A 283178-nucleotide genomic window follows, 5' to 3' on the forward strand; every position below is an offset into this window, starting at 1 on the left:
AGCTTGTGTGTATGCGTGAGGGTTAGTGGGTGTAGTAGGTAGGTGTGTGTGTGTGTGTGGTTGTGATGATGGTGGGGGCTTCCTTGAAGTAGACCCTGGAAGTTGGAGACCAGCTGGAGTGCCTGCCCTCCCGATCCCTCAATTCCTTACCTCACTTCAACAAACTTTTTTCAGCCAGACACCTTCTTTCTTTTTCAGTTTATTCATTTATTTTCCTTCTTCTATCCTTTAAATTTAACTTCCATTGCACTTTCTTTGTCAAACACTTTAATGAAGTGTCAACTTTTACGATGACATGATGTTAAGATGCGGCCTAACATGATATGTTGGGAATGTCAAGAACTGTCATTGGTCACTGTCCTACTGGGTAACCTGTACACCATATATCATTGTGCAGCCTCACGCACACGCACGCACACACACGCACACACACAACATGAACCTTGCACCAACTAACACAGCTTGGTTTGACCTCTTTGTGGCAGCAGCTAATGTGTTACAACAGTCCTCTGGCCCATGGCCCCAATTTGCTATGCTTGACCACACTGTAGATGGTGTATTATTCTCATACACTTGTAACACTCCACAACAGCATTACACATTCTTAGCTTGTTAATGCTCTAAAAAAATATATTCTACAGCCAGAATGAGTTGAAGCAACAATGTGAGTCTTGTCCACCCACTGTGAGAGGGGGTGTAATCAAATCAAGTATACCTCATAGTAAAATACAATTTCTTTCTCAATCCATACTGCAAAGATGCAGATTTCTGTTCACGCCCTGCTATTCCACCCTATGTGCATAATAACTCAAATTAGAGGATAACATGTAGCTTCAGGATCCAATCACGTATAGAGTGAACATGTGTTTTCTGCAGAAATATAGAGTTGGTTAATGTTATTAACATTTTCCTCACAGACACTTTCTTTGAACTCATGGTTCAAGAAATCACAAGTAGTGATTATTGAGTTTGTGTAAGACATGGATCAACATGAACTTATGATGCTTATATAATTCTGCCTGAGAAAAACAACTGTATTAACCAGACATGGTTTATTAAACATCACGTGTCAGAGAGAGTGTGAAGAACAAAACACACAGGTCTGAGAGAGTCTAAATCCAGTGGGCACACTTCTGTTTTAGTATCATCAAAACATCCACTCAGATCTATGAATAAAATAAATGCTAAAAGCTTCTGTATTTGTGCAACATAGCTAGCAAATCAATTCAGTGAGTTGCATTCATGTTGTGTACACAAAAAAACTCTTCTTTAGAAAATGTAGCATTCAAGGAGTTATACACGTATTTCAGTTATGTGATACATGTACACCAAGAGAATAATAGCAGGATTTTTTCTGCTGAATAAGAGAAAAATGTGCAACAAAAAATAAACCTATAAGATAAGAAATAAGAAGCGTAATAGTCTCAAAAGAAGAAAAGAAAGAAAGAAAGAAAACAGGGTCTTGAATGCCAAAGCCAATGACTTCAAGGGTCTGAAACTCGGCCATTGGATTCTTTGAAAAATTCTTATACACACAAGCAGATAGAAAAGAGTTCTGGTGAGGGGGAAAAACGCTGAGAGGAGGTTGAAAACCCAACTGAGAGGCAAGGAGAAATTAAATTGATGAAGCAATGAATGTGAAGTTATGAGGGGAAAAAAGCGGTGGGGTGGAGTTATAGCCTCCACACCCAACTGACCTGTTTCCAAATAATTATGCAAGAAAAAAAAAAGATTAAGTCCCTGAGAACAAGCGCAGTTTTCACACTCTAGCACACAAAGAGAAGGACCGGCTCAGAGATGAGAGGGTTGGCCGCATTGTACTGCCCCACTTAAATCTTACTTTCAATTCACTAAATGTGTTATTTGACTTGGCAAAGAAGCTGGTATGTCCCATTGGGTAGCGGGGAGTCTTACCAGGATTTGCCAAGTTTACTGCAGCCCTGCTGAAACAGCCTTTGCCTTGGCGAACTATAGTGACCTTAGACGTAGTGGGTGGTGGTTCCACTCAGCGGTAAAAAAAAATAAAAATGAGAGAGCGACAGAGAAATGGTAGGCAGAGTTTGGACAAAAAGAAAGAAATAAAGAAACGCGACTGATGGTTAAAGTCCTGCCTTTGGTTTTGTTTGTCAGCACATACAGTACAACAATGAGGAAGAACAATTGATAATTCCAACACACACTGAGAGAAATGTGTATGTATGTATGAATCACAGACCATAAAACTAACATAGAAGTATATACAGTGCTGTGAAACCCAAATAATGCAAAGTTATTAGAGTGGAAAAATCCAATAAACCCACTTGGTGATTGGCTTAAGACAGAAAACCTATTATTTCACTCTTCTAAGACAATAAATCAGTGGTTATTATGCAGACTTGTCAACTCAAATGCCTTTCTTAACTCATGAGCTACACATTCAATACAAGCAGTTGAAGTTGGACACAGCTGATCCCATATTTGGCTCTAAGACATGCAAACAATAAACTGCTTCAGCTAAATAAAACACAGCTTTACATTTCTCCAGACATGCTCCAATTGAACATATAATCACAATTACGTTCTCTTTTGTACAGTCAAGCTTATAAAAATTCTCTTTCCATTAAATAAAAGATCATGTGTTATTTCATTTACAGCATAGTTCAACATGAGGTCAGGGATATACAGAAACCCTCTTCAATTAAACTTTGGCATTCTATGTTAATGGCTCTGTTATGTCAAGGATTCATGCCACTCTGTGTAAGAGGTCCAGACACGTGGGAGGACAGCTTATGACAACAGTAAAAAGTAGCCATCCATGATAAACCTGTAGGGAGGAGCCATAGACACCAATCTCCATGAAATTCCCCATCCTCAAAAGTTGTCTTACCCTCGTAAGACTCATTGGAATTTGAAAAGATAGTCTGTATCTTCCCTGCTTTAGGGAAAAATAAAAGAGAAATGAAACATGGAGGCAGGCAGACAGAGAGAGAGAGAGAGAGAGAGAGAGAGAGAGAGATGTTGCAAGGAGGACAGGGAGAGAGGATGAGGAATTATGCCAGGGTCTGAAGATTCATTTTGAGGTTGGATTTAGAGAAATGGTGTCTGGCAGCATGCGCGGGGTCAAGACCTGCAAGCCTGGAGCTCAAGCAACCATCTTGGCAGTGATTCCTTACAGTGCAAAGGGGGAGAGGAGGGGGAGAGGAGGGGGAGAGGGGGGGGCAGCTTCACAAGGTACATCAGTCTGCTGGGACTCACTCATTTCCTCTTTCCCACCGTTGTACTAATGCAACTTCTATTTTTCTTTCATACAGTTTATCTCCGATCAGAAATATATTACTCAGTTGACATGTAATGTAAACATCCACATAATTTGGAGCAGAAACCATTACTTCCTGTAGTTATATTTACTATTAAGATGATGATACTCAGAAGGGAATCACTCCCACCCCCACCACCTCACCCCCTTTTTCACAAGGGGACACAGCAGTTCTTTCCCTTCCTTCCTCTCCTTGTGAGTATTTCCACCCTGGATTCATAAACAAGGGAATTCAAATAATCACTGTGACATATTTCCCTCTCTTCCTTTGCTTCATTCTCTCTCACACATATCACACACACACAGAGTGCGGTCCCCTTCTACAGGGCCTCCTACGTGGGAAAAGTCGACAAGGCAGGAAAGGTATACTGTGTTGATCCAGCCGATAAGCTGACCAATTGGGTTCATTTATCAACTAAAACCTTTGCTCAAATGTGATCCCGCTGTGTGATGCAAAGCTCTCTGACAACTCTATCCCATCCACATCTCTGTGGTCGTTGGCGTGGCTGCCTTGCAGAAACCTCTACAGTGTTATTACAGATCTCTTCTGGCCTACAGTACAACAGGACATTAGTTAACACAAATATGGGTGAGAGGGACACAGGGGAGGCAGTGTGAATGATGTATGCCAGATTAAACTATGTCTATGAAGACAGAGGAATGACCTTAACTGTCTTCATGCTGCAAAACCCGGTTAGATGTGATAAATTAAGAAAACTAGTGTCTGATCAGAGAGAGACACTGAAACAGTAAGTAAAACCCATCTGGAATGGCTTTCTGTGTCTCCTCTGTACAAGCTGAAACCCAATACTCGTATCTGATCTGAATACTGCACAGTGATAATAGCTGAATATTCATTTTGGTGCAAGCGGAAGACAAACATTCCCGTCCTTAATGACATCTCCTGGGAGGAAGTTCATTACACAAGGTTGTTACGCAACAAAACTCAGTCACTTGGAGAGGTCAGAGGAGGTTCACACTGCTAACATTAGCGCAAAACCCAGTGGCAACTGGGTTAGTGACACTTCCTGCATCTAAATGGGATGCATGAAACATCAGTTCTCAAGGTAGACACGATAACACTTCACTATTCTGGCCTACTTTTCTAAGTCAGAAAAACACACAACACAAAGATCCTGCTTACTCTTTAAAACATGTCTTATATAATAATAACACCTAATTATGGTATATTAAATGACCACAACTACAGATTCTGATCCAATCACTCAAACAGCTGGTTTGCAACATGTCTCCAGTGTAAACATTAAAGTATCATCAGCAGGAAAAAATATGACATTATTGCAAAACATGGTGGCCAGAGATGAAAATTTGAGCACTGCAGCATGTGATTATAATTTATATATACAAGTATTAGTTACCTAAAGCTTTATGGCAAGTCCACATGACAGTTACAGTGTGAAATCTAAAGAGCTGGTCACCTTGGAAACAGCATATTATTATGCAACAGAATATTCAATCTTTCATTTATTAATTCAGAATTTTGATCTAAATTGGCTAAGATTTCTGCTTGTGCAAGAAGTCTATATGAAATAATTTAAGGAAAAAATAAACAGAAAATTCTAATACTTGTCGAACCACCCCACCCACTAACAGGCAGGTGTACTGTATGTATTCCTGAAGGAGTGGGGGGGGGGGTATGTGTGTGTGTCTGGGCAAACACTGTAGATGTAGTTACACACTGTTCTGTGCACTGATTGATGGTTGCTGTCCATGCAGGCCTACATTTTTGAGTGGATTGGAGTCACAGCACATGAGCAAACATAAGATGGAAGACTGTGGAACTCTTCACTACAAAGAATAGCAGCACTCTCTGCAGCACGTACACACTCTGCAGTAACACAAACTTATACGCACACCACACCCACAGATCCACTTCCCCACCTCCATTCTTGAAGATCTACCTGCCAGCTGCTGCCAGTCGCAGGGAAAGATGGGCTTTGTTGGTTTTGTGAAGCCCACCGACAAGACCCCCCTGGAGACTGCAGGTCTCCAGCAGCACAAGCCTCAGTCTTATCCACTCCGCCGCACAGGCAATCTGTTTTCTATATTACCAGCCTGTATCACTGTACTATGCACTATAGAACAGCAATTGAGCAGGAAATTAAGTTAGGGGATCGGTATTTGGCGGAGGAGAACGAGCTGGTGTGGTCTTCTCTCTCCACATACAAGGATCATTAAATATCACATGAGTTTTTTGATAAATTTCCTCTTCTCCTCTATCTGCTGTTCCCATCAACCCACTCCCCTCTTCCTCCTCACTCTTTTTCTCTGTCTGTCTCTCTTTTCTTTCTTCTTCAATTTCCCTATCATCATCTGCCTGTTTCTCTCTCGTCTTGCTGTATTTGTAGAGTGTATGAACCAAAACATCCTAATGGATGTTTAAACAGCTTGAGATGTGTCGGCCTGGGAACTACCTCCCTGTGACAGGGAGCTGTGCCAGGGAATTGAGACCATTACAAAGGCAAAATGGGGGGACATGTTTCTTTCTTTCTCTTTTTTTGTTTATTTCCCTTCCTATCTCTGTAGCCCCACTCACTTCTCTGTCTATTTTCTCACATTATGTCTCTGTACATACAAACAGAGGACTGAATCGAAGCCTTTTGGATTAAACAGAGGGGAAGTCCTCTTTTTAACCTTGTTGACATTCCTCCCTTGCTTTCCATATCTCCTCTATGGCCGTTTCTTTTTACTTAATGACTGTGAATGTAAGTAGTCAGTGACTGATGGAAAAAGAGAGGGAGAGAGCAAGCTAGGTCAGTGTGTCGCTTTTTAAATTGTAATACTTAACTTTAACTGCAGCATGGTAGAACACACACACAAAACCACACATACCAGCTCACTGCACTCCTGTGTGAATCTTCGCTTTTATTTTTTAGGACTTTTTGTTTCTTTTATTAACTTCTTAATCATAAACCTCATTATTAAACTAATAATTAACTTATATTTCAGATTACTTTTAGGTTAATTTTGGGTATTGAAATGCCCCAGATCTCAGCGTATTAATGAAATGTATATTCATAGAAGACATTTTTTTTTTTCCATTACCTCATCACACACACACATACACACACGCGCCTGCACACACGCACATAATTCCTTTATTTGGTATGTTTGAGTGGACTGCAGCTGTTGTGTGCTGGATCTAATTTCATAAAAATTCATGATACTGAATAAAAAACATCATTTCTTACCATCTTATGGAGCTTACAAACACAGGTGTTTCTCAAGCATGTGAAGAGTTATCTCATATGGAAACAGTTATCCTCTTTCAGTGATTGACATTTTGAGCAAAACAGTGTTTTTGGCTAAAACTAAAAGCAGACACTGACAGGAGACAGAAGCAGACAAAGAAACGACAGTGAGCTCTTACTGCTACAATCTAAGGTCAATCAGCAAGTGCTGACAGCTAAATTAACAAGTGCTACAAGCACCATTACATTTGGCTGCTGATTGTGTTGCAATAGATACACAGTATCAATACACTACCTGACAGGTAATCAAATAAATCAATATCTATAAATAAGCAAAACTTAAAAGAAAAATACGTATTACTTCTAGAGGTAGATTTACAACCATCAACAGCCACATGACACACACACACTCACAGCTCTCAGGGCTTGTGCATTGGTCAGGTTAGTGGGAGGCAGTCAGAGAGATAAGGCTCCAAACAGGTCTAAATCCCTCCTGAAGCTGACTTGATGGACAGACAGGCCACCATTAACAATGCGGTGGCTTGTGAGAGCAGCAGCTGATGGAAAGATACCCTGGCATTTGCTGTGTTAAGAAGTGGCCCTTAAAGATTTCACACTTCCAATTTCTTTGAATTATCTGCCATCTCCAGGCTGTCACTCAGCCTGACAATCTCAGATTCTTGCTCACTGAGGCACCAGGTTGGTTATTGACAAAGCAATCCACAGTGATACAGCAAAACCTGATAAAACATTAGTCAAACAACACGACGTACAACTCCACACTCACCTCGCACATGCCCCCTTTTTCTCCTTTTCTTACACAATACATAGAGACTTCAGAATATATACAGGAATGCTCCAAGCATATGGGACTATATCACAGTGATTATGATTACACAGAAGAACAGAATGGATTTGTTAAGGTCCACTTATAGGGCAGTGAGTGAGCCCAATGCTGTTATGAGACAGAACAGACTGCTTATCAGATCTATACTGGTTTGATTCGCTTGCTACTCTAGACAGGCCATGATAGAAATATCACAACATCCCCATTACCCTCAGCATTCAGAACATCGCGCACAGCCTGTGCTTTCTATGAATTATTAAAAGCAGACAGATTACGCTGCAAGGCTGCTAGTCTAGAGGCATGCTGCAGATGCTGCTCAGCAAAACAGAAACATCAGAAGTGTGTTTATTCTCTTCTTAGAGAAAACGTACTGTGATTTAGATGAGATGGAGTGGCTGTTTAGGATAGGTGTATGAATGAAACAGCAGGTGAGGTTGAAAAAGTGTGTATGCCTGCGCGTATGTGTGTGTGAGTGTGTGTGGCAAAAGATGAAGGGGGTGAAGGGCATAGTGTCAGGGCTTGTCTGACATGTGGCCTGGTGGGTTGGTTTGCCGTCTAGATGCCTGGTTGGGTGCAGCCCAGCTCAAGGCTGGCAAGTCTCTCTTCCTCTCTCTTTCCCTCTCTCTCCCTGGAGTGACGGGCTGAGACATTAAGACAGGCGTTTTAATTAACTGTGCCACTCTTCCACCTGCTGCCCTCAATATGCTCCGGCCCTGGCAAGCTGTCTCTCATACCACTGACTTTCTCCTGCTCTCTTTTTGTTCCATCTTTCATATCTCTCTATCACTTTTTTTAAAACTTTTTTCTAACTTTCTTTCCAATTTGCAAATCTTGCCCTTCATCACTCCAACTTCCTCTCTTTGACCTCTCTTTTTTTATTCATTGTGTGCATTCCCTCTGCAGCTTGACCCTAATAAATGGAAAACTCATACAGATAGATAAGGAGATTCCATAAGGCTCAAATGACAGAATTAGCCAATTTCTTTTTTTGAACTCAGAGAGAATTAATTCCTACATGTGTCCTGTTCTACTGGCCCTCTAACTACACCCCCCTCCCCACCCCACCCATCCCACACACACATGCAGTACGCACACACTCTCATGCTCTTCAAATCTATCTGGTAATTCAGTTCTGCCCGACACTCATCAGGCTATTCATTAAGGCATGATTGGAGATGGATATTTCTGTTCCCTCATGACAGAATGGAACTGGGGATCAAACCGGGGACATTACAGGATTAAGAAGAGCAACAGCAACACACAGCAGGACTGACTGTGTGCCTGTACACTTGGACATGTCTAAGTGAATGTGAGCTCATAAATGTTTGTATTAATATGTGTAAATGTATGCCTGGCGGTTTAAGAATCTCATTTAGTGCGGTGACTCCTGTATTTTAATCATTTAGATCATAAATTGAGAATTAATTCAAACAGAACAGAGCAACAAATGATCCACTTTTAGCACTCTACTTAAATTGTATTACACTTTTAATGGGGTTAATAATAGACGGCATTTCCAACACAGGAAAACGACACTACAAAGTGTTGTATTAAAAGGATTAATGTCCTCCCTTCAGAATTAAAGCCGGGACTTGGAGATACAGCTAAAACTAACAAATGGCCCTGCTCTGGCTCCATGATGGGGCCTCAGTCGCAGCCATACTACAGTAAGAAGACAGCAACAAGGGGCCAATGCATCAACCTGGCAGACAGGGAGCATTCATCTGCTGTCTGAGGAGAAGTGACTTTGAAGTTCTCCGCGGTGAGGTGAAAGAGCAGCCGTGGCCTCAACCTCTGTGTTTATGTAGCCGTGCTAGCCCTGGGAGAGCTCTTAATGAATGATGTGGATAGATGGACACCACAGCTAAAAGCACACACTCACACATCTGTGTGAGGGCCAAGACACACACCAAGGATTTACACATACATTATGTTGAGGTCGTAGACGCTATGTGTACACATGTCCACATGTGGTATGAACAGAAAAATGCATCAGCAGCAGGCAGAAGGTTCTGCTTTAGTAAACGCCAGAACTATAGTCATGGGTTTTACACAAAAAGTGGGGACAAACCTGTTAGAAGCAGGCTGTGCCAACATCCTCCAGCGATGTCTCTCACTGTCAAGCCGGATAGGGTCACTTCCTCTGGAAACAGGATGTTCCTCTTAGTGTTCCCACATGCTCGTCCACAGCCCCACTGAAACAATCTGCCATCACCTGCATGTCATTAATAAGAAAGTTTATTCAATTTCGGATTTCAGCACAAAAAAAAAACATATTTATGCTTCTACTGCATACAAAGTTTTAGTGTTGCATTTTAGTTTTGGACATTCAACTTTAAATAAAACTAAAATTCAGCATAAAAACTATAATGATTGTTAACAAAACAATAAAAATGCTGGTCTATCTTGGACCCTGTGCAGTTCCTCCATTAATTGCAAAGTACAGCGGGTTCCTCCAACCCCCCTGCAGCTCATCTCTCTCCAGCGCACCTCGAGGAGCATGTTGTCCTTGTTGTGCTGCTGCTGCATGGGGGCCTCAGGAGATAAATTATGGATGCAACGCAAAAGCTGTAAAATTTGTTGTATCTTCTATTATCTTCATGTTAAAGGCCACAAAAGCTCTTCAGTGAAGTCAGCCATTAAGAAATGACAGGTATTGCTATCAGGCTTCTTTATAGGCTATTACCTGCAATGACAGCAGCTGCTGCTGCACCACTGTACAGCCTATCACATTATTTGCAGCTAAAGTCAGCTACTGTGTCATTTTGCCTCATTTTCTTGACAGTGCTATCATAAATCCATTGGGCTGCAGGGGAAACTGTCGACTACCTCGATTATCTTCATAGCCTGAATGAATTCTGAAATGTATGTAACAGGCAATGACTGTTATGGATCAGGAGCCAGGGCCATATTCTTGCTAGCTCTCTCTCTCCCTCTCTCTCTCAGGTGACGTGCTGATCGAGGGCTTGAGGGCTCAGATATGCACATAAAACTGAGCAAAAGCGGTGAACTTTGAAGCACACGGTGACAGCTCATGACGACTGACGTCAGCTTCATTTCTGAAAAATATTCTCCAGCTGATTTGCTCGTATGCTTTTTATAAAATACTAAATCTGTCATAATAGGTTTATGTTCAATGAGAGAGGATCTTCTTCTGTCATAAGGGCCCTTTAAAAATAGTACAGCGCACCAAGGCTGCATTTCTTTAAAAAAAAAACACACACACACATACTCGATAACAATTGTGTGTGCATTATACCTGTGAGTACAAGATTGTGGTTTGCCCCACAGGTGACCTTCGACACATGGTCCACACACTCCACCAAATGAGGGACGACCGCATTTTCATTAGACCCACTTCCAATTTGTCCATAATCATTCTGCCTGTAGGGAGAAGAGTATAAACACATAATTAAAAACATAATTAATTACCTGCAGGCATCTTCTTTACACTCCTTTTTTTTACGTCCCCCTTTTTAAACTATATCCAACACAATTTCAAAGCATGGGAATATTATACATCTTTTAATTTCTATGGGGTAAAAATAAATAATCAAATTAATTTAACTATTGCAGTGAGCAAGGTTCCACTGGGGACTATGATACATATGTGTTTCCTCCCGTTTCTACGAATTCTCTTTGTGACAATAACGAGGCACAGGCCTATCAGAAGTGAAACACCTCACTAACTAATTAGACTCTCAGGCTGCAGTGTGACAAAATAAAAAGAGAAAAGAGCTTGAAGGGAGACTTGCACTCCCGCAATTTGCATCTGCCACTTTTTACTGCATCTGTTCCAAGTGCCATTCAACGTTCTCGTCCTCCTTTTGTTGGGAAGTGTTGAGCCCCCAACTATTTAAGTTCACCTCCTACCTACCAAGAGCTTTGTTCCTGCTCCTCTGCAGACCAGTAATGAGCCAACCACCACAAAACTTCTAGGAAATTAATGACTCATTATGGACGGGGCCTAGGCCGCTCCACAGCCTCTCTTCCTCCCCCGCTCCACCCACATGCCCGCATGTGATCCCCCTCCGTCTTTCTCTCTCTTACCCTCATCCCTTCAGCCGGTACAGAAAGACCCCAACACCTCCCTATCAATTAGAGCCTATTACAGGGCTCCCATGCTAGCAGGGTAAAGAAAAAGGGCCTTCACAGCTCAAGAGTGTGTGCAGGAGAGATTGGGAGGGTTGAATGGGGAGCCTTAAGGTGCTCCTTTCACACCCTTGCCCTTATCCATTATGCCAGTCTGTAAAGCCCCCTAGGAGAAATGTGCAGACCCAAAAAGACTTGGGGATGAAAATAAGTCAGGGGAGGGATTCTTGGTCACACCTTTTTCCTTTCCCTTCTACTCCAGTGTCAAATTATATCATAACTAGTCCTTAAGCAAAGCAACATGGTCACTGTGCTCCTCCTTAAAATGGAGTGTTAGAAAAAGATGTCAAGCTCTGAATGGCACGTATTAATCATACCATCTGTGTCTGTATTCATAGACAGACTGAGACAGATATTACCAAGATGTAGCAAATGGTGGACAAGCACCTACACATGAAAATTCATGTGCCTATTGATTTATTTTAGTTTCACTCCCTTTTTACCCACCATTGCATTCCCCTAGGCAATACCTACTTATTCATGGGATTGTTAGTCTTTGTTCAGAAGAAAAAAAAATACTGTTCTACATTGCCAGCATTTTAGAATATCTTCTTTTTTTTTCCCTGATAGGATATGTATCAGCTTTTCATTCAAGCATTCTATGCTCACTGGCTTTTGAAGCTACGGTGCATTTCAAGGCAATCCCTCTGAGAGTGAATGGGTGAGATCACATGGGTTTGAGGTGGTTTAGAATGGCAAATCCTGCTGAAAGTGTCATTTCCAGTCAGAGACATCAATTTGGTGTGTGAAACACAGGGGCCCAGGAGAGCCCGATAGCCTGGGAGATTCCTGACAAGAGCAAAGGGCCTGGGGATCAGCTCATACTCACCTGGATAAGACAGGAATTTCACAAAGAGCTTCAAATACATGAAGCAAAGTGTGAAAGAAGGAAGACAGGAAGGAACACGGTCGACAACTTAAGAGTAAAGTGCAGAGAGAATCTAACATCGCTTTTGCTGTATATGATAAGCCTTGGTATCACATAGGCTAAGTTATAGCCATGCTATTGAACTCGTTTGTTCTGTAAATAAATAAAATCCACACAGTGAATAAAATCCATCAAGTCAGTCAGGGTAAAAGAGACAACTTCATGTCCTTTTTGACATTGATACCATTGTGTGAAATGGTTGTTTGCATCAGTAAAAAAAAAAAAAATCACCCCAACAACAAAAAAATACTGATCAATGACCTCCATCTGGGGAAGACAGTCAAAGCTCATAAATATGGTTAATAGTCAGATATTAAAACAGTGACATGCACAAATTAAAATTCTAAATTATTGGTAGTTCTATTTCTGGCCAAACATTTTGGTAACTGTAAAACCCTGCACATAAGCAGGAGCATCATCTCTAATATAAAGCCTCAATTAGCTTAAGTGAGAGCAAAATGGCTGATAATTATTGCACCAGCTCATTAGACTTGTTTTGACACTAAAACCACTTAAATCATCACACAGGCATAAGCACAAGCACAGATGCAAATACACACATGCAGATGTTAGGAGTTTATTCCCATCATAATGAGGCAGATACTGTACAGGTTGGGTTTTTACATGTTTAGAGGAAAAACTAAACACTTCAGAGTAGATTTAATAGGGTCTTACCATTACATGAGCATTTATAAATCAGGATGTGGACTTTAATAAAAAAAGGGATACCTTAGACACTAAGAGGAGTGTGAGGAAGCTGCTGATAGAGCACATCAACTGGAGTTAAAAATCTGCGGCTATTTTTAACCTTGTAAGAGCAGAATGCGGCCAATTTTGCACAAGTGTCTCATGTTGCCTTGAGTCTTGAGATAAGATTCTCGGGATAAAAACTGATGATGTGGAAGTCAATAACAAAGTCACTCGACATTAGAAGACATTTCCTGAGTAAAGCAAAGAGGATAACATGGTTGTCTATTGATTTCTTGCAAACATGGTCTGTGAAGTAGTGAAGAGCACAAAAGCAAGGCAATCATCTGCTGTACCTGCAATAGATCTTGGCTAATAATAATACAGGCTCCTAAAGAATAAAATCCTTGGGGCCGGCCATGAAAGTTTAAGATTCAATGCGGTAAAATACAATGTGCTGTAAAATATTAATGCGTGTGGTAAAATTATGCTGGTGGTAATATTTTAGATTGCTGCTGTCTGTAAAAGAGACGTATCTGTATTTATTTACAAGCAGGGATAGTGGATGAGGGGCTTTGTTTGAAGCCATGTTTATGAATATCGACTCTGGCTCCTAGGTAAGTGGCTATAAATCTGCGAGAGGATCTTTGTAAAGTTCCCTTGGAGGACATAACTTCAGGTCTAACCGTCTCCTCCCTTCACTTGACTTTTAAACATTTAGATATAGCCCGGCCAACTACGTTTAGTGCAGCTTCTAAATTATAAAGGCTTCCATTTTGATGGTGTTACCTAATCAAAGTTGATAAACTGTAGCAATATATTTACTCAGGATAGAAACATAGGTGTGCTTTGGCCCTTGATCTGCAGTGTTTATGAGTCTGGGAATATTGCAGTGCATCTCTGGACAACTTGCATGTTCCAGATGTTGATGTGAAAGATGCCCTGACACCCATGAGATCTAACACCATCTACCCACACTCGTTTACTCACACTAAACTCACACATCATTATTTCTTCCTACTATGCATTTAACTTTTCAGCCAGATCTGTGGATGCCAAGTCTCTTTGAGCAAAATGATGAAAAGTGTGAACAACTTGAAGCCAAGAGCGTGACCTGTGCTAATGAGAGGAGCAATACTTGTATGATCAAAAAGACCCATGTATCACGTAGTTCATATCACCTAAGGCTATCGAGACCCGCTGGGAGAGTTCTATAGGTCCCTACTGGATGAACCTTTTGCAGACGACTCATTTATGCTTTTTTTTTTTTCCCGTGTTCTTCCTCGCTGCATATTTAACATGTTTGTTTATTTATTTTGCGTCAAGGATCTGGAGTTCAGATCACAGGGGTGATTGCATTAGTAACAGTGCTGTCGACCTGAAGATGATGGACACAGAGGTCTGTATCCTCAGGCTACGATGATTACATAGGAGCAAGGATTAACAGAACTGATTTCTTTCCCGGTTGAGTTCAAAGGGCTCAATCAAAGTGTTTCACTGCTGAACCCTTGCCCCTCACTTTCAATGCATAATTAACTGACAAGTGGTGATAAGGTTGAGCCCTGTGAAAATACTGTTTTTGTTTTGTTTTTTTCCCATGATGAACGCAGCAACAGTTGATGTCACTACACACTAATAAATGGCTGGAAAGCTTCATTGATCCAGCTATCTAATTCCAAGAAAAGAGCTTCCTCCTGAGATAAATTGGAGACAATTGACAACCATCCATTAAAGTCTCATCTCTCCTTTTCACTCTGTTCCATGTCTTTCTTCATTTCCTCCCATTTCCATGTCTGTTGCTCCAGTGTGTGTGTCCCCTCCTGCTTTCTCAGGGCCTATTCATTTATGTAGAACCTCAGCTCATCTCACTTTCGTCGTTCTGTCCCTGACACTAGCTGACACCGGGTATCAGTTCACACCCTGAGAGCACAAAGAGAGGTGCTAAACAAGGACTTGAGGACATGTCACAGCACACTTGAAGAGCTTCACAGGAAGAGTTCAGACGTGGCAGAGTAAAGAGAACACAGACGTGCAGCATACTGTATCATGTCTGTTTACACAGTGACTTGTGCAACAATGTTTAACTGTTTGTATGTTTTACTTAACATAACACATGTCCTATATAGGTGGTTAAAGTAACCTTTGAAGCCAGACAAAAATTACATTTGAGTTGCCACACATGGTCAACTCGACTCAGCTCAAGGTATCAATATGGAAACATTGGTAAGCAAGCAGCAATCAATTTTTAGGCATGCTGGGGAATCCATGGTGGCCATCAGGAGTGTAAATGATACAACTGTTTCTGTACTAAGCCAACTAAGTATAAGCAGCCACTTCAACATAAAAACACAAAAGGCCTGCTTTAGAGCCAGTGTTTGGTGTGTTTGTCCTGGGCTACTGTAGAAATATGGCATGCAACATGGCTCTGTGCAAGAGGATCTGCTCCCTGTGCAGAAATGAAAGTCTTATTTTAAGCTTAGAAAACAATTATTCATATTCATAGTAAATATAAGGATAAACACAGCGGTCCATAAATATTTATATTTAAAGGCTTTTCTACTGAGGGACCATGTGTGTTTGCAGTTATGTAGTTATAATGTGCTTCTGAAATCTAATGCAATTAGGCTCAGTGCTTAATCAGCCTTGATTACCTGTTGAACGCTACAAACAGGCAGCCTCCTGGCTCTTAGAGACATGAAGGTTGAGTTGCACTAATTAAAAAATGAGGCAGAAATTAGAGAGAAAGAAAGATTAAAATTGCTAAGAAATATTGTATGATTTGTCACCATACACATTCAGAAACACCATGTGATCGATCTCTTAAGTACATCTTATCTTGTCTGACAAGCTGTCGGAATTCCAAATTTTGAGATGTTTCAACAAAATAACACATATTTCATACATTTTCATACACGTCCACTCAGCTGAACCCACATCCAGCATCACACTGTAGTGGCTCTCCACAGTCAAGGACCCACTCGTTGAGGCTCAGGTTGCAATCCAAGTCTGACAACGTGCACCACCAAGAACAGTTCTAAGCATATTGTTGACAAGATTGCCCATCTACAACATGGACTGCTTATAAAGCCTGAAAATTAAAAGCCTCTGAGACAAACCACTCTTTTTTACAAAGTTAGTGCAGTTGTATGTATTTTTTTTCCTCCTCTCACTTCCTGTTTTGTGACTGAAAATCATGTGGTGCCCACACCACTTTAAGCCAGCATTTACAGTTACGATCTGGCTGTTGTTTTTCAATGAGCCGAGCTCTGGTTCTTCTTCTTCTTCTTTTTTTTTTAATTCATTTAGCTGTAAGGCAGAGTGTGATAAGACAGAACGAAGACTTCCCTCATAACGAGGCACATGCCAAGTCTGACATAATCCAATCTGGTCCATTTTCATCAGCTTTTGTCTTGTGTTTTTTGCTTCTCTTTTGGACTTTCCTTTGGTTCCAACGATGGCTCAAAAACCTGAAATGACACAATTCGGTCGCACTTGTATGGTGGTAAGGCTGCAATCCAAACGGCTTTTCTGCAGAAAAATCCTTGAAGACCCACACACATTTAAATCTGGCCCTGGGGGCAACAGGCTCTAAACCACCGAGATAAAAAAACATCCAGGCCAAAAGCAGAAATATATATTTTAAGGAAGGGCTTACCATGGCAACAAAAAGGCATGTCAAACTTGTGGAAAGGAAGCATACTGACTGAGGAGTAAACACAGACCAGCGTGCCCGTAAGGAAAGCCTAGGAAAAGCTCTCCGCATATTAAAGGGCCCAGCCTCACACATGTATACAGCAGAAAGAGAGACAATGGCGGTAATAACAGGCGAGGCGTCAGGGTGTGGAAAAGACGGTTAAACGGTCATTTGTGAGAAGAAACGTAATGTTTAATAGGGGCTGCGCCAAAGGCAAGGGTCTCGCAGACAAAGACAAATGGTGTCTACTCTAATATGTTATTTGGCTTAACTCTGGTATACAACATTTTAAAATGTAAATAAATACACTTAAAAACCTGGTTCAGAGACACATCTGATCAAATCATGCAGCTGAAAATAACCAAATGTTGTAGACTTCCAGTATAAACTCTGAGGGATAAACTGGAGCAAAAGTGCCCACAGATGAATCTGATGGAGTAGAAGAACTTAACATTTATCAGAATTTCTATGTGTTTTTGTAAAGATCCGATAATTCTCTCAGCCTCAAATCAGAAAGAGGAAAAAAAGAAAGAAAAGAAATCCGGCACCCTGGTGCTCAGTGGCGCTCTGTGCCACCTTCGCGGCGAGCCATTGATACGCAATGAGGATATTTTCAATCCACAACAACATCTGATGATAGCAAAACAAATCCAACAGAAAGGTGAAAGAGGCGGAAGAAAAAAAAAGATGGAGTGGGATTTTCACAAATAAAAACCTCTATATTCTATTTTTCTATTCACACTCATGCCGTGAATGCTTATATTTCAAGTGTAAACACAATCAGTGCTGTGCAGGAATGATGAAAAGCTGTTACTCTTATTATAGGAGAAAATAACAAGCTCTCATGAAGGGATTGATTGTTTTCAAATCGTAGATCTTTGTAAGAGGAGTGTAAAGTAGAGCTAAGTCTCCATTATAGCATGCTCCTGCTACATTGCTTTTGATTTTCTGTCAACATCCCTCTTACCAACTAGGCACTGTATTTACTAAATGCATCGGGGCCAAGAAATGGATTGAAAATATTGTTCGTCTTCTGCAATCCAAATTCTGTCAGCGACTTGGAGGTATAGCAGGTCTTTTTATTCCGTGTGTTTCACTCTGCCAATGTTTATAGATACTGTAGGACTCGTCTGAATAGCTGACTGCACAGTATGCGTGTAGTTCCTATAACAAAAGCGAACATAAATTAACCGTGAACCATGCAAGCAGGCAACTAACTCCTGCAAAGCTCCTTTTTTTCTGATGCACAGGATTATAAACAGAAAAAAAGGAGAATTGAACCAAGTGAAAACTGTTCCCCAAACATGTCTTCACACAAATCAACGCCTGTTTAATAAACATGCTTTGTTTTTCTTCATGTTCTATACCCAAACAGTGCTTTATGATGGTAATGATTATTGAAATGTTTTCAACACATTCAGCAGATAGAATATAACTTTAAAAAGTGAACACACACACACACACAGTCGTATGTTTAAAGTCATTTAAGGTGGTGTTATATTTTAATGCCTCCTGAGTCCATTTACTTCTCTGTAGAGGAACGCAGTACTTCACATCGCTCCTCTTCACTGCATCAGAAGAAGGTTACGTCTATGGTCCACAAACATAAACACACGTGTTCAACCATAAACTACATATACCACATAGAAGCCACATAAACTCACTTGCTTCCTCCTTAGTTTCTACACCAACCTAACCACACTGTCTATTATGAGTCAGTCAACTCCACCCCTCACCCTTTCCCCTCTCCCTCAGAGTCATGGCCCCTCTGTCCCCTCTAAGTACCCCAATAAATTCAAATGTAATGCTCCTAAATGAGATCACTTACATGTGCCATTTCTCTTCAACTATATTTATCATCTCACACTTTGGCCTTCATTAACAAATAGCACTCAAGGAGGTGGCAGCGGTGGGGTTATTCCTCATCCCTGCCGTGGGAGAGAGGGAGAGAGAGAAGGCCGTCACCAAAGGACACAGATTGAGCTGGGTGGGGGTTAACACTTCACTTCGTGACGCAAGTGACGCAAAGTGTTTCATGAGGTCAGCCACAGTCCCTGCCAACAGATCTGAATAAATACTGCAACGGTAACAAAAGCAAGGACTCAGCAGAACACATTTGTGCGCCCTTTAGTATTCTTGATATTCAAATCATTTTGTTTGCACAATTTAAATATGATGTGTAAACACTGCTGCAACTACCCAGGATGCCAAAGACTGAGTCATCTCTGTTCACTAACTGTTCAGAATCACATTTCAACCTGAAGTCACACAGTTTCACTCACATGCACACACACGCACACAGAGGGAGAGGGAGAGGGAGAGAGAGAGAGAGAGCCTGCCTTTCTTACAGCACTATCAAACAATAAATGCAAAAATGCAGAGGCCACCCACTGTCCAATCAGCATCAGCCAACTAGTTTGGCCATTTACATCGGCAGATTTAATTGGCTGTTGTCTCCAGCATTGTGCAAGGCAGTGGGGTGCATTTGTATGGTACTACTCCTGTACTGTTACACACTGTTCATCACTTGAGGTTAAGCCTACCTATTGTTAAATTTATAGTCCAACTATTTTTCTGGCTTTGGCACCGTCTCCTCATCTGCATTGGCAGAGAAACAGTTCAGTTTAGCTATTAATTATCACGACAGTGGAAAGATGCACAAAGCCACGGTAACCCCCTTTTTATTTCCTTTAATAAACATTTTAAAACAGCTTCATTATAATAATGTATTTTGATTAACGATGTTTACCACAGTGCTGGTAGTGAAAATTGCTTTCCCATAAATTAAACCAATAAAAGTTAGTTGATGAATTATTGCCCAAATGTAAAGTGTTAAAGTCTAATTCATTCACAGTCACTCCACTCTGTAAAGTATCTACAAAATATATACATATTCATGGATTAATCAATGTAATTAATTAATTAATTACTTTTTTTTTCCGGTAACAGTCTTTAAAATATTTCATTTTGTTTGATTTTTTTTTAATTTCACAATTTTAATCATGAATAAATGCAGCTATGAAATCCTAATATTTATTTTATTTATTTATTGATTTTAAAGAAAGTTATGATACTGTATCTTGACTGAATAAGCACAATCTAACAGTAGTATTATATAACACAGCCTATATACATCTAGATTCACATGATAAATCTACTATATGTATGCATGCATGTAATTATAATTGACTTAGAATTGACTTTCTTGAATTGTTACTATGTTTTGAATCAATGACACAATCCAAACATTTACTCGTTCTCACGTCAAAATGCACTTTTTATTAGTACACATATTGTGTAGCATTTTAGATGAGAAAACAAAATTAAAATAAGACTTCATAGAGGTCAGAGTGGAGAAAAGCAAAACAACAGAACAGCATGCTGAGTGGTTAGACATGTGCCTTTTCTTAAAAGTTAATATTGGTTTATTTTGTTCCAAATAATATAATTAGAAGGAAGCCAACACAACTTAGTATGAATATGGGAGAAAATGTTGGCATATTGACATAAAACATGTCAGGTACAAATCAATCAGACACAATGCAATTTTAGAAGAAATCTATTTGTGGCTCAAGCTTACAATTTTATGGCATTTTTTGAACATAAATGCATTTTTATCACAGCCACTTTGGGTTCTTTTTTGATAACTACTGTTCATGCTGATTTCAAACAGTGTTTTGTGAGTCTCTTGTATTTAATAGAGGGAAAAAAAGGCTGTGTACCCTCAAGGTAAATTTACTATCTCTCCTAAAAAATGTAAAAAATAAATAAATAAATAAAAAATAAAAGAAAGAAAGCAAGAAAAGGGGGGAGAGGGGGGGCTTTGTGGGGCAAGTCAAACATTTTAACATCTCTGTGTCTCATCTAAATCACTGACAACAAAATAGCCTCTAGCATGAATCTTTCTCTTTCCCTCAAAGTTAACTATGACATCTGGCATGGGCTCTGAACACCATGACAACAGACACCACCACTGCAGACACCACTGCAGCATACAACTGTAGAGACAGTGAGGCAGAGAAGGGTAGACACACAGCTTGTTAATGGTGTTGAATGCAATGTAAAGAGATCAGTAATTGCCAGTATTTAAACAACTGCCTATAACAAGTGGATTATGTAGAGCCTAGTTAATGTGAAGATGTTTTTTTTTTTTTTTTTTTAATGCTGAGAGAACCATACGGCAGTGATGGTGATGCACAGTTAAATACATTACAATAAAATTTGTGCTAAGCTAATATCAGAGGACACACACTTGATTTACAGTGAATATTTGTATGCATTATTCATTTAAGCATAAAGGATCCAGAGGAGATGGTACATGAGCCCCACACTGTGAGCCCTGGGGCTATTGTCATGGTGGGCATAATGGGAGGGGACTGTAGTGCAAACGTTGTCATCTGAATATCCTAATGCTGTAATTTGGGATGGAACTCTAATTATGACAAGAGGCCTGAAATGAAGTGCTGATGAAGACTTAAAGAGGGAGATGACGAAGTGACAGATAGAGAGAGAGAGGAAAAAGGCGAGAGGAAGAAAGTCTTTGGTGACATGAGGAACATTGTGGCAGGTAATACTCTGGACACTGCCACTCACTTTCCCAATCAGGCAGAAATTATAATTTTAATAGACATTCAATTAGATTCATTATTTCACATTTCTTCCTGGTGTCGGTCAGGACCCCTCTCCATTCAGATTTATCTCTGAAACACATTTTTTGCTCAGGCAAAACGATGGATTGACAATGCAAGGGAAGAGTGAAGTCAATTTTGCTTGATGTCGCTGACGGCTTAGCATGTAATTACTGTCACACATGCACAATAGCTGTACTTAGAGAAGTGCAAGGACAATCAATTTAGCTTTCAGGACTGCAACTTCAATATAAGTACATAACTTTATTTAAAAGAGTGAGAATGAAGGCTGTTTAAATGTGAATATGTATAAATATATGTGATGTTTGGGATTTTTTCTCTCCACTCTAACCTCTAAAAGATCTTGAATGGATTGTCCAGCAGCACCCTCTTGTGGAGCACAAGTAAAATGCAACCCATGTTTAGTATTGCAGCTTCTCTCTGCTCCTTTCTGCATCCTGCTGCAGTACACTCTGCTTGTATCTATCCTCTAGCCTCTTCCTGTCGGAGACGCCCAGCCACTTCCCCTTTTTTTAGTCTTCGTCTGAATTTTACGCTAGAGCTTGGCGTGATCTCAGTGACCTCTTAGTCAAATATTTAGATGGTCGATTTCAGCCCCTTTAAGGAACTGCCTCACAACCTCTCGCCATAGAGAAATCGATGGGACGAGTTCAAATGCCAGTGAAAATGTTCAAAGATAAACAGGTTCATTGGGAGGCTATGAGGAGGGGTATTGGCAGAGGTAGAAGTGTTGGTAGAAGGGGGTGGGTGGTGGCAAAGGAGAGGGGGGGGGGGGTTCTGCTGCTAATGTATGCACAGCCATAGAGTAGCTATGCATATGCATATGGGTAGAGAGGGATTACACACTGGGATGAGCAGAGATACAGAGAGGGTTTAAAAAGAGGGTGAATGCTCGGGACACAAGGCGGGGGATTCATGTTTACGAGGAGAGGAGAGGAGAGGAGAAGAGAAGAGAGGAGAGGAGAGGAGAGGAGATGTTTGGTACATCATGGCAAAAACGGGCTTCGCCTTGTGCTAAACAGAGTGACCTCTAGTCTGGGCCTTGGGGGAAGAAGGTGTGGAGGGGGTAGAGTAGTTAGAGCAGCCTACTCTCGCTGTTCCCTTCAGGGAGCAACACTGCACCAAATAGCATGGACAAACCAGGGCATTAATATCCTCACACTAACCCCCTGACAATACCCCATTATGTATGTACGCCTCTGTGCATTACACACCTTGAACTAGAAACAATCGCGCCCTTTTTCTTTCTTTCCCTTCAGCACTTGAACCACAGCCAAGAAATGCAATGAGCACATTTTATTATATATTTTTTTATTTCATAGGCAAAAAAAAGAAGAAGAGAGAAGCGGAAGTGCATACACACAAACACACCCCACCGAACACCTTCACTGTGTTCTTTACATAATCAGTTACCTTGTGACACCTACCTTTACTGCAAATGACTGTTTGCCTTTTATTCTGCTCAGTGTTTTCTCTCTATCTCTCCCTTCCAGCCATGTGTATCATCTCTAATTACAATTCACACTGATTCCAGCCCGCCATGCTAAAACCCAGCCTACAGTATGAAATAAGAAAGCAGCTTGTAAGGAGCAAAGGGGCACATGACAACCAAGTCACAAGGGAGGGGGTAAAGAGGGGGAAAAAAAATCTAAACACAAGCACTGGCCGTGGGGTAACAGCATCAGCACAGTATTATGATGTTTCTAAATGGGGAGCGTGTCTTGTGACACGGGTCCCTGTCCAGATATCGATTGCTCCTGTGGCTGCAACACTAACAGCAGTGGAGAGCCATTGAACTTTAAAGCAAATAGTCCTTCTCCCCCGCTCAGCGTCCTCTCACAGACGATCAATACAGGTCGGCCCAGGCTCGGCTAACACCTCTATCTGGAATAATGGCCTTCCTCCTATAGTTACTGACCAGGAAGAGATAAAGACTGAAGTGAGTTGGAAAATGAGGGCTCGATGGAGTCAAGTATGAAGAATGAATATTCAAATGAAGAGTTCAGGAAAAAAATAGCAGCTAAACTATGATGGAGAACAAACTGTCAATCAAATTGTGGATTAATGTTGTAATCAAATTGTAAATAAGCAACAATCTAATCCATAACTCAAATCTTCTGTTGAAATGTAAAGATGAGTAGCAAGCACTTAAAAATTATGATATTTCACAAGGCAGCAGTAAAACCACTGATGCCTGGCCTTTCCCTGCCTATTGTCCTGTAACAGTCCATTCCATTTATTCACATGCTTAATAGATAAAAATGGGCGGGGCGTCTGTTTGATCACCATTAGCCCTGTATTAGCCACTGTGACCCTAATGTTCCCCACTCCATTACTCTGCTGCTGGAAAATGGCTGAGGAGATGATGACCCTGAGAGGAGAGGAAGGCCGAGGGGTTCAGCATGGCTGGGCAGAGATCAAGTGTGAACGAAGAGATACGCCCATAACGCATTCTTGTTCGCCATGGAACCTCTCGGGACTCCCATGGGATACACCCTGTATTCACCTCGGGCTTGTCCAAAACATGATATAAAGTACCCTCATCATGTACGACACATGTAATCACAATAGGGCTGTTGTACTCGTAGATGCCCATTGTAATATTTTCTGAAGAAAAAAACTACTGTAAAAGAAGTTGTGGGCAGTAAAAGAGAATGGGTGTTAAAATAACTTAAAAAGAAGTTTAGGTTTTTATGACTGAGACAATACCAAAGAAAAACTATTTTGTTCCATTTTTCTGTGTGCAAACCATTCACTGTACTCTCTGAGATATTTTGAAATGAAGTGCCGCCGAGGCAAAGACAGACTGTGTAAAGGTTTCTCCATCCCAGTCTTTCTGTTTAAAGGTATTACTGTAAAACAGGCAACTGGATAATGGCAGAGTTCAAAGCATATGCAAAAAGAATGCAGTTTTTCCAGCTGAAATCATCTGATCCCTTCCATGCCTGAATCAGCTTCAGCTGTAAGCCATCGCTGAGCAGGAACACAAAGGGGGAAAGCAAATGAAAGAGTGAGAGCTAAAGAAAGAAGACAGAGAGGAAAGAGGGAAATTTGAGAGAATGCAGCATTGTACAAAGTGTTTAAAGATGTCTAATGTCAGAAGTCGGAGACAGTTCTTGGCATCAGGAGTTAGGAGTGTAGCAAATCATGTGGCCAAGGGAGAGGTCGTCTGAACATGGAATGTAACAGAAGCCTCAAATATGGCGGCACTACAACTCAAAATCTCTTGGCTTGTGGATTTCTGCAGCAGCAAGCTACTGTGTAGGGAAGTGCTGACTGCTGACTGAAGGAATTTCACTTCTGAGGATCAGAAGGAGATCCATCGTGACAAAAAGTGCCTCATTAAAGGCTCAGGCAGGCTGTGACCAAGATTAGAGCAAATATGTTTGTTAGGAAGTGTATGCACTGTACTTTTCAAACTCTAAAATTGCCATCCATACATTATGTCCATAGTTTTCAATATATAAGCACACTTTTTCAAAGTACTGTTCTCATGGTTCAGCTTTTCCAGTTCTTAACTGTGTCATAACTCCACTAATGGCTAGAGGTGGGCTGGACCACTATATGAACTCCATTAGCCTGCTATTAGCCATAGCGATCATAATAGTCCCTACTTCATTACTCTGTTGCTGGGAGAGATGAGCTGATGGCCTAGTGAAGAGATGAAGGCCGGGGGGTTCAGCATGGCTGGGCAGAGCTCAAGTGTGAACGGAGGAAACGCCCATTTGCCCATTCTACAAGTTCCAAATTCCCTCTGAGACCTCAAGATGAGTACCAGCCTGCATTCAACACGCCCCCGTCCCACACAGATGCCTCGCACAAAAAGGATCAGCAGTTATGAATAACTCTTTTGGTGAGTAGCCACTCCCCTCTCACACATCGGTGAACTTCAGGAGCAAATTCGTGGTTTATGCCAAATCGTGGTACTAAATCTACAATGCACAGAGACCCCTTTAATATTCATAATATATTTACATTTATTCATAAAGACAATTTTCAACAGATGGGTATCTAACCACTCCAGCATGTGCTTGGTAAGCTACAGTTTTCTTTACTGGCCCCTTACCTATCATTTTTTTTTAGTAATTCCCAAAGTTATTAGGTGAAATTGCACTAATTGCTGTGAGGAGTGGCCATAGGGCATCTGTAACAAGCTGCCTTTGACAGCACTAAGCTATGCATGTATGGAGAATTCAGAAACAAATGGCACTGTCCTATAGTTGAACCCCAGAACTGCTCTTACACGTCTCACCTTTCATCCTGTGACCCCATTATTTCTCCTTCCATAGAAACCTCACCAAACAGAACATGTTTGATTGCCCTGGCCCTCCAATCTCCCCGCTTCTCATAATGTTATCTTAAGAAATGTGGAAACAATTGAACCCCCATTTGATTTTGGCGCTCGAAATGACTACCACATTGGCGTCTTCCTACAATGTGTATGTCTTCATGTGTGTGTGTGTGTGTACAAGGACTTCCCCCCAAGAGATTCCACTGAGAGATTCCGAGGGGTTGTGTGATCCAGTTCCTCTCATCATGGCAAATTGACCATGTGCACTTGACGACCAGCTGAGTAATCTCCCGACACGTCGGATTTAACACACCACTCTGCAATCACAGAAAGAAAAATAACTTTGGGGAAGAAAAGTCATAAATAACCAGGCAGAGAGGGAGCTTCACTCTCTACTTGCCCTCTGAACCTGGTTGTGAAAACAGTCAATAACAGAGGAGCCACATGATTTTCCTTAGAGTTATGTGGTTGCAATCATTAGGAGAGCCATTATATGTCCCGGAGTGTAATACTAGCCCTGAAAACGGTCAATAGAAAAAAAACTTGCCCTTTTTGATAATAAGGTCTATAGGGAGCATTTAAGATGTGAGGTAGGGTTGTTATTGATGAATTTTACATCAACACAAACATGATACCAATGCAACTAAAACACATTAAGTTTAAATAGTAGTGGTAAAGAAGGGTGAAATTAAGTATTGACATGAATGCTTACATTGACAGCAGCAATGAAAAATTATTCAAGTGCCATTAACTGCACTAATTGCACTAATGACATCTTCCAAAGAATCAGCCAGACAAAGACAAACAGTCCAAAAGACTATCAGAGCATCAAGAAAGCAGAGAATAAAAAAGACAGGAGAAGGCCAGAGATCGTCATTCCTTATTGGCAGAATGAACAGGAAGTGGTTTGAAACCAAGAGGATGTAGGCCATGTTTTTTAGTAGGGAGGATTACACTTGGCTCTTGTACGACAGCAGACTTTTCATCACACAGCCGCACAGAGCCACCACTGGGCTCCAAAATCTGTCACCAGACTCCATCAGAAGTGGCCCTCCAAATTGAAAAAGTCTGCTGCCATCACAGGGGTGAGAGATAGGAGTTAGAGGGGGAGGGCTAAAGGTTGAAAATGTGTGTGTGTTACCCATCCAGAGACCTGTCTAAGAGTGCATTTGTCTGTGTGTAAGAGAAGAGAGGTTGAGAGGAACAGAGAGCAGAAGAGGAAGAGAGTGAGAGGGAGGGAGGGCAGTTGAAGGGTTTAGGGGAAAAAATGTGGTCATCAATTGCTGGCAGCAGATCGAGGGAGAAGATTATTGGACGGTAACCCAGCGGCAGATGTCTGATGAGTGTCTATTAACCTGCTTCCTACATCTCGTAGGCCGTGTCGCTGATGAATTCAGACCAGGAGGCCTTGTCCCGCCCAATAGGAGGGGTCGGTAATCCCTCTCCAGGAAATAGCTGCCAGAGACCTCAGGACCTGATTGGCTGTATCTGTGCTGCTCTGGCACAGCTAACATGATAGGGATGCTATTGAGGAGATATGAGTCAACCCCTGCTGCTTCCTGACCAATGCTTCTCTATCATCATACCACTCTGCTCTTTTATCCCCTTCACCTTCTTTCGTGTTTTTGTGCATTTACATTCATCCATGCACCCCCTGACCCCCGATTTGTTTATCTGCTTTAGTCCTTTTGTTGACACCGCTTTACCCCTCTAGACCTAAAAGCCTGATGATAGAGAAACTCGCATCAACTGGAGGAAATGTTCCAACTATCACTTGAGTGTTGGCCTCGGCTCATCCGAACCGTATATGTGGTCTGAATACGGGTTTTCCTCGACTGGGGAATAGCCTAGTCCTGTTCTCTAGTCATTACTGGTTCTGATCCAGCAAATTAACAACGGACACGGAAGAGAATCTCCCACCTGCTACCCGCAATAGACTCCAATGTGGACGTGTTCATAGTAGATAATGGCTCGAGCCATTAATAATTCTCTGGGAAAGGAAAGGATGCCCCATCACTATTGTTCAAGACATATTTAAACAGGCAGCAGGCCAATGCTGTTTTGTTTGTTTGTTTATTTTGGTTAGTTATTATCAATGTCTGTAAAAAATATACCAAAAAGAATTTATAAGTGCTGTGCTAAAAACTGACACATTTCTCTCTAACATGTTTTGGTTCATTTGGCCTGTTTGTAAAAGAAAACATGTCCCCAAAGGCTTGATGATATATGTGTTTGGTATCATCTGCCAACAATTCATTTTTATGTCATCGCCTCTACTCAACATTTGCTTCCAACTGATTTTTCTGAGCAGAGGAAAAGTGCTAACAGTTCTAGAGGCTGGCCATTGAAAGCAAAAATAATCCACACCCAATCATGCCAGTTACTTCCCATTAAACCTGTATTTAACTAGTGGCCCACTATGCACTACCCAGGACAACATGGCTGGCTTGAGGCAGTGTGGAGGGCAGAGGGAGGGGATGTGGGGCGTATGAGCTCGGGGTCTGTGCTGCACATCTGCTCCTATATTAAAGGCATATGGGCCGGGCTGGGCCAACCACTCAAGAGCTTGCATGGACCCCCGTCCTGAGCCCAATCAGCCTTGATGGGGGTGATGTAATGGACCTACCTTGGCCTTCCATGTCCTCTCAAGCACAGTGCAACCACACTGCAATCCTGCATAGTAGGCCTGAAAACATGCCAACTTGCTGTCAACGCCTGCCCCTCAGAAAGGCTGGGATGAAGGGACACATGCAGGGGGAAAAAAAGGATGGAGATGAAAATGGACTGAGAAAAAGAGAGAGTGAAGGTCCACAGAGGGTTTATGAGAAAAGAGAGATAAACAGAGCAGAAAAGGATAGAAGAAGGGTAAATTGTTGTTATAGATTCCTGCCCATACAGAGTTACCAGCTGTTCTCACTGTTGTGGTTGCATATCAATACAGAGTATTTCCTTAATGTGTGCCAATTTACTCAAAACAATTACAAAATCAGCATGTAATACATCAAATAAATAATCTAGGTAGTGTCTCAAACCAGGCATCCTGCAACATGTGTGTGTCTTATAGTAGCAAAGTATCAAAGAGAAGGAGGGCATGTGCATAAATGGTATAAATGTGCATGTGGCTGTTTGGTAATCCAGAGGAAGCCAACTGCTCTACTCTACCTTTGTCAGAAAATTAGAAGCCAATGGAATAACATGTCCCCTTTCCACATTTATCAGTGACACCACCATGCCTGGACCCGCACAATTGTGTTTTCATCTGCTCCCACAAACGGCCATTCATCTTGGCTGCAGTGTAATGGAGAAGAAGTGAAGGGAAGGAAACAGGATCAAGGGATCCTACGCTTTGGTGGACAGGTATGGTAGTGAGGAAAGGGTGGCCTGGCTGGTCGACTGCAAGTCATATCAGGTAGGGGGTGGGGGGGAGGCTTGTGTGTGGCTTGGCTTCTCAGAGGGATAAGGTGTAGTCACTCTGTGGTGACCCAAGAGCTTGTCACAGGGGATGTAATGAGGTCAGATTACAGGCTAGTCCACAGACTGGCTGCAAAAGGTTGGCCCGTAATCCCACAGTCATTAAAGGAATGCTTTGTTAAAAGCGGATGGAAGAGAGAGAAAAAAGATGGAGAGAATGAAGAAGAGGGGGGAATATAAGAGGTGTGTGGGGGAACTCAATAACACTTGATTCGATATGAAAAGCCTCTTGTTGCCACCCAGGAGAAGCCCGGCTAGGAAGGATGTGAAGGAAGCCAGCCGAGAGACTCCTACAACCAGGAACAAGACATGCCTTGTTCCGGGTTTAAGGAGCAAACAGATTAAGATGAATTGATGCAAGCTTAGTGACTTTGGAGAATGGGGGAGAAAAAACGCCCACAGATCAATAAGGCTTAGGAAGCAAGCAACCAAAGACAGAATCTCCACTCACATTCAGAGGGATAATACTCAATGAAGCAAACAGTCTCAGATCCCATATATATCCCTACTTTGTGTGCTTTAGATAAAAAAAGAGGGTTTAGGTGTACAATAACAAAATTAACAAATGTAGAGAAACAGAAAAAAATGGAACAATAAGGCTCCCAGCAAAAAGCAACCGGGAGATCACAAAACTGTCCTAAAGCATGCATATCTTTCTGAACTTTGAAATGGTAACAATGGTGCAAGATTTCACAATTCATGATTTGCTCCTTTTTTACACTACTAGGTTTTGAAAATGTGAGTGTATAAACTGTGTGCACTAAAACACTTGGGAGGTTTAAAATAAAGCATTATGCAGATCATACTAAAAAGTCCTATTGGTAGAGTGCTAACATACATCCAGTGTCCCACAGTGCACTGTGACAGATCAGTGCCTAAGCCGGCCTGGCGGGGCCTGCGCCCTGATGTTTGCAGAGATCAGAGAGAATCATCTGGGTTAACATGGTAATTATACGGCAAAGCCCTGCTATCTCAGGCTGGATCTGATACTGTTTTTCTCCTCACTACTCAGAGATCTCAGGCCTCCAGTCAGGAGGAGCGACAGCCGTCTTCCAGAGCTAATCCCTCAAGAGGTGTTCCACCACAGTCAACTTAATGAAAATAAGCATGCTGAGAGAGCATGCATTTGATTGTAGGAATAAAAATGGGTATTAAAACTAGTGTGTTAACATTGACAAGCTTGAATGAACACTAAAATTCTTTCTTTTTATTTTTTTTCTAACAATTGTATAAACTGGCACAATAAAATGATTGCCTTGTGTTGACCCGTGGACAACTATTATGTGATTATTATTATTATGAGGACATGTGAATATTCACTTGACATCTGCTTAAACTGAAAGTGCCAGTGGGTCAGCCAGGAACAACCAGTATGCTTTCTGAGTAAAGGAAGGAAGACACGAGTAAACCATCACCTGAATCAATTATGAAAGGAGTACTAAGAATAACATTTAGGTGCTTTACAAAACATGGTGAACTATATGGACAAAGTTGTGTTATTTTGTGGAGGTAGAACATTTTAAATAAAAACGCAGCTGACCTTTGACAGCACCAAAATGAGAATATTTTCTTTGCCTGGTGGGTTCTGTTGAAACACAACCTACTGCTGACCTTCAATCAATTTTAATGTGGAAACATGATAATTGTCTTACCTTTACTAGACAGAAACTAGCAAGCTAACCAAAAAAGAAATAGTGGAGGTGGAGGGGTAGGGGTGTTGACTGTTATTTCCCAGTATGTTTGTTTATCTGTTTTTCTGTATTTATGTCCGCATTTATTTATTTTTTCCTGTATTTATTGCAATATGTATTATTTCTGTGACCGCAGGTGTGCCCTTTAACCCCAAAGTCATTAGCCTTTGCAGACTGGGTCTCTAAACTGCACTACGCTGGTGCAAAACACGTGCAGAGATAAAGAGCGACGGGGAGAGAAAGAGAGAGAGAGAGAGATGGAGAGAAACAGAGAAAGCGGGAAGGGGAAGAAGGCTCCAGGGCCAATTACGGCCCCAAGAAAACAAAGGGCTATATTTCAATGATTCCTCCAGCTGTGCTGTTTATGAGCTGTGTGCTTAGTCTCTGTGACCTTCACCTCCACACTTGCCCTCTCTGAGGGAAAACAAGCTAAAATTGCCTGATGCTCAATCTTTCATTTCCCCTTGTTTTTTCCAGTATTTCCACTTTTTTTTCCTTTCTGTATGTTGCTGAAAACATATTGTTTATTTGATTCAGGGTCCTTGTAATATTTGTTATCTCAGTTTTTCATAGCATAGCACTTTTAGTGCCACCTCGACACTCTGCCACATATGAAACAGCCTTAAATGTAAAAGTAAGAAAAAATATGGACTAATCTAAGGCTTAATGGCAAGGTGTGTGTCATATGTAACCTTTATAACTTTGCTTGTCAGTCATCTCCCCTACCACCAGCACACAAACACACACACTCACACACCCATTACAGACCTCATAAGCAGGGTCTGGGTATCAGTCACTGTGGCCCTTTGACAGGTCTAACCTTCCCAAGCGGCTGGATACACCATCTTCACTGCAGTCCTATTGACCAAAGCAATAAGCCATTCTATATGGTGTATTAAAGTAATTTTCCACATGCTACCTCAGCACGATCCATTGTTCATGCAAGCTCCTGCTGACCATGACGAGAGGTGGAAGGAGGGGAAAAAAACTTCCCTGTGCTCCTCCACCAAATTGCAACACTTTGCACGGTTTAAGGAATAAGTCCTCTGCCGAAAATGTTTTTTTCCCCCTTGACTTAAAGGGTGTAGTCATTATCACGGTCACACATAGAGCAATTTGGGACTGTCAAAGGGAGACAGAGGTCCCAGCCAACACCTCAACACTTGCAGGTATATGTTCTGACAAGCCAGAGAACATGTTTCATTGATGTGTTCTCAATCCCATTTCATTCCTCTTAAATTTGCAAGCACAAAAAAGGGAAAAGGAGGGGTCCTTTTGTTGGCAAGCACTGGCTGTGTAATATGTTGAGGCCATCTGCGTAGTCCGGTGGCTGCCCTCCCCTGCTTCTCATGTCAGAGGTGGTGTTGGAACCACTGTGTACCTCACCCTGGCCTCTGCTGAAATCAGCTCCAGTCCGGGACCATGTGACAAATGATTCCAATCTAGGCTGAGCGCCCTTGACTTGACCCTGACCGCTGTAGACAATAAGGGCAAGCTCAGTCACTGGAAAAGATGTTCTGCGCTAATAAACTGTGTGGACCAGGGGTAGCAGTGTGCAGCGGCATGGCTGGGGAGGGAGAGGGGGGGGTTCAGGGAGAGAGGGAGGGGGGAGAGAGTTCAGGTTCTGACCTCTCAGGTGCAGGTTGATAATGAGTCTCCCTGTTTGCTCTGTGAAAATGACCTCAGAGAGATGAAAGGAGCCAGAGCACAACAAAGAGCCCCATTCTCTACTCCCCTGAAATGGGATCATTCTTGAGGATTGGCTTATGAATGCACTTTCTATTTCATTGCTTTTAAAGGGCACTTAAGCCAAAATACAAACATGTAAAAGTAGTTGGGTCTAGATGCCGCCACACAGTCACTGAAACTAAGCACACCTACTCTCAGACCCCACACACGCAAACAAAAGCCAAACACACAAATAAAAGCAGGCGCTCACTTGCACACACCGACGATATCCCAAATCCTGCTTGTGCCTCCCCTTGTCTTCTTAATAAACCCTATAAAATGAGTGTGTTCTTGCCAAGCGTGGTGCCGTAAACATGCCACTCCAGAAAGGTTCTGGGCATCCCGCTAGTTATGCTAATGAAACCCCCACCCTCCTCTGTTTTTCACTCTCTCTTATCCTGCTGGCACAGCCTTCAGTCTTCCACAGTACACCACTCCATTGTCATCCCCTGCCCCTGTTCTGCTGGCATCAGACTAGATAATACACAGCAAAACGAAGATCCAACAGTCCTTGTAAAAAAAAACATGGCAACAGAATAATATGGTTATTATTTCTTTGAACTCAAAACCAGGGCATTGTTCTTCATTTTTGTGTCCCAATTTGTAGCAAAATATGGTACAAAATATGATTATCTTGACAATGTGCATGCATGGATGTCTAATTATAATGATATAAACAAGATTTCTAAGATAACAATAGGAAGGAAACAAGACAAGGTCATAATATACTGAACAAATGTACTGAACAAAATAACCCTCACTTCTGTTTGATGAGCTTTGAGTGGGCAAAGTTGTTCACAGCCAGAAAGCAGAGGCAGGGCTTCTTGTAGCGCTGATTCTGGCACTGTGGAGTGGATCAGAAGGTTCTTTGTCACAGGGACTTTAGAGAACTTAGTGGAACTTAGAACTTAGAGGCGGAAGTGCTGGGCACGACAGCAACCACTGAAGTGTGCTGAACTCTGCTGAGTGTCAATCTGGAAACCAGGATTATACCCTCCATCCTTTGGCTCCAAAATACAAAACCCACTTGTCACTCTGCAGTCCAAAGTTTTGTTTGTGTGAATCTAAGGCTGAGTAGGTGTGTGAGAATGCACATTTGTGCATCTCTGTGAAGGCGTGTGTGTGTGTCTTCATGCATCTTCAAGGCCTTGTGTGCATGTGGCTTTCTCAGAGTTTTTCAGTAAGCCAGGCCTCTGACATGTGGATTTGTGGCTTGACTGCAGAGGAGTTTATCACAGATAATTACGTAAGAATGTGCTGGAAAAGGAACAAACCACGGACAGTCTGGGCTGGCAGATGCTGAGCTTCGGCCTACACAGTGCCCCGTGCTCCCTGCACTCCAGACTCACACACTCCAGCCCCCACTGGGCCTCTCTAAGCTTGAAAGGGCAGCAGAGAAAACACAGAAACGCTGGAGAGCCCAAATGAGTTTCTCTTTTATTTCTCACCCTACAGCCCCCTCACCTCTCTTTCATGCACCATACTTTTCACACATTCAACACTGCACAGCTTACCGCATACAGAAGTGAAATGTTTTTTATTACCCTGCTACAAATGAGTTACTTTAAACATTATAACTGTAAATTTTCATCAGCAAAACTCGTATCAGCTGCCTACATTGATAAACAATAACAAGCATAAACATTTGTTTTATTTAACACAAACAAGCTACATAAAATTATTGATGACAAAAAATGTATTTACAGGTGTGGACACATCTGCTTATTTGCTAAAAAGGGCTATCATCACTACAAAAGGAGAACGAAAGATGACTCACAGACACATGATCAATCATCACCAAGATAAAAAGTCTGACTTTTATCATAGGTGCACTTAACTTAACTTAATAGAAGCAGTTTTGGTCTCTATAGGTTGTTTTGTAATATGAAGGAAAACCACACATAAAAGGGCTATTGAGAAGATGTTTGTCAAGTTCCCTCTTTTCTCCTCCACCATTACATGGAAATGATTTCTGATCACTGCCTAGCAGCCCCTAAATCAAACTGAGTGACCCCGATGCGAACATGACACTATATAGACCCATTGTAGGCTCATTCCACCATTCATCCCCTGTAGAAGTCATTACTTCCATATTTTACAGGTGTCAAAAGCATCATCAGTATACTGCATGTGTGAGTGTGGTGTGTAGGTGTGTATGAAACAAAGTGATCCAAGGAGGAGAGGCAAGGATGAAGATGTCAGAAAACAACACAGAGTGCTATAAGGCAATGCTGGCACTCATGCATGTTTGCAGAAGCTCTGCATATACTGTACATGCTGCCTTCAGAATTACCGTGTGTGTGCTAATGAAGGAGGGAGGGGTCATGTCTCTATTACAGATGGCATTGGGGGGAGGTGTCTACGTGCTGGTGTATGGAATAGGAAATAGAACTTTATAAGTGCAGTGGGGAGGGGGAAAAAAAATCTCTCCTCTGCCCTCTCAAGATAATGAAAACAGTGGAGCGGGAACTAAAATCTGACCACTGCAAAACTGAAACCGCAACAGAGGTAGGAAGATGAATAACCTTGTGCACCAGCCCACTGAATTCTGGGTATCAATGCCTTTTCAATTCACTTACTTTTTGTAATCATCAAGGTCAAAAGGCAATTTCTGCAACCGCAGAAATAAATAAAACAGGTTGGCAGCAAATTAAATAGAAAGGGGAACAAAGTCATGCCTCTAGCTAGGAACAGAAAAAAAACAAGGGAAGAAAATCTCACATGAAAGCTAATTTTAGATAACATCAAGCTTTGCCATTTGACTAATTGGAATACACTTCAGTCTTCATACAGAAATGCCATTAGCACTTAAAACATTTAGTGTGAAAGATTTTTGTTATGCAAAGCATTATTTTCCCATCCATGACTGCATCCAAAAGCTGCTGATAGTGAATACAGAAGGTTAATCCAATTGTTTGTTATTACATTACTTTAAAAGAACACTGATTATAACAGTTTTATTTCTTTCCGCTAAGACTTCACTTTATCTAATAAAAGCCAGTGTACTACTCCCACAAAATGTACAATACATCTACTGACAGAATAATCATACCAGCTGTAACTCACAGCACTGAACCCTGAAAAGTTACTAACAACAGGCCATTATGAAAAAGTAAACAAGTTGTTGGGTCACGCTGTTTATTCCTCAAGGTTACATCCTACCCCCTTGGTCCAGCCTCCTACTACATAGCCAGAGGTCTCTCATTTGTCTGGCTCTTTCGTCAGGGACAGAGTCCTCCTCGGTAGCAAGGAGACAGACACTTTTATTAAGTGTTGGCACCAGACAATGTGGCCTCCGCCTGTTTTCTAGTGCCCCCGATTCTGCTCTCTAGGCACATGATAAGATTTTGAGTTTGTTCTGACAAACAATACAGTATGTTTACTTTTTGTTCAAAAGGCCAGTGCAGTTTCTCAGCAGAAATAAAAAATAAAAAAAGGTTGAGGACAGTTTATTACTGTTTAGAAGCCTCCTTCTGAGAGTAGAGCAAGCTCACACAGGAAAGAGTAATGATATGTTTTAGGTCAATATTTTACACAATGATGCATTTTGGGAGGCACACCTCTACAAGGCATGTGTGAAACAATGGGTGTCATAACTGCCCCGCGCAGCTTATTAATCTTCCCTGGCCCCCGTAATCAATCTGTTTCTCCCCTTGCAAACACCGGTTACACTCCTGTGTTAAACGAGAGAACATCTTTCACCGTGGCACAAAAGGGTGGCTCCGGGATGGTGATGTCTCTCTCATACGAGGCAGCACAAAAGGACTTCCTCAGGATGTTTTTAAATCAATGGGAGCGAGATTAAGCAGGGGAAATGTTGCGAGAGCTGTCAGTACATCACGTTTTTCTTTCCATCAGCTGTGTTTGAATCAGTCAGGATAAGAGAAAGTATTTTTTTTACATATTAACAACCTAAATAATAGATTTCAGTAAACGACTTCCCAGAGCACAATAGTGTGTTTTGTCATCAAACCAGAGCAAGATTTTACAAGGCACGTCTGAAACATATGGCGTCATGCTTACAACTGGGAACCATTTGAGAGGTATGTTGTGAAGTCATACGGTAGTGCTCAGCTAAAATAATTCCATAGACGACAGCAAGGGGAAGTTGCCACTATTCTTGTTATTCCCCATTGTACAGTCATACTGCAGCAATTATTCAAAATCTTTGATTATCCTCAGAGAAGCGATGCAATCATGGCTGAAAATCAATTTCAGGGACATCAGAAAAAATCAAAAAGGCTCACACAGTGCCAACAGGGCCAAGGGTTTGTGCGAGAGAAGAGAGGGGATTTTTTTCTCATCATCGTTTCGGTTTTCCCTTTGCTGAGGGTAATCAGCCAGCAACACCACAGAGCTTGCTGTTAGTCAGAGCCAGATCCTGATCCTGTTCAGAGCTGCTAGTGATGTAGAGCCAGGTAGCATCCAATTAGTGCTTAGTGTAACTTAATGCAAAGTGTTGGCACTCAGCTCACCGAATCCAACTAGTTGTCATAGAATTTCCACGCTTCTTCTGTCAAATTCATGAACATTTGCTGATTTGCTCTGCCTTTTTAAGGCACCATGAAGTTGAAATGAGACATTTCCATCAATGCTGCGCCGTGTATGGCCATTTTCTGCTAAAACAGATTGGCCTGATTACTGATGAGACAGCAGGCACGTCAGCAACGTCTGCTTGATGCTTATTGACAACTGTGTTGCTTTAGAACCACATTTACTCCTTTTACATATAGAGCAATTTGTAATGGCACACGTTCCAAAGCTCTGTAATGGATGTAAATCCAATGAAAAATTTCATGATAAACTAAAAGCGTGTACCATTTTTAGTAAACATAGCTGCATGCAAAAACACACACATTGAACCAAGGCGTGTCTCTTCATATTCAGTCCATCTAGATGTCACGACAGTCAGCGACAAAATAAGAGATGATGTGAAGCACCTCATTTGACCCATTTCAATCCCTTTCAATCACCTTTTTTCACCATTTCTAATGCAGAGAGTAGACAGCTGTGATGAGCATCTAGCATCTAGTTCTAGTAGCAATCAGATGATCAAGTGTTGGCATGAGAAAGGAGCTTCCTCCCTGTGCCGTACTCCTCATCAGGGCTTCTACTACCCACTACTTTCTAACAGCATTAGCAGAGACTACACAGCAAAACAGTGGAAAATCTACTCCATCATGTTTCCTCGTCAGTGATGTCTTCTCTCTGACCTCTGCCTCTGTTTCAGTGACTCACATGAATATAGAAGATGGATGTGAGCCATCTTCTGAGGGGAGAGAGCCAAGCTCAACAAGAGACAGCCTTGTCAACCATGAAATGGTCTTTACAGAAGGAGTATGGACAAATTTGGATTGGTTGGAGGCACTTTAATCTCTGGGAAATTTCCTGACCTTTATTTTATATTGTGAGCCATAAAGATCAGGCAAAACGCTATCATAACAGGCGGTATAAAAGGAAAATGGTGGTCTATTATTCTCCATAATTCCTCTCTGGACATCTAACATCATTTACCCTGTATTCAGCCCTCATCACAGGACACCTCAATAGTTGTCCAATCTGTAGCTTTTTACCTCCCCCTTGGTGATTCCTTGTGACTCACTTGGCTCGGCAACCTTACACGAACACACAAACACATAGGGACTGCTGTTTGACCTCTGAGGTTCGGTGAGAGCATTAAATACTAATTACGCTGAGGACAGACTAAGCTGACTATGAGGTTGTAGCAATGCCTTAAGGAGGCCTGTGGGAAGTGACTTATTGGTCCCTGGGCATAATTGTGTAAGTGGGTGTGAGTAAACTAATAGAGTTTGTGTGCATGTGTGCACAACAGGGACATCAATATATAGACAAATATATATATATAAAAAAATATATATATTTTTATTCTTTTTTCCATCTCAGAAATGTCTGTGCTTTCAGGTTTCTTCTTGGTTTATGTATTTTATCCTGTGTCTAGCGCTACATTGCATCAAAGATGTCTCTTTTTTTCTTCATGGTTATCATTTCAGTCACATGGGTGCATGCTGTAATAACTCAATTTTATGTTCAAAATAAAACAGCAATACAGGAGAGAGAATATTACTAAATGCTCTAAAGGTAACCCTCAGAGAAATATCTGTTCTCTGCAGTGAATCTAAGACTGTTTGTGATGATCTGCTGTGGTTATCTGGCTGTTTCAGAGTCATGCCCTTTACTGTCCCTCTGTTATTTACCCACCAGACACACGCAGCTTGATAAATGTTTTGTCTGACCTTCTAAATTTGTTTTCCTTCCTCTTAACTGTGATTTTATTTCCCTTGGACAGGCCAGACACTGTGTGTGTGTGTGTGTGTGTGTGTGTGTGTGTGTGTGTGTGTGTGTGTGTGTGTGTGTGTGCTTACTGTGCGTACGTGATTTTGTGGATGTGTCTGCTTATTTATCTGTTAGTGAAAATAAAGGTTCTATAACCACAAAGATAAGACCAATCCTTTCATTATTGCAAATTGCTTCCATCAGTTGTCAATTTAAATAAACAACTCCGAACAAGGAAAGAATTTGAAACAACTGCTATCAGCCACTGACCATCCATCTCATGTGTGTCTGCTTCAGTCTGGAATGGGTTAAAGTCGCCACAGGCCAGAGCAGAGTCAACATCGGCCACGGCTTGGCTGGCCTACCCTGCCAGATCGATATCTGCAAATAATAAATTAGCTCCCCAGAGGGGTCGCGCTAAACCCTCAGCAACACTGCCCTGGAAAAGTCCACAATTGGTGTGTGCGAGACTCAATAAGCCAGGTGAATGACTGTGCAGGGGCACATCTTTAGCACTCCATAATAGAAAATTAATGGTGCTCAAATCAGTGCTGAGGGCACCCTGAGGGTTACCTAATAGGCCTAGTTAGAACTGTCATCCCTCCCAGAGTCGCCTAAAATATCACATGCAAACACAGGGAGCCAAGAAGAGGGGAAGGAATTGATGTGCAATTGTTCTCTCTGTGTGTGTGTGTGTGTGGTTAGCTGGGGTAGAACTGGAAGTGAAGGGGTTACAAAAAACAGACCAGGTAACAAAGTTGGAACTAGTACTGCTTAATTTAGTAAAGAATATTATTGAGGTTTTATCAGGAAGAGAAACTAAGGTAGCACAAACTTGTACCAAAATTCAAGTTAAGAAAATCTGCTAGCTTGTTCTGCAAGCGATTCACTGGCCCCACAGCAATATTTTATTAATAACCAGAATATTTAAATCAATTTTGGTGCATCATATTACCTTTCAAAACTGCATGTTGAGAAATTGTAGGTGTGTACTTAATGGATGGTTGCTTTAGAAAACACCAAAATGAATGAATGAAAATAATTAAATACCAGTAACTCATCCACCTCCATGCTAAAAAAATAGAACTAAACAAATAAAATTTAAATTAAAATTTGTAGATTTGTAAATATTAAGTAGATTAACAGTTCTGAATTCTGAAAGCATCTCAGGCTTGCGGCGTGCAGCATGAACTTGTCAAACCTACAGAGTTGCTTAAAAACAGATCTATATGTCCAACAGGCTTGTAATGAGCCTTAAAGCATATCTGATCACTTATTCTAGCTGCTTTATTTCCCCTCTTGTGAGAAACGCGTATTGGATTCAATAAACACATTTCATATTGATCTTAAGCCACGTAGCAGCACCCTCGTACCCATGCCTGACAAGATTTATTACAAGTTTACATGCTAAGTAGGAATGAAACCGCACACCAACTCAAGCACAAGAGCAAACACACACAAATGCACCCTACGCGCACACATGCATAAAGTTTAAATTGCAGATAATTTGTCATCAATATATCTCACACATGCACAATAATCCTCGCCCTTATTTGCCTATGCAATAATATCAGGGGGTTGGGACCGGTGGGGAGGGGTTTGGCTCCTCATCTCTCCTCCTATCCCCCTCAGGTCTGGACTTCGGCAAAGTGTCTGCTGCACTGACACTGAACTTACCCACATGCCGCCACACTGCCGTCCTCCAGTGCAAACAGAGTGTGTCGCTCTCCGCAGGCCACTTGAGATATTTTCAGAGATGATGGAGGGTTCTGGAACAAACGCGGTGCCAGCTGGAAAAAAATAAAGTTCCCAGTGAGGTGAAGAAACACACAGTATCTCTCAGTCGCTCTGTTGTTAAGTTGGTAGACTCCATCAGGCTGGCAAACATCCCAAAGACAGGCACAGCTACAGTAGATCCTCTCAGTGTAGATGAAGAAAGAACAACGTGAATAACAAGGCAACAAGAAAGAAACAGCATACTCCTTTATGGTGCTGAGCTGTGTAGATCTGATGTTTTTAAGTCCCTGTGTGTATGTCTGTCTTTCTGTGTGTGTGTTCATGCCAGTGCCACAAAGAAAAAATGAAACAGCCTATGAGAAGAAAAGAAAGCCTGGTTCCTCATCATGCGCTTGTTAGCTTGTCCAATCTATGGCAATCAGCACAGTCCCAGGGGTTGAAAGACACGAGGTGCTGGGGAAAGGGAAGCCGAGGCTGAGGAAAAGATCAATACTGCACTGTGAAACAAGAAGTGTGGGCTATTTACTCTCCATTGATCTGATGATGCTGGAGAAACACCTCACTCGGCTATTAAATTGAGGGTATAAGTCTAGTGTGGAGGGCTTTTTTTTCCTTCCTCTCTTTCTTCCTTCACCTCAAGGTCAAGAAAAAGCTAAAAACAAACAAAAATGGATCGCCTGGGCCTGGGAAAGTAATTAATCTGAATTAAAATGCCAAGGGAACAGACACTAGCTACCCATCTTAAGAGAAGTTTTGCTCAAAGCGACAACATGGCAGCAAAGGATGGACTACTAGAGGACAACATGATAAATACAAATTGACTGCTAGTAGGAGCCCAGCGGTGCTTACATGAGATACTTTAAGCTACAATTGTCACCTGCAAGAGAGAAGTAAAGAATAGAAAACAGCTGTTCTGCAGGCCCTTCTGGAGCATGTTAATCAATACAACACAAAGAGATAGACATTTGGCCAAGGCACTCTCCTCCATTTTCCAGCCTAACAATGATAACAAGACAGCTCAAACTGAAAGATGTCACATGCACCTATGATGATGGTACATAAACATTTTGATCACCACACTCATTTGTGTACTGCACAACCAACAATTATCAGGGCAAAAAAGCACAACACACGTTAATGTCAAGTATGTAACTGATGTAATACAATTTACCTGTATGTAATGTAACAAAGATACTGGGTGGTAAGGCATATGGAGTTACTTTAGATCAATAATGCAACTTCAACAATTCAAAAGTCCAAAATTAGATCAGTACTTTTGAAATTGGACCTGAATTAAAATTTTTCCCTTCTCAACAGCAATAGCTGTGAAAAAGGAAATAAATAACAACATGAAGGCACAGCATGAAATCACTGTAGCTTCACACCCAGTCTCATCTAATATTTTATCACAGAGTCAAAGAGATGCTCCAGCGAGAGCTCCTTAGAAAACACGAAGAAAGGAGTCTATTCCTGGTTTGTTTTTGTTTTTTTGTTTTTAATTTAATAAAACTAGTTTTATTTTACTGACTTTCCTGGACACTTTGTTGACAATATGACAAATGTTTTATTATAATAGTGTGTTTTATATTGATAACAGATTGATTTGAAGCAAAGCTTGCTGGCAAAATCCTTTACTTCACCATACTTTAACATTCACACACTTGGTGTGAAAGTCTCTCTCCCTCCATGTCTTTTCTTCTACTCCTTAGAGGAGAAGCCTTATTGACTGTGTGGCTGTATTACAACAAGCAGTCTCTAATGACTCCCTGAAGACCTCTCTATCCCTCCTGCCCGCCCTCCGTCTCTCTCTCTCTCTTTCTCCCTCTTTCTGTCTCTCTCTGTATGTCTCTCCTTCTCTGCCTGCTCTTCAGGCTCCAGTTCAGCAGCTAATTAACCCTCTCTAATAGCGTAGATTACATTAGCTTTGAGCGGCTCGCACCCTCCACCGGACTCGCACTGCCACACAATGAACCCAGCCTTGCTTTACAAATCTCCCCCTTCACAAGAGCACAATTATGAATTCAAACAACTTCTTATCCACACTCACTCATCCAGGGACAGAAGCCCTCCTCTGCAACCGCCCCACTCCTCCCCTGCCACCCATCTCCCAGGCCTTCACACAGAGAGTAATGAGAGAACTGAAGAGAGGAGACCACACAACAAGATGACTATGTGTGGGGAGTGGGATTTTGAGGTGGGTGCGGGGGGAAGGGACCCCTATTGGGTAAATCAGAGAGGTCACCATAGGTGTTTCATTGGGTGAGCCTACAGACGCACAGCGATAACCCTCCATTTTAATGTTCCTATTCAGAGCAAAATGGAATCTTAATTACTGTGAACAGATAGAGCTGGGAATACCAGGAACAAATGGAGGTTTATGCTTTAAGTGGTCAAAGAGAGGGAGTTTGATGCAAGAATGAATTACTTAAGTGAGTGGAAGCTGTTTTTTTTAACACATTGACAGAAAGACCAGAACATTTAAAGGCTTAATGAAGACTTTTCTTCCCTTCTATAAAGTTGTAGGTCGATCAATCAGCATGCATCTGAAAATACACTTGTTTGGATTAAATAGAATATAAGCCTGGTAGTATGGCTGGTTATATGCCTATGGTACTATTAAGCTGTGTAACACTGCAGCCACCATTCAACTGCAGGAGTTTAAGTGTGTTACAACCAGTGGAGTACCTGAGACAAGATAAAGGAACATTGAATCAATATGGGAAAAAGACATTTTTTTTTTTTTAAATTGAAAGTTTTTTTTATCTTTTGCAGCTCTTACAGCACTTAGTGGTGTTTTATGAATGATAATGTGATGAGATATGTAGGTGGGAGGGGGAAAGAAAAGGGCTTAAAAAAGGAATAAGATACAGAAGAAATGGATGTAATCTGCTCCGTCCAAATGTAAATTGGTACATTTGTAGTGAAAGAACACTCTCATGTTTCTTTGTCCGGACAAGTAATTTTCCCTCCGTCCCTCTTCTGTGAGGCTTGCCGTAGCAGCATTTTCTACAGCATAGAGCACTCTCCTTTCTATTTCAATAGGACAGCTCATTTGCTAGACTCCGAGCCCAAACTGCTGACTGGGTTTTTAAAGGCTGTGTACTTTGTGTGAGTGTGTATGAGCGTGTGTGCACAAGATTGTGCTAAAAGAGAGCTTCATGAAAGAAGGGTAGGAAAATGGAGGGAAAGAGCGGGAGAGAGAACACATTGTATCATTAAGGTACTCAGAGATCATTAGATATATAAGGGTTCTGCTATGCAAGGTCAGGGCTTCTGTGTTTTTCTAGGTCGGCAGCAGAGCAGTAAAACCAGTCTAATCAGTCGCTTCTCTTTTCCTCTCTTCTCCCTCGGTATCACTCCCTTCCTCCTTCATCTACAGGTAGTGTGGATTACAGCCCAGTTTATCCATGCTCCTGTATGTATTTACTAACATTACCAAGGCTCATGAGCCAAGGACGCCATTAAAACCACACAAAAGGCACAGAGGGGCTTTGAGCTCGATACAGGCCTCATTACAGCATAAAGTTTTTGGCTCCCTGTGTCGCTCCTAGGATGTGCAAGGATACTTTGAACAGGTGCAGCATATTGTCTGACTGACTAGTATTTTTTTTCCATTAAGGCTGTCATTTACAAAAGACTTCAGCAACTGAAAGTCTACCACAGATATGCGTGTTTGTGTGTGTGTGTGTGTGTATTTTTCTAAACACCATCACACCCTCGCCCAAGCTAAGATGGAAAATTAGCAAAGCCTGACTGGAATAAATGGGGCCTATCAATCAAACTTCCCTTTGGCTGAATCAGGAGAGAAAAACACATTTCCAAGAAGCATCATCACATCCACTCCAGTAACAGTATCAGAATGGAGGAGTATTAGTTGGCTGTTTCTGTGCCCGTACGGGATGAGACCAAGAAGAAAAGAGAAGTGTGTGTGTGTGTGTGTGTGTGTGAGAGAGAGAGCAAAAGATAGAGAGAGAGAAAGAATGCCTCACTTGGTCTTGACCATCTCATTAGGCTAATGTTTTTTTATAAGGCACTTCAAATGCCAAGGCATTGGTGGATTTAGTGTAAACTTAAATTCCATTACCTGGCAGGCATTAATTGCTCACTGAGCCCAGAGATCTTTCCCCAGGGGCCTCTATGTTTCCTCTCTGTCATCTGGTTAACTATTCTGTCTAGACTAACTTAGAGCACCATAATCCACCATAGGGATCAATAAACTGCACATAATTCAGCTCCAATAATGAGCTTTCACTTCAACACAAGCGCCGGCCCACTTCCCAAGGAACCAGCAGGGGCGTAAAATGATAATGTAATTATTAAAAGGACAGACAAAATGAGTAAGCACTTTCACACAGTGAGGGAGGGCGAGCCCGGCCTCAATTAGACACACTCAAAGCTATCATTGTTATTCGAGACAAAGCTAATCAAGGAGGAGATACAGGGGCATCCATTTCAGCAGGTAATGGAATGAAGCTCGCTGACTCTCCCATTTCCCCAGGCTCATGATGTTATAAAGGCCGCCCTGTAGTCACGCGTGAGTGGTCACTCTTTAATGGAGTGCAATGGATGTGGCTTCCAATCAGAGACACAGCAAAAGGGGACTCGGACTGGATAGGTTGAACATTAGCCTTCTTAAAGCGACACATAAAACCATATGTGATTATTTTACAGCTATAGTTTTCACTATTGAAGCAGCATTAAAGTTTTTAAATCTCTACAATACCATAAAATATTATTCACCCACAGCCCTTACCCTACACAGACCTAACCAGCAGCTACCAGCTCCAGATATTTGGCATGTGACAAAGCAATGTTTAACCACAGGCCTTATCTGTTAACTACTGTTTCTCCAATTATCTGCATCCTTGAACTCCGGTGAAATCAGGAGAAGCTAGTTTGTTTTTTACACCCAACTGCTTCTAATTCATCTGCAGGCTACAGGAGGTCCAGGGTGGATAAATCAGGCTTTTACGGAAGAGTTGCTCCCACTGTTTATCTGCTGGTGACATTTTCTGCATGGCCCCAACTGCACCATAATTACCCCACTTATTCACTAAACAGGAATCATGCCTGGCAGGAACCCCCTGCCACAAAGGTTGCAGGACTTAGGGCTATATTCAGCCTCCAGAGTTCAATGGCCATGGCTTCATGAAAGGACTGCATTCATTTGAACATCAGCATGGGTTCACTTTAGCGTGGTCTAAAAGAAGTTGGGGGCTAAACTGACTCGCCTCAATAGCCGGAACAAAGAGCATCATGGCTGATGACGATGATGAATTTACATCTGACTGCACATGCAGCACACCTTGGCACACTTTGAATGTCACAGTTCCCATAGTGGACTGGCATTTGGAGAGGATCCTCCTTGCCCCTAGAGCCTGCACACTGGGAGTGGATATCTATCCATATTCCAATGAGGTAGACTGTCAAGGGAAAATGACGCGTGTCAATGATTCTATCTACCATTATCTGAGCATACAACATAACCACTGTGCAATCACTTGGTAAAATTTATCACAATTTTACATTGGAGGATAATCCTATTTACTTCCTCTGTCTCACAGTCATTGCGTTTTTTTTTGTGATGATTTAATGATGCTCATTGTTTTAAGACGTGCCCAAATGAGGCTCAACTAAAAATGCCAATTAAAACTAGGGATAGTGTTTCCTAGAGTTCAGCATAGTCTTATCTGTCAAAGATAGAAAGCACAGATGGATGACAAGTGACAATGGGATATTTGGTTGAGGTTGTGCAGTAATGAGCGTCACATGAGTCCCATGTTCAAATTTCAGACGGCCTCTCCTGATCCTAAAGCTGCAATCAACACTGGGCCATCTGCAACGCTGCAAATTAGCATAATTGGTGTACATTACATGCTTATAGAGAGTACATTTTTATCCACAATACTTGGTCCTTTAACAAGATGAGCTCTGGAGATACTGGGAGAGCGACACTGTTGATTAGACACAGATAGTGGGAGCAGACAGTGAGACTTGTCCTGGTGAGAATAGATGAACCGACAATTGGAGTTTGGTGAACGGCCAGGTGTTGGGGCCAGAGTGCAAGTAGGCCAGCGCGCATCTAACACAAGAACCTCCACTACACCTGGAACTGCAGCTGAAATGATCGACAGCCTGGCCGTCTCATCAGACAGCTCTCAGACAGAACGCAGTCAACACTTAGGCCTCTTCCAGCTGCTCTACCAGAATAAATTGAACTTGATTAGAATTAATCGCATTCAAACCTGTGCAATTTGCAAATATCGGGGAAAATATTCAAGAAAATCTGCTTTGGAAGATTGTAAGCAGTGAACAAAGAGGGAAAACATAAGAGAACAGGTTCTTTTTGACCATGTGCTCTAACTATGCAGAATTAACTAAAAAGACAGATGTTGACAAGTGGTTGTTACAAAGAAGCCACTATATTATGCAGGGTCTTGTTCTGCATCAAAGACTCTTGCAGAAAGTGTTATTGTTGATAAAGTCACAGTGCTCTTTTATTATTAAACCTTATATAGGGAGTGAAAGTCACCATAAGTTAGCTGTCCTCTTCCATGTGTACATGAAAAGATGAAGTATGCAAACTGCCAGATTTTAAACTTGTATCTAATTGTCTCACGTCATGGGTCTGAGCCCGGGCATTGTTGCTTGAAGAATAAATTAGGTAATTCAATTAAAGTGCTTTCCAAAGACACATCGTAAGTGATGGAGAATGACTCTAACCCAGGCCTGAACTCCGTGCCCCTCCCATCGCTCCTCTTGCCTGACAAATGGATGGCGGTGTATAATTGAAACACATTGCTGCCAGCGTAGGTCAATAACATCGCTCTCTCTGCTCACCAGCACCAGATTAACAGACTCTATTTTATCTTCCCTCAGCCTGTCCCAGCTTGACAGAGAGGGAGCGTCAGCTGCTTATCCATAAAAGAGGCCGCTTATCTTGAAAATAAACAAATACATAAAGTGCAACAGCCTGCTGTCTGTCCAGGCAGTTAAGGGCTACTTAGTTTAAGGCAAACATGTGGGCAGTGTTTTGTTTAACACATCATCATATGAGACAATGCACTGTTGTCACTCCTGAAAAGCTGGACAGGCATTTTTACTTTAAACAAATAAAGACAGTGGTGTGTTCCACTCACCAACAACTTTTTATTTAAATCTCTCTTTAAGGTGCACAATTGTGAAGACCAATGTCAGCCAATGTCATTCACCAATGTTTGTGTAAAACAAGGACGTGCCTTTGGACATTTGTGATGGCTCTAAATAATTAACATTTTTGATAACAATTAAATCACCCTCACTTCTGTAAATGTATAATGCAAAGCCATCACTGTTTATGTGTGATAAACAGTGAGGATTAATTAGCTTAAGCACAAGTGTAATATGAAGCTAAAATGGGTGATTATATGTATTTAAGCCCAAGCATAACAAATCTACTGGCCTAAATTAATTTGATAAACAAATGGGAAAAGAAGGGTTAAGGTTCAAGGGTAAAAAAACTCCATTATCTCCTACTCCTCACTCCATGCTTTTATGTAATTATATGTTGGGTTAGACAGAGTTAATTGAATCTGGTCCATTGAATTTGTTTACAGTTTAGCCATAAGGATTGGAAGCAATAATTCCTGACTTTCAACATCAGACTAAATAAACACCAAGTATCAAAATAAAGTCCAATACATGCACACAGCGTTGCATGTGGCTGTTTATGTGGACTTACATGTGATTTGTGTAGGACGTCTGCATGTGGAAAACAAGCCTGTATGCATTTTAAACCTCGTGTTTACGCATGCACCCAAATTAACCATGGATGGATATTCAATTAAGTCTTTTGTCAGGGGGTCTATGTAGGGGCGGGACAGGATGCACAGTACAGTAATCCGTGATGCACAACAAGGTGGCAGCTCCATTGTCTGTCTGACAGATAGAAATTATTTGCCGGCATGCTCGACCAACAGATTAGACCACTTTTGGAGGGTGAGATAAGATGGCAGCCAGCACTATGGAAGGTTCCTCCTCTTCTATATCAAACAATGGCTCTAATCCATCCCCTTCGCACCATTGGGGTGTTTGACATTACTTTCGGGTATCCCACGCGCTTATTCTTCTTCACTTATTCCCCCTTTCATCAAGAGGAAGGCTTAAAACAGATGATTCTTCATCACGCAAATAAATGTGCATTTTATTACATGAACCAAAGCTAAAGTCAAAACACTTTCACTAGAGTTTTGACTTTTTTACCTCTTCGTGTCCTATTTGGCTTTCGGATTGAGTAACTCCCGGTCAGATGAGTCATATGGCAATTTTGCATTTAATTCTTTGCTAAATGCTGGCATGTCTGCCAGCTGTAAGCCTCTGTCCTTTCAGCCGGTACTGTACTTTTCCATGTATTTTATTATTGAATCATAACCTTGGTAAGGTTGCCTTCAGTTGAGTGAAATCATAACATTATAGATTTACACTGCAGAGGACTGACCTCAAACTTTGTCAACAGAAGATTCAACTGTAAAAACAATATGGTTCTTTGACATAGCAAGTAAATTATAAAAATGTATTACTACATTTTCTCTTTAAGTTTAAATACTGCTCAGGTAGACACATAACTATATCTGCTTTCACACATGGGATGCAAACCATTGTTGGCTTTATGAGTCTGTTGAAGTGACAGCCATAAATTAGGCATAGCTTCTTTGACACAAATGTTCATCACAGCTTTGTTTAGCTGTGGAATGCACGGGACATTTGCTGGAGAGGCAGGATCTGAGATTCCAGCCTCTCCTGACAGTATTTTCTTCATCAAAGTCTCAGCCAGGACTGACTGGCCTGGACTTCCTTTTTGTTGTAATTTTGTGGCTATTCATTAATACACCATACTGTGTTACACTGGGCTACATTAATAGTGATACATAAATGTTACCAGGTCAGAGATGTAATGTATTATCTGTCTGGAATTTAAATGATGTGTAAAAGCATGCCTGACAACCATCAGATGCACCTTTACAATAAATAAATCTGTCAGTGTAGATACATTTGTGCAGTACCAATTCCAGTATCAGTTGCATCCTCAAACATACACACAATGTTGCCAGAAGGTTCCATCAACAGCTGTCTGTTCCAGGGGCAACTGCCTATTTTATATTTGCTTAAGTAAAAGTGATTATTGCCAATTAGATGCCCATTAATTGTGCAAGCATGGGATGCTGCCAGCTGTTTACATGGGGGAGAAAAATAGCCCTTCTTTAATTTTCCCCATAAAGACAACAGCCAGTCTCCCTCTGCCAGCCAGAAAACATACTTAATATACTGGAAAGTGGAGAATGACAGAAGGGAGAGAACTTGCAAAGGTTTCTGTGGATGTTGTTTCTAGAAAACGTCGAAAGTTTTATATCCTTTGGGCAAACAAAGTGATGAATTAATCAACTGTTTAAAAATAAACCAATCTGGAAACCCGATCTGAATCGGGTCAAAAGTCTATTTGTTGAGCTATTTTGTCCCGAGCCTTTAACCGACCTAAGCAGAACTTCACAGCTTTGCAGTGCTGAATTCGTGATGAATGGTTGTCAGCTGCTCTGGCAATATGGACGGTTTTAAGCTGACCTCACAACAATAGCCCAAGACCCTCAGCTTGTGCCCTGAACCGACAGAAAGAGCTGAATTTAGTCTTTTCAGTGGTTAGCGACTGACCCGGGCACAGCCTGCTGAGTCTCAAAGCAGCACACCTTTATTCCCACAAGCCCAGCCCCTGCTCAGACACAGCTTAGGCTTCCAGGAAGAAGCATCTGTTGCAGGTGTCATTAGTTTACCTCTGACCCCTCTCTGAGCCGACCCTATTAGAGGAATGTAGACTGGACACAACCTGTCTCACCTCTAAAGATGGGTGCCGAGCTAGCTGATGCTGCAATTGTGGGTAGATGAGAGGGATAAATACGATTCAAGCTCTGTACAAGACTGTAGGAAAGATAAATGAATGTTGAAATTGAGGAAAATTATTCAACCATTTACAACCCCTGCTAGCACATCACTGTTATTCTATTTGTCTTTCACCACTTAAACTGTAAAATCATACAGAGAGCTGCGACCATTTCTCTCTGCGGTTTGTTGCCTCACTTCCACAAAATAACACATCATTGGACAGATAGCATCAATTCTGCCCACGGTAATCCCGCCACCTCTGGTTGTATCACTCATTCAATTTCAGCCACCAGCTACAGCAAACATTACACACTGCATCAACATTACCGGAGAGAGGCAGAACGGTGGAGAGCAGAGGGGGAAAAAGGGCTGTATCCATCATGTCATGATGCCCCTGTTATTGTGACAGATCAAATTCAGTGGCGTGTGTATGTCGGTTGTGTGTGTGTGTCCTGTTCCTATGTGTGAGGGATGCAAACTGTGGTCTCCTAGGCTGGCCTGATTGACATTTGTGTGACTGGAGATTCTGCGAGTGTATCTGTGAGGTTTTGCCTGACTTACATGACCTCCTTTTTACAAATATATATATATATATATATAAGTTCAAAATTAACTGGGAATAATTGTAATGTGAAGGCTAGCATATGGAGAGAATATGTTTTGGTTGTTTTAAATTCTGACATGCTGGCTGGTTGGCTACCTGGCTTATTGGTTGGATTGCTGCACTGTGTCCCTGCTCTGGGGGATGTGGGTTTGCAGTGCCGGCCTTTGAGGGCAGGTGGAAGATGAAGAGGCAGTGTCAGGCTGCCTTTTAATGGTCAGGAGTGTAGTTAGTTCCACTGACTCAAGCCTCTCCCCCGTGATGCTGGGTCCACTCCACATAACTGGCCATAATTCAACTCATTTGGCAGTTTGAGGTCTCGAAGGTCTAGGGATAAAAAGTGTGGAGAGGCCTAATGGCAGACGGAGGGACCAGCTGAGGGCACTTCTTACGAGATCTCCACAGGAGAACATTTCTGGAGCAGACCCTGGAAACCACAAAAATCCATTAGCTGCCAAACAGGAGGAACGGGCAGATCAAGAATAGAGAGACAAGAGGGCACGGTAAGCTATGGATGTAAAAGCTATCAAAGGCCAACAATAATTCTCCAATGCCAGTCAAAAACAGAAGTTGTTTTATACATTCAGTTTCCTTGTTTGACTACTTTAGATTCACTACCTAGAAATATTCACCACAAAGAACATTAGGCTAAATACCAGCAAATAAAAAGCACAACGTACAAAAACTGGGCCAACTTTCAAAAAGCAGGCACATACATGCACACAATATCTGTCAATTGTGTTTCATCTTTTGGTGTTGATTAAGACCAAGATGGAGTTGAGTGATAGTTAAGTGATGCGGTTTAAATTCAAAGCCCTACACAGCATCTGCGGTGAAAGCTTACAGAGGGAGAATCCACCACCATGCTGAGTGTCTGCGGCTCTGTGGGGCGCTAAGCCTCCTAAGGGGTATTAATTGAGATGTTGAAGGAATAAGTGGAATGGGACTGAGATGGGTCACAGTGTGTGTTTGATAGGAGAAAGGATATTTTGGCAAATTCCAGTCTGGGCATGTTTCAAGGGGCCCTTTGAGAGCATCTGTGAGAGAAATTTTTGAATTTGCGCATGTGTGCATATGTGTGTGTCTGTGTGTGTATGTGTGTGTTAATATGTTCGCGTAAATGAGAGAGAGAGCCCTGCTGACCTCCAAGTCGGAGTGTTCTGGCTACACAATTAAATGGTGTTGAAGCATGAGAATGAATAATCAATCTGGTTTATTATCACTGATGTGAAAATTATAATCGTGGTGAAAATGGCTAAGAAGGTTAAAATATTTCTGTATTATTATTATTCCAGCAGAAAATACTACAAAATCATAATGTGCATGTTTTATTTGTATCATATTATTAACTTTTAACTTGTGGAAACACACACTTCGTCTTCATGCCTGCACAAAAATACCACTGCCTGACATGTATTATATACCACAATTTTCTCATATGCAGGAAGCCAGCATCATCTGTGTATCATATCAAGATGGGAGGATGAGGGAGGAAAATGTTTAAATTTGACAAAGGGAGAGGTTTCCCAGCCCAAGTGGGTGTAATTTTGGGATTAGGATTCGCTGTACGCTGGTTAGGGGACATGTATATGATGTGAAGGTTAATCACAGGCTGCAGTTTTGTAATGCTAGTCGTCACTGCACTGCAGTGCAATCAGCACTGTGAGAAAATAAGTGGGTCACAATGCAAGACCTTGATTAAAATCGCAGTGATTATAGTGCGGCTTCAGCTCTGATTTTCTGGGTTTCCCAACATCTGTCCTCAAGAGGAGGGACCCCATATGAATGAAAATAGGCAATATAGACGTGTAAGCACGCTGGCAGACGCACTCCTTGGATGCACACACGTGCATCTATCTATCTATCTATCTATCTATCTATCTATCTATCTATCTATCTATCTATCTATCTATCTATCTATCTATCTATCTATCTATCGTATAAATATTAAATTATGTAATCAGTGTTAAGAGTACAAAAGCAGTATAACTGTCTGATTGATGTAGTTGTCCACCTTTTTCTACCGTGCCTGACAAGTTCGTTCTGAGCCTATATGTGAAAGTACAGGCTGTAGGAAACAAGGCTTGTGCCATTTAACAGCAATGTAAAATCAATATATGTTCTGAAATGGCAGGAAAAAACATCATTGTAAACTAGTTATTGATGTGTTAAAGTAATTTACACTTGCTAGTACAAGACAGATCGTGGCAATATTTATTTAGCTGGCAAGCTGGCGGTGGGAAAACGATACGGCAGCTGCAGCTATCACCAGATGCTGGTGTTACAATGTCCGTCCATCAAACTGTCCCCCCTCTACCCCCCCCCTCCCCTTCCCCTCTTTTCCTACTCACTACCCTCCTCCTTCACTTTCCCAAATGACTGGCTCCCTTTTTGCTGCAACCTGACAGTCTTAAAACAACTGTATAATTAGAGCTGCATCTGTCACGCAGGTTTATCTGGGCTTTCAGTTTGGGGAGTCACAGGTTGTGGGGAAACTCTTGAGGACAAAACAGTGGAGCAAAAGGAGGAAGGGACAGCACTTTTGTCAATAAACACTGTGGTTTACTCATGCAAATATTAATTATTACTGTTTGTTAATTGTATTTTTTTACATACAGTATAGCAGCAGAGATTTACAACACAGAGAACTGCAAAAAAACTATCAGACAGAATGTGAGCAACGCAATTAGTCAGTACAGCATGTAAAAAAAAAAAGCCAAAGGGAGGGAAAAAAATAGATAATATGCAGCTGTATGTTGAGCCATCCCACTATCAGCTGCTGCAATTAGGGAGCACAATGTAAAATGTCACAGCGGATCTGTATCATCGGCAGCCCTGTCACAGGAAAAGGCCAGGAAGAGAGAGGAAGCGCAGAGTATGGAGAATCCCATCGGCCAAGCCTGCTTTAGTAATGTGAGAGAGAAGATGGTGTAACATTATGGCTGGACAAGTCTCGGACTTGAGTTCAGATGCTGTCACGTCACCCTATTCCTATTAGGGAGTGAGAAGAAATATGATTAACTAGCAGTCTGAATTAGTGTTCTAGGGTGGTGCAATGCAGGAGGGCACAAGTGTACAGACGGCAGGGATAAGGGTATCAATAGTTGTACAAAAAACTGATAGGTTACTGAAAGTATAAAGTCAGTGTGAATTCATTAATAAATCCAACAATGTAGAATGTTTTTGTTCAGATTTGTTATATTAATGTATGACATTTAGACCCAGAAGAGATATCGATAAAATGAGATCAAATAAAACAGAATAATGTTCTAAACTGAACCATATAAATCTGATTTCCTCTATTGTCCTGACTGAATGACTTTCATGCTTCCACTTTCCATCTATATTAAGAAAATAATGGTGACGAAAGATGCCTTTTAATTTTCAGCTCAGCATCATTTTGACATGTGTAACTGATGAATCTCCGCAGGATATAATAAATCATTTGCAGATTTTCTCCCCGTTTTGATCAAGTTGGGATGACCAGACTTCTGCCCGGACTCATTACATTTGGGAAACAGATTAAAAGCACGTCCAGGCATGCTCTCTTTTACTGTCATTACACACCCTGCTCTGGCTTCTTAACAACAGGAGAATTATCACCTCTGCACATGCACCCATAGACTCACACTGGCAGATATCTGTTCACAGATAAACACACAAGAAGCAAAATGACATTTGTTTGAAAGAAAGCAAACTCCTATTGCTGATTTAGGTCTTTGTCTGTTGTCTAGGTTACATGCCGTGATCTCTACATTGTCAAAACACATGGAACTGCTGGACAGTTGATAGTATTTAGGAACAGAAGGGGGAACATTTGAAAGATTATTCCTCTATGTGCCTCGTTGCTGGAGCAACAGTAAAACTGATTGAGGGACCAAAGCATAATATAAGCTCCCTCTAGTGGCTATAGAGTGTATTGCAATGAAGGCCATGTTTAAGGAAAGAGTTGTGCTTTTTAATGGGTTACTTTTTTTTTGGTAATGCTAAAAAGGAAATCTTTGTATTGAAAGCTTTATTTTCATGTAATTTATCTATGTTCACCTCATCACATTTGTAAACATGTATGAAAACTATCTGAAAATATGCTTAGTGAGTCAAACTTGGGCTACGTGTGTGTGTGTGTGTTTGTGTGAAAGAGTCAGTGAAGGTTCACTCTCAGTACCACAGAAACCCCGCAGCTGGGTTTGCCACTAAGGAACGGAGATGCCCAGGGAGAAAGATAAAGAGAGAGAGAGATGTGGAGAGTGTGTGAAAGAGGGAGCAAAAAAATGAGTGGGGGAAAGAGGAAGCACGCGAGAAAGAGGGAAAGTGGAGGGTGCATGTATTCATATTTTTGCCTATTTTGCCACAAGCTCTTCAAAGGCTACATCTTGCCTACAACACATCTGGGAATGAGAGTGAAAGTTGAAGAGTTCCTCCTGCTCTTTTCTCTCAAGCCCCCCCAACCCATTTTGCTGATTCCTCTTTTTTCCCCCTCCTCTTCCCTTTCAGCCCTCATCTCGCCCTTCCTCACTCTCTTTATTTCTTTTGCACACAAAACTCAGCAGCTGTTGTCGAGTGAAACCCCTCTTTTTAATGTAATTCCAGTGTAACATGTAATTCCAGTACTCCATTGATTTATTCTAAAAAAACAACATCGACATCAAAACTAAATGAAAAACAACAAAACTGAAGTGTAACAGTGGCGATAGTCATTTTTAAATCACCTGCACGGGCTGACTGAATGTGAGTCTGGGGCAAGAGACATCAGCGGATCTTCTCTTTTTATATAAACACAGAACACAGCAAAATGTTCAGAGAGTGAATGCTGATACGGCGCACAGTGATTCCTCTGAAGAGGCGTCGGCAGGTTAAGAGGATACCTTTTCTCCATATACTTCTACTGTTTTAGTCACGGCTGTGTCTTCTTTCCAATTTCACTTTTTTTCCCCTGTATCTTCCTTTCTTGCCAAGGTTTATCCCTGAGGTGTCCTCTGGGGCTACCTACTGGATAAGCCATTTGAAATGTATTTTCTAAAGAACCTTCCGTTCCATTTTTGAACTGCTGCTATCTCTCTAAATGTCCTTAAGAAAAAGTGCGAGAAAGAATGGTTACAAATATTTCAAAGTACCGGAGCTAGTACTTTTCTGTGTAGTTTACTCATGCAGAAAAGAAGCCATAGTTTCCCCAGCAGCAGTGCAATACAGACTTCTGGGACTGTGATCAGTGCTGCTGCTGCTGCTGCTGCGTACTGCAGAATGTGACCTGCTCTGAGAGAAACCTTCACTGTTGCCAGTATTGCAGAGCTCAACAGGGGCTGATGGAAAGGCCAGGCACACAGGGCAGAGCAGGAATGTGGCTGAGATCATCCACAGAGGTTTTGTCTTTACACAGCTTGTTATTAGTTGATTGCGTCAACCTTGGTGACAAGGTGGTGAAACAAGGAAACAAAAAAATTAGTGTAAGACAGGAAATAATTCTGTATTATTGGATGCAATGCCCTGTGTTTGCATATAACCAATAAGTTCTTGTGCAGTATCGTTAAGTATCTGTAAGGGCAATCAACAGTCCTCAAGCCATGATCAGTCATTTCCCATAAAGTGCATCGCTGTGCCACATCATGGACTGCAGCCTGCTCTGTCAACCAATTATGCCAATTATAGCCAGAAACCCCTGTGGTGTTTTGATAAGACCTTCCACAATTTCTTCCAATGAAGCAATTAGTTCAGGCATTTGTTTACAGAGAGAGGCTGTGACTTGCAGCGAAAATAATATTTGTTATCTCCATTTGCCATCAGAGCATAGTGAATCCACCACTGGCTAATCTTAACCTGGCTTTCTCATTGAGGTTTAATCTGGTCATGGCAACTTAGCATCTAGTATGGAGAGTGTGTGCCCTGTGAGTGTGCACATATGTGTGTTTTGCATTTAAGGAGGGTGTGGAGGAGAGAGATAGACAAGCCAGTCATTCTCCTCCTGCCCCCTCCCTCTCCCCATCCATGTCAAGAACCAATCACGTGTGAAAACTTGCCTTAACTTCCCTTGCCTGTGTGACTACAGCGTCAGAGTTTGACAGATCTGTGCGCCACGGAGGCGTCTCCCAGCCATTTGGCATGCCATGCGCGTCTGGTGCGCTGGAGACTGCCTGTCAAACGCCTATGAGTCGGTGGCGCAGCCAGGGACCCTACGGAGCGCCAGATGGGCCATTAAGGTAGTATTAATGTAGATGCCATCGCTTTTCTCCTCTGACTGGGACATGCTCTCTCGAACTGCGAGCAGCTGCTGCCATTTACTAGGACAGCTTCCTGCTAACTTTGGCCAACTGGCATCACCACTGACTAGCTCTCAATGTAATGATACACTTTTTCTCCTTACTATACCTGTGACTTTTTCCTTTTTTGCCCCTGCCCTCACTTTCCAGAGGTTTTAACAGGATAAAGCTGAGAACTTCCAGCTTTTCTTGCTGCCAATGTCAGACACTCTGCACGTGCATGCAGCCAGTGACTCCCTCTCCCCCCTCTCTCTCTCACACACATAAGCACACACACACACATATACTGTAAACAACAGCACTCTAATAGGAGTATAGAAACTGGATCCATCTCTACACCCACTCTTAAGCTCATAATCAAGGCGTGATATTCAGTAGTGTACGGTTATTTCTGTTTATGCCCTACTGAGTGCTAATATCATGCTTTAATTGAGAGAAAATTGGCTGTTGGCAAGAAACAGAAAAGAAGGTTACCAAAACCCCTACCATGGATAAGTGTTGCAATCAGTAATATTCTATTTAGTTAAGTAGCCTAAAATGGGATGTTTTGAGATCATTATTCAAATCACATTGACAAAATCCTATTATGAGAATTAGTTTTCCAGAAGGAAATGTACAGAATTATTGATGTATAATAAATGTGCTTTCAGCATTACATACACTAGGGGCATATTAGGAAACAGTGGGGCATATGATTCAAACCCAAACAAGGTCACAAACACCATATTCTCTCACACTGAGAAAATAATGCATATTCTCAAGTGTAAACTTTGCACAGCATCTAAAGGTTAAAAAAAATAGCAGCAGAGTGCAGCAAAAGTCCTCCTACTGAATGATTTCACCACAATGGTCCTACAAAAAAAAAGTCAGAGGGAGTCAGGGAGATGCAGGATCTCCAGGCACAGGTTAGTCTTCCTCTCTCTGTTCCTTCTCTTCCCCCATCTCTCATTTTGCAGCAGAGCTCAGTGCCTGAGAGAAGGAGCAGAACAAGTGTCCTTTGAGGTGCCCCTAGGGGAGCTGGATATGGTAGCAGAGGTCACTGTACACCCACACCACGTTCCTACATACAGCAGTGTAACAATAGACAAGGCAGAGAAGTATATACTGTACGACTTTATTGTCTGGCTGCCTCACACTCTCCCTCTCCTTCTGTGTGTGTGTGTCTCCTTCAGCAGTGTCAGACTGAGTGAGATGTGGGGGAGGGCTGTCTATGTTTATGTCTCAAGAGGCAGCTCAGATGAGGACTACAGGGTTGGCATCACCAGTGGTCAGTGTTGAAATCAAACGCACCATCACTGAAGCGCGGCAAACGCTTCTGCTCCCGCACAGCCGTTAGTGTACTCGTGGTTATCAAACTGACACCTTCTCCCTTGGCTGCTCCTGACAAGGAATTTCCTCGCCTCAAAATTAGTTGTACCTTGCCAAGAGCGCAGCAGCAATTTGTACAGTTGTGAATAGATTTAATTTTGAGTAGATGAGATAAACATTTATTGTGTTGAATAACAATATGCAGGCCCAGAGGGCACACATGCATGGGACTAATACAGTATGAGCTATGATAAAAATATATATATATATATATATGTAATCCTTTAATGCTTTATACTACAAAATGAACGCTCACACATTTCGAGTGCCTCTTCGGAAAGTCACTAATCAACCTCTTCCAACAATGGAAACCAATTTCTTCATCGGTGATTGAGAACAGCAAGCTATTTTGGTACTTGGACTCAGTGAATAGGGCCCGCCTTCTATCTGGGTATCTACATATTGAAAAACTGGCACTAATCAGACGTCTACCAAGAAACCTGTTCAGCAGCAGGAATCACATTCATTTTTTGTAAGTCTAAGATTAAGAGGCAGACACCTATTGCAAAGTAAACTTAAAGATGAGAAAACGGTGTCTGTCTATTGACGTGAGATGGCATAAGGATCTATTTCCCACAGCTTTATCCAGGAAATCCAACCTGCAATAAACAGGATCAATTCCTTTATTTACAAGGTGCATGTTATTGCTTTGCCATGCAAATGCTTTCAAAACCACAGTAATGCCATCCCGCTATTGTGGGGGAATGATCGCTGTACCAGGACAAGCAAGCCAGGCTTTGATAGGTACAGAATAATGGTGTTACAGAGCTAAGCAAATGTGTGTCTGTGTATGTGTGGGTGTGCTGCAAATAGGTTATTTTGGATGTTGTTTTTATTTTTTAGAAGAAAGGAGGCATTACTGAGGCCTATTGGTGCACTGAGGTATACTTCCAACCATGGCGATTAACATGAATGAAAATATCTAATGTTATTTTCCACTGCAGAGAAGACTGAAGCAGGGAAAAGCCTGTAATCACATTATTATTTGTGTCGGAGATCAAGATCAATCAGGGTTAAAGCCTGTCACAATGTTTAACAACAACAATGCATGGCTGCATGTGTAGGAGATACTGTATATACAACACAACTGGATGTGTGATACAGAGGTTGGCAGTCCCTTTTTTTTTTTTTAAAGAGTTGGGACTTACATTTTCCACAAGTTCAGTACATGCAGAATATAATGTTTAAACAGTGTAAACATCAGTGCTTCTAAATAATACAGAGATAGAAAGAAAGAAAGAAGAAAAGGCCTCAATGCTTTCAAACGCCTGTGAAGACAGGACCTTGAGTGCTTTGGAAAAATCTCAAATAACAGACAACAAAAAGCAGCCAAAACATTCAGCAGCTCAAGAGCAAAACTTATTTTATAAAATGCACAAAAGAAGTCCATAGATGGAACTGCATACACACGCAAGCACAATAAAATGTGGCATTCTTGCAAGCAGGTGCAACAAACCCGCAGAAAGGCTGACTGCTAAGATTCTGTCACGTAACGTATCGAGTTGGTGAGCTAGCGTGCAGTGAGAGGGAGATTCAAACTTAATGAGTGCTTTGGCAGCTTGTGTGGAAAAGGCAGGGAGGCAGGCAGTGATTAACGGAACACTTCAGAGTACAAGGCACAGCGGTGCTCAAAGAAAACAGTGATGATCTCCACTTAATCGCGGAGAAGCCCGGAGCATCTGCCGCCAGAGCAGGGCAGCGGCACCGGCGAGCTCCCGCTCCGCTAGGCTGTCATCTCCAGAGAGCTGTGGCCATATGCTCGGCTCTGCCGCAAACTCACAGGAAGTTAATTTTCTGACAAAACACTGGGATAAATATGACATTCAAACAAGTTGTGTGCAGCCAGGCTGAACACGGATGCCGTGCCAAGCTCAAGCTGCACACGTGTCACACTTTAGGAACTGAGTTTATTTTCTCGCTCCCACGGTCCCTTTTTTTTTAGTTTTGTAGAGATACGGTGAATGGGTGGTACGTTTTCAGCTAGGAGGTGTTAACCTACTTAGAGACTGAGCTATGCCATGTAAACAAGGAGAAAAACACACAAAAACAAACCAACCTATGATATATGATACTGCCCTCATACCCAAAAAAGCAAGCACAATAACTACTGCTAATTTTTACCAAAATGTTATATGTTAATATAAGTCCGGCACGCGGAGCTCTGCATACAAACACATTCCTCAAAACCCTGAGAACCCACCATTATCATTGTCCTAATGAGAGGGAAGAGAGAGAGACGGGGGTAGAGGTATGAGGGGGAAAAATAAGATTAACTTTCATTTCCGTTCACACGTATAGCTCCCTGCGGTGTTACATTAAAATAATGTCAATCAAAGCATTAAATAGGAGATCTGTCTAATGTCGTCTGGTGCAGGTGAAATGCCATAGCAGCCCTGAACAAAGGACTCGCAGGTGTGAGCAGAATCCCAACACCTTATCACTGGGTCCATAAAGAACAGCATATAGTGTTTCTCAGATATCAGCGGTCTGCTACCACTCCATCTCAGACAAGAAGGAGAAACTGAGCCTTAGGGGTGAAGCTGGCAGTTCCAACCTACAGATTCTTTACAACAATAGTCAGTATCATATAGTATGGAGGCTAGAAAGGTGGAGCAGCGCATCTGGTCCTGCAGGAAGAAAAGAAAAAGCACACAGGGTTGAAAGAAGTTGGGAGACTGGTATACAAGGGGGAGAGGGCCTGGCTTGGGTCTACACCTGGGGCAACTGGAGGCCACTAGAGTTTGGCTGCAGAGAGGAACACATGACTCTGGAATACCACCAGTATCTTTAGATTGCTTTAGATGTGAAAGCAGTCATGCAGATCAATGGCCTTTATCAGGACAGAGGAATAAGAGATTTGGCCCCTGGGTCTTTACACTTCTGCCAGGTGCCTAAGTTCTCTCTGCCCTCTAGTATGAGACCTCTCTCCTGGTAATTTGTCTTATATATGTGCGGAAACAGGGTCAGGGAGAAGCACAAAACATAAGAAAACTATATCCTTGCTGAAAACTGATTATAAGTTAATTTATTCCAATAGCAGAAAAGACAAACCAGAAATTACTGACTATGCAAAGAAGTCTATTAAGCTTCTCTGACATCAGCACATGAGAAACAGTGGGCTGAAATATTCACACAGCTACACAGCATCTTCGTCTAAATCTATCCATAACAATATGCGAAGTAACTTAATGTACAACAATGCACTAATGTAACTGCAAGAGACGGGGAAAATCTGATGGAAATGTAATATATCCAGCACACATGCGCACAGAAACACATAGCCATATATCAAGTGTTGAGTGGCAATCATTCACCTAGACACTGTCACATTGCAGTAAATGGGCTTATTTTGCATGAGAAGAAAGAGGGAGCGATGGGCTGCAGCGAGCAAAAGAGGGACTGAGGGACTGAATCAAATGATATGAGTAGGCAAAATTAAGCTCCAATGCAAGTGGAACACTTCACAAGAGAGCCAATTTCAATTCTACAGCACTTAATTTAGGATTTGTGTAGTTCAGCAGCATGCTACTGTATAGTAAGCCATGTAAGGACATAGACTGAGAGAGGCAACCAACAAAAAGCCATCCAGTCCTTGAGGAATCCAGCACACAGGCCTCTGTTTTCCCCAATTAAGATATTTTAAGGGGCCACACACATTGTGATAAGTGCATATTTAATTGTTTACAATTAGAATGATGGTGGCTATTATTATTATGATTACTATGCTTCAGTTTAACTGTCATTATTTTCATACCTGGTGCTCTTTGAAGTCCGACCTCTGGAAGTCATAGCCGAGCTGGGCATAGAAATTGTTCCCAAAACTGAAGGCCTGTCCAGTTGCCGTCCAAATGAAGGAGTGTCTGCTTCCACAGGCAAGACCAACTACATCCACATCTGCTTGGCCATTCAGTTCTTGTGGCAACCTAACTTCAACTGGCTGGTCCTTCACTGCTCTCTCTCCATCACCCAGCCTAGAAAAAGTGGAAAAAAAGAGGAAATACAGTACATGAAATCATGTACGGGTCGTCCCCAGATTTTAGAAGAGTGTGTAACAATTCTGTAATCTTTATATTTGGTTGTATAAAAATTTTATTTCAACAAAATAAAAGCTTATTTTCATCACAAAGTGTGTTGAAGTGTGCGAGCCTTCAGCAGAGCTCAGCTTACACTACTGCAGCAATGTTGTGTCAACTTTCTGGTGTGTTTTCTTCACACAGACACGACTCAGACTCACAGACTTTATGTCTGAAAAGCATATTTCAGTGAGGTGACTTTTTACGTTCCAGGGGAAGAAATAATAACTGAACCTAACTCAATTTGTAGCTGTGCAAATGACTTTACACAGGCCTTAGCCGAGAGTTGTGTTTCTGTCTCTGCATCCCTAGAGTAAGTGAACAAAGAACATCCAAGACCCCGTTTCAAGATGAGCTGGTCAAATGCAGCCCCGGCACCCTTGTGACCCTGTGAGCTCCCAGCAGCTTCAAACATTGCTCTGCTGTTTGCTTCTTGATAAAATGCTCCTCTTTGTATTTGTTTCCCTGAGCCAGCGTCATAACCTGCAATGCCCCGGCCATATCTGCTAGTTTGCGGCATGTCTGGGAAAAATAACAAACAGTCTTCTCCATTATTTCCACAAACGGGGAACGAAAGGTCCTTGCCCGCCATCCCCACGAGAGCCTGTATTGATTACAACAATGCTTCAACTCAAGACAAGACCACTCTGGGGTCACAGCTATTTCCATCAGAAAGTTTGCCAGTTTAAATTTACACAGCTCCCTCGTACTCTTCCTCTCCTCTCTCGCCTCCAGTGAGAGACACAGGAGAGCTGAAGAATTTTCAGTTATCAGAGTGCCAGTTGTGTAACAGAGAAGCTCACCCTTTGCTCTGCAAGTGGGTGTTGTGGAGCTCCAACTATAGGCTCCTCCAACTATAAGCTCCCCACTAGAGAGCCCTGACCTGCTTAGACGGGTCAAAGCATCATGAGGAGAGAGGGAGAGTCAGACAGACAGAAAAATGGAGATTGAGAGACTAAGGGACAATGAGAAATGATGAGCGAAGTGATGCCTTCGTTTCTTTTATGTATTTCTCTGAGGCCTGACGTTTGAGTACTTGAGGGCCATTAAGTCACTGTAGCCCGCAGGCCCTTACTGTAGATGTCATTACAGCCAGACAGGCTCCAGGCTGGAGAAGTTTTAACAAGGAAGAAAAACAACTTATGTTGGTGTATAACTATGTCGGTGTTTGTCTGTCCGTCAGTGCAGTGTGATACGCAGCTGGACAGCACATTGTCAGGAGACAATAAGGCATCTGAATGGCCAATGGGCAGAACACAACTGCACAAGGACAGCTGTATAGAGACACCTGAGCAGCTCACTGAAGTATAACCACATATTTTTATCTTTCCCACACTGTCAAAGCATGATAGATATTGTTACATCTGAAATGTACTTACTGTCCACTGGTGCCATTTCCCCATGCAAAGATCTTGTTAGTCTCTGTGGTGAAAAAGAAAAGGAGGGCAAAGTTACTATAACAGGCTGGTTTAAAAGTATGAATATCTGAGAGACAATCTTTGGAAATGTCTTTAGTTGTTGCCACTAAAATAATTAAAAGTGCTAATCTTCAAAAGGTGTAGATGTTTCACAGTTACGGCTTAGGTTGTGTGTTTTCCTTTTTGTCCTGAAGTGTAGAGTGAACAGTGCCATGTCAGCGGGTGGACCCTTTCCCGCTGTGTGAAGTTTGATTAATACAGCCTCGACAGAGGGTTCAGAGACTGGGGCCGCCTCTCACACACCCTGCTGTAAAATAATGAGCCTTCAGCGGGAAGGAATAATATACATGGGAGGGGAGAGACACTTCCTTAGTCTGAGTCCAAGCTGAATATATTCAAATGAAATGAGGAGAGGAGGTGATCCTAACTGATTAGACTTGTCTCAAAGAGAGGGAGAAGCCTATATATTTCTCCTTCTATGTACATGTATTTAACTGTCACCTCTCTGCACTAACAATCCAACATGGCACTCCGACATTTGCATACGGCTTCTATAAATACCTGAACCTCTACCTGATTCTGCAGTGACTCCAGTCATGTTAGAACACAAGACAAGCCTTATTGGTCTTATGGGAACTCAAACGCCACAAGGGTAACAGCCAATAGCAACAGACTTTACTCATCAAGCCAGCGGACTCCTCATACATTATAGAGTGGGCTATATGATTTACCTAAGCTTGTCAAAAGAGAAAAATTATCAGGCAAAAGCGGGGTAATAAATTGTAATCCGTGCTGCATATGTTTGACTTGTGACCCTTGGCATTTTAAGGGCTGGGTTGTTTAGAAAAGTCAGAGCAAAATGTGTAAAAGGTAACATGAAAAGGGAAATACCACTTGGGAAACTTTGGGGGAGAGCATGCACAACAGGGCACAGATTTGTATGTGAAGTAAAGCAACTTATGAGAGCTTTATTAGATATGTCACTGTTATCAAAAAAAGAGTGCAAAATAGTTGTATAGATATTTATACGTATCTTCAGTATATAGATAAAACATAGAATTTGCTGCTTAAATTCTTCTGAATCACTGATTGTATCACTGGACTGTGGAGGCTTTTCAATGCAGATGCTCTAGCATAATATATTAATAATTATTTCCAACACACTGCTGAACTGTAACACTTTGACTGTGTATTGAATCCCTGCATGAATTAACATGTGCAGAATACAATGGTGCTATTTTCTTTACTACAAAGCAATAAACAAAAGAGACTTCAGCTCCAGCTTGGGCACCAGAAAGACACACTGGTATGTTATAACCTTTTAAGTGCTTCAGGAGAAATGCATGTGGTAATAATTCATATGAAATTATATCCTTAAGCTATGTTCGGGACATGCAGCTCACTCGACTGACCGCTCTCATTATGAACTGCTGCTTAGTTTAGCTCTTTGGTCACAGGAGTAATAACAAAATGGTTCAATAAAAGGATAGATTAAAACCATTTTTTTTTCCAATAACTAACATCTACATAGCACCATGCATTTCTGTACAAATGATCTTAGCTATGACTGTGTGATGGTGGGGCTGTGGTTGCTCTATAGCTGTAAAATAAATAAATAAATAAATAGAGAAACAATACAAGAGTCCAGGGTTTAGGTTTACTTTGACAAGGATAAGAGTTCTTACTGGAATAATGAAATAAAGATGAGAGTGAAAATGCAATGGGAATAAAGGCTGCGACTGTTCCCAAGTTTTACTTTCCTGTTTTTGTTTTCTATTGTTCTGGTACTTTTTTTGGTTGTTTTTTTTTTGTTTCCTTTGCTCCTTTAACTCTTGAGAATTGTTATGTGGGAGTATGATGAATAGCAGTGGTTTTGAGCGCAAGGCACCAAAACAAAAATATTGGCAGCTGTAGGTCTGCTGCAGTACTCTTCACACAAGCACATTATTAGCAGTATCTGTGTGAACAACCAGGTCTGGGTCAAACAGAACATAACACTAAACAGCCATTAGTGTATGATCTTTAGCAAAATGGGTGGGATATTAAAAAATAAACAAGTTTACCAATACAAACTTTATAGTATGGCAGTTCAGGTAAAGCTACAGAGCAATCCTTTGCAAAGTTTTATTCTTTCTATGTCACCACAGTTTATATTTGGGGCCATAAATATGTGCTTATCTGTGGGTGTATTACTTTATTAACACAGCCCTTGTATCTGTGAGCCCTCTGTTCTCCTCTGAGTGGCAGATGTTTTTACTCTCCCCCCAAAACTACTCATATAGGTCTCTCTCTCTCTCTCTCTTTCTCTGCAGCAAGGGAAGCGGCTGGCGTGGGGGCACGGAGGCCGACAGCGGTGCATCAGGCTGACATGCAGAACTGATGGGCAGGGCTGAGAGCCTGCAATCTGGCAGGTTGAGCGTTCACCCTCCTTTGCCCCCCACTAGCCCCCTGCTAGCCCCTGCTGTTCTGCACCGTACTCGGGCACCAGCATCCCAGCGGCTGGTGGCCCATTGCTTTGCTCCCCCATAAAAATAGCCCATCCCATTATTCTTCTGCCTCCCCGGGGGCCACAAGGTCTCCAGCATCATTACCAGGACTAAGGATCTGACTCTGCCACCACCACTTGGCACTCCCCCCACCCTCTTCTCCCCTCACTCCTCTTCTCTAATTATAGGTCAAGCACTCTTTTTGTAAATTATAAAACCTTTGTTCTTATCAAGAAAACAGAACAAAAAGAAAGATACAAGGAACGGCCAAGTGTTAGGAAGACAAGAAAAAGTATGTGACAGAAAGAGGGAAATGCTGTAAAAATAAGAAAGGGGGAAATTTTTCAATTATAAAACCCAGCTAATTTGGTATGACCAGCGACTGTCATGCATGGTGACGGAGCTCCATTATGCAGTCATTTGAGCTCTTTCAAATTAGTTATGTTAATGTCCTGCGTGTGAATGTAACACTTGGATGGGACAAGATTTCAGCAATTAATTTCTACAGTCAGCGGAGAGACAAGCAAATTTATTTTCCCCCTCTCAGGGAATTGGTGGTGGAGGGAGCGAGGAGGGGAGAGAGCATTCTGGAGCAGGGAACAAGCTAAACACAAGACCTAAATAAAGCCTGAACAATGGGAGCCAATGCCTCCTCATTCATTCAATTGACAATGTTTTGCAGCTTAAACCTGTTTTATTAATTATGTTTGACATTTCCTTAATTAGTTTCATTTACACCAAATCAATCCCTGCTGCTGTACAGCGTCATTTATCATTTTAAAAAATTTGCATAGCCAGTGCTGACTTTTTCTACTTAATTATACATTAAAAGTGTCAGCCGCGCTTGCTGCCTGGCATTATCTGAGGCAGAAAGGTTTGTGGCTGGACGGGGGTGGCATTAATCATCAGGGCGGGCGCGGGCAAGGGGTGCTCCCGGTCGCCAGCGGGAGAGCCGAGCAGGGCTTCTCATTTTCTAAGCTTGATGCTTCCGGGGCCACAGTGACCTCGATGACCTACGGGGAGAGGCAGACAAATCAACGACCTCCAGCTCCCAAAAACAACCACATCTTGTTTACAAATCACAGCGAAAGGAAGAAGGGAACATAAACAAGAGAAGAAAAACCTAGAAGATGTGACGAAGAACAGACGTTGAGTGGACATAAAAAGAATGATGACTTTTATTTTAGCTGTCATTAATTTAGTCATTAAATGCCAGTTTGTGTGCATGTGTGTGTGTTGTTTTTAAAATAAAGCAGTAAAGAAACCCAGCTTCTAACAAAATTGTGGAAAAAATACCAGCTTTTGTTGTTGCAACTCAAAAATCAATGTTAACAACTATATGTATTCCACTGTAACTCCAAAAGCAGCTAGCTGAGTCAACTGGCTGAGTATGGCCATTACTTTCCCTTCAGCAAGTTTGTGAACACAGAGCGAACTGACAGCTCAAATACCTGGCAAGCACACTCCTGAGTAAATCTTCGGAGTGTTGAGGTGAACATGGCTTTACAAATCACCCATTCAGGAGCCGAGACAGAAATTGGCAGGTAGGCAGAGCAGTGGTGTCAGGAGTGAAAATTACTCTGAAATGCGGAGCACAGTGAGAGGCTGAGTGAGTGAGTCTCTGAATGGTGAAAGCTATGGGTGTCACTGTGTACTATGTTCACATGGGAAATCAAACAAGTGTATTTTGGAGGCGAGTCAACACTTTTGTCCTTTGGAAAATGAAAATATTTTTATGTCAATTTAAATTCAGAATGGCCCCAGGTATTGCCACATTAAAAAAAAAAGTATACGGTACATGCTCGTACACAAGAGCAACGATTACTCTCTGTGGTGTAATACCAGTCTTTACTGAGGAGCAGTTCTCATACTAAATTAATCTTTTAAAAGGATGTTAATTAAGAAGATGCCATAAAATGCACAGTGATAAAAGCAGTCATTCCTAAAATGAGGTGAGCTGCATGGAATCAATGCACCTGGAAAACATCTCAAATCTCCCCTGCATCAATTTTCATGAAGAAGACTGCTTAGCTCGAAACATCCTTCAAGGGCAACACAAAAAAGAGGCGGACAACAAAGGATCTGATGAAGTGGCTAATGCCCTGGCATGCTCAAAACGGAGCAGCAGAGGGGCGGCCAGAGGCGGCTACACGTGCACACCTCCATGCCCCATCTGGGCCTGGCTCAAGTTCTTCCCAGCATCATTATATAAAAAAAGAAAAATGCAAAGCCCTGAGCAATACCTGTGATTGTGATGGGGCTGATCAATACAGGGAAAGAAAGAAGGGGAAAAAAAGTTATCTTTGCTAATAGACAGGGGAGTGCTTAAGAATTTATTCCTTAAATACAGGGGATGGGGAGTTTTAAACATCATTATTCTAGAAAGTTTCTAATCAGCATATTAATGGTGGCACATTGACTGCAAAAGTTTCTATTATTTCAAAGAAAAGTAGTTGAAATAAGCCACTGACTCTTCTCACTCATGAAAATATTATAATTTATATAAGTGATCACTCTAAAAACTAGAACTTTCCCGTTCTCTACACCCCCCAACCCAAACATCACCATCAATTCCCCAACCAAAAGTACCCCTTTAAATGCAAAACATTTCTACTATCAAGGATTATGCTTCCTTTCAGGATATATGAAAACCCCTTTGAGAAAATATGATGATGAATTCATAGGCCTAAAACTCTTGGGTAGTTTTTACATTCGCAAAAAAAAGAACAGAAAAAAAACGGAAGGAGGGGAGGAGAAAAATCACCTATTTGGATGGCATACATTACCATTACTCTTGTATTGTGTCTCCACTTTTCATAATGACGGGGATAAGTGTCCTGCTCCGAATGCGTATCCGCTGACAATAGAGGCAGACATTACTTGGTTAAAAGCTCAGGGTCCTGTGGGTAAAGAGGCCCAGAGAATAAAGAGTATCCGTCATGGCTAACGAGCTATAAGGATAGCACATTGCCTTTATAAATCACTAGATCTTGCTGTTTATTTAAATTCATTGGTGCCTCATTATAACTGAGCTATGCACCTTTAGGTCCGAGTTGATTAGGAGTGCCATAGCTCAAAATGGCTTTTAATTCAGTGAAACGTAGCTCTGACCTTGGTGCCGTAACCCTGACTAAAACACGCAGCGACTCCCACATTAATAATGATGCTACCTTTACTGGGCCGCGGAGCTGTGCCGCTGCTACTTAAAATATGTATTATTAGTTACCAGCGACGGCACATTTATCACACCAAATTACCCTTCGGTGTAAAACTGCTTAATTCTGGGTCCCTGTACCCCTCTGCACTATTACCTGCTCTTTAGAAAGGCCTGGAATTAAATGTAGGGATGAAATGTCAGGGTAATGGGGAAGAGGATGCGGGTCGATGGGATGCACACTTGATCATTCCCCAGTGGCCTTCTCCACATCTAGACGATATACTGAATGTGCCTTGCTCATAAAGGAAGTTTCACCGCACCTTGCTTTGCAGACCTTTCCAGATGTAATAGAAGGGTATTTCTTTTGAACACTGGCCTTTAAAATTACATGCTAAATATTATCCACTTCATGTGAGCTTGAATGAGAACTTTATATTCAGTGTATCAAGATTTCATGAAAATTTTAGCACATAAACAGAAACTTTGGATGCACAAAGAAAGCCGAAGCAAACCCTTAACTTTTTAATCACCAAGGAGTTTTTGCAGATCGATGCTCCACTGACTCAACTGCACAAACTGTACATAAACATAAAGCCTACTGAATTCTTCTCTGTTTCAGAGAGGAAAGCGGCCGACAGCCACTAAACACTTGTCATTGTTTATCCCATGTGTGTCCACCAGAGACTGATTACTTTGACCAATCGGCTAAATGATTAGATCAATTAGGTGCTGTGGAGTGGGCATCAACAACGGCTTGCTGCAGCTTCATGACCTTTGGGACTTGGTCCATCAGAACCGCCTCATTAGGCCTCTGGACTTCACCCAAAACTGCAGAATGGAGACAAAGACAAAGGGCCAGGAAGACAAGTCGGGAGAGACAGAATGAACTTCAATAAATGAATTAGATGCATTCCTACAGTAAAGCACCTCTGGGATCAATTTTGTTTATGTGGTGCAACATCTCAAGAACATGTAAAAACAATACAAAGCGATCTAACAGATACATAAGTGGGAGTACTTTGAGTGTTAGCCATATAATCCATTGTTATAAGGCCAATGGGAATACACTGGTGTACAGAATTTCTTTTCTCAAAGGAGAACATCAAACAGTCCAGTAATAATTTAGATTACCAGGGACAACACAATGTGGGGTTTACAGAGGAACACAGACAGCGCTGGCATAAACACATTTCACATTTCTCATTTATCAAACACAGCCATACATACAGTACATAAATATATGCACAATGCATTAATGGTTCCTGCTCATCTGAGCAAGTGGCAAGGCTGGATCAACGGGGGAAAAGAGACGTTACACAGATTCCATCAGATGTCGAATCAATTAGTCACGACCATCTTCCAAAGTCAGAAATAACCACTCGTGCTCATGTCTCCAGGGAGCCAGGGATAGGCCTGGGCAACAGAGGCGAGATGGGAAAAGATCCAGAGACCCAAAGGGGGGTATAAGGAGGAAAATGTGAGAAAAAGAAAAAAGGGGGGGGATAAATAATGCTGTCTGTTTTACACTGCACAGCCTGGTGTCTCTATTTTCACTGGAAATCTGTACACAGAGATGATTCTACACTCTCAGCGGAAGTGCTTTGCATATCAGAGGGCTCTCATTTTGCACACTGCAAACACGCCTGGTCATTAACATGTGATGACATTATCTTCCTAATCGCACTACAGAGGGTCTCCTTTATAATGTATACAACACAACTGTAACACCGACTCCAACCCTTTTTTCACAATATCATGCTTTTTTATTGAGCAGCTGTTTGGGTCTTTTTCCTCACCACAAAGCCTTTAATCTTTTAATCTGAAGCATAAAGCATGCATATACAGCACAGAGATCACGTGACCACTTTGCTAAAAGGTAAAGAGACATGATTATGCTGCATAAAAAGAAACACAATGAGGATCCTCTCCCTGCAGGCTAAAAATAATATAATTTGTCATGTAGATGCACAAATAGCAGTCTTACACCTGAATAGCACCCATTATTGCTCTGCCTCTGAAGTTGGTAACAGATAAATCTGGTTCTCTTCATCTGTTCTGGTATAGACAGGAGATGCTTTTGTATCTGCTCAGATTTTCTGCCTGCTTTAGTAATCTCTCTGAACAGCCAGATTACAGCAATTTGTTTATAGACTGAATACAATCTTCTAAAACTTCACTTTTATTAATATCCATGTTCTGAAGAAAAGACTTTATAATCTGAAATGTTTAAATCGTGTTTTTTGAGGGGGATTATGGTCGATAAACATGTCACATACAACAACTGCTCCACAAGCAGTTACTATAGATATACATACTGATACTCTGGTGATCTCTTTTTTTGTTGTTGAGGATTTTTATAACCAGTATCAAGAATATATTTTTACACAGCCAGGCAACAAGAAAAGGTCTGAGTAACATAATTCACAACCTGTCTACTTTTAAAGTTCCAGTGGTGAAATCTGTCTAATAAGGCAAAGACAGAGGGTCCCTACTGAACACACAACCAACCAACCAACCCTCTGGGTGTAAGTGTTGTTGTTTGCACATGGCCTCAACCCCTAGAGGCAGCAAACTAGCAAGACAGAGACAGAGCGGGGGACTCGACTGAACCCAAACCTACTGCAGTGGAGGCCATAGGCATCCCACAATCCCCTCTGATTGCGTTATTTTCTCAAACGCCTCTTGTTGGTAACGGCCTGGCAGCGGAGGATCGGCAAGAGGCGTCAGAAAGCTGTGGTCCCCGCTCTGAATCCGCCACATTAGATGGCGTGTGTTTGTGCCCTAGGGATCGCAGCGCCTCAGCCTGTGTTTGGGGTACTTTGTCAGATGACTCAGTGTGTGTGATTTATGAGCTCTGGAAAGGTTGCATTTCCAGCACGCATGGACGTCCGCATGGTAAATGGAGAAATTCTGAATTTATTAACATACAATGAATGATGATTAATGTTTTGGTATAGATCATGCTCTCTTTTCAGATGCCTCAGTGTGGGGGTGATATATGCAGCAATAAAATGATATGTATGTACTCAAAAGCACATTGCATGAGCGTTGACTCTTCGAGACATTTACTGTGTGACAACAGTGTTGGAAGGTTTCATAGTGTTGTTTCAACTCTATGGACATTTATATATACATAAAACAACAGTACTTCTTATGCATGCACTGTCCTCCACGCAGAGTGAACCATTCCCTTCTATAGCAAAAAGCACCTTGCATAGTCAATGAGAGAACGTATAAATTAAAAGCACAAAAAACTGCGAGCAAAGAATGCAATTTAGACCGATATCAGGACGCATTTACAGATCCATTCATCAAAATCCCCACCATTATTAACTTTTGTATTCTACAACACATCTTGTGTCTCCCTCATCAGCTTTTTCAATATCTTCTCAAATACATTACTGCCAGTGTCGAGCGGGTATGTTCACCCTAGGCCAATTACTGCAGTGAACCTTAAAGGTAAGCATTGCTGAAGAAGGCTTTGTCATATATTTGCCTTTGTGTCCCAGCCAGACCCCCACAGCGGGTAGGAGGGAAATACAGGGAATGTCAGACATCTTTCTAGTAGTGACAACAGAGTAATCAATATGCAGAGGCATGTTTCTGACAGATTTTGGGGAATACGTCTCTATAGCCGAATGTGAGTCTACCCACATGTTTGCATCTCAAAATGGTGAATCAAGGTTGACTTCTACTTATGCAGTGACCTTACCATTTCACCCCTGGAATGAGGTTGAATATTTCTCTGTGCTTGCATGTGAGCAAAAAAAGAAGAGATAGCTAGGTGGAGTGATCATTTCATTGTGTGTATGCATATCTTGATGTAGCAGTAAATGCGTGTGCATTGACGTGACTGCGCGTGAGGTGGATAAACGTGCCGGTGCATGTGCACGTGCTTGTGGGTTGAAACTTCATATGTATGTGGTTGCTGTCAGAAGAAGCTGACTGGTGATGAGGGATGGAGAGAATCAGAAACACATTGGGCTGGGAATGGGGTGTGAGCCGCAGGGTCGCCCTGGCACAAAACACAACTGCCTCTCACATCATTACCCTCATTCCCCTAATGCGCACAACACTTAGAGCTACAAACAGGCTTGACTCCAGAACACACATATAGGCACACGAGCCGAGATCTACACTGCCACACGTATCAGCTTCACACAGTGTAGTAACGCTACACTGTATAGTGCTGGAAAACAAAACAAAAAAAATTTTTTTGTATGTGTGAAAGTGACAGAAACTCTGTATGAACCTTACTCAGAGCTGGAGGAAAACATTAGCATAACACACACACATACAGTTTTGACACCAGACTATGTAACACTGGGCTATTGCAACTTAAACTGATACTACAAGCAGGTGGGGAAAAAAATGAAATCATTAATATATGCAGACCAAGATTGCAATGTTAAAAACAGCCAATCAGAGGCTGTAATCACACAGTAACATTGTGGGTTACACATTTGTTGTCATCCTGACTTGAACATGGAGCCGTAGGAGCAGGCTGCATGGAAGGAGCAAAGACCTTTAGCCATACCTCCAATCTAGTATTACAAAGCTGGTTCAAAAATCAGGAACGTTTCCCATCAATAAAGTAAGCCAAAGAAGGTCCTATCCACACCTGCACATTCAGTGTATTTGAGAAGATTTTCACACAACGGAACTCTACTGGGAACCGTATTCCTATTCAACTACAGGACCTCCACCTCGAAAAAAAAAAAAAAAAAATATCACAGTAGTTTCACACTGTAACGGATGCCTTCCTCCCTTCTTGCTGCATGAGAGATTTTACGAATGGTGGGATCGGGGGAGCGGTTGGGCAGAGAAAAGAAAGATAAAGGAAGAGAAGAGAGCAGAAGATACGATGCAGAAGAGTGGAAGAGAGGGGCAAGCCAAGCATAAAATAACTTCAATCTAACATCCTCTCAGTGGGGCGGTAGGAGGCAAATAGCAATCCCACCAATGCCGCGCACTCAAGGGGGTTCCCCCCACCTCTCACTGACCCATAGAGAAGAGGATCATGGGAGAGAAGGGATGAGACAAACCCACTTCAATTAAGCCACGGCGACGTCTCGTCAGCACGGCAGATGAGGTGTCAGAGAGTTCAGCCGTGGATAGATCACAGGGAAAAAAACAGTTCCTGGCTCAGCACAGTCACGGTCTTGATCCGTTTTCTTTATTGTCGCCTTCTCCCTGCCTTTTTTTCAGTTTATATTATCAAGATTTTTTGGCTTTCATGCAGGGTCGGTTTGGTGCAGATGTCAACAGACCCACCAGTGTCCCATCTTACAGGCCTTTTACAGTCTGGGACAGATAAACTTATCGAATTTGTGCATTAGCAGCGAGCCGCCTCAACACACCTGCAAATGACATTTAAAGGTCAAAACGACATGTACGGGTTGGGAGTCTCATGCTACATATTACAGAGTATCAAGCTGGGGGGAAGAGCAGGGAGCCAAAGCAGAGGAATGTTTGGAACAGTAAGACCGAGTAACAGAGAGATGGCTTAACATGAGATTTAAAAAAATGTTGTTTTTGAATGCATTTAAATTCCCTGCTGCAATGGAAGAAATATATGAGTTAAAGTAACGCCTATGGAGGGGGGGGGGGGCATATGAGTAGGGCACACACTGGGGGACCTTGAAGTATTTGCATGGACAGTCCTCTGCCAAGGATTTCTAGGAGATATCTCTCTCTGTGATTAGACTGACATTACCATAATATCGGCTTTGTCACCTCACAGGCCAACTGTTAAAGAAAAGTGCCATCCTTTACCCAAAGAGGCATGGAGCAGGCATCCTGAGGTATAGAAGCCGCTTTCTCCACTCCCTTCACCCAGCACTACACCCCTCCCTCCCTCCTATGAAGCCCTTGTTGGGAGATACAAGCTGGATTTGGCTTCAATCCTTGCCTCTTCCCCAACACTCTGCCTGGTGTCAGAGCGCCAACTCTCCCAACCCAGCTGCACTGATTAGCACCGGCAGATTATTAGCCAGGCATCTCCTGGAAGCCTTGCATACTTCTTTTCTACGCCCTCTTTTTTCCCTCCCCCCACTTTATGTACCACTCAGTTTACTGCATATTTGTAAAGACAAAAGTGCGCAACAGAAATATACAATTAGCTTCATACAGGCGATGTAGACCGAGTGCTGTGACACAAAATTGTTTTTGCTGCTTGTGGATTCATCAGCAAAAAGTGATTCATCAGCAGTGCGAAAAAAACAGCTCTCTCATCCTTCATCCCCCCCTCCCTCCTCCACTTCATCCTCTACTGTCTAGCACCTGTCCTACTGCCAAGATTTCACCTCCCAAACCCTAGGATGTGGGCATCCCGCTCTCAAACTTGTGCAATGCCTTATCTGTACCCCACACACTAACATCCAGCATCTGAGGCATCCTTCTCTCCCTGTGCCAGAAATATGCCGACATCCCTCTCCCTCACACACTCACTCTCTCATCCAATTCTCCATCATGTTATTCTCTCTCTCTTTCTCTCTCTCTCTCTCTCTCTCTCTCTCTAGAGCTTTGCATTTGAAATTGAACAGACACACAGCCAATTTATCATAGGCTGACACGTGTCATGTCCAAGGCCTAACCACAGGGACTTACAGTAGGCATTGCATTTATCCCCTTTGTTGTCAGCAAGGACCAAGACAATACCAGGAGCTATTAAAAAGGAGAGAGGGAAAATAGGTGGAGAATGAAAGAGGTGAAAATACACCGCTAAACATCAACCAAGATTGCATACCCCTCTGAAAGGTCACAGACCCCTGCAAGGTTGAAGCCAGCACATTTTCCTAACCAACAATCAAATATGTGGTGATGCAAGGCATCTGTGTATAACCCCGATACAAAGCTCAGACAGGCATGAGATGGATTGGGTGGAGAGTTAGCGCAATATGGGATCAGACCTTTGTGCCGGGGTTCATGGTGTGGTTTAAATTTTAATATCGCTGCACGATACTAGTGAAACTAATAGACCCAGGAAAATAAAAGGACAAGAAAGAAAGTTCTCTCCCTAAACAAAATGGCTGGCTATAAAAAAACACCTCTGGGAAAAACATTTCAGAATTATCTGAAATACAGAAGGAAGCCTAGAAAGTTCACTCCCAGTCGCTAGGTGATGCTTTAATAAGCTGCAATAAAGAGCAAGGAAGATACTTAAAGGTAATCATTCCAGGGACATGAAAGGGGACAAAACTGTTAATGTGCATCATATAAAGCCCTTTCTGTTTAATCACCTTATCACTATATTATCGCTTCTCTCTTTGAACAGGTTCTTTAAAATAACACACATCCTTATCGTTATACTGTGTGAAAGAGGCAAGAACGATGACCCTGCCTGATAATATTGTCACTACAAAGAATGTATATATTCTCCTTATGCAGACTAGGTGGGAAAGATAAAGAGAATGGGGTAGAGGCTAATGAGATGAGGAAGGTGTGTGTGTGTGTGTGTGTGTGTGCTATAAAGTTAGGAACCAACCAAGGTTATTAATTGGCATCTCACACGTCCATAGAAGTGCATTAAGTTCACTTTAACACAAAGGTATTATGCATGAATGCTGAATAGGCAATCTGTAGGAAATTTATATTCAAGCTAATAACTGACAGATGATCCTCACAATGGTCAAAGAAACATGAAAGACAAGTTCCACCCTCCATCTCCGCTCACTCAAAGGCAGCACCCACATTACAAAAACCATACATCTTCACCCATATGCCAGTCTACAGGACTAGCAGACCGGTGGACTTGAGAGCTGGTGAGGCTGTTCATTACCCAGTGGTAAGTGACCTTTTACAAACTAGCTTTGGAAGCCATTTTGGCTCTTCCAGTAATTAACAAGTGGTTATGCATGCGAGACAATTAATGGAAGGTCAAGTGTTTGCCTGCTACCCTTTTCTAGACGCTATTGGGCCCCTGACACCGAATTTGAAGTTCAGAGCCCATCAACTCCTGAGCACATGGGAATAAGTCACCTCTGTGGTCTATAGTGTAAAGTAGACACAGCCTTTGGTTTCTGTCTAGACTTGGAGAAAAGAGGGCGTATTGTGACTGTGGCTAAGTATCTGATATGAATCTAATAGAGTAAAAGTGGATGAGACACTGAACAGAGACTCTGTGTCTCCACTTTTAATGATAAATGCCTCTACTATGTGGACGACAAGGTTTTATATTTGCACAAGGGTTGAAAATTATCAAAAGGGAGGCCAGGAATTTCTATTGGCTAAAGAGAGCGGGAGACACTTGACTACTCACACATCCCAACTGTGGCAGCACAACGTTGAATTATTTTGCTCTTACAGCCTTGTATATTTACCCTATTTTCTTACTTTCACAGCGTAAAGTCTGATGTTGACTGCTATTAAATTTCCCTTGAGGGCACACTCCTTCACTCACATGCTTCTATCAAATGAGCCAACAAAGCATATCAGGGTGTCGTGTCTGTGAAACACGGCATCACCTTTGTTCACTCTTCATCAACCCTCCGCCCCCATGCTATTACCTCAGGACTATTCCCTATTCCCTGCTTAACCCTTGTCTACAGGACTGGTGTCACACAGAGCACCACTCTACTGCTCTCCATATTCCACAGTCCCTCACCTCTGCTGACATCTAACACTCGCTTGTCGCCTCTGACGTGCATACAAACGCGCTCTAAAGCGCAGCCACGAACACTAACTGCATGAAAATACTAAAGTACTGCAGCATGACGAACACACTGCAAATTAACAACACACAATGACAAATGCACACATGGATGATTAGCCTGTGGAGGGTTTTGATGTCTCCAGATCTTTGCCCTTCATAACAGCAAGCGGCACTTGTTGTTCCCACTGAACTCTGCCCCCCTGTACACCTCCCAACACACACAAGAGGTACTGACACAGTGGTGAGTGAGGTAACACTAAAGGTGGCAGGAGAGAATGGCATTGAGAAAGTCTGTGCCAGTTGTCTGCTGACAGCGCCTTTGGGATTGGTAAAGTTTGATTTGATGGCTTTTCTTGTTAATTAGGGTTTGGAGGTGACTCCTGATATGGAAATAGGCAAAATGTTCAAAAAAAAAAAAAAGATGTGCCAATTCCCACATCCCCTCAATCTCCACCTTCCAAAACATGTGACCCATATATGAGAGTACCTAATGAAGAATGTAGAACAATCAAGCCATTTGAAGTTATAGGCCACTCTGTGTTTTTCTGCCAACGTAGGCAGGGCGTTTGAGTCAAACTAATGATGTGAAATAGGCTAAAACTTGAATGTGAACAAAGTCAACAACAAATAAGAGAACAAAGCCGGGAATGTTTGTTGTCTTTAATTGTGCATACATATTTGTTCAAGCATATCAATTTACACATCATGTAACACTGTCCCCTGCTGGTCTGGAGAACTGCTGCATGTGCAAAAAAAGGCTTAATTCAGTACAGTTTCTGCTGCGAAACACTGCTGAGTGAAGTAGAGAGGGAGGGGAGAAAAATAAAGCAAAAAAAAAATCTGTGAACTCTGATATTTGATCACAGCTAGTAGGAAGATCGGGAGATACCCTGCCCCTCTTCTACCTCTAGCCTCTTTTACTGCAGTGTAGGACTCTTAAATACATACAGTGCACAGTGGCCCAGCTATTTCTGATTTACTGTGTGCGTGCCGTCCTCCATTTTATTTTACAGCTGGCTGGCATGCCGCTGCAGGAGGATACTGCAAAAAGACCAAGGTCAGGCCACACAGCCACAGAGATGAGAGAGACACACCCACAATAACACATACCCATCTCCTCTGGTTACACATCCAACATTACTGCCTATTTTACTCCGTCACTCTCAGACTGCAGGTTGATTCCATCAACTGCCCCATTTGTGCTGCAGAGTTTTCCTCAACTGTAAATGTTGTATTATCTCTAATAAGAAAAAAGGAACATTTTTCTTCTTCTTCATCATCCACTACATATGAGCAGAAGAATGAAAAATAAATATTGATTGTTAACCCTAATCTGCACTCATGCGGTGAAATTACAGCATGTGTCTGTGGACATAAACAGGGTGAGAGGTGAGGAAAGTAGAAAGTGTACAAGGGGAGAGAATGGCACACATGAGGTGAATGAAAGAGAGCGTGTGGGGAGGAGGGGTTGCTATGGGTGGAGGAACACTAACAGTGTGCTGACAGCATGTAGAACAGTCACCAGATATCTTTAATCAGTGAAATGTATTTCCCTCCTGCTCTGCCCGGGAATTGTTCAGTGGTCAGACCTGCTGGGGCGACACAAATGAATCTTGGCGGAGGTGAGGACAAAGGCGGCCGTAAGGTTATGGCATGTAGATGATTGGAACTCTGCCGGTTTCTAAGGGAGCTGCCATGTCCCACTGAGCAGGTGTCACAACCAGATGATGGGGACAGGGCACCCATTCCCCAACCAACAATAGCATGGGGTAGGGCTGCGACACTGTGGATGCAAGTGTGGGTTCATATGGCACTCGCACACAAGTTAATATTCCAAATGTATAATTCCTTAACAAGAAGAATAAAAAGTTTCCAATAATCTGTTGATTAGACAAGTAAAAGTATAAAAGAAAATTAACTTATGAATTACTATTAATTCTTCAAAAGGTGAACTTATTATTAGTATTTAAATGTTTGTGTGTCACTACAAACCACTGCCCGTCTGGCCAAATAAACTCCACTTATGATTTTAATTGGTACCTGATGATAACATGAAGGCTCGACCAGTGTACATTTTTTTAAATCTATTACTGCCAACTTATTTTGTCTGATTATTCTGCCTGTTATTCTCTGTCGAAGGGTTAGTGAGGCTTCCCCTGGCCTCACATTTTTAACCAATCAGAATTCAGTGGGTGTTGGCAGAGGCGGTTAAGGGTGTGGCTTATGATGCCCCATGACCCAAGCCCCTGAAGGAACCTCGCTCACACAGATGTCTTGTACTGCACTGCACTGCACTGCACTGTCCACCTTACAAGCCCTTGGCTATTTACTGTCAATGAGGAAAAGTGTATGAAAAGCAAAAATGCAGAACGGCCTAGAAAGGTGATCAAAAGGTGCTGCTATTCAAAGCTTTAAAAATATATATTTATAGACGGAGTAGGCAGCACTGACCGAAAGTGAGAAAAAAGGGCAATACACCAGGTGTGGAATTGTGGGGTGCAAATGGTGGCGGAGTCGGGGAGGATGGGTGACTGGAGATGAGGTGAAGATAAGGTGTGGGGGTGTGTGTGGGTGGGGGGGTGTGTGTGCACGTGTGTGTCAGTGAGAGACAGAAAGAAGGACAGAGAGATTTGCTATGTGTGTGTGATTGTGTGCTGAGGCAAGAATGTTCTTAATGGGATACAGGTGACAACATGCTGACCAGAGCCACTGAACAATGATTACTCAGGGAGCGGAAGGTGTGTGCGCACGAATGTGTGAGCGCCAGAGACAAGAAGGGACAGAAAGAAAGATATGAAGTGTAAAAAAGCCTAGATTTTATATATATTTTTACTACACTTCTGTATATATGAAGAGTAGAATCCCTATCAGAAAGAACATCGAGTGTTGCATTCACTGAAAAAAAAAATGAAGTGGGACACGGTGGTCCAAAAGTCAACAATGTGACAACTGTGTTCCAGCATATGCTTTACAGTGCTTTGTAAATATCCATCAAGTCCAAAGGGTTCCCATTTAAATTCCGCTTCATCGGAAAGACCCCAAACATACAGTCAGGGTCATAAAGAGGAAGAATAAGGAGTCCTGCAGCAGAAGGTACGGCTGAGCCCAGATCTCAACATTAAATCAGGAGCGACTGAGCGAACAAGAGAAGTTACAACTAAATGATGCTCACACAAAAAATGATTTTACACTTTTTATTTTGACAGCACTTTCTTTAATTGATTTGTTCATAGTTTTTTTTAATAGAAACTTACTTTATTTTTAATATCTAGCAAATATTTATGCAGTCCTCTTTAAAATTTACCTTGATCTTATTAGTGTGTATAATTCAGTTAAAACATATCTGAATTATTTGATATGGTATTTCAGCACAATATTGTTTTTATAAAGGCAAACTTCTTTAAAAAAGAGTGAACTTTGTGAACTTAAAAGATTGAGTCATTATTCCGCAAGTTGTAAATAATGATGAATTTTAGTATTTGAAAAATTATCAAATGATAGAAAAAAAAAGCTAGCTTATTTGACTGATGAAGAAAAAATATAAGGAAGTGACACATTTTTCAAATTGTAAAAAACTTTTAGGAACTATTAAGAATTGTTAAAATATTAATTGTTTTTGTAGTTTAAAAAAGGATCAAGGTTAGTTCATCCAACACTTCTGCAGACTACAAAAGCATAAACTGTTGACACACTGCTAGAAAATAAAGATCTCTCTCTAGGGGAGCTAAATGAAACACAACAAGAATAAGAAAAAAAAACTCTAAATCTTAAACTGATATTCTTTTTTCCCGTGTTTTTATTTTCTGAAATTGTATTAACAATATGATTCTGACTTATAAATCAACACACAAAATAAAAGGCATCCACTTTTAAGCTAATCTGATTGCCTAATTGTTTACTGCGGTATCTGTGTAGCTGATGAAAATAAGAAGTGTATTAAGCACTGATAACAGGTGATTGTTTTCATTAGTGTTTCTTTGTGTCTACCTTGACCCCCCCAGCATTTCCAACAGTCATTTCTCCTGAAAAGAAAATTATTCAGTTGCTGTACTGCCAAAGTAAATTTATGTAGTACGTTAGAGTGCTTTTGAATTATTCTAAAAGGCTTGTCAAAATTAATTAAAATATTTGTAGGGTAACTTTGTAATTCCTCTTACTTGTGAACATGTATTGTGGTGCCAAAAGCACATCATTTATCAGAACATAATTCCCTTTCCAGTAGTGTCTCCACAACGGAAATACAGAATTGTGTGGAACACTGGTGCCCCCTAGTGTTAATTATATGACCTTTGATTGGAACACAACACTGATAAAATTATGTCCAAATCAATACTAGCTGGCAGGAAAAACATGCTTTTACAGAAGCATGCATATGTAGAAACTGGATTTAATTATACATGCATTTCCTGTTTAACTACTCATACCTGATTACCTTAAAAGACATGACATTGAAAATTTGACATTTCATAAATTTTAAATCAGCGTCACAAAAACAAAAATACAAATAGTGTAATAAATCTAATTTTACTTTCAAAAATCCAGTTGCCAGCATTGAATAACATAAAACATTAAGTTCAATGAACTTAATGAACGCTGACACTCAATTTCTCTGCATGTGTGTGTTTACATTTTTAACTTTATCCACTGTCAACAGTTGGAAACACTGTAGTTCTCCATGTCCCAAATTTTTGATCCCAAATTGGGATGACAATTTAAAGTTACTTTACTTTTTAAACAAGGGTGTAAAATATACAAGAAAAGCCTAAAACTTCTATGCCTTTAAGTACCCTCTCGTAGGTTCTTTTTTTTTTTTTTTTTTAAACGTTAGTTTAAGCTGTTTTCCCGTGGTCTGGAAAACAAAATGTGTGGTCTCGACAAATAGCAGGGTTTTGATGTGGATAATTGTGACCATTTTTCATATATGCAGTCACTGTACAATTTTTTCCTCCTCCCTCCCTTCACGACTGCCTGAGCGAGACTGCATCATGAACTTATACCCTCAACTCCTCTCTCTCATCTTGGAGCTTTGGAAATTAAGTTATTCTCATCTGGCAACCCTCCCTCCCCTCAATCCCCTTGATCACAAAGAAGCCGTCAAGCTAAAGATATGAAAGCACCCCACAACAACCCCAAACCCCCTCCAATAAGCATGCCATGTTTCTTATGCAAATGCCAAAGTGAAGCACTTACAAGAGGACTTTAAAAAGTATGGAGACCCCGTCAATGCAGCTGGGTATTATAACGCTTACTCGCTAATTTCTATGGGTCAGCTGTGGTGGAATAGACCTGCCAATCATTTTCACATGTAGCAAAATTTGTCTGTCTACAAACAGGGTTACTTTGCCGTTGCTATGGAGACTAATCCGAGTCCACAACTTCCCCCCACCACCACCCCACCCCGTGCTGCCTGTCCACATTCTGTGTGTTGACACTGTCAGGCAGTTTCTGAAACTACCTGATCACACATTTTGCTGGTTGGAGCCACTGGAAAGCCCTCAAAAGAAGTTCACTGTACGCGAGGTCAGTAAGAGGGCTCCACCGCTCTCTCTAACTTCACACTCGCACATGCGCGCAGATTCTGATTTTTTTTTTCTTACAACAAAGCTTTGAGGTATTCCCATTAAAAAATACACACTTTTCTTGGCAACGATTTTTGACAACTTTTCAAAAGAACTCAACAGTGGTCTGGATTAAATTATAAATATTTCTGGTAAATATTAAAACAACAAAAAATATATCTCTCACTACTAGACAATGTATAAAAAAAAACTGAACTACTATTCAAATTTTAAAAACATCCCATTTCATTATGCACGAGCTACAAAATCCCTTGGACATAAACAGCGTCATGTTTTGAAAAAGAGAAAAAAAAAAGCAATATGCGCTTGTTTTTAAAATAGTCACAATGTCGGGGATAGACAATTAAAAAACATATTTGCATGATGGTAAACCTGAGTGTCTAGATTTCCAAGAGGAATATTCTACGATGTCTGTTTAAAATGCTGTGCATAGATCCTATACCTTCTCCCTGCAAATCAAATATTCATGCACTACCTTGTTGTCTCTGGTCCTGAGGGTAGAGATGGAATTACATATGCCTCGCACGCATCTTCATGAATCATATATCACTGTATACCTACACACACTCATAGTGGCCATTATGGAGTCCACACATACACACACACACACACACAATGAGACGAAGATACGTATGTACGCATATCTACATGGGAAAACAACTGTCTGGCTCTTAAGGTTTATTTTAGAGCACATGGACAAGGATTAGGATTGTCTGTTTAAACAGGCCCGGTAGATGAAACCTCAGCACCGCTGTAGCTCTTCAGTATGAATGAGGAGAAAGTGGGAAAGAGTAGGGAAAAGAGGAGTAACTTGAGGGTGGGGTGAATGAGTGTGGAGGGGTGTTTTCACGTTTGGAGGGCAGTGGCCTTTCTTGGTGCCAGGATAGGCACTAAGGCACCACTCTGCAGCCCCCTTCAATTAAGCAGGAAAATTGATGTGTATCATTAATTATGTCAGTAATATCATAAATCATCACTGGGTGCAGTAATTAATTATTTTCTACTCGTGTGAAGAACATGACAGAGTAGAGATAAATAAGGGGGAGAGAAAGCTAGAGTGGAATTGTAGGGGGGAGGAGGTGGGGGGTGGGGGTGGGGGGGGAGCCAGAGAAAGGGAGGACGGAGGAGGGAAGGGGAGGGATGGGAGGCTATTCGTCCGTCAGTAACTGGGGGGTACTCTCACACGCTCTATTTACCGGACCATTGGGATGTGACGGGAACGTGACAGCCCCCCTCCTGCTCTCACTTACCAGCCTTCTCATAGAGGAACGACAATTAGGCCTGAACGAGACGGGCACTTCCTGGAACAGATGCTGGCGTTCCCTGTGAAAAGCGGCCCTGTCCCTGCTTCTGAGGTTAAGGTGTGTGTAGCAGAGTTACCATTGCCTCTAAACGAACTAACAGCCCTGTGATGGACCATTTATAATCAAAGGGCAGCCTTAGAGAGAGTATGCCTGTTAGGCCAGTGAAGCTTGTCTGAGGACCTCAATGCATTTTATTGTTCAAGTCCTGCCTACCATTTTGGGGAAGGTTTTTGTGCCTGTGTATGTGATAGATCTGAGGCCGTCTACCTCACACAGAGGTTTACGTTTTTATGTGGCCAGCAGGTGTAATCATCAAAACAAAAAGTGTTTTAGATTTACAAGTTTATATGTCCTCTATTAATTGTTTTAGGTGTATCACAAATCACAAATTATCATAATTACAAAGACACGTATTTCTTTTTTTGACACATAAAACTGACGTTTCAGTCTATTATTTTATTTGAGTAAACGGCTACTTGAATGAAAAGTATTTCAGCTGATTACAAGAGCAAATGAAGAGCTCTCTCTAAAAGGTTATGCAAGCAGACTAACCGTTCTGTCTGCACACTCATATAAAGAGCGTAAAATTATTTATTTGTATACAGTAACCAACCACCTGTAATTTAAAATAGTAATTTAATGGTTACAGACAGAATGTGTGTCATTTTTTTTTTTTATTTTTTATTATTTCTCCAGTGAAGTCGTTCAAATAGTCTACACACGAATCTGCCTACACCACCTACACTATGTGCACTCTGCATCCCATGCTACGCAGAGTCTGAAAAGATGGAGAGAAGGTGATAGAACACAGACTGCAGCCTGGGAGATTTCAAACTCCATTGCCTTTAGCTCAGTAAGTGTTGACTGACTCACATTCTCGTATGCCTTCTCCAAGACCTTTGTGGATGCAGAGTATCGATCCAGAAGATGGGGAGGAGATGAAGGGGAGGAGAACCTGTGCTGAGAAAAAGTAAACACCGCTCCAGATGACAAAACACTGATCATCACCCCGGAGACCTGGACCTTCCCCCGTTTTCTCCTTCTCTATCATTTTTTTTGACCTTTGGCATCCCCCCCGCCGCCACCGTAAGCCGTGATCAACCTTCCAGGTCTGCGCCTATGCAGTGGCATGTGTTTGCAGAGATTCGTGTGTTTAGTCGTGTTGAGCATCGCGACCAACAATAGAGCATTTTAAGAGCCATTTTTATATGTGTGTACGTGTGAAGTAAGGGTAGTGGCAGCATTGAGAAAGAGGGGTTTAGGGAACACAGGCGTCTAAGCCAGTGTTTAATATCAAGTGTGCGCAGCAGAGTTTAATCAATACCAGGCCGCTTTTGTTCCCAGCCTGCTGAGGAGAGCAGCGGCCATTCACTCTGGAAAGGTTAATGCTGAGGGTCAAGTGATTTCACACCCACACCAGGATCCTCCATGTCACCACAGCTACCACGCCTCCAGCCGCCATGACACCAGCATCCTGATTTATAGGTTGTGAGAGTGTGATGGGATTGGAGGTGAGGAGGGAGGGGGGGGGGTAGGGTGGGGGGTGTTATCTTATGATAATGCTGTCCCTTTCTGTACTCCCACAAATGAAGGGAATGAGGAAGAGGGAGAGAAGAGAAAAAAAAGAGAGAACAGAGCAACCTTTGCGCACGTGTGGGTGTAATTTTTCCTTTTCTCCGTCTTCTCTGTGACATGGACCTTTTGTTTCAGCCAGCCTGATCTGAATGCAGACAGAATGGCAGAATCTTTATTGCAATAATTGCTCTAAATTTGCGTGTCCACTTGTGAGCGGGCAGTGACGCTCGGTGCAACAGCAGTGAGTCATGGTGGATTAGAATATTAATAATACTACTGGCGGAAGATTACAAATCTGTGTTACAAAACTGTTTAGACTGCCCATCAAATCAGAAGACAGACATTTTCCCCCTCTACATGAAGAAGTAAAAACTAAAGTTATCCTATGTGAAGTCTTGCTGTGTGTACTGGGGGATAAATCTGTGTAATGGGAGTGGCATGGTTAAGAAGGTGTCAGAGAAAGAAGAGGTGCAAGAGGAATTAACATGAGGACTTATCTCGCACGGGCCATTATTTAAACCCTCACTATTCAAAATACACCACCCCTCCAATGAGAAGGACAATAAATAATCCTTCCAAATAAAATCTATTCCCTGCAAATTCTCCAGGATACAGCCCATCATTATCAGTAGGAGGGGACAGACAGCAATTAATAACACAGCCACACGTCTCTCTGAGAGCATCCATCTTATTTTCATTAGGTCTATTGCTGTGTGCATGCGTGCCGGCTTGTTTGTGCATGTGCATGTACAAGAATGTAAGGGAGAGTGTGTAACTACATGCATATTTATGTGTTGTTGAGTGATTCCACTCAGCCACATTCTCTTAGAGAGTCCAGGCTTTTCCTCTCTGCTCCTGGATGTATGCCGTTTGAGGTAATTTTTTTGTGATCCCGCCTTTAATTTTTCTAATGCCTTATTAATGCTCTACAAGAACCACCTTTGATACACTTCTCTGGATCTCCTGCATTTTTTATCTCATGTTTGGAGGCAGTATTCTCTCTCCAAAAGGGCAATTGCGCTAGCATTAGCATCCTCTGGGTCTCTGGGGGTGACAATAGCAATTAGCTTCAATGACGGAGCGATATGAGAGGCTGCTGATTGACAGTTGCCCCCAGAGAAGGGGCTGACTGAGGTGACAGCTGGGCTCTCCACTCTCCCTGGCTGCCCCAGGCTCTGGCCCTGTGTCATCCTGTGCGCCAGCCAAACTCTTCCCCAGCACACAGTCACATGTCTAGTTGCATCCTGTGCGGTGGCCAATCCCTTCCCCATCACTCAAGCTTATGTCTTGTTATATTCTCTGTGTCAGTTATGCCCATTTCACCTTAGTCCATGCCTGTTCTTTGTTATTCTAATGCAGCACAAAATGACACACAACAATGACCTTTCTTTTTCCCTTATCATACTGTAGGTGTGTGTGTGTGCAGCAGTGTGTGTATGAGGATGTTCCATCTTACAGTGCAGCCTGATGGTTTGTATCTCCTCTATGTCAAAGCAACAACTGCAGCAGCCCTGACACATCAGTGAGTGTTTCTTCAGTAGAAGCCTGAGGAAATGAAGCGCTCCCCATCTATTGATCCCCCTACACTCCGCTGTGCATCAGGGAGACTTTGTTTTCACTGCCTAACAGAAACACAGCTCCATCAATACTGTACAGCACTACTCAGCACCAGCTCCTCTCCTCACACAGTAGCGTCCCAGGAGGCCTGTGATAGACTCCACTAACTGTACACAAACTGTACAGAGAGAGAATACAATATGTTTGTGTGTGTTGTGATGCATTTGTCAAAGCGCAGAGGGGGCCCTGGGATGGCAACGGCAATTTAAGAGGTATAAAAGACATATTGGCAACAATGGTTTGTGAATGATGTATTATGTAATCTGCCCCAGGAGTATATCTCTTCTACTCCATCTCCCTCACTTTTTCCTCCCTTCCGTCTTTCTAGCTCTGTTTTTCCCATCTTTATCTTCCTCACTCGGTGCGCGTGTGTGTGTGCACACGTCACTAGTATGGCTTTTAAGGTTCACTTCCACATGCGTCAAAATAAGTGCCAATAAACAAATCACTGCACTAAACGGCATCAAGGTCACATCAATCTGAGAACAACAATGCTGACTGGTTTCACCGGAGTCTATTAGTCGAAGGTGGAAAGAAGCAGGCACTGGGCCAGGCTCTCTCTGTGTGTGTGTGTGTGTGTGTGTGTGTGTGTGTGTGTGTGTGTGTGTGTGTGTGTGTGTGTGTGTGTGTGTGTGTGTGTGTGTGTGTGTGTGTGTGTGTGTGTGTGTGTGTGTGTGTGTCTGTACGCGCACTGGGAAAGAGACCTCTGTCAGCACTGATAGAGCCCTACCACTCTTATTTATGGCATACTGTACTCCATGTTCAGCATTCAGCCTTCAGCCTCTAAATAGGACAATGGTAGAGGGGTTGACCGTGGATGTGGGTGTGTGGGCATGTGTGCTGTAGAAAAAAAACAACATATTGTGTAGTTGTTTGGTTAGCACAGTTTGCCCATTTCTTTATTGCCTTTTCAAAATAGCAATTTACATTTTATCAAGAAATAAATTGTAACATATTTGAACAGCAGGAGTAAATTCAGCCCGATTCTACTGACAGCAAACTAGTGAGAGTGTGTGCTCTAATGGCATAGGCAAGATCCCTGTGATTAAAAGAAAGAAGCACAAATATGCACTAAAAATCAAGACACGGCGTGGTTGTGTACGAGACATGTTCTACTTCATATAAGCATGAGACTAAATGAATCTAAAGGTGGGCATTAAAAATGAAAAATACTGTACATACTACTCTGAAGGTCAAACTAAGTTGTCGCACTGTTGGTATCCATACTAATCGACTGCAACTTCTGTAAAGTGTAATATGATGTGGAGTTTATGTAATTGTTTGGCTGAGGTTGCAAACCACTTGATTCCACATTCCATCCCATACAATTTATTACCACTTGAAGTGAAGTCCAATTAAACTGAAAAAAGTGCCTCTTTATGGGTTTCATATGGAGACACACACACACACACACAGTGAGAGAGCCAGAACATGCCTATCCACCTCAAATAAAACCATCAACCAATCACAGTTATTGATTAGATGAAATTATTAGCAAGCACCCCATCTTTACTCTCTTTCCAACCCAGAGGCACCTCTGCTACAGACCTATCCAGCCCACAGCTTTCATTTAAACAGACACACATTAAATGGTATTAATAGCACACCCCTTAATGGATCAATTCCCTCTGTTTATGTAAGGCAGAATGGAAGAGAGGAGGGTGTAGACGACAGAGGGGAGACAGACGAAAAAAAAAGGAGGGAGGGATTAAGGGAGGGGAATGAGGTATGGTAAGATAGGGAGACATATTTCTGTGTGGGAGAGGTGTGAGTGGGAAAAAGCACCTTATTAAATGACAAGCTTTTCCTGGTTTGCACTAATTAATTGCGCAGTGCCACTGACTGCTAATTTGCTGGGAAAAAAAATGCATCCCAAAAGCAAAGGGGGCTCCTGCTTGAACTTTGCCTCAGAAGCACCTAATTCACCGGTGACTGCAGCTGTGTCCCTCTCCTGGACTGCAACACTATTAAATTAGAGCGCCTGGGCCATCAATTTAATAAGCGCTGGAGCAGATCATTTGAATAAGGACAGTATTAGTATTCTAGCCGAGCACAACTAAGAGCAGCTGACCTTTTTCACCGCACAGAAGATCCTTGAACACATCCAGCTGAATCAGAGAACACAGTAATAAGCCTGTCAATGCTTAACGTTGTCAAAAGGAAGGGTGTTTTTGCTCTCCCTTCTTCAGCCAATCACTCCTATCCCCATGGTAGTGCCAGTTAGTGTAGCCAGCTATTTAAAACAGAGGGATAAATTGGGGGTGGGGGGTGTAATAAGGTAAGACGAGGCGATAAAAGCATGCTCACATAATGCTGAGAGAGATTTATGATTAATTACGCTATACTCTGCATTAGTCCATTGGTGTACATGTCCCCACATGTACTCATACAACATGTGTACATGTATATATACCTTCTACCTTCCAGCTGCAGAATTGATTTATGTGCATGTCGGGGTGTGGAATTGATCAGCTCACATCAAAATTCCCCATGAACTCCCACATAACAAATCAGATCCTGACCTTTAGCCCCAACATCTTTAGCTGCTGATGCACACCTGGGGGACAGCCTTTTAAGTACTGTTTTGACACACACTGTCGCTATTTTGAACAGTACCAGGGTGAACTGGCGGCACAGTGAAACATTAGTGGTAGTAATGCATTGGGCTGTGAAATAGATCATCTGCAGTGACAGTTATGGTGACTGTCAGATGGCACAGGAAGAGATTTAACTAGCCTTTTGTCTGCATGAAATAAACATCACATGGGGGGGTTAAATGCTCCAACATATGACTGCTTGTCTACAAATCAAGCACTTTCTAAGCACTCGCTGCAATAAGGACATTTGGTAATAATGCTAAAATAATTAATGACGCTAAAAACACATTGTTACCGCGACATTCTTAACACTGAAAAATTTAAACAGCCTTTCATTTACAGAAACGCTTCAAGGTAATGTTGTTATGACAAGCAACAAAGTAATCGTTTTAGAGCAGGGAGTACAACACACAAGGCTTCAAGGGTAACATGGAAAACAAGGTCTGCAGCTGGTCATACCACTGCCACTACTTGGGCTTAATCCAGGCATACAATAAATAAACAAGATGGCGTCTCATTCACTCACAATGCAGCACTTAAATGCTGAGGACAAGAAAGATCCATAAATAATGGGGGAGTTAGATGGTAGATATTAAGCCTGGGAAACGGCCAGGCTCTGTGTTTTATGGGGCTAGTTGCAATGTTGATGAATATTTGCCGGTTTGGAATCATAGCTTAATGTCAGCCCACAATTTGTTGCAATTAGTAGGATGATTTATAGGAAAGGCGAGGCCGAGTGCATGGTAACAATTAACGCAGCTTTCTCTGGGCTTTTTTTTATTAATGGGGTGTCGCACGAGAAGAAGGTTTCAACCAAAGGTAGTGCATATGCAGTCCTCTTAGTGTGTGGCACCGTCCGGCAGCAAACACAGAGGAGTGACTAATCCAGTGTGACTCTAGTCTTTGTGTGTGTTTAAATTTCAGATACATCGACATCCATTTCTGTATAAGCTTTTAAGTTCAAGAAAAATCATCAAATAAAAGCTAATATTTACTTCATCTAACTCATAAAATGACATTTGGTGTTTAAATGTGTACTTTTTCTAACTATGCAGTGAGACAAAAAAAAGGAACCAAACAGCTGTTCTGTCTGGCAATAACAGGGTTCAAGTGGAGCGATGTGCCCCTAAACGGCTAATAAACGGCACAAAATGAGCCTGCAATTAAATTTATACACTTGATTGCACTGCTGTCATGTCCACTACAGGCTTATCGAACACCTGGGATCTATTTCCTAATAGAACCTTGGGGAGAGTGGGAAAGAGGAAAAAAAGAGGAGAGGGGGGGGAGAAATGAACAAAGCAATCTTTTTTTCCCCTGGTATTTTTTGCCTTTTTTCATACATTCGTGGAGGATCCACTTCATAGACAGCGAGGATTTGAGCAGACAAAGGAAGCTGGCTTTTATTGAACAAGGTTGTACAGTATAGCTGTAGCAAATGACTTTTTTATACATTTTTATATTACTGTATTGATTTGCAGTCATTAAGTAAGGAGTTTTATGACACAGCCTAATGAAAGGTTGGTGTTTATAGGTTCAAAAACAATGTATACAAATGCACTGCATCTTGTAATCCTAAAATGTTATACCACTCTAATGTTTAGTAAGTATTTTAACACTGTGAAGGGGAGGAAAAAAGCACAGAGTAGCAAAACTGTCTATATGTTATTTGTGACCTGTCTCACTAAGAAACATGCATCAATATATGATAATAAATAATGTTGTTACAAATCTAATGAAATGACAGATTCTCTTCTAACTGACTCCATAAGCGCTGACACTGCACTGCAATACCTCTCAGCCCAGCCTCAACACTCCATCTCATCATGGAAAAAAAGCTGTCTGCACAGCAAATTATAATGGTTAATAAACTTTTATTTGATGGTGTTTAACAAAACTGTGACAATGCTGTGAAAATGCTTATGTTTTTCTCATGTCTGGTTACATGCACTCTTCTCACTTTCATTTTAATCTCATTTGGGAAATGGACAGGATGTCATTTCTCGAGCACGAATACTGACCTACAGCACCGATAACCCAAGCTAAACTGTGAAAGTTCACAGCAATGCAATACAATTAGCAAAATTCAAAAACAGACGTGTAAACTTTGACATCTGCAGAGAAAAAAAAACACCTGAAACAGATTGAACAATAAGAGTGTTCATTGCTTTTGAATCCAACACTTTTTGTCTGTTCTGTTTCCTCAACAAAGAGCAAGACTTCCTTCTCCCTAAATTTCCTTCAATTTGCTAATTATACCCAGTAATTTCAGTGAGCTGGGGAGAGGAGAAGTTCGAGAGACTCAAAAAACACTGTCTCCAACCACTGCTAAGTCACAAAGTATGTGGCAGTAGGCCAACAATAATTTTGCTAACCCTTTTTTAATTGTGGGAGGGTCATTCACAATGCCCAGTAGAAAGCATTAGGCACTGAACTGCAACTGACAAGGGCAGGTTTCCCACCAACCAGAGGCACCTTGCAGGCAGGCCAAGAAGTCACAAAATGATGGGGAGAAAAAAAAACACAGAAAATTAGAAGCTATGTTCTAATGCAGGCTTGCATCATGCTGCAGGAGTTTGTCAGTTGCAATGTCCCAAATATATAAAATACAATCTTTTCCACATAATGAGGACTTAAAGCCGCTCCTGTGCAGGGAAGCAAAACCATAAATAAGTCAGTCAGCTCCTTATTTGATTATGTTTTCTAATTTTGTGACCTTGTCAGGCAATTATTTGGCAATCTCCGGCCTCTTTCTCTACTTACCTGGTTCACTGGGTGGCTAATAGTATTTTAAGTTTTTTTTTGTCCTGAAGTACCCACAACACAATTAGTTCAACATGTTTCACAAAATGTAACAAAGCCATTTTTTAAATACATCTACACCATTTTTCAAAAGGATTCATCACCAGCAAAGAAACACACATGTTCTTCCCTTTCTTACTGACTTGCTTTAAATTACCTCTTTTTGACAGCTGACTAACAATCATCATTACAGCTTAACAGTTACCTGTGAGAATGGCCATAAATCTTGTTAAAACAACCAAAACCGTCTCTCGTGCTTTTTTTTTCCACACAAGAAGCAACCTGTCTGTAAGCACACACCATCTGTACATAGTTAGAGCCGTACGCACACAGATGGCAGCCAAACACTCCCAAAGTTGCTCCGTCCACACGTCTAACCTTACAAAGCAAACTAATTAACAGTAAAACGCAGAGGAGGAAGGAGTAGTTTGAAAGAGTGGCAATGACTCTAATGAGGGGGGGAGAGAGAGAGAGAGAGAGAAGAGTCATCTATATAGCAATGCCAGAGGGATGAAGGGAGTTTTACTGAAGGTTTAGCTTTACTGCCCTCTTTAAGATCCATATTAAATGAGGGCTACTTATCGCCGAGCCTCTGTCCCATGCACACAAGCCTTTAACAGCATGGCGTGGGCCATAGGGCAGGCTATCTGAGAGGATGGAGATGAGTGGAGCTGAAAGGAGAGGAGGAAGCCTTGATTTGCCAAATTAGATATTGCTAAAAGCGCTTCCTGTTACATGTTTTATTGTGAGAAGTAAGTCCAAAATGTGTTATAATGGGGTTTAAAGTGAAGAAATGTGAATGTTAGGTACACTTTTTTTAACTTTATGATTACAGTGCTATACACAAATCCACCTGTTGTGATAAAAGAGCTCAATAACTGTGCTGTGTATGCTTAAAAATATATTTCATTTATTGCCAATGACAATAAACCAGTGAAGGACTTGTGTATTGTTTTGGTTGTTGTCTTTACACAAGATTGTACACGTACACACACACACACAGCAGCCTACCAGACTGATGAAATTTATTTGGTGAAAAGGAGGACAACTCCTTGGAAAGTTAATTAGTAGGAAACAAGTGGAGGAAAAAAACGCAGGAAACGAGAAATGACCCAGCTGCCAAAAGTAATAACGTTTTCATTATTTATTTCATTATTCATTTATGGATGTGTTCAGACAGAATTAATAATAGAAATCCCTGAGAGAAAATGTTTGCGCTGGAACCCTATTACGAGCAGGCCAAGTCCGGTGGCACAGTTAGTTAACATGCACAAATGTACTGCCCCTGACAAATAACACATCAAGTGGAGCCCTGGATTATGTTGTGTTCCCAAACCTCTCTCTTTCAATTCTCTGCTTTTCATTTAATTGTTTCAGTCAAGGTTAAGGTTGCATTCAAACTGTTACTCCCTGCTACCTTCATGGAGAGGGAAAAAAACACAATTTAAGAAGCCCTAAAAGCAATAAAGCAATCATCTGCTGCCAAATGCTGTGAGAACTGTATCACAATAATCACCATGGCATACGTTAAAATGTGTGCTGGTCTGTTTTCATTCGAAAGTGAGATGTCCATTTCTCTCTGAGAAAACCAGTAATGAAGCACAGAATCAATTAGAAGTCCCTTTGGAGAGTGGAATTTATGCTGTTCCATTACACATCGCTGTTTTTTAGTCCAAACATTACATTGCAAGATATTCCCTGATCTGGCCAGTGTTTGCTTTTCTTCAACTGTTTACTGCAACACTTCCAGGCCAACTCACATTTGATTTCCCCCACTGAGATTCCAAGCACACTCCCAATACACACACACCATGGAGAAAATGACTCCGGAAAAGGAGTAGTGGCAAATCATTCAAGGCTGTCCAAAGATCTCTATTACAAAAGCAGATTTTATTTTCACTTCCAACACAGACATCTCTGTTAAAACGCATGTCAAAAGGCGACTGGGAAGGCTGGTTTTTCTCTTGGCATATTATTTTTCACTTATCAAATGTGTTTCCCTTACCAGCGTCCCAACCACAACCCACTCACCCGATTCCTGGCTTTACTGTATTAAGTAAAATTGAGAACAGAGACAAGAGAGAGTGCCTCATTGGATCTCTGTATCTATCTATAGAAGATGAGATAGTATTGTGATTGTGTGTGTCTGTGAGTGTTGAGGGTGAGAAAAAAAAAACTTGAAGAATAAGAAGAGATCCTTGGCCATGTGTCACTTTTTACATTTTCCATACATGAAGCATTTCTTTCTTGTTCGTGTATTTTGTGCTCAAAGCACCAGGGCCGAAGCCATGTGTGAATAATCACACACGTGGCCTCTGAGGTGCCCTCACCGCCTTACAAAGGGCTGGCTGCAAGGGCAGATGGGGGAAGCATGTAGGTTTGAGGAGTCCAGAGATGGAGGGGTTGGGGGGGGGGTTGTAAACGTTAACACGTTGAGGATTTAGATATCCTCACAAGCTTGTCTCATTAGCTGCTAATTGGCAAGACTTCCCCCCCACCCTTTGTTCTGCACGTTTGACGTTTTTTTAAGGGATGTATTGGAGGAACAGAAAGAAAGATGGGAGGCAGAACGGTGGTCAACTACATGTCTCCATGCTCTACTAAGAGGAGAGTTAAAGCCATATTCCAGCACCTTTCTGTTCTATGATTAACCTTAAAAGGCCTGCAAAACTGAACGTGTAACAAATTAGTACCAAAGAGCTGAAACAGTGAGTAACACAGAGGATGAGAAGCCAGAATGAGGTTATTTTTCCTCCCTTTTCCCTGCTCATTCACCTTTCCCCAACTGGGAAATCATAGAAAAACATCAACACAGCTAAATGGTAAATTATTATCAAAGCTCGCCTCAGTGCTCCGTCCAAAACAGACATATTGGAGTTGTCATGCAGGGGATGGCCAATACTTTCCTGGAATTATTCTGAGTATTGCACTCTTTGACAAACATTAAACAAGACAATAAAATACATAGGTAAAGGTGTATTTGCCTACAGGGCACAGATGAATGGAAAGAAAAACGGGAAGAAAAGAGAAAATGAGAAAATGGGTCTCCATATTAACAACAGTTTCCTGACAGTCCAAGTGAATTACATATTTCCAGAAGAACCCTATCCTAAGGCAGAAAAAGAGGGGGTCTCGTGAGCAACTTGAGGATGTTTTTTTTCCCCCTTTCTTTTTTTTTGCTGCAATTGTGACTGTCCGTCTGTGTCTCCATCAGTCTACTGTATATCTCCCTCTCACATTTTTGTCTCCCTTTGATTCCACAGAGAGTGCCCTGAATGTCAATAAGGACCGGGTGGTTGGGAGGTCAATTGTCCATTCCTGTTACTTTAAAATTATTTTATTATTTCAAAAACTTATTGGATTTCAGGACTATATTATTCAGAGCAAACTATGTCTGCTGTACTCAATTTTAATGGGCACCATTAAACTAAATAGATAAAAGCTATGCCTCTCTCCATGTTTGCAGAGATTTGCTGGATTTTTATGATGACTCGATGAACAGAGGCTGTATCAATACTTGCTTTCACCGAAAAGTTGTATACTATTATGCACTCTCAAAAAAATCCAGACGGGCTGCTTTATGACTATGTGCATGATGTCACTTCACTTGTTTTTGTTAAAGTTGTTATAGGTTGAGAAAGGAGCTGCATTCTGTGCAGAAATGTGGAAAGCATCCTAGGAACGCATAAAATTGGTGCAATGCTTATCAACAGCATGCATGAGTGAAACACTGGAAAAACAGCACAGAAGTAACATGATGGTTACAATTACAGGGAGAGAGAGGGGCTCTGGTTTATGTTAAGTGAGATGTCAGGGAGGAAGAGAGGGTTAGGAGGCTGGGTCACAGCCCTTATATGCTGTTAAACACCTGACACCAAGGAATAACCAAAGTTCATAACTCATATGGAAGAAGAAGTCGGAAAAAAAAACAAGGAGGAGAAATAAACAACAAAGGAATAACCTGCCCATAAGCTCTGTCCCTGTTTGGGACTTTTTGTCAATTTTACAATCTAAACAATAAAAGCCTGGGAAAAAAATAATTAAAAACATTCAAATACTGAACTAAAATAACCATTTCTGACCGAAGACATCCATCCATGGAAGTCACAAGAGCGAGGCCTCCAGCAGAAAATTACAGGTCACAAACGGCCGGCACATGAGTCTTCTGGCTTCATCCAACATGCAGCAGATCAAGGTCCTCGAACTAAAACAGTACTGACAGTGACCTCACCGAGACCCAGCAACTGAAACAGCCCTAACAAGGTATTAGCCGGCACCTCTGTATACCCTCCAACTCTCAGCCTGGGTCTAAAGCAACACAGCTGCACGGAGTGTTTTCCAGGGCGGAGGGCAAACCTGCAAGCAACGTGGTGCCCCTGGCTAAGCTCAAGGGTGCAGCTAAGAGGTCAAGAATTTAAAGCAACGGGAGGTGCAAAGATTACCAAGATTATTTTTAATGTTATTTATTTCTATAACTCAAAAAGAAAATAATTTGTTTTTTATTTATATTATAGGATAATTGTGGTGTAGGACAGTTATTGATTTTTGTTTCAAATAAGTAGTATATAATATTGGCTGAAGAAAGTTTTATTCATGTATTCACTGTAATGCTGTAACTCTCCATTAACTTTTACGTTTACAAAAGTAAAAAATTCTTTGACCCATATTGACCCAAATTTGGACTGTTCAAGATGTCACTTTTTTTTTTAAATAAAAAAGAATGTATAATAAATAATTCAGGAGCTGCAGTCAAACCCCTCCACGCACCATGAAAATGACAACAAAAACAGCCTTACACTGTGTCTTTGCCTGGACAAATACAGAGGATGATCTCCTTGTGCTGTCCTGAGGCTTCTGCTTCACATTACTCCCCCACGTTGCTGCTTATACTGTAAAATGACAGATGTGTATACACTATTAACAGCAAACCGATGGCTAATTGCACAATTACCCAAAGCATTAGCAAATAATTTACTAATATTAAGTTAACTTGAGAGTTCTCATAAAACCGGCAGGACCAAGCAAGTGCGATGCTGTAAAAAAAAATGTAAATGTTTCCATCGCAACTCCTCAGGTCACTTAGCAGCTACTTCTGTTTTTTATATTATAATAACTTTAGCATTATAGCAAGAAATGGGAGTAGAGTGTAGTGTATGGACTGTATTAAGCTCAGTCTAGTCTGCTCAATCCCTTCACACCTTCATAGCTACAGGTCAACAGATGTGACGAACCAGGGAAATTAATCTATATCAAACGGGCCAGTCATCTTTACCGGCAATGACTGACACGTCACTGCAACAACAGGTAACATTAGGACATGAAATAGTGGGTGGGAAAACAGCACTGCGAGATAAAGTGCCTAGAGGGTTTTGTTATTGTGAAAATCACAAAAAAAAGTTCATATTAATGATTAGAGTTAAAGCAGGGTAACAAATCAATTCTAAGGTTAAGCTATAATTATTTATATTTTGATACTGATTTCATAGTTTCTTATCACACTTTGAAGTCATTAGAGCTCTACATATAATACAGATGCGTATACTTGCTGAGTTTAGTTTGCCCTCTAAGAATATGTTTTTATGTGCGTGTGTCTATGTATGTGCAAGCACGTATGGTGGTTGTCTCTGTGTGACTGTGGGCGTCTGGAGGAGAGAGAAGCCTCATCTGTTACCAACCCAGCCCGGCCGGCCCGCCGCGTGAAGTAGAACGACAGGGTGTCACCACCGACGACAGTGATGGATGCCCTAAATTCTGTAGGCAACTTGGGCAATTGGACGCATTAACAACAGGCACCTGCTTTCCCCCGTACAAATCTATTAAAAGATAACAGCAATGGCGGCTCCCACACTATTAGTAAATTATAGCTCTGTCTGAGTGTGAGGTAAGTGTGAGCCTCCCTTTTGCCCACCCACTCCCTCACTCCCCCCTCAACTTACTCTCCTCTGCCACCGTTTCTCATTGGCAGTCTCGCAGTGCCACCCAGTGGCAACAATTTGTAGTGCTTTTTACTAAAGTGTGGAGCACTATTTGAACAAGGGCGTCCAAGTCAACAGAGACTAAGTTTACACAAAAGGAATCATTCTATCATTATCAAGGAAAATACCACTGGCATTTAAAGAACAATTTACAGACTGTATTTGGTGCTAAATCAACATGAAAACAAATACTACTGGACAAATGATCACAATTTAACATATGCCAAAGGTACTGAAAATTATTCATGTCACACAATTTGATAGAGCGTGTGTGTGTGTGTGTGTGTGTGTGTGTGTGTGTATACATTCTTCCGTCTTATATCAACTTTATGGATTTCTATTTTGAGCTAATTTTCCATAAACAAACCCTTCTTGGAGCTGACTGAGCCAAATGGCCAGTGATTGGGGACAATGCGGCTGATATAAAACCATTATGACCTACTCAAGACCTCCTCTATTAAAGCATTAACAGCAGACCGGTACTCTCAACATGACACCATTATGACATATCTCGGGCTATAGCTCAGGTACGCAGCGTAAACGTGTGTCACATAAATTTGCTGCGGATAAATATTTCTGTGTCTGTGAGGGGGGGCATGTGTTTGTGAGTTGGCCCAAGAATAAAGGGAGGACAAGACCAATAAATACTTTTACAGCAGGCAATTTGTCAGGATGTGTAAATGTCTCCGATTCCCAACAGCACTAGAGGTAAAATTTACAGTCACTCTGGAAGTGACAATGCACAAAAAAGGACCACTTTTTACTCTCTCTCATCTCCCTCAGACCACTAAAACCTTCCCATAAATCTCCTGCGGTCCCTCCAGATGTCTGCTGTTGTCAGATATCATGCCTTGACAATGCCTTCCACCATCATTGTCTTGACAGAAATATGATATGTGAAACTGCAATGTCACATCACTTAACATGATTTAGCCTAAGCTAGCCTGTGCCATTTTAATCAATCAAAAATGTCACCTTTTTTCCCTGTAATGATGGTAGAGGTATAGGATCCCTGTGTTGGGGTGATCTATAAGACTTATCTAGGCTACTGATTTATGACTCCTGCCAGCTAATGTACTAGAGGAGCCTCCTTGCTTCATGTCATCAGGGTTTCTATCAAACTGGATAATAAGTACGTTGGTATTACCTCATGGGCAGAGGAAGACACTTCCTGTAGTATATAAACCACATGGGAACTCTCTAGAGAAAGCCAGAATTTAGTTTTTGAGAAGTTATATATAACATTTATTGTTTTTATTTAATATATTCTCTTCTCATCCTGGAGTTTTCAATCAACTTTCATTCAGAAAGAGCATTTCAGAACATTTCTTGTTGTCCCAAGGCAGAGAAAGGTTTAAATTGGCCCAGGCATTGGCTAGGAGTTCATAAACAGGATGAAAGTTTGTTCAAAAAGTGACAGGGGAATTAACCAATCACTCTATTATGGGTGGGACCAACAATCGTTGCCCTGGCTAGTGCTATGAACCATAGCCAAAGCTGAGAAGACCTATATCAATAGGGGTGAACAATGAAGTAGATGGATACATTTCTGAAGCTATCATTGCACAAAGCACAGAGCTGTGAACTTAATTTACTTAAGTAACTTGGTAAAGGTAAGCTGTATGGCCAATATTAGTGATAACTGACGTTAAAACAGTTATTATACGATTCTTATTTCTGATGCATCATAACAAAACGTAGTTATTCGTTTTTTTACATTCTTTTATTATTGTGTGGCATTCGCTGCCCTCTGTTGAATTTAACGTGCCATACCAGTGGCTGTCCATAAAAGGGAAGCTTACAATTTCAATGTTGAAGATGCCGCATTTATGTTTGTTAAAATGATATTAAACATATTCAACTTCATTTTTTGTTGCATCAAGCTCATTACTAACCTTTCAAAAATTAAAATATTTTGGCTAAGATAAATCCCTAGCTCAAAGAGTCACATTTTGCTCTTTGGTGTAAACCTGAGACCTGTGACAATACACTATTTCTTTGCTATGCCACTCGACACATGCACTACATTTACACACTGTACAACAAGGCAACCTGAACAAATATGCCCATCATGTGTCTGACTGTATATATGATAGTGCTAATAAATATCACTGAGTGGTTGTACATCATCATGTGATCAAATGTTTAAGTAACTGGCCTTCAGTACCTTCAGTACATCAGACTGGATATCACAGCTGGTCTGACAGCAAAACCTACCAGCTTTAACCTTACATTTGACATTACTGTCATCTGAAAATGCATTGTAGACTTAAACTCCAGAAGAAGCCAAATGAAATCTGCTAATGATGCGCACAAACTTCCTTTAAAACATCACCACCACAACCTAAAACACACAAATGCACAGAAACTCTTATGCTGATGTAGGACAAAGTAGTGAACAGCATTCAACATACACAGTGTGCAATAGAAAAACGACAAACCACAGCAGTAGGAAAACTGCAGAATATCTCATGGTTCAATTAGTGTTATGACCCAATTTAGGTACACTATATTTTAGCTTGTACTCTAGGTCACTGTGTGTAACTGACTCCTTTCTCTTTTACACTCATGGTTTTGAAAAGGTGTGTGACAGTATGCCATTTCCCTCAATATTATTAAACCACACATGCTGCCCTGTGGTGAACTTTACACCTCATTACTAAGTATCTTCATTAGCAAATATTTTGTTGGCCTATGTGAATCAATTGAGAATCAAAATAATCATAATACTGATGAAGGTCAATTTCCTCTTAGCCCACCCCTCACAATTGTTGCACAAGCATAGATGGAACTGTACCTGTAACCACAACTGAGTGACTGGATCCACATGCCAGCAGCTTCACACTGCCGAGCCTAGATGCTGTAAACTCTCTCAGGTGGGCCTCCTGTGGACCGATGTCCCCTGCCCTTCCGTGTCCAGTCTGGCCAAGGTCCCCACTTCCCCAACAAAGCAGATCCATATCCAGCTCGCACTGCATAAAAACAGAGACAAAGGTAAAGCTGGGCAAGTATGTTTAGTAGTTTTAGTTTACAAATGTAACTTTATTCAAAAAGAAGATATGTCTGTGTGTGGCATCAGTTTTCTTATCCGTCAGTACAAACAAAAACAGCAGAATTATATCTTCTGTTCAGCATCAAGCTCACATAAACACAATCAGAAATTCTTAGCCCTATTTGTAATAAACAGTGGATCACCAATACGCCTCTCAACATGTTTATTTACAGTCTGCCCTCTGTGCTAATTAGAATGTGACCCTGCATGCACACACACACACCCTACAGCAATATTACCAGCACAATTCCATCCGACTGATATTGGAATTTTCCGAAAGAGCAAACCAATAGATAACCTATTACAAAACTATAAGAGATCAATAGCTAATTTCTTTGCATTGATTACCACTTGGACATTTAACATGCGCCCGGTGGCCACTATGTGTGTTCCACCAGCCCAGATCCCCATTGGCCCTCATGAGTATTAAAATTATCGATTCAGACAGAGGACTAAAAATGTCAAGCTGTTCATTAATCTCAATAAAGACTGGACTTGACCAAGGCAGCCTTTTTCCCAATGCAGGGATACAACCTATCCAACGAGGAGCACATACACGGCATAGATTAATGAGCTTCTACTGAGGGGTGTGATTTAAGTCTTTGCCATTAATAGATCAATTACAAAAGAACACATCTTTTACAATGCTGCACACTTTTACCTAGTGTGTACCTCAACACAACATTTTTAAATTCCTATAAGCTACCGAATACAAAACCTCCTTCACAAAACGGGCAGTAATGAAGTCTTCGTGTGATACGAAGCCTGCATCTGCTGTTATGCTACAGATGGTCCTCCGCGGTCCATAATAGACAAATGTTATCAGCCTAACAACCAGTTTCATCTCCCTTATGTAGATGAATTTCAAAGCATGCAGGGCTGTCCTTCGCTTAATGAGGGCCCTAAGCAGGATTTGATTTGCTCACTTTTCTCACTTTTAATTACTTTCATATTTCTGCCACACTTACTCATACATTTCTCCGCTCACAACTGATTGGCAGTTAAGTTGCTGCTGCCATCATTTGCTATATTCATACTCGCTAATCAGGCTGAGAGGGATCATTTTGAAATAAACGCAATTAGAGTATGGCTGTTACATACAGCCCCACCCCCCTCCACAAGAAAATGCAAAAACATAATTTTTGTTGGCAGACAAAAATCATGTTTGCCCCCTTGACCATGTGCATCTGTGTATCACCAAAAGCTTTAATGTCTATGCCACACACTTTGATGCATACCACACATATAGCTGTGCTGCTTGAGGATACAGTTTCTTGTTGTGTAAATACAGTTAAATCAAGGCAGGGTTTCTCCCCTGTCAGGCTACAAGTCCAGATCTGGGCCTGGTAATGTTATACTTTCACCACTCTGAACGTACATTTATAACATGTTTTGGTAAAAATATTATTAGTATTTTGTAGCACTGTAAAATATACTTTTAAAAAAGTTCTTCGGTTCTTTCTGCTCTTTAAAAATGAAGGTTAATATTTACAAACACAGGAAGCAACACCTGCTGTGGGTAATCATCTCATGTCGACACCAAAAACAATGAAGAAACCGGTTTAGTAGCTCTTTGTGAGGAACTAACCTGTGGCAGCTTTAAAGTACAACTTTTCAGTATCGTCCTTTTTAACATTCCTTTGCTCGTCTCTTGGATTTCTCACGTTGTTCTGACTGTCCTGTAGTCCTGATTTCCCCCCCCCCCCCATTCCTCCCTTCCCTGCACTCACAACAGTGACTCGGCAACCGTCTCCATGGCACTTTCTGTTGACGGCACATTAGCTGACTGAGATCAGTTTCCTATCGTCTAAACTCTAATGGCAAGAAACACCAGCACTGTGGTTGTTTTTTCAGCCTTTTTTTTAAAATGACATTTATATCAACAGTCTGTGGAACCCAATGATAGTAGGATGTACATTTAGTTTACAATATGCCTTTGTGCTTTTTACAACAATATGAACTGGATGGCATGAGAAGCTGTCCCAGATGGAATTGCTCTTGGTCTTGTTCACCGAGTGACATGAACAGGGAGGAGGAGATCAGCACAGGCTGGGTGCAGCATAAAGTTTAGTCTAAGTCTGCACTGATGTGGGTGGAGCAATGGGCCACAGTGGAAGTGACATACACTTCTTCCACATTTAGAGGGACTAGTTAAGGTAGGTAGGATATAGTCCTTGGACACCTCCCTTTAGGTTTACAAGGTCTGGCAATCTGGGTGAAGACCCCACAGCCTCCTTCTGTGCAGAGATATAGGCGTCTCTTCTCCCCCATTGCACCTGCGACTGTGACGGATAGATTGGTAGATGGATGTCCATGCAAAGAATTTGAAGGTTTCTACTCAAAATGTGACTAGAGTAGTCCCTTAAACTTTTGATTTCCTATTAACATTAGGTCATGTTGGACACATTAATTCTTACACTGTGCCACATTTCTAAACAAAACAAAAAGCAAAAAACCCAAAGGTGATTTTCATCCATAAGCATAGGGCTGTTTGACTTTCAGACATTCATGTAAATAAATAAATAATTAGAAGTTGAAACTTTGCTACTTACGAATGTCTAGCAGATATCTGTTAGCAGCTGTAGCCTTGCGGCGCCCCGAGACAAGGCCTCCGTCCACCACGTTAACAGGTGGAGCAGGTGATGGGGTTTGGCCTGCTACACTTTTCATGGCAGGTTTCTAAAACCTCATTAACTTCTGATTTAGGATTACAAAAGCAGCTGCTGCCAAAACTTGTGGTGAGGCTTGTGGCAACTAGATGTATTCAAAGCAGTATGCGAGAGCCACCATCAACACACAGTCTCTGTTTGCTCAGATAATACAAATCTGACGCTCACAAGCCGCAGGTGAGCTGCGGCCTGTGGCTGTGTGCAGCAGCAGGCCTGCTGAGTGGCTGAACACAACTCCGTGCAGCCGCCTGTTTCTTCTTCTTCTTTAATGTTTATTGTCAATCCAGTAGCAGGTGCAATACCGCCATCTACTGGTAGGTCATCCGCACAAGCCCAAACCAGTGCAGTAGGCCCAAACCATAAACTACTGATTAAAATCAATGTATTTGAGCCATTAAATTAATTTTAATGTATCCCATATTATTCTATACATATTTATATAAACGTGTGTTATGTTTTATCTACCTGTGGATATTTGGTGTAAGTTTTTAAGCTTTTTCTGCCTTTGCTAAACATCACAAGTGGTATTTCAGTATTCAATAAGGCATGTGTGATACACTGCTATGTAAAGTGTATTTTATTTTAAGTTAATTTTTCATGTAAAAATAGTGAAATATATAAAAAAAAATATATATACAATCTAGATGATGTCTATGACTGTTCACTTAAACAGGCGGATGTGACCCCAGTTGATGAAGCCTGTCTATTTGGGGTATTTGGTGCAGCAGCTACACCTGCTAGTGGCCATGTTTGAACCACTAGAGGGCAGTATATGCATATTCACACTTTGTAATAAAATAACAGGTCAAGAGTTTCACCTGAATTTGGCGTGTGAGCATTATTCTGGCTCAAATAGGACCACACAGTTTGAAGGGCCGTATAGGTTCACATAATGCGCAATGATCAGGATCTGTTGATATTCCACATTAGGACTTTCCTGTGACTGGCCTCTAGGGGGCTCTGCACTCTAAATGGACATAATGCATCCCACAGCTGGATGAAGTAGTCATTCCTTGCTGTGCGCCCCAACACTCCCACTTCCGCACGACGGATGGCAGCAGAGGTCTTTGAGAATATAGACCTCCCTGGGCGTGTCTTGTGGTTCACTACGCCATGGCTGCCTAAAAACGGGAAAACACCCAAAGCGCGTTCAGAAGAGTCCGTCGATCGTCTACAGGCCCAGTTTAGTTGTTGTGTGTTGTATCAGCGCTGCAATATGCCTTCAGTGAAAAGCTTTACGATCACATACGATGCGCTGAACGAACACGATACGTTCTCGCAGGGAGACACTATAACTGGAAGTGTAATACTGGAGTTACAAAAGGAAATCAAAGTTGAAAGTCTTTTTATTAAAGCTAAAGGAGACGCTAACGTGCACTGGTCGGAAAGGAGAAATGATCGCACCTACACGTACTCTTCACACAGGAGATACTTCAAACTAAAGCAGTTCCTGATCCCGCAGGGATCCAATGGTAGGAAGGCGCCATACGTCTTTACGCATGCTTTCACCAGATTACTTCACACACGGAGGTCTGCTGCTGCTTCCTCTGGCTGGAAGTTTAGGTTGTTTTTCAATGTTCTCATTGATAAAATGTGTATAAATGTAACAATAACACATGTAAACAACTCAAAAAGTCCACTTAAATGAAGAAATTAGTTGTTTTTTTTAAACTGTTGCACGTTATAACTAGACAGTTATATACGGTACCCTGCCAAAATATGAAGCTGTTGTTAATTACAAGTATTGATAGTGCACAGGCCTTTAAACTGTCAACATTAACACCAAGAAACCTCATTTTTTAGATACTGTTTTGCCTCAAGGGATTCATGTTTATAAATTCAGCTTCACCATTCCACCAGAGTGAGTACAGTAAGATAATTGATTCAATCATCATCATCGAGAGTCGCTTTAACCAGATCTGCTGCTTTTCTCTCACAGCAACATGCCTTCATCCTTCAGAGGGCATTACGGAAAGATCGTCTATCAGCTGGAAGCAAAGCTGGGAAGAAACTGGAGGTTGGATGGGTCAGCAGTAAAGGAGTTAAAATTTGTCTCCAGATCATATCCAGATCTTTATTCTCGGATGGTGTGTGAAATCTGTAACCACGCTCAATAATTGCACCTAGTGGCTGGTTGTTTCCACTCACTAGAATACCACAGCTGCTTCACCTGGTGTCAAAGGTTTTGAATTCAGAGAAGACAAAAACTGTTAAACTGCAAACCAGTAATGTGGTTATTTACATATCATGCTTCTCTAAAATGATGTTTCTGGTTAACACCTTTTTTCAAAGCTTGTAAAGGGAAATATTGTAACAGGCAGTTGCAGCATGTTAAATAGTGTTCCCTATATGTCCAGGTGTGGTTTAGTGGTTTAAAGGTGGTATAGTGCAGCAGCAGCTGCTGCTGCTTCTGTTTTTTTGTGGTTTTGCACCTGAACAGGAAACTAAGAGAAGTGAGAGTAATCAAGACTACATCTACACTACATACAGACTGAAGCGCTGGTCAGGGCAGTGTAGTTCACTATAAAGCTCCAAATGGGCAAGATGAGCTGCAAATTCAGATAATAGCCTTTGTAGGCCCATCGCAGTGATTTTACATTGTTATTTGATACATTATTTGTGTATAATATCCACTGCAGTTACTATGAATTCTATTGTCCTAACTACTAAACTAATGAGTTACTCTTTTTACTGTATTTTAGTCACAGCAAGTTGGCTCCACAGACAAAAAGATGGGGCTTTTCTCAAAAGGGCATACACACATGGACGTCACTCTTGACAAGAGGGCCTATGCAGCAGGTAGTAAAACCTTTAACTACCCCATAATCAGTGGTACCAGTGACCTGCACACTGCATGTTCTTAATCTGTGTATGTGTGTTTTTTTTCCACAGGTGAAACTGTGATGATCGTCGCTAAAATCAACAATTCTTCATCCAGTGACATGACCCCCAAATTTAGTCTGAACCGGGATGTGGTGTACCGAGCCAATGGTAGGACTAAACACGAGAACACTGTTTGCAACAAAATGGCTGACAGTTGCATTAAAGCCCGAACACAGAAGGAGGTCAGGTGTGCATTGCAGATTCCCCTTGATGTGATGGTGTCAATCCAGAATTGTGAGATTATCTCAGTGGAATACAATGTAAAGGTATGTCACATGGTAACAACATACATTATTTCTCTTACAAACCATCATGTACTAATGTGGCAGCCATACTCTTCCTCAGGTGTATCTGGACATCAGCTTTCATTTCGATCCAGAAGTTTTGTTTCCAGTGGTCATTTTCCCTCCTGGCTTCGCTCTTATCAACTGTAACAATGGTCCACCCGCGGGTCCTTATCCACCTGGAGCTTATGGAGGCCCAAGCCACAGCGACTTCGGCCCTCCTGCAGTATCTATGAACCCTTTTCCTGTACCCCCAGGTGGATTTGGATACCCAGGAGTCCAGGGGTATTCAGCACCACCTCCAGCAACTATGTATGCTGGTCCTCCGGGCATGTACCCCACTCATCCAACACAGGGCTTCAGTAATCCAATGCCACAGGGCAATTCTCCATATGGATGCCCATCTTCATCTTCATCCTCTGTGCATCACCCTCCACCCACTGCCCCGCAGTTTCACCCGTCCCCATCTGCCCCAGCAGTGTACCCGCCCCCATCAGCTATGGAGATCCAGCCACCCCCATTTTCTCAATCCCCCGCAGCTCCTGCGTACAACCTGCTGCCCTCTGCCCCAATGATGAATACAGATTTCCTGTCTCAGTCAGGTGAAGCCCCTCCATCATATTCACTCCTTTTTCCTTCCTCCAACACTGAAAAATCTGATGCAAAGTAAATGAATGATTACTTTACATTATTATATACATGTATACATTACAAATTATAAAGGAATAAATCACTAATAGTTAAATTGTGATATTAGATGCTGTATTATATACTATAGAAAGTATAATCTCACTGTTAAATACAAAGGTAGAACTGTAGCACTGTGATGTTTTATCTTCTGATCAGCTCAGGTTGCCAGGTTACCAAGCTGCTGATATAATCATGAAACTTCTCACTATTTAAAATGCTATGCACTACATTCTAGTGCCTTTTCTGCATGAATTTATACATGTACCTACCTCTTCTGTTTAAACATGTATAAACTGACTATATATTCATATATTTTTTTTAAATCAATCAGGTAAGATGCCAAATATACTTAATATCATAGAACCTGTACACTTTAGCATTAAAGAAAAACACTTATCTCAAAGTGAATTTGAACTTCCTGTCAGAGTATTTACTTTCACTTGTAAGTTTGAATAAAGTTCTATAAAGTGACTATTTCAGTGTCCTTATTACTGTCTAGTGCAACTCATGTAATTGCTTTATTGATCTGAACTTTTTTCTATTCATTTCAATAAGAAGCATTGTTGATGACGCTAAGGGATTCCAATAAAGAGCAGCTGTTCATACACTTATGACCCCATAAACTCATACAGGAAATCACCAGCATATATCTGAATGACCCTGTCATAAGACAATGTTGTAATACAAACCACCCCCCCCCCTCCCATGAGGTAGTGTTGGAAGTTTTTCTATGAACTCACTGAATGGGTGGGGCCTGTCATGATAAAAGTACCAACTGATTGAAATCCTAACTTAGTTTTGAGGACAGTTTGACAGATGTAGTTCTGCAATGTCACCCATCAAGGATTTACGTCTCACTTACAGATTGCTCAACGAAGAAGGCACTTTCTCTGATGGAGATATCATCATAGGAAGTGTTGTTTTCAATTTGACAAAAGACACCAAAATGAAGAGTCTTTTTGTAAAAATCAAAGGGGACGCACATGTGCAGTGGAGTGAAGGAGATGGAGACAGCACCACAACATACAAAGCGCACAGGAGATATTTCAAAATTAAAGAATTCTTGATCGGAGAAAATGATAAAGGTGAGTTCAATATGTTCTTTTCTTTAACATCTTTGTAGCTTATATGCTTACCTGCTATATATATATACATATATATATATATATATATATATATATATATATATATATATATATATAAATCATTTGCCAAATACACAAGGATCTACTATTATAGGATCTCCTATTATATAACAAGTATTTGGAAATAGGTATCCTACATGCACAGAACACATTTGAATGGATCTTGAACTAACTTTTTTTAATATTTTTTCAATAATGAATTATTTATTACTTATATATTGTTTTTCTTCATGCTTATTGTTGTATGGAAATCTGACCAGTATTTTCCTCACACCTTTTACTTCCTTCCTGTTAGGAAAGTTTATGGTAATGGTAAAAAGAACAAAATGAGTAAGTAGGCCTACATAAAGTATAGTTAACACTAGATGTGTTACAAACCACAGTGAGAAATGTTACCAACCTCAGTCCAGCATGTAAACAACCTGTTGCCTGTTCACTGAGAATTAGGCCAGCAAAGTTTCCTTCAAACCACATCAGTGGTTAAACAACATTTTGCAAAGCCTCTTTTGTGTGTGTGTGTGTGTTACAACTTTGTGTTACACATACAGAAAATGCTAATTAACATTTCAATGTGCAGAAATGTTGGTACCCATGAAGTAATTTTAGTTGCATACATGTTGCACAAGGCTCTGCGTGGTGATAATCATCCTCACTTCTTTTGCAGGCACTGTACTTTCCAAAGGGCTACATGATATCAAATTCTTTCTTCCAATTCCAAATGGGTAAGTGAGATGGTCCAGCTTCTCCTGCTGTATTGGATCAAAGAAGTACATTCCTGTATTGTCTTTACAGGGACCTGCCATCATCCTTCAAGGGCAAGCATGGAAATATTATCTACATGCTTGAAGCAAAGATTTCCCGGAGCTGGCGATGGCCCTCTAAAGTAAAAGATGAGATCCAATTTGTCTCCAGGTTCTTCCCATGCCTGGATCAGGTAATGGTAAGTGGAACACCACAATATTGCAGGTACAGATTTGAAGTCACAAAACATCAGAGTGGAGATTTTAAAAGAGGCTACACAGGTTTTTATTTTCAGTTCTCTGAATTCTTTTTGCATTGTGTATGAGGAAATGCTCCTACTTTCCATTAGTTTCACCATTAAACAGAGTTCTACTGATTACCAAATGCTGAAGTGTTCTCCAGTTACAACTATGCACTTCCCTTGCTTGAAGCAGACCAATGATTTGACCATAAACCACAGTAAAAGCTTCTACTACAACCATAACACATGTATAATCTATAATATTACAACAGAAGGTTCTTACCTATAAGCCTAAATCCAGGTTTTGTGTTTTTCCCTTTTTAACCACATGTGAGAATAACAGCAAAATGTGTGTTTGTATGATTTGCTACAGCATTCACAGACCGGTTCAGTGAATAAAGAGACAGGGGTTTTCTCCAAGGGGCAGATCCAAATGACTGCTACTGTGGAGAAAAAGGTTTGCTCTCCAGGTAACGTGAGTGTGACTAAATAACACAACCACCAATGCAGTCGACTCTGAAGGGTTAAGATCAGTGTATATGTGTGGCCACATTGTTGAAATGTCCATCGATATTCAGTGTTTCTTCTCTTTATTTTAACAGGTGATACAATATCTATTGTTGCCAAAATCTGCAACTCCTCTTCAAAAAAAGTGAAGCCCAAATTCAGTCTACTGCAGAAAACGGTGTACCGTGTGAATGATTCCACTAAAGTCTGTGAAAAAGTTCTGTTCAAAATGGTCGGAGACATTCTGACACCAAACTCGGAGAACACAGCCACCTGCCAGCTGCAGGTTCCTGCTGATGCAGTCTACACTCTACACAACTGTGACATCCTCTCCATTGAATATTTTATCAAGGTACAATGTGACAGTGAACATAACAACAATGAATGATGTACAGTTGCAATATAAAACAAATAATCATGTGTATCTGTCTAGTAAAAAGTTTTGTTTCTCATATCTCCCAGGTGTATGTGGACATTAAGTTTGCAGTTGATCCAAAGGTGCTGTTTCCACTTGTGGTCGTCCCTCATAAGTTTACCACTATTCGTCCTGAGGAGGCAGCAGAAGTCCACCCACAGGCAGCGGCGTGGGCCAGCAACTTCCTTCCACTCACCACCCTCGTTGGGCTCAGATCCACAGACTCAGGTGCTACATATGGGTTTTCAGCTGGACCTTCCACATCATCTGCAGGACAGTATCCAGATACTCATTTTTAGGGAGTCCGTTCAAAGAAACAAAGCTTCAAATGGATCATTTTGAAATGCTGGCCGCTGATAAGAGCATTGTCTTTTTTAAATTATTTGTGTGTATTATAAAATAAAAGGGTTATTCAATGGGAGCACAACAATTTCTTTGAATTGCAAGATTTGCAAAAGACAAACACTAAAAGATATAAGATGTTATTATTATTATTATAACTTTTTTGTGGGTGAGCCTATTTTGAGCACATTCTTTGTGGTGCATCAGAATAGAGGGAAAACATCATGTGACCACGCTGGCCTCTAAGAGCTGTCCCATTTCTCACATTAACGAGCGGTGTGATCCTATTCAACCAGCCATACACTATTTCTCCTGATAACAGATTTATGCTCTTTAAACCTAATTAGTAGTCCATGGAGTCGTAGCACAGTGACTGTAAACACACTTGAATGGTAGTAAACAGACAGTGTGAGAGAGTTATCCATGTTGGGCAAGGTGTGAAAAAAACAGTAACTGAATATGCAAAACAGCACAAGACAGTGGTCCACAAGGATTTTTTTTCATTGCTAAAACAAAAAGTTAGTGGGATAAAAACAGAGGAAAGCTGTTGACAGACATACAAGTCAGACGGAAATGATATGGAAATACTGGAATGTTTATAGATAGTGATATACAAATATAACAGTCAAAGCACATACTGTAAGCAAAGCAGATAAATCACAGTATGTTTCTGGTTATAGAAAAATCAAAGGTCCTCAGTAAAAAGAGAAACATCTCTCATTCATAATTATTCCTGGCTAATTACAGAAATCAAAAATCCACAGTTAAACTATGCATTTCCCCTTTAAGAGGTTTTGGAGAAGGATTCGGGGAGGCAGCCTCCATTCATCCATCTGATGGATGCACAGGCGAGGGGGGCGCATGAAGTTTTGTTCCCACCCACTTGTTGCTGTGTAGATCCAAACAAACTGTGAAGAGATATCGGAGTATCTGTACCAGCCATCGCCATGAGAAGAGGACTGCCCTGCGCCTGGTTGCTCTTCTTCGTCTTTTTCAAAGGTAAAAGCTGATACGCTGGTAAGCTGTGATGCTAAGTCAGCTAGCAAAACAAGCTTCCGACACTGCTGAAAGTTTGGCTAAAAAAAGAATAAAAAAGAAGGGTTTTATGTTATTAATCTATAATATCATTGTTCGATTACTTGCATACTGCAAAAGTCTGTCGAACCGTATCCAGATGTATTATTATTATTATTATTACGTATATCAAATTTGCTACATGTCAATAACAAACTACACCTGTTTAGCCTCACTCGTCTCTTGTAGCGTTGCACCTGAATAGTGTAGCTAGCTGTTAGCTTCATGCTCTTAGCTAGCTAAAACTCCTTTAATAGTGAGCCTGTTCAAGTTAATACATTAATATTTGTCATTTCAGTTAAATGTCCAACATCACTGGACAGACGCTTCACATATGAAGCTGTCCGAGCTGATGGCAGGTGTTCTGACGTCATCAGATGCAATAAATTACCATAATAAATTCCCCGTTAAAACACCACTCTGTTTATGTTCAATAATAGATGTATATTTTCATAAAAGAATGAAGTTTTAATTCTGAAATGTTATATGGTAAATGGAATCAAAATTTTGTCTGAATTTGGGTCAGAAAACTATATTTTGTACAACTTTAGGACACATCACACCTACGTGGCCATCATGTTAAGTAGCTAATATTACTGATTAAGTCCTTTGTCTTTCACAGACGTGTCCAGCTTTAAGATTCGAAACAAGCTCCTGGGACAATGCCTGCAGGTGCAAGAAGGAGGCAGAGTGTCACTGAGGGAATGCAGCCCAAATTCACCTTTGCAGGAATGGCGTTGGTTCCCAGAGATCCAGACTCTCAGCAGTCTGCACACTGGAGAGTGTCTGACTGCACCAGAAGAGCAGTACGAAGGTGTTTATCTGCAGCCCTGCATCTTTGAAGATGTAAGGGACCTGGCTGATGTTGAAGTGGCAAGCAGCCAGGCATGGGCCTGCTCCAAGAAAGGCCACATCACTTTGATAGGACGGGGGCTGCATCTTAGTGCTACACCAGAATCCACTTTAGTGTTTCTCTCAAGGGAACACAAGCAGGTAAAAATAATATTCTCATTTTCTGTGGGGCCGAATATTTGATATCACTTTAATCAGAATATTTCACAGTAAATCCAGTTTATTGATGTATTTATGTTTATATTTTAAGAGTATGTTTGTCCTTCTTTTGGCTCTCCCCCTTTTTGCAAGCAGGGCAGCAGGTGGCGGACACTTGACAACCACACATTGTGCAATGGGAGAGACCAACATCAACACCATCAGGGGGAATTGTTGGAAACAAGGAATTTACCAAGTGATTCCTCTGAGATAAACAGGCAGGCTGAAACATGTAATGACCTTCAAGTATTTCACAACACTCTCTTTGTCCTCCTGCTGTGTGTGAGACTAAAAAGATTATGTCCTTTCTTTAGAGAAAGTCCTGACCTGTTCCATTGGTAGTTAAAAACTGCCATCATTATGAATTGCATCAACAGCAATGAAAATACTTATTATTCAAAGTATCTTTTTTGATTATATGTCTGACAATCCAAACACAAACAAGGATGAATGTTCTTAAAAATTATTATGAATTCTTGCACCAGAAAGGTTGCATTTGAGCAGCTTATCGTAAAAAAATGTCCTTGTTGGTGCTTGATAACACACCATTTAGTGACACCTCCGTCTAGATCATTTTGAACTCTCTGTAAACTGATGTTGCAGTAAAGCATACAAAGCCACTTATACACTTTATAATGTATTCTGCTAACCTAATGTGGGTATGTGTTGCTTCTCTTTGTTTCACTTAAGATGAAGGTGTAATGGGCGTTGGTATCACTGATTCATCTTCAGTGAATGTGTCATATTCATATTTGAGCACCAGATCCCCTTCAGATCCCACCATGATTTTTTTCAGTATGGACTACGGTAAGTTTGTCAAACTGATTTGGAACCTTTCAGAATAAATGTCACGTTTCCACCACTAGGTGGGGATAGCTAGCTAACAAAGAAAGTAAATGTTATGAAGGATATGTGTTAGGTTAAAAAATATTCCTATGGACTCCTGTGTATTAAGCAGAAGTGTGAACAAAATGTATATATTAAAAAAAGTAAATATGAGTTTAATGAGAGAATGATATGGTGTCATGAATCCTGCATAACTTGGTGTGTATGAGCATGTGCAAATGTGTTTAGGAATGGGCTGGAAAATAACCATGCTGGTACTGAGCTCTTTGGCTCTGGTTCTGGGAACTGTGATTCTAATCCTCAATGTTTATTCTAATCGGTGAGTTCATACACACACAATGCACATTAAAAGAGGAAGAACCTATTACATGGTTAACTGTTGAACTTAACACTCAACACTTCCGTGTTTTAAATGAAATTATATTGAAAACTGATTAGATCTGAAGCATGACTTTCATCCGTGTATGAATAATGCATTTCTAAGAACACTGACACAACCTGAATTATTGTACTTCCCCCACACTTTGTCTGTTTTTTTCCGTGATACTGTGCCAGAAGGAAGAAGGTGGTATGTGTGTTGAAGTCATACACTCCAAGGCCAGACATGAGTGTGCCCGGGTCCCCAGTGCCCAGTGAAAGAGCCCCGCTGACGGAGCATGCCATGCGGCTCTCACACTCCTCCCCAACATTTCAGCGAGGAGAAATCCTGATCGAATGGAAGGATGGCACTGTTACTCCGCTGTATGAGGCCTGATGAGTGTACAGCTCACGTAGATCTGTTGTGGTGATTGCTGCTTCTTTTGCAAAAGTATACTGATAATGTGTGCTATTCCAGAAATGTTGGTGAAGGCTTAGTGGCCGGAGAAAGATAAGAATGATTGTTAAGGAACAGTAAAGTGTAAACAGTGACTTTTCAAATATATTCAGTCGTGACTTCAGCTGTCCTGGTTTAAAAGAGCAGATGTTGGATCAGGACAGCGACATGAATGAATGAATGCTTAAGCAATCAGCCATTGTTTGTAGACCTGTGAGTACTATTTACTGGAAGAGTTTAACAAAGCAGCCGCGGCTTAAGTATTCAGTTAGATAAATAAAGAGACTAATCTTTGTATGCCAATAGATGTTCTGATGGTTCAGTGGACACAGTTGTGCTCAATCAACTCAGGTGTCAATTCAGTGTTTGCTTAAAGTTAAAGAATTTGAAAGATAAAACATAATAAAATAATAAATTTAGGTCAGGATACTAGATGGAGGTATTTGTAGGTGTTTAGTGAAAGTTGTTTTCATAACATGTTTTAGTGTTATGTATCATATCACAGCTATGTGATATGTTTTAGCTGAAATACTCAATTTAGTTTGACACTGACATTATAAGCAGATTTAATCTGTTAATATTGTTGTTTTATATTTCTACTTACATGGTTTTTGCCCTAATAAAAACAGTTTTTATACTTTTTTTACCTGTTTTTGTGACATCCTCAAACTGTTATTTTTTCCTACTAAAAAGTTAACTGCAAAAGTAATGGCAAACTATCGTAATAAAATGAAATACATGGCTGAGTCTGACTTGTAATTTTGCATGAATACACAGAGTAGTGACTCGATGCATTATGTAACTTCCGCGTTTGTTTTATAGTAACCCCTTCCTCAAGAGTTTGATATATCTTCAGTGATAAGGACAGGAAGTCATTACCGACAACAGGCCTATTTATTTGCATCAGAAGGTCTGAATTGCACTCAGTGATGCAGTTATGACAGATAATGCAGCTTAAGGAGAAAACATGATATTTCCCTATATGGTAATATGGAATGTTCCCAGCAGGAGCAGCCTGCTCTCAGGAGAAAACCGAGGGCTGTTATTCAGGGAGAGGCCTGGGTGTTACTGGGCAGGTTCATTTGATTCCTTTCCTCCATTTAAGAGTAATGAGCTGCTCTGTGTTTGGACAAATCACTGCCTCAGGGGAAGAACATAAGATAACGTATACTTTTTCCAAAGTGCAGTTTGTTCTGTGTAATCTAAATAGAGTTTTTTAAAGTAACACAATGTCCACAACTCGTGTTTTTGCCTCTCCCACTGGCCCTGTTTTGCTCAATGAATGGACCTAAAGTTTAACTGTACTCAGCAACCTGGACCCCAATAAACCACATCCCAATGCCAGATGAGAAAAAATGCAGGTTATTTTGTTTTTACGGCAAAGGGGAGCTTGTGGATTTTACCTCAGGGAATTTAATATTTGTGTTTGATTGTCCTAGAACTGGTGTGTAGTCTACTGTGTGCCTTAATTATTTTATTTCCTGTTTGTTGTAGAGCTGGCACACACATAACAAAGCACTCTATATTTGGAAAGTGGATGTGTGTCTTTTCCAGTACATTTGAAATCAACCACGCTAGAGAGGATTCAAGCCCTTTTTTTTTTTTTTACAAACACAGCAAGTGAATGTGTTGAGACCGAAACCCCGGCCTTATCTTTCTGCACTTCACTCATTCATTCATCCAGTAGCATTCTCTCAGTGTGGATCAGTCTAAATCCAGCAAAACAATAATAAATGTGTCACTGTCCAAACTAGATGTGCACCAACGTGTCTTCTTTTGCGTGAGGCAGAAGAGGGTGGGAGTGACACCGGGATGAATAAGGGGTGTGGGAGAGAACTGCACTCAATACTGGGCAGATACAGACATATCCGCTTACACCCCTATGGATTCTACAGATCACTTTGTAGTGTTTACGTCCCTACTTGTCGGTGCCTTTGTTTTGTAGAAAGCAGCATTGGTGAGGTCATGTTTGCGTATTTGCTCTGTCTTTTCATATATTTACATTAAAGCCCATCTACCTTTTTAGAAGTTTTCTTCTCTACACACAAACATCAGTGTATGAATTTGTACACTCTGAAGACAAGGCACAAAGTTTCTAGTCTGGGTACTCGGATCTGAGTGGAGTGGAGGTAGAACGTCAAGAGTTGTTGCATAAGAGCAATCTGTCTGACGTCGTGTCTTACGTCCAACTCCAGTGTCACATCCCAAGTTGCTTGTCAGGCTGTAAACAACGCCTCAGCCCGGATATCCGTTATCTGTTTTATAGATGTCCGGTGGCTCCATTGGTGGCCCCTAAAACACTGGCTGACGCCCCCAGAGGCTAAGTCACCAGACTATAGCTGATGGGCTCCCTGATAGCATGTTTCCTGTTAAAACTGAGTTATTGGAGACTGTCAAGTCAGCTCTAATTGGTGAGCTCCATGGGCAGGCATTACACGGCTTTCTGCATCAACTCTTCCACTGTTTTTGAACTTAGTCACAAATTCAACATTGAGGACAGCATTGAAGTATTTTTATCACCACCAAGTAAACATCTTATTGGATGCAAAATAAATAAACGCCCATGAGTGCAGGATGACTCATCTGCGTTTTTGTTTGTGAAGGGAGCAATCACCTGTGTGTGTGACCAAAGGCTGCAAAAATACCTCATATCAGTCTGATCCGCCATCACCAGGCTACTCTGAACTTCCTGTGACCTTTTAGAATCAGCCAGAATGAAACAACAGAAAAAATCTCACTGCACTGTGGAGTGGCTTGGATGACATGTTGGTATTTGGAGCTTTAAGCAGAGAAGACGAGGAAGGAACAGAAGCAACAATAAACAGATGTGTTCTAAGGACTCAGGATTCTGGTTCTTTCTCAGCAATAAACAGTGATGCCCCCTGCAAGTTACTGAAAGAAACATGCTAATATATTACTTGTTGTTTAATTGAGGAGAGTTCTCCAAATGATTTCCATTAGTGTCATTAGTAGTCATGGTACTTTAGTGCAGCACAGATCCTCGTTTTTAACCCTTAATGTAAATGTTTGGCTGTTCAGGATCAAGAATTATTACAAATGGAACGAAATTATGAAATTCCTTTAAAGTATTATCTTTTTAGAGTCACTACAGCTTTGGAATAAATACTGTGTTATTATCACATATGGCCTCCACATGGGAGCAGCTGGTCGGTCAAGTGTTTCTACATATAAGAAAACAGGCCATTAGCACTGCAGACTGTCTATATGGCTCTTTTTATTGCTCTGTAAAACATCAGGTAAAAGCTGTTTGAACTTACCGACGCAAGTCACCTTTCTGTCTTTCTTTCTGTCTCGCTGTCTGTCTGTCTGTTTTTCTTTCTGTCTTGCTGTCTGTCTGTTTTTCTGTCTGTCCGTCTTAGTTTTTCTTTCTGTCTTTCTGTCTGTCGCACTTTCTGTCTGTCACTTTCTTTCTATTTGTATGCCTGTCTGTCGCCCTTTCTGTCTGTCTGTCTCCTTTCTTTCTTAATAATTGTGTACCACAAGAGGCTAAAGACTGCTTGCATATCCTGTCAGGTTGCTTTTCCTGTGAAAGTCTGTTATACAATGCTGAAATCAAACCAGGTGCAAATGCTTTGATGGAACTTTGATGGCATGAGCAACCTTGCCTAAGGGGATATAATGGAGATTTCACAAGTACCAGCCCTGTAAAGACGAAAATACTTGGTATGAGAGATGCTATATTGAAGGCATCATATTGTTTTAGCGTGAAAGCATTCTGTTTTGGGAAGAAGAGGTCTTTTATTTTGTGCAGTCCAGACATGCCCCTTGAAACAAGATGTAATGTAAGAAGCTTATGTGCCTTACCTCTGTGATTAATATATACTTTGACCTCTTTGTTTTTATTGTAAGACTGAGGACCTGCTGAAACAAGCAGCTAGTGTGTATTTGTGTGTGTGTGTGTGTTTATTATTCCTTGGCTAGTTGACCTGCAGTCACATAACAAATTCAATGCCCATTTTATCAATAAGTGATGTTTATGATTATAGAAGATAAGACATGTCCACAGCCATAATGTTAGGATGTGTTGTTTGAATCAGCTCTTTAAAGGACCATACTGGTGTTTTTGCATGCTTTGTATATTTCACATTACTGACAGTAATTACAAAGACCATACTGGATTTTTGAGGAAGCCATTATGTCTTTATGTCTTATCAGTTTTACTGCAGACACTTCGCACAAAATTTATTTCAGTTCCAGTGTCCATTAGCATATATTGGTATAAGGACTGTAGACGAAAACCTTGATTGACACCTACCAGCACCGGCTAGATGTTTTTGGTGAGGGAAATGTCGTGTACAGTATGCTGGAATTTACAAAAAGCACCTAGCACACCCATCATTTTGACACATTTTTTGAACTTCATAGCTACACACATTTAAGCTTTTTGTGTCATTTTAAATGACATACTAGATAGTTAGAGTGTAGGTGTGCAAGAACATGCCAAAACCACAAAATGGGGATTTACAACAACGACACGTGGCATGCTCCTTTCCGTGAAGCAATTCTACTGAACTGTCAGGTTCTTCAGCTGCTAAAAGTTCCCCTATGTTAACCTGCTTTAATTCATACCTGTCTGTTTTGAAAGGATGACATTTTGCATGCCTGCTTAGACTTGCTATACAAAAAATTATACAAAACTATGGATTCATATTCGTTCCTTGGAATAAAAACTGTGCAATAACTGCTTTGTGTGGTTCTGCCCATTATTCAGTGGTTGAAAAATAACATAGACAGGCTGTCTAACCCTTCATTCAAAAAAATGAAATAAATGCAATTAAGCAAGGATCCGTCTTAAAATGAATGCTTGGTCTGGTCAGCTGGGGCTTATTTGATTTGATTTATGCTGTGAAGGTCACTGGCCCAGTTCTGGTCTGTGTATACCGAGGTATGCCTGGAAACAGCAGGCTGAACTGCTGTTCAGTGCATAATGATGGAGCAGGGCTCCTTTTGGGAGCATAGAATCATTTACAACGAGTTTATCTGCATGAATGGAGTGATCAGTGTGTGTAAATGATGACAAAACAGACAAACAAGACAAGATCACAGAGTTTTTGTTAAGCTGCTTTAATAATAGTTTAGCTTTTCTGCTGACTTGAACTTGAATTCTCCTCTCTTTGGTTTTTGAGAACTAGCATGCCATCTACCCCAGTGATTTCCCACCACAAAACCGCTTGTCCAGAAACAAGCATTGTTTACAGATGAGTGTAACCCACGAGTATGTCCGGTTGTCTTCTTATCTGATGTAATCTGACTACAGTCACCCTATGAAATGGGACGCATTTGTGACCAACAAGACAAAATAGCATCAGGAGCGAAACACGAGCCACATTCATGCAACAATAAAAAACAGAACTTTATTGTATAAGTACAAAAGCATTTCCCCTCAACCTACATACAAAATACAAACACTCACAGTATAGTCTTGCACCCAACTGTGGATATATAGGATACAAAAACAACAACAGGAATAATAGTAAGATAGTAAGTGTGTTTCTGTACATAGATTGTGGTACTAGTTCAAGCATGAGACTAGAAGAGTATATTAGCTTTAGCAGGCATTTATTAATATAAAGGGTTAATGATCAATTTTGAATCACTTGCTAGTCTGGGCATAAAGAGCGTGTAAAAACAACAAGACAACAGGCTTATTATGGCAGTGGTAAAGTGAAGAATGTTGTGGGGTGGATACAGCCTCACCAATGTCTGTCAGATCCTGACCAGAAATTAGGCTTTGTCTACATAGACCAGGTCCATGTCACTTACTGCGATGTGCATTAAATCAAATTAATTAGTTTTTCTGATCTCTGATCTTATCATTGAAAGCTTCTGGACTAATGCATACAAACTGTTTGGGTAAGATGTACATGTATTCTAATGTATCTACTGCAAAACTATTTAAAACGTTGTATAAAACTACATTGGTATGAAGCATACAATACTGTTCAAACTGGAGTGCTACAGACGCTAAGATCCAAATCCTCGTCTTTTAAAAGAATTAATGTAATTCTGTGCTCCTACTCATACACAATCATTCCTCTACAATATAATACAATCACATGATAAGGTAAAGAAAGTGGCCTGATTTCGCAAAACCACAACTATTGGTGGAGATATCCCCACAGCTGTAAAAATGGAAACTAAACACAGTTGTGGCAGGAAGGGAAAAAATGCCGGTTTATTTACATGTGCATGTTTCTGAGTGATAAGCTGCAAATCTGTATGAGACTCAGTGCATTTCTTTGCCGACCTCTTTGGCGTTGTCATTGGATGTGACGTTGGTGAGTCGGACGTTCTCGTGCTCTGTCCTCTCTTTCCTGTCGCGCACTTCTCCCTCCACATGAAAACCCACCATCAGCTGATAAATAATCACACCAATCAGGGTGCCGAAGAATGGGGCAAATACTGGCACCAGGAACCAGCCATTCCCCGACCTGCAGAGTGACAAGAAAAGAGTTATCTCCGGACGAGAGTCAATAAATGTAGAGCAGTGCAATCAGCAGGGAGGAATGCTCAGAATCTGTGCACTTACGTGAAGACTTCACCCCCCCATCCAGCCATAGCAGTGAAAACACGTGGTCCGAGGTCTCTGGCAGGATTGACAGCATAGCCAGAATTAAAGCCCATAGCCAATCCAATGACCAGAACCACAAACCCTACAGTGAAGGCCTCCAGGCCCTGGGGGATGGGGTTGTTGTATGGATCCACAATAGCCAAAATACAGACAATCAGCGATGCTGTGCCAATGATCTACATTGGTGAGAGAAATAGAAGTCAAATCATTGATATTTGTATAATTTCAATCTTCTGTATGGCTTATGTATTTAAAAAAGTACCTGGTCAAAGATGCCATTGAGAAGGGTGAGATGCTTTGCAGGGTAGGTAGCGAAGATACCTGCTGTTAATGTAGGATCAGTCATGTTGAAACTTGAAGGAAGGTCCCATAAGGCATCTGATGGAGCACAAACAACAACAAAAATAAAGCTTAATAACATAAATATGGCTGTGACAGGATCATTAGGACTCATCACTGTAAGCCAACCCCTACCGTAGTACATGGCAAAAATGATGGCGGCACCAAAGAAAGCACCAATAGTCTGAAAGAGGAAGTACATAGGGAATTTTCTCCAGCGCTCCCTTCCAAGAAGACACAGGGCGAAAGTGACTGCAGGGTTCAGATGACCACCTGTAAATGTACAGGGGAGAAGTACCACACAATGTCACAAGCAAAATGGCACTACATAGTATTACACTGGATTAAAAATCAATATGATGTTCACATCAATACATTAGTTTGCATACCTGATACTTGGCCACAGACCAGGATGCCCAAAGTTGCGGCGAAGCCAAAGGCAAAATTGACAGTGAGGAACATGCCATGACTACCACCGCTCAATACCAGCTGTGCCACAGAACCAGTGCCAAACATCTGGAGTGAGAAAGAGAGAGTGAAAAAACATTAACACTGAGTCCTAATTAACCTCCAGTGCACATAACAGCTGTTCTTTAGTAGAGAAAACAAGTGTGTGATAGCTATGTACACCATGGTGCTGTAGATGCGGTGCTTTCTCAAGCCGGGTGATGAAATAAAGCAGTTTGATCATAATCAGTGAAACCAGTGAAACAAAAACCCTTTGAATAAGCTCTGCTCAGAATTAAAGGGGCTCTATTGTGTTCATAACGGCACACAGGAGTGCAATATAGTGTATGTACAGAGAGGTCCCTGCGTTGACCTTGATTGCAGGAGGAACTGTCACCGCTGTGACCTGCTGGACTTGGAAGAGAAAGAAATCTTAGTGTTTGTAGCTTCTGTCAGAAAGAGGAGGATTTACAGAAAGTCTTGTCTTCAGCAACAGTAAAGCCAAGCAGGTGTCAAACTGAGTGTTGTGCATACTTTGTGTGTGTGTGTCTTTTGTGTGTGCTCGATAAAGGAAGCCTGTGTGGTCCTTGCTTTGGCCGGTGCTCCCTAAGCCCCCTGATGAGGATGCTTTTCAGTCCGACCGCACGACTCAGATGTTGAGGTTAGCCTGAGGGAACCACACTCAGTGGGACTGGCGCCTGAGGGGTGTTCATCTTCACTAGCCTCAGTCTAAACTCTTTTTCCACACATAAGGAGACCAGACATTACTGGAAAAAAAGGACAATCTGCCCCATTGCAAGAAAAGTGCTTAGCTGGTTGTATTATTGGAGTGTGGATGAAAATCTACTTGATGCAATGCTAGGATTAAAAATGTGGAAACTTTACACAGAGATCCTTAATGCCAGAGGCATTGAGTTACACATGATGGGCCATTAGTTTACAAGTGCCAACTTCCTTACTCCTTAATGTAGATCGCATTCCCCCAGAAAGGTCTCATTTAAATCAGATCTTGGAGAAATGAGTCTTACTCCTAGCTTTCCATGTTTCTGCCATCATGTTGTAGTTAGTAAAGTGCAGCCCAGCACCACAAAAAGTCACAACCAACACTCAAGTGGCTGGTTGTGCATCCATGCAGGTATACTCCAAACCTTTAGCACAGTTGGGGAGCTTATAAAAAAAGGCCCACAGCAGTGAGCATACTGAAAAACACACTTTTGGCAATTGTCTAGGAGCTGCAGGCAAGAAAAGAAATCTGCTGGCCTGGAACCACGCTCTAAATCTCTACCTGTGGGATCCTTTCAAATTCAGGATGAAGAGTGCCAGTGAGCCCTCCCACAACTGCTCTCCACATCAAAGAAAATGCTTGAAGTAAAAAATGCAGTCCATCTTTATAAGGTTAGCAAACCAGTTATAGTGGAATGGACAAAAACAATATCTGCCCATGGGTGACCTCCAAGTTCAATCTTTTCAAAGCACAGCGCCGAGACACTATATAGCAGGCCTGTGGCCAACAAGTGAAATAATGCATACCGATGTTTAGTTGCCAATGGCATGTACTAAATACAGAAATATCCTGTTTAAGGTCCAAGCAAAAGTCCACTAATACCATCAGTCCACACAACTGTACCCACGCTCATACTATATACATATATATATATATATATATATATATATATATATATATATATATATATATATATATATATATATATATATATATATATTCATCACTAATAAAAAATGTATTGACTGGAGAGAGGAAGAAGTAAACAAAGATAACAGAGTGAGACTGCCGTAATCTCTAACAGAGGAAGTAAAATCAGCGTGCCAATGTTATGACACCTATTGTTCTGCTGCTGACCCCCCTCCTATGCTGCCATTAACATGTGTCACCTGTCATGACAATGACTGCGGCCACACCTTTATCCGGGAGTCATATATGTGAGATTACATGCCACACTATATGCTTTATGTCAATATTTTCTCAGTCTTCGCATGTATTCGTTGTTTTTTTCACCGTAGTTTACTTCTCTAAGTTGCAAACTGAACCCTCACAACAGCCTTTATGTCACCACTCACTCTTTTGCTAGTAGTTAAAGTTGTTAAAATTTTAGTAGAATATGGGAAAAGGTGTGTGTATGTATAATTTGCATTATGCATTCAGTCATTAGACACCATCAAACATAAAGAAAAACACGTTTCTGGTGTGGAATTTGGCCAATACTTATAAAATGGCACATAAACACAGACTCCCTGTGATGTTAAGACAGGGTGTCATCAGCTTTTGGCACCAGGATCCTGGATCAGATTGTCACATGATTGTAAATTTTGTCCAAAGAACATGCAGTACTGCACAAGTTGTTACTTGCCTGTTTGTTCTATAGCACTATATAGACACCGAGAGAGCAGAGGCCCCTTAATACAAAGGGTGCTTACTTCCTTTGAAGTCGATGCAAGATTTAAAATTTACATGCAATTTCCTTTACAGTCAATCATCACTCTTTTACACTAAAACACAGAACAGAACATTAGTTTACATAGTGTATAGAGAAAATATAACACTCATAGGGGACAGATTTCATCTCTTATCAGCATCCTGTATATATTGATGTGTATAGGCTTTTCATGAGATGATGAGTTACATGCACACGCCTGCCTGCATGCATGCAAACACACACTTACCACAAGGATGAGAGTGCCAAGACACTCTGCAAGGGCCTGACGGAGCAACAGGTTGCGGATCTGGAAGAGCCGAGCCAGTTTGTCCAAATACACCTTCTGCCTACCCATGATTTCTTCTTAGAAGGCTGATGAGGACAGAGGACGCACACACAGAGACACACAGTTAGTGGAGAGGGTTTCCCGAGTGGATCTGACCACTGGGAAGACTGGGTCCTTCTTATATATCCAGTATGGGCTTGGACTGTGCTAGGATCCACCCTCTGCACCACGCCTCCCTCTGCTTGTCATTGTGTGATTCACAGTCCGGTTTTCTAACTGAGCTTCACACACACACACACACACCTGAGGTGTTTAGGAAATGGCAAAAAGAACAAAAACAGTGCAAAATAGCAACCATAGACGTCAGAATCCAACATTCTTTGTGGGGCGTACACCTACATAACACATTACTACACATGAATTTCATGGACCTTCTTTAGAAAAAAACAAATTTTAATTTGAGATTTTATTCATATTTAATGAACCAAAATTAAAACTTCATCAAATACTTTTGAAATATCTCCTCAGATGGAAACTAAATGATCCCTGTAAGACCAGCAGAAAAACACAAACACACATACCTAATGCATAGTTGTTTGCAGCCATGCCAGGATCATTTCCCACCCATTCACACACACACAAACACACACACCCCTTTCTGTCCCTCACCTCATTTTCCCCTGACCTGTTCTTTTGTCCTCCATGTGAAACTTCATCATCACATATTATGCTTTCTTTGTAAGAATTCAATAGAGCAGTAAGAACATTTGGACTTCTTAAAAGACCTTAGCCGTGCCTGTATCAGTGAGAATCAGTGTACTATTGCTTTATTACGTTTCAGGTTCTTTTGTTCCTGTTTTTTTTTAATTTGCAGCTATGCCTATTGACAGTATTCCACTTACACACAAAAACTGTCTCTGTCAAATTTAAGACACGCGAAATACCTCATCACTGTAGTGACTGAGTCATGCCAGGCACACCACAACAACACACGTATCGCTTCTTAGTAAACTCTGTGAAAAGGTGAAAAGTGGAGGGACATAAGACGAGTCCATGCCTGTTCAAGGATGCTTTTTTTGGAAGGGGGTGGGGTGGTGGTGGTGGGGTGCTATGCAAGCACAGTTAAAGTATATGACTCACTAAACTACCAGTAGATGTAATTATTTGGATGTTTCTTCGAGCTAGTGGAAAATAGTAGATGTGTAATAGAAAGAATGATTAGTCACAATCACCGTGGGAGTAAAGCATTGTTTTTTGTTTTTTCTTTGTTTTTTTTTTTGGGGGGGGGGGGGGGGGGGGGCTTAACTGACCCTCCCTTAACAGTCATTCGTATGCAGTGCATGCCTGGATGGGTTTCTGCAGCTATGCAGGCTGTGTGATACATAGGCGATAACAATATGTTCATCAGTTCATCTTTTAACCCTTTAGGCTGCCAGTCATGTGCGTTTGATTTGTTTTTTCACACACATTTGTTTTATTCTTTCTGTTTCAATTTATCTCTTTAGACTTCGAGAAGGAATCCTGTTTATAAAGCCAGATGAGCTGCATTTTTTCGACACATGGTTTTAAAGTACTTTTCCTGGAATAGCTTTGCTCAGAAATGGGACCGTAAAGGGTAAAAGAGAAGTGGTGCCCACAAAGAATGCTTGCTGCTGACGGTTGCTGTTTTCTGCTGTTTTTGTTCTTTTTTGCCATTTCCTAAGAACCTCAGGGTGATCAGGAAGTGACACCAATCATTGTTTTTTTTGTTTGTGATCGATGCTCTAGGGTTGGGCGATATCGGCAAAAAAAATTAATCACGAGTAAATGTGGCATTTAGCCGATAACGATTAATTTGACGATTAATTGATGACAATTGCACTTGTTGAACATGTTTTTTACTCTCAATCGCCACATTGTTCTAAAATGATACTGACAAATGATCAGTCAAGTTAACTACTTCATTCTAACAGGTTAAGCTGGTAGGTAGTGATTAGTCACCAACCAGCCATGTTTGAAATATGTATTGGTAACAGATGGACAATGCACAAACTGCTTCAAAATAATAATGAAGCAAACATTTAAAGTAACTTTGTCCTTCAAATGTTCTAATCTTAAGGTAGGTAGGAGCAGTGCATATAAACATTAAAATTAAACAGGACAAATAAGTTCAGAAAAGTCACATCAGTGATTATTTCAAGTTAAAAAAAAAATGTGTCTGTGCAAATGAACCTGTGACTGGAATATGTCACAGACTAGTGCATGTTTTCACTCACACTGTAGAACCGCAGCAGAAAGAACAAACTGGACAATTTTTTTTATTATTTATTTATTTATTTATTATTTTTTAATTTTTATATGTATGTCTGTGCAAATCAACCTGCGTTACGTTCTTCCAGCGCTTAGTTTGGTCGTAAGCAGCACAATGACTAAACGTATCGCGGATTCTCGGCTGAGTGGAATTCTTTCCAATATCTGCTGGAGGAGACTTCGCTGTTGTAATGTTTTCCTATCGTGCTGTGGAGTCCGTAAATAAAGATCGGAGGCAGCTTCTCCACTCGGAGTTCATTCTTTTAATACCAACAAACATCCAGTTACTATGGCAACAACCCACGCTCCACGCTCCAAGCTGTGGCCTCGCTCGCTTTCTTCGGCTTCTTCGTACTCCGGCTTATGGTGACAGACGTTGAACCTCTGTTAGGAACGTGCTGCTCCGCATCACTTAACAGAATACCACTGCCTTCCGCCATTATTGTTATTGTGGGCTCACATGTGCGCGCTTGCGGGTGATGGTGAGAGTACGTCGCATACAAAAATGCGTCATCATGACGAGGCACTAATCGCCGTAATCGATAAGTGGCAAATATTAATCGGTGACAGTTTTTCTGACAATTAATTGCAAACGATACGATTTTGCACAAGCCTACGATGCTCATATGTAAAAAATATGTCTACCAGATGTGTGTTTGTCTCCAGTGCCAGTTGTTTTCAATCAGTTGCTAGAAGACAGGGCAGGTGAGGAAAGATTGATTGACAGCACAGACTGGCATACTGCCACTGGCCTGAGGGGGTGATGTTATTGCAGCTGCATCACTTGATCAGTTAAGACAACTTGAGGTTATAAACGGAACAGTGGGAATTTTTTTTTGTTCTTCTTACACCGGACTCTTGCCAAATAGTTTGATGTTAGAACAGGAAAATATTAATTACAAATTGTGTGAAAGAGAAAGAGCTGTCAAGCCCTGCCGTCACTGATTTATTCATGAAGGGGTGTCTGCTGTGTAATACTTTCCCAATTCATCTTTCACTCAACGTTTCTGATGATTGTAAAAAAAAAAAAGGATCTGCAGAAATTCCTACACACACTGAGATATTATTTACATATATACAGTGACCGGTAAATAGTTACATTATATTACCAATGTTTTAATCATCACTTTGTCAAGACCAGATATAATTTATTACAGTTACTGTGCATACAGCACAAAGCTGATCTCTTCAGCAGTTTACTATAATTATGCTGTGAAGAACATGCTTTCCCTGTCAATTGCTGCAGGCACATATATACACATTACAAAGCACGTCTGCATGATGTGTGCAGCAGCTTCCTTCTGCAGTGTGACGACCCACCTGTTCAGAAAACAACACTACAACACTACAAATTCCATCACTCATCAGCTTAGTTTCATACCTGCTCTAATGACAGCTTTGTGCTGCAACTCAGATTTTCTTTCCCTTTTGGTAACCGGTGAAAGCTTTGAAATTTAAGATGATTCCTACAGAGTGAGACTGAGATTGTCACGCAACAACACAACTTTTAACTCTTCTGCATCCATGCAGGCATAGATTATTAAAGAAAATGTAGAAAAAAGTTTTTTTTAACCTTCAATACCAGTCTAAAATTTTAATCTTGCAGGTGTACATGACAAAAAACAGGTTGTCAGAGTTCAAATCCACCCATCGCCCACACTGAGTGATTAGTGGAAAAGGCAAGTACAGACAAAAACTTGAGGCTATAGACTGAAACATCCAGTTGAGCTTCAATTCCTGGTACAGTGCAACTGTCACAAACGATACCAATAAAACATAAAACCCATAACCAGTTTTCAGAGACAGTATTGCGTAATGGACACGATATTTTGGTCTGATATCAAGCATGTTATCATGACGGAATGTGCAACATGCTAAAATGTAGCAGTGTTAGTATGACTGTATGTTTTCAATAAAAGAATCAGGATTCTGTACACTGCAGCGTTTTGGTTGGAATAATACAGGTGTACTTAATAATAAATCCTGTGCTGATGGAATGGGTCTAATTTCTAATTCATACTATGTTGTCTCCTGGATTTTGCCTGATGGTTACAATAGAGCACGTAATCCTGAATCTAATGCTTCCGTGATTAGAATCAATTACCTCGCTTGCACCAATGACTTAATGGTTGCTCTTAAAAAGTCCCACTCCCAATTTTCTTAGAAAACAAAGGCAGAGGTGCAACACCTTCTATTTCAGTTATACTTTCAGACTGACAGTCAGCATGTCCCAAACTGCCATCACTGACAAGTCTCTGCTTGACAATCTTTGAAGGTTGTTTTGAAAAAGAAAAAAAAAAAAACTCTGGCGCTGAACAATAAAGGTCAACAGTCTTTAACATCCAAAGAGCAGGTATGTATTTATTAAACATGACACTGCTGAACACAACCAAAAGATGTTGCAGGTCTATAACAGCGATAATAATCAGCGATATAACACACAAAAGATGCACAAAATTAAGTTATGTTTTCATTGTTCCATTTAAAATGAAGGTAATAACAAATATTCTGTCAATTTGTAAAAATGAATGGATCTTGTGTGTTTTTATAAAGACCATTTTTCGCTCTTAGCTTCCACTGATTTGACCAAGTCTTTCCCCAGGATCCGGAAGTCCTCCAGTATGGCTTCCACATTAGGAACAGTGTTTGCTACTTCCCCACTCACTTCCACATTCCGGGCAGAGACTTGTGAGGTCTAGTGTGGATGGTAAGAAATATAAAACGTGCTGACAAGTTAATACGTGGGCAATGAACGAGGACACAGGTACAGACAAGCTTTTGCATTTTCTCTGCTCTTACCTTAAAGGGCGCTGGGATGAAGGCCTTCGGTTTCCATAAAACTGCGATTACTGTTCCACCACAGGGATCACAGAAGAAGAGAGCCGTGTCTGCAAAAGCCTCCTGAAAGTAAACATGGTTAGGTGAGCCAATGGAAGTAAAGCCCTAAACAAAGCGTGTTACATAAAAAGCGACCAGTGGAATTTTTTTTTTACAGCAGCATCATTAAAAACATTGGTTAGATTAGTTAACAAATTCTGTTCGATAAGCTTAGTGCAATAACAATCACTTATACATAACCGACTGCTTCTATATTTCAGAGAATACAATGCCTAAAAACTATTTGGAAGTGCTATGCAGCCAGTGCCCTTTCACCTGGCTTATGGGAAGTATTACTGTTTTAAACCACGTCAAGACCCTGGCTGAGAAACACCCTTCACCTTCATGTTGAGTCATGTTCAAGAATGTATGGAAAGAGTGAACAACATGGACAATACAAATTCTGGAGCAGGACTGTTCAGAGAAATGTCCAAAGCTTCTAAGAAATCTGCATTAAACAAGATCAAACACGTTGTCTTATGAACAATGCAAGTACAGCCTGGTTTCAATGGGTTTTTTTATTTTCTCCATAGTCCCCACTTTTATTGCCAGGAAGCTGCTGGACGTCACATCCACAGTACTACAGGCCTGTAACTGTAACTTGCGTAAATCCTGCAACACAGCTTTCCTCATCCTGTGTCAAAAAGGCGAATTTGACATCCAGCCTTCCTTAAACATCAAGTGTGCGCCTGACAGGCCAGACTCACTCTTAGCTCTGCCAGATAGAGGGACACAGGGTTGTAGTCGATTACTGGCAGGGCCCCTCCAGACTGAGCTGCGGAGCTGGTCATGACACCCCTGCTGAAGGTGACGGCTGGAGGGTCGACTGCCTGGCTGAGCAGGGGTACCTGCTTCGGGTTCAGGTGAATCAACACATCGTAGGCATCCAGAGGAGGACGCATGACCACCTATCAAGAAGAAATATAACATTTCAATGTATTTTTAAATAATCATTTTTACATTTATGAAGATGTGGATGAGAATATTTCTTTCTTTTTTTACTAACCCTGACATCTTGTGTCTGGCTGCCATCCATCAGCTGATGTTCTAATACTTTAAGACTTTCTGCAGCCACCGTCATCGCACGCTGCAGCATCTGAACACACACCCAAAACAGGAACTTCACTGAAATCATTGTCGTCACAGATGTGGTAATAACACAACCCAAATTCCCAGACATTAAATAGGACAAAAAAATTCTCACTAACAATACAATGAAAAAAAAAACAATGTGTAAGCACTTCAAGGAACTGCCTACTGCACTTGTCTTAGCCAATCCAATACCATAGCATGACACAACATATCAGGTCATAAACCAATTTAATATCCCTTTTGTCATTCAGTGATGTTATAATGTAAACATTGACATTAGTTTCAAACATCAAAATCTGCTCCCTAGTGGTCATTAAGAGGAATTAGGACAGATTGTAGAGAGATTATTTGTTTTTAAACTCACTTTAAAGACAAAGAATGTGCTAATTCAACAAGAACAAGTTAACACAGAGCACATGTGGCAAACTCAAGCCCCCCCCCAAAAAAAAAAATAAACCAGTGGTCCCTTCATAGTAGGACAAGGGGTTAGACTCCCTCAACTTGAGTTTGACACCCCTGACATAGTGCAAAAACAAATATTGACCTGAAAACTGGGTATAACTATGCTAACCTGAGCCCACAATGACGTCTCTGTCAAGACGTCACAGAGAACAACACTGTTATAAAGGAGGATGCTGGGAGAGACGCTGTTAAAGTTGAGTTTAAAGGAGCACAGGAAACTTATCTGGGTCAGCTACACACCATGGGAAACTGGTGTGTGTATCTTTTCTTTACGCTACTATGTTTCACAGAACTCTTTTCCAGCTATGGTTACATCCAAACAGAGGAACACAAAAGAAAATACCTAACTTATTTCACCACAGCAGAGGACAGCAATGAAAAGCAGCTGGTAAGCTAAATCTGATGGATTGTTGTTGACATAGCCAGTGATGTAGACGATATTCTTAGACATCATTTACTGTTACTAAATGTTGTATTATGTTAACTGCTTTTTTTCCCAGATCAATAACTTACATGAGGTTTTGGAAAGACTTCAGAACTATCAATTACCAGCTCTTAGAAAAAAGCACGGCTATTTGCCTCTGGTAAGTAAAACATCTGGAATTTTCCGGATTTCTAAAACGGGTGTCTAGAGGCATATATATCTGATCTGTAAATCATTAAAATATATCTTATTTTAATACTTTCAGTGTGATCCAGGAGATCAGTGTGCACTCAGAAAAGGCTCCAGGATTGGAAAACTATGTGACTGCACTCTGCCGAGAACATGCAACTCTTTTCTACACCGCTGTTTGTGATTCTGTCTGTTATGTGCAACGGAAAAAAAAAAAAAATTTTATGGCATAGTTCTCAAGTGTTATATTTTGTCTTTCACGTTCACCTATGAAATGTTAATCATTGTAAAAATCTGTACTAAGTGCTCATCTATTAAATGTGTGTCTGATGTGTTTGTGTCTACTGACCTGTACGTTAGGTGCCCGTCTGGTCCACAGAGACACGTTTTTGTCTTTAGGCGTAGCTATAAACATGACGGGCAGAGACTCCCTGGAGGCCATGAAACCATTCTTGATCTCAGTGTAGTCAGTGGCTACACGTGACAGAGAGGGGAACAATATTTAAACATGGCAGGATGTTAAAGTATGTAGGGTGTGTAAATAGAAAGAGGTCAGTAGGGAAAACAAGTGTGTGAGAGTGTATGTGCACATGCCTGTGAGCTGGTTGTTGAGGTTGACTATCAGCGGGTTGTTCCTCCAGTCAAAGGAGGAGAGCAGATGAAGGAAACGGAGGAAGCCCACCTGAGGAGAACTGAGGAATACGAAGAAATTCGCTCACGTGACTTACTGAGCCCACAGAGGGGAGAGAAAAATATGTGACGCTGATGAAATTAAAAAGGAAAAGTGGTATTTACCTGGGAACGGTAAAGGGTGCAGGCTGCAGGAAGAGCGACGCCACCAGCACGTCTGCTGTGTCCTCTGTGATGTCGTCACTAAAGAGCTGAGCCCCCAGCCAGCGTTTGGCCAGCCGACACACTGCCCCAAAACACGGGTGCTGCTGCTGGAGGCTGCAATATGAGGATGGAAAAGGTGGAGGCCAAGAAACAGAGAAGAGACAAAGAATGCAAGCCAAGACACAAGTATTTAACCTGCTGAAAGAGCTGGTAGGACTCAGCTCTCCTCATGCAGATGCAATTTTTTGTTGCAGTCTGACTCTTACCCATGTAATGTGCTGGTTAACAGAGGTTTGTGAATGGTAGCCATCTCCAAAGCCTGAGCCTCCTCATTGTCCCTTACAACCAGCAGACCCTCAGCATTCACGCTCTCTCTCAACACCTGAGGCTCACGATGGTATGCCACCTTGATGCGAAACACCAAGCCATCCTAGAAAAAAAACGGACAGTCAAACGCAGCCCATGATGTCCAAGTCCTGTAGTATCTCAGTGTCTCTTTGTTACTTTTGGAAAACACTTCTGATTCCAGAAATACATTTTTTGGGATTTGCAGTGTTTGGCCTGCTTAGTGTTAATCATTGTTGCCATCACCTACAACTGGTTTGACAGAGCTCAAATACAATTTAGTATATCCAGCTGTTCTTGGTATCTCTTCCCTTGTACGCCCCTTCCAAACATCTTTTCCACTCTCGTCTTCATGTAGAGGGGATGCCAACAAATGAATGTGGTTCTATTTTGAGTTCTCCACTGATTCCAAGTGCTTGCCCTTGGATTCAGTGGAAAGTTGTTGGTTTTCTCTCTAAACTAGTCCACTAGTGGACTGCTAAGACTGAACTGAAAGATCTTAGAATAAAATGATTTCAAATCAAAAAACAGCTTTTCTTCAGACCTCATATGCAGACAGGTGTGCCACACGTACATAAACTCAGATATTTACCTTCCAGACATCTAGATGTGTGGGGCAGGGCCTGCATGTATATCCATGGTGCTTCATCAGTAACTCTGCAAGTCGGATGTGGAAGGCAGCTCTGATGTGACGGATGGCAAATTTATCATGAGGCCACTTTCCACTCCCCTCCATGTGACAGATTACTGCAAGAAAAACATTACAAATATAGTGGTACATACGTTTGTACAGCTACATGTCTCTGTTAAGTGTTTTTCAACTTAGTTATGTTTTACTGTTGGCAGCCATTGCTGTTAACAGTCTGTGAAATAGGGACGGGTGGGTGAAGCACAAACCTGTGATGGGGGTGATGTAAGCAGGACATGGTTTTCCTTCCTTGGGCACCAGTGATTTGGAAGTCTTTTCTCTCTCAAAGAAGGAGTAGTCCAGCTTTAGTGGCACAGGGGGAAAGACCTGCAAGGCACAGCAAAAATGTCAGCACAGCCAGTAATGCAAAAAGATAAATTATGGGCCAATTTATGACCAAAAACACAAACCTTGTGTATACAATTAAATGTAAAATGCAAGAGGTTATTGACAAGAAAACACTGAGATGTTGAATGTTGTCAAATGTTTGGTATTCGGCCACCTACCTCATCATGGACTCCCTCCCTTACTCAAGAGATACGCCCTTGAGACTGAGGTGGTGTATCATTTTACAAAAGCAGCCCATTTTATCTTTAGAAATGCTACTAAAGTAACAATGCTGCGGGATATCGGCAAGTATATTTTATTCACTGACAAGCAAGTAAGTTAATACTGACTAATATTCTTACACACAAAATATTATATAATATACATACCTCATATCATGCATCTCTGCACTAAAGTTAGTAACTTTCGCTCACAGAGATGAACAGTACATGCATCAGTATGTGCTTCTACAGCCGGTGCTCCAAGGTCTTACCTGCGTATATCTGAGGGCGGGATGGGCTCCCTGCACTGCTGTGATGGAGAGAGGCAGGTTTTCCAGTCTCCACAGTTTCCTGCTCAAGTCATCGAATGACTGAACCACCACTAGACTCTCCTCCTCTCCAGTACTAGGCACCTGAAGAACGTTAATACACTCTCAACAAATGCTGCACACACACTCATTGTTATGGATTGCATCTAGCTGATAAAACAGCAGCACTGATGCCCTCTACTGGTGGCCAATTTTAAACAATCAATAAAAACATTACAGTCATTCTGTCAATAACAACATCAAGTAAACTAAAAATTAATGTATTATAAATGTATTTTAAAAAATAAATGAACAATTATTATAAAGAGTTACCTAAAAACCATGCAGTGTTTGACAAGAATATCTATCAACAAAATGAATAAAAACAATATTCTGATTATTTTTAATAACTGACACAAATCCGATGTCAAATAAATTGTAATTCAATCTAAAGAACCTACCTCACTTCCTGTTTTGATGACGTCATCCACCATCGCCCCGACATACCGCACACAGGATTCAGGGATGTCTGCATGCCTGGTGGAAAACAATTATATCATTTTCTCCTGCGGCCATGCATTTTGCTGAAGGCTCGCTTTACAGTAACCCCACAGTCATACAGTCATAATCTATAATGGCATCAACCGAGGTTAAACAGGCCAAAGCCAGGTTTTTACTCGGCGCTAACACTTGCTAGCTTGGCAATTTATTTAGATGTGCTATTAGCTAGGTGCAGGCAGCATGAAGCGGACGGGGAGGAGACGGAGCTCCGTGTGGGACTGCTTTGAACAAGTGGGGACCTTCGTCCGCTGCATGAAATGTGACGCCACGTTAAAGTACTGCGGCGGAGCCACCAGCTCCATGATGAGCCACATGAGCAGGCACCATCCGTCCACGACACCGCTAGACGAAGACGAGAAGCCTGTGATTTGTACCGTGCAGTGCTTGGATGAGGAGAGCACTTCTAGTTCAGATATCATGCAAGTTGCTGTCATGTCACCCAACATTAACGCAACCACCACCACCGCTGCCCCTCCTGAGCGCGACTACGGAGAGAGGAAGCGCCTGAAGCGGAGCTCTGTCTGGGATATTTTTGTCAAAGTGGAGGACGAGGTTCACTGCACGATATGCGACACTAAGCTCAAGTACAGGAGCAGCACCACCAGCATGATGTATCACATCAAAAACAAGCACCCGGACACCGTACCTAATGACGGGGTGTCCCTGGCAGCACATGCAGAGGTGACAGAGCTCATCTCCAGAATGATAGAGAAAGACATGCTCCCCATCAGCGTGGTTAATGGTGATGGCTTCCGTGAGCTACTTGCGTACACTGTGCATAGTTACAAAATGCCATCTGCTGGCGATATTACCCGCATCATTGAAAGCCACTTTAATGAGAAGGTAGAGGAGCTGTTGGAGCTGCTGGGTAGAGTGGAGAAAGTGTCTCTCACTGCTGATTTCTGGACAGCCCTCCCTTATCAGAAGTACATTACCATTTCCTGTTCATTTATAACAGAAGACTGGCAAGGCAGGTCAGCTGTGCTGCAGACACACAAGTTGTCCTCACAAAGCCACACTACTACAGATGGCATCACAGACAGGCTCCTCAGCACGGTGCAGACCTGGGGCATCGCTGGGAAAGTGACAGCATGTGTTCACAACAACACGCACAACATGTTGACAGCTCAAGCGTGCCCCCGTGTCACCTGGGACTACGCCACTTGCTTTGCAACTACACTGCAGCTTGCAGTCAGCGAAGGGCTGAGTGAGGATCTGCTCCGCATTGTTGTCGCTGCCGGAAAACTCGTCCGGCACTTCAATCACAACATGCTTGCGAGTGAGGCACTAGAACACAAGCAAGTTCAGATGTGCCTTCCACAGCACAAGCTTATCCAGTCCAGCAAGGCTAGATGGGACACCATCTGTGATATGTTTGAACGTTTGCTTGAGCAACGGTGGGCCATTAAAGCTGTGCTCTCTGATCGCTCAGTCACCAACAGGCAGGAAGCTCAGACCCTGGAAATTGAAGATGACTGCTGGCAAATCATTGAGAATTTCACTCCAGTTTTGGCAACACTGAAATGGGCAACCACAGTCATATCTGCCAAAGCAGAGGTGTCCATTTCAAACATCTACCCAATCACATTCAGCCTTATTCAGACTCATCTTGTGCCAAAAGAAAACAATGTTGAACAAGTTTCAGAGTTTAAACTGAAAGTACAGAGGTCGCTTAGAACTCTCATGGAGGTAGGTATAAACTAATGGCAACATTGTTTTTGTCCTTTGACTGTAACATATAAATGCATTCTCTGCACATAATCCATTAAACATGATGTCACTTTGCTGTCTGCAGGTTGACTCCAGTGACCTCGCTTCAAAACCAGCTCTGATTGCCTCCATGCTCGACCCTCGTCACAAACATCTCAGCTTCCTGACGCCAACAGGGAGACTGGCTGCAAAGGTTAAACTTCATGAGCTAGTTTCAAAATTAGATGTGGTAACCACAAATGTGGGTGCAAAGGATGAACAGCAGGAGACCCTGGTCACACCTGACATCAGCCAGGTGACTATGCCCTCACAAATGAGAACTGACACTAAAAACACCATGGTGTTGCTCCTAGGAGATAACTACAGTTCCTCCTATGCCACAGACACTGAGGCTCAGGTAGATTACTACTTGAGAGACATTGCTCCCTCATTGGATATCAACCCTCTGGACTGGTGGAGGGTAAATGGACCAAGATTCCCCAAACTGGCAACTCTGGCCAGACACTACCTGTGTGTACCTGGGACATCACTGCCATCTTTATTGTCAGAAGGTGGACAAACATTTGCAGCAATGCGTACAAGACTGAGCCCCGAGCATGTTGACATGATGATCTTTGTGAACAGAAATGCATAAGCTGCATGCACCTCATATACCAATTAGAGGACTGAGAGGTGGCCACAGTTAGACTGCTGGTTCCCTCTCTTATTTAATATTGAATATTTGTATTAACAATTCAAATAAGATGTCTGCTACCATAGTAACTATTACATTACTAGTAGTGCTAGTCATTCCTTTCATGTTCCTAGTAAACAATGCCATAAAAAGGTAAATATAAGGTAAACATACAGCTGTAGTAAGTGTGTGATGATCTGTTTGGGGACTAGCCGCTTCTGGCACATGCTCTCTCCGTCCCACAGCACAGCTTCTGTGATGGCACTGTCCTGGAAGCGACGCAGCTCGGAGCGAGGGCCCCACAGCTGACGGAATTCTGCTGCCTAGCAGACGAACATGACAGCAGTTAATAATTCTTCCTTGTATGAGCACAGTAGAATCAATATTAGTGATGTATCTACTAAATAGAAATATTTTATCTTGTAATCAGAGTACATGTTGGTGTAAAGAGTTTACCTTGGGACTGTCAGCTTGAGGGCCTCTTTCTAGGACAGAAGCTGCCAGCTCTGGCCTTAAGAGCAAACCAAAGGAGAGGGGAGGTTGGGCCTTGTACTTTGGGGCTTCACTCTCCACAGACCACTGTGATGAAACAGATAAGTGATTCATGTATATATTACTAAGGCAAAAAAATCTGTGTAAATACTGTCTTTAGTAAGTACGGTAATCTTTTCCCACCTCAGGGTCAGGAGACAGGGAGTGGGTAAGGAGGTGAATCCTTTGGCCAAGTCCTCGCTGCAGCAGTGACAGAATGAAAGGAAGGACAGTTTGGACATAATTTCCACTGTGGTCCATCAGCTCATTGAGAAGATTCAGCTTCTTACAGCTGGACTGAAGTTTCACCAGTTCACATAACCTAAGTGGGGATAAAAAAAAAAACAACAACACAAAAAACACATAACAATTGAGCAGGTGAAGACTTAGCTGACCGTGTTTATGTAGTTCTTAATTACTATTTATTACAATGTTAATAGACACACATACTGGAATACATGGTCACTTGTCCTTATCATAGGTTTGGGCGTCATGAGGAGGCTGTGGAACCCGTCGATTGTTGGGTTGTCCCAAAACTGCATTGATACAGATGCCTCATGTTGCAGCTGAAAACCAAATTAAAAACAGTCAGAAACAGCAAATTACCTTTTTTTAACCACAGCCCAATTTTTATTAATACCTACCTGTTTGTATGTGCAGGCAGTCATGTCGGCACACAAGTTCAGGTGTCCTGATGGGTCAACAAACACAACCTCAAAAGCACTGTGGAATTCTGCAAGAGACGGCTGTGGGGAATTAAAGAAAGACAGGACAATAATAAATATACTGCATGCACAAATTTACTGTTTTAATTATGAGTTAGACCACTCACAGCTGTAGAGTCAGGATTTTTTACTAGGCTAATTCCATTCACTGTCAGATCTGTAGATGCTGTGGATCAGGCGAGAGGCGTGTAAGTTGCACAACATAGTTGTAACTAACATATGTTACAATGTTATAATAAAGTGGAATTATCATATAAGAGATTTCTCTCACCCAGGAAGTTCAAGCTATTTCGAAGCAGCTGATAGGCTGTCATGGTGTTACTGACTCTGTGACTCATCAGCAGATAAGCCAACAGCATTGAAGCCAAGAAGCCATTAAAACAACCAGTTCCCTATAAGACAGTGAGACAGATTTGATGTCAAGTAAATGTGAGGTAAAAAGAATTAAGGCCTTTGTCATCAAACAAGGGTGCTACTGCAGGTCCGACCTGGTTGAGTTCTCTCTGACGAAGCCAGACTTTGAGCAAAGCCACCCCATCTGCAAAAGCTGTGCACTGGCAACTAACAGCGGAAAGAAACTGGAGATGTGCCCTGGGCAGTAAATCCCCCAAAATAGAGCTGTTGTAATGTGGTGTAGGAGGTTCATTGGTCTCTATAAAGAAAACAAACGGAAAAAAAAAACGAATTTTGCAATTTTACAAAGTGCATTTATTTTCACTGTCCAAGAAAAAAAAATGGGTCAATGTGATCAGATAATATTTTACATTATAAATAGCCATATAAATAAACAGTCTTACCAGAGGATGTTGTCTGCAACCCAGTGTACCAATCTGTTCGGATGTTATTCTTTTGTGGGTGGAAACGACTGGGCTTGAAGAACCCAGGAGGGGGACAGGCATGGACACGGACAGTGAAACTGGACAAGGTATTTTCTGAAAAGGAAATGAACACCATTACACACCACAGTCTCATGGTCCTAATCCTCCATCCATCCATGATGCAAATTAATTCCTAAATACCTGGCGGGGTTAACAGCAGAACAGGTCGGAGTCGATTCCCATGGAGGGAGGAGTAACGCATAGGGCCAATGTCAGGAGAGGAAGTTAGATGCTGGGCCAGGCCTGCCATATAGAGAGCCCTTTTCCTCGGGTATCTCTGATTGATGACATCTTTTGGATGAAGAATATCCTAATAACAGAAAGAGGTCATTGGTGTCTCTTTGATAGAAGTCTTCATTCTGCTTAGAGTGATGCTTAAAATGATAATAAAAAAAACTTACAGCCGGTATTGTGACAGCCAGATCCACTACAATATGAGGCTTAGTACAGGTTCCCAGAGGGTAGCTACCAATCAGATCAACAGCAGCAGGAGGTGCCATGTGGAACTTGCCCTTTGTTGTTTTGGGCATCAGGAGAAAAGGGACCTTAACGGCACCAGACAGCCATGACAGATCAGCCACCTAAACACAGAGAGAGACACGTGTAACACCCAATACCTGTGTGAGTTTAATGATCAAAGTTGAGCCTCTAAGTCCTATCATGAAGTGTATGTTATAGATACAGCACACCTCAACCACTGGTGATTCTGGCACAGTCTGGAGCAACTTGGTGACAGTCTGAATGAAGGAATCGATGTGCTGTTTCCTGCGCTCACTCAGGGTGACCTCTTTAAGCAGTTCTTCCATCTGTTATTAGTGGGAGAGTGAGAGAGGCATGTATAAAATGTGTAGGGAAATGTGTGGTTATTTCTTAATTATGAGTATTAAATAATTAAAGGGCAGATTTTTCATATTCACTTCAATAAGTCAGTGGTCTAACCTGCATTTTGAGCAGACTGCAGTGGAACAGGCTTTCGGCTTCTTTGAGCTGGCTCAGCTCCTCTGCTGTAGGAGGTCTGTACAGATCATTGCGGGACAGTTTCACAGGATGATAGACCATGTCCTCCCCCTCCTCAGGTTTGCTCCTTTTGGCTTTAATGGGAGCCTCATCTGCCTCCTCTTCATGAGGAGAGTCAGAAGGACTCATCTGTTCAACAAAAACAATAGTTGAAAAAGTTGGCGACAAAGCAATAAGAACTGCATTTAATGGAATAAACGTTTCATTCCGCGTACATGTAGTTTATCTAAATAACACATTACCAGTGAATCGTGAACGCCACGGTGTAGGTAAAAGCATGCAACCAGCACCCGCGTACACACGAGTTAAACCGGCGGTTGGGTACCAAGCTGTTAATTCTTACCTCTGCTGGGTCTTCTGCTGCGGCCTGCTTCTTTTTCATGTTCATGCTGTTTCGACGTGATGGTAACTGCGCTATTTTGAAAGTTTTAGCTCTGCTTTGGCTTCATTGCGGTCCCCACATGTGCCAAGGGTTAGCCAAACATGCTACAAAGCAAAATATTTCTCTGATTGGTTCAGAGGCAGCAGGGACGAGTGGTGATTGGCTCATTGCGCGTAGCTTGTCTCGTCAGCTCTAGTAGGGTAGGTTGCATGAGCAGTCTCAGGTCCCACAACCTTCGAAATCCCCGCCTCTCCACTCTCCCTTTCCACTCATATATAGCGACCTAGAGTGATTGATTTTTTGAATGTTGTCCGGATCAAAGCAGAGATGACAGGTTTGATCACTTCCACTGTTTTTTTTAAATATATTTCAACACATAACACGCAACACAACTTCATTCATCTGACACATTTTATTTTATAGGAATGTAAAAATAGTGAGACATTTACACGAATCAATCAATCACAATTTTATTTTACACCTAAAAATCTGTGTATGTGTGTGTGTGTGTATTTTTTTTTAGATTTGTGATTAGTTTGATTTGAGATGTGTTCCATTACAGATGTGTTGGTTATCTGGTACAGTGTGTACAGATTTGTGTGAAAGATGCAGACTATTTTTCATAGTCATCAGCTGGTGTGGCCATGGAAGGGCATTTGGGACGTCCTGATGCAGGCAGGAGGTTTTCCCAGTACTCCCGATGGGCTCTAAATCAAATTTACCTGGTTAGTGTATCATCACCTGTGTGTTACAGAGATACTTCTTATGTTTCCTGCTCATTGGATTTCCTGTCCAGTCTTACCTGGCTCTGACCCAGGGTTTAGTGTGCATCTCCAGACCGGCTCCCCACAGCCCGTGCTTTTTCGAGGCCGGTGGTAGGAATCCTCTCTCTGCAGCGAACTCTTCGGCTATAGCTCTGATATGGTACGCCTCAAATCCACAGCAGCCACCAATGTAGCGGATTCCTGCATTGTATGCCTCTCTGGCATATTTATGTACATCCCAGCGGGTCATTGCTCTGGCCTCCAGTGCTGAAAGGAGTTATTGAAAAAGAACTAATCAGCTCATAAAAACGTTATCGATAAATGCTTTGTTTGCATATTTCAATGTAAAATACAGCATGTGTATATGCAAACACAAACCAAAGGGGTACTCAGGTAGACTGGTGTATCCACCAAAGTTGCACTCAGGAGTGTGGAAACCCAGAGGCTGTATCATGAGATGGGCTTTAAGACCAGCCTTCTCCAATCCCTCTTTCATCAACTTTACAGTACGCACACACGTCAGAGGGTCCAGGTGGCAGTTCACACCAACAATGTCTGCCCCTGGACAAAAACAGACACAACACATTATAGAGAATAACATCTAATTTCTTCTATGGTGGACGTGAAGTACAACATAAAAGGTGGGCGTACCAGCTCGGACCAGCCTGACAGCACACTCTCCTGGTGGGACTCTTTGCATGTCTCCATGAGGAGACATGCAAAGAGTCGCAGCCACTGGTTTACCACTTGTTTTCAACACTTCCACTGCCCACACTGCCTCTTCAACATGATTCACAAACTGTGAGAAGAAATGTGCAGTGAATGATCAAAACTGTCAGATGGAGCAAAATATACAGTAAAGTTGTAACGCTGCCCAGACCTCTGCGATGAAGAAATCTATGTCCTTTTTGAGGAAATCATCCATTTGTTTCTTGAAGATGGCTTTGACTGCTGTTTCACTGTGACTGTTCTCATAACAGGGAGTCTTTGACACACACCCAGCGACCAGTGCATCACCCTCACTGGCCACCTCTCTGGCCAGGTCACAGGCAGCCTTATTAATCTGAGCCCCCTGAATTAGGCAAGAACAGATTACATCAATACCAGACTGATGTCAGGGTGAATTATAATTACTGTTAATTACTGCTCTTTTTACTGACAGTGATATTTGTGACGTTGCCGCTAATTTCCAGTTTATCCTCACTACAGTAGAAGGTGAATGTCTGCATCACATTGGCTCCGGCTCTCAGGAACTCCCTGTGCAGCTGCCGCACTGACACAGAGACACAGGAGGCTTGATTAACTGGGAAAATATACAGTAAAACAAAAGCTGCTGTAATTTGTACCTGCTTCAGGGTGCTCAACTGCAGCCTCAGGTGCCCAGTGTCCCGCCTTCACGTAGCCACGCCTCTCTAGCTGCAGTACATAACCTCCATCTCCTACAACCACCTCCCCAGCATTCAGACGCTCCAAGATACCCTGAAAACACACACATCTGCTTAGAAATGGCAATTTTATGATCTGATTTATTATGTGCAGCCCTGGCAAGTAATAATTATAGTTATTAATAGTTATTAATTAGTTATTAATTAAATTAATTAAATAATTAAATAGTTATTAATTAATCACAAATCACAGCAATATTACTCACCATATGTGTTCGATTAACAAGGCTAAAATTCAAATATGGTGGATGCACAAATGAATGCTGCCTAACAGTGAGATCTAAACAACATATATTTAAAATCCACAGCAAACTGAGATCGGTGCACAGATTATGTGCACAGATTTCATATTTGTTTCTGTTTACAGTGTTGTTTGAGAGTTCTCAAACAGAAAAACTGACCCTACGCTTTTTTCGGAGTTTTAGCTAAGCAGGCCTCGCGGTAATAATACAGACACAGACGATGTTAAAGTGCTCATATTTAAATTATCCTACCCTTCTCTTGTTGCTCTCCATCGCTGACAGCTCTGTGCAAAGTTCAGACAAACCAGCCCTACGCAGAAGCTGAAACACAGTCTCGCGATATTAGGATGACGCCGTGCCTGCAGGGGCGCTGTCATTTATTTGTTGAGCCGTCATTTCCGGGACATAAGGAAAGCAGGCATTAATGAATTTCATATACCATCCATTCTAAAAGGGAAACCTTGGAAAAATTTGTTAAGTTATCTAAGGGAAACAGGCTTAGTATTTAGAATTAGAAGAAGTTTTTTTGTTGTTGCCTTGTTTTCTCCATTCAGGCCCACACTCCAGTATAGTATAGGTGGCGGTAATGCACCTAAGAGTAGGATGCCACCCGCCAATAAACTAAAAGATAAGAAGAAGAGAAGAAGAACGTCATTTCCTGGCGGGATTTAGACCTGATAACGGATGTAAACAAAAGCAACAACCCAGAGACAAAATTGACAAATCGAGTGTAATTTATGGATAAATATCTCTGCCATGTGACAGCCGATAGAAGCCTATGTAAAGCTACCCTCTGGGTTTTAATCAGCAGTCATAATAAGTGACTAACGCGTATTTTATTTGCTACAGCGACAGAAATAATCCAGTAAAACTGCTGCGTTTATTTCATTTTCGTCGGAGGCACGCGTTCAAACAAGGTGAGCTAGTTTAAAACCCATATTAGTTTTAGTTAACGTAATTTGTAAAAAAAAAAAACATTTGACATTTTTGTTTGTCGTTTGCTTGGATGCTAGGCACATCAGAATCAGAAATACTTTATTGATCAAAGGGGGAAATTGCTTTCATTCCAGGTGCTCCATGTATACTCAAAAAACAGGTTAGAAATATAAAAAAGGTAAAGTAGTAAGAGTAAAATACAAAATAAAACCTAATAAATTCTAAACATTAATAAACATTCAAGTAAAATCCAGGCAAGTGAAGACTGATATATAATACAACTAATACTGTGTGCAGTAAAATCTTGTCTACAATAAATCCAATATGGATATAACTACAAATGTTAGATTGTCTGATCTCAGAGGGAGGAGTTGTACAGTTCAACAGACTCATGAAAAATCCTCAGCATAGTCCGACAGATGTTAAAGGACCGGAGCCCCCTCAGAAAATAGAGGCGGCTCTGGCCCTTCTTGTAGAGGGCTTCAGTGTTTTTAGTCCAGTTTATTGTCCAACACCACTCCCAGGTATTTGTAATCCTCAACAATGTCCACACTCTGCCCAACAATGGAACATGACTAGCATGAATAGTCCTTTGTATTTTGTATCAAACTACGGGGAGCTCACATACACTTTATTGTCTGTTCCAACAGACACCTTCGCTCTTGTTATGGATTCGTCTGACAACATGGGAAACGTCAATCACATGGTGGAGTCTGTGGCATTGAATGATGCTCCTGCTCCTGACAGCTCCATCGAACAGAAGGATGCCTCTCCTTTAGACATACTGAGGTTCCTTCCTCCTGCTTTAAATACATCACCTACATTTCCATGCTCTTGATGAGTCGCCCTTGTAACCACCTTTGTCATTTCTTTGTTTTTCAGAATAAAGGAGCAGATGTCCAACCAGTGTTTTGAGATGGAGTTACAGCTCCATACAGGTATATAGAAGGCTCATTATTTAAACAGTATTCTCATTAAGTATACAAAGAATAAATTTAAAAAATCTTTCCAACAGAAAAAAGTAAAAGATCATGCAGCACATCTGACACAGAGAGGGACTTGTGAGTGTTTCTTTTTATATGGATCCAGAGTAAAGTCATATTTGATATTAGAACAGGTTAAAAAAAGAAAAATTAACACATTTTTGTATTAAATGTTGCAGGCAAGATTACATCAGTGAGATTGAAAGGGTCAAGACAATTCATTTTAACAACACACTGGCTCTGCACAGGTAGGCTGATTTTCTTGTTGTATAATGAGTAGAAAGTATAGAGGCAGTGAACTTTCACAGGTTATTGATTTATTATTGGTGTCTTGCAGAATGCAGATGTGGCATGCTATTGGAGAACAGCTGAAACAGAATGATCCAGAAGCAGAGTAGGTCAAATCAAAACTTGCAACATGCAATTCTTTTGAAAAAGTGAAATATTTCTTCTTCTTTTTTTTAAAGTACCCTTAAAGCTCTGAGTGAGCGCTGCATGGCTCTTTGTTCAAACATAAAACAACTTCAGCAAGTAAGTAGTCTCATCTTTGATTATATAATCCCTCATCCAGATGTTAGTCATGATTAGTATGTTATTTTGCACAAGAGTTGCTTTAGTTTTAGATTCATTTGCATATTGTGCATGCTTAAATTCTCAGTATGTTTTTGGGGGATGCTCTGTCTGCACTTCTATAGGGTGTTTAAATGCTTTGGCAGATCAGAGAATTATGTGCTATCCAACTGTGACATGTTACAATAATAAGCTCTAATATCCATAAGCCATTGGAATTTTATTTACTTAACAGTTAGTAAGTCTCTTTTCAGCTTTTTCCTTACCCCTTGCTTATGGATGGGTTGTAAGGCCATATAGTCAGATAATAATAATATGTTTTCACTGTGAAGACAATCTGTCATCCAAGGGCAGATGACACCATCTTGTAGTGAATTTAGTTTGCGTAAAATACGTAAAATTGTACACGTCTGTCTTTGAGGGACCATTATTTTTTGATCTAGGTGTAATTTTTTAACCGTACTATTCTGCAAGAGACTTGAATTAAGTAGAAGTGTGGGTGTTTGTTTATATGCTCCTCTTGGCTGTCTACAACTGAACTGTATCAATATATGTTTTGTGCATGAGACTTCTGGGTCTTTAAATGACACCTGTGTCTTGTTTTCTAACAGGAATCAAGAATTCTTCAAGATCAAATCACAGAAATACAGAAAAAGAGACTTGGTGTGTTGGAAAAAAATGGTTGCACATGTATTTTACAGTTGTTAACTATGAATTTATATTATTTTTCTAATAACTTTTTTTAATCAGGGTATACAGTAACAAAATTATTTAATTTTCATGTCGTGGTCTTCTACCAGTGCACATGATTGTTCAAACATTTGATCATGATCAATGTGATCCATCATGCACTTTAATGTCCTTCTATTGTAGTTAATTAAATTAACGAGAGGAAAATCCTACCCCTAATCTAATGGATATTAATTGGTTCCACTGTAGAGATGAAAAGACTCACTCATGAGAAGATGAAAGAGATGGAAAAGATAATGTCCAAAGAGGAGCACGCAGACACAGAGAGGTACAAGGCTGTGTTGGAGAAGGGACAGGCCAACCTGGAGAAATACAGAAAGATAACTGCCATGACACAGAATGTCTTCAAGGTTAGTTGTGCAGGAACTGTAACAGGACAATGGTTAATCCTTCCTACATAAAATTAGCAGCCAGTGTATTAATGTGTAATTTTCTCTTTAGGGGATCCTTCTAGCCTGTAAAATCAACTGGCTGGATGATCCTAAACTTCGAGAGCTCGCCATGACGCTGGAGGACTCCCCTATCTCTGAATAATAAAACTTTTTTTTTCCTTTTTCTATTTCTTTGAGTTTTTCTACTGTCTAATAAACAATCACAGTCGTAGATATGAATTTGTTGTGTTTGGGAAAAGCAATGTAGTCTCAGCTCCTCTAGGGGGCTACACAGAAAGAGAAGACAGATTCTCTACTGTAAGATCTGCAATAGAAGAAAAAGTGGCTCGCACGTGTATACCGAGTCTACAAGGAACACTTTGGAGACTTCTTTTAAATTTATATTTCTGGCTCTTTGGCGGAAATTGGCAAAGTTAAAATGCCGAAGGTAAAAGCGGAGAAGAAAAGCAGGCAGCACCAAGAGGTTAAAAACCAAGGTTTGTTTTCCCACGTCCTGGGCTAGCGTTAGCATATTAGCAAACATTATAGTTAGCTGCTAGGAAAAGAGAGAAGGGGCTTTAAACTCGTCGTATGCAGACAGCAGTGTCATTCAAATGTGTTTATGTATCTTAATTTCCATATACAAATATAAATAGTCTCATGTTTTAAAAGGGACAACATTAGTTTGAGTCGTGAACTCTATTAACAACAGCGTAAATTTGACATTTATTCACCAATCCATAAAAAGCTCAGGTCACAACGCTGTTTGAGAAATCTCTTGAAATATTAGATGTCATTTTGTTATTCGGGCACATAAACTGCTTTACTCTAGACAGCAGTCTGTTGAATTGCTTTTATCTGACAGAAAGAATGTGCCGCAGGAACTAATTATAGTGACGTGTAATCGCTGTCTGTTGTAGGGATTATGTTCAACACCAGCATTGGCCAGCACATCCTCAAGAATCCCCTGGTTGTCAATGGAATTATTGAAAAGGTACTACAGCAACCACATCAGAAGCCCTGTATTAAATACACACCGTTGTGATGCACGGGGTGCCTTATCTGTGTTCAGAGCTGAACTGTATCTTGTCCCTTTTCAGGCTGCACTGAGGCCGACAGATGTGGTCCTGGAGGTGGGACCTGGTACTGGTAACATGACAGTTAAACTCCTGGAAAAGGCTAAGAAAGTGAGAGACTGCAATGAAAAATCCTCTCTTGTTCTGCCAGCTGTTTTGTCATAGAGAATATATTTAGACATGTACTAGTGCTGCAGCTAAACAAGTGTTAATGTTGCAGGTGGTGGCCTGTGAGTTGGATTGCAGATTGGTAGCTGAACTTCAGAAGAGAGTACAGTGCACGTGAGTGGAGACAGACAGTCCACATATATAAGCATAATAGTGGTAAAAGCAGAATAGGAATAGGTGATGTAATGCATTGGGCTTTTCCCCCAACAGGCCCATGCAGACTAAACTTCAAATATTAGTTGGTGATGTATTAAAGACAGAGCTGCCTTTCTTTGACGTCTGTGTGGCTAATTTACCGTACCAGGTGAGGACACATTCCCTCCACACTACATGCAGTTGATTTACATTTTACAGTTCATTACATTCAACTATTTTTTTCATAATTGTGCAGATTTCGTCCCCATTTGTCTTCAAGCTCTTGCTGCACCGACCTTTCTTCAGGTAAAACAAAAAGAAACAAACTCACAAAAGACTTGAACTTAAACTTCACTCTCATCGACTGTGTTACCTTGGCCCAGGTGTGCTGTGTTGATGTTCCAGAGAGAGTTTGCAATGCGGCTGGTTGCCAAACCAGGAGACAAACTGTACTGCAGACTGTCCATCAACACACAACTGCTGGCTCGTGTAGACCATCTCATGAAGGTCAGTGACGTGTTTAGCAATCTAACAGCGACTCTCAGACAGTTAATTTACCTAAGTGTGTTTCTCTGACCTTTCCTCCTTTACCAGGTGGGGAAGAATAATTTCCGTCCTCCTCCTAAAGTGGAGTCAAGTGTCGTCAGGATAGAACCTAAAAATCCTCCTCCTCCAGTTAACTTCCAGGTAAGCTTCTTAATGTTTAATGCTGTGTGAAAGTATCTGGTCACAATAGAAGATACAATGAAGACAATTTCTATTTTCCTGAACAGGAGTGGGATGGTCTAGTCAGAATAGCCTTTGTGAGGAAAAACAAAACACTCAGTGCAGCTTTCAAGTGAGTATCTTCCAGCTGCAAACCGAAGCCTTTTCTCTGTGTGTGTGTGTGAGATTATTACATTCTTCTATTACTTTTCAGGTCTACTGCAGTGGAACAGCTGCTGGAAAAGAACTACAGAATTCACTGTTCGGTTCACAATGTGGTAAGTGAACAGCTAGGTTGGTTGTTTTAGAATTAAGTTTATTAACTGTCAGTGCAGAACTTTGATCATTTTGTCCTGTATCTTGACAGGAGGTTCCTGCTGACTTTAGCATCGCTAAGAAAATAGAGAGTGTTCTACAAGAGGCAGACTTTAGTGAGAAGAGAGCCAGGTCCATGGACATTGATGACTTCATGGTGTAAGTTGTACATTCACACACTTATTTGTGCTTTTATTCACCTTAAAATATGACATAAACTGACAAAATTGTGTTTCTTTGTCTTCTTCAGACTGCTCCATGCATTCAACTCTGCAGGGATTCACTTTTCCTAAACGGCAGAGGGAGCTGAGGAGAACAGCATTATGTCCAGTGCCTTTAAAATGAAAAGGGGATGTTGGTGGTCAGGTCTCTTCTTTAACTCTGGAGTGACTGGATTCTAAATGTTGGACAATATTATATACATGTAAAATGGCTCATATTGAGTGCTATTTTACACTTGCAGAAAGAAACTGATTCAAGAGACTGTGTAAGGGTTTGTCATTCTCTAAAAAGAGGTTATGGATTATTGTTAATAACAAACCACATATTATCTAAACTACAATCATTTACCTCTTGTAACTAATATATAACAAGTCACACTAGCTTGAAATAAACTGCAAGAATTTCACACCATCTGATTTGGTTACTAAAAAGTGCTCCAACTATAGGAGGTATATTACTAATAATAATAAAACTTCAAGCACAAGTGATTCATTATTACATTACCACCAACTGCCTGTACATAAAAATGTATTTTTATACCAGCTATGCCTCAAAATTGATCCATACCATGACACCATTTTGTTTATTTACAAGTTTAAAGGGTGACTAATTGTCAACTATAAACACTGGTGGGTAGAAAAACAGTTGTAGACAAACAACAATGAACACAATTATATTTTACGTTGGTCAACAATACAGCGCATATCTTGGTACATGTTTTTTTTTTTTCCAATTGTCGGAACTCACTGTGGACACTAGAGTGCGCAATACTGACTCCAGTCACAGCAGAAGTAGATGCATATTCAAACTTCCTGTGACTTTCAAAATGAAGTTGCATCCTGTTCACAATTGATCAATTACAGCTGCTCCCTTTTGCTAAGGCATGTTGCCAGAGTACATGCAATTTGAATTTATTTACCTAATATGAAAGGTAATGACTTGTCACATAAGTACCAATTTTGGCATATTAAGTGAAACTATAACAAGGGCAAAGATATCGACGCTATCTGTAACCCATTGTCACAAAGTCATTCAAATGAAACACAAATGTTTATTACTTCATCCAGCATTACATCCGGTGCAAACACTGAGCAATGTAACCAATGGTAGGTCAATGGTCTTTACTATACATTTATTAATAGTTTTAATAAGTTTTTCTAGTTTCATTTTTATAACAAAGCATTAAATGGGTGGAAAACATGTTTTACAGTGAGATTTTTTTTAAAGTCAGTTGCCACATAGAATGACATGGCACAAACTGAAGCAAACTACATGTAAAAACTTCTGGAGGGACACAAGGAGAGGAACACAAAAGAAGCACAGGTTAGTTTAAAGGCTTCTCCCATACTGGTAAAAACTCTGAGCTGAAAGGTAAAAGAGAGCTCACAATAAAATGGGATTTTTTTTTTTACACTGCCAACTGAGGATTCCAAAGCATGAAACAGTAGTTGTACCTAAAGCTATCTCAGAGTGCACATGCAGAAATGTCAGCCAGAGCAACTGGTTTTGTGTGGTAAACTTTGTAACGTGAAGAATTTCTTCATAAACCAGGTCAAAAATATTCTGTTCAAAGAAGTACAAACGAGTATAAAAGAAAAATAATTTAGGAAGAGGAAACTAAACAAACAAAACAACAAAAACAAAAGTGGAAGGGTAAAACTATTTTCCTTCAAGTTTTCTAAGAAGACCATAGAGAGTGTGGAGCCAGTTTTATTAGGAGAGGGATCATAACAAATGCTATCTGTTGAACCTGTTGGTAAATTAAACAGTCCTCTCATTCAGGATTTCACAGCTGTTAGCGACAGCTCAAGTTGTGCCAAACATGTAGTGGTTATGTTTCTGTATGCCACCTGAACCTCTTATTAGAGAGCACGTGGCCTTTTGGGGTTGATCTGCTTACTGGCTTGCTCCTCCTCCTGGAGTGCTGAACGGAATGACTTCACTTTATCTGTCAAAGAAGGACAAAAGTCATTAGGTGTACAGCTGATTACCTGCTGAAAATAAATATAAAAAGGTATCAGTTTGACCAGAGTCTCATACCTCGGAGCTCAGTGAGGATATCTATCTTCTGGTCCAAGATCTGCTCCAGCTGTGTGGCGTAAGACTCCACATCATAGTCCACCTCCTCTGTCATCTCTAGCAGCACCTTCTCATCTTCCAGCCAACGGATAGACTCCTGCTCAAATAATACACTTTTTCAACCTTCATCAAACATGGTATAGACACACTTGTGTATGTGGACATGAAAAAGGGTGGTGGTTATTTCTGTGTTCTGACCTGGAAAACAGCCCTGTGATCCTCAAGGACCTGCTCCTCCATCTCTACTAACTGAGACACTGCCTCATGGAAGGTGAAGAGCTGGGGAGACACTTCCTCCTCCTAGAAGACGCATGGAACACAGTAATGTACATGATATTGTTTTATGATCTCTGGGTATAACCTTCAGGTCCTAAAAATCTGTCTATACAGTTTGCAGAGGACATGTTGCAACAAATTGCTGAAATAATGCAGTAAAAGTGTGCTATTCCTTTAACATTTAGTGTAATGTTTTGGCTCAATATTTACCTTTTTTGTTTTAGCATACTCTCTTTCTAAGTTGTCAAAGAAGAAAGGGTGATTGTTGGTGTTGCATAAGCAGGCAGATCTCTTTTTATGGTGCGCAACAAGGTTCAGATGAACCACACAAACAGAGCAGTTGCAGTAGAGTTGGTTTACAGCGCTCCTGTACTTACATTTTGCTCACAGAGCAGTTTGAGGTCATCTCTCTGTGGCGACATGCTCAGCCACTCCTCGTCTAAAAGATCCAGCTGGTTGACAGCATGGATATTCGGTCGCCCTCCTTCCATCACTTGGTTGGGGTCAACAGTCAATTCCTTCACCCTAAGGACAAACACATTTGGTCTCTTTTTAACATGGCTGCTGATCGATTGAAGGGATATGGAGTTCACAGTTTTCACAGGATGGAATTATCATGACAGGAGTGATGTCATGCATGGGGAAAGGTGACATGTCAATCTGATGTCAGTTATTGTGCCAACTGGAGTCTGTATGGTCAGAGCTTGAGTATAATGAGGCATCACAGAGTTGCTTTGGGATTACTGGATTGTACCCTAGCTGTAGGCACAGCTCTAATTAATAAGACCAGCATAGTGAGCGAGATTACCTGCTGGGAATAGGTTCAAACAATGGCGCATCATTTTTTATTTGCCAAACTCCTAATGTCAAGTTTTCAGTTTGACTTGTCAGCTTTTACACTTTTCCCCGACATCTGGGCGTCACCTCAGATCAAATGAAAGACACACCCTCATGGACAGACAACAAGTTTTCTTAGGTGAAAGGTTTTGTTTACAGGTAAGCCAAAGGTGAGTCAAAGCAGGGATAGGGAGCATGAAATGTGTCACAGCATGCAGATGAAGGAAGGAAAAGACAGGCAGTCTTCCCCAGTGAGCGGCAGATGAAGTGAATGAAAGCTGCTGAAACCTAGCTCATGGATGTGTGTTATAATGCACATGCAATATGTGTGAGACCATGTGTGTGTGTACATGCTGTGCTTTAGGGAGTGCTTGACCTGCTGGGAGAGGTAGCAGCAAAGTCATCATACTCAAACGTGTTGGTGGGCGAGTGATCAGGGCGACTTCCCTGACCGCCCTGGGAGAAGGGGATGTCTGACGGACTAATCCCAAACTCCTTCACTCTACACAGCCGCACCAGCGTGCAGAGGAGCAAAGAGTAGGAGACAAGAAGGACAGAAAGCAGGAAAAAAAGAGGAGTGAGAGGGCATACAAGAGAGTCAGAACTAATGAGAACTGGCACAGTATTGGTACAGCTAATTTCAATCTATACTAAGGCCACTGGAGGAAGTAAAGGAGGTATAACATCCTAATGGGCAATAACTTCACTGTCCTCATCACTGCAGTGGGTCCACATACCTGTTAGCGTAACGTAAAGTGTTGAGTGTATTTTCACAGGATGTCATACCAGGAGAAATGGTTGCAATCTGTTAGATAGAGAAGAACATTCAGACTGACCTTGGAAGAACTGTGACAACATGGGCACAGATTATTTATTAAAACACAAAACAACACAAAACACTGACCATGCATGTGCGTGAATTTTCTCCAATGAAGGAGTCCCTCAGGACCTGGGTGAGCTTACTGGCTCTAAATGGAGTGTGCGGCTTGTTACGACCAAGAGCTCTGATACACTCCTTAAACAAAGAAAAGGAGACGCCTGATGTGACAAATCTGGATATTTTTTTTACAAAGAAAATAGCATACAAGTGGCAGCCACCACCTGGGACTTGGCTGCTCACATACCTTTAGGGCCAGCAGGCTTTTGTTGATCTCAGCACCCTCCAGACGAGTCTGGCGGTCGGCACTTGATGTATCAGCACCCCTCTCATTCCCCGCGAGGTCAATGAGGGAGAACTTCCCATGCATCTTACCCTTCCTCCGCACAATGATCTGGAAAACAGCATGGCTGCGAGACGAGTGAGCGTTGGCTGACGTCTGCCCTGATGTCCTACAAAGAAAGATGAACAAACAAAGGTGAATACATGACAAGACTGAACCGGTAAACAATCTGACTGACAAAGTTTCTGTTGTTGTACCTGCAGCTGTTTCCCACTTCAATGAGTTTCAGGACATCCTCTGTACACTTCACTTCCTTCTCTTGGAGCCCCACTACCTGCACTTGCTGTTTCCCGTCCTCTAGTACCCGCAGCTTAGCTTTACGATTCAGCAGGTCAAACACCTATCAGGACACACAAAGAACAATCACTATAAATTTCTGTTTTATTAAAAAAATTCAAATTAAAAAAAAAGTTTAGACATCACTTGCCTTTCCACTGTAGATTTCAAAGAAGGTAGCATACACTTGTAAATCTAACTTCTTGTAGTTGGGTTTCTTCAACATGAGAAATACATCCCGAGCTGCAAAAAACAGTTGAGAAATGTTTAAATCCTACTGTAGCAAATCACACTTTATTATACAACCAAACTATTTATTTATTACTTACCAGCTAATGCATAAATTCCTTTAGAACAGTCTTGGTTTTTCCCAGAGAAATCTCCACCCATAGTCTAAAACACATAGCACAAAACAGATTTAAACTGTACTTTTCATTTATATTGAAGGGTGATAAAACAGAACAAAACTCTAAATTGTATTAACTCTGAACCATGGCATTGATCGTTTCTTACATGTGTTTTCCCACTGCCCGTTTGCCCATAGGCAAAGCAGGTAGCCATGCCCCGCTCAAAAATGGTCTCCACTAGAGGTCTGGCAGTAAACCTGCAGGATAAAACAGAGAACACTCTCAGTTATGTAAGTCACCAACACTTATATAACTAAGGCAATATATGAATACAAACAACCTGTGACACATTATTCTAGTTGCCCAGTTTGTTGACAACCTGCTGTCACCAACCTGTAAACCATCTCATTGGCAGTGCTTTCATCGAAGGCATAGTCAAAGCGGAAGGTCTGGTTCTCCAGGTAGCGGGTCAGGTCCACTTTCTGTTTAGGTTCATGAACCATCACCACATCCTTACTGGGAATGGTGATCACATCCAAATCCTTCATGGACAACTCTGGAACACACAGCAGAACAAAGACAGTTTAAATATACAAAGTATATTTTATTAAACTGAACCACAAAAGGGAATTGAACCATTTTGTAATTCTCTCAGACAGACATACTTCAATATGACACTACGCTTTGCTTGCTAAGATTCTCTTATAACAAGAGTGTATGACAGTACAAAAGCACATGTAAAAAAGTACCTTTTTTGTTGAGTGGACGTTTCCTCACACAAACACATATTCTGTGCTCTTCAATCTGGACAGTGCAACAGGAAGGTCATTTTGTTATATTGCTGCTGAAACTCAACGCCTAACAATCAGGAAAGAAGGAAAATGTACTCACCGTGTCAGCTGTGGTCAGGGGCCGGTAGTCAAGACTGGCTCGGAAATCTCGGATCATATTCAAGATCTCATAGTTGGGGACGGTTGTATCCACCTCCTAAAAAATGGCAAAGAATTAAAACCCTATTAAGATTCAATAAACTGAAACTGTTACATTCAAAGTAAAATGTGAAATACTATTGATCTACCTGAGCTCTCTTCTCCCTGAGCTCCTGTTGCTGAAGTCGGCGTCTTTCTCTTTTCTCCTGCAGTTTTTCTACCTCCTTCACACAGTTTGACTTCCTCCTCGCTGCCATTAAGGAAAAAGAAACCATAAGTCTTCTCTCTTTCACAGAATACACTCTCTATAAAAAGGCCTGCTCTCCTCTCATTTTCTTGCAAGTCTGTTTCTTTTACTTGCTGTTTTTGTTTCCTCCAGCTGTCTTTTTTTTCTCTTATTTTCCCTTCAAACAGAAGGAAACCTTGGGCTATTTCCAACAAAGCAGAACAGTGATAATGCAACCATAGAGCAGGCTGCAGAGGCTGGCACTCAGTGTCTCCTGCATGCCCAACAAAAGGCCTTTACAGTGTGTTCAAAAGCCGTTTCTATCCTTCTATCCATTTCCTCTAATACACACTGAATGAGGCCTTGTGTTACAAGAATTAGTCAAGTCTGATTGAAATTACAGTTTCAAACGATCGTCAATAAAGAATCAATCAAACAAAAGGCTATTCCAAAGCTCCCAACACAGCACACACAGAGATTAGTGTTTTTTCAGTCAATCACAAACTCTTAGTAATCACAATTAAAGAACACAAGTTAGCAAATGTGTGAGTAAAAGCCACTTCTGATTCCTTGCAGCGATCACAAAACCCCAGATTAACCCTGGCTCGCTGCTGCAGCACCAGCTTCCCGCTGTAAAGCCTGGCCGAAGCCCTATAATACAGTCCTGGCCTCGTGCTGGCTCCATTCCTTGAGAATCCAGACTATTAGAGAGATTAATAATCTGCTTTAATCTGGTAGGAGAAGATGAGCTGGGTCAGTACCAGGACAAGAAAGTGTAAGAGAATGCAGCACCGCCACTACTTTATTCAGTATCACAGGCAGCGGATTGAGAGCTTAGGGGTGAAGAAGGGGAACAAGGCATTTCCATCCTTCTCCTCTGAGCTCATCGGATGACAGCGGGCACTTTGAAGGAATGTAGGGTAAAGAAAAAGGTTATTCTTGTTGTCTGTACCTAGAAAAGTAACACAGAATACCGCAGGCTTTTCTGTGTGTGTACTCTGTGTGTGACTCAGCAGAAATCTGACGGGGAAAAGGCAGCACAGCACGAACATCAGGACACAACGTGTTTTTTTTTGGTCTAATACCCAGAAAGCCTGTCTGCTGGATGGATTGTGCTTGCACTGCCTCATCTCCACACCACAGCTCTGAATAGTATCTGGCAGACATTTACAATCTTCTTGTGAGACTAGAGGACTCTCAGCTTCTATTGGGAACTCTATTAAAATCACCATATTAAAGCACCGAGGGTAGGGGTAACAAGCAGATGATACATACAAAGCTGTCCAAACTCCTTTCTGGATATCAGCTGATGTGGGGATTCTGTGATAAAAATGTGATCAATAAAAACATAAAATATTAAGCAATTTTAATAGGTTTACTACTACAGAAAGCTGATTATTGAGATTTAACAGTTTCGACTAATTATTTCAAACAAATAATATTATTTTGGTTATTTTAGCCAAATGCTTGCACATCCTTATGGCTTATAGTTTGATAAAGGCACATAATTATTAAGATCATGTTACCATTTTGTAGTTGCTGTTGTGTCTGAGCCTGGGTGGGCTGTGCAGGCGGCTGGGCTGGAGGGGGTGGAGCAGGCTCTGGCTGTTGAGGCTGTGGTGGTCTGGCCCGAGTTGGAATTGCTTTAAAAAAAAAAAAAGACGACAATAAATAAGACAAAGACAACTTGAAGTATTGGAGCCCTGACCTACCTAAAAAATTCATTTATGTGTTTTTTTTAATATACTTATGTATGCTGATCTCTGCAGCTTGTGACATAACAAGTTTAAAATGGGTCTTTTCAACACAAACTCAGTGAAAGCGAAGAGTTTTCTTTGTAATCAATTTTGATTAATGGATTTTTAGTTCACAAGCCCTGCGTAGAACAAACCTCTATTATCCCTGGATGGAGTATCATTCTTAGCGGGCGCTATCGTCCGTCGGTTCTACAAGAAGAATAAAAAGAAAAAAAAGCTTCAGTTAGAGACTTGGTTAGTTGCCATTTGTTTGCCCTTTGCTTTCAAGTTTGCTTCCTGTGAATACTCTTCACATAGAAATTAGGGTTGAGCGATACTGGCAAAAAAATTAATCACGTTTAATTGTGGCATTTAGCCAATAACGATCAATTTGACGATTAATTGATGACAATTGCACTTACATGTTTTTGACTTTAAATCGCCACATTGTTCTAAAATGATTCTGACAAATCATCAGTCAAGCTACTTCATTCTAACAGGTTAAGCTGTTAAGTAGTGATTAGTCACCAACCAGCCATGTTTGAAATATGTATTGATAACAGATGCACAATGCACAAACTGCTTCAAAATAATAATGAAGCAAACATTTAAAGTAACTTTAAATGTTCTTATCTTAAGGTCACAAAGCAGTGCATATAAACATTAAAATTAAACAGGATAAATAAGTTCAGAAAAGTCACATCAGTGATTATTTCAATTTTTAAAAAAAATGTGTCTGTGCAAATGAACCTGTGACTGGAATATGTCACAGACTAGTGCATGTTTTCACTCATAATGTAGAACAGCAGCAGAAAAAACAAACAAAAATTTCACATTTAAATGTGTGTCTGTGCAAATCAACCTGCATTACGTTCTTCCAGAGCTTAGTTTGGTCGTAAGGAGCACAATGACTAAACGTATTGCAGATTCTCGGAGTGGAATTCTTTCCAATATCTGCTGGACGAGACTTCACTGTTGTAATGTTTTCCTATTTTGCTGTGGAGTCCGTAAATAAAGATCGGAATTCATTCTTTTGATACGAAAAAAACTCAACACTCCCTGCTTCACCTAATGCATGTCGCGGCACTATATACTACAGCTGTAGCCGGCGTTGTGGCCTCGTTGTGCTTTCTTCGTGCTCCGGTTTATCGTGACAGACGTTAAACTTCTGTTAGGAACGTGCTGCTCCGCATCATTTAACTGAATACCACTGGTGAGAGTACGTCGCACACAAAAATGCGTCATCATGACGAGGCACTAATCGCCAGAATCGATAAGTGGCAAATATTAATCCATGACATACAGAAATAGATTGAGTCAGATTAGTGCTGATTACAGAGGCCTCTTTTGGTACTACTATGTCTGAGATGACACTGTAACACTGCATGTATACACACGTGTAAGGAGTGTGCGAGTATTGTGTATTCAAACTATTGAAACCTTAGTCACCCGTGTGTTGAATTAAAAAGATTCCTACAAGTTTTGGATCCACTTGAAAGCATGCATTCAAAGTATCTCTCTATTGGTCTATTACAGAATTGTGAGTTTTGGTGCAACCAATAAAAAAACACACTTTTTTATTTAACTGTTTTTACTGTACCTTACCCAGTGACAATGAATACTTTTTATTACTATTCCAACCCTAACTGATGTGCTCTACACATGGTGTACTTAAAATGACGTATTAGCATTTTACACACCCTTATAAAAAGATCATGCTTACATAATATCTACCTGACAAAGAACTTCATGAGAGCACTTACCTTTGCAATTTTGTTGACCTTCACACATGCAGGTGTAGGAGGGGGTGGTGTCTCTGGACTAGGTGCAATCTCCTCATCTGGAGCCACATCTGGATTAAGTGCAAATATGCTCTCCAAGTCAATCTGTCCAAAAAGAGTAGCAGTGTTATGTCAATTACATACTTGCCAATCTGCCATCCAGATAAATGTTCAAAGTTCCACTTTAACATTGATATTTATCATGAATCAAAGATTCAATGCTGTTAAACTTGGCAAAACTCACAGGGTTGTCAACATGAGCACTGCATGTGATTTCTAAAGCATAGTAGAGCTCTGTTTAAATGTAAACAAGGCTGAAGGGCAGACAGTAGCAAATTGTAATACTCTCCTCAACAACCATTGTAGTTAAACAAACATCAGACTTAGACATGTTTTTTTGCTCTCCATGTTTTGGCTATAGATGTTTTAACAAGCTAATTGCTGTAGTTCAACAGGATGATGCTGTGGATGAAAGCTGCCTCAAATACAGAAGAGGAACCACTCATCTCTTTATCATTGCTAGTTAAGAAGATTTGTTCATGTAATTATTTTGTTTCCAGCCCTAGAACACAACACTGAATCTACATATAGTGGGACAGAGTGTGTAAGCTCATTCACATCAGTGTATAGAAGTTGATATCTGGTGGGACCATCAGACACGCAGTCTAGTTGCGTAATCACAGCAGCTCCAGATTGCCTTTAGATGTATTATTTATTGTAGAGAAACATAAAAGCACATGCTGCTGCTGGTAGTGGTGCTTTGAGGGGCAATAAATGGCAGTAAATGGTGGTTTTACCTCTTTCCCTTTTGTATCTCCGTTTTCTATCCACTCCACAGTGACGCTCTCGTTGTCCTCATTCAGTGAGGTCACCATTGCCTGGTGTATACGTCCTGTAAGGAAAGTCAACATCAAATTGGTAGAACATCACCGAAGAGAGGCTGTGCCTATTATGACCAGGATGCATTTAGGAACAAACACCCAGGTAACAATGATGGCAATATTTTTTGTTAATTAAGTAAAAATAATAATAATGGGTGTACACACACTAATAATTACCATACTTTGTATTTTATTTTAATATTAGCTTAGACCATGTTTGGGGGAATAAAATCCATTAAGTTTCATAATGCTAAAAGAAAGGCAATAGCCTCTGACCATGAGGTTTGATAATGACCAGTTAACAGAATCACAGACAATAGAGACAAGCACAGCTGCTGCTAGCTTGTGTGCTCCTGTCCACCCCTCTGACTGCAGTATAATAATAACAGCAGTAAAGAAGCCTGTTCAGCCCTCCCATCTTTGCCAATGTAGATTCAACTGCATGCTGTAAATTCCCACAACTGTCCAGGGGAACAGTGTTCCTGTATCTATTATTCAAAGACGCAAAGCGCACAAGCAAGCAAAGACGCATTCGGTGCTCAACTGTTAACCTCTTAATTCATTTACAAATTACTACACAATGTTTTCACACAAAAATACAGGAAACACAGAAAAAATGTCCAGGCAAACATTTTGTGTAAACTAATTGCATTTGTGGTGGGATTTAAACCATTAAAGTGAATGAAATATTACAGCAACACTCAGTTCACATCAGCAGTATTTGCAACATTTTGAAACAAATTAATAATTGATGGATAATATATTTGATTGTTCACTGCAGGCCAACTGCCTCAGTGCACCTTGGCATTAATTCTCCCAGTCTCTGCAACTAAATAGACAATACTAGACATACTACTCTTCTATATATTATATCTCAGAGCTACCTATACCACAACCTACCAAATAGTCTGCTTGCGGCAAGCAGCTAAAATGATTAAGAGCTTACATAATACAACACTGAAAGGCAACAAGACACCAACAGACACGTGGCACATGGTGTCACATCTCACGTTAAGGGGTACTGAAAGTAGTGACTGCAGCACTCAGAGGATTTACAATGACAGTGCTATAAAAGGCTCCAAATCACCGCTCTATCTTTATATAGAGATGGATGAATTAATGGCTACAGAAACAGTATTTAGACAGGTTTTAGTCTCCTTTCACTCTTTCCTCTGACCTGCTCTCTCTGTGGCTGACATCAAGTACACACATTGCTAACAACAGGTACTGTATGTCCATTTTCACTGCATCTCATTCAAAATGTTTAAGAACTCACATTACAACAATAAACTTGACTAACATACATTTTGTGATTAGTTTCTTCCCAACTTTGCTAAGCAAGTTTGTTGCATCATCTACCAACACACAGTGGCACACTTATGTTGACAGCACTTTACCACACTTTACCACCATGGGTTGCAAAAAACAGTGACATAGTGACTCATCCTACAATGTCACTGGCAAAATAATTTTATTATAAAATGCATAATTTATATATTTATAGCCTATTTGATAAGAACAGATATAATAAACAGTCTGCTGTATACAGACACACATACACATACACACACAATTTGTAATTAAGATTAAGAAACCTTTATTAGTCCCACAATGGGGAAATTGCATTTTTGCAACAGCAGATACAGACAGCAAAGGATAAGTTAAGAAAGATATATACATGATAAAATAGACTACCAATAAAATATAGAATAGAATAGAATCAATTTAAACATGGTTACATGTTTAAACATCAAACAATTTCCCCCTGGGATTAATAAAGTATTTCCATTTCTGATCCTGACTACACTGCTGTTGCTGTGTGAGCCAGGATTTTGTGTCTTAATCTTTATATTAACAGGGAGAGAGTTCCACATGTTAGTTTTTGACAGAAAAATAAACAGTTTGAGCAAATGATGTTTTACAAAATGTAACGTTTAAGATTTTAAGTTTAGTTAAAATATGACAGTGATGAAACCTGATAGGCTTTTTTTAAAGAATGATGATAAAGCCCGTCAATAATAGGCTTTAGGGTGGTGTGCACAAGTAAAGCAAGGTACTACATAAACTGAAATGGAGGATGCAGTACTACACAAAACAACAGACATTGGGGCCTGTCTAACCTGTTAGAGCCAGAGGCCTAGAGACCAGAGGACACAAAAATCTAGCTCCACACCATTCCCAAGTCTTCTTATTTATCTTTTCTTTTAACAATAGGAAAAGGAATAACTTCCAAAAACCCAGGATTTCATAATATGACAAGCATAAATTTGTTTATTTTATTTCTGATTTAATTAATCCACAGTCCCAACAGAACCGCAGCAACAAAGATCCCTGACAATTTGCTGTTTGTAAGAGATAGGTGACTTAAATCAATACCTAATTTATTTGACCATTGTTAACCGATTAATTACTTCATCATTAATCTTTCAACCGTAGATACGGAGCCTTCACACTGTTCAAGGGCACAGCATATGTGCTGTAGCTGACACTGTATATCTGGAGGATCCAGATGCAATATTGTGTAGCTGTACAGTCTGACCTTGTGGATGAGGGGACCGTTTATATTTCCTCCAGACATCAGTAAGTTTTACAGGCTGCCTGCATATTCCTCAGTTAAACATATTTCTAAACGATAAACTGGAATGCTATGTCTCACACACTGGCTTGTCTTACAACAGTTGATATGCTAATAATCTGTAACTGAAAGCACCATCGACAATGTCCCACTTTTATAGTGAATGAGCGAATGGGGAAGCTGACACCTCCCAGTAGCTAAAGGGGCTTAAAAGGGGGTGCTACAAGCACTGCTAAGCCTTAGAAACAAACAAAGCCTTCAGAGCTTCAGTTTCACCATCTCAATATTGTTTTCTAACAGGAATTACTATGAAATGGAGAAAAAAATGTGAGGTAAGTGAGAGTCCTGGCAGTATTGAGGGAGCTGGCTGCAACAGATGGGGTGGTGGCTAATGGCCTGAATCTGGCTTGAATTTGAACCAGCCTCGCCACCAACCCCCTGAGAGAGGGCAATCCCTGCTCTGGATACAACCCCAACAAGCAATAAAACTCACAGACAGAACAGCTTTCCTCTCTGGACCTGCTGTGCATTTAGTTCACATCTTACCTATGATCTCTTGACGCTGAGGGATGTATAGTTAAAAGAATCAGATGATGAGAGGGAAGGACAAAATCATCAATAACAACAAGTACAATAGTGAAAAACACAGCCTTGCTGCTGGCTTTCAACATTTCATTTTCAAATGGTCTGTTGAATGGATTATTTGTTTAGGGATTAATTGCTAAACATTATCACTGGATGTAGTTCTTGTCCTGGCAGGGCCAGTGGGAATGACAAACTTTTCATCGTCGGCTGCTTAGCCCTGAAGCAATGTTCAACAAAAACACAGGGCAGGCAGAATAAAGCTGACATTCACATAGAGAGTAGTCATACAACAAACAGCCACTCTCTGTCCCCGTCTACTCATCTGTTAATCTTTAAAAACAAACTGAAGCTAAAGTGAGTGTACAGTAATCCCATTTCTTCCTGAGCTACTAAAGCTACATAATGCAGGACTTCTATAATAGGCACAGGGCTAACAGAGACGTTTGATATATTACAGTTTATTTTCTTCGTGTCTTCGAGCCTTCTCTTGACATAAGGTTACATTATCTGAAATTGGATTCCCTTGACACAGAGTCATCTCATACAAGAAAGCTTCTGCAATCTTATCACTGTCTTTGATCTACATCTACAAAGCCATTGTGGTTACAAAGATTTTGGGATATGTCTGTCTATCAATATTGGGATATGTGTTATCAATGTCTAACGTCGGCAATATGTGTAGTTATAAAATATCATGGGTCAATGATTTTGTACAGTTTATAATAATGTCTCTGTATCATTAAATATTTATTAACCTAGAAGAAATTAAATTGTGCACATCAGAAAGGAAACGAGAACACAACTCGTTAGCCAAATGGGCCGTGGTTAGGTTTCACCCTAACGTTACTGCTGTAAGAAAGCCGGGCGGCAGTTGCTAACGTTAGCCCCCTTAGCTAATCACAAGCTAATGCCTCTATCAAACAAACGTTAGTTAGCTAAGCTAGCTTGGATAGCAATTTAGCTAGCAGGGCTAAAATTAAGATTCAATTCACTGAAAGTATAATTTATTTGTGGTGTTGTGGTAGTAAAGTCAACGTGTCAGTCAGCTTCGGTTTCCTACTGGACTCATTTGATGTTATCTAACAATATGAATTTAGAGACAAAGAGAAATATGTCTATAATTCGCATAGGAGCTTGCTAACAAAGGTAAGCGCTCATTCAAAGGCTTAGGCCATGCTGGAACTCTCCGCCCTGACAGCTAATATTAACGTTTTCCTGCAGCTAACGCGAACGTTACGCTCTGCAGCGAGAACAACGGTTGCTATATTCAACAGAACCGCAGCAACAAAGATCCTTAAGAACTTACACAAAACGAACGGACAGGGTGAAACTCACCATCACTGCGCTTTATCTCCACATAAGTACCAACGACAATCTTCCCAAAATCAGACGCCATTCTACATCACTAAAAAATAAACAAATACAGGACTGGAGACTTATCATAAGGCGGGTAAATGCAGCCTCTTGGCAGTCTTTGGTTTGGGAGGAAGATGCAGGCAACAGAATGAGGTAGCATTACGTAGCTACCAAGAATAGCAAAGTATTTCCGGCCGGTATTTTCAAAATAAAAGTTGAAAAAAACTCTATGTAAGTGAGCCGACTAATCTGGTTGAAGGGACGGATACATTTACTATATTTAGTTTGATTGCCGTTGCTAGGCAATCAAACTATTGTTATTCAAAAGATTCAGCTCATTCAGGACATTCCTTCAATAATAATTACAAATATTATAATATTAAAAATATTCAACCAGCCAGCTGTTTGGGGAGAGTGCCGGTCATTCCTCCATTAAGACATAATGTAAAACCAAAAACAGAGAAGCAGAGCTGCCATATTTTCTAACTCGCCACCATGGATGCAGGCAGGCAGGCAGGGCCATTACCATGGTGACAGGCTGACACACTAGAAGCATACAAAGCAGCCATATTTGTAGTCTTTATCAGACTTTAAGCATTATATCTGTCATATTGATCATCCTTCAGCTGTATACTACTTTTCCACATTCAAATCACACAGCCTGAGCTTCTTATAGTCTTATGGTATTATTCCAGCCTCAGACCTTTCATATGGTATATTCACAGGCTATTCTTTAAGGTCATGACTTCATACTGTTCTTGTCTTCGGCTGTTTCTCTTTCATATGTTCATAATATTAAAACATTTTCTACTTTTCCAAATAAGAGCTTCATCTTTCTGATGAAACTGTGTTTCAGCAAATTAAGTTCAGAATGCAGATTCTCCAGCAATTCAGAGCAATCGTTCACATCAGCATTCAAAGCAATGCTTCAGCTGCGGCAATCAAACTTGCATTTTCTTCAGGAAATGCTTTTCTAGTCACTTTTACTACTACTATTTACTATATACTATAAATAGAAGAATTCTGATTCTGATTTAGGCCTGATGATGTACAAATCGATTTTGTTGATATTTATCTTATGAATTTAGGCATAGGGCAAGTAAAATCTGGAATCCAGTTGAGTGAAAATGGATCTGGATGACTGAGAATCATTCACATGTTAATATGAAATGTGTTTTCTGTGTGGTATTTTTTTTACTTTTTATTTAAATACAGTTTCTGAATGCTAATACACACTACCACTGCATAGTGCCATGCTTAGTGTCCCCCTGGACTGTAGTGGATGGATCATTCCACATGGTGGCGGTAAGGCTCTGAAGATCTACAGACAGATACAGTGTAGCCATTTAGACTGTTCAATTTTGTTTTTTATTGCACTTAAACAAAGTTGCATAAAGTTTATTCCATGATTTGTAAGCCTTATGTTTAGAAATACACACATATAAGGGCACATGCTGTGTAGCACAAGAATGTTTTAAAACCAGGTCAAGTGAATGCAAATTAAGCCAGTAAAACAGAACAATGAAACAAAATGAACTCAGGAAGTCACTAAAAAATTCAATAAATGAATGCTGCAATATTATCTCTCAGCTGTAATCTACAACCTCTGCAAGGTAAGCGAAAAAAATATGAATCATAAAATGTTATAATTTATTAAAACAAGATGAGACAGTTTGAATAAATCATTTACATTTGAAACAACATCACACAAACCAGTTAAACTATCTTACTTTGTGAATTCATGTCATTCTTTCATCACTCACTTAGCCAAAAGAACCTTAGCAGTACACCTACACAGCATCATATTAGACATAAAGACATAAACATCGATGTGTAGACTACTTTTGGAAATTTTGGGGGCCCTCCTTTTTCCGCGAACCACCATAGTCAACTGTTTAACCTCATGAAGCTTGAGATCAAGCTCTTTCCAGAAGCTACCAGGACCCTCTGTGGTCCTACAGCTGTCACCCACCCCACCACCTCCACACACACACACACACACACACACACACTTACAAACCCCCCTCTTGCCACATCAGGCATTTGCTAGTGAGTTCTCAGCTGTCAGTGCCCTAAATAGGCCTTATCAGGAGCAGACCATCACTGAGGGGGTCACTCTCACATAATTTACTGATTGAAAACTAAATGTTTTATTCATAAATCTGTTAATTATGCTATTATAATAAAACGTTTGTTCACTGTAGCTTAGGTAGTCATGATGTACAATGACCTTTAGCACAAAGCTGTTCTCAGAGCTTTGGGCGTATTGTGGAAGGAACCCTTCACAAAACACAGATGGTCCACCTTGTTCCTGTCCCACCTCATTGAGATCCACTATAAATATAAATTGAGGGGTTGGTGGGGGAAGGTTACTCAAGACAGAGAAAGTTTGTAGAGAGAACACTAGTGACTGGAGATCCAGATTACCTACACGAGGAGAGGAAACGCACGCCCCAAAAGCAGGAATTAAGACACAAAAGACCTAAAGGTACAGTACAGCTTCCACAAAATACTTTGTTTTTTTTTTGAGTGACATTCAGATATGCAGCTGGTGCTGGGGGTAAGGACGCTATCAGTGCAGCAGGAGATAGTGTCTGTCATTTGGTAAAGGGGCATTTGTTCAAGCCTGACTCTAGGCAAGAGTTCGAGACCATGCCCAAATAAGGCCTGAGGGGAGGCCATTTAAAGTTAGAGATAGCATGTGCATGGCCATTTGCTACAGGGAGACTCTGCTCAGCACGACAAGCTAACAGAAAATGGTGAGAATTAAAAAAAAAAATACTCTTTTTATTCCTCTTCTGAACTCATCAACATATGTTATAACATTTAGCTTGTTTGTAATGTTTTTTAATCTTGAAAATCATTTATGTGACGGAAATGTTATTATACTATGTTCGATTGACAATTGATAATGCTGTCATTGTATCACAAATAGCTCACAATAATTCCTTTTTCTGCCAGATGGGAGACCCGGTCCAGTTAAAAGATGAGGGAAACAAATACTTTCAGGCCGGAGAGATTGACAAAGCCATTGAGTGCTACACAAATGCCATCAAGGTGTGCAAGGACAAAAAGATTCTCGCTGTCATTCACAGGAACAGGTCTGCATGCTACTTAAAAAAGGTAAGGTTATTTGTACCAGCACATACCGCTGTGTGTTAAATAGCTATATATGTTAGCTTTTTGCTAAATGTTCCTGTTATTTTCTCACAGGAAAACTATGCCAATGCAGCAGCAGATGCAACGAAAGGTGATAAATTAAAAAAGAATGGAACATGACTTTAGAGACAATAGGTTACTAATAGCCACAAGTTCTTTATGACTTTTTTCTACTATTTTTTTTTTATAGCAATTGATGTTGACGCAGCAGACCTTAAAGCCTTATACAGGCGATGCCAAGCTCTGGAGAAGCTTGGAAAACTGGACATGGCTTTCAAGGATGTGCAGAGATGTGCCACACTTGAACCAAAGAACAAGACATTTTTGGAGACTTTACGCAGGCTGGGAGCAGAAATCCAGACCAAGGTCAGCATGAACACACACACACATACACAATGCTTTATGACTCCACTGAACTAATCATCAAAGTTTAAGTTACATTTGTATTTTTTTGTCTCCCCAGCTCAAAACAACCTTCTCCACAGATTCAAGGGTTCAGAACATGTTTGAAATTCTGCTTGATGAAGAAATGGAGAAGGACAAGAGGGAGAAAGTGGGTATTTTTTGTCTTTATTACAAATATAGTGCCCCTGTTTTCAATTGTCTGGTTGTAACAACATCTCCTTCGCTGTCTAGGCTGCCAACAACTTGATTGTGTTGTCACGAGAGGATGCCGGTGCTGAGAGAATCTTCCAGAATAACGGAGTGCCTCTGTTGCTCAACATGATAGAGACAGGCAAACCTGAAATGATCTTGGCGGCTGTTCGTACTCTGTCAGGAATGTGTACAGGGCACAAAGCTCGGGTGAGTTGCCACAGAGTGGCACTATAATGCAGTTTCATCATGGACTGCCTATGCTAGAAATTACACTGTATACTCATGTTATTTTTTTTCCTCACTTTACCTGAACAGGCTATGGCCATTATTAATATGGTGGGTGTTGATAAGATGTGCAGTATCATGGCTGTTGACAATGAAGAGATTGCCCTGGCAACGTGCAACCTCTTCCAGTGCATTAATGACTCCCTCACTGGTGGAGACACAAGGGAATATGGGAAGGAAGCCGCCTTGGTTTTGGGTGAGAGAAAGAGTAGTCATCAGCAATAAATCATAAATATGCTCACTTTATTTTAACTCTTATTTAATCGGCCTCTGCAGATCCAACTAAAGAGCTGAAAACTATCCTTTTGTCTCTGCTGGAGATGGTTGCAAGTAACAAGGTGTCTGGTCATGGCAGAGACCAGGCGTTGAACCTTCTGTCCAAGAATGTACCTCGCCAAAACAGGAAAGAAAAAGACTACAGCAGGACTCTCTTCACCATTGACCATGGTGAGTCAGACAGCGGGTCACTTATTTGGGTTTGAGTTGCTGTCTGTATATGCAGCCAACATTCCCTGACTGCATGATTTTTGTTCTCCAGGTTTGAAGAAGATCCTCAAGGTCTGTGGTCAGGTTCCTGAACTGCCTGACCAGCTGCCTTTGACAGACAACACACAGCTAATTGCTAGCGTGTTGCTCAGCAAGCTCTATGACGACCTCACATGTGATCCAGAAAGAGATAACTTCAGGGACGTTTGTGATGAATACATCAAGTATGTCCATAAAATACAAACCCCTCATCCATCAAGTGTGAAAAAAAAGACAATGCATTTTTATTTTTCTCATACTTCACTGTTATTCCTCAGATCGAAAATTGACCCCAACAACATGGACAAGACCATTCACGCCATCAACACCATCTCAGGGCTGCTGCAGGGTCCCTTCGATGTGGGCAATGCCCTTGTTGGAAGGCAGGGCATCATGGAGATGATGGTGGCACTGTGCGGCTCTGAGCGTGAGGTGGATCAGATGGTTGCTGTAGAGGCGCTGATCCATTCCTCCTCGAAGATGAGCCGTGCCAGCTTCATCATTACCAACGGCGTGTCACTGCTCAAAGACATCTACAAGAAGACCAAGAACGAGAAGATTAAAATACGATCTCTGGTGGTGAGTGTGCACACAAAAGCAGTTACGTTAAAATACGCTACTTCTGCTCTCTGTATGCATATTAATCATGTCCATGCCCACTCTAGGGTCTCTGTAAACTGGGCTCGGCTGGAGGTGATGATTACAGTATGAGGCAGTTTGCGGAAGGTTCCACAGAAAAGCTGGCCAAACAGTGCAGAAAGTGAGTGAACTATTTTTGGAATAAATCATTTCTGTGTGAAACATTTTCCACTGCAACCTGTTAAAAGTTACTTATTTTTATGTATCCAGGTGGCTCTGTAATCCTCAGATTGATACCAAAACCAGGAAGTGGGCTATTGAAGGTCTTGCCTATCTGACTAATGATGCTGATGTAAAAGATGACTTTGTGGAGGATGAGCCTGCCATGAAAGCCATGTTTGAATTAGCAAAGGTGAGTCTAACAGACCAAGACTAAACCTACAGTATATCTAAATATAAACCAGCCTAAATCTCTTTTCTTGTTTTTTTTTAGTCTAAGGATAAAACAATCTTATATGCAGTTGCTTGCATCCTGGTTAACTGCACCAACAGCTATGAAAAGAAGGAAATCATACCTGAGCTGGTTCAGCTGGCCAAGTTCTCAAAGCAACATGTGCCTGAGCAGCACCCTAAGGTAACAAAAGAAGAGACACAGCACAGCAGGCTGTCAGTCATACATCCCAGTGGTTATAGAAACCTTACTTTAGTAAAATCTGGTATCATCAGCATGAGTATCCTAAATGTAAATACTCAAGAACTAGTGCCCTAATGTTAAAGCACATGTGTAATGTATAATGACACATAGACAAAGCAGGAAGCTGGCTACATTTTCTTTCTTACCTTCATGCTCATGCTGTATATGTTCTCCTCAGGACAAGAAAGACTTTATTGAGAAAAGAGTGAAAAGGTTGCTCAAGGCTGGAGTCACGTCAGCTCTTGCTGTCATGGTCAAAGCAGATAGCTCCATCTTGACTGACCAGACCAAGGAAATGCTGGCAAGGTAGGATCACAAGGCATAAAGTAGAAGTCGTTTTTACTGGAATCTCCCTTCATTAACTCAAGTGTTTTGAGTGAGATTCAAGTTGAGTCAGCTTCTTTCATTTTTGACACGTAATTCGTGTCATCCCATAACTCCAAATGTCTGTTTTTTAATCTGCCCTAAGATTCTTGAAACTGAAAGTGTTTTTTTATTTTTGCCTTCAGGGTTTTCTTGTCATTGTCAGAGGATCCTAAAGATCGTGGTGTTATTGTTGCACATGGTGGAGGAAAGGTGAGCTTTATAAATAAATGCACATGTGAAAGCTAACACCTTTGTTAAGTCACAGCAAAGTTCTGACAAAAACAAACTTTACACGTTTTTTCCTTCTACCCACAGGCTCTGATTCCACTTGCCATGGAAGGGACAGAGGCTGGAAAGGTGAAAGCCAGCCACGCCCTTGCTAAGATTGCAGCTATTTCAAATCCAGAAATCGCATTTCCTGGTGAGAGGGTAAGATATGCAAAAGCCCTCTGCTTTCTTTATGTCAGGCTAACCCGTTTGGGAATGCATTCTTCTGTTTAATTCCTTTGTTTCCCTTTCTCTCTGCATGCTCTGAGTTTTGTCTTATTTGTTGCAGAATACATACATTATTTTAATGTAGTATAAAAACTGGCTTCTACAAAACTCACTTATTGTTGACAGGTGTATGAGGTGGTGCGGCCTTTAGTTAACCTTCTGCACACAGACAGAGACGGGATGCAGAACTACGAAGCTCTGAAAGGCCTCACCAACTTCGCTGGTTTCAGTGAAAAATTAAGGTGACCTATTAATCACTGGGGTTTTAATCACTTCACTGTTACTTTGCCTTATTGTGTGCTCCTCTTCTGTGTTGTAGAGTGAAGATTGTGAAGGAGAAGGCTTTGCCTGACATTGAGAACTATATGTTTGAGGAGCATGACCAGATTAGGCAGGCTGCCACCGAATGCATGTGCAACCTTGTGTCGTGTAAAGAGGTAAGGTGTAAATGACGACGCATAGATAAGACCCGCACACTGTAGCTAGCAGGCTAAATGAAGATGATGTGTTTTAGGTCCAGGATCGGTACCTGGAAGATGGCAATGATAGGCTGAAGCTGCTGGTGTTGCTATGTGGAGAAGATGATGACAGTCTTCAGATTGCTGCAGCTGGCGCCCTGGCTGTGATCACTTCTGCTCAGAAGAAACTCTGCACCAAAATGACTGTGGTGGTATGTACAACAAAGAAATTTTGGTGTTTTCACACCAGGTGCATCCCATAATTCCTTGCTCTCCATTCTCACTAATTGATCTCTATTAACAGACGACCCAGTGGCTTGAGATCCTGCAGAGGTTATGTCTCCACATCAACCCTATGATCCAACACAGAGGTCTTGTGATTGTGTACAACATTCTCAACTCAGATGACAACGAGCTGGCCAAGAAGTTGATTGAGAGTGAGATGCTGGAAATCCTCTCAGTGATTGGCAAAGCAGAAGATAATCCCAAAAGGCAGGAGCCCATTGATGCGGCGCGTGCGTGCCTGGTCAGAGCTATGGATCTTGGCCTTATCAAGCCCTTCACCAGCCCTTCTTAAGACAAGCAACAAACCCGACAAAAGACATTCTTCTTTAAATTCCCCTACTGAATATAGACTCTTTTCCTAAAGTTATTTTTTTCACATTAGATATTAAAGGGTTTATCAACCTGACTCCAAATTGCTACATTAATCCTTTAGAATAAATATCAGTGTTTTTTTTTACTTACTGTACTGTATGTTTTAGCAGAATTATATAATAATAATAATAATAATAATAATGATATTAATAATATATTTGGACATCTCTTGTTGTCTGTGTGTGAACTGTGACTGTGTGGGAATTTGTATTAGTTTACATGTGGTGCTTTATGCTGGTGGAGTCAGATGAGCCAAAATGTACCCTTCAAAACAACACCTTCACGTCTCACAGTGTTTTATCTGTCCGGAGGAGTTAACGCAATTTCCTTTTGTCAACACTAAACTCTGTTTGCAGCACTGTCTTTAAGACCAATATAAACTTTAGACTGGGGAGGAGGGATTTGTCACTTTGGAGGATTGGGGCGTTACACCAGCCACTGTATGTTCAGGGGAAAGTTTGCACATCTGCCAGGAGTTTCGGGGGAATTCTTTGGATGTCCATGCCTCACACCACACATCAGGATATTTCGAGGTAACTTATGTTCATATTACCAAGTGACAAGATGCTGACTTGCAAACGTTTAGAAGTAAAGCGTGTGCGTTTCAGTACGGCGTAAAGGCGAAGGGTGATGGTATCAGTGTCTCAAACCTATGCCGACAAATCCATCTTCCTTATTCATTCATGGGAAGTAGCCCTTGTACGACCGGCTCGAGATCGTAACCTAAAGGAAGGTAAACCCCACGTAATATGTTGCGCATAATTTATTAAATCAAACAAAGAGCAACCAAACGCAAAACCATACTAAATGAATCCAGTAAACAGAACACCATAACGAACAACAGAAAACTACACCGCGCAGCCTCAGCGTGACGCCGGCGACGGGACCAAACGGGGACATGAAGGGGAAACTGTAGAGACGAGGCGCGAAGGAGCGGAAGCAGTGGAAAGCTGTCCGAGTTGAGCTTTTCATTTGATGTGATTGAGTTTCATAGCAGATCTGAGCCAGCTTTACATATTTCCACGTTCTGTAGACCGCATCTGGGCCATCTCCATACGTTATCTAAACAACCTTGTGGGCATTTGCTGTTGAGTTCCGGTGTAGTATGAAGTATTTATGTATTTCAGTATTCAGTATTTATCATAATTTTGATCTGGAGCTCTACTAATTAATTTCTGCACTGAAGAACTTTTGTTGCAGTAACAGACCATCCGGTGCCCACTCTGCAGTTACTTTCCTGTAAACATACTGTACATCAAAATAGCATTGACATTAAAGTAAATGTGAATTATGCTATGTTAATGGGCTCCTCATGTAGTTTACATATTGCTACAAATACAAAAGCAGGGCCACGCTGTGACAAGTCTTAAGTCTCTGCAGCAGTGCTGCACAATCATTTGTTGCAACAAATTCTAAAAAATTAAATAATAAAATTAATTAGAAAATAAATGTATATATAACAAATAGCCCCAGGATGTTGGGCCCAAATGTATTCCTCTGGATAGAGTGTAGACGGTGAGAGACATGCCCATGATAGATTATTGATAATAAATTATTTAAAAATGATTGATGAAAAATGAGTAATGAGGAAACACCGGAAATACCGGTATGTGTTGCTAATACTGGTATGTTAACAACGCAAAATAGCTATTTTGTTTAGCAGTGCGTATTAACTTTGTTTATGTATTGATTTGTAACTACAAACACCATGTAATTAAATAACTAATTTTTAGCTGATTTTACATGTAGCAACAGATCTGTAACCCTCTTAGTGTTAGCCTGCAATCCAATGACAGCTAGTTCACGATTCACAAATAACCCAAGTCCAGACTAAATAGCATTCAACATACTCAATATATCCATATTAATGTGTTCCTATAATGTTATATTACATACCTTGGTGAAGTTGATCGATTATCTGCTTCCTCTCTGGTTCCAGCTTCTATTCGTATCTGGTTTGCGTCTGCCGTCAATTTTGTTCCCGCCCTCTGAGACTTTCTGAGCCACATCCGTATTACAGCAGTAAAACGGATGTGACTGTTACACGGATTTGCCGATTTAGAGCCAGACCCGGCTCGAACTCAGCTGCTATCGGGGGCCGTACAGCGTTAAACTGTGAAAACGCCGTACGGCGTATGATGTGAAAACAGCGTTTTAAGTACTGGTGAAATGTGATATGAATGGCTTGCGATACTCAGGCAGAGCTCCATCCACTTGAAAAACACTACTGAGATTAAAATAACTTAAATAGCTAATAATTATTCAAACTATAATTTATTATTGTTGATATTGACAACAACAGCTGATGTAGCACACATGCACATTTATATGTATATAGCTCCACTTACTTCCATAGTTCATATTTTGTGTACTTATTTGCATCTTTATATTGCTCTTTTGTAAATTATTCTATTTTCTTTCTTTCTTAAATCTTACAGCATTCAGTGTGAGCAGCAAAGTAAGAATTTCATTGTACTACAAGGAAACCAGTTCCCCTTAACTGTGCATATATGACACTAAATGCTTTGAATTTTTGAATCTTGAATATTGGTATTTTTTACTGGCAAACAACAAATACAAATACATCTGACTGATCTGCAGAAAGGAAAACATGACTGGCAAAAGAGGATTGTGATGAGTGAATGTGAATTATTATAATATGTAAATATGACTGTTCCCAAAAGTCTGATGTAGAGTCTGAGGAGGAAGAGCAGAAAAAGTTGTGGCTGAAAATATAACTATAATAACAAAAGTGTCTGTCAGTAATAATGATGATGATTAGGATGATTATTATTATTTTATATATTTCTGATGGTAACTCCTACAGGAAGTTTCAAAGAAATCAATGCAGCAGTGACGGACAGCCCTCGAACATGTATAGTAAGTTTCTGACAGTCTATAAACTTTAAGTTGTCCACCATTAGAGCACCTTCACTTTAGTTCATGTTTTGTCTTCACAGAGCTCAACACATTTCTACTGTCTGCTCTCTGTGCCATGATCAGCAGAGGTCAGAGATATCTTCTCTTATTTATACTGTTTTCATGATATGTGTCAGATGATTGATGGATGTGCTGTATGATGTTACAGGTGGATCCATGCAGCTGTTTTTCTGCCAGATCGCTGGATGTGCTGCAAATGTGACTACAGTGTTTTGCAACGATCAGTTTGTTTGGAATAACACCACTCCTGCTGCATATTGCTCAGGTCCTCCACCACCAGGGACCGTCTGTCAGCATGAAGGCCGAGCCTTTGTTTCCACCTCTACAAATGGCAGCTGTGAATTTGAGAACACTGAAGGCTACATCGAGACCACAAGTTGTTCGGGTATTAAATGTATTTCTTTGTCTACACAGTATTTGCTGTAACAAAACTATTTTGTTGCTCACATGACAAAACATTTGTCAGCAGTGTTGTTATGGCTGATCGTTGATAATGATCTGACCTATTGAAAAGCATATTTCGGATTTTGATGCATTGTGAAAATACTTTATATAACCCTTGAATATACTGTATAACCAAAAGTACGTGGACATCAATTGCAAATTTATAGTACTGCCCGTCTGTTCTACTTGTTTTTTTTTAATTATTGATTGATTGTCTATGATCAGTGTGTTATGAACATTGTATCGACAAACCAGTGAAAAATATCCTTAAAATGTTGAAGGTTTGTTGCACTATAACTTAATTACAACTAAAACAACAATATAGTATTAAGCAGATTCCTTCAGCCAATGAAATGAACCAGCCCAAAAATGAGCAGTCAAAGTTTCCTTTTATTAACCACAGTAGTAAATAAACCTGCTCTCAGGAAGCAAATAAATCACACACATGTTGCTGTTCTAAATAAAAAAGAAAAGACACTAGCTTTCTATGAACAAAGTGCATATAATGTCTATTAATGATTACTACACATAGAACGATGTTTTTAGAAAGATGAGTCGCTGTTACTGCAGCAGGGCGAGGGGGCTGCAAGGACCAGCTTGTATACTGTAAACTGGTAATACTGGAAACTCCATTGCATGCATGTAAACATATTGTATAGTGGGTGACACAGCCCAGCGCACCTCTAACCTAACCTAACCTAACCTCACAGACATGGTGACAATCCAGCAGTTGTGTGAGATTAAGTAACACCTATTTTTGAAGCTACAAACTTGTCAGTCAGCCCTTGAAAAACACATTTTAATTCATTCACACCTATTTGTTATTGTACATTTTCACAAGTCTGTGATGCTCATTACATCTTCTTAATTAAACTCCATGGAGTTATTCACACTATATGGTTCTATATTTTTTTAATGTACAGAAGCAGATGCTATGATGTCTAATGACATTTTTATTCTCTATTTTCTTAACCAGGCAGCAACATCAGCATTTGTTCTTTCACAGTTGGTAAGCATTTCCTGTTCTCTATCTTCCTCTCCCCTCTCTCTCTCTCTCTCTCTCTCTCTCACACACACACACACACATAGTAACCCACTTAAAGTAAATATTCTGTAAATGGTTCTTTTACTCATTAAAAAATATTATTATATAATATATATTAAAACATTACTCTAAACCCTAGTTATGAGTCTTCACAGATAATTTGGTTGGTTGAACAGATACAAGTAATGGCATACACTACATATGTGTGTGGTTAAAAAAAATCCTCGGGTGAAACCATCTGTGTTGTTATAATGGAGAAATGTACATAGACTATATGTCAGGGGTGGGCAATTATATTTTTGCGAGGGCCACATAAGGGACTTCCATAAGAAAAGCAAACACATTTTTTCATAAATAATATAAATTGGAAATCACTAGCACAGTATCTACCTTTATAAATATGCTCCTGTTACATTTTCATCATCATAAGAATCTTTTGCTGTCATTTACTGGTTACTCCTCTGCTCACTGTGTGTGTGTCCATGTCTACTCTTGAGTGTGTGCTGGTTGTATGTTGAAACACACACACAGTGCAGAGCATCACAGATGATGTAAAGATATGATGTATGATGATGATGTAAACCATTAGTGTTAAAGTAAAAGCTAAAGTAGCAAATCCCAAAGTTCTGAAAGTCGGGCAAGATCTGTGCTTTTTAAGAGTAGATGCGATTACGCAGTACTGCAGCGCGAGAGAGACAAGGAGGGTTGGAAAGACGTTGCTATTAATGTCATGCTCAACAGCTGACCCTTTTGCTGCCTTTATTTAATATTGTGTGCACGGTCCGCGGGACGCATTAAAGATGCAAGTGGGTTGGGTGTGGCCCGCGGGCCGTGCTTTGCCCAAGTCTGAGCTATGTGGACCCTCTTTACAAAACAAAAAAAAATTAAATAAAAAAATAAGCCAATGATGCTTTGCTAATATACCAAGTACACTTAACATGTACTATGACTTGGTATACAGGGCTGTTGCACAATGCGTGTGTCTGACAAACTGTAGGTCATTTGAGGAATTTTTGGTGGCATGAGCTGTGTCCCAACAGAAGAGCTACACATTTGTAGACCAGGTGAAGTGCAGCAAGCAAATTTGGCTAACAAATGTGTCCCTTCTAGAAATTAAATATACATCTGATGAATCCTTCACAGCCCAACATATCCCAGGATTCATTGTGGGTTGGCATCAAGATAAATGGGAAGTCTTCCATAGACCAGAAGGTCTGATATAATAAATGTTGTTGTAGCCAAGTGTGTATTAGACATAACATTTTATCATGATTTAAATAGGTGACCAGACCAAAATGTCCTCTGGTAACTTAATTGGCTTCTTTTTGTGAGTGTGTAACAACAGTTGCACTTATCTGATTGATCATTGACTGCAGTTTTCTCTGTCTTCCTCTATATTAGCTACCATACATTCAACACGTGGTTGGAACTCCTCCTCTATGTTAGCTACACCTGGTCGGGAACATCCTGGATGCATTATAGGAGTTTGTAAGTCCCATGTGGTAAATCTCTCTGTCAGCTCTTGGTGCTTTCCTTATTTGTTAAGTGTTGTTAAAATTTAGAAAACATGGCTTTTTGCTGCTAAACCAGCTTGTATCTACTGCGCCTGTTTGTCTCTTCTTGCTTTGCTGAGGGCCAACATATAGGATATGCTAACAGGTGAGAGCTTAATATTATATTTATTTGTGTTGTGATGTATGTTGATGCACGTATTTTAAATATGAATCTGCTCCTTCCACAGGTCTACTACTACTTGTTGTTGTTGGTGGTGGTCTGGTTATAATTTGCAAAAAGAGACAGGCAGAACAAGCAGAACAGCAAAATACAAGGTTCCTAAAATACATCATTATTTACCTGTTATATGTTTCGCCAACATAGATTGTAGTACTAATACATGCAATGACTTGTTCCAGTGACTCTCGTAAGGAGGTGCTGCTAACAGAGGTCCAGATCTCTGGAGGCACCAGTGAAAGGTCAGTGAACATTAAATATAAATACATAATGTATGGATACAAATGACCTTATTTTAAGATGACTCTTTTTTTTTCTTTAGAAGACCTGGATTGGAAAATGGAAGCCGAAGCGATGATGGAGCATAACTGATGTTCCTTTTAGTGATTTTAAAAATAATTTGTAAATGTTCTGTTTAAATGTAATAGTAAAATCGTTGTTTATTTTTGTTGTTCTAAGGTACTGTCCCACAATAAAAACTAATCTCTCAGCAATGTTTTTCCATTGTGTTAATTATCAGTGGTGGTGCACTGAATAGGTTGTTAAGAGGCAGGGCAGGGACACCGAGACACGATACGGACGAGTGACTTCTGTAGAAGAACCGCAGCCGCCTTACAGAAGAATATTATTTGAAGAGGAGATATTCACACTTGGTGCACACTTGGTGCAGCTGTGCGCATACACTGAGTCATGTAGTTGTTCAGTTTTTAGTTCACTCTGAAAATGACTCACCTGAGCCTTAATTTCTCATCCCAATGACTCCATCAGATGGGAATCTGGAAGTAGGCGTCCTTCAGGTCGATGGTGGAAAACCATTCCCCTGCAGTGACAGCCTCACCCAGGGAATCATTAACATCTTGCACCTCAGGGGTCAGAGATAACTGTTGAGACCCCTGAGGTCCAAATTGGGACAAACCCCACCGTCCCACTTGGGAACCAGAAAATAGCAGGAGAGGAATCCAGCCTTTCCCCCGAAAAGTCCCGCTCCCCATTTCCCTGATAGCCCCCTTGTCCAGGAGGGCAGAGAGTTCCAAACATAGGAGCTCTGCATGATGGTGGCTGGACACGACTGTGAAGGAAGGGAAAACATGTTGTGGGACTATGCTTCCCTGACATCCATCAAGGGAGGGGGCTGGCTGAGCAGTCGGCAATAGTCAGTGGGTTGGAGGGTCGCAACCCCACTGACTATTGGTGGGCTGCCTATGCTGTTCATAAGCTTCAGGGTGTGGGAAGCAGGTCACTGCTAGGTGCTGACACATAGCTAGAGCAGGAAGGGTTGTTTTCATGCTTATAGTGAAACAGAAGAAGAAAAAAGTGACAGATACTTGAATGTGGTCTGATGTTTAATGCAAAGGCATTCTAACGCAAAGGAGATTCTAACGCAAAGGAGATTCTAACGCTCAGTCAGCATCCAAGTTTTGTGAATTTCTGTTCTATTCTCATTTTCATATGCTTGAAAAAGGGAATAACCTTATCATCACCATGTTCCTTTACAGACAAACATGAAACAAACACAAATAATTGTCAATTTGTTAAACTACAACTTTCCCTGACTTTCCTTAAAACTTTCTATTTTTGCCTTCATGGTTGTCTGGTCATTGTCAGAGTTTGCCAAGAAGTTGATTGAGAGTGAGATGCTGGAAAATTCCCTCAGTGGCTAAGCAGAGGATAATCCTGAGAGGCAGGAGCCCATTGATACATAATTTGCATAATAATTTGGACCAGTGTAAAATATATGGTTCCTGTATTTGTTTGCTTGAATTTATTTACATCAAAATACCCTTTAACTAACATCACAGTGTCTCATGTTATTTTATCTGTCAAGAGTTCACCAGACAGGCGCTTGTTGCCACTTTTTACTGAATTTACTGCTACTAAACTTTGTTTGTTTTTAAATCTGAATTTGTTTTGGGCAGAATATTATAGGGCATCTCTTCCTTTTAGGAGAATAAATTTGTTATTTCTGTCTGTGAACTGTAACTATGTCTTTGTCTATATGAGTTTATTTATGCAGGGTTTAATACTTTTGGCATAAATAAAACAATAACACTTCAGTTTTGTGCTGTTTTTTTTTATTTACATGAATATTATAAATTAAATTTAGCTAGAAAAAGTTCAATTAATCAATGAACCAATACAAATTTGCCAACTTCACCTCCCTCAATGACCTCAGCATCACGTCAGGTGATGTGCTGCCATTTCTTTGTTTTTCAATTTCTTCTCCTGTGAGTTTTTTTTGTTCTTTCAAAAAACAATCACAAATTGAACATCCATTATCCAGCAGCTTCTCTGTGTCTATTATTGCATAAACTCAAGTAGTGAGACAATTTGCCCCAAACAGCCATGTTTGCTAATATCAGCCATATTTTAAAGTTAGCTTGAAGCAGCACTGTAACTCAAGTCTGGTCAAACACTTTATTAAATAATTTATATTTGTGTCTTTAAGCAGACAATTACAAAAATATTTAGTTGGTATTATTTACTTTCAAAGGTGAAAATGGGAAGTTTGTCCTCACATCAGTTGACAGCGTGCTTTGCTTTTCCCAGAAGGGATGCGACTTCACATTGCACAATAGTATTTACTTTTGAGTAGACCCACTTTGTGGTGAAGTTATTGCAACTTACCCCTGTGACAAAAATCCCCAGTCTCCCCTACTCTGTAAATAGCATTACAGTGTCTCAGGTTGTTTTATCTGTTACTCACACATCTCTTTTTCCTACACTAAACTCTATATGCAGCACTGCTTTAAAAACTAAAGTAAAGCTGAAAAGATCATAAGATAGGCTATTAAAGCAAGGCTAAAAAAAGGTTAAAGGTATAGTGACTAAAAATATTGGCTCTGCCCTGTCCAGGGTGTACCCCGCCCTTTTCAGAAGATGGGTGGATGGATGGATGTATTGAGACGCACTCATAGCACACATGGCAGTCACTGGAGGTCTATTAATGCCGTTGCACATTCGTTGATAACGCGTGTGTGCTTGTGTGTGTGTCTTCGTGTGACACAGTGTACAAACAAGCGACGGCGTCCGCCTCTTTTTTTTTCGAAAGGGGAATTACCCATCCACCTGACGAGGCTTCTTTTCGCCCCATTAATGCCATCACTCGTCATTAGATCTGAAGGGCACAGTTGAAGAAACACGTCGTCTTGTGGGAGCACAGATTCGGCCTATTATCAGGTAAAAATATTTTAATATACAAATACGACAGGGACGTGCGCTGCGGTTAGTAGTAGGCGTGCGTAAAGTACGCACCGCATCAGGTTGTTCATGCCTCACGTTTTGTTTGGAGTGTTGCAGAAATTAACTCCATGCGGGCCGGTTCTGTTAGAAAATGAATTAATTCTTTTACTTGGGTGGTGCCAAAAACACAACATGGATCTGCATGCTGACAGACACAGAAGAAGAAGAAGAAGAAAGCTGGAAAACTATGGGAAGCGTGCGTCAAGTGTTTGGATCGATTTTACAGAGAATAGGGCGTGTGTCCGTAACGGCCTCTCAGGCCTGCGCTGCTAAAAGCCCCTACTTTATTCTCTCACAACAGGAAGGCCTACAGCGCAGTGAGGACAGCTTCTTGGAAATATATGAATTTCTTTTTTTTCTTGGTGGTGCATCAACCACAGTATGGATCTGCACCGCGATGCTTATTTTTTTTATCCATAAATCGTACAGCTTAATTAACTGCCCGACTTTAATTAACTTTAATGTTTTGGTTGCTTGTCTTTCTTACCGGGATCTTATGTGTACATAAACTTTCCCCAGTTTTTCTACTTCAAATATTCGCTACATGGATTATAACAATTATTCAAATAATAACCTTATTGCAGCATGCTATTATTCCTGGCTTATACTGACGTCAACAGCTCTGAGTTTATGTAAAGTGGCAAAAAGTGATAAATGATTGTAAAGTCACATTTAGAGTCTAAATTGAGATTTTGAATTTGAGGAGGAAAGGCAAATAAGGCTGAGGAATGAAAGTAAACTTTTGTAACAAAAACCTGGGGTATAAAATAATAAATATGATATGATTATTATTTTATATATTTCTGATGGTAACTCCTACAGGAAGTGTCAAAGAAATCAAGAGCAGCAGTGACGGACAGCCCTCGAACATGTATAGTAAGTTTCTGACAGTCTATAAACTTTAAGTTGTCCACCATTAGAGAGCCTTCACTTTAGTTCATGTTTTGTCTTCACAGAGGTCAACACGTTTTTACTACTGTCTGCTCTCTGTGCCATGATCAGCAGAGGTCAGAGATATCTTCTCTTATTTATACTGTTTTCATGATTTTAGAAAGTGTCAGATGATTGATGGATGTGCTGTATGATGTTACAGGTGGATCCATGCAGCTGTTCTTCTGCCAGATCGCTGGATGTGCTGCAAATGTGACTACAGTGTTTTGCAACGATCAGTGCATTTGGAATAACACCACTCTTGCTGCATATTGCTCAGGTCCTCCACCACCAGGGACCATCTGTCAGCATGAAGGCCGAGCCTTTGTTTCCACCTCTACAAATGGCAGCTGTGAATTTGAGAACACTGAAGGCTACATCGAGACCACAAGTTGTTCGGGTATTTTCATTTCTTAAATCATCATTCCTAAACACACTGCAGCTCCATGCTGTCACGGTGGTAGTTACTCTTCACACATGGGCACATGTATATATCACTGATCTGTTTTTACTTCTTAAGGTAAAAAAATCTCATCAGCTGAAGAACTTATAAACTTCTGAGTTCATCACACTTCTTCAGATTGTACATTCTCCCTCACAGCACACAGATCTCTGCTTTGTAAAAGTGTCTGTTTTGATTATTCAATAATATAAAAAAATTAAAGAAATTGATTGATTTAGCAGGACAGTGCATATTAAAAACAGAACAACTGTAACATGCCAGAATTAACCAGAGGCTAGTTTTTTTATCAGTTGTCCAGTAGGCCTGAGCATAAAATGTTATAGACACAGTGAGGTAAACAACAGTAAGAAATGACATGATTAGCACAGTGTTAGTCAATTGCAGTAGAGGCGGCAGTAGCTAAGGAGACAGTCCAATACAAATAAAATTAGTTGTAAAAAGCACAAGGAGTAGCAGCAAAGGGTTAGTAAAAACATAAAAGCAGCAGTGTAAATAGCAAGCATTAATAAAGCAGGTTAAAAATTTAAAAAGGTCAGAAAGGAATCACAAGTGAAACACAAGATGGCAGCAGCAGCAATTTAGTGTCAACAGGTCTGGTTACTAATCACTCAGCCAATGTTTTAGATGAGATGAGAAGATGATGAAATATGTTGCATGTGTTGATGTCTCTGATTGTTGTTGGGATATTGTTCCATTCTTGAGAGGCTTTAACAGAGAAAGCTGACTGACTAAAAGCACTTTTTCTGAGTGAGATAATACAGTCACCTCTAGACACTCCTCGAGTGATTCTGTGTGTGGATATTCTGACACTGACAAATACACTAAGAGGATATGGGGCCATCCCATGTAGGGTTTTGTATGTCTGCCAGGCATTGGTGTCTTAATAAGATTTTCCCAACTTAGAAGACTGTGTTTTGATAGAATGGAGCAGTGATGGAAGTGTTTTGGTTTCTTGTCAAGTACTCTGATTCTCTGCTTGTATAAGGACTGTAATGGTATCAAAGTGGTGGAGTTAGTCTGGGACCAGCTTGTTAGTGAAATGAGAGAAAATCATTGAGTGCATGAATGTTTTTGCGGCTTGGACAGACATGGATTTTTTAATAAATCGGAAATTAGCTTGGTTAAATTTGACCTTTTTACAGGTTTGCTTTATGTGTGACCTAAAATTAAGTTTGGAGTCCAGGTGGATGCCCAGGTATTTGAATCTGGTTTATTCTGGTTGGAAATCTGGTTTTCTTGGCAGTTGGAGATACGTACCTAGCTCTGTGTTAATAAATCTTGCCAAGGCTTGTTCACATGAGCCCAACCCACCTCTAACCTAACTCACAGGTGGATTTTTCAGACAGTAAACTCACCAGTCTTGTGGCAATCTTACTGCTAAACCAACCTCTGCACTGTTAAAACACATTTTAATTCATTCACAATGATTTGTTATTGTACATTTAAAATCAGTACACTTTATAGAAATGAGCACACTATTTGATATCATGTCTGATACCACTAATAACCGTTCTCTTGTTTTCTCAACCAGGCAACAGCATTGGCATTTGTTCCTTTCTTGGTAACTACACACACACACAGAGTTGCACTCACCTGACTGGTCAGTGACTGCAGTTTTCTCTGTCTTTCTCTATATTAGCTTCCAAACATTCATCAACACCAGGCTGGAACTCCTCCACTACGTTAGCTGAACCTGGTTGGAAACACATATATACTGGATGCATTATAGGAGTTTGTAAGTTCCATGTGGTAAATCTCTCGGTCAGCTCTTTGTACTTTCCTCTTTTATTAAGTGTTATATTTGTTATATTTATTTGTGTTGTGATGTATGTTGATGCACGTATCTTAAATATGAATCTGCTCCTTCCACAGGTCTACTACTACTACTACTTGTTGTTGTTGGTCTGGTTATATTTGGCATTAAGAGACAACGGGCAGAACAAACAGAACAGCAAGATACAAGGTTGTACAAATACAAGAACCTGTTATATGTATAGTCAACATAGATTGTAGTACTAATACATGCAATGACTTGTTCCAGTGACTCTCGTGAGGAGGTGCTGCTAACAGAGGTCCAGATCTCTGGAGGCACAGGTGAAAGGTCAGTGAACATTAAATATAAATACATAATGTATGGATACAACTGACCTTATTTTAAGATTACTCTTTTTTTATTTATAGAAGAACTGGATTGGAAAATGGAAGCCGAAGCAATGATGGAGCATAACTGATGTTCCTTTTAGTGATCTCTTTGTGCTTTACTGGTTTTTTTTCCTACTACCAGTTTGTTGATGCATTATCTTACGTAATACTTTGTTGAAGTGGCTATGTTGAGGTACCACTAGAAGTAGGGATGTCCCGATCCGATCACGAGATCGGAAATCGGGCCAGATTATGTGATTTCAGACTTGATCGGAATCGGACATTACCTCCCGATCAGGACTTGGATATATATTTATTAGGGCTGTCAAAGTTAATGCCTTCTGTGCAGGGTGGTTCTGTGTCTTGTAGTGTAGAGGTATGACAGTCGCTTTTGGCGCGACAGGTCAAGATCTCGATGTGCTGCATGTGTGAAATCTCCCAGTGTGGCCACACGCACACACAGGTTTTGCCGTAATGAGTGCCTTTATAGAAAGTATCGGATCGGGACTCGGTATCGGCAGATACTCAAAATCAAATGACTCAGACTTGGACTCGAGGGCAAAGAAACCTGATCGGGACATCCCTAACTAGAAGAGGTATAAGCTATTGAACACAGCATTGGAAAAGAGACCAGCCCAACCTTCCCTGCCTCTACACGCTGTTGATTTGTTTCCCTGCCTTAAAAAAAGAATGTTTCCTGCCTAGATAGATAGATAGATAGATAGATAGATAGATAGATAGATAGATAGATAGATAGATGAGAAGCAGAGCTGCAGTTCTTAAAATGCTTGCAATATAAAAATACAAAAACAACTATTGTATTGTGTGTGCTCTGGCTCAGTTAGCTAACTAGTTAGCTTCTGTCTGCTAACACAAATCAATCTATTAATCATAACATTAATCTGAAGCAGGAATACTTACACAGTAAAAATGGTGAATGCCTGTTTTTTAATCTATAAATCTGTCACAAATCTTTTGCTTCTGGTTGTATTATGTGAAGTCACCTGCTCTTCTCCCCACCAGTCCTCCCTTCTAAAACACTCATCTATAAACTTGATGCCATCCACATACACTCACCACTGCAGATTATAATTTCTGGTGAACTGGCCCTTGCGTTACTCCCACACACTAACCCATTTACAGAACCCTAACTGGTAAATCCCCATCATTTCTCTGCTAATTACTCAATATTCATAGCCATACTTCTGTGCTCTAGCAGTCTCACCACTCTTCTCATTCTCAAAGTCCACACCTTATTTTTCCATTCTTCTTTCATGGTCATGTTCAGGGAGGGGGCGTGACGTGCTCGCAGCATTAGACTGAACAACAGGTCTGACGGACAGTGTTATCTGACCTGCGTGGTTCCATCCATGAAGGCTGATTCACTCTGACTGACAGCAGTCAGCTGGTTTTAAGGAGTTATAGTACATGTTACATGACAAATGCCCATTTAAAAAGTATTGTTATTATCCTGCTATAGTGGAGCATTGTCTGCTAGTATGATATCTGCATACAGCTAAAACTGTAACAGACAGAATGAAAAGTCTGTTAGCTGGAGCTCAGCTTTAGAAAGAGAGGAGAGTGAGGCACTGAGGAAGAGGTGAGGAAGATGAGAGAAGAGATACTGTAGCTGCATTAAAAACGTGTTGAAGAAAACAAAATATATATCTCAATCACAACTGTTAAATAAATAATGGTCTGTATAATTTTAATCATTTTTAATTCCCATTGGCAGATAGATACGTGAGGAGTGACAGCCAGAAAATACAGAGTTGCACCAGTGCAACCAGTGCAAAAAGTTAGTCTAGAGCCCTGCTACAGCCTGCCATACTTTCACAAGAAGAAGAAAGAATGAATTATAACGCCCTGCTGCTGCAAGCACACTGATTAGCAACAACAAGCAAACACGACAAGCAAAACTGTGGAATTTGCAAACAAAGAGGACTGATTTTCAAGCAAAGAAAATCAGACCTCTATAGTCTTTAGCAAAGAACTGAGAAACATTGTTTACATACAAATGTGTATTCTCACACCCTCTACAGACTGGTGTGTAGAACCAGTTTCCCTGTCTCTTACAGTTTCAAAGCTCAAAGCAGTTGCAAAGCAGCAGAATCCAAACATCAGGGTGTCCACCACTATGTCCGTCCTAACAAACAGTACCATTATGATTGTAATGCAATTATATTGCTTTGCAGAATCACCTTTTTTACCATCATTACCACAGCAAGACTCATTGCCAATGTTGTTTTGTGCAGATCAAATGCACTCAGACTCAAAAACTGAAACATAGCACAGACAAGTGAAACAAGTGAAAACGTTCACACCAGTCAGTGGGCTAACATAACCTGGTTTGTGACAAACATGCATTGCTATGCTGTCACTTTGTGGTGTCCCCAGCTCCATCTGATGATGTTTTATATACTTTACATCAAGCAGTATTGACCATTCAGCCAAAACAAACAAAATAGAAACTGAGTATTTGGAACTGCAAAACCTTTACCTTTAGTAGCAAAGCAGACAGGCTTACCTGTAAACTGTAATAAAAACAAATGGTTATAAAACATAAATACAATTGTCTGGGAAGGCCCACACTGTTTAATAAAAGTATAGTGTATGTGGGGTATAATGAAGAGATGGGATAAAAAGTAGATGATGAATTTTAGGTGGTAAATACTGTATATCAAATTAAATCTATTCATTGTGGTATCAATTATTAGTAGATGAATCAATGAACTCATCCTCACTGAAAAAAAAGGAATAATTAGGAAGAATTATAGCAATAAAGCAATAAAAATGTTTAGCACAGGTTTAACCCAGCGCTGATCACAGCATGTTAGCCCACCAAGCTAGTTCGACTAACACGACTATCAAAAGCAGCACTACTGTTACCTTTCAATGCCGCTCACTCACGAGAAGGGGACATCTTGTGCAGATCTCCTTGTCTCTTTGTTGGGTGTAAGTTTAACTGAAACGCGGTAGCAGCCAAATTACCTTACTCCACCCAAACACGCTACTTTTCCGGGGTTTGTTTACATCTCCATCCTCGCGTAACTCCGGCCGAGAAAGAAGTCTCGCGATAATATACAGCGAGAAGTGAATGATGTCTGTCACTCGTTTGAGGCCACTGTATGATCTCTGGACCAGTTCATCTGAAAAGCAGATTCCCTCTCTCTCTATGACCACATGCTATTATCTTTCATTGTCTCTCACTCTCTAAATATAATCCTCTCCGCATTATAACATTTCATAAAATTAGGAAAATCAACTTCTAGTATCAATAGCTGTTTTTTGCTTTGTTTAGTAATTGTTTAAATACATATCTCATGTGAAACTTTTTCATTTTTGTTCCTGTTCCACACTCTTATAACACTTAGAGCAATTGTACCAAACTCAGTTGCAGTAAGGCCTGCAGGGGGCGTACTTGCGTTAAGTATCAGTAGTGCAGTGAATAGGCTGTAAAGCGGCAGGGCAGGGACACAGAGACACGGTTGCTTCTTGCTGCTCGGCAGAGGAGTGACTTCTGTAGTCAGCCTGGGCTGGAAATACATGCTGCGCACATCGGACTGCTCTAAACTGCCTTTATTTATCGGCTGTCGAGGAAGAAGGACCGCTGCGGTCTCACAGAGGACAATATTATTTGAAGAGGACAACCCAAAAGGGAGACAATCACTGTGAGTTGAAACATGTTAAAGATAAGAAACAGCCGAACATGTCGTGTTTCAGGTGGAGGAGACAGGTGCAGCTGTGCGCATACACTGAGTCATGTAGCTCAGTTCAGTCTGTAGTTGAATATAAGGCTCTGAAAATGACTCACCTGAGCCTAAATTTTTTAACCAAACAGAAGAAGAGATATGTCAGGGACATGGTTTCTCTGTCTAATATAAGGTGATGAGTGATGGGATTCTGGTGACTAATTTTTTTTTTTTACTACAAACAGTTTGTGCTTATGTTTTGTGTTTGCTGTATCAACATGTACTATTTTTGTTGTTTCCTTTTTGAGAAGGAAGTGTTCTCGTCTCACCCATGTCTTGCACAGTTTTAGTGAGAAATGGGGAAAGTTTGTTAAAGATTGTGAAACTTTCTCCCTCTCTCTCTCTCTCTCTGTGTGTGTGTGTATTAAAGTAAAACATTTGTCAGTTTAACCATCTGTCAGCAGGTCAGATTCCAAACTTATTATCTGTGCACCACCGGCCTGAGCCTCGTCTCCCATCACATTATCACTGCTCTTAGCAGTAAGGTGCTACATTTCTCCCGCTGTTAGCTGGCAGCCAAGCTCTTCACAGCTCCCTCCTCCACCCTCAGAAAGATTCTTTGAGGTGAGATTATGAGAGGGCTTCAGCAGACGCAGGAGAAAATGAAACAACAGGTTGTAGAGCGGAGACAGTTGAGCTGATTTTACATTATGTGATTTAGGCTGGATGAAAGCAGGACATTATGGTTTGTGAGGAGACGTCGGAGTCACATCAATGAGAATTCTTTTCATGCATCATAGGAGCATTTTCATAGTTTATTTTTGTCCAACGTTTGACCAGCTATGGGGTTGACGCTGTCCTGTGACCCTCTGTGTCTCAGTACTGTAAATATCTTATGATCGTTCCTTGGAATATTGCAGACACAATGTGGATAGACATGTGATTGAAAGAAAAATAATCATGCAAATGTGACCGGCATTAAACCAGGTCTTGGGACAAAGACAAGATGTTAAACAGGGATATAAGCCAGTAATTGCCTTCATGAACTTCCAGATTTGACTGCGAGGCAGTGGTGTCAGCTCACCGCACAGGATGTTTGAAAGGGAAAGCAGCACATGCAAATCCATTCGTCTCCCTCCCAGGGAGTAACACCTGAACCCCTCCTGCCCTGTTCTGCCCTGTGCTGTGCAGCCTGCTGGCCTTGCACTGTGTTGCCTGTCAGAGTGAGAAGCATCCGTGCATTATGTAATATTTTCCATCTGAGTAGCGACAGAATTGCCACATCACTGCACCGTAGAGTCAAAATATTGCCAACACAATTTTTTGACTCAGCTACTTTATCTTAGTAAAAAAGATTTTTTCCCTCCATCTTTAGCTCCCTGACGATGAGGTCGTCCAACAATTAACAGCTGAAAGGTTTATTTTTTGCAGTCTTGTGATTTTAGGTCAAAGAGCACTCTGTGTACTGTGCACTGTACCATGGGATCTCAGTAGTGATACGACCAAAATAACAGGCATATGAGACTCATTAAGACAGTTACATAAGTCCTGAACAGTAGTTCTCAGCTCTCATTCCTGATAATGGCATGACTGACCAACGTGCCTCATATATCCACACAGGGGTGCGGCCCCATGGTGGGTCTGTTTACTTTCAAGATGTTCTGATAGAAGAAAAAGGCCTCACTGTGTCAGGATAATGGAATCACAGAAGATATTTATGATTCTGTTCATCCTCCATTTTTATAATGCAGTAGCTCAGGGTTAGAATACTGAGGGATTGTTGTCAGATGTGACTTCACTTGGAGCCAAGAAGGTCAATCCACGCTAAAACACAAACAAGAGCCTGGACAGAGATGGATGCAAACTGCAGCTTTACCAGTTGACTGAGTTTAATTTTAAACCTGGGCCTTTTTGCTAGTATTATGCTGTTTTATTGTCTGTCAGTGCCAGGCATTCACACAAAGCTACTAATGATTACTTCTGTGTAACCTGGCAATGTTCTGTTTCTGTTAAACAGTTATTGCATTAGCCATTTAGGATGAAATGTGAAACCAGAAAGAAACTAAATACTAAACTAAATGAATCCATATTTAATTCAGTCCAACTGAACATTTGACTGTTTGACTTAATAAAATATGTTTTTAAAGAATCTGGGCACTGCCGAGGAAGCAGGTGCAGATCTGTCGGTGGACCGTTTGACCCACGCACTCATACTGATCTGATGAGGTGTCAGCTCCACACCTCTCTTCATTTGTGAACAGTACCTCTACCTAAGCACAGCGTGGGCTGTTTCTGTTATCTGCTTTATTGTCCTCATTCACTGGCCGAGCTCCACTCACGTCAGCACATACCACACAACTACTGATTGCCACCAGCACTCTATCAGGACTTTATACTTAACTTTTATTATTCGGACTGTAAGAATGTTCATCTAAAATCTCGGAGCAGAAACCGAAGCTTCTTAACAATCTAAAATTTGCACAATATGTATTTACTTGCCACAACTTTGTAGGCCAAGTGGGTTTTTAGTAGTAGCTATGCAAAAACATGTGGCCATATGAATAAGAACATGTTAATTCTATTAATCATGTTGACACCCATCACCATGGCAGCCAAGAAAATGGTGGACAAGCTTATTGCAGATGAGTGAAGTTTGCCTTCTGACAGTGTTTAACCTAAAACATCATCTCTTTCTAAACTTAACCAAGTCGTTTTGGTTCCTAAACTGAATCAAGCAGTGACTTAAAATTCTATTAGAGTAAAAAAAGTAATGTTCTGACTTTGACATGGAAGTCTGGCAGTATGTCAATGCCATTATCAGACTTTGTTGATTTTAAAGTTCCCTTCCCAGATGACCACATATGTGGTTTTGGGAGTGTTTGTCTATCATCTCAATTTGTAATTTATATGTGGAGATGTGTTGTTGTTGACATAGACCCTTTTAGAGTAAAGACCCAGATTGTCACAACAGTCCATATTATGTAATCTTGTTTTATGTGACCTGACACATATTCTGCCACACTGACTTCTTGTATTTTTTATCACACAGAGACTGTCACCAAACACCAGTGTGTCCTTTGTTTACTTTGCAGCAGCTGAATATGGATGCAGAACTTCACAGTGTTATCATGTTCATCGTAACGACCTCCAAAATGGAGTCCCCCCCCTCCCCCCGCAGCGTGTTGGCATCGGCTTTTGTAAAAAAAAAAAAACCTCTCAGGAGGCCTGCAGCAGTGGTTGGCTTGTGATTGTTCTGTGTTACATTTGGATTGGTTAGTTGATTGGTTGGTTGGTTGGTTGGGAGGCGGCTGGCTGAGCAATTCATTGGCAGCCTGGCAGGAATTTAGATTATTCTGAGGTTGGGATGTTTGTTAGTGTTGTTGTTGTTATTGTTGTTGTTTTGGCTCTGGTGAGTCTCTCATTTCCTCCTCCCGCTTTAATGCCCTGATAATGATGAAGTTTGCAGAGGCCCTCTAAAGGGTGCTGGAGTGGAATGACAGAGTTGGACAGCAGGGCAAAGAGAGATGGTATAAACAGCCAAGGAATGTTGAGTTGAGAGAATGAAATACATATATATATATATATATTTTCTGTAGTAAACTGTGACCTCAAATCAACAAAGACAAAACAACATACACCCCCTTTAGATCTGTGATTGATCACCTCTGAGCATAATAGCACCACATGCATTAGGTAATAAACCTACTTGACTCTCTCGTGGCTTAGAGGAGAGACCTTTGGACTAAGATTTGATCTGCTGAGATGGCCAACTCTCTCTCTTTCTCACTGTCTGTGTGCCATGTACTCCATGGGCCATGACGTAAGAAGCTGAGGCAAGTCTGTGTAGATATCAACAATAATGAGCCCGCTGTAATAAGTAATTGTCATAGAGAGTGTTTGTGCAGCACTGCCTCCCTCTCTGCCTCTCTGACTATAGAGAACATCGTCTCTGTTTTCTTTTCATATACTGATCACCCCCTCTGTTCCCTCAGCTGCATCATGTGACTCTGGACACAGAGGGTGACCTCCTCCTCCTCCCTGCCTCCCATTGCAGAAAGGAGTGAGACGCTTTTTGAATTACAAATGCACAGACTGAGGTTCATGCCATCCATCTTACAAAATGAAAATAGTTGTCTTTATTGGTACTTCTGCAATGAATGCAACTTTTCATAGAATAACAATTGACTTGTAGTCTCATTGTACAGCATTTGCTGAAGAACCACAACTAAATATTTACACCACCACACCTTCTGTGTCTGCTTTTCATTGCCAGTGTCTTCAGTCCATTACCTCCTTGTATGTAGCTCATTTTTCTCAGTTCATGCTTCATGTGAAAGGCCAAAGCACTCTGCAGAGGTGTTTTCCCTGATTCCACCCCCCACCCATCCACCCACCATTTGTTTTTCTGTATTTGATGTTGGCAAAAGGTCAAATAGCATCCTAATACACAACACAATAGCACTTTATGTACGTTTAGACGGCCACTAGTACATTTCTCACAGTTTAAATGAGGAGTCTGCACGGTGTGAGAGATCCTATTCTTTACAGGTTCTCCATGCAGCTTAATAAATGTATTTTTTTTTATTTTGTCTCTGTAATTTTATCGGCCTGTTTGTCCATAAGGAGGATATTTGTTCAGACACACCTGCCATTTTGTTTAATGCTCTGCATTAATTATTCCACTACATGTGTTATAGTGCATACATTTGCGCTACATGCTTGCTATCTTTTTACTGAGCATTAGATTAAAACTCTTTTGATTTAGTTAGTGAGTAGGTTTTGCTTTATCTTTTTCTGAAAAGAGATTCCCTGAGATTCCCTGAGCCGTAGTCAAGGATGAGAGCAGTTAAGTTGATGAAGCTGCTCCCCTTCAGACCAAGCTAAGCTGACTGGCCATGCATCTTCTTGATTGTATCCTTCCAAATCCAGAATTCTGTGCTTATCTAAAATCTCAGGCGGGGTGGGGGGGGGACTGTGGCAGTCATGAAGCCCCAGCAGTGGCCCGGCCCTTGGCGCTTTGCATTACTGCTCTGCTATTGATTCTCCATTATGTCTCCAATCTGCTGCAGGAATCCAATAGTATCTGGGGACTGAAGCAAAGCAGAGCAAAAAGGAACTGATCTGCGATATCCTTGTGTCCTGTTTTTAAAAACTTGTGAGCCTCATAGACTTAACACCTCTCAGTTCTCATGACGGGGTCTGTGTATAATTAAAGGTTGTGCTTCCTGAGTTTTGTCACACATAGTAGATTTTGGTTTTTGCATGGCTACTGACTCCTGCCTTAATTGTTACTTTGCTCTCTGGGATATTACCACAGCTACTCAGACTTTTTGACAGTTTAAATTTATTCGATCTGCATAATCATCATACCAGACAGCCCATGTCTGCTCTCAGCAGCATACTTTCCCTGCCAGGACTGCTTTTCCTTGCCAGAGAGGCTATTTGACTTCCACAGGGGGCACCCTTGGCAATAACCCTGAAACCATGGAGGAGATATGGCATGAGAACCAGTGTTTGATCTGCACTCAAGTGTGTTTGTTTGAAGGGTGGTAGACTTTCTGACAAGGGTGTGTGGACAAGTGGGAACAGAGCTGTTTAGGACTGACAGAGAGAGCTGGGAATTAGGTAAAGCCTATTTAAGCACCTTCACAAGTAGGAAAGTTTATAAAAAAAACACCCAGTTGACCGAGTTTTTGACAAAGTCTCAGTAAAAGCTAAAGAGTGTTTGCCAAGAAACTTTGCAAAGATTTTAATAGAGAACTTCTTTGTTATTTGTTTGCTTGGAGCTTTACCCGCAGTGTAATTGTCCTCATGTATCCCTCTGGGTTGCATTGTGCAGACATAGTGTTGCACAGTTTTACCAACACATGACCTTGCTTGACTTTCATAAAGGCAGAGAAATAAACTACCCCCATCACAATCCTGTTCTAAGTGATTTTTTCACATTTAGACCTTGAAGGACAGACAGAGTTTCCTTTTTATTGATCACTTGGATCATTTTACCTATTTGGTTTTCATCCAGACCACAAAAACATCCACTGTCTACCAGAGGCATTGATTTGGACAGAGGTGCATTTATGCATTTGTTGGACACAGTAATGTAATTGTGACTCACAAAGTATTGTTTTACATATGAGTAATAATGCAGGCTCTTGTTTTCTTAGTTATAAATGTCTGTTTTTTTCAAACTGGGAGGGTGAGACAGGGCTGATTTGGATCATCCATCCATTTTTATCCATCTGTCCGTCTTTCTTTTGTTGAGAGGTGAACAAGAGACCTGCTGTTCAATGCAGCTGCAGGCCTCTCATGGATTGTTCTGGAAAGAGTCTGTTAGAGCAACGGCGGGGTTGTGGCATGAGGAGAGAGAGAGAGAGAGAGAGAGGTCCACACAATTCATTTTGACATTGACACTCAGGCCAGGGCAGAGCTGAGAGCCAGACAGGCCTGGCCTGCAGGCTTATTAACATTCCTCAGGTTCAGAGCACATAGCTGGTCACACCGTGTAATGGCTCAGGTGGATCAACACCTCATTACACAGAGTCACTTCTAGTGTGACAGTAATGGTCAATAACAGGATTTTATAATGTGGCCTCAGCTTTGGTTAAACATAATCCTTTCATTTTAGAGGAGCTGTTTTGTGGTGATTAATCAAAAGACATGATATTTGTTTACAAGTGATAGAAGAAGAAGAAGATATAAATGATGCAAAGGCCCAAACAAAGACTAATATTTATAACTGCCTTCAGCCAAAATGTATCTGGTGTTGTGTCTGTGTTTATAGCAACAGTAAAAGCTGGTGCACAGATAAGAACCTGGTTTGGCGATAAGAGCTTAGTGTCTCTTGTTATTTTAAAATCTGGAACTGTGTGTGTTCATCCCTCATCTTTCCATTTGGAGATGACTTTTACCAAGGTTGCAACATGATTAGGGTTTTTTTAAAACATGTGATACACCTAACAAGTTTTATTAAATCTATCAAGTAATATTATTAAAAATAAAAGTGCCCCATTACAAAGCGATGGTGAAATTTGATGGTGATGTGGTTGTCGGTCACAGAACAGGTGACTGGAGGACATGACACTGCAAGTGTTGATGAAGCATAAAAATATGTTATGCAATAATGAAGCCTCTGAGACCTGCAGGTGCATTTATATGCAGGTGGTGAGCTGACTGCAGGCTTGCCAGAGCTAATCAGACAAAGTTCAGTTATTATTTAAACACTTTGTTCTCAATTCTCTATCTGGATCCTTGCACACTACAAAGAGACATCGCGAAATCAGGCAAATTTGGAGGAGAGACAGGGAGTGGTACAGTAAAATTCATGTGCAGGAAACAAGGCAGACTGCTGCTGCTGTTGTGGCTCAGTAAGGACTTAGAATAGTGCTGTAAACTGGGCGACACCTCACATGTACGCACACACACAGACACACACACATTTTCTGCAGCTCTGCACCTTTATGAGTTTTTATTCTGTACTCATGGGAGCTGGAAAATGAGGAGGGGAAATGACTACCTCTCCTGTCAGGCAAAGATAAACAATAAAATAGCCTAAAAGTGAAAGGCACACAAACATATCACAGTTGCTGGTGTACATGTTGCAGCTTAATTTTGTGTAACAGCGTGTACACATTCTCTTGCAGAGGGTCCCCTGACAGACCCCAAACTCCTGATGGTTGCTCAACCTGGCACTGTAGAGCTGTCGCCCTGATCGCTGTCTGTCAGGCGCAGGTTTCCATTAATCAAGGTAAGCTCTTCAGCTCTCACCAAATTTGATTCTATTTCAAGTTCTGAATGATTACCAAGGATCTTACAGGCTAGCCTCTTTTCATTACTTTGTCTCTCTCTTTCAGATGTCGACCACAACAGAAAATGGGATGGGAGGGCCACGGACCACAGGCAGAGAGAAAACATACAAAAAGGTAAGGCAGTCGATTCAAACAACTCTTATGGCAAATATAAACCTGCTCCCATAACATTTGTATTGGAATGCTGCTGTTTAGAGCCAACAAGTCCAAAAAGTCTTTTCTTCAGTGTCATAAAAAAATCCTGTTCCGACCCCTGCCAGGACCAGCTCCCAGAGATCAGCCAAGTGCAGGTCACACTTGTTTTCTTTACTTTACTACAGACGTCATTGCTTATGGCAGCGTTTCTTACGATGTGACCATTATAAGCTCCACAATGGCTACCTCTGTGCATTTGGGGTCTAAGAGGTCAGAGGTCTTTTTGTAGTGGTCACACTCATAACAGGATACTAGCAGGTTTGTGCTCCAACCTCTGAGAGCTGATTGGAGTGTGTTTGTGCAGAAAATAAATGTGCACAACTGAAAAACAAAGCTGTAAATTGTCTCAGACTACATTTTAGAGAAAATAAAGAGAAGCAGGACTGCATCAGACTTTTTTTTTTTGCAGTGACAGTATTCCGCACCCAGCCTAATGAGGTGTTTTCTCTTTCATTTCCTCATCAAGACCACGTCATCGGCCTTGAAGGGAGCCATTCAGCTTGGTATTGGCTACACAGTGGGCAACCTCACCTCTAAGCCTGACAGAGATGTACTTATGCAAGACTTCTACGTGGTTGAGAGCGTCTTCCTGCCAAGGTTAGTGCGTCACACAGTACACAGTGCTGCCTTTAAAGTGTATTTTAACTGCAGATTACAGAATATATGCACTTAATTGAAACTATAAATAACATTTCCCTCATAAATCCTGTAGCAGTGTGCCTTTTTTGGCTTAAACGTAAACAAGTGCTACACCAATGTTTTGAAGGGAATTTAATAATAATTTAACACACAGTTACTCATGTGTTATTTTGTATTCTATTTCTTTTCCATTCAGATTCACATCTACGCACACAGTTTCTATATTTTCATGAGTTATTTGTGTAGTCAGGGTTGGAACATTGTCATGAGAATAAGAACCAGACCTTTGCATAGGCTGAAGGTTACTGTAGGAGCTTGTGTATCAGAAAAACAGATTATGTGTAGGTGGCAAAGAGCTGCTCTTTGGCTGTTTCCTTACTCTGCAAAGTGAATGAATGGAAAGATTTGAATGACGCCACAGCATATGTCTGAGATTTGCAATAAATAGTTTAATAACTATTATAATTCTTGTTCAGATGGAACTGCAGTTGTCGGACTTTCAGGGCAAAGAAATGCTCCTAGAAACTCCCTCAGTCATCATTTATCAACCAAGTAAATTTGTGGGTCTAAGTCATGATGCAGGGATAAAAGTATTCTGGTGGATTATCCTGCCAAGAACTGTGAAATCTGCTTACTGTGTGCCTCTTACTGCCACGGAGTGAAACATACGTCAGCGCGGGGCGGCCGCTCTCTCATCTCAACGTCTTCACAATTACTTCATCAGCTTTATGGAAACATTTTATATAATCTCAAGCAGACCCAGAAATTCTCTGAAAGTGTGACTCACATAGTAACAAACAGTTAATGCTAATTAAATTAGAGAATATGACCATGGTTTTTATTGTCTGATTAAATTTTCTGTACTTTTCAAATATGTGCTTAAAAAACATGCACACATGTTTATTAAAAAAATGAAATTAGTGCCAATTGTTGTGACTCGGGGAAGAGAATTTCTATCAGGAAATGATTTGTGTTTTACTTTTGACAGGCTCCACCAGGATATGCAAACTGTATGGTTTATTCAAACCTGCTCTTGGCACGCATGCTGACCTTTACTATATCCTGCTCCTCAGCAACAGTCAACAACACTCTTGTGTTGATGATGGCCCTACAGAGAAAAGTGTTTAAAAACCTAGCTCTAGCCTGTCGAGTAGCTGGAATGCAAAATATGAATGATTTGTTACATGAGTTTGTTACATCACAACCTACATAATACTGAAATGTAATGAATGTTGTCTTCAGGGGCGTCTTTTCACTGACGGCCACCAGAAATAGAGGTTGTGTAGTTTGAATGATAAGCAGATTACACAAGATATAACAAACAAAACATAATCATCAGGGAGGGGAAATTGATGTCTTGTGTCTGGTATAAGCATTCCTCTCTTTGTTCTCTCTTCTTTCATCTCTGTTCTGTAATAACAGAAAAAATGCTTTCTTCTCTTTCTTTTCCTCTGACGGACATTCCTGAGAGCTCAGCTGATTGACGGGGAAGCCTCTCAGAAGCTTCATGGCCTCTCTCTCCCCATCATTTTTCTTCCTCTCTTTCCTCTTGTGGTGTTTTACCACTGTTGTTTGTCCTGTCATTCTAGTTCTGGATGACTGGAGAGATCACTTTGACTCGTGCTCAAACACACACACACATATATATCTCTGACAACCGGCTCCCCTCCCTCCTACGCACACCGCACACACAGATGGCTCCCTGATTAGACTGAATGAAACATTTCCAGGTGTGACGTGTTAGGTAAATGTTTTTCTCCTGCTCCAAAGTTACCATGATGGACTGTCGGTCAGTCATTGGTGACAGATAATCGTTGTCGCCCTCGCACACTAAACAAAGCAGTCATATTTCATCGGAGGTGTTGTGTTACACAGCTGACTGTTGCCAGTATCCTATTCTTGAATGTTTGTGCCCGCAGGAAACAACAACACAATAGCCTCTTTACCCAGAACATCATCCAAGTAACCAGATTTAGAGCTGCCCTGGAAAACAAAAACCTTTATTAACCTACTTTCACATTTAAGGTCAACACAACTGATTCCAGTGAGACTCGATTTCATTAAAGTGTGACTCAGACGTGCCAGTGTTGTGGTGTTAGTTTACATTAGTTACAAAATAGGGTCAGTCTTTGTCAAAGCCAGTCTAAGAACGTCCAGCCAGGAGAACAATATGTGGGTTAAAGTGTGTGTGTTTCTCATCCGTTTCTTCCACTCTGAGTCGCAGCTCATGTGTTGTTTGGTATTGTTCATGCCTGGTAATCAAAGCCATCTTCAGTCTCCAGGCGACAAACTTTATACAGGCCTGGTCCTGCATGAAAGGGGGAAATTACAAGGGCCCACTGATAAACTTACTCCAAGTCAATAGCCCAAATAAGCAGGCCCAAGGATTAGGTGTAAGGCTTCACTTTCTCCCTGGTGCTGCTGTCTGTGACATTAGTAGTAGGTTTCACTTATATAATGTCTCTGTCCTTCTTCGATTGTATTGAATCTAATGTACCATGTGACATGTTTTCTTTCCCCTGGGCTTGGTTACTCATCACACACACGCCAGTGAGGGAAGCAACTTGACCCCAGCACATCACTATCCTGACTTCCGCTTCAAGACGTACGCTCCGCTGGCCTTCCGCTACTTCAGAGATCTGTTCGGGATCAAACCGGACGACTACCTGGTAAGAGATATAATCTGACAGGTTGCTATTTTTTTCAGCCTCTCACCAACTGTCAGGGTTTCAAGGTTAGCGGACACAAAGGCAGGACAGCAGGCAGTTGGTGGTAAGGCAAAAACAGATTTCTTTAATGAAGTCTGTGGTCAAAGCACAGGCAGTCAGTCAGTGAAGCAAAGGTACAAAAGGGTAAGGCAATCCATGGTCCAAAAAACACACTCAAGTCATACACAGAGTTCTAGGAGAAATACTAATGCTAGGACTACACAAGGTCTCACAAAGGATCTACAGAAGTAAGTGCTTAGGCTGTATAGAAGGCTGGTAGCTTGGATGACTCAGAAAGTAACAAAACAAACTGGCACTGAGACAAAAGAAGACACACCCGATAAACACTCAGGAGCGAGACACAATCAGACACACAAGGGCAGGGCAGGTAATCAACACAGAGGAAGTAAAACAAACATTGAAAAGCCCAAAAACACCAAGAAAACCAAGAACCAGAATAAATCAAAGACAAAACACAGAATCATGACACCAACTGTTTCGTGCAGTGTGGCTGTGGGTAGGAAGTTTATGGGTCAGATCAAACCAAATCCACGCACATTATTACAATGAGTGATCAGGTGAAATCCATCATACGCTAAAGCCTTGCACACAGCTTCCCTCTACAGTCACAAACAGTGTTATGTTTGTCTCTATGCTAAGCCCAGCTAACGGCCGCTGGCTGCTCCACCACCACTGTGATACCGTAGCTACAAGGGTCCTTACTTACAGAGCTGTGTGCAGAATGTGAGAGTGTACTACAAAGGTCTAATAAGCATTATTGTGCGTGGATGCTTGATCAATAATTGAAACACAACACTGTCTTTTTGATTAGAGAGCAGGTGATAGAACACACAGTGCGAGTGTTAAATCACCAGCAGTGGAGATGCTGTAGCTGATGACTGATACTGTGATCAGCTCTACACGGAGGCTCATGATTGTGCAGATGATTTCCCAGCAGCATCTAATACATGTGTATCATCATTTGTGTTTAAAGAGATTCAAAAGAAGCTTTTTATTAGTGTTTGGTGTGTTTGCACCTGCCAAACCCTTTAAAAGCGGTTGTTCATCTATCACGGTACATTGTTGTCATGTAAGCGGGGTTCTTGCCTGGAACAGAGTTACATTCAGTGTGATCTTGTTTTGGCTTCATCCTGTTTTGACGCCGTTTTCCTCTTTTCTGTATGCCTCCGAGCCTTTCATAAGCCCAACCAGCTGCATTTTTGTTTTTGAATCAAATCTTTTTTTCTCTGTTGGTTAAAGACAAAAGGCTCCAGAACAGAGACAGAGATGAAATGAAACTTCAAGGCAGCAGAGGGAGGGTGGCACGAGACACAGCAGCTTAGAGGATGTGCTAATGATTGATGTCCTTGAGGTGATGATGGATTCATTTAGAGGGAGGCCACACAGCAGTCTAATTAAAAAAGGGAAGTGTGCACACACACGAGGCATCCTGAATGCAAATGCAGTGAAATTCAGTTGTTGTTGTTGTTGTGTGCTGGTTACTCAACGTGACTCTGCGCGATCGTCAATGCGAGAGTCTGTGGAGACGGAGCACAGATGCCTCCGGTGTTTCTCCTCACTTCAGAGCACGTTAATCTCATAACGCACTGATTAACATCTAACACATCTCATCAGTCTGCTGCTTTCACAGGTTCTCCCTCACACATTCATTGCCACTCGACCTCAGCTCTCAATCTGTTGTGTGTTGCATTAATTTCTCTTACTAGCTTCGGCTTATGTTTCTGTTTGTGCTGGCTGGTTTGTTTTTTAGCAGCAAAGATAAAATCTATCACATTTAAGCAGTGTGGCCCAAAGAATGTGGACAAATCTTCAGCATTATTTATGCACTTTATAGCACCAATTCAGGGAAGACACTTTTCTGTCCATAGAATTGTGTAAGCAATTATATGGACGCAGTGTTTTGGTATTTCAAGACTCAGTGAAGGTTGCCTGAGGCCTGTATAGATTAACTGTAATTTATTTGGTGTTAAATAAACAAAAGGTGTCCGTGGTATACATTTTAAATCAAACAGTTTTCTACAAGTCTGACCTGTGTTATGTGTTAAATGTGGTTTGTTTACTGTGTGTTCTTCCTTCCTCAGTACTCCCTAGTGAATGAGCCTCTCATCGAGCTGACCAACCCTGGAGCCAGCGGCTCTCTCTTCTACCTGACCAGTGATGATGAGTTCATCATTAAAACTGTTCAACACAAAGAGGCCAAGTTTCTCCAGAGACTGCTACCTGGATACTACATGGTGAGAAATATAGGAGGTCTGCAGCAGAATTATTAGTTATTAACTCCTGCTGCACTTAATTCATGTATTTACTCTGCAGTGTAAGTAGACATCCACAAAATAAATGTAAAAGAAACGTTTATCCTTCTCTTTGATTAAAACTGATGGCTGCTAGCTACTGGTTAGCAGCCCCTTATGATGACATAAGGGGTTACTAGGGGATATTAACTTCATCAAACCCAGTCTGTTCACCTCCCTTGTCTTTTCACAGAACTTGAACCAGAATCCTCGCACGCTGCTGCCTAAGTTTTACGGCCTGTACTGTATCCAGTCTGGAGGGATCAACATCAGACTGGTGGTGATGAACAACGTGCTGCCTCGCTCCGTCAAAATGCACTACAAATACGACCTGAAGGGATCCACCTATAAAAGACGAGCGTCCAGGAAAGAGAGAGAGAAGGCCTGTCCCACCTACAAGGATCTGGACTTTCAGGACATGCATGAGGAGGGATTGTACTTTGACGCAGAGACGTACAACAACCTTATGAAGACCCTGCAGAGAGACTGTCGGGTAGGTGTTGATGCAGTCGTTACTAAACATTAACATCAGTATGTTGCTGTTTGTATTAAAGCTGTGGAATTCAATAACTGAGGGGACATAGTAGCTGTTGTCACTGATATCTCATTCTCATGACCAATTATGGAAACTTGAACGCATGCAACCACATTTGCTCATAATCGTGTGTATGTGGATCTTAGATGGGACAAAATGTTCTAAAAAAAATCCATGTTTTTGCCAGGGGTGGGGGTGGGGGGGTTCTGTTTCCTCTGTGTGTTCAGTTCAGTTTGCCCCCGGGTCTCTGCTCTCTTTTCCCTGCACGGCTATGTTCCACTACATGACAGCTCTCCAAACACTGAATGTGATTAAGACATGATCCTGGTAGCGTGAGAGACTCGGAGCACCGTCCAAAGATAGTTCTGCAATCTAAAGTCTCACATTCTTCTCTATTTTAACTTAGAGGCTGGCAGACTGTCTGCTGGAGGAGGACAGTTCAATAAGAGACATGATATGTGGTGATTCACCAGTATACCCCAGCTTTTAGAAAGTATTAAATGAGCCTCTGCTCTCTGCAGTAATAACTCACAGACTTCATCCTTTCATATCCTTCAGTCTTTCAACATTTCAATATTGCAGAGAATTTGTTTGTGGAAACAGCGAAGCCTGAAGCATACAATAATTTTCAGATTTTTGCTGATGTGTTTGTGGAACCACAATTGTAACTAACAAGCCTCCAGGCTTTAGCAGAGGACAAAGAAGCACTGCAGAGCTGATTTGCTTGTCCTGCTGCAACACAAAAACTGTGGCTCAGACATCAGAGTATTGAGTCACAGTGTATATCATGTATGGTAGTCTTGAATGGTTTAACTTAGACCAGTTTTACAGGGTTTACTGTAAATAAAGTGACTAAAATGCTGATGTCTTCCAGAAAGTTATTTAAAGTGTTTTATGAAGGGTTTATAAACTGTCAATATTTACATGGATTGGGAACAGCATGTTACTGTAAATGTGGATTGGTGTATTACACTAGGCCAAGGACCAGGAAGAAACACTTCCTGGCAGAGTTCCTGCAGGGCCCGGACCAGATCTCTCATTACTTCCATTACACCAGACATAGTTAAAAATGTCTCAGTTTTTAGTGTCTGGGAAAAGACGAACCTCAATGAGCCGAATGGAGATTGATGGCACATGGACAAAAATTGGAGGTAATGAAGAGTGTGATGCTGTGGGTATATTTAGCCTGTTAGGTAACAGGGCACTTGTCTGTTATCTGTTCTCCCCCTGTGTGTTATCAAAAAAAAAAAAACTAATGTTAACATCCACATCAAAGCACATGACCTGTTTTGGTATTAGAGTGAATGTTTCAGGTGTACACTCGTGTAGTTTCCAGGAAAAGTGTGTGAAGACATATGTCGCTTTCCCACCACAAACCACAGGCGTGTGGGTTAAACCCTGTGTCTTGTGATTTCAGGTTAGAGTGAGATTACCAGGAATTTCATGTGATCTGCTCGGGTTATGTCCTTTCTCATTATCATTAACCAATATGCTGACTTCCTCAGTGTTCCCTGTTTTCTTTTGAATGTTTTTTTAAGCACACTGTGGCCAGAATGACATCTTCCCCTCTTGCTAAGTCGGTGCTTATTTAATGTTTAACCTGAAAGGGCGAGCTTTCTCAAAAACATACACTACATACCGGCCTGCTTATTTATGTGCCACATATATATAAAGTATGTTTAAGTTAGTGTGTTGTGCAGCTGTTGTGAGATACCCGGTGTGGTTTCGTTTGTTATTGTCATGGCTTCCTGCGTTCTTCTCCTAAGCGGGAAGCAAAGTGCCCTCTAAGCAGAATCTCTGTCCATTTCCATGAGTAAGCAGCTAACCTCGTCACCCCAGGAGAGGGCTGCGAACCAGGAAGGGTCGGCAGAAGCCAAGCAACAGGGGGTGAGGGGTGTGCTGGGAACGAGAAAGCAGAAAGGATTTCTGTTCCATAATAGTTGAGTTGCTGGGAAAAAAAATGAAATGAATTACTTTTCCACAGCTGAATGTGCTCCGGGTTTTGTTTCATAGGAATGAAGGAGCGAGAAAAAAGAGGAGTACGAGCTATGTGTTGGAGAGGATCGGGTATTTGTACGTTTTCTTATGGAAAATGCAGGGTAGGCTCTCTCCCTTTTAAGTCTCCGCTCTCCATTACTCTGCTGCTCCCCCGATACTCGCCAAATGCCGAAACAACATAAGGCATTAATAATTCATGCTGAACTCTGCACAGAGAGGGTTTATTACAGAGTGTGTATTGGTACCACTCTGATGGTGTGTGTGTAACAGAGAAAAGCATCCCTGTTGTACTACAGTGACTGAAACAAACAATGACAGTGATGCTGCTGCTGCTGCTTATGTCAGGCTGTTTAAAGAGTTTTGCACTCACACCAGGAGAGCCCTTCACCAGGGCTCCAGCTCCAGTATTTTGTAGTCATTTAATCTTAAAAATGGAAACATTCTGTCAAAGCTGGTAAATATGGTTGTCAGCAGTCAGCGCAGCCAATCATGGTTCCACACCTCCTAGCAATATATTCCTGTGACAGCAAACCAGGCAAGATCTGAGAAGGTTTATGTCACCGCTAGACACTACACAACAACACAACAACACAGAAATGATCCAACAACCAAATTACATGATCTGCTGGATAAGTGACACATCTCTACATATTAGGGGGACAAAGGAATATAGAATTATAGCCTGGAAACAAAAAAAGCTCTCAGTTGTCAGTTAAAGCTGGACAGAAGGAGGGCTGGAACATCCTGTGGTGGAAACGTCAGTGGTCTTATTATAATAAAATAATCACTTTACAGTCTGTGCAATATAATTGAATACACTTCAATACAATAATCCTGCAATTATCTTACAATGAAATTAAATAGAACTCAGACATTTTGTTACAAGCCTTGCACTAATGGATTTTGAATACATATTTTAGCAGGAACGTTGTGTCCTATTGTTATGGGACACAAAGGTAAAATCAGTGTCTTTTCAGCAGACACACTTCAGAAGCTTGCTATGTATTAGTGTCAGTGCAAAGCAGGCCAGGTGTGAGTCAGCACTATGGGAGGCTCTGTAGCAGATAAATGGGTGGAGGAGTGGATCAGGGTGGGATACAAGAGTCATATTAACCAATCATGACTCAGTAATATTACACATGTGGTATTTTTTTCAGAAAGAAATGCAGCTGTTTTCTCTCTGTTGTGACGGTTCGATTGTTTGCCGGGGAAAGCTGGGGCCAGGATGCACAGTAGTGGCTTTCTGTAGGCAGCATGGTGTGTATGGCTCCATTCAAAATGGCTGCTGTTTGAATAGGCTGGGGGAGTTCAAGTGAGGGGATGCAAATTGTTGATATGGAAAAGGCAGACAAAAGCCTCAGTGTTTGTGTGAGTCAGTCATTAAGTCTGTTGTGTGTCTGTGTTGATATATGTGTGTATATGAATATGTGTGACCATGACTTTATAGCTTTAGATGCAAACTACAGTTACAACTAACGCTAATAATATCTGTTTTGACTGTGTATCTCTGGATTCTTTCTTATATCAGGAGTTTTTTTCATTCCTTGGAATGCTGATGCACATGAATGTTTTATTTATGGACAGTTAGTTTCGCCTCGGCTGTTTTTCCCACATTAGCAAGTTTAAAAAACGATAATATACATAACATTACAAACAATTCTCAAGACAAGTAAACATTCTTGTTTTCTCTAAATAAAATCTTTCAAGTCAAGAACTATAAACTAGTACAAGCACAATTTCCCAGTCTGGGTCATCAGATGAACCAGGCTAACATGGCAGTGACCCTGATCCCATTCCCACCTCCCTCTCTCTGTCTCTCTCTCTCTGCTCTACTTGAGAACCAGCAGACCTGAAGCCACAGCGTCTCTGGGAAACTGGGCAAAAGGCCCCTCAGACAGGTCAATATGTAACACTTGGCTCACTGTGGAGAAACACCTTGTTTATTTAGCTCAACCTGCTTAAAGCAGAGATTTCCTTTTGCTGGCCCTCTGGTCTTTGAGGCACCAACGTGTGTTCGGTGATGAAAGTGTTTCTCGAGGCATTTCATAAGCTCTCTGTGTTTACTGTAAGGTAACGCCTCCTCTGTGCTGGTAAACCGAGAGAACAATGTTTTCCCTGTTTTTCCTGTTATCGTGCATTTATTGGAAAAAAAATCTCATTTTTCGTAACTTGCTTTAGGTGCTGGAGAGCTTTAAGATCATGGACTACAGTCTGCTGCTGGGTGTGCATGTCCTAGACCAGAGAGGGGGGGAGGGTGGTGAGCCGGGCCAGGCAGGGGGCGATGGGAGGAGACCAGTGGGTCAAAGGGTGCTTTACTCCACCGCCATGGAGTCCATCCAAGGAGACGGCAAGGCTGCTGAGGCCCTCACCACAGATGACACGTGAGTTGGCTGAGCAGTGGGTGGGGGGGTGCACACACACACACACACACACACACATATATTATCCACACATACTTGGACACACACATGCCCCTCTGTCTCTTAATCTTCACTTTTTCTCTCACGGACACAGTTATACAACCATGCTCATACCTCAAAAGGGACACTCCAGCAGTGTACACACAGCCACATAACCATAGCTACACAAATACAAACACTGCCACCGCTCAGTGTATTTACAGCAATGCACATGAATGTAAATACAGTAAATGTCACTTTTACAAACACTTGTACAAGTGTGGAGGCACATTAATTGTCTATATTTGAACAAAGGATATCAGGAGGACAGTAGCTCCTCTCTGACTGCCGACTTACTGTGTTTTTTATAGGATGGGCGGCATCCCTGCCAAGACGCACAAAGAGGAGAAGCTGCTCATCTTCCTGGGTCTCATTGACATTCTACAGTCATACAGGTACTCAGCTTAATGAGGTTAAATAACAATATTGCATCCAGTGTCAATCAGTGCGACTAGTAAGAGTGAAAATGATTTTTGTTTCTCTCCATTTCTGAAAAAAAACATGGATCATCAATACCCAACCTCAATCAATCAATTGATGCTTCTCATGTAGACCTCTTATGTTGAATGATCCCCCCCCCCACACACACACACATACTAATGGAAAGAGATACACAACACTTTATCATGCTCCTAAAAGGACTCAAAGACTTTTTTTATCCACCCAACATGATTTAAATGGACACCAGAGTCTATCAGTCTTCTTTATTTACTTATTGATTTTGTTTTTGTCCTGAGGGCAGCCGAGGAAGCCTTTTGGGTTATCGACTTTTCAGAATTGTGGGAATTTAAAAGCATCACATAAATCTTTGTGGGTTGAGGTGTCACATAGCACCAGAAGGTGAAATTAGGTCAGGAGTGATGTGCTTTTTTTAAAAAAAAAAAAAACTAAAATTTGCAAAATCAAAATGAGAAAGAAGTGTCTCAGGTATGAGCGAGCACAGAGGAGGCGTTTTTGCGTAGATGTGTAACAAGGCTTCTTTTTGTTTTTCTTCTCAGGTTCATTAAAAAGCTGGAGCACTCATGGAAAGCCCTGGTGTACGATGGTGTAAGTTGATCTGACACTCCTGCTTTTTATGAATGAGTCTTTTTATTCGGTTTCATCCTCTTAAGTGTACCAGTGGCTGTTTGATAAAAGGTCCGGCCTTCTCTCTCTCTCTCTCTCTCTCTCCCTCTCGTTTATTCTCAGGACTCAGTCTCGGTCCACCGGCCTGGGTTTTATGCCACCCGCTTCCTCAAGTTCATGAGTACGCGGGTCTTCAGGAAGACTCAGCGTAAGTCTGCAAACACACATGTTAAAAAATCCTGCCCTGATAACCCCGCCCTCTGTATCTGTGTGTCATTGTGACTGGGATATTGTTTCTTTGTGTTGTTATCTAATGTACTGGGCCATGTGGTGTGTATTTGAAGCACATGATCCGGCATGTTAGCTTTAATCAAATTTATTTTATTCCAAAAAAAACATAGACATATTGTTGATCATGTGTAAATAATCATGTGACAAATGATTTGGTCAACACACAGAATAACACAGTTACACAACATACATGCAGAGGTCCAGTAAAGCTGATGGTAATTTTAGTGTCTGTGTAGAATTCAGGCATGCATGTCTAACAGACTGATTGATCCTCAGTGAACATTTTCAGACTGTAGATCTATTCTCAGGATGATGGGTGTGTCTCTAGGTAAGCCAGGAGGCTGTTTTGGAACTTCATGTTAAATATAGTAACACATGTTATGCAACCATGCAGGACCCCCCCTGTGGAAATTAGCTGTGATTTGAGGATTTAGCTGTGCTATTAACCATTGCCAAGTCCTGTCAGAGGGAGATGACATGGAAAGGATTTCATTTCATGCCCTGCTTGGAAGGCAGAATGAGGATGGCTTAGGGTACACTTCATCAGTTTGATAGCTAATTTTGGAGGCAGAGCATCGGAGTTTCATTGTGTGTGTGAACGTTGCTTCAGTAAAAATAACTGCCTCTTCCCCTTATCTTCTCTGATTATCGTCTCCTTCACTATTGGCTCTCTCATTTATTTTCTTTCCCTGACTCAAACTTTCTGTTTTTGTGTTGTTGTTTTTTTCACTCTGCAGCGCTTCGATTCTCCCCTTCAAAGAGGACCCGCACTTCCATCCCTGCTCTGAAATCGTCCTCACAGGAGATCCTTTCATCAGATGAGAGGCGCGAAGAGGACAGAAGGGAGAGGCTGGGAGGAGCCCGCAGTCTGGCCAGTCTGGATGGACAAGGTATGAGTAAACTGTAGGAAAACACTGCTGTGGTCGCTACACATTCGTATGTGTGGTATGTTTGACTTGTCTTAAGAGATATTCTTAGAAACACCTGAATTAATAATGCTGCTGTTTGAAACACAAAACCCGACGGAGAGGTTTTTATTGTTCGGTGGTCCATGACTCTGTCAAAACTTCTGCTAATTTTAAAAAAGGTGGAGCACAAGTGGAATTATTGATGGCACCTAGGCAGACAGCTAGCAGCCCGTGACAACACTCACCTGTCCATTAAGGCATGTGCATGGTTATAAATGTACAGCTTTATGGTTTATACATATATTGTGCAGTGGCCATGAACATGGGAGACCTAAAAAATTTAAATATTTTGTTTATTTCTGGCTGTAAAAGTTTTTGCTTGCCCCTAATCTGGCTTTGCCATTATGACCCCAGTCACTTTCTGTTCAGAGATTTCTAGTAACCCCGGAGAGGAAGCTGTCACCGGTTGAAACAGTGTTACTGAATTGACCTCAAAGATAATCTAAAGTGAGAGGCTGAATATATTCTGGTGGGATTTAATCATCTGCTACCTTTCCTTGCTTATTTGCATTGTCCTCATAAGTATAAGTCTTTCTCTTCTCTTCTGTTTACATTTTCATCAGTGCAGCTGTACAGTTTTGACATTTTCAGGAAATTACGGTCACATTTTAATTAAAGGGAAAATCCCTCTGTACAGTTTACTTTGATCAAGATATTAAAACATGCTTTCAACATTGTAAAGAGTTTCATTTCAGCTTGTGCTTCTCTCCTCAGCTGTGTTTGGTTCATATCTGCGTCCTGACCTGGTCCCCGCCAACCCGTCCTTCTATGGGGGCTCCTCCATGGGAACCATCTCCACCTCCTCCATCTTTGTAAACGTTGAAAACCAAACAGAAGACAGGTACACTGTCCACTTTCAGCTCATAAATATGAAACAGAGTTAGAGAAAGAAAAACAAAGTAGAGATACACACAGACATGTAGGCTCAGACACTCCCACTTATCTTATTGGTGACATGCGTCATGGAGCAGGTGACTCAGCCAGCCTGGCAAAATACATCCAGCACTCCCCTCTGACAACATATGGATAATAGAGTGAAATGATGAGTGGAGAGAATGCTGTCAGTGACAGCCTGTCACAGGGAGGACAAACCATGCAGGAAGTTGCACATCAAAGTTTCACATTGACAGATTTTATTACGCACTTTTTCTTCCTTCTTTTTCTTCTTGTTACCAAATTGCCAGTTAGTGGACAGTTTTGTTTCCCTCTTGCCAGAAACTTCTCAACACTTCACCCTCTGCGTCTTTCACCCATCCTTCTGTCCTCCTGTCCAGCAGTGTCAGGTTGAAGCTTGTACTCTGAGCCTCCATTGTGTGACCTGCCTAGTCTTGTCCCCGTATCGGTCACCTGCTGCTGCTCTGACATTGTTCTGTCAACTGTTTTCATTAATATTTAAACAGCAGCTTTGACACTGTCTTACCCTGGGCTATTATTCTGCACAAAGACTGAGACAAAAAAGGACAAGCGGTGCAGTGGAAACTGTATATCACCCAACAGCAATCCCTGTTTGACAGCCGGTCTGCCTGTTAGTGTAGTAACACCTTCTGTTGTGTTGAGATGTGTTGGGGACGGATTTGTTTTAATGAAGCTCTTCACCGGTGTCTCTTTATTCCTGGATTACATTTTGACTTCGAACACTGAACAGAGTCAGCCATATGTCATAAAAGAGCATTCATCTTATCTAGGAGTCACCTGATGTAAAGAAAACAAGTGTCATGTCGCCCCCTAGTGGTTGGTGTATACCCTTATATACATACCTGCCTAATGCTACAAAACACAACATTGATCAGAGCACCACACGGCCTCTGACAGCTTCCCTTAATGCTGTTATGAACCCTAACGCTGTTGCTCTATAGCGCAACTCAGACTGTCACATGGTGTCTGCAGATTTGTACTGTTTTCAGCAGAGGACAGGGGTCAGCAAGGGCTTTAAAGCCTCATTTTTAACAGTGCAAGCTAGAGTAGCTATTCCTTTGGCAAATGTTCCACTTTTAGTAGATTGTATAATTCACTGCAAGTCAGGAACAACCCACAAGACCGTGTTAAAGGTGCTTTCCTATGAACAACTGTTTAAACTACTTGCTGTCTAAAATCACACCTGTCACACCACTATACTCTTACATTTATTGTCATACTCTAATACATACTACTATACATTTACTGCCACTCTCTCATAGAGATGTAGATGTACTATACTCTCATTACTATTATACTCACACACATACCACTGTATACTCTCCTATATTTACTATCTTAATCTCTTCGCTATCTGAAGTAAATGTAAATTTAAATGCCTTTAATCATAGTTTGATGGTGTTCATACATCTAAAGTTACTTCTAGGAAACGTGTTCTTTGAAAGAACATGTTTATATTTGCTGCATTGAGATTAAAAAAATGTGTTTACAAAGGCTCCAGTGTAGGTGTTGAATGTGTTTCATTTTTCTAGAAAACCTCACTTCTGAAGTTCCTTTGTATGTTTTAAATGACTTGAAACCATTAAGTAAACCACACTCCCCTAGCAATGGTCTCAATTGGATTAAGCTCTTGTGGTCCACTGTGGACATTTTGTTCTCTTCCCGTGAGACATTTCTCAGACTGTAAAAACCTGATTCCAGACCGCTTGCCCATCAGATCATCTCTCAGACTCTTTGATGTCTGTGTGATTTGTTTAGACAGCTGCTTCAACTCTAACTGCCAGACAGTAAACTCCCAGTGCAGCACATAACCTTAACGTGCAGTTGTGTTTTTTTCTGCCAGAGATGACGTTGCTTCCAGCTCCACATTCACCCTGGAGGACAGCGCTATCTGCCTCACTTCAGAACAGAGCACCATGGATGTAGACATAGACCGGGATGACGGATCTGTTCTTGACGTCTACTTGGTGAGCTATTCATCATATTTCAGCTTTATTGCTTTTAGAAAACAGGCATTTTTATTAACTCTCACTTTTCCCCCCTGCAGTGAAAAAGAGCAGCTTTACAACCTTCATTTCCTCCAACCAAGCAAAAGACAATCATGGTGCCCCTCTGGACAGGCCATGCTGGTGTTTGACCCCACTTTCAGTGCTGCTAGATCCATGTTGCCACTTTTACTTGCCAACGATAAAAATACTGAGATTCACACTGGTTTTGATGGATTAAAAGGAAGAGACTCAAACAAACTCACAGTGACGGACCCCTGAAGGAACCACGTGACATATCACGTCTGAACTGAATGTTGCCTTTTAGAGAATTCATCAACATGACGCCATTATACATGTATGCTGTTGCCATGCACGACACAAAGATGGAACATTTACTGTACATACATGAGGAGGCTGGATACACATCATACATTTCTTTAAATGTTTTTTTTCCTTCTGCTGATCAGAAACTTTAACAGCTGCAGTAGTTCCTGAGAAGATGAATTTGTTTACAGTGAATTCACGACAGATGAAGACAGGACAACAGTGACACACAAAGGAACACAGCTGCAGCCAACACGGATGAGGAAAGGCTCACAGGCGCTAACTTCATTCTGAAGCTACCCAGGCCAAAAACACAGACTTCGACATGGTTTAAATGAGACCAACGTTTCCTACCCGGGATGTTATCTGGGACAATGTACTTGCTCTTGATAAAAAGGCACTTTTGACATTAGTTATGATTACTGTAAGACATTTTTTTCTCTGAGGACATTGCTTAGGTGGGTGGGCTACCTGACATAAGCACAGATTTGGATGTGTGAACATGCACTTTTTTTCTCCTTTTTACTATACAAATGCACACCTCTGTTCGTCATCGATACTATGTGTACAGAGACAATGAAGGAACTGCTAGTTTTTTCTTGTGAGGTTTGTGTCATGACTGAAGATCCTTTAACTCAGGATAACCTTTGATACTGAGCATGTCCTCTTCAACACTCAAGTTATGAGACATCCTGAAGCTGTCTGAAATCTCTTCATATCCAGCTATAAATGTTCCAGCTCCACCATCACGTCAGTTGAGATCATAATTTATTATGTAAATTTCAATATTTTACCATTTTGCTGAAAGAATACTTTAATCACTGAATGTAAAGACAATGGCAATATTTATATATAGAAGAGAGTCCTATAAATAAAAAAATTCAGTATCTATATCACTGCTGTGGATGTATGCATTCAGAAATTACCTGCAGTTTTAGAGTGCGGGGTGATTGATGAGTCTAGCAGTCATTGAGCCTACAGATAGATACATTCAGAAAGTGGGTTGCAGTAAAGGTGACATCACAAAAAGGCAACCATTGACCTCCTTCTTCTTCCTCAAGAAGAAGGTGAAGTCAAATTGTCAAGGTGTCAAACTGTGAGTAAGAAGAGTGTAAGTCCACTTTCCTGTCAGTTTGCTGATGTTGTGCACTTGAAACAGTACACCAACTTAATTCTGTTGTGTAATCATTTTAATTTACAGAACATTGTCAAATTGCATTACATTTAGTGCAAATAATAACACTTCTGATGTACAACTTAGAAATATACAAAGTGTGTAGATTACTGACAAGATATCAGAATTAAAACACTAAATGCATTCTTCAGCTCGTAGATCTAGCTCTTGTAATTACAAGTTTCTCACCTCGGACCCCTTTGGACTGAAAATTTGCAGATCTACTGATTGCAAAACTCCCAAAACATTTGATGGCAATAAACACATACTAAAGTAAATTTAAATCTTGAGGTAAGATGATGTGAAATGCTGACCCTGCCACCCCCCCAGCTTTTAAGTGTTAATAAATGCACATCTGGTGGCTGTACAGTAGAGAGAAAGCCAGGACCTTTAGGGTTCATCCTGGGATCTAAGGCATTCTGGGGGTAGGTTTTATCAGTCAAAGGGCAGGAGGCCACTGCACTGTAGTGTGGCGTGTGAAATGTATTCTCAGCAGACTAAACGATATTGTCCAACATTTTACAGCTTATCTTATCCTGCATAAAAGCAGCAGGACTCCTTTACAAACCAGACACTCATGAATGGACAGATGTCTTAGCCTTATCAGGAAGCTGCAGAACAACTGGGGGGTGTAAAAAATGTATCCATCTCTCCAAGAAAGAGAGGAATCTTTATATCAGATGCTAGGGCTGGTCATTTGCAAATATCTATCAGGATAAAGATAAATATATGCTGACAATGGACACCAACTTGGCATCTATATCTAAAACAAGTTACTCAGCAAAACGCTCATAGTCTCCCACTCCATATTTCCTTGGCCATTATCAAATTCAAGCGTTCAACAGTCAATTCACATTTCTCACATTGGTAAACTAACTGAAAACTCTTCTGTTTTCTATGTACAATACATTGTGTCCATGGTGCTCTCTGAAAGCAACTTTATAACAATCTAGAAATATAGATTTCAAAGCTTTAGGCTCTGACCCCCCATCAAACTGCAAAGAGAGTCATCACAAGAGGGACAGGAGAAGGCAAAAGAGAGGAGGATAGTGTACCACACCTCGTCAGTGCTTTTTCTCTAAAAATGTTTGCGTTCCTCTCCCATTGTAGTAACATTTGCAGCAGCAAAACACGTAGCTGTAGTACTAGGTATTAAAGCGAACCCAAAAGAAAAGAGTCAGGAAGTATGTAATCAGAACAAACGTAGAAAAAAATTTACCAACAAAAAAAAAAGGCAAATAATTGCTAACAATTCAAAAAAACACTTATGAAACTTGAATTTACATACAAATGCAGTCATTAACTAACAGAAGGTGTAGAGCCTTTAAATTGTGGCTAGGCTGACAACTACTGACACATTAAAGCCGTAAAACCGGTCTCATATTCAAACAGGTGTCCCATGGGATGTCCTGCTGATATGTGTCCTGCATGTAGTAGTAGTTTGAAAAACATTCTGACTAACAGGTGATTAGGTCATGTAGTAATTAAGAGCCTCTGCAGTCGGCAACCACGGCCCTCAGCAAGCCTGAAACAACACAGACATCTGATTTTAAAGGTTTTCAGTTCAGCTTTTTCTCTTGTTCTTAAAACAATGTGTGTTTGTATTCCTGATTACCTCTTTGTGCTCAGAAGAGGATGGGCTTCCCAGCAGTTTTTTCCTGCACGTAGGAGGTAAAGCGTTTCAGGAACTTGGGATACTCTCGCTTGGCAACAGCTCTGAGGACTGAGGCCGGAGCCCAACCTCCAGGGTTTACTGCAGACACAGCGAGAGAGAAAAATATAAGGAAACTGTATCCTGACAGAAACTATGAAGCATTACCCCAACAGTGATTCAGTGCATAAACAGTGGGTTAGGGTGCCCTCTAGTGACAAAGGAGGAGATGTATATGAACTTGCACGACCTGTCAGGTTAGTTTGACAATAAACTGGCTCAAGATTCCCCCTGCAGCACTGCTCTATGTCACAATCATCGATAGGAAGTCAGGGGAGGGGGAGAAACAGCACTAACATTTCAAAGAGAGCCACTGTCTGGCCTTTGTTTTTGCCTGTGCTGAATTAAGACTGAATTATTTGAGAGTGTGACATTCATTCATACAAAAGGGGACAGCCAGCTAAAGGAAACATTCAAACTAATTTGAAGTATAGGCTCAGCTAAGCTTCTGGTGGGTTGAATAGTAATATTAAATGTAACGACTTAAGTTTTTTTACGCTGAGGAATCTCTCCTGAGAGTAAAGCTTGATGGGTACTTACCATTGGCAACATAGGTGATTTTGCAAAGGATGTTTTCTCTGCTTATCTCTTTATCTCCCTCTGGTGGGCTGACCAGCGTTTGGCAGATCATGGCAATACTGATTTTGGCACGGACACACCGGTTTGTTGGCTGAGAAGGAAAATAAAAATGTGAGTAAATAATAATAAAAAAAAAAATCTCAAAACTGACAATCTCATTGTAGCTGAATGAGCATAAATGTATAATTTATTCCATTTACCCATACAAAGTCATTACAGTACAACAAAGCCTTGTTAGACAGGAGGATGTTTGCAATTATATGTTGTATATGCTGTAATAAATTATTGTGTTTTATAGGATTTGGTTACCCAGTACATTTATGTCATTAAATTCATACTAAACACCCCAAATAATTTTATAAGATATAGTACAATAAAGTTTTTGTCAGATGCACTTGTTATGATTAAGGAGAAACTACAATTTTTAGAGTGTTAGCATGAAGTAATGGCACATTTTTCCTTATTTTGTCTTCTGCATCTTTCTAGCAGGTTGAATGTTTGTTGAATGATTCCCTCAACAACATTGCAAGTTGGACATATTTGATTCCTCCAGAGTGCCTGTCATCTGACATTTGCTGTATGTTACTGTGACATTATGTCAATTATGTGAATTTCCCCTGTGGGGGATTAATAAAGGATTATCTTATCTCTTAAATAAGCAAATTTCTGTATCATTGTAACAGCAGTAAATAGAAAAACATGCTTTTTCCTAATCACTTTTGACACAGCTGAGGAATGACAGAGACTTGAATTACACAAGGGTGTATTGTGCAATTGAGAGTTAATCTTACAGCAGCGTTATCGTGGTCCACAGAGAAGTTGCAGACCAGCCACGTGTCAGGGTCATTTTCATTTGTTGCCAGAATCTTCCTGATGGCTGACAGATAGAGAACGTCTCTCTGAGAGGCAGGCCACACCCTCTGAAACACAACAAGAGAAAACATTCAGCCTAACAATCAAACAGAATTACTGATCAAATGTGCCTCAGTGTCGTGAACGCAGTCTACCTTGTGTGTCTGGTAAACAATGACGGCATTATCAGAGAGCGTTTCCACAACGTTGAAATTTTCAATAGTGGCTGAGGGACGAAAAGGTCAGTCAGGTTAAAACATCGGAACAATCAGTCAAATGGTGTTGACATGATAATGCTTTCATGAAAAGTGAACGTACTCTCCCAGTCCATCCGGACAGCTGTGTCCCAGAAGTAGTGGCAGACCTCGTGCCCCGTTACTCCCTTTACAGAATGTGTAGCTTTGAGAGGGTCCAGGACGATGCCGTTCTCCTCCACTTCTCTCCTGTAAACCTGTTGTTACACAAAGTGTGAGACAAAACAGAAGAGCATTATAAACATATATACAGCTTGCATTAAAGATAAGTTACGTTCTAATCTAATCCCTGCATTACCTTTTCAAAATGTGAATGAGATTTAAACATTCACTGCAAGCAACCAAGGGAAATGATTCATGAGCTTCACTCCTCTGTACTCACCTTCATCTCTCCTTCTTCTATTACCAGCTGCCAGTTTGCATCTCCACCTACGTCCTGAAGGGAATAAGTCATATGATTCTGCACCATCTCCTCCACCTAAGAGGCAGACAGGTATTGATTAAAATCATATCTTTGAGTCTTCTAATGTTGGTGAGAACATGCTTTGATAGAATGCACTGTATTTAAAGATGCAATGTTCCAGTTTAATACTTTGTAGCATCTATCATAATTTGGATCTATGCCGTTTTTTTTTTAACCACAGGAGGTTCTACTAACATCCTGTGGCAAAAAGAAAAAACAAGTTCATTTTAAAAAATTTAGGAATTCCTTAGGCAAATTCAAAAACCACTGAGCCAAAAAAACATTAGAAATTTGATCCACCATCAACATCCCAGCAATGCATCGAAAATACAGTGTCAGTAGGATTCATGCTTTGCTCGTGCTGTGGAAGTAGAGTGATATGCAAAAAGGAGACAGACACATCATCATTATGTGTTTATGTGGTGACCAGTTCACTCCAGCAGTTTCATCTTCATAGCTAAAATCCTATAGAGATCGGTTAGTAGACATTCTCACGCTATCTGCTCATGCTCTTTCTGCAACTGTTGTGAAAAAGCAGTAGGTGGTTACATCCCCCTGAAGGTGCTCTGCAGTTGTCTAAATATCATACCTGAGTGCTGAATCTGTGAATGTCATCAGAAGCGCTGAAAAGCTCAACGGAGGACAAGGAAGAAGAATGGCTATGGGGCTGTACAGCAGAGAAAGGATTGAAAGAGAAAAAGAATGAAGAACAAAAAAAACTAAAGGAAGCACCACCACAGCTGATCAGAGGACACAATCACAACTTGTAGGATGTCATATAAAGATGTTCCATAAACACTCAGAAATACAGAATGATTCTCTGTGTGAACAGATCAAGTCTAGGCCATACAGTAAGGACATGTTTTTGAAGAGCCAGTAAAGAGAAGCTGCAGAGCTTTAGAGACAGGTCACACTGGTTGTGAGCTGACTAAGCTTTGGATGAGGCAAAGAAAAGCAATCTGTAGCCTTAAAACAACTTAAAAGCTAAAGAGAATATAAAGAAAAGTGCTGCACACCTTCTTAGCAAATCTGTGTGTACCGATGGTGGAGTAGGCGTCTACAGGAGGAACTGGAGTCAGACGAGGTATCCGGGCCTTCTCTGACTGGCACTAAGGGAGACAGAGTAGGAGGTTGGAAAGAGAGAGAAGGTTTAACAGATTCACACTGTGTAACAGAGGAGATGTAACCACTTTCTACATCCTCACTGTACAGAATATTGAGTTTAGTATCCTCATCATACCTGCTCCTCTATCTTGTCTTGTCTGTCAAGTGCAGCCTCCACTGCGTCAAAGAATTCATCTTCATTGATCAGACTGTTAGGTCCTTCCTGTTAAGAGACAACAACAAGCAAATGGGGTCAGTTTTAGGAATCTGGTGCACGCAGCTGTGACCAAAGCGTTTGCTATCATTTATCTCGGAATTAATAATCTGTGTAGGAATTATTTCCACGTGCCTCGTAGTCTGGACCTCCATAGTGTGATTTTTTCTTCAGTTCATTTACAGCACACTTGTAGGCATCTTCGACCCTCCTCCTCTTCTCCAGCTCCTGTGGACATACACATAAGCAGTACATTATGGTTAGCGTAGATAAATAATGACTCAGTTTACCACATTACAGGTGTTCAAAGTTTTAAAATGATGAAGAAAGCAGTTCATTGAACAGAAATCACAATCAGCAGTGTTCATTTTGAAACAGGTTTTGCAATAATGCCTCTAAGGCATATATGAACACTGGAGAATAAAGTATCATGATTATCTTCTTCCAAACTAGCTCAAGTGTGTGGTTCATTTTCTGAGGAAAACAAACTGATAATACCAAAAAATGCCATTAATGTAGCTGTACACTGAAACCACCTAACTATATTTGGGACACACCTAATCCTTGTTGCAATAGAAGTGAAGTGAAGCAAATTTTCAAAGTGTACTGTAATGTTAAATGCTTCTCAGAAAAACAATTGCATGGACCAAAACCAAACACAAAGACAATGAAACCAAAGGAAGGTAAAGACATACAACAGTCACCACAAAATAAACAGGAGGGGATCCTTTCAGCTGTGTATAAGCACTACACAGACAGAGACCTACTGCAAAGAAGAGGCTGTGTGTCTGTAGAGGTATCCATCTTTGGTATGATGACTGGTATTTCAGCACCTCAGTTTTCTTTTGCAGTGAAGGCTTCCACACACTGTACCATGAAGTCCGAGCCGTCATTGTAATTCACACTCTGTACAAGTATTGCAAAGGCGTGTCCTATTTCCTTTTACTATTTCTATTTCCCAACTCCACACAGGCAGCTAAGCGTCACATGCATAACTAAACACAGATAAGTTTGAGGTAGTTTCACTCAAGGTGTCTAACTGAAAACACTTCCCAGCTTTTGTAAGTTTAGGGTTGGGCAACATTCACACACAGAAAAAAAAACTGGTTTGACAACATCAGCTGCGCTGATCAGGATGTAAGCAAGAGGAGTGTCAAACAGTCTTTAAAGACACAGACCACCTTCTGAATGTCATGACTGAAAGATAGTTATAAAAACTGATTGAGCTGATTGACTGATGGAGCAAATAATAAAAGGGTTAAAGCTCACATTGAGCAATACACACCAGTGGCCACAGGTTCACTCAGTTCCTCATAGTCAGACCCACCAGACGACAACAACTGGGCTATAACATGCTGGCTTCCTAGTAAGTACAAGTAATGTCCCAATTCAGCTGTTGTGTGAAAGAAGCAGATCACAGTGAGCTGGTGTGAGTGTTAATGATGTTTATGGCCTGGATTGTTCTTGTTTTCTTTGTGGAAATTGCTCATATTCAAATACATACAGCTCTGATGCAAAAATAAATAAATAACTAAATATTTCAGAGGACTCCTTTCACTGCTGAGGGAAGCAACAGCCTGAGGCGCCTCCCTCACCTGAAGCAGCCACAGAGTGTCTCACACAGTCACCTCCTGCGAGCTGCACGTGCGAATGGGACACACTGGAAAAACTTCTGATGTGTGAAAAGGACTGTACTGTCCTTAATTCTACATGGCATGTGAGCAACTGCCTGTAAAGCAGTTATCTAATAGTTACTACTGCTTTTAAGATAGCTAAACAATTTAAAGGCAAAGTACTGCATCTTGCTACAATAACCCTTTAATATGATACCAGAATATTTCCCACAAAATATGCTGAGAAAACCATGTATTCTTCACTGCACTGAACACTTAGTGGCATTTATTACAATAACTGCATTGAGTCATAGGCCGTACCTTGTCCAGTCTTTTCTGCCAACTGTCCTCTCGTTTGACCATCAGCTCGATGCAGTGAGACAACGTAGACAGGATACCTGCTGTGGTGGCCTTGAAGGTGATGGCTTCACCTTTAAAGTCTATTCCGTTAACACCTTTGGGACTGGCAGGAGAAAACACTGCCACAAGAACACACATAAAAGCATAAGCTAACAGCTGCCTCGTGACTTGATCAAACATAATTTAAAGTGAAACTGTTGTTACAAAGTCAAGCAACCAACATTAATTTTAGGTCACTAGATTAGACTCACATTTTTCTTTGCTGCCATTGTTGTTGTGATTATATTCGCCATCTTGTCTTGTAGGTGTAGGAAAGTCCTCTTCGTCATCCTCTACTGCAGGTAAACAAAAGATAAGTTATAGCTTGGTTTGTATATGATATTAACACATACAAAGCTTACAGCAGATACTTTCCACAGAAATAGTGAGGAAGTAAACTTCCACAGAATAACTTTGTGTCCTTTTTAGGCATAACAGACACGTAAACGTTTCTTCTGGGATAGAGTTGCAGTTGCAGATATACAGTATACTGTTGCAGTGCCAATTTAATTGAAAGAAAATATTTTATGACTCATTTCTGTGTAAAAGGGACACAAACACAATGCATAGTTGCAGAGTTGATGTCTGGTCCAGAGAACTTAAACAAAGCAGTTATTGATTTTTATCTCTTTCTCGCTGAGCCTCACAAAGTACTCTTCTTCAGGTAAAGACCCTCAAGTCAATAAACACTCTACCTTTCCTTTGCCCGTAACATAATGACAAACTCCTCCATTAACAAAATATCCTATAATGGTGTGTTCAAGCCACAGATTACCTCTGTCTCTCTGAAATTCATCTTTGGAAACAGCATCAGCACAGGAGTCAAAGTACTTCTGCAGGGTGTCCACTTGTCTGCACAGAATGTCCCGGAAGGTTTCCATTTCTGCCAGCTTCTCACGCAACCTATGCCCCTTCTGAGCAGAGTGAAGCAGAAGTAAAAGAAGAAAACAACAGCAACAACATTATGCAAAAATGCTGTCAAAGGCAAGATTTAAATCAGTTAAAGGAGAGAAATAAGCACAACATTTACATTAGTCACACATTTCCATTTCTCTAGCTGATAGACTGAACTGTTACCTGTTTGGTGAGATCAATCCCTGACAATAAAAAAAGGTGGCAATAGTCTTGAAAATGCTCTAAGTCGCCAGCAAATGAATAAATATTTTCAGCAAAGCCATTCTGTTTTAATGTCTTGCTCCCATGTTCAGGAATACACATTTTCAATTTAGTCACGGGTTACCGGGTTTTACCTTGAAGGAGGATGTGGATGTGGAAGACAAGGCACTAGCTGCTGAGGTAAGAGACAACATGGAACCATGACGCCTCAGACTTGTTTCTGAACCATATCCAGACTCGGCCTGGGTGTGGGAGGACAAGAAAAGAGGACAGAACACACAATCGGTAAATGCACATGAAACACACTCAAGTCTGCTGCTCATCAAAAGTAAACAGTGACAGGAGCTGAGCAGTTAGCAGAGTAATGCTAACCTGGACCAGAGCAGGACTTACACTGAACAACAGTTTGGATCAGAACAGTAGTAATAAAATAAAAAAAAAATTGTGGACAGAGCTGGGTCTTATTGCAACTATCTGAAGTATATAAACCTATAGGAACACACAGTGTACATGATCTGTACAAATGGGACTATGACTGAGCATTAGAGTGCAAGCTCCAGTATTTGTCAGCCTAAGACTGGGCGATGCCGCCAACTGCCAGCTCAGCAAATTGACTTAATTTTATTACACACATTGCGCTTATATGCAGGGGCCAACTACAACAAAGCTGCATATTCTTGACTATCCTGCATGTAGCTGCAAATTCATGACTAGAAGGACCTCATGCTTGCTGTACATACACATATCTAACCCTCATCTAGTGTAAACACTAATGTTTGAAATTCTTTCACGTTTGACTCTTACATGCTGGTGTTTTATGTCTCAGGGATTTACTTTAGTTTAGAGACTAAACTATTTCTGTTGGCCTATTGGCATGCAGAGGAATTTCTTAAGAACAGGGAGAAAACTGACGAGGGAGTCAGGTGACAATCCTGAGAGAGCACACACATATGGATTGAACAGTGCTTAGAAAAGAATGACAGGCTGAGAGAACATTGACTGATAAACACGTAGTGGATAAACTGTTAACACTCAGTTTCAGAAATATTTTAGCAATAAATTTATACATTTTTGTTAATTAACATGACCAGTTTCACAGATTTACCTACATTGTATCTTGCCAATAATCAAAAACTCTCAAAAATAAGCCATAACATGGTGTTGAGAGGAACAACGGTGATTTAGTGTCATATAAATAAATCAATTAACAAAAATCCCTATCAGGGAGAGTTTGATTTGCTGACATTTGTTGTTTTTTTCATACAAAGCATAAACAGCATCGCTCAGGATTAAACACACTATAACCTAATTAAATTCAATAATACTACAAAATAAAACACCAGCCTGAACCAAAAGCAAACATTACAACAAGGTATTACCGTACTTGGTTATGCAAAGATGGACTACTTTATCTGCAGCTGAAAAATTAAAGCTACTGGTTTTTTTTGGTCACACTGGTGGTGACTGACTGGTCACTCTGCTGCAACACAACACAGAATACTAAAAACAATTTTTTCATTTTCCATCCACAAGCAGTAAAGCAAGTGACAGCACTAAATGCCAGGTGTTCTCCCTGAATTTCGAATGGATGTTGACGACTGTTGATACTTTGAACTGAGTTCTGCAAAGTGCTTCAGCTTCAGCAGCAGTGTGCCACTTATAATGGCTTCACAAATATGCATGTTCTGATACCTACAGTGTTTACTACAGGGATTTTATCTTTGAATGTGATGACTATATAACACCGATTTAGACTATGTCATCCTGTGTGCCATTTAATCCTAGAATAAAAACACTGAGTGTATTATTGTTTACTCCCTGCCTTTTTAAAAAAGGCATACAATTTAAACAGCTGAGAATGACAATTAAATAGGGTAGAGTAAATAGTAAAAAAAGTGCTATGGCAACATTAGAAGATTAAAAACAAAGAATCTGAATCGATGTTAATTTCTGACAACACTAAGGGTACTGAATGAACAGATGCATGATACACTAGCACTGTGCAGAAGCAAGAAAATGTGATTATAATAACTGAATTTCAGCTGCTAATTACATCCAATAACATGGAACACAACTCAAGGCCCTGGTCTGAGGGGGGACTGAAAGGCAACATCTTCAGCTGCACTATAACTCGGCCCTTTTTGCATTTGTTATAAAAATATAAATACTATATTGATTTATCTATACCTAAAATTCAGATTATTATTGCTATTTTGAGACAACAAAGGAAATAAATACACTGCAATGAAGCAATGACCAAAATGCATGTGGTCAGCTGCATGACGACCATGCAAACTGATCACCCACATACACAAAACATGAAATGCCATCTTGAGCCTAAGGTTTTGTGATGTAATCAGATGAGTGCAGAGACTGACCATAGCAACCTCTAAGAACTTCCACACACCGAGCATATAAGCATATTCATCTAATATAACATTGTTTTCAGGCTAACATGCAGTGGACTTTTACTAAATAAACTGTTCAATATTTATGTGGCAAAACTGCATGCAAAAGCATATTAATTTAAGCTAAGGAAACATGTATCATGTAGTAATCATTCGTGTTATATTACTGTCCTATACTTCAGTTAGCGACAGTGAGCAAGCAGCATGCCAGCATGCTATAAGCCCACCATTCGGCCATTCCAACAGCCAAAGCAGAGCAGGACACTGCTGCAGTCCTGGCGCTGTGCTGGCCCCAACATCGCCAGGTGCTCCCCCAACACTCCCAATGTTCTGACAATTTAGAAGGTTTAATCCAGTATTCCCGTTTCCCTGGACACACCTCACTATGGAACAAAAGGGAGGAGGAGGTGGAGAAGAGAAGCCATACAAGCTTTGCTTAGCTCATCAAGTATAAGAAAGCAGCGATAAGAAAGGCAAAGGAAAAAGTATTCATCTGCTCCATAACAATCAAAGGAGAGGCAAACTAGCTGCTCCATGAAGCAGAAGAGGCTCGAAAGGAAGAGTCTTGTATTTCCTCGGCAGAGCGAAGCAGAGTCGGCTTTCAGCTGGGTCCTCCCTCTGCAGGCGCACACACACAGGCTCAAACAGACACACACGTACAGTGCATGCACTCCACTCTGGCTGCATACATACATCAATGGACCACACACCCTGATACGTGAAACCTTTCCATCTTCTCCATCTTTTTGTCCAGCATCCATCACTGAGCAAGCAACTGTGACTGTGTGTGTTTTAATGGACGAGTGAGAGCGAGGTAAAAATGAAGGGTGCATGCATGTATGCATTATAGAGAGATGAGAGCTGTCTGGGGCTGTTTGTGTGATAAACCAGTAAAGTAGCGAATGGGTGGGCGAATGAAGCAGCCTACTGTGTATTATGACAGAGAGAAAGAAAGAAAGAGAGATTGGAAGGCAGGGAACAACATTTGTTCATAGACTAGTCTGGAACCGTTTCTCTCTATCCATTCTTATTCTAAATTGATGGGTATCCCCCCTAAAACAATAGTGTTTTACAAACAAGCCCACCACCACTCTGAAGAAGCGGTGAAAAAGCTTAAAATAAATAAGGGTGTTGTTCCTGTTCCCTTCTATAGCACCCATCTGCCTCAGTGGATCAGTTTTCTTAGTATTAGAGTTTTAAGTGTGTTATTTCTGTGGTTGCAGCAAAGCAATTCATTATTCATCAAGAGCTGCACTTAGTGTCCCTACATTTAGCATGACTTTTCCCACCGCCAACACAAACACACCCACACATGGAGACACAAATGGCCTTGCACAAAATCTATTTTTCCATGAACAACCTTACTGTTTAATATACGTCATGCAAATTTGTTTGTAATGTTTTAAAGGTGCATTAAAAGGCAATAACTACATTAATCACTTATTCTACTCATAGCACATTTACACCTGTTAAATACTGTTGTTAATCTGGCATAAGCTAAACATGACAATATAAAACTGGCACAAAAATAAGTGCTCAACAACAATTTAAAAGAAATAGTCGTACTGCCAATTATAATTTAATGTCAGAATAACAGTAAAAATGTGTTTTACTGTTTACCAGTTTTGAGATCTGAGATTGAAAAATGGAAATTACAAGTGAGATATTTCACATATGCAGAAGAAAAAGTACACATATTTAGGTTATTCTAGGTAATGTAAGAGGTAAACATTTCATGCCTTGTCCATTTGGGAGCAGTATAAACACATAGTACCTTACAGTCATGCTGCAGGTGGTGCTGCATCAAGTATACCAAGGTTACTGTAAGTCACAGTCCAGCCATAACCCCAAAATACTCTCACACTGCTGTTAATGAACTAGAGACCTGCAGTCACTCACACTAACACTAAAAACACCCCACAGCATTAACAAAACGATCCAAAGGCACCACCATAACAAAGATGCAGGGCTAATTCACAGCATTCACAACGGTGCATTGTTTTAACACAATTTATCAGCAAATCAGTAAAAACAAGATACAAGCACATTTGTGACTAACTAGTTTAATAGTTCTCACTGATTAATGTAAACTAAACAACAAGGTATGTAATGCAGTTTTAAACCAAAACTTTATAACTGTGTTGTTGTACAAAACTTCAACCTTTGTCTTGATAATGACTCACCGTGTTTGTTATTAAGTTAACCTCATCGGATCGACTGATACTTCTAAGCTATTACACGGCTCTATTTGTAAAAGTGTTTTCAGGAACCCATAAAGCATGACCTCAGCCTAATCAACTCCTGAATGAAGGGCTCGACATGGTAAAGACACCACCTGTATACATGTAACATAAATAGAAACTTTGACCATCTGACCACAATGTGCTTTTAAACGCTTTATGTTAAGAAGGCATACATCATTAACTAGATGTCCTCGCAGAGTAAGCAGCTGCCTACTATCTGATGACAGGGGATACCCTGACCTCAACACTTCACTCCTCAGATTCCTTACATTCCCAGGGTGAAGGGCTCTGTGTGTGTGTGCCCTGATCCTCACCCTGCCACACCCAACTCACAAGAAAACAGATAACTCCTTGTCTTGTTTTAAGAAAAAAAGGATCCCAAAACTCAACCTGAATTTTGGAAACAATGTGAATAAGGGAGGAAAACTACGTTTTCAGGGGGAGATTTGACATCACAAAAATGTAGTAAATATTTTTATAGCATTAATTCTGTTCTGAGAAACAAAACAATGCCTGGACTTAGGCACACCAAATGTATTAGTCTGTCAGGATAACATAGCCTATTCCTTACTTAATGAGCATAAAAAAAACTGGAATCCAAAAAGTCTGTATGACAAGCAAAGAGAAGACCACTCACCTTGTGCAGTTCTATGGACTCAATCCACTGGAGTCTGTGCTCAGGATCCTCAGCTCTGAGGTACCAAACACTGTCATTCACGCTGATGTCAAAACGGCACTCGTCAAACTCATGAGGCTGCACACAGAGAGAAGGGAGGGCTTATGAATAGTCACCAAGCAGAGTCCATGAGCAATGACAGAAAATTACCAAAATCAAATATCTGTATTTGACTACTAAAACATAAATCCATGAAACATTATTCCTTTGGTCCATGAAATAGCGGAAATATAGGAACCAAGTCCTGCTCTCTAATAATGAAACACTGACTAGCAATGACACATTTGCACACACATGGAATTAATCAGTCACTGAAAAGCATATGCCACACAATAAACAGGAATTTTAATTAGAAACTGCTGTCTTATGTCTGCTGCTGCAGTAGCAATGCTGTTCCAGTTGCCTGAACCTGGGTCAAAATAACCTTTCTATCTACTCTGTGGGCAAACCTTTTAACTATTACACTTCCTCAGTCTACAATGCACCCCACCCAGCTAAAACCACTGACTGCCTAAGGCACCCAAACACGTGTTAAAAAAGAATTTCCTCGTTTCCTCTGAGATTGGAATTTGAACACTGCACTCAGCTGAGAAAAGATCTGCTTTGCCAGAGTTCACAATAAAAAAATAAGACACAGTTGAACTTGAATCTACTTGTTTCCCTCTTCAGTAGCATCCAAGAATACAGCTTCTCTATCAGCTGACATAACCGTATGTTGCCCCAAGTTTAATTAGATTTGTTGAATGATGCTCATGTGCTGGCTTATTTGCTGCCACTGACAAGAGCAAAATACACAACAAGTCTCAACAATTAAGTGTCAACTAGCCTGCATAACTTTATGCACTTTACACACTGGTTTAACAAGTTGCTTATTTACAATGCATACAGAAATTTCTGTAATCCTTTAATGCTTTCTATTAAACGACTTTAGAACCAAAGCTGCCCCTGCCCTCCAATTTCAAAAATTCACTATAAAGGAGGCGTGTAATGGTAACCTCAAGTGCATCGAGCCATGGTGATTAGTGGTCAGATAAATCCAGTTGATCTTACTGTGCTGTATCAGGCACGGACCATAAAGCTTTACAATCACGTTTATAACTCTGACTTTCTGATTGGAATGCAATCTTTCCCCTTGCGTAAGCACTGCTGTACATCCATGCTGCATTGGCTTTTTTGCTGTGCTTCGGACTGTAGATTCTTCAGTGTTAGGAAAGAGGAGGTTATCAGTCAAACAGTGATAGTGTTAGAAAACACTAAGACAGAAATGTATCTTTATCCTTCAACATGTATATGCATAAATGTTTAAATGTACATAAAAATACTGAATGCAATAAATATAAACTATCCCTATGCAAACTGCTCTGTATAAAAACAAACTCAAAGAAAAACGCAAAAACGCTTACAAGACTGGAACAGATAGTTTGTGCTATTAGACCGTAGCTTAGAATAGGATTTATTTTTTTAGACCATTACATTTTCTGCACATTGTGCTTCCGTATGAGGACAGTCTGGCTTGTGTCTGCAGCTATACAGTGTGTAGCAGACTGATGTTAGATGAGAAAAGAAGCAGAGGCTTGTTTCTACATTCCTGAGTCCTCATACCACCAGCTCCTTGGACTGAGCTGGCCTAAGATATAAGGAGAAGAAAAGCAGTAAGAAGTGGCTGTGCAGGTCATACTACTCCAATTATTAGTCAATATATGTAATAAAACTGTGTACAATCTTTATTAGGCTACTATAACACACTTACACAAGACTCTAAATGACGTGTGGTGCTCCATTCAGGTCTGCACAAACATAGGAAATGGACACAAATATGGGCTTTCACCAGAGGAAACTCACTGTAACCTTTCCTGTAGCAGTTTTAAATCACATAATCCTATTGCACTAAATTGCACAAATCACAGTAAAACCATTTGTTTGGCCTCTGTACTTGGTGACGGTATGCTCAGAGAGAGCAGTGAATATTTAACCAGGGTGTGGGATTTCAGCTTATCTCACTAACTGGAATTGGCCGGAATAGGAAAAATGCAGGTCCTGTCTCTACTGCATGTGGTGAAAGCTTACATTTAGAACTGTAAAAAAACACCAATGTCCAGTGGACTAATAATCATCCTAAAGTGAGAGGTATAAGGAGATGCTTTAATGATAAAGCAAGATTGCCTTGCTAAAATACAGGTCTCAGCATTGCAGTAATCTTAATCACAGCATCATTACATGTTAATATTTACCTTGTTCTACATGGATTGGATAGAAAATATGATAAAAACAATGAGGTCTACTGAAGAAGCCGCTTACATCCAAGAACACACATGGGAAAAAATTAGGTCCCTCACAGCCCTGTATTATGAACCCATACTCAGTGATATGTTGAACAGGTGGAAGGCTCAGTCGGATTAAAATTTGTGCATTAGCAGAAGAGTGATGTCCCTACCTCATACTAAAGTAGATACTTACTGTGATGACAGCCTTGCTGAGGCACAGGGAGCCCCTGCAGCCGTACTCTCGTTCATCCTCCGACTTGTAGTAACTCAGGGTATTGTTTTTCAACACAACCCATCGGTCCTGCCATCCATGAATGTAATTTGTCCACTGTAAACACAAACTCAGTATGCAGTTAGCTATTCCATGCAGTCAAAAGACGCTAAGTTGATGTCTAAACCGGAATTACTTCAATTGACGCAGCTCATGATCAATCACAAGACTAATGTTTACCAGACTTTCAGAATAGCAGCAGGGCTATAAAACGCATAAATTGGACGTTATTTTTTGTGACAAAAATCACTGCAACACTTTCACCTAAACTTACCTTGCTTAGAATCCCACCGAACTCCAGAGGCTGCCCAGATTCTGGGTCCACATCCTCATCCGACCCGGACGATGAACTCTTTTCGGACATTTAATTCCAACTTTCAGTCTGATGTTATCAACAGAACCGCGTAGCTAAATACTTAGTCCTGGATTAGTTATCTGTCCTAACGCGTCACTGCCAAACCTGCTTCTGTAACTTAACCGTAACGTCGGCGAAATACTGTTAATTTAGCATTAACTGGGTGCAAAAAACAACAGCTGGATAGCGTAATTAATCTCAGGTTGAGTGACTGACTTGAAGCGGACTAGCTTGTCTGATAACAATCTTTTCTGAAAATGACAGGTGCGGTTCAGTTTTTCGGTTTTGCGGGCTTTGTTTTGAAACTGACGTCGAATACCAATGAGACTAGCTAACTTAGTTAGCGTTAGCTGTCAAACGACGCAACTGCCTAGCATTAACTTAACTAGCAACTTCTGACTGCGCGCATTGTTAGCTATCTAAGCTACAGTCGATAAACTCTTCACAAAATGATCGATACGCAAGGCCTACACCTCAACTCCAATCTACGAATGATGAGCAACGGACTGTCTCGCTGCTGTAGTTCCGCAGTTCAGTTAGCAGTAGCGGAGGACTGACTAGCTTGTCTTCATTCGGGTCGGGGGGGAGGAGCTGCGGCCACGCTTCACTGTGTACCTACTGCGTAGTAGCGTCAAGCTAAACGCATAGAGCCAGTCCGGAAGTTAGACATGTTTACATAAAATTAAAAGCATTGTGGTTTACATATGAACTAGAATTCACATGTAAAACTACCGACATTTATTTAGAAACACATTTAACGATATTTTATGTCTGCTCGATGAAAAAACGTGTCACATGAAGCATGTACTTTCAAAGACACTACGTACTCTTTGGGATTTTTGAGGTCCCATGGATATGGTGTGGACGACAACCGAGTCCAAAGTTGATTACTGCACGCCATAATGTCTAACAGAAAGCTTTAGGGCTAATTAGTTTGATTGCTGCTGGGCAATATTTGTAGTCTTTATCACATTTTAAGCATTATATGTGTCATATTGATCATCCTTCAGCTCTATACTACTTTTCTACTTTAAAATCACACAGCCTGAGCTTCTTATAAGCTTATGATATTATTCCAGCCTCTGACCTTTCATATGGTATATTCACAGGCTATTCTTTAAGGTCATGACTTTATACTGTTCTTGTCTTCAGCAGTGTCTCTTTCATATCTTCATGATATTAAGATTTTCTACTTTTCAAAATAAGAGCTTCATTTTTCTAGAGCAACCCTTCACGCCAGCATTCAAAGCAATGCTTCATCTGCAGCAATCCAACTTTTTCTAGTTTCAACATTAAATATTCATCATCACGTGCGGGGTTGAAGCGAGCCTCCGCAGTCGTGATGACGTACCCGGAAATGCCGCCAAACGGCTTTTTCAAAACATGTAGGGACATGAACGTTAGACAGCTGATTTAGTGAAAAAAGAAGAAGCCGATATCGCTGTTGTTACTGTTCAGGGGGTACGGTGGGTCTCCAAAAAGACGCAGGTAAATGAAACGATAGGTCACGATGTACTAATGTTGTGTCAACTAACACAAGAAGAGTCAAGATCCTTGTACGTTGCACATTTTTTTCCGTCTCGGGTTCACTCTTTAGAATGGATAATGAGGTTTCATCAACCAAAGAAGAGGGCTTCCTCTCCAGGATGGCCCTCAATGACAACAAAGCTGGTATGGAGGGTCTGGATAGGGATAAAATCAACAAGATAATTATGGAGACATCGAAGGTAGGTCAACTCAGAGAAACTCCAGTTTTTGCATAGAGCTCAGCTCCACAAATTGTCATTGAGATGCTTCAAACAGTGTAACCAGCGAGAGTTTGAACAAAAGGACGTGTAGAAAAGTACTAAATCAAGCTATTCTCAGCTGAACCGTGACATCTACTGTTACAGACTCTAATCTGTACCTCTATGTGTCCAACCCTTTTGTAATGTAATAATATACTGTCCTATTGCTGCTGCAGCTTTTCATTATGGCTGTGCTACAGAACTAATATCACTCTCTGTTGTCCTTGTCTTCTGCCTGCAGGGATCTAGGTTTTATGAGAATGAACTGAAGAGAGAGCAGCAGGTGAATCAGCGCATCGAGAAGATGATGCTACAAAAGGCACAGATCACAGAGCAGCAGTTAAAGAAAGCGCAAGCTCAGGTACTTTAGGACTGATTATTAGTGACATAGAGTTGGCACTGGGTTTGCTTTTACAGGTTATAACACATGTCTCTGCATAGGTAGAGAAGGTGGCTTCTGCACTGGAGAGGCGTCGAGATCTTAGCCGTGTTATTGTGCATGTTGATATGGATGCATTCTATGCAGCTGTGGAAATGAGAGACTGTCCTGAGCTGAAGGACAAGCCCATGGCTGTGGGATCCATGAGTATGCTGGTAAGTGAAAATACACACTTAGGACTTAGATCATTTATTGTAGCTGCAAGGTGTAGGTGCAACAGACACTGTGCTGATTATTATGGTCACAAAGTACATAAGGATTCCTCGCAGCTTGTGAAATAATAGTATATTAACACTTTAAGTAGAATATTATCCACATGATATTGGGCTACATATGTTTTAACCATGATTTTTCACGTTTCAGTCAACATCTAACTACCATGCTAGGAAATATGGGGTCCGAGCTGCTATGCCTGGCTTCATTGGAAAGAAACTGTGCCCCAACTTAGTAATCGTTCCAACCAACTTTGATAAATATAGAGCTGTGAGTGATGAGGTATGAGCAATGAGCCAAACAAATGCTTCAGACGCTGCCCCTTTGTGGCTTGTTACTAACAGATGCTCATGATCTTCGTTAGATCCGAGAGATTTTTGCAGACTATGACCCTAATTTTCAACCGATGAGCCTGGATGAAGCTTATCTAGATTTTACAGACCACCTGGAACAGAGACAGCATTGGCCAGAGTCCTTACGTACACATCGTTTCCGTACCAAGAGCATCACTACAGGCAAGTCTTAATTATATGACAAAATAGAATATTGTTATGTTTAATGATCAGGAGTCATCTTAGTATTTTGCGGAACTATTTGTTTTCTGTAAAGTTGGAACACAGACTGAACATCCCCAGGGGGCAGTACAAGAGGTGAAAGACCTGTCTCCAGTCCTGTTTGATGACAGCCCGAGCTCCTCTCCCATTTTGGTGGGCTCGGATGGGTTTTGTGCTGATGCTGATCCTAGTGGTGCATTCGAGGTGTTTGGGAAATCTGCAGAGGAGGCTGTGAGAGAGATGCGCTTCCGCATTGAGCAGAAGACCATGCTGACTGCCAGTGCAGGTAAGACGAAAACTTGCATTTTCTTTCTCACCCTCATTATTCTTGCAAATTAAAGACAAAAACACAACAGTAATAACATTTAGGCAGTTCAAAGTATGAGTCAATATGTACAACAACAAAATGGCACACCAACAAGAAGTTTTTTTCTAAAGATCATATTTTGGTTAGATATTATTATTATTATGATCAGCATTGTAAATGTTTTAACAGCAGGTCATTTATGAATACTAATTACACTTTCCTCAAGGAATTGCTCCAAACATGATGCTTGCGAAAGTGTGCAGTGACAAAAACAAGCCCAATGGCCAGTACAGACTCCCATCCACCAGAGAGGCAGTCATGGACTTCATCCAGAGTCTTCCCGTTCGCAAAGTACAGTACACACCACATAAACTAAAACATAAAGCTGTAAGGTTGCTGCTGTTAAACAGTTTGATTGCATTCTCATTTGTAGTGTGCAAAAATGTGTAATAGTTTGAGTGTGGCTGAGTTTAGCAATGCCTATTTTGTTTTGTAATTTTCTGCTTTATGTTTATAGGAATAGATGGCTAAAACAAACATCTTCTTCAATATTTAAAAACAGTAAAATGTGTGTGGATGTGTTCCCTTCAGGTCTGCGGCATAGGGAAGGTGAGTGAGATGATGCTGAATGCTTTGGGTATCAGCAGCTGTTCTCATCTTGGCCAGCAAATGGCGCTGCTGTCACTGTTGTTCTCAGATACATCGTGGCAGCATTTTCTGCAGGTTTCCCTGGGTCTCGGCTCTACATTTATACCAAGGTATTGTCTGTTTGTTGAGAACAATGATGATTTAAAAACAGCTGAGTTCAAAAAGAGGAAATAATAATCTTTTCTTTTACACAGGCATGAAGAAAGAAAAAGCATGAGCACAGAAAGGTTTGACATCAACATGGCAGAATTATTTTAGTGTGCATTCTCTCTTGTTGCTCCCTTGATTTTTGTTTTAATCTTATCTCTTTTGTGATGGTCCAGGACATTTAAAGAGCTGAGTAAACCTGAAGAACAGTTAGCGTTGTGCAGGGGGCTCTGTGAAGACCTAGCAGAGGACATGAAGAAAGAAGGCCTGAAGGTATTAAGCAAGGGTTGCTCTATGTTTTTTTAACATGCAACATGTTATATAATTCTGGTTACTTTATATACTATTTGCCTATAATTTTCATTTTATGACTGCCGTGATGCTTCTTGATCAATAGCAAGACAAGAAAAGCACAGAGGATGTTTAAACAGAAATGGACATTACTGTCCAGTGAATGGTTCTATTGCTTTACAAAAAATACCATCCTGTTCATGTCCCCTCTTGAATCACCCTGACTCCAACTTGAATCTCATGCAATTACCTTAACCTGCCTATTCCTTTCTCTTTGAATCGATTGAGTAAGAACTGGATGGCTTGGCACAACCATCACCCCCCTGCCTCAGCTCTGATGTGGCTTTGATAGCTGTAGGAAATGGAGAACCATTAAAGAGACAGCAGGGGCTACAATCCTCCTTGGATGTAGCTCCCTGGGAGATGATCACATTACTATGAAAACTCACAAAATGCACTCTGACAAATCAATCACTGATACAAGAGATTATACATCTCTTTACAGCCCTTTCATATCACGGCATTGGTTATTTAGTAGTTAGGAGCTGACAGAAATAGCCTCAACTGCTTTTGCTAATTTGAAATCTTCTTCTTTTTCCTGAAGGGTAAAACCGTAACATTGAAGCTTAAGAATGTGAACTTTGAGGTGAAAACCAGGGCCCTGACTGTGCCATACGCTGTTGCTACAGTGGAAGAGATCTTTGCTGTTGCTAAGGACTTACTGAAAACGGAAATAGAAAACGAAAGCCCCCAGCCACTCAGACTGAGGCTAATGGGTAATTAGATATAATCATATCATTGACGTATCAGTTAATAAAACTAGCTTGGAATAAATCTAAATGATGTGTGACACACTGCATGTGGAAATAATAACACAGTTGGGATTCATTTGGAAGTTTCATCCAGTTAATTTGTTTTTGTGCTTGTAGGTGTGCGGGTTTCTGCCTTCATCACTTTAGATGATAAAAAGCCTCTGCAGAAGAGCATCATTGGCTTTCTGCAGCCAGGCCCGACAGACTGCAGCAACTCTTCCCAAGGAATGCCTCAAAACCTCAAGGAAGAGCATCTGTCTAATCACTCTGTCCAAACCCAGCCTCTTACGAGTGTTCCACAGTCACAGAAATGCCAAAAGCAAGAGGAAGTTCCCTGGCGGAGTAAACAGAAGCTGTCAGAGGCTGGTCAGGAACCCCAACTGTCTTTCTTCCAAAGGGCGCATGCCAAAAGGCTTCAACTCCAGGCAGAAAATGCAAACACAAAAGAGGAGGGACACGGGAAAGACACATCTGTGATTACTCCTACTGGCACCTATGCTAAAAATGTTGTAGAGTCATCAACAAAAGCAGCCATGAATAACTACACAGCCTCAGACCTCCAAGAAAATGACTTTGTTTCTCCTGCACAGGCATCCACATCAGGCTGTGGCAGGACAGGCCCAGAAGCCCTCACATGCCCAGTGTGTTTTAGAAAAGTGGAGACAACTGATCTGAATGTCTTCAACAGGCATATAGACCAGTGTCTTAGTGACACCCCTGGAAAACCAAACCAAAGCACAATCTCAGAGAAGGATTCAGATGTGGACCCGGCAGATGATCACAAACAATGTGAAGCAGTGGAAAAATGGATAGGAGAGGGGAGAGTTGAAGAGTTAAAAAATAGTGAAGAATTGAACAGAGATGCTCCTCAGGAGGCCCAGCACAGCTTAAAGAACAATTTTATTCCAAAGGTTATAAAAGATGACTACAAAACCATGACCTCGGAACATCAGTCATGCAAAGGTCCTGTTCTCACCTGCCCAGTATGTCAGCTTACACAGGACACTGATGACCTTACTGTCTTCAACCATCATGTTGACCTGTGCCTGAACAAGGACGTCATACATGAACTGAGGGGAGAGACGACCCTCTCTAGAAATGCATCTCCAGTTAAAAATAGTAAGACCCTAGGTAAGTGTGTATGTTTTTCATCTTATTTCATCCTTTAACCTGCACTAACTATAACTATAAGTTATGACCACTTGAGGGCAGTGGAAACGAGTTGTGATATTCTTATTTAGACATCCAACAGAGCACTATATTTATAGTTATGGAAAAAATTTTTTGAACTGTTTTTTGTTCTCTACCAGCTTGTGAGGGAAATATGCCACTCTTCTTGTGGGCTTCATGTGTTATTTCCTGTACAATGCAGCCGTCTCTGCTGATGACAAATACAACCGGCATCTTGTAATGTCTATAAGCCATGGCACTGTAACATCTTAGAAGGAGTAATGTCTATCTGTGAGGGTGTCAGTGGCCTATGACCTTGTTATTTACTGTCAGTAACACTGTGTGAGAGGTTTGAATGGATTCAGGTGAAGAGAAGTCATCTCATTTCACCCCACAGGGCTCTCTTTGGCGCCGGTCTTGGAAATGGCTAAATCACTTTCTCACCTATTCATTTGCTACAATGAACAGCACCCTGGTTTCCTCTTAAAGAAGGCAGCCTCAGAAATTGCACTCTTTATGTCACTGAAGAGTGCTGCAATTGTGCAATGGCTACCTCCTCAATGGATGTATTTTTTAGTTTTTTTTATTATTTGTTCTGTCAGAAAAGAGTTAACAACAGATATTTTTTCTTCCCATGTCTGTTTCTGTTTAAAGACAGAGGACATCTGCCAAAGCAAGCAAGCAAAGGCAAAAGCAAAAGGTGAGAAATTATTGTCCCTTAACATGTACACAATATCTGCATATGCCAGCTACTGTGTTTTAAGTGAAAGTTTTTATGTGTGTGTTCCATTTTATGAATTAGACGGGACTCCCCTTCCTCCCCAGCGTCTAAAAAGCCTAAAAACCTCGGACCATGCTACACCATTGACAGGTTCTTCAGGTGACAGTCATCTGTACTGGTTTTATTCATGCTATGGACTCAAACTGTCTTCACATAAAGCCATACTCTCCTTAAGATGCTGAATATAAGATACTATGCATTTGCACTATTTGTCTTGTGTAAACTATGTGCAAAACCTGAGTGAGATAATGTGCATTTTTAACTACCCTGGTGTCTGTCAATACCAGTTTCATCACGCATTTTGATACTCAGTGAATTAATCTAATTATTACATGGAAAACATTGATATTGAATTCAATATTTACTAGTAGTAAGGTTAATTAAGTTATTTTATTATTTCATTTTCAGTAACGAAAATGTGTCATTTGTTAATAAGGATCAGAAAATTTTTCTATCATGTAAATTATTATATTAATAAATTGCTATTCTGCTGAAATCCCATTGGTGTCATATTTACAATCAATACAATCCATTGTACATCAATATGAATCCTAAACAGCATTATTATCACTGAAGAAAAGCAAAATTAGACAGGTCTAAATCAGGTTTGCAAGAAGAGGCTCGTAAGTAAAACCGTCTCCAGGTAGAGGTCCACAGTGACTTGTAGAAAACACTGTATATTGCTTGGGGTTGTGTAAACCTCTGGAAAAAGAGCTTGTGTAAATAGATTAACTTAACATGGTTAAACAAGTTAATCTACAACCAGAGCATTACATTAGTCCTAAGTAAACCTTACACTGTGTTGTTAGAAGCCAAAAAGCCTAAGGTATAAGATCCTTATGATACTCAAGTCAGGATAATTCTGACTTATGTACGCTGCTAGTCAGGTAAAACAAGTGAAGTGTATCATGTTGAATATACTCTGTTATCATCTGCACAAGGGTGTGAGCTAGTAAAGTAAACATGAATCAGCCCTACAGCATTATGAAAGAAAGGAGTGCACTTTCAAGTCATTCTCTAAGACTGGGTTGGTAATAAATAGAGTTTCTTCCTCTTCTGTGTGATCAGTGACTTTAGGAATTTATTGGCTTACTTTGTACACTGAAGCACACAAATTTAACAGCTTTACAATGGATAGAAGAGTACTGGCTTTGAGGACGACAATGAAGAAGAATTTAACTAAGGAGAACCTGGACCCTCGAAAATGGATGAGACAGGAAGTTGTCGAAGGGTTTGCTGACTTCATTCCCAACAAGGACTCAGACAAAGAGACGGACAACAGCTTCGACGACAAAGAGATGTGTGAGTATAGAAGAAAATTTAGAGTAAAAGAAAAAAGGTGGAAAATTAATTTAAGTTTTACAGCACACAGAAATTTATGTGGCCAAAACTTAAATGTTAAGAGTGACTGTATGTCTGTAACATGATGTTTCTATTTGCTCTGTATATAAACAGTATACATACAGTCTTTGTTTTATGGGTGTGTGTGTGTATAGATTCAAAACCTTCCTGTTTCTTGAATAGTGCTCGAGGTAGAAAAACAGTTCATGGAGGCAGCTAAAACGAATGACGTGGAGACCATGAAAAGTCTTGGAAGAGGTCTGAACGCCAATGCAAAGAATGTGGTGGGTCAAACTATCTGCACCGATATCACTCAGATATCAAAGGCTGAGCAGCTCTAAAGATTTGTAGAAATTGATTTTTTTTTCTCAGCACCACAGAACTGCCCTTCACTATGCAGTGGCTGGCAAAAACAAAGAAGCTGTTCAGCTTCTTCTACAGCGCAGGGTCAAAGTGGATCAAAAGGATAAGGTGAGAGGGCTCTAACTGTCTGTGCCAGCTCATGTAAAAAAAAATTTCAAGTAAGCACAACGTTTCATTTTGTGTTCTGTGTCTGACAGTACGGCGTGACCCCCATTCATTTGGCTGCCTGGTTTGGCAGTTTGGACATCCTGAAATTGTTAGTGCAGGTTGGGGCTGAGCAGAAGGTTGAGAACGAGGTAAAGTGGCAGGAAGAGTCTTGTTCTGGTTTCCAGTGACTGACAGAGAAAAAAATCTCTGAACTCAACCAATTCCACCTCTTCCTTGCAGGTGTTGACGACTATCATTACCCTGCATTTAGAATATGTATATGATTGATGACATAGTGGTTTTAAGAGATGAGAGGATATATGTAGAAAGAGTTTTTGGAATTAGTTTTTTATGGGACAACACTGTTTGTCCATTACAGCTAGGTGGCAACAGGACCCTTTTCGGCATGGTGACAAAGTAGGCTGCTAGATTAAAATGTGGTAGAGATAATCTGGAAGGTTGGTCACCCTCACCCTCTCAAACATCTTAATGGTTCCAAAAAACTGTGTGTAAAGGTGCTGTAGTGCCTCTGCCTTTGACCACAAACTCATATCTTACCCATATATATTATTTTTCTTCCTAAAGCGACTCATTGCAGCTACTTAATCTGCACACTTTTGTCCCTTCAGGAAGGACTAAACATTCTGCACTGTGCTGCCGTCAACAACCACACTGAAATTGTAGAGTATATTATTAATGACCTACAGATGAAGGAACTAGATAAAGATGACCAGGTACTATCTCTGCGCTTTGCTCCATGTCAGCTGTATAAATTTATGAAATTACATTCAGAATTGTGTGTATTCTCACACATTTCAGTCAGGGAACCGGGCATTTGCACTGGCGGCTGAGCATGGCTGTGTCGACATGTTAAAGATGCTGATGGACCCATACAACATGGCCACCATGAAGCCCAACAAAGTATGCGTATGTGTGCACTTGCTTGTATAGAATTTTCCACCTTTATTTATATGCTGTTTATTCTCATGTCTGAGTACATGTTTCTGTGTGTCACACCTACAAGAAAGCTCAAAGTCAAACACTCTTTGATGCGAGCTGTTTCCCTCCCTCCCTTCTGCCAGAGAGGGGACACGCCCCTGCACTTAGCTGCCAGGAACGGCCACTTGGACGCCCTCCAACTGCTGCTGCAGAGCTTTGATACTCGGGATGAAGTCAATATGGTAGACAATCAGTTTAAACATTCTCTCTATCACAGTTTGGATTGTGTGTGCTCAGTGGCTAATCCACTGCTGGATGGGGGGGCTTCACTTTGGATTAATTAAGATATATCAAATGTGCAGTGGTTACTGTAACAACACACAGTGACTAGTGGGTCTGGTTGGTAAATTTTACTTGATAAAATTAGTGCTTCCAGCTAAGGATACATCTGACTAGGTACTTAATGGTGGCTATAATCTGCATGACCATTATTATTGAATAATTCAGCATAAAGAAATCTCAGCTAATCTGTTTTTCCATTTTCAGCACAAAGTACAAAGTTTTGCTGATGGATCTTCTGTGTTACAGGATGGTGAAACAGCTTTATACCAAGCTGCAGCCAACGGTGAGGAAGAAAGTGTTCTGGCCCTGTTGGAGGCTGGCTGTGAACCCAACATCCTCACAACGGTATCATTACACACTATACTGTCTCCGCTCTGGTGCTCTCATGCATCAGTGTGTTAATCCTAGGGTCAGGCTTGAACTATGCCATAAATTGAGTTTTTTCATAGGCCAAATGCAGCGCTCTCCATCCAGTTGCAAAAAGAGGAAACAGGAGTCTGGTCCATCTCCTTTTAGAGTACAAAGCCCACACAGACTTTCAAAATCAGGTAAGCAAACACAAGCGAGGTGGCAGCAGTACACTCTTTCAGTGAGGTATTACAGACCTCCCTCACACACACCACATTTACAATATTTTGCTCCCAGCACCTAGAAGCACCTCTGCACCTGGCTGTGAAGAACAGTCATGTCCCTGTAATCCACTGTCTGCTGCAGGCTGGCTGCAACACTAACATCACCAATAAGGTATGACCACCCTCGTAACACACACAAAAAAATGTCAGCCAACAACATCTAGAAACATTAAAATAAGTGTTCACTGCTTTATATTGTGCTGTTAGAGGTCCCAGACTGCCATGCACCTTGCAGCAGAGATTGCCAGAATTGAAGTTGTGGAAATGCTTCTTAAAGCTGGGCTGGATCTAACGCTCCGGGACAGAGTAAGATTCCACACTGAGTCTAGTTTTTATACACAAATACTATAAGCTGCATGATATATTGAAAGTACAATCCAATGTAAATGTAATCTGCTTTCTTGGAGTTGTAATTAAATTTGTGTATTTCATTACTGGATTTGGAGTAGCAGGGTAAGACGGCTCTGGGTGTTGCAGCCAGAGCAAATGAGGTGATTATTGTGGACATGATCATCAAAGCAGAAAGATACTACGCCTGGAGAAAGGTGAGAGACAGTAAAATGATTACTCTCGCAACTTTTACAGTTTTCATGTGTGCAATAATCCATCCTTGAGGCTTAGAGGGCAATAATTGCATTCATCATAAATGATTAATTTCCTAACATCACATTTGATTAGCTGGATCCCCTCTAATAACATTAAAGGATCCACTGTAAAAAATGACATTTGACAGCCAATTTACCATTAATTCAATTAAATATATGCCTGTTTGCCTCCTATTATTGATTTTCCAATATGGTTTTAGTCTGGCATTCATATTGCTAACCATGTGTGTTCTCCTATGCTCTGTGTTCTCTGGAGCTTGTGGCCTTTATCAATCTTCTGACATGATTTAATTGCCCTTTCAGACCAACCCTGAGCTTAATGAGAGTGTTCACAGCGAGTATCCACTAACGTTTAAACTTGACCACCGCCATGAGACCAAGCAGATGCGTTTAATGGCCTGGCGCCTGGCATATGAGCTCCTGAAAGCAGGGGACTGGAAAAGACTAGCAGAACACTGGGGCTTCACTAAGGAGCAAGTGTCTGCAATCGAGGAGCAGTGGACAGGTGTCACAACTCACACTCTGACAGGACACATTTGGCAACAGACCTTTTGACTTGTTTTTCAAAGCACAAGTCTTTAGGTTATCTGTACAAGCTAAATTCTTGCTTTTCCTGCCTGTACACACTGCTGTGTGTTTGTCCACAGGTCAGCACAGTTATCGAGAGCATGGGAACAGGATGCTGCTGATCTGGCTCCATGGGGAGGAGCTGGCTCAGAGGAGTCTTGCTAAAGAACTCTACCAAGGCCTGATACTTACAGGGAACAGAAAAGCTGCAGGTACCTTCTGTTGTCACTTCTTTAAACAAATATACTGATAAAAATATACATTTCTACAGTAGCTGCCTGGGCATCAGTGCCAGTTTTACTACTTTAAATTTAATTTGTGTTCCAGATAAGATTCGTATGGACACAGAGAGTACCAGCAGTAAGAGCTGCTGCATTTCATGACATCATCTCCTCTACTGACCTGCACAGGAAGTTTGAAGTAAACATAATTTATTTTAAAAAAAAAATAACGTTCATCAAGTCATTAGCTGTAGCTTTGGTTCAGTAAACAATTTGTGATGATGGATGGATCAGGGCAAAAAAATGTTACATATTACAGAACACATGTCATCTGTGCATAATTTAGAGTAAAACCTTCATAAGAAATAAATGTTTTGAAATTCAAAAACTTCCAATAATCATTAAAAAACATTTACACATGTATTTCTAAACACCTCTCTATATAGTCCTGAGATTCTAGTGCTCTTTTAATTGTACATTTCACATTCATGACTAAAGCAGAAGATAAACAGATATCAAAATAATAACCAGTCAACACTAACACTGTAGCTACTCTTAGGTTTGTTGCATAGAGCATGTTAAATCTTCAGTTTAAACTAGGTGATGTAACACTTTGTCTGAGATATGTTTGTGGTCAGTCAACTACTTTGATGGAGTGTACATGGCATGTGCTGGTGTGTGCTCTGGAGGAGCCTCTGCCTCCAGTGGAGGTGTAGCTCTGTTGGGACGAGCGAGGAAACTTAGCAGCTGTGGCCTGCCCGATGGTTAGCTGAAAGCGTAAAGCAGGAGAAACAAGTTATTTTTTAACTTCACATGACCAGATATTGATTTTTTGTGTGTCGCATACCTGCGTAACAGGATGATGTCGTTCGACTACTACAGAGCTCATGGGTGGAGCCACTCCCATCACCTGGAGGTTGCTGCGTGCAGCTTTACTGGCATCAGTGCGAGCAGTAATGCGAGCATTTACAGTCTTTGAGGATTTTTGTTGACTTGCTGTGACGATACGACCACTGGTCTGAAATAACAAATATATTACAGCATGTACAAACAGGCGTACTGGGATATTCTATATCTTGATAGCACAGTAAAGACACATCATATGTAGAAAGCAAACAAAACAGGGAGTGATACATCTTACGTTGCTGCTCACCAACATAACTATCAACACTCAGTGTATTATCTAAAGGCCTTTGTCAATCGGCCAATATGTGTAATATTAACCTGTTTGTGGGAACTTGTGATGCCCCCAAGTGGGAGTGAGCTGTGCACCGCAGTAGTGGGAGGGAGTACTTCTTCCTGGGACAAAGGGATTCCAGAACCCACCTTACGAGACAGGAACCAGTAAAATCAGGATCAGTTTTGGAGGAAGTCAGCTTTAGTGCAGCAAAGAAAACACTGAACAGAATAATGCCTAATCACCTATATCAGTGGTCCCCAACCACCGGGCCGGGGACCGGTACCGGTCCGTGGGTCATTTGGTACCGGGCCGCACAGAACGACTGAGCAAAAAATATATTATTCATTATCTGAGTCTGAAAGCTGTTTCATTTATAAATCGATCAGATTCATCCGCTTGTGCCTTTAAGCACCTGCAGACGCTGGTCTCGGTCACGGGATACGGCCCCCCAAAATTAAGCCTAAAAGCTAGCAAAAATGAATAAAAAACAAACGTCTTTGGAGAGCTTCTTCGGAAAGGGGAAAGACCTAACGAGGGGACAGAAGAAGAGGAGCCTACCCCTTCAAAGAAAAAGAAACCTGCATTTAAAAGACTATCAGAAGTCCTTATTGCAACAGGTGATTCTCACACAAGACCGCTCTGAGTGACATGTGGCGAAGCCTTCAAAACTGCTTTGGCACTTAAGACCAAGCACCCTGCATTAAAAGACAAGCCATGGAGTTTTTTGAAAGAAGAAAATGTGAACAAGAAGGACAGAAGCAATAAATGACGGCCAAAACAAAATTACGGAGTGGACTGGACATAAGAAACACGCTTCGGGTGTCATTGTCTCCCATTATCCCCAGATAGGACCGCCTCATTGCTGAGAAAGCTCAAAGGCTCCCACTAATTAAGCATAAGAGTAAGTTGTCGTTGTATGCACTTTATTTTTATTTTATATATTTTTTTCTGTGCCGGTCCGTAAAAATATTGTTTTACATGATACCGGTCCGTGGTGCAAAAAAGGTTGGGGACCGCTGACCTATATGATGACAAATTCAAAAATTCTCACCATGTCATCTACCTCACTGTGAGAGGGATCTGGGTGGTCAAAGTGGACTGGACTGAACCGTGTGGAAGATGCGGGATAAGGCTGCAGCTGGGCCACTGTAGCAGAAGCAGACTCATCCTGGTGAAGCAGGGGATCTACAAAAAGAACGATGATAACACATGAATCCAGACACTGTGCAATAGATTCTTGACGCTAATTTTAATAGTTACTGAAAATCCCTTTAATCAACTAAATAGGAATGATTGTACCATCGGGTAACTGAAATTGTTCAGTCAAAACTTTCTTGTGGTTGAACAATTTCACTTGCTAGCTATCAAGGATTTAGAATACCAGTGTTATATGAGAAATCTAAGTGCCCCAATGCAATGTACACCCTTTACAGGAAACATTTTAAACCAAACATGCAGTAGAGCAAACAGAATAACAACACACTCCCAAGCCCTAATCCAATACACCCTGCACTTCCATGACAAGTAATTGCATTATTTACTAAATGTCAGAAAAAGATTTTGAGCAACAATCTTTCAGTGCCACATCAAGGATGCCAAACTGTGCAAAGTACTCTTCAGTCCCCACTAGGCACATCCACTGATTCATTACTCCATTCAATGAGCCAGTGAATGACTTAAAAAAGTACTACGACCCTGCCCCCTCCTCTCATTCATAAACCTACGCAATGTCAACAGCACAAAGCTGCACTCTATTGGAGAAATTGTGTCTGTTGTTTTTTCTCTGCTTCAGTCTCCACAGCTCGGGTCAATCAATAGAGCTTAAAGGCATGATGTGGAGAGTCGGGGTCTATATATGTACGTAGTTAAGGGGTTTGTGATGAGCATGTTATTTAACAAGATGATTATTCTTGTCTGGTTATTCTGTTACAAACCACGACTTGGAGGTTGCTCTGGCCGTCCCTCTGTGGAGTGGAACATGCTGAGAGCCTCCATGTTGAGAGCACATACACCCCTCATGAAGGCTTTCTTCATAGATTCCTCATATTGCTCTCGCTCTAATCGTAGTTTGTGAATCTCAGCCTGGGCCCTTGCTACAGCCTCACAGTGCTGCGGAAACAGGTAGCAGAAGATAAAAGGGATCAGTCAATTATTAATCCTTGTAGTAACAAACGCCCCTGATCACTGCTTGATTATATCACAATCAACAGCCCCAATAAATCATATATATGTACCTCTGCAATTTTAGCTTCATACTCTGTAGATAGGCGGGAGCAGACTTCTTCGGCCCGTGAACGGCAAGCCCGCTCCACCTTGACCTTCCAGTGTTTCTGGACCAGAGACTGCCAGCCTAACCACACTTTTTTCTTCAGCTGCAGATTGTAGTGCTGTCTCGCTACCTGAGAAGCATGAGCCTGGCAGGGAACAACAAGACCATGAAAACATCGACAGTATAATATACTCTAGTGCAGCTGCAGTACATTTTTTTAAATGCCCTTGCAGTCATGGTATAGAAAAAAAATAAGTTATTAGTCATCTAGTTAATGTTTTATGCCATTCTTGGGAGAGACAGAACATTAACTAGACGATGTATATATACCTCTTCTTTGGCCTCAGTGTGCTGAATTCTCCAGTGGGTGAAGGCCCTCATTCTTTCAAGCTTTTCTCTCTGTCTTTCTAAAACCTGGCTTAGGTTCACAATCACCTAAAGCAAAATACATCGCACTGAAATAATGCAAATAATTCGATCATTTCTTAATTTTATTGAAGGTGAAATAATTTGCAGATTAATAAATAGTACGTAATAGGAACATCTTAGTTATAGTCCTATTGTAAATGAAATCTTAGTGCGACCTGGTCTACACTTTAGTAGAAAGAAAATAAACACCTCATCTTTTCTCTGGTTAGATGTCTCGTAGGTTTGAAGCAGCTCCTTAATGCTGTCTAGCTCTGACCTCAGGCCAGCTGTCTGAGCTTTATGCTTCTCCCTCTCCTTCATCAGCTCCAGCTTGTGTTGCTCCATGAAGGCCAGCTTCCACTTGCGTAGCTCAGTCAGTACATTTGACTATACAGGGAATAGACGGACAGTATGCTTTGTAAACCCACCTTAAAACACATGATACATTCACAAATATACATTGAAGATATGCAACAGATTCTGCAGCAAATGAAGCTTAGTCAAGAGAACTGAAAGTCTCAACTTCCTCTCCTAGTCTAGTTCTGTGCAGTCTTTTCTGAGATGACACCCCACTCTTTCATCAGCTAAGCTTAGCAAGTGATTCGTTGTCATCTGCTCTCCATGAATGAGTTGTACAACATCAGAAGAAAAGGGCAGGATGGACACCCACATGGAGCAACCCAGCTCCTCCATAACATTCCCCTGGGAGAAGCAATTAAAAGGGCACCGCTCCTTGAAGAGTAGAGCTGTCATCCTTCTCACAAAGTCTTCCTAAGACTCAAACACATCCCCTTTTAAATATCTGATCTCATCCTCACCACTGTCTATAAGCACAGTCTGCAGAATGTCTTGCATTTAATCTATCTAAGTCTAACTTTCTAATTACATACAGTATGGGAAGGGGAATGTGATAACACTAACATTTATACATTACCAGAAAAGGCAACTCAATTCATTTCTTTCTAGATAGCTCTTAATGAATAGTTCTACTATTTACTAATAGTAGAAAAGATTTTACCACTAATTTAAGATACAGTACATTTGTCAGAGTAATGTCAACAACATACATTTACACAGATAAATATTAAGTATCAGCCTTCCTATCAGCCACCTAATATCTATTTTGCTTTAAACTGAAGCTAAAAAACCTCCACTCCTATGAAATGCATAATAGTTATTACAATGCACAGCTATTTTACAGCCCTTCAACAATATTTGTTACCTCTCTTGCAGATACAAGATAATATAGTGATAGTGTAAGGAGAGAAGTACGAGAAAACAGACTAACCTTCAGGTTGTTGCTCCATGTGTCGAGAATGTTCTCCATCTTATTTATGTTCTTCTCTGAAATAAACATCTCTGTCACAGCAACCTCAAGAGGATCTGGGCTGTTTGACCTAGACCTCTGAGACGTCATCTGTAACCTGTCTGAGAGTCTCGACGCCCTGCCAGATGATGGACCTGCCATCTTTTCAGCTGGAGGGCAAAAAAACAAATCAGCCAGATGAAATTACAACTGAGAATATGAGACAAAGCATTCTGATGGTCTCAGTATTTCTTGGATTACTTGATATTAAGGAAAAAGTACAGTCACACCCCAGACATTAACATACACAAGTTGTTTTTTTTTAATTTTACCATCAGAGGCTCTTGAGTGAGTGGAGGGCTCAACAATCAAGGGGGAGGCCCGTGATCTCATGCTCATGCTAGAATGCCTCCCATCTTCAGCTCCGGCGGCAGGATCTGACAGGAGACGCATCAGATGCGGGAAAGGAGACAGAGAGGGAGGCACAAAGGTAAAAACACAGACAAGGGAATGCTGATAAAATCAAGTCTGTAATGAAATTACAGCCAAGAGCTAAAAATAAAACATAAAAGTCATAAAACAAAAGACATTTTAAGAACATAAAATATGGGGGTGAGAGTGCTGAATAAGGAGCACAGCTCCTTGTCCAGGAATGCATTTATGTCAATATCTTAATTAAATTCTGCAAGGGGAAGAAAAAAAACCTGCACTCTAAAAAGCACTATGGGCAGAGTGCCAGGAGATCATTACCAACTGGCCTGTCTGCCTTCTACATCCCTGTGCACTGCTCCATGACAGTTAAAGCACTAACCTCCAACGAGAGCTGCAGCTGGCAAGGGAGGACTGATGATTGTTTAAGATGTGGGTATCATAGGGGAGAGAGATAGGGGGGTACAACCTGACAGACTGATATTTACTCTGGTTTACAAGCTGGAAATGTAAAGCTGATAAACAGCTGATATTTTCTGCATGTTGTAGTGCCAAATCCGTTGTGACAGTTAATCATTTGATGGGGGCAGTGTCTGGAAAAGCTCAAGCAGAGTTTCTGCCAGAAAAGCTTAGTGCGTGTAATGTATGAATGTGTCCAGCATAGAGGAGGGACCCATACGTACCTGGTAGGTGCAGTGACTTTGTTCCAGCTTTACTCTGGGAAACCCGATCACCATCTCTGGACAAATGTGAGGTGCTCTGCTGCTTCAGTTGAACGCGAGTGAGTGTGTCAAGCTTTGGGGTTACAACGGCATACCGAAGAAGCTCCTCATACTCATCCTGTTGAACAATAAATAATCAAATGAACAGTGGGTACAAGGGTTTAATGGCATTATATCCAGGTCATTTTCATTCATAAGGTTGAAGCAAGGCATCTGGACTTGGGTTTTCTTGAAGAGAATTTGCTGCTCATCCAAGCAGCTTCATCAGTTCCAAGTCCAGATGCCTTGCTTCAACCTTCTGAATGGTATTATATAATATTTTATATTCCGTTTTAGAATTAGAATCTACCCAAATTTCTCTGAGGGACCTTCCCAAGGGGATTAATAAAGTATATTCTATTCTATGACATTGCATTGCAAGATCTATTATGTACAGCTTTACATGGAGCCCATTAAATAGAGAAACACTCCATTTCAGCTGGAATCATCTGGAAAACCTGTTGCAAACATATTTGCCCAAAGAAACATCTGTTGGAGCAATTTCTAATCCAGGTTTTGAGCATGTTAAGCCTGCTTGTTGGCACAAAAATCTTGATACTATCTAATGATATTTTGTAAAGATGTTGCTCTGTCCCAAAATGTGCGATGTGAATTAATGGAGAAACTTTGTGTACGTGTGTATTTTTTTCCTCTCACCTGAAGCTCTGAGGACACAGAGCTCCCCCGGTCTGAGTCCTTGGGCAGAGCAGGACTGGTTGGTTCGTCTTCGTCTGAGGACATCTACGTATACGTCCATTGTATATGTTAAAGTCATTACAATACAAAACATACGTAAACGTGGGGCTAAATAAACAGTCAGCCATATTAAAAGGGTCATTATACACGCTCTACAGAAACAAACATTCATGTAGTAGCGTTACAACATAGTTAACTTGGGGGCACCTTTAATGCCGAAATGTTCATTAACACACAAGAAATGTTGAAACGCTCAACTTTATAGAACAATAACATATACCACGTGTATACGCTGTTTTCTGTTAGCGTTAAACAGATTATGTTAGCTGCACAAGTCAGAGCTAACGATAAATCTGAAACACATACTTCTTTTATGGCTGCTACCAATCGTGCAGCATTATTACGAAACTATTTGCAGAGATTATAACCACACAGACGATATACATAATTTACTGTACTTGTTTTATATCTCTGTACAAGGTACCGCACTGGTTTGTCTCACCGAGCTGTCGTCAGTTGGAAAGTGCTTGCTTTGCCGTTTCAAACATGCTGACATAAAAACAACAGACGCTGTGATTGGCTGCCGTTACCACCGTCTCAGTTAAGCAACCTCTGATTGGTTGAACTATTTCCTCGGCAACGCTAAGCGGAACAACGCCAACCTCACCAGCTGCTTCTCCTGTTGTTTAGTTAAAAGGGGCTGTCGAATCATTTTTTTTTAATTTAATGTAAAGCACAGGGTAGACTGTGTCCGGCTGTCTGAGCTATACCGATGGCATTGTAATAGAGGTGCAGAGTAACCTCTATCATTAGATTTTTTAATCATCTAATTATAAAAAGATTTACCACTGTACACTTCTCTTTTTTTGCTTTATTTAAATGACACAAAAGAATTTAAGTGTTGGTTTGCTTCTGTGATTGACAAATCTTAGCCCTGTGTCCATTCAAGCGGTGTTCCTAAACTGCTAAGAAATAGACAGATTACGAGTGAGCAAACGTAGGCCTACCTCTGTGAAGAAGGTGTAGGTCTTCGGTGAATACCACCACCCTGTGAACCTCCCTGTGGTCATTTCCATCTTGTTCACAACAACAGAGGCACACACAAAACAAAGTCAATGATTTGCAGTCAAAACAAATGCTGCAATGCCTCAACCACTTGAAGACTTAGTGCTTAACAGTATTACCACACATACATGTAGGATAAGCCTAACAGCTTGGCAGTCCTATGCTGGGACTCCAGAGAGGAGAGACATATGGTTGCTCTCAGCCATGGCAGAGCTGCAAGTGGCACTGTTGGACTAGAGCCTCCTCACCACCTGGCTGAGAGGCATTTCACTGTCCAAAGGTGTCCTGTCAGCACTGCCATGAGACCTGCAGGCTGTCTTTAAAAAAGAGACGGGCTGTTTGGTTGTGAACCTGACTGAAAACAGGTTGATGCAGTATATTCTAACTGCAATCAAATTATAAATAAATGATAAAATTATAAAAACGTACATCAAGATGTAGAATGATTCTGGCAAACCAGTCCAGGCAGAGACACCCCTCAATGCACAGACACATTTTGTTATTATGTCTTGACGGTTGATGCATGCTATGAGTTTGAACCAGAGTGGTGAGGCACAGGGGATAATCCTAACTGCTCTGTGGGGAGTGGAGGTTTCCTGTTGAATGACAGGAAGCTTTTACTCCTACAGCTTACTTATTTCCATTTTAGAGCAGATGATTCACATGTTTTGAAAGGTTTGTCACCCCAATATGTCTTTTGCTTCTCTGCCTTTTTATTAGTCATTGATGTGATATTGCTAATTTTCTATACTTTTACAACTGCAGGGTTTGTGCATTGTGGTGGCAGGCCTCTCAGACATATAATAAAGTTACATTATTAAACTGATTTACTAGCCCTAGTAAACTCCTAGTCCTTATAATTGAAAAAGCAATTAAAGAATTTAATTTAATTTAATTTGCTAAAGCAATTCCACTCACTTATTGACTTGCAATAGTACAGCCATGCTTACAGTAGGAGAGAGTGAAGCACAGATCTGCATTCCAGATACAGACATGATAGAGACAGACTCCATTCTGCAGGCACTCTGTAAAATGTTTTTCCAATTGACTGTTGATAGTGCTTAGATTAAAGCAAGTATTAGTGCCTCAAACAACGTCTACAGATACCTTTTGTAAATTTCACCTTCCTCTGAGCAAAGAAAATGCACCTGGGCTTGAGCGTTGAAATGGGATTCAGCTCACATTCTCCTCTCATAGCCTGTTCAATCTGTTCCAGGACAATAATCACAATCCATTTGACTTTCTTCCCTCTGGTATTTTAGCTCAGCTACGTTAAACTATCCAGGACCCCCGCAATAGTAGACAGAATAGAAATTTGAAAATAATGCTCTGTGCTTGTACATGTTGACTTTGTAAGAGAACAAATTTTTTTTACATTTACATTTCTTTTACATTTTTGCACAGTATTCCAGAAATGTATTTTTTCATGGTCCCTTTCTGTTGCCTTGTATCACCTCATCTGTTGCCTTCCGATTCTGAACCTGTGGATTACAAAGTTGGGATAAAAATTGTTTCTGCCCTTGATCGATTTTCAGTCAGACGTGTTTACAGACAGCCATAACTCCTGAAGACAACAGCTAATGTGCTATCATCAATCGTAATGTTATCAACCCATTTTTCTCACATATGAGACAATAATGACCTCTCACTGAACAAAATGTTGCCAGAACTAGTTATTCATAGCCGCCTGCTGTTTTCAAATTAGTTTTCATTACATTTTGATGGACCAGGACTTCCCCCTTGGGCCACTCTAATCCATCACATCTCTCTATCAGTGACACCAGTGTTCTTTTTGTTGTGCTTTTAGAATGCTTGTGAACTGAATTCACCAGATAACACCATACCAGATGAGATGCTACAAGGTAACATATTTCCTTTTAGGATCTCTGAAACACATCCCTGCAGCACAATGAGATCTAAGTCCAGCATAAAAAGGCTCATCTGCCATGTGAGTCCAGATGAGAAGTGCAGGCTGACAGTAAAGGCAGAGCCGAAAGTCAGTTACTCAAACTTCTATCTCGACAAGGCACAAACAATTACCATCAGTGTCCACGTCCCTTTTATTATAGTCTAGAGGAAGAAGATAAACACCAGACAGCTGCTGCCAGTGTGCACCCACCTCTGTATTAATTAATGAAGGAAGGCTGGCACTGCAGGTAGTCCATTGATTTTAGACCACTGGACAGTGGGGCACAAATGGAAAAATAGCAGTTTTAAGCCCCAGCAATTTATTTATTTGTGTGGAAAATGATAGGCTGACTGATACTGGAATTTTGGGGCCAGGGCTAATATTGATTTGGGGTGGTAAAAAAAATTAGAAAATCAATATATTGGCTGAATATCACTTCTGCTTCAGACAAAAATATAACTGTGTTGTGACCAAGAAATCATGTGACAATGTATTTTTTTTACTACAAGCATCTTATGTTGGACCAATATAAAAGTTGGCTCACACAGTCCTGCTTTAGATAAAACCCACAAGCTTTGGGTTTTGTCTAACATACAAATAGCTATTTCCATTGTACCTATATGCATGTTATTATATAAAGCTGTAATGGTATTAGCTTCATGTACTAGGTAGCTTTATATATATCAAAACATATAGTTCAAATGGAGAAGAGACAAAAGTGGTGAGCAAATCTCAGTCTGAGTATGAGTGATTATGGCACTGGCATCTTAATAACCAATAATTAAGCTTCATTTACCACGTGTGGAATGGGAATATATAAAATTGTCAGCTATTCTTTGTACACGTCTGTGTCCAATCAGGAAGAAGGAATCTTTATTGCATGTACACTGTAATAAAAGACTCTGGAATCCATGAGCATCTTTATTGCTTGTGTGCATGTAGTGACAATGAGAAGTGAGAGAGAGAGAGAGAGAGAAAGAGAGGGCTTTGGCATGCGCAGTCATGTGTGTATGTGTGTGTGTGTTTGTGAGGGTCATTCTACTGTCCCGTACATTAAGCTAAGTGCTCCTCAGCTCTCCAGCAGTAGTAAATGGAGTCTTATGGCTTGAGGGGGGGTTTGTTTCCCAACTCTGAATCAAAAGCAGAGAGCGTCCCAAATCCCAGGTCACTGCTTCTGTGAATCATCAAATTCAGAGAAAAAGGATAGATGCTTTTCTCTTTGGTTATGTGAGTGTGTGTGTGTGCACATGCAGTTGCGCATACACATATGCATCATTTACAATCCCTTGTGTCCTTTGTGTTGCATGTGATACACGACCATGTATTGGTCTTTAAAATCAGGGCACAGGCGTACAACCAGGCTACAGATTTCACAGTATCTTCCCCATGTAAGATGTTTCAACACTGATTTTTTTTTTCTAAAAATGAAACATTAGATGGTTAGGTGTAATACATGAAAGAACTTGCTGGTAGTCTCTTACTGCAGTGGGCAGTGCAGAGGCACCTCATTGGTTGTGCTGATACAGTTTGCAGGCTTTAATGATGTGAATACTGAATGGCTGAATGTCCCTGCACTTGCATCAGTCCATAATTTTCCTTTTTTGGCCCCCACCCCCACCCCATCCTCACTTTCTCCAGGAATCACTTGTGGGTTTCAAAGGCTTTAGGATCTGATAGAGCCGGCACAAAGGCAGTCACTGTGTCACACTTCATCTAAAGAGCCTACTTATCCTATAAGAGCCAGTGTTTGGTTATGCAATTATTATAACAGGCTTGTATAATCTTTGTGTGGTGTTAGTCCATGCTATTACTCTCTCTGTGGTCATAGTTTGCGGGCTGACAATTTGTGTATGTGATTAAATTGCAAATATAAGTCAAGAACTCTGTGGAGTGTAACTGGAGAGACATCATACTGTAAATGAGGACGATAAGGTTTGCAAATCATGGCCGCTAAATTTTAAGGTGAAAAATAATCCCAATAGTAGGAATAATCATAAAATATGTGTGCCTCTGTGTTTATGATGTGTTTATGATGCAATATAAAAGTGCAAGTTTTATGTTTTGTTTTATTAGTGATTGCAAAACTGTCTGACATCGGCTTATAATTTGTTACTGCACTCCATCAGAGCTTCAAGCTTTAGCTGCTAGATGTAACATGTGATTTCCCCTGCTGGAGTCTATGTGGGGAGTCAAGAATTTCAGAAAGAAGGCACTGAACTTAAAATATGAAGTCTCCATAGCCACTTTGCATCTCATTGTTGTGGTACAGAGGGGTATAAGTGATAATATAACAGTGGAGGCTGCTTCTAATTGTACAGCCTAACCAGTGCTTCTTTGACCTCTTCATAATGACCAAAAATGTTTTTAAAAAAACATTCAAAAGTATATGCATCGATATAGATATAGATGAAAATGGAGTAATTAGGCAGTGTGTAGCAACAACAGACAGCATGAAGTGGAATTAAGTTGAATGCAAAGTTGATTAAAACATTATCTGATTTTTGTCTTCCATATTTACATGTTTATTTATTGAAATCCAATTTATTGCTTCAAATCATTATTTTTGTCCAGTTATACCTCATTTTCTAAATTAGATGCTTCACTCTGCCTGCCCTTCTGATGTATGAGTGAATGGATCATGAAATCAGGGGACTCTTAAGTAACAACTGTTATTTATTTTTTTTACGTTTTTTTATTTGCCTGGCATTAGCAGGGAATATTGTAATGTGCACCTGGATGTTTTAGAGAAGTGCCTAGCTAATATACACATCTGCAGCCAAAACCTGACGCACTCTCAGCAGCATAAATCAAAGCTTCATCAGACGCTCAGTTGTGGGTCGTTTCAGCACCACGGACAGAGGCAGGGTTGCGTTTAAATGCACTGTACGGCTTCACAGTGGACTCTGCGTAACAAGGTGAACTCCCAGACAGCTTTATGGTGGAAATACGGTTGAAATATAATAATATAATATATAAAATCGGCTGGAAGCAGGCACTGAACAGCCACAAAGACACAAAGAGAACCAGTGAGTATTCTTGCAACCCACATTTATAAAAGAACTTTTCCATTAAGCAGCAGTGTTTGGCCTAAACGGATTGCGTTTGTCCTTTCAAAGCAGAAGTCATAACCGTCCTACTGAGGAAACAGTCTTTGTTCACATTCTTACTAAACAGTGGGCTGCACTAACTGTGAATGGACGAAATCTCCGGCTGCTCTCTGTTTAGCATTCATGCGTTGCAGCGTGTCACGTCAGTCACCTAACTAGATTGTTCCATCAGACGGAATTACCCGCATCACTCAATGAAATACAATTATTGATTACACTGCCCCGCTCTCTCTCTCTCTCTCTCTCTCTCTCTCTCTCTCTCTCTCTCTCTTCTTTCCTGAAGTGCTGCAGCGAGAGAGGACTGCATCGGAGGAAAAAAAATAGTCGTGCGCTGCCTGTTAGTATCTATACTATCACTTCTTCTGTTCCACAGTTAAAAAAACACTCATAAGGTTGTTTTATTTCCCAGAAAGCAGTGCGATGCTATGGGTAACTATCAGCGCAGTCCACTCTTCTCGCCATAAATGAAGGTAAGTGATTACTTTTTTCCTAAAAACATGCTGACTGTAAGACTTCAGAGAGACAAATCAGTTTCATTAAAAAAAAGCTATAGGCTATATATATAAGTTATTAGTATTATTATTGTTCTAATTATATTGTTAAGTCAGTTTCCAGTGAACTCACAAAGAGGCTTAGAGGCAGGAATGCTTGATTATTAATTCATAAGTTTGTGTGTCATTTGTTAAAAGTTAGGATTGTTTCAGGGCTTTTTTTCTGTGAGTCCACTTAATAGCATTCTGTATAAAGCAGAAAAAAATCAACATCATTAGCAGAAAGTGGGCTACAAGCAGAATAATCAGATGTTGGAAATCTAGCTCCAGTTTTCTGCATCTTTTCGTCAGTTCATGTGGTTGTTTATGGGCTCTTCATGCTGTACACAAATGTCTGATTTAAGCCACACAAGTGAAACACAGGATCTCACAGTTTGACCAGCTTTAATTTACCATCGTGCTTTAGTGAAATCCTCGTTCTTGTCTGCATGAGCAGAGTTTTGGGTTTGTTGGCTGCAGAGTGTTCATGGATGTAGTGCAATCCAGCCACCTGCCCCGAGGCGGTTAAAGCACTCTGCACTGCCGCCAAAAAGAGGAGAGGATGCAGGAGCAGGCAACTGACTCATCCATGAATTGCACCTCAAGAGGCAGTGAGCGATTGACAGGCACACAGCCGGTGAACTGGAAATCTGTGGCAAAGTGCTTTGTTTGCAATCCCAAGGCTTGCTGTAGTAGTCCTGCTGTGTTAACACCGAAGGGGCCCATCAATGGCAAAAAAAAGAAAAGTGGGAAGAAAAGTGATTGCAGGTTGCAGAATTCTTTCGGTCAAGTCATCATTGATTGTTGTGAGGTTTTTCTTTTTTTTCCATGTTAAACAAATGCGTTTGGAATTCATAACATCCCTCACTCCTAAGCATCTATTGACTCATAGTTTTGTTACTTTCCCTGAAAGTTTATACAGCACCACAAAGGAGGAAGACATTTTCTGTTCCAGTGTTTCACTGTTTAAAAGGAAGACAGGACTCAAAGAGCAAAGCATGAAGTAGCAGTGACAATGTAGCAGAGACCAAAGAGAGAGAGAGAGAGAGAGAGAGAGAGAGAAACAGCTCATTTTGTTGACTGCATAATAAATGTGAAGGCAGGAAATAGTGTAGTCATTATTTTGGTTAAACCCAAACAGTTTTACTCTGTTTCAAGGTCTGCCTTGTCATTGTCGTGGCTGCATGAAGGAGGGAGTGTGATTTTATTGAAGAAAAAAAATGACATGTATTTACAAGTTATGCACATTTATTACATGAAACAGCTTGAAACAAAAATGAATAATTGATTATAAACCGTCACCAGTAGCTGTGTCACATCTTGCATCCCTTGCCTAATCTGTGTTATTGCGTCATTGCAAGACAAAAGATCTGCAGGCCAGACAGCTGTGATGGCAGGTGATGTTTTATATCTGCTAGTGAAGTCTGGAAAGCAGGGAGAGACCATTTACCAAGAAGATCAAACACACAGTGATGGAAAAAAGGATAAGAGACACACACTTCTCTGTGGCTCTTCAGGGTGCCATTTCTGATTTTTTTTTTTGTTTTTTTTTTACTATTTATTATCTTCAACGCCATTGTTTTTGTATTTTTATTTAAATGAAGCAACACTTTAGGACACATTTCTGAACAATTATTTTCCTAAATGGAGATTCCTATTTTAATAAAAGCAGGGAATTTCCCTAGGAGTGTTTAAAATCAGCACTAATTTAAGACAGGTAAATATCAACCCGCTGCAGCTGTGTAAATCAAACATTATGATAACATTATTTTGTATTGTTAATGCTTATCATCATCTATAGTGAAACTCTTGTTTTATTCTCATGAGGAACCATTTTCCCTGTACAGCCATTGTCCTCTCTCCCCCTCCACTGCATCAGTAATGGCATCAGCGTTTGATGAAATCTCCTAACGCAGGCTGGTTGGGCTCCTGCCTTCCAGATGAGGTCAATGGCTTCGCGTTTTGATGGGATTACATGCGGCTCTGCCCACTTAGAGAATGGACCTGCTTTTTCTGATGCTAATAGAACACACCACTCGTCATGCCACGGCGCTTACGTATGTCTTTGAGAAGGGCAGGATGAGTCGAAGGCAAAGAATGAAAGAATAGTTTTCATACAAGAAAGGGAGGGGACACCACTGCTTTCACTGGTTTAGATGTGTACTTTTTCTTTTTAATTAAAGATCAAAATGCACTTAGCTTAAACAACTGCACTTAAGTAAAAAGGACATGATTGATTTTCTTTCGAGCTCTCATGGAAAACATGAAGTATTTGTCTCTCTAAAAGTTGTGGTTCAAAAAACTGAAGTTTCCTATTGATTTTCATCCAGTTTGTTTGCTGGACCAATTAGTCCAACATCAAGCCTTTTGACAAAGTTTAGTGCTTCTGGGAAACTCTTAGTGTGCTGATAATTGCTTTATGTTCTAAATAATGCTATTTATTACCACTGTCACCATTACAAGGTTCTACCTTGCAATCCTTTTCCATTAAAATGCCAATTTTTGCCACTTTTGACTAATGCTTCATAATTTGGTTGGCCTCAGTTGGATATAATCCTTGGCCAAAACTCATAAAATCCCTTAATTTGTCTTTATGATCATGCAAGAGGAATTCTAGGGCCAAGTGGTCGTTGACCTGGGTTTTTTTTTTTAGCATTTTAAAGAGGTTGAAGGAAAGCAGGGCTGCCATCCATCATGCAGACAGGGTGTATCGCCAGAGCAAGGCCTATTTTCATTCTCTCATGGTTCACAGCAATGGTATGCACACTATATTAACTCTAATCACTGATAACCGCTGTGACCCAGGAAGGTGCGTGGGTGTATTACCTTATCGTTGGGTTGTTTTATGTGCAAGTTTGAGGGTATAAATTGCAGACTGACAAACTTGGAAAAGTCAGGTGAGCTGCTGGTTTGAGAATGCACAGAGTGATTTCATGAACATGACAAACAAGCATCAGTGGAAACAATTGTTGCCAAAGGGACAGCCTGAAAGCAAAGGAGAAGCAGGAAGGAAAAAAGTGGCATAAAATAAAAACAGAGATGGTTCATTTGGCAGTGTTGGCGGTTACTGTGTGTGATCGTGAATGCTCCTGTTGCTCAGGCCTGTCTGTGCTGTCGGGGTCTCGTCAGCTGCGGTCAGGTGGGGTTGGTCGCCTGTGTCCTCTGAGCTTCATCACCGCTGACAGGATGCCTCACCATACACTCCATTGATTCTCTGACAGGCAGGCTCCACCAGTGTGCAATGCCTTTTTGCCAATGTGAGTGTGTGCTGCCTGTTTTAAGAAAGATGTGTGTGATAAGTGACATGACTTCAGCTCAGTGACACCACTGAACACTGAAACCCATACTATTAAATCTATCATTCATGCAGGGTAATCTACTGCATTGTCATTTTTATTTTTACAGGAAAAATTATTAAAAACTTTTTAAAAAAGTTAACCCCTTGTAAAAGAAAGGAAAAGCTGTCTTTACACTCACCCTTACCACAACACCTTACAACAATTTCTGAGGCACCACCCGTGTCAATGCAGGTATTAAAAATGATCATTCTGTGTGTAAAGGAGTGTGCCTATAACTAGAGAAGTCATCCAATGAGCCAAAAGGGATTAGTAGAGTCACCTTGAATCAGCAGTGTCATTTTGCCCAGTAAAATTGCATTATGGGAGCTAGAGCTAGGCCTGTGATTTGTGTCCTCCTGACAAGACTTCAGTGTTCATTAGAGGCTGTGGCAAGCAGCTCTTACACACACGAGAACTGCACACACTGGACAGCTCTGATGACACACACACATGCATCTATTGCAGCTCTGACCATCCTCATGCTCATGAATATGCACTCTGTTTAGTAATGATTATGTATGTGTGAACAGGTCAGAGTCATCCTGTGGAGCATTCGCATGAAATCATGTTACATCATTTTTTCTGTTAAACTGGGATCTCCCTCCTATAGCTGGTCAAGCATCATGGAAAGGGCTTCCCCCCATGTGGGCTGGTGTGTCTGTGCACTCACATGCACACTGCTTGTATATGTTTGAGACACTTTCTGTGTGTCGACCCATTTTATGTGTTAAAGATAGTTGACTATGCAGAATTCATCGGCAGCTCTGGTGCTTCTGTGTCCTGTGCTTTTTCTCCTTTCTTTGCGTGGATTAAAAATGACAGTGCCGTTCCAGTTGGATCGTCACTCCTCATTATAATAAACCAGCTATTTATTGGGGGCAAATTGATTTTGGGCAGAGTCTTGTTTATTAGCTTCTGTTCCTCAAATCTGATCATGAGTCAGCAGATTCAGCATTTCTGTTAAAAATAATCAGCTCTTTAAAACGAAAGCCAGCTCACGAAACACAGAACAAGGAGAGCGCCTCTGGAAATGGAACGTTCATTTTGAATGAAATCCGAGAGCTATACAAAAAAAGCCTTTTCCCCTTTTGTGACTTAATGATTTAAAAGGGTCTGTGCTGTCAGTTGGGTGACAACTGTAAGTCTGGAATAGTTATGGATTTAGTAAGAAGACATGAGTTATAGGCAGCATCTGATGAAAATCTCCCTGTGTCTGACTCTCTCTGATCTCTATCCCCTGTCCTTCCTTTCACTCCCTCTTTTTTATCCATCCTTTGCTCACCCTTCCCCCCATGTCTTTCAGGCTGCCCAATGATTGCCACAGCCATTGTGGGTTATCTCCTGTGGTGACTGCAGACTCAAGAGTTTTCTTCCCTGCTGCATCTCAAGACCCACTGATCTCACTATTCTTGCAATCCCTCCATCAGGAAACAGTCACCCCCTCATTCCCCTCTTCCCTCTTTCTTCTAACTCTTCTCTGAACCCCTGTGTAGACCCACCAGTGGAGCCAGAATGGAGGACACTTACAATAACAGGACTTCCCTGGTTAAAGGGGCCAAGGACATAGTGAAGGAGGCCAAGCGACACGCGGCAAAGAAAGTTAACAAGGCTGTGGACCGTGCTACAGATGAGTACTCATCTCACCGCAACTACAGCCGATTCCAGGATGAGGAGGACGAAGATGAGGATTTCTACCGAAACCCACCGAGGCAGGATGGAGAAGGCTATCGTGACAATGAGGAGGGCTCCAGTGATGCCACAGAGGGCCACGATGATGAGGATGAAATCTATGAGGGAGAGTACCAGGGGATACCTTCAGCAGGAGACAAGAAGCATAAGGAGGGTCAGGTGGCACTGGGACAACCAATGTCAGATGCCACAAGGGACCGTAATGAACTGGAGCAAGAGAGGCAGGCCGAGGAGGAGGAGCTGGCCCAGCAATATGAGCTGATCATCCAGGAGTGCGGTCACGGGAGGTTCCAGTGGCAGCTGTTCCTGGTGCTTGGGCTGGCGCTCATGTCAGATGGAGTGGAGGTGTTTGTGGTGGGCTTTGTGCTGCCCAGCGCAGAGACAGACATGTGCGTTCCCAACTCCAGCTCTGGATGGCTCGGTAAGGACCCATAATGTTTGTGTGTTGATGAGTATGCAGGAATCCACATGAGTATGTTTGATTAGTTATTATGATCAGTGTTTTCCAAAATTCTATATTCAGCATTGATTGATCAGAATACACGAAACTGGAGCTACATTTCACACCATTTCCCCAACCCCCAAACTCTGCATTAGAAAACCCCTTTCTTATCATTAATTCTTAGACATAGTTCTCACTTATTGCAAATGACAAAGGTTATCTGAAATGGGCTCAATGACAGAAAATAGCCCTTTCTGACTTTTCTGTCATATCAGCTTTAGTGTGGTGACACATGCTGGTGCATGATTGGAAATGAAGGACCTTTAATGCCTATATTTTGGGAATCTGGCCTGAATCTGGCCATTTTGAACCATTATTTTCAGTTTCTTTCTCTCACAATAAGTCTCTGGTGCACATAATACTGCACATTTTAGTTTAATTCGATGGCTCTGATGCATCTAAAAGCATTAACTTCATAAATATGTCCTATAGTGGAGAAGGTACAGAATAGGAACAGCCACTTGACTTCGCAATATTGTACAGAAAAATAGGATTTGTTTATACCTATGACACTTTATCATATACCAGTGTTTCACATGGATGAGGTGTATCGGTCCACTGGTCTTCGTGTCAGGATTAAGAGGGTTGCTTGTGTTCCCTGTGCGCTCTGTGGGTTGAGGTGGAGTCTCAGCAGTCCCAGTAGCTGCAGGTGTATAATCCATCACCATGGAGCTGTGTACAGGGGCTGACTCACTGTGTCAGTACCAGAGTGGAGAGGACATTAAATCAGGCAAACAGCCCTTAGATACTAACTGCCACAGTGAGACAATACATACAATACAATACATCATGGCTTCAGACGCAAAAAGGGAGGCAGTGACGGAAAGTTTGAAAAATCTAGATTACAATATGTGAAATGTGAGATATATGTTAAATTGGAGTTTACACTGCACCTTCATCTCTGTCTCTTTCCAAGTATCCATGTAAACTCTTTTCTTCCTCACAAGCCTAGCAAAGTCCTGCAGGCATTCATGCTCTACGCTCTGCTTCTCCTTGTTCGTGACTCCATCCCTCACCCCCTGTCCCTCCCTCTCACCCTTCTATTCTATGTGCCTCTCTTTTCTTTTCCCATCCTCCCCCATTTTCAACTTTTTTTTCTCTTACTGATTGCCCCAAGGCTGCTCCCCGTTGAGGTAATTGGTGTGTATGTGTGTGTTTGAGCATATAGCCTAAATGATTACTGTGACCTTGTTGGTATCCATTTGGAGTTTTCCAGAGTAATTATACTTAATTATAGTCAACAAAATGAAGTGAGTTGATGTTTTACAGATGCCATGGTGATATTTTACTACCTTTAATGCAGAAATAAATAGCCATTTAAATCAGTGGATGGTTATGACTGGGTGGCCTCATGATGTATCTCAATTCACTTAAGCTGGACGTGTTGTAGTTTCTCACTAATGGTCTTACATATAATAAGATAAACTCTGGACTTTGAGTTTGAGTTTTAGCAGTGATACCTGCAGTCTGGTTGGTGCTCAGTTACTACAAGTTTAAGACTCTTCCTTTGGGTCCTAAGGTTTGTGTCCCATGTTGCTGTGTTTATGCAGTAGCATTTACTTATGCTTAGTTTATTAATTTTAAATATTTCTTGGCTTCTGTGACATTAAGTTTTGTGCAGACTGACATATACACTGTACATACACACTGGTTGTTTTAAGCGCCATAAGATTCAGGAACTAACATTTTTCACTTCCTGTTCTTGTGTGTATGTAAAATATTGACTGGCAGGTACAGAGGGCAACAAAATCATGCAACCTCCTAAAAAAAACAAAAATAACAATACAATAATTAAAACAATACTTTACCAGGCGGAGAGAGGGGCATACTGCACAGACTGGCCTGAATGTATTGTAATAATGCAGTATGAAAAACCACTTAGGCCTAAATAGGATGAGGGAGTAAAATCCTGATTTGATTGCTAAATTCAATTTGATTCTACACTTGTATCCTGATTTGTGCGGGAATCTTTGCATTAAATGACATCGGAATGATGGATGAAGCGTCTGTAGTTGGTGAAAGGGGTGAAACACTGTAAATAAGTGTGGGAAGGAGGGAAGACAGGGACCGCAAGAGGCAATATGTGTGATGAACATGCGAGAGACAGCTTTAAAGCAGAGAGATTACCAAGTTAGAGGGGGGTAATGGGAGAGAGGTGTGGGAGGACAGGAGTGGAGCGGTAGAGATTGGTGGTGTTTAGTACTCCAACAATGTGAGGCAGAGGCTTAGCTATCATCTAAGACACAACGGACAAAGGGAACATATTACCCTATCATTACTTATTTGTTCTCTTAGGCTGTCTTCTCCTTGCTGTGGCTCCTCATTTTTCCCTCTCAGCTCAGCTCTCTTGTTTTTTTATGCCACCTCTCCTTCATGACATCAATACTTTCTTCTCTTTCATTTTTTTTTGTTTCTTTTTCATCCTTACTTTCCTTCCTCTCATCTCTTACACCTTTCCCAGTCTTGTGTCCCAACTTCCATCTCTGCAGCACTTCTCCCTCCTTGTGTTTTTTTTCATTTCCTACCATTCCTTCTCCTTCTCCCTGTCTGTGTGAGCCAGCTGGCATGCTGTGTGAGGCTGCGTGGTCCAGGGGCAGTTGAGCATGGCTAAACTGCAGTAAGATCGCAGCGTCACTGCAGAGATTACACTACTTGAATTGTGCAGCTCGCTCCACATTGTGTGGGAGTGTGTGTATGTGTGTGGAGGAAAGAGGTTTGTTTAGGATTGGATGTGTGTGAACCAAACCTGCTGTCACCAGCAATATCAACCACGAGTAAACCAAGCTTGCTGCTTGCTAACAGCTTGCTCTTATCAGGGCTTCAGTACATTTCATCTGGATTATCAGTCTTTAATGTTAATGAATGTTGGATCATTATTGCTGCTGAGTGAGTCATTTTAAACCCTGCTCTTTAAGCCCTACAATAGGTTACTCTCATATAGATACCATTGAAATCCTTCCTCCACTGATACGACAAAAAAGCTTCAATCTCTTTTTCTGCGGAGGTGGCAGAAGACGGAGGCATGAATCCGATCAAATTGACACCATGTAGTACAAATGTGATTACACGCTGCTCAGTGTAAAGGGAGCTGTTGACAGTGGAGCAAAGAGGAAAAGTATATGGCAGATACTGTAAATGAGAGAGGAACAAGGAGTGGAGATGAGGAAGGGAAATGAGAAGTGAGCCAAGAAATTGGAAAGCAAGGGGGAGAGGATGCAAGCTGAGAGAAAGAGAAATGGTTTGGAAGAGAAGCAGAGAAGGGGAGGAGAGATATAACATAAGTAATGCAGTGACTGAAGGAAAAACTGGTTAACAGTAGAACAATTTCAGACACATGCTGCTATATGATAGCATCATCATTATGAATAAAACAGGATGTGTGTTTTGCACATAGTTGAAACAGTTTGTGACGCTGAAAGCGAAGAGCATCAAAGCATGAAATCAGAGAAGAGGTCTTGATGCAGCTCACTGCTCTTACGGCTCTCAGGGGGCTCCTTGGTATGTGACAGGGCAGAAAAAAAAAAACGCCACACCAGGGCCTTCCCCATCCTCCGCACCTCACAGTCTTCCTCTCATCCTATGTGGCAATTACTCAGCTCTCCTCCCTCATTACATTTGTATCTTTTTTGTCACCCCCCTCATTGCCTTTTCACTTGCTGCTGCACACATGCCAGCATTTGTGCTCCATCCAGTGTACATTTTGTCTTCCCACCTTAACAAAGTCTTATATGCAGCAATAAAAGAGATTAAAAAATCTGTATTATACATTTGTGTGTGGGATTGTAGTGCATTGTTTCATCTGTTATGTTTGTTGGTTGGAAGGACCCAAATGCAGATGCAAAAAAAGGCAACAGAAAGTAAGCTTTATTAAAGCTACTAAAACCCCAAAAACAAACAAAATACAAACTTAACTGAACACAGGGAACAACACAGGGACATCATCGGTAGTAAAACAAGATGAACTGACACAGATAAAGAGCGCAAGACCTAAACACACAAGGTTAACAAGACACAGGTGAAGACAATCAGGGCAGGCCAGATAATAGGCCAACACCATGGGAAACACAGACACATAACGAAACTACTTTCAAAGTAAATCAGGAAAAAACCAAAACAGGGCAAAATAAAGTACAAATGCACTAAAAGAACCAGGAAAATCAGGATTTTAAATACAAACAAAACCACCTGAATGAATACCTCTTTGTACCACAGATGGATAATGAATGCTTCAGTCCAACAAGAGAGGAAGCTATTTTACATTTGAACAAACTAATGCATCATTTATACAGCATAAGGTTAATTAATGGATCATTTCTATACAGTACAACACTGATGTCTGTGGCTGCCATCAGAATTCCAGGTTATGGCAATGTTTGTCTGGTCATACATACTCTACTCTAAACAGTAATCCTGATTTTGAGTTCAGAGTTCAGCCCCCTAAATCAGGATGAACTGAATGAACTGTTATTCTTAATCTTATGTGTGACCCATGAACACACAGCAAAGGACACCAAATACTGTTGTGTGTGTGTCATGAATTTAGATCGCAACCAGTTAACCACATAATGTTATGGGATGTCTGTGTTATTATATTACACTGCATTTCCCTTTGCTGGTGTTGGCACTGCTGACATCATACCTGACCATTACCGGGAACACTGAACATCATTAAATCCATTACGTAACCGGCTGTCCTATGAGTGATGCACGTGTTTGTTAACAGTTTTATTGTGTATTTTAAGAGTCAGAGGTTTTTTTTGCTTTGTTTTGTGCTTGTATCACTAAAAACACTAAGCTTAAATTACTGTGTGTATGAAACATTGAAAGTGAAAGGGCCTCTGGATGTTTAGATGCATGACATTTAAATGAGAGGCCAGTGGGTGTTTGCCAATGCATTGTATATCTCGCTTCTCCTTAATAAAGCAAATGTGAACTGTGCATTAGGCTGAAGACTTCTGTTAAATTTAGAATTAAATTTATGGCTCCTTCAGGCGAGTATCAAGATGGCTGCCAAATGTGACAGATAGCTTGGTTTTGACCCCTGCAGCGAAAGAGTCAAACAGATATCTGCTCCCAGCAGAGGAGAGGAGACCTGACCGCAGACATTACAGAGAGGAAACACATCTAGCTATTAAGATTATTGTAATGGGATGAACAAAGCGTCTCCATGGAGTCGTATCACTCAGCAGTTTTTTTTCTTTTTGTGTGTGTGTGTGTATATTATGAATACAAATAACCTCTCTAAAGCCAGGTTTATGTAGCTGGATATTAAAACATTGCTGTGGTGTTTTCTGGTACACACTGCTATGTGCACTGGAAAAGAAATGGCTCTTTGCAGCAGACAACATATTGGTGTGTGAAAGCTGCTAAGCGCACAATGCCACATGCAATACAGGCCATAGCAGTAATGACAGGCTCTTCTCTTCAGGGCAGAATCATGATGATCAGTGAAGGAAATCAATGCTGTTTTGTTGGAGCATTGATCCCATTTGTGATGGTAGAGATTAAAAGAGAGCAGAGGGCCCCTTTTGTAAAGTCATCCTGCATTACAGTTCACATTTGTCTCACCAATCGATCAGAGCTTGTTTTCTGTTCTTTACACACTGTATTTACTCATCAATGGTGGAGTGTGTTACTGTGGCCGAGGGTTTTCCGATTTGGTTTCAGGTTCACTGCCATCAGTCAGAGGTGTAATTTTTAGTATTGAGTGAGGCAGTGCAGCACAAATACCTTTTTTGTGTAAGTGTACATGTAGCTTGTAGTAAAGAAATTAAAAAGCATATGTGTGCGTGTGTGTACATTTAGTATTCTGTGGAGAATCATTCAACATAACTTCCAGCTCACTGATTAGCATTCAGGAATAGCATGCTAAACCATATTTTAATATGGTGTGATGATTCAGCCTTCTGCCAGCAGAGAACATTTAGAGGACACAAGTCCTAAAACACTTTGCTTGGCTGAGGGTAAAGTGTTGGCTCTCTTTGACCAATTAGACTAAGATGTTTACAAAATGTCATCAAGTTCACAATGACTTTAGTAAGAAGAGGCCAATCTGTGAATGTAATCTATTTAAACACTGCAGGGAATAAGCCTACTTTTTTGAAACTCATGGTGTGGATGCCTGTAGATGCAGTTTATTAAAATGTTCAATAGGCCATTATCAATCACAATCACATACCCACGTGACCACTGATATGTGAAAGGGTTCTCTCACATTGAAAAAAACCTGCATGATTACTATTGGATTTTGCAGTTCCACTCAACAGCAGAGTATATTGGGTCACTCCATCTCTTGGCATAACAGCCTGCAATGTTGCTGCTTATGCTCACATCAGCATCAAAGCTAGTTTGTCAGCTAGACTCATATGTGAAAAAAACTCATATTAACAATTAATATTCAGACACACGTAGGAATATAGATGCTGTGCGTGAATTTATAATGTATACAGTATATACAATAAGATGCCTCCGTCTCTTCCTTCCAGGCAGTGTGGTTTACTTGGGCATGATGGTTGGAGCCTTCTTCTGGGGAGGGATGTCAGACAAACTGGGCCGCAGACAGTGCCTGCTCATTTGTATGTCTACAAATGGCTTCTTCGCCTTCCTGTCATCTTTTGTCCAGGGATACGGATTATTTCTTCTTTGCCGTCTCTTTGCAGGCTTCGGGTAAGTCTGAAAATCTGGAGGTCATTTTCAGGGCAGAAGAGCATATAAGTAAAATGGTGCAACAAGATTCCTAAAATCTCCATATATGCATCCAAAATGAAAGAATGCATCCTGTGAGGAAATCATAATTATTGCTGCCTTTATTCACATCCACTAAAAATATGAAAGAACATTAATGATTAGTTAGAACCTAGAAATGTATGACTTATCGTCTACAAAGGATTTACTACAGCTTTCTTTCCAGCTAAACAAATGTAATTTTCTTGTACTGCTGCGGGTTAAATTAACCAATGAAAACCTCAGTGTAAATTATTGGATGCCTTATGTGTTAAAGCAGAGACATGGTGTCCCCCTCTTGCAACTTATGGCAGTAGACTGGGTGATTTATTGCTTTTTTGCTTTGGCAGTATAACTGTTCCTTTAAGAGCTAATTCAGTAATTGCATCTACAGTACATCATTCTCTCCAGAGACCTTTAGAGTAATTGCAGTCTGTCCTAACTGCCAATATGACCTGTGTTTTTGAATTTGTATGAAAATATGCTTAGCTGTTCTTTTTTGTTCTCTTTAATTTTAACAACCAAGAAATTCTGTTAACAGATAACCATTGCTGAATAATAATGTTATCATGTCTTGCGCTACATCTGCCTCACTCTCCATGACCTTCCCATTCTCTGGTTTTGCAGGATAGGAGGTGCTGTGCCCATTGTTTTCTCCTTCTTTGCAGAGGTGTTGTCCAGGGAGAAAAGGGGGGAACACCTCAGCTGGCTGTGTATGTTCTGGATGATTGGAGAAATCTATGCATCTGCTATGGCCTGGGCCATCATACCACATTATGGTGAGTAAAGGAAAACATTGCAACGATCATGTTTAATATGTTACAGACCAAGGTTGCATCAAAACGGGTGTTTTTTTGTAATTTGTAATCAAACAGGTGATAAAGACAGAGAATGGTTTGATCATACACATAAATGCAAGATTCTGACAATTATTATGTAAAACCCTTAACAGGCTTAAGTTCACTGAAGATGCTTAGCAATGTGACTTTATGCTAAGCTCCTGACTACAGTTACAAAACTGATAGGATTCCCTGTGGTCAGGGGTTAAGGTGCCAGTTTCCCCTGCCATGCGAATCAATCACTTAATAGCTCTGAGTGGCTGCAGGCTGGGAGAGGCTGAGGTTAAGAGATTAACATATGCATGGATGACACTGAGTCGACTGGAAGGGTGAAAGGGTGAATGTGTGCCTGTAGGGAAAGAACGGTGTGATTTATGACAATACTGCGTTAGATGTCAACTGCACTGAAAAAACACAGAGTTCTATAGCCTCTCCTTCTCTCCACGCATCCCTTTCCTGCTGTTCTGACCTGCTGTTCCTTCCCTTTACTTCCTCATCCTCTCTCCTCCTGTTTTGTACTCTTCCCATCTCTCTGTCTAACTCTGTCCTTCCTTTTATTACCTCCTTTCTCTCTCTCCGTTCTCTGTCTCCGCAGAGTGTTCTTCTTGATCAAGCATAATTAGGTTTTTCTCCTTGCTCTAATAGGACAAAGCTACATCTAGAGGTGATTTATGGCCAGACCATGCTTTAGCCAACCTGTGACGTCAGGGAGAGAGAGAGACTGGGTGTGTGTTTTGCTGCAAGTTGCATGGATGATATTTTACTACTGATGCAGACACACATAAAGGTCAAGTAAAGTGAAGTCAATAACATCCGACACCGGAAAGGTCACTCCAGTTAACATACTAAGATGCACTCTGGTGTTTTTCTTAGTGATTCTTAGTTTTCTTACATACTACTAAGAGAGGTGTACATGCACACGCAAAATAGCACACACTGCTGTAGATCCGCTTACATGCACGTACAGAAGCTCTCTGGTAAAGAACTCATATAACCCTCTGAAACCAGAGCGAGGGTTCATGACGAAACTCTGCTGTCAGATCTGTTGATATCGTATTGAAGGGATGGTCGTGGCCTTACTTTGCTCTTATTCTCTCTGACACTGTGGCTGCCTCTCTCTCTCTCTTGGATGGAACTATACGTGCCTTGCATATACATACTCCAACACTCACCAGTGGTTTTAATGCTTTCCCTAAACCAATAGCACGTTCATGTGAGGGCAAAATATCTCCTGCTGAGATACCTTTATATCTTTCTATGCAAGCATAAAGGTATAAGTGATGTGTTAGGATACGAGTGCTTCGGCAGTGGTGTTTAACACACTATTAAAAGTGCTCATTTATCTTTTCCACTTGCTGACTCCTAATGTCTCCCAAAAGCCCCCTGCCAGACTCGCAGCTGGAGGAGTGAAGGAAATCTGCTCGGCACAGATCCCCATCACACTGACGGGAGAGTCTGATGGGTTTACTTGCTGCCAAAAGAGATCACCATGAGAATAACCTCATTATACATTGCTCAGAATTACAGATAAAAGTTTAAATACCACATCTATCTATCTATCTATCTATCTATCTATCTATCTATCTATCTATCTATCTATCTATCTATCTATCTATCTATCTATCTATCTATCTATCTATCTATCTATCTATCTATCTATCTATCTATCTATCTATCTATCTATCTATCTATATTCAGTATCTATGCCTGCTATCGCTGACTCAGTCATCCAGAGAGTTAGTCAATTATGTACATAATCCCTGTAATGAGATTTCCAGTAGTACGGGTGAAACACCAGCCCTGAGGGGCAGGAAGTCATGCTGCATTTCTGTAGAAAAGGCAATCACTGCCGAACAACTCCTTCTCTTTCTCACTTTATCTTTTGCTCTCTTTCTCTCTCTCTGGATCACTCTAGACACACACACCCGAACACATACAAAAAGACGGGCAAATAAATAAAAAAAAGACATTTGTCATGTTCTTTCTTTCTTCCTGCCAAGCTATGGCTGACACTAAACTTACACTGCATATGTTGTGATATATAAAATAAAAAAATAGTTTTTTTTATTGATATGAACACACATTTTTCAGGCATGAGTTTCTCAGCTGATGTGACTTTGCTCAGCAGTAGCTAAACGCTATAATGTGAGAGAGCCACTGCAACTTTTTACAAATTTTCATTCATCATTTGGCATTTTATTACAAGCACCGAACAGCATCAACATGTATTACCACCACCTTAACATTGACAAAGTCAGAACATAAAGAAGGTCCTAGAATGAAGCTCATGAAAATAAAATTAAATTGTGTAGTGTATTTATAACAAATATAAACAGTAAGGCATGTTTTTGTCTTCTGTCACTAGTTTTGCCTCACAGTACCATTTTGTTTTGCCACTGCAGCATTTTCCTCTCTTCACACCACTTCTAACAGATGCCTACACCCTTTAAAAACTGTTGTTTTTAGCATTTGAACGCATGGATATCAAAGCTGGATTTTTTAATATGCTGTGAGATTAATTCCAAGCAGCAGCCTTTTTCTGGCATAACCATTAGCATTAACCACCACCCCCACCCCCCGTTCCCACCAAGCGACTCCCCTCCTACGCCTGTTGATGGATAATGGTGCTATTCCCTTTGGAGCAGTATCTCCATGAGGCACGATCTGTGGAGAGACGTGGGAGGTCACGACTGACACAGCAACCCCTTTCTGTGAATCCTGCCAAAAAAAAAATCTAAAAAATGAGAGTATCATTTAGAGCACCGACACAATAAAATATGTCTTTACATAACTGTTTAACACTTTTCCTGTTTGAGTCCACCACAAAGACAACACAAACTAAAATCCCAATATAATTAGTTTCATTGTCTTGTGTATGGGGAAAGTGTCTTACTTTAGTTACATCAGTTCGGTGCTGCTGTCATGTCTCCACTTGATTTGTTTTTTACAAGTAATGTAACCTTATACAGAAGGCAAATGAAATGTATAATTTTGTATGTATGTTTGTATAATTACTTGTGTGTGTGTGTGGGTGGGAGCATGACACAATATTATGTGGTATCAGTGTTCATGTTATTAATTTCTGTGCTGTTTTCTCTGTTGGTGCATATACACTCACACTTCTGTGAACATGTGTGTGTGTTTCCCATAAATGTGTGTGTGTGTGTACGTGTTACAATGATTAATGAGTCTGGAAGACTGCCTGTGGGCTGAGATCAGGTGCAACAAGATTTAACTTAGCAGAAAACACTCAATTCTATTCCTACACATTCAATTAACCCGTCCCCCGTGCACTTCTCTCTCTCTCCGCTTCCTCCGCGGAGCCATTCATCTCTGAGCTTACACATCACTCTGCTCCGGCCGTCGAGTGCTTCCATTTAAATGCCATCTTTTATTTGCAGCTCCTTTGTGTTTGCACTATGAGAGTCACACTTAACATTTAGAATAAGCCTTTCAGTTCAAGTAGTTTACCCTCTGGTAAGGATATAGAATGGAAGGATCTACATCAAATGCTATTTGGTCACTGCTTCCTCAATACATTGACCTATGAAGTAATCACATTTGCTTTTATTATGCCCCCTGTGAGATGAAAATTACCTAAACAGGCAGCTGCTAGCTTCAGATAGTGTGCTCCGAATGAGTTCATAATTCATCAGGCACATTTTGCAATTGTGGGCAGGCAACAAACAAGCAGAAAGGTACATATAAAAAAAATTAATTTATTTTTAGCATCGTGAGAAATTTCATGGTCGCCTTATCAGCAGCATAATGTGAGGATCTTGACCACTTTTTTTCTTTCAGTGCTCCCTAATGAAGAAAAAAAAAAGAAAACACCAGTGGTAAACTAGCTAGTAGGCTAGCTAGCATTAAAAAATGAATACATGCCTTTGTCCTGGATTATTCTGCAAAATTAAAAGTGCACATTTTTCTTGGTCCTACTTAGGTCAGTTTATGTAGCTCACATTTCACAGGCTGTCAGGATGCCCACATGCAGTTACTCACACTGCCACAAGGGGGAGATAAAAGTACAACACTGTGGTGATTTGTGAGAATTCAGTTCATAGACTTTAAATAACTATGGATGTAAAGAGTCATTTAGGAGCCCTAGGGGAGGCTCCCACTGTTGCTGCATTGGCATCATCATAGTCCATCTTAACTCCTAATACAGGGCAAGAAGTGGAGCACAAGCGAAGCTGAAGTGGGCGGGCAGTCATGAAGGCACTTACCTGTCACTCACACAGCATAATTATGCAACATTTTAAGTGTAAATGTAGTCAGTCATAAATATTCAACCCCTGTCTCTAAAAGGGAACCTAATATCTGGTCTTAGCAGCCAGATGTACAAACTGTGCTGATTAGTACTTTATACATCAACCAATGTCATTTGATCCTGTTAAATGTGTTACAGGTTGGAGCTTCAGTATGGGCTCAGCATACCAGTTCCACAGTTGGAGGGTGTTTGTTGTTGTCTGCGCTCTGCCCTGTGTGTGTGCTGTGGTGGCACTAACCTTCATGCCTGAAAGTCCCAGGTTCTTTCTGGAGGTAAACAAATTCAAAAATAAATGTTTTTTTTCAGTAGTTTCCTGCATGTACTGCATTGATTGTATCTAAGAATGCCACACCACGGTGATGTGTCATTGTCCTCGGCTGTCTAGGTTTATCAGTTTAACACTCAGACAAACTGAGACATTTCCCGGCAGCAATCAGATCAAAACAGTGTGAGTCACTCAGAATTACTGGAGAAGGCCTTATATGTATCTGGAAGCCAAGTAATCTATGACAGTAGATCTGCTGCTGTAGGTTAATACCTCTTTGAAGTGAAATAAGACACCACAGTTTGGCCTATCTGGGAGAAATCAAAGGACCATATTATGTACAGTACTATGACTAAAAATGTGAAGCTGTTACTGCACCTAATTAAGCATGGAGGCATGCATCACTTCTTCTCCCACACTTTCGCTCCTGTCAGGTGGGGAAACATGATGAAGCTTGGATGATCCTCAAACAGATCCACGACACCAACATGAGAGCACGTGGGCAGCCGGAGAAAGTCTTCACTGTGAGTGTTTGTTTCTGCAGTGCACCGTCTTGGCTGGGTTTCCTTGATGCTTAAGGAAGCAAAGAGGCTTATGTTCTGCCACCACATGGGACAGGTTTTAACACTTTCACAGAGCAGGATCATATCTGAATTATGAAGGTTTCTCAAAGCTGTGTTATGTCATTCAGGCTTACCAGCTGCATGAGCTGCACTTCGGGAAAGCCGCTTAGTCAACACATGTTTCTTGAATTGATCGTGTGCTGTAGTACACATTGACTGTTTATGTTCTGATTTCTAATTTCTATGAAGACATTTCAATAAATAAGAATTATACCATAATATATCATTGAACATGTTGTTTTATTAAATAGGTAAACAGGATCAAAACCCCCCGGCAGTTGGATGAATTGGTTGAAATGGAATCAGAGTCTGGCAATCCAGTTTCCAAGGCTTTCTACAGGATGAAGGCTGAAATACATGCGGTAAATACTTTTCTTTTAACAGCAGCAGGTGCTGTTGTCTGTCTTCTCATTTAAGGTATCTTAATTTCCCCTAATGTCTTGTCTCTATTTTTAGATCTATCTGAACCTCTTGAAGTGCTTCAACTACCCAATGAAAGAAAACATGACGCGTCTGGCCATCGTTTGGTTCACGTTGTCGTTCGGGTATGATTGTTGCAAATGGCAATGGCAAAACAGAGAACAAAAAACATTTCTTTGGTCATATAACTTAAGGGAGTTCGACTGGTCACCTTGCTTTCCTGCCACCCTGATCTGTCTGCTGTGCAGGAGTAGCATGGTCTCAAAATCAATCACAGTCTCAGGATCAATACTATTTCATTGGTGTCTCAGTGGGTGCAGACATGTGAGGGGAAAGCCACTAGAGCTAATAAAGAATAAAAAAAAGCATCTGCCTGTTTCTCTATCAATCTTTTGTCAGATAAATCAACAATGTGATCAACTGTTTCAAATTTCCTAATAACCCGTATTCTTCTGATTCTAGGTATTATGGGCTGTCCGTCTGGTTCCCTGATGTGATCAAACACCTTCAGGCAGATGAGTATGCCTCTAAAGTGAAGATCCACAACAATGAACAGATTGAAGGCTTCACCTTTAACTTCACCCTGGAGAACCAGATACACAGAAACGGCCTCTTCATTAATGACCAGTAAGAAAAGTCGATACTTGCAATATTGATAGATGGAGCCTTGTATGGCTAACTGAAGGCGCAGTTTAAATCACTGAAGGTAAAGTGTGTGTTAACTCTGCTTATTCAGATTCATCAACATGAAGCTAAAGTCTGTTACCTTCGTTGACTCTACCTTTCGTAACTGCTACTTTGATGATGTGACATCAGTGGGCTCCCTTTTCCGCAACTGTACATTCATTGATACAGTCTTCTTCAACACAGGTAACTCTCTCACACACCAAGGACACTTTCATCCATGAGACAAGACATCAGTGTACTACTTTGTACTATGTTGTTGTCTAGATTGGATCATTTATGTTTTTGTGTTTTTCTGACAGATATTGATGAAACAAAGTTGATAGATGGCACAGAGGTGATCAACAGTACATTTACCCACAACAAGACAGGATGCCAGATGACATTTGATGATGACTACAGTGCCTACTGGGTTTACTTCATTAACTTCCTGGGGACCTTGGCTGTTCTGCCAGGTAACATTGTGTCCGCTCTTCTCATGGACAAAATCGGGCGTCTCTCCATGTTAGGTAAGAATTTGTGATTGATTGTGCACCAGTGATTGATTGACTGTCTGTATAACAACAATAGGACAGAAGGGGATGTTGTTTCACTCTTGTTTTTTGTGTGGTTGCTCATCCTTCAGGTGGCTCCATGGTCCTTTCAGGCATCAGTTGCTTCTTCTTGTGGTTCGGCACTAGTGAGTCCATGATGATTTTCATGTTGTGCCTTTACAATGGCCTCAGCATCTCTGCCTGGAACTCCCTGGATGTGGTCACTACTGAGTCCTTCCCCACCGTCCGGAGGTGAGATTTGTTTTTGGATTTCTTTTAAAGGACACACAGAGGTTATACTAGGTCAGTTTCAACTTAAATTTACTTTTTGTTAATGTTTCCACAGGGGGACAGGCTTTGGGTTCTGCAATGCTCTGTGCAAGCTGGCTGCAGTGCTTGGGAACCTGATATTTGGTTCTCTTGTTGGCATCACCAAGGCCATCCCTATTCTCCTGGCCTCGTCAGTGCTTGTAGGTGGAGGCCTGGTTGGACTCCGCTTGCCTGACACCCGAGCAAATGTCCTCATGTAACCCTGGTGAAGCAATCAATGTCTAGGATAAAACCCAGATGGGTGAGTCATGGAGGACACCCAGCTAGAGTTTTAGAGCAGTGCAAGTGGCTTGGTTCATACACACTGATAACCACATTTCACCAACATACTTTAGGTAAATCAAGAAAAAAAGTAACTTACCTTTTATCACAAATAAGATCCTTCTCTGTTATTTTGTGCACCATCTGTCTAGTTTTAATGAAGATAAGCATTAGCCCAGATTTAGGTACTGTTAAATTGGTGAAGTTTTGTTAGATATGGCTGCACAGTCAGTCATGGCCTTGCCTGCTTAAAGTTCAATCATTTTAATATTGATACAGTCTTATTAAGACTAGCCAGATGGGGAGAAAAGTGAAAAACAAGCTGTAATGAGCACCACCAACCTGCTGTGTGACAACGTGGGGAATAGATGATCAGACAGAGAGGAGCCATGATACAGCTGTATGACAGCTGGCTTGCCCACAGGACTCACACATACAGTACACAGAACATGTGTGCAGGAAGTCCTCATGTGCAGAAATACATTTAAAAAAACATGCATATCACTGTGTTTCCACTCAAACACCACACATGATTTTAACCAACATGACATTTGCTGCAACCTCTTCAAAGTAGACACAGCTCTTTGCATTACCTACCCAACTAAGAATCAAAAGGCCATAATGAAAAACTGTATTTTCTTGTACATTAAATCTGAGGTTATATTTTCTGCTGTGTCATTGTTGAAGCTGGAATGATAAAGTCATCCTTTTGTCCAAATGTCGTTGTTCCACGTCCCCTTCTATGTTGTGTTACTGAGCTCTCCTTCTGATTTAGCTTTGTGTTCATGGCAGCGACACGTCCTGTGGCTTCCTTTCAAAAATACTGAATGGCCTTTTCTAATGTGCCTCTCCTTGACTGGAGCAGTCTGCCCATAGTCATGTGCTGTCCAAGATACAAACAGACCAGGGAGTAAACAGATTATAGTTAAGTTATATATAAGATATATATGTGTGTGTGAATTATGTGGATGAGAAGTCATTTTTTTGTCTGCATTTTTTATATTGTTTTGGTTAAAGGTTTATTCTCTCATGATACTATATTGTATCATCAATTTTACAATGCTATTCTGTATCATCACAGTGTTTCTGTGCATAACTGCTAAATAATGTCTCATTAAAATATGACAAAACTGCTGAAAGTTATTATGCACCCATCAACTCTGGGACCTCAATGCACACTACAGTGAAAATAAAACAATATAAGTCACTAACAGCACGACAATGATAAAATCATGTTGCTTGTTTTTGTTGTAATACCTCAAAACGTAAACGTTTTTTTAACTTATTTGAGCCCGTTGTTTGCATTTCGTGTGGCTATAATGACCTATGTTCTCCTGCATTTCTCTGTGTTTGTGGTATCTGTGATTGCGGTGTAGAAGTGGTTTCACCCTTGCACTGCATTCAGCTCACTTGAAAAGAAAAGGAAACTGCAGTCTACATGTGCTTCTATTTCCATTCCTTCCACCTTTTATCCCACATTATGTAAAAAAAAAATCAGCTAGACAAACATGAAGTGTGCTGCTATTGCGCAAGAGATATTTTTTGACCATATAATTTAAATATTTTTAAAAGAAGAGTATTGAGATAACAGGAGGTTTTGTGTCTGGATCTGGATGTTAAAAATCTGGCAGATCTACCTGTGTGGAGAAATATTACCTGTTATGTTTGAGGTCTATGAAGTATAGCTTATATGTACTGTATTTGTGTGTATGTGTGTGTGCGTATGCTTGTGTGCCTCCGTACGGATGCATGAATGTAAATATTATGTACATATCAAAGCTGATATTGGTGATGGGTGTGTATAAGCTCCTTGATTGACACGTGTCCATTCACTGTATCTCTGTTGTACATCTCTGTTGTCTCTGTGTGTTCTTGGCTTTCACCTGCTACTCTGTGTGTGCGTGTGTGTGTCGAGACAAACTTGCATGTATGTAAGAAAATTTCAGTTTTTTGTGCTTAACTTTCTGTTCTTATTGTAAATTCTTCTGGCAGAAAAATGATGGCAATATTCAGATTTTCGTTGAGGAATAAAATGTGAATGTATCACTCTTGTAAGTTCTGTTCATCCATTTTAATGGAAGTAATTCAATGTATGTGGACAATTCAGTTGTGGATATTATTGTGAATGGCCTGCCAGTCAAAGGATGACTGAGCTGTATGTTCAGAGGTCTATAAGTGTAAAAATATGTGAAGAAATATTTGCCAAATGACGCCCTGTGTGAATAATGTTATAGAAACTGAAAAGACAGGGGCTGCAGACTGTGCTGCTTTGGAACATATGAAATAAAAGTTATGTTCTCTAGCAAACTGTTGTGCTTTTATTTCACATGCTTTAAGATTTTAAACTTTAGAATAAAATTAAAACAGAAGGCTTAGACTCTCACGCTAAAGGTAGCAAGTTGAAGTGGGTCAAGCATCGGATAAGATACCTGCTGGGTATCTTTCTAGAGGAGACAGACTGGGCAGAGGCCAGGCCTCGCTGGAGGGATTATATCTCACAGCTAGCCTTGGTGCACCTAAAGATACCCAGGAGGAACAGGAGTAAGTTTCTGGACACAAAGGAATTTGTGTCTCTGCTTCCTCTGTTGCTATTGTGATACTCAAATGAATTAAGTGGTGAATGAATTGATGAATATAACTTTGTGGGCCTGTATGAAAACACAAACTTGCAGATCAATTTTCCATTTGTGTATTAGCTTATTTACCTACAATCATGAGTACTTTCACTTAGCTGTCAGTGCTTTTCAATTGCCTTACTATGCAATATAATAAAAATACTAATATAAAGCAGTGATAATAGAAAGCGGCTCAGCTATAAATTTGAACTTTATTAGATATGTGACAGTTTTTGTTAGAGAGGTAGTTTGTAGTGAGTTAAATGCAATCTCCATTTTATTTTATTTTATTTTGGAACAAAGACACTTGCCACTTAATGGTAGGCTATACACTTTGATATTAAGCAATGCTCCCACCTAGTGGCTAAATTTAAGTACTGAAGCATGACAAAAAGCCAGTTCTGTCACTGGTTGTTGGTTAAAAAACAAAAAATACAAAACTTAAATTGTCCAAAAACATTTTATATAACTTTTTTGTTTGCATTATAATACCACGGTGCTAAATATAAATAAATTAAAAAGCTTATTTGATTTCCTTAATATATAAAAAGTACAATATGAT

General features: G+C 40.9%; 20 protein-coding genes across 35 annotated transcripts; 13 read left to right on the plus strand and 7 right to left on the minus strand.

Annotated features, from left to right (window-relative positions):
* Positions 1–7909: 7909 nt before the first annotated feature.
* LOC114441150 (ultraviolet-B receptor UVR8-like) lies at positions 7910–104772 on the minus strand. Its single transcript, XM_028413936.1, has 7 exons — positions 104688–104772; positions 102845–103019; positions 64264–64306; positions 62566–62782; positions 40617–40729; positions 10614–10738; positions 7910–7995 (listed from the first exon to the last, which is right to left on the minus strand). The coding sequence occupies exons 1-7, from the start codon at positions 104733–104735 to the stop codon at positions 7910–7912; spliced, it is 807 nt and encodes a 268-aa protein (XP_028269737.1). The 5' UTR covers positions 104736–104772.
* Positions 104773–106845: 2073 nt separating this feature from the next.
* LOC114441426 (arrestin domain-containing protein 3-like) lies at positions 106846–110096 on the plus strand. The gene is made up of 6 exons (XM_028414351.1): positions 106846–107240; positions 107572–107629; positions 107708–107855; positions 108471–108567; positions 108661–108917; positions 108997–110096. The coding sequence occupies exons 1-6, from the start codon at positions 106985–106987 to the stop codon at positions 109603–109605; spliced, it is 1425 nt and encodes a 474-aa protein (XP_028270152.1). The 5' UTR covers positions 106846–106984; the 3' UTR covers positions 109606–110096.
* Positions 110097–110434: 338 nt separating this feature from the next.
* Positions 110435–113436, plus strand: LOC114441536 (arrestin domain-containing protein 3-like). Its single transcript, XM_028414510.1, has 6 exons — positions 110435–110710; positions 111435–111492; positions 111563–111710; positions 112126–112222; positions 112355–112611; positions 112722–113436. Exons 1-6 carry the CDS (start codon positions 110455–110457, stop codon positions 112971–112973), a joined length of 1068 nt encoding a protein of 355 aa, XP_028270311.1. The 5' UTR covers positions 110435–110454; the 3' UTR covers positions 112974–113436.
* A 385-nt stretch (positions 113437–113821) lies between these two features.
* Positions 113822–117544, plus strand: LOC114441454 (uncharacterized). The gene is made up of 6 exons (XM_028414395.1): positions 113822–114015; positions 114713–115083; positions 115237–115372; positions 115831–115947; positions 116215–116305; positions 116542–117544. Exons 1-6 carry the CDS (start codon positions 113964–113966, stop codon positions 116738–116740), a joined length of 966 nt encoding a protein of 321 aa, XP_028270196.1. The 5' UTR covers positions 113822–113963; the 3' UTR covers positions 116741–117544.
* Positions 117545–122149: 4605 nt separating this feature from the next.
* Positions 122150–127059, minus strand: LOC114441062 (aquaporin-3-like). Its single transcript, XM_028413820.1, has 6 exons — positions 126861–127059; positions 124121–124247; positions 123867–124004; positions 123655–123770; positions 123351–123568; positions 122150–123252 (listed from the first exon to the last, which is right to left on the minus strand). The coding sequence occupies exons 1-6, from the start codon at positions 126966–126968 to the stop codon at positions 123048–123050; spliced, it is 912 nt and encodes a 303-aa protein (XP_028269621.1). The 5' UTR covers positions 126969–127059; the 3' UTR covers positions 122150–123047.
* Positions 127060–131531: 4472 nt separating this feature from the next.
* On the minus strand, positions 131532–143551 carry nol6 (nucleolar protein 6 (RNA-associated)). Its single transcript, XM_028414297.1, has 26 exons — positions 143394–143551; positions 142973–143179; positions 142723–142839; positions 142435–142614; positions 142175–142343; positions 141953–142087; positions 141644–141807; positions 141427–141547; positions 141263–141321; positions 141075–141176; positions 140881–140996; positions 140575–140752; positions 140356–140478; positions 140074–140222; positions 137417–137492; positions 136920–137060; positions 136309–136426; positions 136004–136158; positions 135333–135496; positions 135028–135180; positions 134827–134924; positions 134582–134706; positions 133072–133161; positions 132773–132973; positions 131988–132089; positions 131532–131883 (listed from the first exon to the last, which is right to left on the minus strand). The coding sequence occupies exons 1-26, from the start codon at positions 143436–143438 to the stop codon at positions 131734–131736; spliced, it is 3438 nt and encodes a 1145-aa protein (XP_028270098.1). The 5' UTR covers positions 143439–143551; the 3' UTR covers positions 131532–131733.
* LOC114441394 (cocaine- and amphetamine-regulated transcript protein-like) lies at positions 133743–134431 on the plus strand. Its single transcript, XM_028414299.1, has 3 exons — positions 133743–134007; positions 134120–134203; positions 134309–134431. Exons 1-3 carry the CDS (start codon positions 133861–133863, stop codon positions 134414–134416), a joined length of 339 nt encoding a protein of 112 aa, XP_028270100.1. The 5' UTR covers positions 133743–133860; the 3' UTR covers positions 134417–134431.
* On the plus strand, positions 137459–140075 carry LOC114441393 (zinc finger BED domain-containing protein 1-like). Its single transcript, XM_028414298.1, has 2 exons — positions 137459–139205; positions 139312–140075. The coding sequence occupies exons 1-2, from the start codon at positions 137697–137699 to the stop codon at positions 139858–139860; spliced, it is 2058 nt and encodes a 685-aa protein (XP_028270099.1). The 5' UTR covers positions 137459–137696; the 3' UTR covers positions 139861–140075.
* A 274-nt stretch (positions 143552–143825) lies between the features above and the next one.
* Positions 143826–146256, minus strand: LOC114441428 (betaine--homocysteine S-methyltransferase 1-like). The gene is made up of 8 exons (XM_028414352.1): positions 146136–146256; positions 145543–145675; positions 145357–145469; positions 145077–145268; positions 144848–144995; positions 144575–144757; positions 144235–144463; positions 143826–144139 (listed from the first exon to the last, which is right to left on the minus strand). The coding sequence occupies exons 1-8, from the start codon at positions 146154–146156 to the stop codon at positions 144046–144048; spliced, it is 1113 nt and encodes a 370-aa protein (XP_028270153.1). The 5' UTR covers positions 146157–146256; the 3' UTR covers positions 143826–144045.
* Positions 146257–146554: 298 nt separating this feature from the next.
* cenph (centromere protein H) lies at positions 146555–149747 on the plus strand. 2 transcript variants are annotated; one of them, XM_028413159.1, is made up of 10 exons: positions 146555–146800; positions 147470–147608; positions 147702–147757; positions 147835–147880; positions 147982–148050; positions 148140–148196; positions 148270–148333; positions 148984–149035; positions 149312–149472; positions 149564–149747. In XM_028413159.1, the coding sequence occupies exons 2-10, from the start codon at positions 147487–147489 to the stop codon at positions 149654–149656; spliced, it is 720 nt and encodes a 239-aa protein (XP_028268960.1). In that variant the 5' UTR covers positions 146555–146800; positions 147470–147486; the 3' UTR covers positions 149657–149747. The 2 variants fall into 2 exon arrangements, with proteins under 2 accessions (XP_028268960.1, XP_028268961.1); XM_028413160.1 differs by having other exon boundaries at positions 147532–147608.
* Positions 149748–149802: 55 nt separating this feature from the next.
* Positions 149803–152522, plus strand: dimt1l (DIM1 dimethyladenosine transferase 1-like (S. cerevisiae)). Its single transcript, XM_028413157.1, has 12 exons — positions 149803–149990; positions 150414–150487; positions 150594–150680; positions 150790–150851; positions 150948–151041; positions 151129–151178; positions 151256–151379; positions 151467–151559; positions 151646–151710; positions 151792–151855; positions 151945–152051; positions 152143–152522. The coding sequence occupies exons 1-12, from the start codon at positions 149933–149935 to the stop codon at positions 152183–152185; spliced, it is 921 nt and encodes a 306-aa protein (XP_028268958.1). The 5' UTR covers positions 149803–149932; the 3' UTR covers positions 152186–152522.
* A 623-nt stretch (positions 152523–153145) lies between these two features.
* kif2a (kinesin family member 2a) lies at positions 153146–167384 on the minus strand. 4 transcript variants are annotated; one of them, XM_028413153.1, is made up of 22 exons: positions 167198–167384; positions 162619–162713; positions 161804–161926; positions 160196–160250; positions 159831–159947; positions 159580–159624; positions 158228–158328; positions 158041–158136; positions 157899–157953; positions 157543–157705; positions 157316–157406; positions 157132–157195; positions 156954–157045; positions 156724–156866; positions 156431–156635; positions 156211–156321; positions 156044–156111; positions 155683–155808; positions 154847–154994; positions 154392–154493; positions 154155–154290; positions 153146–154062 (listed from the first exon to the last, which is right to left on the minus strand). In XM_028413153.1, the coding sequence occupies exons 1-22, from the start codon at positions 167256–167258 to the stop codon at positions 153977–153979; spliced, it is 2283 nt and encodes a 760-aa protein (XP_028268954.1). In that variant the 5' UTR covers positions 167259–167384; the 3' UTR covers positions 153146–153976. The 4 variants fall into 4 exon arrangements, with proteins under 4 accessions (XP_028268954.1, XP_028268955.1, XP_028268956.1 ...); XM_028413154.1 differs by lacking the exon at positions 159580–159624; XM_028413155.1 differs by lacking the exon at positions 155683–155808.
* A 2195-nt stretch (positions 167385–169579) lies between these two features.
* Positions 169580–175310, plus strand: unc45b (unc-45 myosin chaperone B). Its single transcript, XM_028413152.1, has 20 exons — positions 169580–169706; positions 170180–170341; positions 170432–170468; positions 170568–170743; positions 170841–170930; positions 171014–171181; positions 171290–171455; positions 171536–171706; positions 171798–171969; positions 172063–172363; positions 172450–172544; positions 172634–172775; positions 172857–172997; positions 173236–173363; positions 173567–173633; positions 173739–173852; positions 174045–174160; positions 174238–174355; positions 174433–174588; positions 174681–175310. The coding sequence occupies exons 2-20, from the start codon at positions 170180–170182 to the stop codon at positions 174951–174953; spliced, it is 2793 nt and encodes a 930-aa protein (XP_028268953.1). The 5' UTR covers positions 169580–169706; the 3' UTR covers positions 174954–175310.
* Positions 175311–175454: 144 nt separating this feature from the next.
* Positions 175455–181904, plus strand: LOC114440719 (uncharacterized). Of its 3 annotated transcripts, XM_028413163.1 has the most exons (10): positions 175455–175566; positions 177472–177491; positions 177861–177913; positions 177994–178041; positions 178122–178358; positions 179394–179426; positions 180864–180950; positions 181204–181291; positions 181376–181435; positions 181516–181904. In XM_028413163.1, exons 3-10 carry the CDS (start codon positions 177907–177909, stop codon positions 181559–181561), a joined length of 606 nt encoding a protein of 201 aa, XP_028268964.1. In that variant the 5' UTR covers positions 175455–175566; positions 177472–177491; positions 177861–177906; the 3' UTR covers positions 181562–181904. The 3 variants fall into 3 exon arrangements, with proteins under 3 accessions (XP_028268964.1, XP_028268962.1, XP_028268963.1); XM_028413161.1 differs by lacking the exon at positions 177472–177491 and having other exon boundaries at positions 175461–175566; XM_028413162.1 differs by lacking the exon at positions 177472–177491 and having other exon boundaries at positions 175461–175566; positions 181519–181904.
* A 9547-nt stretch (positions 181905–191451) lies between these two features.
* On the plus strand, positions 191452–216755 carry pip5k1bb (phosphatidylinositol-4-phosphate 5-kinase, type I, beta b). Its single transcript, XM_028413148.1, has 15 exons — positions 191452–191639; positions 199301–199404; positions 199511–199579; positions 200127–200257; positions 202851–202968; positions 205110–205262; positions 205513–205812; positions 210031–210233; positions 210623–210706; positions 211310–211358; positions 211500–211584; positions 212405–212557; positions 213350–213476; positions 215394–215517; positions 215598–216755. The coding sequence occupies exons 3-15, from the start codon at positions 199511–199513 to the stop codon at positions 215598–215600; spliced, it is 1599 nt and encodes a 532-aa protein (XP_028268949.1). The 5' UTR covers positions 191452–191639; positions 199301–199404; the 3' UTR covers positions 215601–216755.
* A 282-nt stretch (positions 216756–217037) lies between these two features.
* LOC114440709 (collagen type IV alpha-3-binding protein-like) lies at positions 217038–234129 on the minus strand. 2 transcript variants are annotated; one of them, XM_028413145.1, is made up of 18 exons: positions 233478–234129; positions 233126–233260; positions 230630–230746; positions 225476–225583; positions 225001–225139; positions 224438–224521; positions 224148–224305; positions 222349–222441; positions 222136–222222; positions 221912–222004; positions 221485–221562; positions 220815–220910; positions 220497–220629; positions 220334–220404; positions 220118–220246; positions 219288–219417; positions 218652–218789; positions 217038–218561 (listed from the first exon to the last, which is right to left on the minus strand). In XM_028413145.1, exons 1-17 carry the CDS (start codon positions 233565–233567, stop codon positions 218662–218664), a joined length of 1869 nt encoding a protein of 622 aa, XP_028268946.1. In that variant the 5' UTR covers positions 233568–234129; the 3' UTR covers positions 217038–218561; positions 218652–218661. The 2 variants fall into 2 exon arrangements, with proteins under 2 accessions (XP_028268946.1, XP_028268948.1); XM_028413147.1 differs by lacking the exon at positions 221485–221562.
* A 776-nt stretch (positions 234130–234905) lies between these two features.
* On the plus strand, positions 234906–241024 carry polk (polymerase (DNA directed) kappa). The gene is made up of 15 exons (XM_028414263.1): positions 234906–235046; positions 235156–235285; positions 235587–235706; positions 235787–235939; positions 236148–236279; positions 236362–236512; positions 236607–236837; positions 237085–237209; positions 237450–237616; positions 237701–237733; positions 237830–237926; positions 238549–238720; positions 238874–239887; positions 240581–240626; positions 240729–241024. Exons 2-15 carry the CDS (start codon positions 235157–235159, stop codon positions 240808–240810), a joined length of 2652 nt encoding a protein of 883 aa, XP_028270064.1. The 5' UTR covers positions 234906–235046; position 235156; the 3' UTR covers positions 240811–241024.
* A 666-nt stretch (positions 241025–241690) lies between these two features.
* ankdd1b (ankyrin repeat and death domain containing 1B) lies at positions 241691–246111 on the plus strand. Of its 2 annotated transcripts, none has more exons than XM_028415206.1 (15): positions 241691–242009; positions 242232–242332; positions 242421–242519; positions 242609–242707; positions 243188–243292; positions 243378–243485; positions 243641–243739; positions 244086–244184; positions 244289–244387; positions 244485–244583; positions 244679–244777; positions 244921–245016; positions 245380–245581; positions 245724–245855; positions 245971–246111. In XM_028415206.1, exons 1-15 carry the CDS (start codon positions 241838–241840, stop codon positions 246024–246026), a joined length of 1665 nt encoding a protein of 554 aa, XP_028271007.1. In that variant the 5' UTR covers positions 241691–241837; the 3' UTR covers positions 246027–246111. The 2 variants fall into 2 exon arrangements, with proteins under 2 accessions (XP_028271007.1, XP_028271008.1); XM_028415207.1 differs by having other exon boundaries at positions 243378–243479.
* Positions 246112–246210: 99 nt separating this feature from the next.
* Positions 246211–253459, minus strand: poc5 (POC5 centriolar protein homolog (Chlamydomonas)). 5 transcript variants are annotated; one of them, XM_028415205.1, is made up of 13 exons: positions 253372–253459; positions 252875–252958; positions 252140–252296; positions 251360–251464; positions 251010–251197; positions 249932–250108; positions 249644–249748; positions 249279–249458; positions 248979–249153; positions 248108–248229; positions 247089–247190; positions 246712–246882; positions 246211–246633 (listed from the first exon to the last, which is right to left on the minus strand). In XM_028415205.1, exons 2-13 carry the CDS (start codon positions 252956–252958, stop codon positions 246499–246501), a joined length of 1701 nt encoding a protein of 566 aa, XP_028271006.1. In that variant the 5' UTR covers positions 253372–253459; the 3' UTR covers positions 246211–246498. The 5 variants fall into 5 exon arrangements, 4 of the variants coding, with proteins under 4 accessions (XP_028271006.1, XP_028271002.1, XP_028271003.1 ...); XM_028415201.1 differs by having other exon boundaries at positions 248096–248229; XR_003671302.1 differs by having other exon boundaries at positions 246495–246633; positions 246712–246877; positions 248096–248229.
* Positions 253460–259278: 5819 nt separating this feature from the next.
* Positions 259279–281497, plus strand: sv2ca (synaptic vesicle glycoprotein 2Ca). Of its 4 annotated transcripts, none has more exons than XM_028414217.1 (14): positions 259279–259331; positions 259404–259464; positions 264356–264972; positions 271539–271719; positions 272404–272555; positions 277024–277157; positions 277585–277674; positions 278025–278135; positions 278230–278318; positions 278656–278820; positions 278930–279063; positions 279180–279386; positions 279503–279662; positions 279757–279940. In XM_028414217.1, the coding sequence occupies exons 3-14, from the start codon at positions 264375–264377 to the stop codon at positions 279938–279940; spliced, it is 2205 nt and encodes a 734-aa protein (XP_028270018.1). In that variant the 5' UTR covers positions 259279–259331; positions 259404–259464; positions 264356–264374. The 4 variants fall into 4 exon arrangements, with proteins under 4 accessions (XP_028270018.1, XP_028270016.1, XP_028270014.1 ...); XM_028414215.1 differs by having other exon boundaries at positions 259285–259331; positions 264166–264972; XM_028414213.1 differs by having other exon boundaries at positions 259297–259464; positions 264166–264972; positions 279757–281497.
* Positions 281498–283178: the final 1681 nt, after the last annotated feature.

Source organism: Parambassis ranga, chromosome 9 (genome assembly GCF_900634625.1).
Source record: "Parambassis ranga chromosome 9, fParRan2.1, whole genome shotgun sequence".
Taxonomy (NCBI): Eukaryota; Metazoa; Chordata; class Actinopteri; family Ambassidae; genus Parambassis; species Parambassis ranga.

Bases quoted from the DNA above. Each gene is read 5' to 3' on its own strand.
- LOC114441150 (XM_028413936.1), bottom strand. From the start codon at position 104,735: ATGTTAAAAAGGACGATACTGAAAAGTTGTACTTTAAAGCTGCCACAG. The intron at 10,739-40,616 runs GTAAGTTCAGTG...TTCTCCCTACAG, and splicing joins GGCAGTGTGGCGGCATGTGG to GCAGAATGATTATGGACAAA. The intron at 7,996-10,613 runs GTATAATGCACA...TTAATGTCTCAG, and splicing joins CCACAATCTTGTACTCACAG to CCCGTCACTCCAGGGAGAGA.
- LOC114441426 (XM_028414351.1), top strand. From the start codon at position 106,985: ATGCCTTCAGTGAAAAGCTTTACGATCACATACGATGCGCTGAACGAA. The intron at 107,630-107,707 runs GTGAGTACAGTA...TTTCTCTCACAG, and splicing joins AGCTTCACCATTCCACCAGA to CAACATGCCTTCATCCTTCA. The intron at 108,568-108,660 runs GTAGTAAAACCT...TTTTTTCCACAG, and splicing joins CAAGAGGGCCTATGCAGCAG to GTGAAACTGTGATGATCGTC.
- LOC114441536 (XM_028414510.1), top strand. From the start codon at position 110,455: ATGTCACCCATCAAGGATTTACGTCTCACTTACAGATTGCTCAACGAA. The intron at 111,711-112,125 runs GTAAGTGGAACA...GATTTGCTACAG, and splicing joins CATGCCTGGATCAGGTAATG to CATTCACAGACCGGTTCAGT. The intron at 112,223-112,354 runs GTAACGTGAGTG...TTATTTTAACAG, and splicing joins GAAAAAGGTTTGCTCTCCAG to GTGATACAATATCTATTGTT.
- LOC114441454 (XM_028414395.1), top strand. From the start codon at position 113,964: ATGAGAAGAGGACTGCCCTGCGCCTGGTTGCTCTTCTTCGTCTTTTTC. The intron at 114,016-114,712 runs GTAAAAGCTGAT...TGTCTTTCACAG, and splicing joins CTTCTTCGTCTTTTTCAAAG to ACGTGTCCAGCTTTAAGATT. The intron at 115,948-116,214 runs GTAAGTTTGTCA...AAATGTGTTTAG, and splicing joins TTTTTTCAGTATGGACTACG to GAATGGGCTGGAAAATAACC.
- LOC114441062 (XM_028413820.1), bottom strand. From the start codon at position 126,968: ATGGGTAGGCAGAAGGTGTATTTGGACAAACTGGCTCGGCTCTTCCAG. The intron at 123,771-123,866 runs GTAGGGGTTGGC...GTGCTCCATCAG, and splicing joins CATTTTTGCCATGTACTACG to ATGCCTTATGGGACCTTCCT. The intron at 123,569-123,654 runs GTACTTTTTTAA...TCACCAATGTAG, and splicing joins TCAATGGCATCTTTGACCAG to ATCATTGGCACAGCATCGCT.
- LOC114441394 (XM_028414299.1), top strand. From the start codon at position 133,861: ATGGGAAACTGGTGTGTGTATCTTTTCTTTACGCTACTATGTTTCACA. The intron at 134,008-134,119 runs GTAAGCTAAATC...TTTTTTTCCCAG, and splicing joins ACAGCAATGAAAAGCAGCTG to ATCAATAACTTACATGAGGT. The intron at 134,204-134,308 runs GTAAGTAAAACA...TAATACTTTCAG, and splicing joins AGCACGGCTATTTGCCTCTG to TGTGATCCAGGAGATCAGTG.
- LOC114441393 (XM_028414298.1), top strand. From the start codon at position 137,697: ATGAAGCGGACGGGGAGGAGACGGAGCTCCGTGTGGGACTGCTTTGAA. The intron at 139,206-139,311 runs GTAGGTATAAAC...TGCTGTCTGCAG, and splicing joins CGCTTAGAACTCTCATGGAG to GTTGACTCCAGTGACCTCGC.
- nol6 (XM_028414297.1), bottom strand. From the start codon at position 143,438: ATGAACATGAAAAAGAAGCAGGCCGCAGCAGAAGACCCAGCAGAG. The intron at 141,177-141,262 runs GTGAGTGGTCTA...AATTCCCCACAG, and splicing joins AAAATCCTGACTCTACAGCT to CCGTCTCTTGCAGAATTCCA. The intron at 140,997-141,074 runs GTAGGTATTAAT...TTTGGTTTTCAG, and splicing joins CTGCCTGCACATACAAACAG to CTGCAACATGAGGCATCTGT.
- LOC114441428 (XM_028414352.1), bottom strand. From the start codon at position 146,156: ATGGAGAGCAACAAGAGAAGG. The intron at 144,758-144,847 runs GTACGCCCACCT...GTTTTTGTCCAG, and splicing joins TGTCAGGCTGGTCCGAGCTG to GGGCAGACATTGTTGGTGTG. The intron at 144,464-144,574 runs GTTTGTGTTTGC...AACTCCTTTCAG, and splicing joins TCTACCTGAGTACCCCTTTG to CACTGGAGGCCAGAGCAATG.
- cenph (XM_028413159.1), top strand. From the start codon at position 147,487: ATGGATTCGTCTGACAACATGGGAAACGTCAATCACATGGTGGAGTCT. The intron at 147,758-147,834 runs GTATATAGAAGG...TCTTTCCAACAG, and splicing joins GGAGTTACAGCTCCATACAG to AAAAAAGTAAAAGATCATGC. The intron at 148,051-148,139 runs GTAGGCTGATTT...GGTGTCTTGCAG, and splicing joins AACACACTGGCTCTGCACAG to AATGCAGATGTGGCATGCTA.
- dimt1l (XM_028413157.1), top strand. From the start codon at position 149,933: ATGCCGAAGGTAAAAGCGGAGAAGAAAAGCAGGCAGCACCAAGAGGTT. The intron at 149,991-150,413 runs GTTTGTTTTCCC...TGTCTGTTGTAG, and splicing joins CCAAGAGGTTAAAAACCAAG to GGATTATGTTCAACACCAGC. The intron at 150,852-150,947 runs GTGAGTGGAGAC...TTCCCCCAACAG, and splicing joins CAGAAGAGAGTACAGTGCAC to GCCCATGCAGACTAAACTTC.
- kif2a (XM_028413153.1), bottom strand. From the start codon at position 167,258: ATGGCGTCTGATTTTGGGAAGATTGTCGTTGGTACTTATGTGGAGATA. The intron at 155,809-156,043 runs GTATGTGGACCC...GCGGCTGTGTAG, and splicing joins ACTTTACGTTACGCTAACAG to AGTGAAGGAGTTTGGGATTA. The intron at 154,995-155,682 runs GTCAAGCACTCC...GTTTGTCCTTAG, and splicing joins GCTGCTACCTCTCCCAGCAG to GGTGAAGGAATTGACTGTTG.
- unc45b (XM_028413152.1), top strand. From the start codon at position 170,180: ATGGGAGACCCGGTCCAGTTAAAAGATGAGGGAAACAAATACTTTCAG. The intron at 171,970-172,062 runs GTATGTCCATAA...GTTATTCCTCAG, and splicing joins GTTTGTGATGAATACATCAA to ATCGAAAATTGACCCCAACA. The intron at 173,634-173,738 runs GTGAGCTTTATA...TTCTACCCACAG, and splicing joins TTGCACATGGTGGAGGAAAG to GCTCTGATTCCACTTGCCAT.
- LOC114440719 (XM_028413161.1), top strand. From the start codon at position 175,529: ATGTCCATGCCTCACACCACACATCAGGATATTTCGAG. The intron at 175,567-177,860 runs GTAACTTATGTT...TAACTCCTACAG, and splicing joins ACACATCAGGATATTTCGAG to GAAGTTTCAAAGAAATCAAT. The intron at 181,436-181,515 runs GTCAGTGAACAT...TTTTTTCTTTAG, and splicing joins TCTGGAGGCACCAGTGAAAG to AAGACCTGGATTGGAAAATG.
- pip5k1bb (XM_028413148.1), top strand. From the start codon at position 199,511: ATGTCGACCACAACAGAAAATGGGATGGGAGGGCCACGGACCACAGGC. The intron at 205,263-205,512 runs GTGAGAAATATA...GTCTTTTCACAG, and splicing joins TGCTACCTGGATACTACATG to AACTTGAACCAGAATCCTCG. The intron at 212,558-213,349 runs GTATGAGTAAAC...TTCTCTCCTCAG, and splicing joins GGCCAGTCTGGATGGACAAG to CTGTGTTTGGTTCATATCTG.
- LOC114440709 (XM_028413145.1), bottom strand. From the start codon at position 233,567: ATGTCCGAAAAGAGTTCATCGTCCGGGTCGGATGAGGATGTGGACCCA. The intron at 222,442-224,147 runs GTACGGCCTATG...GTATGTCCACAG, and splicing joins GGCAGAAAAGACTGGACAAG to GAGCTGGAGAAGAGGAGGAG. The intron at 221,563-221,911 runs GTGTGCAGCACT...TCTGCTGTACAG, and splicing joins CACACAGATTTGCTAAGAAG to CCCCATAGCCATTCTTCTTC.
- polk (XM_028414263.1), top strand. From the start codon at position 235,157: ATGGATAATGAGGTTTCATCAACCAAAGAAGAGGGCTTCCTCTCCAGG. The intron at 235,286-235,586 runs GTAGGTCAACTC...TTCTGCCTGCAG, and splicing joins TAATTATGGAGACATCGAAG to GGATCTAGGTTTTATGAGAA. The intron at 236,838-237,084 runs GTAAGACGAAAA...ACTTTCCTCAAG, and splicing joins CATGCTGACTGCCAGTGCAG to GAATTGCTCCAAACATGATG.
- ankdd1b (XM_028415206.1), top strand. From the start codon at position 241,838: ATGGATAGAAGAGTACTGGCTTTGAGGACGACAATGAAGAAGAATTTA. The intron at 244,584-244,678 runs GTATGACCACCC...TTGTGCTGTTAG, and splicing joins ACACTAACATCACCAATAAG to AGGTCCCAGACTGCCATGCA. The intron at 244,778-244,920 runs GTAAGATTCCAC...GATTTGGAGTAG, and splicing joins ATCTAACGCTCCGGGACAGA to CAGGGTAAGACGGCTCTGGG.
- poc5 (XM_028415201.1), bottom strand. From the start codon at position 252,958: ATGTCCTCAGACGAAGACGAACCAACCAGTCCTGCTCTGCCCAAGGAC. The intron at 251,198-251,359 runs GTAAAATTAAAA...TTTGCCCTCCAG, and splicing joins TCACTCAAGAGCCTCTGATG to CTGAAAAGATGGCAGGTCCA. The intron at 246,634-246,711 runs GTATGCGACACA...TTACGCTTTCAG, and splicing joins GACATCATCCTGTTACGCAG to CTAACCATCGGGCAGGCCAC.
- sv2ca (XM_028414217.1), top strand. From the start codon at position 264,375: ATGGAGGACACTTACAATAACAGGACTTCCCTGGTTAAAGGGGCCAAG. The intron at 279,064-279,179 runs GTAACTCTCTCA...TTTTTCTGACAG, and splicing joins TACAGTCTTCTTCAACACAG to ATATTGATGAAACAAAGTTG. The intron at 279,663-279,756 runs GTGAGATTTGTT...ATGTTTCCACAG, and splicing joins TCCTTCCCCACCGTCCGGAG to GGGGACAGGCTTTGGGTTCT.